A 265,723-nucleotide genomic window follows, 5' to 3' on the forward strand; every position below is an offset into this window, starting at 1 on the left:
TAGTCTTGGGACAATTTTTACATTGCATTACTATTATACTTACTGATTTCTGTGCAATTTAAAAATCTGTAGTTCACATTACGTACACTACAGATTTTTAGTATTGGCAGTAAATTTCAGAACGCAATTCTATCATTATCGCTTGGAAAAATTCATTTGTTAGGACGTATGGTAACTTGGAGATTGAGGCTAAGAGCAATATATTTTTTTTCTCGTTATCTTAAATAATTTGCGAAAGAAAACGCTCTTCTTTATTTAAGATAAAGATAAAAATAATATATAATAATTTAAATAAAAAAAGAAAATAAAGCCATTTCTTTAGATGATTTTACATGGCATCTAATGGCTCTCATAATAACTCTTGGAAGCTTTGCATTTTTAACGTCTCTATATCTCTTGATACTTCTGAGAAATTTTTAATTTAAGTTAATTAGAAATTTGCCGAAAAACGTTTTCGCCTATTTCGCGATACGGCCTAAAGAATATACATACATATATATATATATATATATATATATATATATATATATATATATATATATATCTACAAGATACGATGTTTGTTGTAAGACGATAAGGGAGGCGTCAGAGCCACGCGGCTTCGCTATTATTAACCTTTAGTGCGCCCACCCCTATCTCTCGTTCTCCATCCCCCATCTCACTCCTCCTCTCGCTCACTCTGTCATCACGCTTTTTATTATTCGCATAATCGGATCTGGAACGGCGATAGCGCCGGTGATTTCGGGTTTGTCTAGGGTAACGCAGTTGTCGGCCGGCACAATGCCACGCTTGAATGCCTCATTGTCTGCCGGGACCGACGCCCACTCAAAACTTCCACTCGCGCCCACCGCCGCCCGTCATTTTCCGCAATCAAACGATCGCGCCTCCTCTCTACGTCCGCGCGGCATAAAAGCGTGGCTGATATCGCCGAGCGCGGACGAGCGACGCAATTAAAACGTCCGTCCCGCACCCCTTCGGGACGCGCGGGACGCGGGAATCCCAAAGAGGTCCCTCTGTTCCAGGCTAATTTCGGTAAAATGGCGAAACAGATTCTGCCGTCGCCCCTTATCTCTGTGGAAATTTTAGACACCGCCGCTAAAAGATCATTTAAACCTGAGTCGCGCGCAGCCGCCGCAACGCGTGTTGGTGAAGATTACTGGATTGCACCCCTATCCCCCCCCTCCCTCTCCCTCTTCGCGAGCTAATGCCGGCTAAATGAAATAAGTTTCTCGCGTGCGCCGGATACGCGTCAGGTACTCGCGGCGTACGTTGACGTAAAATTCAATTGCTGGCGACGCAATGACGACACGGAAGTCTGGATTCTCTGAAATCAAGAAGACAATGCTGCCCCTAAGACAGCCCCCCCTCTCTCCCCGCGTCTATCGGCATCTAGCGCCGTCGCCAGTCCTTTTCGCCGCAGCGGATGAACCGTGCAGTCGAGATTTCTCCCCGACGCTCACTCTCGGAGAGTGATTACATTTCACTCGAATTCCCGCTTTCGTCTCCTTACCGAGGAAACCGTCCGGAGCCGCGGAGCTCCGCGCAACGAGGACATTCTTCGGTGACAATACCCGTCACAATCGAGCGCGGCGCACTTCCGCGCATACTAATGGAGTGCGGCGCGTAGACTTCCCTGGTCAGAGGATAGTCGTTGCCGCTCTCCTGCCCGCTCGATCCTCTTTCCACGTCTTTGTCCGTAAAACTTACCAGCTCCCCTCCTCGCTGTCATCGTCGTCGTCGTCTTCGTTGTCGTCTTCGAACAATCCGGTGAACGTTATTCGCGAAAGCGCATGGAATCTCGCCATCCATGAATGATATTTCATCCTAAACAGGACTAAAATGGATTTTGAATAAGGTTGGATAGACCTCGAGTAGACATTCAAAGAATATTTTTCGTGGTTTCAATAACAAAAAATAGACATTGTAATTTTTTAAGTTGTAAAGCTCGAAGTGTCAAGGAGGTTTGTAAAAATGTAGAGGGAAATTACGTGACACTTATCATTCATATCTATGTTGTAACAAAGGAGCTTTTGGCATTGCCATCTTTAAAATAATAAATAATGAACAAAATTTAAGTAATAAAAATAATAGAATTATCATTTAAAAATACTTTCTTTATAAAATTGAAAAAAATTTGTTAATAACTGATTAAAATCTAATAACAAGCAATGTCATGACTTTTTTTGTATAACATTATTATAACGTCATATAAAGAATATTATGTAATTCATGTTTTCATGAGTTATGCATATAGAAAAATATCAGTTCTATTGCCGAGGAAAGCGTTTGCTCAATCTACTTTTTTTCTCAGATAAATAACGATTTTCTTTCATAATGAATATTTTCTTAATAATTTAATGTTTTAAAATAAACTCATCATGAATTTTAGAAAAATTTATTATCACTGAAAAAAAAAAATTTGTATTCTTTCGAAAATTATTATAAAATTGAAAAGTCAGAATACTAAGCAAATTGAAATTTTGTTTAATTTAATATATTATTGATTGAAGTAATAAATTATTAGGATTTAAAATATTCGAAATAAATTTGATGTCTGATAAAATTACAAATAAATTTATGGATACATGAACTTGTAAAATGTAATATTTACTTCATTCAAGTATTTTCTACATATACACTGAAGTATATTTGAAGTATATTTAAATATTATTTATTTCAAGCAAATAATAAGTATATTTTAAAATTATTGTTAAGAAAACATTTTTTGTAAAGATATCATAATCATTATTTTAAAGAAGAAAATTAAAAATTGTAATAATCGCTTTACTTAACAGGAGAATAATATTTTTCTACGTGTACAATCATAATTCATAAATTTTTTCATTAAAAGATAATACGTAAAACTTCAGTTTTCAAATTTTAAATGTTCTTTAAATTCCATTCTTTCTTACGAATTTAATTGTACAAAATTATAATAGTATATTTACGGTTAAATTATTTAAAATCCCTTTCCCTCAAAACTTAATGTATTTTATAATAGAATTTAAAGAAAAAAATGTGATCCAAAAATTTAAAAAATTCAGAAATACTTATTATGAATTATAAACAATAATTATAATCTAATCAAAATTTAATCAAGTTTTTATATATGTGAAGAGGAAAACCTCTTTGAACATATGGTTACGTTACTATTCTATGTGTACTATAGAATCTCAGAAATTTACGTACGCATTAATAAAAACGAGACACGAATATGGATTATTATAATTTGATCGATCTTGAAGTTAAGCCACTTCTGAGTGGTTTTTATCTCAAATTACTTTATGGATCTATTCACGTATCGACTTTAGTTTTCGTTTCTCGCGAAATCGATCGCGGCGAAGAATTCTACTGATTGTCGTACGGAGCAGAGGGAGGGAACGTGCCGCCACGGCGTGAAAACGTCTCCCGGCCGCCATTCCCGCCGTTATCTCACCGCGGAGAAAGCATGATTGCCTTTATGGGGGAAGAAAGGGTCCTTCGCGGTGGCGATAATGTCCCCGTGGCGGCGACGGAGGCGTCGCTATCAGAAATAAAACACGACGAGCCGCCCCGTAGACCCGTAGGGATGGAGGAGGGGAAGGGGGAGGGGGAGGACGGGCACGAAGGAAAGTTGCCCTCGAGATTTTCCTCGTCGTCACCCCCCTCCGATTAATTTCGCGGCTTTCCTTGGAAAACTACGAGGGTGGTGGTGGTGGTGGTGCAAAGAGCGCGCTCGTATTCACTCGCGCGATATTAGCCTCGCGATAAGCTCAGACTTTCAGACGTAGACTTTTAGGCTGTCCGCTAATATTTGACATTTGATAAGGACACAAGCGTACAAAAATGACTGCGAATATCTATCTCGACACGAATGTATACCGAAGCGTAAACACTCTATTAAACAAGAGGGAAAAAAAAAGGAAGCATCCGCTTGTGCACCTAAATAATCACGTTTGCGAGGAGTTTGAGGGGTGGGGCTGGGCAACAACATTTCTTAATTCGGATCGAGATTTATTTACAAACGCGCTGCATTATATTACAGAAGTAATTAACAATAGTATCGTAATCGTCGAGGCGGGGATTAACGTGGCGCATCCGCGTTATTCTTGTTCCGAATTAATCGAGTTAATCGAAGTGTCGCTATGCGTCCGCGAAATGCATCGCGTGATTATTGAGAAAGAGAAAGAGAGAGAGAAAGAGAGAGAGAAAGAGAGAATGAGAGGAAGAAAGGATATGTTTTTCTATGCGATAGATACGTTTTATGTTTACTTGCATCTTACTCCCGTTAGGGTACACGCTAATGAACTCGCATCAGTGTTCGCTATGGTCGTTAGAAATACTTAGCGGAAATTTCTACAAGGAGGAGAAGTTGGGGCGGATTACTCTCGACGAACGAGACGATAATGTTACAACTCGCATTAATAAGTCAACAATAATCGTTACACATATAACAAAAACGAAATTGTACGAAACATATGTGTGTCTGGCGCTATAAATTAAGGGACTTGTCCGCTCCGATGGTTCGGTGAAAACATTTTGAGAATGGATGGAATGGAAAAACTTGCCCTCACCGGGTGCTGACAAATTGTACGCATTTAGAAAAATATTTCAACTTTTTGTTTCTCCCTCTCAAATCAAACCTGTTGGAGCGGTGTGTTCAAAATGGAGAGAGATCCGTGAGCATTTTATAGAAGATGTAAAAAATTTGTCCCCGTTTTATTTTTTAATTTACATTTTTTTTTTAAAGATGTAAAATTATGTACATCAATAAATACACTTTTAACGGTCAAAGTGTCATACTTTTCATTCCATTCATTTTTCAAATTTTATTTCCCCCACTCTCTAAAACTAAAAAAATGAAACATCGCTCTAATGAGATTTAACAAGAGTCAAAATTCGCTTCTACGTTCGGTCTTGCAGGAGTAAATTTTGACTTCTGCTAGCGTAACAAATCACTCAAACATTGCACAAGTTTAATTTTCACTTTTCTAGAATGACATTTCACTCTACGAGATTTAGAGAGCACCGAACAGTGAGGCTAGAGAAGCTCTTTAATCACAATAAATTAAATCGTTAAAATATTAATGAACAAGCAGTTTACAACGTTACAAAAACGACCTCTTCTGTGCAGAAGTTAGAAATAAATCAACAACTTAATTCTGTTTGTTCCTCGGGCAACATTGACGAAATTAATCTTTAACGAGAATGGAATGTGATATAACTCTGACAAAATCTTCGAAAATGTCCTTCCGACTTTCCGGTAATATTAGAAAAGCATTCGCGTCGACTAGTGTTCGCAGAGCCAGCCACGCGTCTTCCATTTCGCCGTATCGATGCTTCCGCCGTTTTCGTCGCGAAAGCTGGGCGCAGTGCGGCGCGACGTCGCGAGATACAACGAAACCGCGTCGTCGGGGTTCGTACGCGTCTCTACGTTAGCATTCAGAACGTTTCAGGCTTATTTCGCACGGCCGCGTCCCAAAGAAGAGATTTGCCTCCGCCAGAAGAGCTTTTTTTTTCCTCCCTTCCCCAACGATGTCCACCCCCGAGCGCGCCCGCGCCCGCCCCATAATATGTGGCATGTGAGAGGGTTGGTTATCTCATCAGAATTGGACTCCTCTAGCATCCAGCTTCGCGTGCACGATCCGGTCGAGAGGATCCTTTGCGCGCCTGCCCTTTGTGGGATTTCGGGGCCGTATAGCCGAGTTATCGATTTCTGTTTCTGTTAGCCAGCTCTCCGGTTGCGGTCGCGAAGCTATCTCTCCAATACGGCCTACTCTTCGATTCCAATATTTTTCGGGCGGGCACTTCACCCGTACGCGTCGTTTTTTTCCCTAGTAGCGGATTACGTTACTCTGAAAAAGATCGCCAAACTACAAAACGAGTCCTTGTTAAAAGGAGAAAATGTCTCTCGCGCTCAACGTCGATCTATCATTCGAACTACACGACAGCATTGGCTCACTTCCGATTGCGAAATACTGAAATATTCATTCGATTGGATCACTGCACGTTCGCGATATGCACGCCGTTCCTCGGTGACCTGGACACCGTTGTCGAGTTCCTTTGTTGCTCGTCCTGGAAGTGGACGGTGTCTTCCTTGACGACACCGGTGCTTAGGTTCACGACCGTCGTTTGAGGGATCGGGGAGAGCATCGGGGCTACTCGCCACCAATCGGCAGTCGGCCATGCGGTCGGCATTAGGCCCCCCCGGAAATTTAAGTCCGGGAGAACCGGAAGCGGCCTTCATATGACGTGTGAGCGCTGCGAGCTTGAATTCGAGCTATTGGAGGACGACGTCAGACTCTGTACGGAGAAGGCGCTGTCGACTCTGCTGGACGTCGAGGATGACGAAGACGATGTCGTTGTTGCCGTCGTCGTCGTCGACGATCTCTCCAATTGCTCCGTGGGCGGTGACGAGGATGAGGATGAAGAGAAGCGATCCTGAGAACGATCCTCCTGATGATGCTGGTGATGCTGATGCTGCTGATGATGATGGTGGTGATTCTCTAGACTGCTGGAGAAGTCCACTTCAAGTTTTCGATACCGGGATTCTTCTCGTTCCGCGACGACGGCGTCGTCGTCGGCTCTCGCCGGACTCGGGAAGGGCGGATCATCCATCTTGGACGGCGGGAACGGCCTCTTGGGTTCCTTAGGCGGACTCGGACAACTGCAATTGGGTTGAAGACAGGCGGCTGCCGATAGGCTCGTCGGCCAGGACATTGTTTGGTGGCTCGGATAGAACGGACTGCTAGTGTAGAGAGCCTGCAAAGCCAAATCGGCGGCCAGCTTGCCGCCGTTGAAGTCGTCGCTCAGTTTGTGCTGCAGCGGATAGAGCGGGTAGGCGAATGGTGGGAAGAAGCGCGGGATCTTCAGGTCCTCGTGTGACATCAATGGGTGATGCGTCGGAGGCGTCAACGGTGGCAGAAGACCGCGCGGTAGACTGGCCAGGGTGTCGCCGGGCGATATCAACGGCGATATCGAGAAACCGAACTTGTTCTCTTTCTTCACCAGCGACTTCGGTTTCCGGCGCGGCCGGTACTTGTAGTCGGGGTGCTCTTTCATGTGAAGAGCTCTGAAAGGTGTGGTTGGTAATTTGTAACATTGCATTGAGAGATTCGACTGGAATCTTGTTTCGTGTATTGGTGTTACATTGGTGTGACTGTATAATTGTGGTTGGTGTTGTAATAGTTGTAATTATTATCAATTAATTTATAAATATTTTAGACACATTATTTTTAAATATTTCAAATAAAAACATAAAACTTTATGTAACAGAAATTGTATAGAATATCTTGATTTACAAAGGTAATCTTAAAGAATAACGTTTTTCCGCATAATTTAAACATCTTAGATAATTTGATATTTTAAAAATATGTGTAATGAGTTGGCGTTGTTATAGTGGTGACCAACTACTAATTAATACTTTAAACATATTTATGTCGTGTATTTAAATACGCAAAATTAGAAGGACGAAAAATACATAACAGAAAACGTATAGTATATGTTAAATTACAAAAATAATTTACTTAAAAAAGTAAAACTTTTTCTTGTATAATTTAAATGTTTAATGTAAAAATATGTGTACGTGTAACTGTGACTAGTGTTGTAATAATGGTAAATAATTATATCATTCATTATATAATTATATAAATCATTAATAAACATTTTAGACATATGATTTAGACATATTTAAATATGTCAAATTATAAAAACAAAATTTCTGTGTATAAAATATCCTGACTTACAAGGATAATCTACTTTAAAGAATGAAATTTTTTTCTTGTATAATTTAAGAGTTTCAAGTCTTAAAAATATATTTTTACCAATTTAAAATTAAAAAAAAATTAATAAAGTTAATATTGAAGAAATCAGCGCGCAAAAAATAAAGTAAAAATGCTTTGAAGATGATTTAAAATTATCATCTTCGTCAGCAAGAAAGATTTTCTCACAATGTATTAACATTGCGTAATAGAAATAATTTATGACCTACAAAAAATTAGGCATATTTCTAAAATATTAATACGTATGCGTGCAAAAGATAATAGATATTTCTTTTAAAAAATATATATAAAAAATTATCCTCTATATTTATGACAAATTTTTCCTTTAACAAAGAAGAAAGCATTCTATCTTCCGTGATTATTAATAATTTTTTTTAATATCTGTCCAATTTTCTCACTCAAAGCGGATTCGTTGGAGTTTATATTGTAAATACGCTGCTCAATCTGATGTCGTTATATGTCGGTAAAGTAAAGGGGAAGGAATAGCCGAGAAGGGTTCCACACGTGTATTTTAGGGGAAGAGAACGGCTTAATTGAATAGTTTCGCAACTGAGAACGCGATAGTTTAGCTGCGATGGGTCTACAACGTAATTCCGTGACGATCCCACGGCAAAGGTCATTAAGGGATAGTTCTATTATAAATGATTTAAGGAACGGGAGAGCATACTTTCGTGGGAATACTGAAAAAAAGTCTAACAATAACAATAATCAAGCTAAATGATAGTTACGACTTTGATGGAACAATTTCAAATATTCAGTTAATATTTGTTAAACGCTAATTTTATTTTTCGATAAAATTACGCATAGCTATTATTTAATTGTAAATCGCACAAGCCTGTCAATCGGATAAGCCTAGCGCCAACAGTTGTACTGACTATTTTTTATAATTTTTAGTTAAAAATTTTAAGTAATATTCATTAATATACATATCATTGCAAATATTGATCAAAATTCTGTTCGAGTAAGGTTAACAGTTTTCATGTAAAAAATTTGTAAAAGTATCCTTTAACTCTTCCGGATGTAGGTATATTGCGCCTTAATCAGCTTAGATTAAAAAAGAATATTTAAATTTCTTATAATTTCAAATAATTTCCTCTAACAATTGTACATAATAAATTTTTCGGAAAAGGTTAAACTGGTTGACCTTACAAAATTCCTAACACTAATTATTGCTAGAATGACAATTTTATTCTTTCAAACGAGATTTGAAAATGAACGGACAAGAACTTCGATCAAGAACGAAGCTGATCGCGAGCGCCTTCTTGGAAGGTCCCGTATATGTGTCTTTCCTTTTATCACGTTTGTGTGACAATGCGACTATCGATTATCGCGGACGCTAACACTTCTCCACGATTTTTATAAACTGTGTTCTCACCTTCCCACGTACAATAGGACGTATTATCACCGTTCCAGAACGCGATACGGGGCACCATAGGTATTTGCAGTAAGTATCTTGTACACACACCCCCCTTTGAGGGGGACGGCGAGGGGGAAAGAGGAACGGTAGAAGAGCGGTATCTCCGACACATAATACTCTATTATGTACCCAAGAGAGCACAAACGCAGTGCTTATTTATGCCTCACCTAGTGGAGATAAAAAAAAAGAAAAGGGGAGAGGCGAGGGGGGAGGTTTGAAGATACGTGGGCTCTTTCGTAACGGCGGTCGTCGCGAAGAATTTCGCCGGAAACCGCCAGGACAATGCAGTCGGAGGCTGCGAGGATGATAACGTGGTGCATTTATTTCGCGCCGTCATAATAGTGTATTTAGCGAGAAAGCAAAGTCGTTTTATCATTGCTGCCGTTATTACTGGCTTTAAGTCGCGGCAAACTGTCTCCGCATCTTTCTTTCTTCTTTTCAATAAATGTGACTGTGTATCGACTTGATGCGTAATGCAAAATATTCATTTGGAAAGTTAGCTCTATTCTTCCTTATGATTTTTGCGGCTTTTTTTCGCGTTAAATTCCCAGCCGTTTTATCGCGGCGATGAAAAAAGTCATAATAATGACGGTAATAGAATTTCTTCGGTACAGCTAATGTGCCGATCGTGTGGATTGGAGAATTTATTGCGTGACGAAGTTCAAAATTCCAAGGGTTAGCGGAAAAGAGGGGCAAGGGGGTGGCCGCGCGGGACGCGGATGGCGGAACGCCGCCGCGACCGCGGAATAATAATTCCGGGGACAATGTGTCCCGGCAGATAGCACAAAGCGTAAATCAGCATAAACATCGGTAAAGCCGCGCCGACAATAACTCAGCATAAATGCATAAACATCGGCCGTAATCTTTACAATTCCAACCTCCGCACATTCCCCCGCCCACCCCCTGCGTCATCCCCTTCTATCCCGCGCGTCGCCTCTATCTAGCGGCCGATAAACAACACGCTATATCATCCCATGGTGACATAAGCTACGCGCTCTCTCGCCGCGTCGCGACAAGGAACAATAACAATTAGTTACGATTGTAGCCGCGCAAACTGGAAGCATGAACGATCGCGTTGCCCGCGGGTTGATGGACCTCGATACTTAGACCTCGTTTTCAAAATATATAGGCAATCAAAAGGTTAGATTATCGTATAAAGGTTATTATATAAAAGTTAGGTTATTACTTAACCAAACCTCAGTTAGATTAGGTTAGTATATAAACTAACCTACTTATAACTTTAAAATTTTTTAATTGATACACTCTCTTTCACTATCCGTACAGCACAAAATAGCAAAAACATTTGTTTTGGTCTTTGCAGAACTCCCTTAACGGAGTCAACTCGAATTCAAAAAAAGCCTGCAAAAATAATTTGTCTTAGTTTTTTGTTTAGAAATTTCATAAAAGTTTTACACCTATGAAATAAGGGATCTGAAAAATGGCAGTTGGTCATCAATCAAAATAGCACATATTTGATTTAACAAAAGGTTTGTAAACAATAAAAAAATGTATTTCAATTGTAATCCAATTTGTAAAAAAACTTTTCCCAATCCAATACCTAACTTAAACTAACTGTAATTTAAAAATTAAATAATACATTCTCTTTTATTACCCGTACAGCACAGAATAATAAAAACATTACAAAATATTGTTACAATATTTCAGCAATATTGTAGCAACAATAAAATGTCCGCTTTAGAAATATCGGTACATAATGTTGCAACAACGTTACGTATCAATATTTTTGAAGTGGACACTTTACCATTGCTGCAATGTTACTAAAACGTTGCAACAATATTTTGCACTGCTTTTTCTATGCTGTACTGTATGCGTAAGCTTATAGTTAAATAAATTGAAAGTTATATATATGTATGTACACGCGTGACTTTTAATTCATTTAACCATGAGATTATGAAAGTATGCATTAATTAATTTTTAAATCATAGTTAACCTCACTTTTTGGTCAACCATACATTATGAAAACGGAACTTGAGCATGGTCGTAACGCGTTGATTTCGGAGGAATTTTAGTAATTTTATCTTTCTTTCGCGTTTTTATTTTCCACGCGTTTGAAGAGGCAAAAGCAGCTCGCGTGTCATACCGAGCTTATTTTTCCGTAACAAAGCTGTAACGGTTAAATTATTTTTAAATTTTCCTCTTTCATTTGTTTACAAAACGAATCCATTTCAATGATAAATTTAAGAAGCGATCGCGAGAATTCTCTTCAGAACCGTAACTAATTTAATTAAATCAAACTAAATGAGCAATTGTTCTCAACACTTTCACATCGCACGTGATATAGAATCTACTCGATTAACCAAATCAGGATTGTGCTCGCGATTTAATCATATTAACAGACTTCGCGTAATGATAACAGAGGGACGTTCATATGCAACATCAAAACGCGTAAAAAGGCCCGTTTCACCGCAACGAGAGAAGCGAGAAATCGAGAAGAGGTTGTGGAACACGTAGGGGGTTGAAGTGGTACGTAGAGCGGAGGGCGGGAGGAATATAGAAGGAGAGATGGGGAAGACGAGCGAGCAAAGAGAAGGAGAGAGAGAGAAAGAGGATCGTTGAGCGTTGGTGGGCGGCGGCGGTGCGGGGGTGCGGAGAAGCCGGGCAAATCCTTTTAAATCCACACAATTGCGACAATGGGGCTTTATTTGTTATCTCGGGGGCCACATTGTGAGTCGCCGTGAACGAACGGACAGATTACGTCGGGCCAGTGACGGCGCGGGTCCAAGGGAACCCGCACCTACCGAGGACGCTGCTCCAAGGGAACGACTGTACCTCCTCCCTTGCACCTCTCCTCTCCTCCCCCCCTTTCCGTTTCCCTTCCCCCCTCCACGCCCCTTTTATTTTACGGCCGCCACCCTACTCTCGTCGTCGACGTCGCTGCCATCCGCCAGAAAAGCGGATTCGCCGTTACACGTCCGCGTCGAAATTTCCCTCGGATTGCCCATACCTCTCACTCCGCCACTCGCGTCACTCGCCGGCCCACTCTTCTTGTTTTCTTTCTCTTTCAGAAATTTTCGATGGAAAAATATGGCCTTTTGTTTGCGCTTTTGTATCGTTAGCAAGCCAAGCGGCGGCTGGAGGCCAATAGAAAATTTAATAACCCCCAACGTATAATGCACCGAATAGTATAAAACACGTCACTACTACTACTACTACTACCGCGTAAAATATAATAAATACTGCAAAATGTAAAGCGCTGAGGGTATTGGTCGAATCAGGTAAATTCAATGATTACGATTGATCGAAATGTGACAAATTGTGCCGCATTCTGTCGCTATTAATTATTATCGTTTATCAACGCGGTTGCGTCAATCAGGCAGATTGGGTTTTCTGTATACAGAATGTGACGGCGATCTATTGAACGCGGCGATCCATTTAAGACGACGCCGATTTCGGTATTCGCGATCTATTCGCCGAAAATTTCAGCGGAAAACCACCACGCGGGACTACCACCTGATTCGCTCGCCTTCTTATATTTCCTGCTTTTTTTCCCCTACGGGGTGGAATGTAAATCGAGGTCGGGATATTTTGCAACGCGGGCACGGGGTTAGAGCGTGGAATCAGTTTAAATCTTGTTCCCCGAGACGAGATCGAAAAGCGAGAGAGCGGGGATCGTTCGCAAATTTAATCTGCACGCACCTTGCGCGCAAACCTATTCCTCTCCCCGTCCTCCTTAACCTCGATTTTTATTTCGCATATTGATTTGTTATTAAGACCCGTGTTACTATTAAGACACGTACTATCGAAATAAAATTTATTTCAAAAGATTTACTAGATCAGTTAAGATAAGTAAAGTAGCCCAATAAAATAATGTAATTTACGATAATTAATGTAAGATTGTAACGTTATAAAATGATAAATATGGATTTGATAAATTCCATTGAAATAATTCTTAAAGATGAAATATTCTCTCTTGATGCGTTTCGTTAATGTTACTACTTTTTCAAAACTTTATTTATTGCAAAATGGATATCACACTTAAATTAGATTAAATTGAATAATTTAATTTGTAAATAAGCATGTCTTACAAAAGAAAAAACCGATTACAATTACCATGACTTAGTTATGATTTACAGTAATTTTCTAACTATATATTTATAGTTATTTTAATTATGCAAATTATATATAGTTATTATTATTACGTAAATATTAAGCAAGAAATTAATTAGATAAAGAAAATAGTTATATTCAACATTAACTATGATTGTATTTAATATTTAAACATATTTATTTATTTTTTATTATTTATATCTTAATATTTTATTAATATTTGAAATTATCATAATTCATAATAAAACATTTTTTTTATGTTTGGTTATAAAATTATAAATCTTATGAAATTATAAAGTTATTATTAGTAATAATTATTAAACTAAAGTTTCTAACTAAAATTATTTTATCGTGCACAATTACAATCATAAATACTAAACATTTTTCTTTTAATTTATTTACTTTATCAAATAAATTAAAAAAAATAGCATACAAAGTATTATTTTAGCATCAAGATCTTGTTACGTCCCATCTTCTATTTAATTATCAAATAAATGTGCAATATTAAACAACATCAGAACACTTTGAAAGTTAGTGAAATAATCATTTTTTTTAAAGCGCGTTATCATCACGAAATTAATACAGGTCTTGCTTCTGATGAGATTGCGTTTACGAGATTGCAAAATGTTACGCGAATAAGGCTCGCAAAATTACAAGACGTTACGAGGACTCTAGAGGAAGAGTCTCGCTAGATTGCCGGGACCTCTTTTTCAAGGGGGCCCTTTTAAGGGGGGCACGCCGCGCCAGCGTCGAAAAATCGGCGTGGCCACGCCGGCGGGCTAAATAAACTCATAACAGTGATTAAATATTCAGGGCCGGTAATAAAGAGCTCGTCTCATCCGCCCTATAAATACCGGCCACGTCTCACCCTATTTCAATCCGGGCTTAGCGCAGCATAGCCCCTAAGCTTCTCGGCAACAATGTACTGTATTATGAAGTACGAGACGATCGCGTGGCACGCTTTCCCGCCGTTTTCGATCCCTCCGGTTCCGTTGATACGGACCCCACCCTGATCAACGCAATCATCTGCAGTATATTATCGTGACTGAGGGGCAATTAGTATCGCCATGATGAAAAGAAGTTGCCTGTCTGTTGAATTTTGACGCAAATCGTTACCATATTTAACATATTTCTTACTATCAATAAATAGTCAGTGGACAAGATGTTATCGAATCGTTGATAAGACACATATGTAGCCAATTGAAAAGATAAAACAATATGAAATGTTATTTCAAAATTTTTCAAAAATTTATTCAATTTGAGATGCTGGCAGTATTATTAAAACATTGTAAGTAAAAATGCATTAATTTGCAATATGTAAAATGTGATTTAAGCGTTTAAAGGTGTAGAGTTTATACTATGGGTATAATCTTAATCTTGCATGAAATGAATAATAAGATATTCTAATTACAAGTATTTTTATAATACGTAATATAATTTTTAAAACGTTGCTTTTTCAAAATTATTATAATTATCTTTATTCGTATCGGACTAATATCTTTGTACAAGAATAAACTGGAAACTTTTAAAAAGATAGAGAAAAATCTTATTTACTTATTTATTTCTTTATTCATAAGTCTCTATTACTTATTTTTATTAAATTATTTATCGTTTTATATTTTATTATTTGTATACTGACAAAAATAGATTGAAAAATGAAAATAATTAGTCCGATACGTTCAACTAAATACTGAGTTGATTTTAACGTTTTATAATACTTAGTTAATTTTTGATTAAAAAATTTGAATGGTTGACATGAATAAACTATACCTTTTTTGTGAAACTAAATAATGGTTGAATCAATCCAATGTTTTAATTGATTGTATCAAACAAAATATTTTAGATTTTTAACAAATTTTTTTCTCCGTGTATAACTTGCAGATAATGCAATGATTTATCAAGAAATTATTTTCATAAATAAAAAATAAAATGTAAGTATTGAGAGAGGTTTTAAAGAGAGATTTAAACAATTATTTTTTAATTATCTCTTAAATACATTTTAATTATATTCTATTTATATCATAATTCGATAATCATTTTTCGTAATTTATTGTTAAAAGGAGTACATATTTTGCGAGAGTTATTAGAAAGAATATATGTCGCTTATTTTGAAAATAAAATAAGTAAACGTTGATTGGAAGACAAGATAGTACGTTAGCCTATATTAAAAGATTGTCCTTTTTAGAAGAAATAAAAATCATTCAATGATTACTTAGTGTGTACGATGTGTGTGTTTCGAAGAGAAGAGTTAAGAATTTTTTAAATATGGGAAGAAAATATTCTCACGACAAGAACTTTCAGAAATTGCGACAGTAATCACAATGCGACCTCCTCGAACATTTCCGGATACTCTGAGATTTCTATTAGTCATGGAGCCAAATCTAAAAATGTTTAATCTCCCCCGTAATGTGCATAATATGCCGATGAGGTTTGAATTCCATACAGAAGAAAATGCAAAAAGAATTGATAAATAATGTATGTTAGAAATATAATTCAGGGATCGAATCGAATATATTCTCGCCAGTTAAGTATCAAGGATAGTACAACAGAAAACTATCATTACAAAATAATAAATAAAATTTAGTTTTAAAAAATACCAAGTTTTAGTCTCAAAATACGTAATATGAAAACAAGTAAAGTAAAAATTTCATCAAATTAATTCTTCTAAAATTATACGTAAGAAAAATTTGCTTTTAAAATAAATTTAACTTCATAAAGTATAGTTAAATAAAATTAATGTTTAGAATTAATCATCAATATCAATTTTTTAACATAAAATAATTTAGGTCAAACTCAAACTTGAAAATGTGTGTTTAGCATGTTCTGATGTGTGTTCAGGGAATATCTGGTGTGCTCACCTCAATCTTTTTGCCTCGTCAATGAAAGGACGTTTTTCGCTCTCACTTAGAAGCTTCCATTCGGCGCCGAGTCTCTTCGAGATCTCCGAATTGTGCATTTTCGGATTTTCCTGTGCCATTTTGCGACGTTGACCACGCGACCACACCATAAAGGCATTCATCGGCCGTTTAATGTGCTCGTTATGTAAGGTCTTAGACGACATCTCCATAAGTCGTTCTCTTCTTGTCTCGATGTTCAATCTAATTGTTTTCCTCACGAGTAGACGAGATTTCCGAGTTAAAAAATTTGTAGGCCACTTTTATCTCAAACGGATAAGATAACTGTCCGAACATCCTGTCGACGTGTTTCCAGGAATTTGTAAAATATTTTGAATAATTACTTGATTATTTTTTTATTGTTCAAAGTATGTGAAAGATTTTGTAGATTTTCTCTTAAATAAGACCTTTGAAAGTTTCATTTGGTAGATCGTTGAGCATGATGTATCGTCAACTAACTTTGACAGGCTGCGATCAATTGGATCATTCTATTCTCAAACTTTTCAAATTGATTCACACTCACTGCACGAAAATGACGTTGACAACTGAGACATTTTTCGACGATTTGGAGTATTTCTCAACTTTCTCCAAGTGATTCTATTTATTCAAATATTTTATAGTATCCCGCAGGAAAACTAAATATTTTAATTAACAAATCTTTATGGAACGTTAAACCAGGAGCAACGGCAACCCCTTTCAAATCTTCGAATGACAAATCTTCTCTCGAGTGATGAGCGCTTGCCAAAAAAATTGTGTATATCTCAGAAAAATAATGTATTTCCAAAAATACAAACGTTTTAAATCATTAACTTTATCGAAGTGACATTTCGAATCTTCTAATCGTCGAATCCTTTAGCAAAATAATATGTAATCATTTATCGATCACTGGATTTTTCCGAAGAATAGCTTCTTGACACGTCCTTGAACAATTTCACGATGAACTTAACTAATCTGTTAACGGAAGCTTTTTCAACTGAGTAGAGAGGGTTCTTCTTCTTTCAGCCGTCACGATCCAGTTATACTTCAGCGATTCTTCTAGGACAGTGCTGTGGCGTAATTTCTTTTATCGAGCGAAGGCTTGATCTGACGGACACGAGTCCTTTTGGTGCACTGACAAAATCGCGGGGGTTCCCTCAGGAACTTCGCGAAGCACGTAGCATCTGGGGCGAACCCGCGGGACGGAGCTCTCGCCGGTGCGGCTCGGCTCCCGTGGGATGTGGGGTAAAATAAGACGGCTGGCCAATCGGACGTGACGACGCGGCCCCCACTATTTAGCACAGCCAATGGGCGGCCGCGATTGGCCACCGCGTCGGCATGGCGGTCCAGAGCGGATACGCGGGTTCGCGCAACAGGTGGAGACAAGTCTCTATCTCCTCCGTTTCTTTCCCTCTTTCTGTTCTCCTCCCGCACGCTCACGGAGTCAACGACGGCGGGGTGTGGGTGCGTTTGTCGCTGGATTATCGCGCCGCCGCCGTCGCCGCAGTCGCCTGCCTTTTCGACCTCTGTGCCTTCCGTCGGTGGTCAGCCAGGTGCACGCGGTCCATTGATACTTCCGGAGACAATGACGGAAGAGGTAAAACGACTTTGGCGGGCAGGCGGGTAGCGGAAGATATGTAATCGTGGAATTTTAGAGAGTCTGAATTTTTTTACGATGTCGATAGAACTTTTCTGTTTTTTTTTAAATCTTTTTTGTAAATGACAAAATATTAGTTATGTCTAATTTGGCATTCTGTTTCATCAGAAAAAGAAGAGAACGATATATAACGATTATAAAAAAATATTTAAGTATCGAGAGACTTTTAATAAAAGCAGAATGAATATAATCAATAAAATATAGGAAATAAATTTCAGCCTATCAGAAGTCGCATTAGTTATTTACGTGTAACAACTGTAAAGTTAAACGAATATCAATGTAGCACAGCGTTTTATAATATGACAATAAAATCGGGAGAAAAAAGAAGCTCGAGAAATGCGGAGTTGAACAAAGGTACGAAATGATGCTGCTGCTGATGCGTTTGCCGATCAGCCGCCGACTTTCGTCATCAGGCAGGGAATTTCTTTTCTCGCTTTGTCCGCTGCAGAGAGATACACGAGCGTGGAAGGCAAGCATAGAAAGCCAGGTCTTATAATAAATGTTATCAGAGTCGCGGCAGTGTCTTGCCACGAGGCGAGAAAGAGAAAGAAGACGCAACGAGAGGGTTGCGGAGGGGGGAGACTGGAAAACGTCTCTCGTGTGATAAGGCGATAAAGAGAGAAGGTATAAAACGAGACAAGGGGGCTGGTGTGCGGGCGACAACATCTCCCGGTCGCCATAAAGAGGGGACTGCGCCGTCACCATTGAATTTCCGGAAGGCACAGGAATATTCATCTGCCGCAGAAAAGCGAATCTGTGTCACGCCGCGGAAGAAGATTCGGGTTGGTACATTTTGGCGAAAGAATCAAAGAAATGAATCGCATTTTTTAAAAAGCACGAAATATTTTTTCGTGCACGTATATGTGGAATAAATTATACAGTATTTTGCTCTACATATATATATGTACAAAAATGCAGGGTAAATGCAGAGTGAAAAATATAGCGAAAAATTGCATGGACGGATTGTATACGTATCTAACATCTCGAAAGATAAGAAATTCAAAGATGCAAATTTTACAAGATTTTCTGTAGTTTCGGTAGATTATTTTAACACAATTTCTAGAAGATATCTTTTATACAAAAATATGTTTTTGTATTGGAAGAAGAAGAATATGGTTTTCTTAAACTTGAGATAAAAGAAATCAACAAACATTTATCTTTGATTCATTGAGTTAAGAGAAAACTAACGTTATTTGTTGTCATTTTAATATCAACATGACATCTTTGATGACATGTCCAAACATTTTAATGTCCATCAAATGACAAATAATAGCTTTTTGTCTAGAAAGATGTTTGTTTTGAAGATAATTACTTAGTAAACGTGATGTATTAATAATGTATTTTAATGACCATTGCCATCAAGTGACTCACAATGTACGTTTTCTTTTTTACGTAATTTTAATGTCTTAATTACGCTCTGTCATCGTATCTATATATGGTCTAAAATGTGCTATATGTAAATTATATGATATATAATATAATTTTATATATAATATAAAATTTTATATATAATTATAAAAGATAGAGAAACTATACATTTTATCAGTATATACACAGAAAAAAATTAGTATCAAATTAACAATTCATTATTTCATATATAAGCAAGAATATAAAATCTTAGACGAATTTATAATTATAAACAGACATAATTTGCTTGCACGAAAAGAAAAATTTTCTTCACATAAGCAGATTACGTTTGTTTAAAATTATAAATTCTTCTAAGAAGATTTTATATTCTTGCTTATAATATATAAAACAATAAATTGTTGATCTAATACTATTTTTTTTCTGTGTACATTTAATATATTATATCAAAGTGAGAAAGAGAGAGAGAGAGAGAGAGAGAGAGAGAGAGAGAGAGAGAGAGAGAGAAAAATAACAGAAAAGTTATTCTGCATACACAAGCAAAAATCAATAAAAATTGTAACTCTATATTTACATTTATGAAAAAAAAATATTGTCTTTATCTTTTCGATAGCTCTATTAAGCAGATCTATCATGTGTATGTATCCATTGACACCAAGTGTTCATTTCATGAATCATCATGAAATGTCAATTTCCGTACGATCACAGGGCAACATTGACTTGGGGTTGGGTGGCTGCTATATATGAGTTCTTGGGAAGAATACAGAATTGCTTGGGAACATCGTGAATTCTTTTTTCCGAGTACATTTTTGTTCATAATTTTGTCGTGTATTATTCTGGAATATAGGGCTAATCAATAAAAATTATTTTATTTGTAATATATTTGGTCAAAAATAATATCTTTCAAATGAATTTAAACGACTACGTGACATTTCGGCGTTATTTATACGTTTTAGTAACGTTATGTTTTGATCATTAATTAGACGTAATTAATGACGAGAAACTCGCGACAAGTCGAAGACGTCATGTTTGCTGGGCATTTGTTTAAAATTTCGTAAAATTAGAATTTCCGATGTGGCACGCGTTTCCCAGATCCCCTTTTAAATTACACGCTTCGATTTGCAGTCAATTCGGCGTGACAAGGAACAAACACCGCATTCCTCGCGGTAGTATAATGAAGGATCATCTACTCCGGAGTAGATAAACGGACGCGATCGGCTGTCACGCAGGCCCCATTATTAACCGCACAATAAATTCGCTCTCCAACGGTGTCCGTCAATGAGCGAGATACAGAGATCGACTGTCGTTCCGGGGGTCCTTTATCGGCCCTCGTCTCTTCGTCATACATTCTGTCATTCATGGGGCGTGAACGCGCCTTTTATCGCACATCGCCGCCAAGAGTCGACAGCGCGAGGGGTGTGACGGTGTCTTTTTTTCGGGCAATTCAACGCCAAATCGACATGGAACCCCGTATTCACGTACTGTACAAAATAATTAAAGGATCTTCCCTCGAAATCATCCCGCGAGCCATATCATTCAGCGAGTTTTCCAAACTTCTAAAGACTCCTCTAGTATGAGGTATGATGAAATCTTTTGCTCAAATACGATCGAAAGACACTGGATAGAGAAACGACCAATCGCATTTATGAAACTTATTAAAGTTATTTGCTCATTACTCTCTTAATATCAATTTGATATGAAAAATTTCTCTCAATGTTCTACCTTTCTTATTGCGAATTCTTCTCTCCAGCCTTTCATTTATATACGTATAATTATTTTATATGTAATATAACGCGTTACATTACATATTTATGCAGCAGCTTAGAATAACTGGTGTATACTTCTTATCTCTTTTTATTTACGACTATTGAGATTTACAATGTATATTTAAAAATGTATGTTATCATATCATTATTGTAGACTAAGGGCTACGTGGGATACACCATATCAGTTTCTTGGCTGTCGCTTCACTTTTTGTGTGCTACGCTATTGTATTCTTATGTATGTAATCTGTATAATCTCGTATCCATTTGTATACAACAAACTATTATTATTATTATTATTACACTGAAAGAAAAAATTCTAAATAATAAAAATTTATTTCAAATAGTACTAATAAAATATTTACTTAATAAAATATTGACCATTAGATTATTTTATAAGAAAAAAAATGATAAATAAAATTAATAGTAACAAATAAAAATATATTTAAATTTAATAAATATTTTATTAGTACTAAGCAAATAAATATTTATTAAAAATTTAATAATTTTTTTTCCTCATTGTATTATTATTATTATAGTATTCTGCTTTAAAAGTTTGTTCTTTATAAAAAACTGATTTGCATTAAGAATCGAACTCCGCGTGGCGAAGAATTGAGAAAAAGAATACTTTCGTTGCGTAAAACACGACAGGGTGGGCTAAGTGATTTTTCACGATTCCGACATCACGGGTGAACGGGGGAATAGTGAGTGGGATGGGAGGGGTTTTCATTTCTTACTCTCCCCCACGGTCTCGTCGAGCACGGGGGTGCCACGCGACCGCTGATTATACCATTCATCGACTGGCACGGTCCGAAAGAGGGTTGCGAACGTAAACGCCGTAACATCTAACGTATCCGCGTCTCCCTCCTTCTTGTTTCCTGTCCGCTTCGACCTGAATGCTCGCTCATCAATGAAACAATTCGGCTTCTCGACGATCCGGCGTCGGCTCCTTAAGATCTTCTCCCTACCTCTTTAATTGGCAACTTTCTAATAGACGTAGCAGCAAGCAAAGTCTTATTATTTATGCATATATTTCTTCAAGCGTGTGCTGCACTGTGGAAAAAAGTGTTTGGTATTCGATATAATTGCACGGTATAATAATTATAGTTAGGAGTTTCTATTTCATAATTATGTTTGAAATTATAGACTTTTACTTCTTTAACGATTTATGGAGATATTTTGTTTCTATTAATATCTTAATTAAGTACAATGCTTAGTTTCCGAGAAATAAAGGGATGTTACTTTAAAAGACTTCTATCGGTATTAGCAACTTTCCTCTATTGCCAATATTACATTAGCAATAACTGTAAGAAGGAAGCCCTTAATTATTTTAACGTTCAATTGTACACAATTAGCCATAAATACCAAACACTTTTCTCTCAGTGTACAGGCTTCTTTTCACACGCACAAAAATGTTACCATTGAATAACAAATTTCACTCAATTACAGAGCGTAAAAATCGGCATGTAATAGCAAAAACAATGTGTATGAGTACAGAGCAGGACATGATCGTAGTGATTGCTGAAGCGACAACAAACGCGCGCGCTCCGCGAGGAAGGGCTCGACAGTGGCTGAGGGGAATGGGACGGTTGGGGGGTAGTCGAGAGTAGGCAACGCTGGCGTCGAAAAGCTCGCTGATTACTCCATTGTCGAGCCGGTTGTTTCAGTTAATCGCAACGCGCCGTGGACTTTTGTTGTCCTTTTACACGCCTGCAGCCTGCATTCAGACTGATGCGTCCATCTTGATACTTAATGCCGTTAATGTATTATATGTGAGTTGCAATTTTTGAGAGAGGAAAAGAGAGATTTTTGATAGTAAAATTCTGTTTGATAAATGAAGAATACAATGCCACTTTTGATGAAAATGTTCCATTATTATAAATAATAATTAGAACAGCAAAATCAAGACACTTAAAAAGTACAAACAATGATAATAATTACGCGTCTAGCTGAAGTGAAGAAAACTGTGAGTCAAAGTTTGTAAAATAAATTTATAATAGCGATGAAAAAAAAAGTCTTGCATTATTTGGAAATCTGGTAGATTCGTGGAAGGAACAATTTTGTTGAGATATTTAAATATTAACTGGATACAGATCTACAAATAATTTGATTTAGCCATCAAAATAATTGTGATGGATATTAAAGCATAATGAGCAATGTTGCAAAAAATTTAACATTGTAACAATCTAATTTGAGAGTCCAACATATATTTTGATGGCCTAACAAATTTATTTTCATCTCTATATTTAATTAAATTATTTAGATACTTTAGCAAAACCGTCTTTTCCGTTAATATGTCTGTTCAAACTGTTCAAAAACAAACGCATCAGAAATCTTGTAGGAATTACCAAATTATAGTAAAGTCCATCAAACGTTCTGATTTCGAATTCTATTATAATAACTAGAAATTCTCCTTGATTTTAGCAAAATGTACTTGATCATGTATGTTTTGTTAGTAAAATCATAATAAAATCATTTTTCTCAGTGAAAAAATAATCGAGTCTTCATACAATTTTTTATTTCGTATTAGAACATAACAGCGCGCGCCATTGAAATTTATATATTGTAACAATAATTTTATATCATGTACCATTTTAGAAAAAAATATGCCATTTAAAAAATACTATTTACTACATATCCTAAACGTCTTTTCTTCTGTAGCGATAAATCAAAATCTGAGACGCCTAAACTTCTTCTCAGAAATCACGAGTGCGTTATGCTAAATTTTGCATTTTGGTCCACGATAATCTATCAGCCACATTTTTTGCATTTTGGTGCGCTGTATTGAATCAGTCATTTTAATATTGGAATTTTACATTTATATACTGCAAAGCTATCTTTCATTTACAAGCATGTGAAGTTAATTCAGAAGTAATTCAGTGTGTCGCATCTTAGACAACGTTGATAATGGATCCGTCAGGAAATCTGGGAGAGAAAAAAAAAGGGAACATTCCGCGAGGCGCCGTGGGATGCCCAGCTCATGACGTCAAGGAGTTCCGCGGCGGGATCGCGTCATAAATGTCGTCATAAACGAGACTCGATTGTCTCTCTGTATATCGTTTCTCCGTACCGGCGGCCGGACGAAAATCGAATTCCGTTTTGTTTGGACGAATCTATACTGGCATTCGGTATTCAGAGCGCGGCCCTCGACATATCAAAATAGAGCGCGCACAATAAGTTATTCGACCGAACAAAATCGAGGGTGGCTGCGCGGAGCGGGGGCGTGGTAGGGGGGAGGAGAGGGCGACGCGGGAGGGTAGTATTTTATAGAGTCCCGTTCGGGTTACATACCGTGAATACATCGCGCGGAAAAAGGGTGGCGCGGGGGATGGGGTGGAACTCGCGTGTGACTGGAATATGTCATCAAGGGCCTACGGGGGTTGAACTACCCCCCTTGGCGGCGCACGTATACTAATCTTCATTCGCTATTTGACCAAGTGCACTTGTAAGTATCCTTCGCCGTTAAGTCTCGGGATTGAGGGGGAGGGACGGAGAAAGGGGGACTCGATTGTCTTGATTCTACTTCGGGGAATTTCGTTAGAGTAACGAAAGCAACTTCCGTCAAAAATCTTCATGGAAATACGAGATGTGAGAGAGAGAGCTCTCTTTTCTAAATAGTTAAAGTCACTAGATTAATAGAGCACTGCAATGGCAGGTTCATTTTTTAGCATTTGGACCAAAAATAGCGGAAAGAGAGAGTACACGTAGTGCGCTAATTTTCATCTTTCCATTAGGTGCAGCAATCTTAATTTGTGCAAAAGTTATGTATCCCAGCAAACACAAAGTTACAGTTATAGAAATGTTAGTTGTTATTTTCCACTCTCAACAATGTAACTGTTATAACACATTAGTTATATAACAGTTATATTGTTGAATGGGAAAGTTACAGAAACAACTAATATTTATATAACTTCTTTGCTCATAAATATATTAATTACAAATAAAATTGATTTATATATAATAATTTATGGCTTCATTTTCCCTCGCAAAGTACATTTAGAATGGCCGCGAGTGGAGCCAAAATGGTAGAGAGTTTGCGGTATTTTATAAATCCCGTGACTTTAGGTAGTGACTTAGATCCCACCCTTCGCTCGACTTAATAGCCACCTAACGATTCGGCCATAATGATTCCGCGCTATTCCATTTATCTTAATTTGAAAAAGTGAAGAAAGGCTGTGATCGCAAGCGGAGGGACATTGTGCGAACATGATGCATTGTATCGCGTAGTGATCGTTCGAAACGTCCATTATATACAGGGTGTACCGCACGTAAGAATGCCGGGGCGGCATAAAAGAGTCGAGACATCGGGCGATCCGGAGGACGGCCTTGCAGCCCGTGTCCTGTCAGATGGACCTCTTCCCCCGCTCTTCTCGCGCTAGATATCAACGCGATTATGATGGTTGCGCCGCGTCGACGTGGTCGTACTATTAATAATAATCGGAAAATAATTATCCGACTGCGGGCCGAGCGACGGCGGTTCTATCGATGCGTGTGGGCGGCAAACTGTGTGCGGCTGCTGTGAATCGCCGCTAATTGTGAGGAATGACCGACTCGCGTGTCGGCCGATCGCTGATTCGACATACGGACGCTTTCATGACGGACAAGGCCGCGTGCTAACGATCCGAGGATCCATCCTCACTCCTCACGATTATCGGAACGACGACGGATTCTCTGATCGCGACCGAATCGAACCGCGCGCCTCCCAAGACCACCTACGACGAGCTTCCACCTTGCTTTTGGAAAAACGCGAGGCTCATTCAGAGTGTTACGCGTTGCGTAATATACTTGGGTTTATTCTTGTGGTAAAATATCTGTTATACATGTTAACTGTTGGGAAATCTTTAAACACAAGACTAAAGTATATGGGATCATGCACTAAGAAAAATGTTTGGTATTTATGATTATAATCGCCGGTAAAATAATTATGATTAGATCCATTTTTATAGTTATTACCGCTATAATGTTATTACTGTAATAATAATAATAATCTTGCGTTTATAGTTCTTACCAACTGTGAGAAAATGTTACTATAAATTATGATAATTTCAAATATTAATTAAATATATAGTTATTAGTTTGATTAAAAAATTAGAAAACTGATAAAAGAAATAATTTTGTTCGAAAAAAGAATCAGAATTTAAATTTGAAAGTAAACTTCCAAAAGTTTCTCTGAGTTCCAGTAAAATTCCATGATTTTCAAGAATAAACAAGAAATTTCTTTCCGATAACATTCTGTTTTCTTTTTATTTGAATGTGTGCTCTTATTATTTTTTAAAATATAAATAAATGATTGGATCAAAAGGTTTTATTGATTTATAATCGACATCCAAGTTGTGGTAGTCGGGTAAGAATGCAGTGATGCAGTGAGAGTTTGAAAAAAGAAAACGATTGCGCTTTTAAAGACCTGTCCTCTAAGAACGCGTAATTGCCGGACTCTGCACGCGACTCGACAAAGATACTCTCTCTCCGGGCAATAGAGGACAATGGCGGACTGTCGACATTACGGGGGACATTGTCGTGGTTCGATATGAGCCCCGTTGCCTCGGGTATACAAGCAGCAATATCGAGATCCTACCAACCTCCCTTCAAATCGCTCCCGCCACCTTTCACTTCCTACTCTTCAAAGCAACAACGTCTCAAAAAAGCGAACGTTTGTTCACCTCAGTCTGCATTCTCACATTTTTCACGCACTGATAAAAAAAAAATGTTATTTTTCGTCGCTGCATCGATGTGCATTCTTTTTCTAATTTTAATTCACAATAGATTTGAATTTTTGCTAAGGACAATTAATAAGATTTACAATTAGACTTCTCCAAGTTAAAATGTTCGCACCTTTTGTCAATGTTCATTCTTTTAGTCTTGAGGTGTGAAACATAAACATTACATTTTACACGCTTTTGCCTTATTTTATATTTATATCTTTTATGTTTAAATATATTTTTCATAAATATGTGCATGCACACACATCATCAATTTCTTATTTACACAGCTTTTTTTTAAGTTAATACCATTCTTCAATTTGCGACGTACCTTTCGCGCTCGTTCGATCGAACGTATGCGTTCATAAACGTGGCTATTGTGCTGGCTGAGTTTTTCGCAAAGGGCCCAAATAAGCCCTTTATCAGTCTGATTCTGTATACACGCGCGAATGGCTGTCTGTGACAACGGCCCTTTTTCCAATTATCGACTCGATCGACCCTTTCCATTTGACTGTCGCGCCAAACTCGAACCATGATACTCCCTGATACAAGGCGAATCGGCCTTGATAGCGCTTTCTCTGTCCGTGAATGAAAGTAATAGTGATTCACTACGGAGATTTTTCGCTTTTCAATTTTTATTGTTCCATTATATGTATTCACTTCCAGATTAATCGAGTAAAGATAATATTATTATATAATTATTTGAGATAAGAAAGTAAATAACAAAGATATATGCTGTAAAGAAAGATGAATAATATATTACGTGAAACAAAAATATATAATAAAGTGTACGCTATTTGCAAATAGTTAGATTAAATAGAATTTAGAAAAAAATGTCAACTTAATATTATTCATTCTATATTCATCTATTGTATCTATACTGTTGAATTATATTTGCCACGTGTCTAATAATTTCATTATTGCGTCAATGTTACATTTTATTTGAAGATATTACTGGGCGATTGTTTCTACAATTATGTATAAATAATGGAAATAAAATATTGTGCATTTGTATACCATTTCCTTCGAACTCGATCGCTGTTGGCGTGAACTGTCTGTTCCGTGTAATCGATTTGCGGAAATGTCAATAAGTAAAAACGTTATCGTCAGCCCGTCTGTGTGGGAAAGATAAACGGACCGAGCAGCTTGTCCTTCCTTCTTATAAAGAAAACTACCGAGGTTAAGAAGAAACGAGCGATTATTTGACTTCGAGGGAAATCAATAAAGTGGAAGATCGAGGATGTATGTAATGTATATAGACATTGTCAAGCGTTTTTTGAAATCAACTTTGTAATCATTTTTTAGAAAATGATTAGGATTGTTGGTAGATGATATGTATACTAACCTCTTAAGGGTGAGCCAAACAAAACTATCTATTTTTAAGGCTCCCGACTTCTCGCGCGGTTATATCGAAGTTATGACGTCATAAGCGAGAAATAACACGCAAAGTTTCAGCCGTGGCATTTGTAAATAATGAGAATTTGGATAAAAAAGAATGAGATCGCTTTAAAACACTTGTAAAAATGGGCGTCGACTATTCTTTTCTTCCCTGACAATCAGTAAATAGTCGTAAAAGGTTGTGAAATGAAGCCTATTCAAGCAGGACAACATACGGTCAAGCTGAATGAAGTTCCAGCCGTAGCATTCGTAAATAAAGAGAATTTGGGTAAAACAGAATAATGAGATTGCTTTAAAACACTTGTAAAAATGGGCCTTGGCTGTCCTTTTTGTGCCTAACAGTAAACAAATAGTCATAAAAAGCACTTGAAGTTTATTCAGATAGGAAAACCCACGGACAGTTGTTAAAAAGAGCGAAAAATATGCCTTTACGTATAATTTAAAGAAATTATATTTGCGGCCTATTTTTACGAATTTGGTAAATACGAAAGACGTCATATTTTTACAAAGGATAATTCTTTTAACAAAATAAGTCGTTCAACATGTCACGTTTTACGATTATTAGTACTAATTTTTTCCGCGATACTATGTCGCTATCGTCAATGCGGAATTCTAAGCTGAGGAGTCTTAATCCTTTTTCTCATTATAAGTCATTCATGAATAACCTTTTTCTTTATTTTTTTTTTATATAAGTGATTATAATTTGATTGACGTTTTTTTCTACATTAGTTTTCTTGAATTATAATTATGATTTGAGAAAAGCAAGTTTATCTAACCTTCAAGTTTATCTAACCTTCAACTTTTGATAAAATTATAATTTTTTACATATCGAATGAGTAATTCATATACAGTCCGTTATTTTTTAAAAATATAAAAAAAAACTGTAAAAATTAGAGTTGAGAAAATCAGTATTTTACAAAAATCAGTCCTTTTCTAATGCATAGAAAGATAAAAAAATATAATTTAACAGCAAAATGCTTTAAAAGTGCTTTGATGATACTTAACTCATAACTTCATATCTGTTGCAATGATTTATCCTCCTTTCTGTTATTTTTATCAATTTTATCAAATCAAGACAAGTAGAGAGTACTGTTAAGGCTGCTTTTTGATATACATTGCCGTACAGAATAGAAAATCTATAGTTCACATATTACGTATATATATAATAAATTTTCAGTACTATCAGTGAATTTTGAAATAAGGTGGATTCCGTTAGCGTATTGTGCGATAGTATGTATGTACACATCCATTTAAATCATTCATGCCTAGAAATTTTTTAGTGGGCCAATTAGAAAATTTTATATTAAACTAGCTAATTAACTTCGTGAGATCGGATGTCATCCTATGTAACGCAGTCTTTAATAAACAAAAATCTTAAACAAATTTTTTTTTAGTTGTAAGTTAAAAATTATTTTTTAATTAGTCGTTTTCAATTATTCAGGCTGCGAGAAGACTATATTTTCAATTTTTTTTCTGGAAATATTAAGGCATAGCCAAAAATCATTCTACATAGTTCGAAATGCACAGAAAATAAATCCACTTGTTTTTTTTTTAACTTAAGATACTTAAAGTTTTGATCGTTTTCAAGTTGCATTTTAAAAATTATTAAGGCTTACAAAGTTTTTATTAGACGTGGGATTTGAATATGAAATTCTTTAACTCATCTAAATTGAAATATCTATAGGCAAGCAAGAAATTCTTATAATCAGTAATGTTATATAACAGCGTGCACTTGCGCAATGTAATAATATAAAAATTCGCATTTGTAGCGTTGTTATATTAAATTATGTATTGTAAAATTACATGTATATGACCTAGATTTTGAATTATGTAATAATTTAGAAACATTTTTTCCGCTGGAAAGTTCTATTTATATTTAAGAAAGCTCACAATCGTACCGATCGATTAAAGTTAATTTTATGAAATCCTTTTCATCTATCTTTCATCATCGATTCGTTATTACTAGAGCACCTCGAGTAAGAATACGGAGAGTAGGGTGATTGAACTGCCAAACTGAGAGGCAAAAGCGGAAGTTACGTATCTGCAGTGTGTACCATTTGTGTTTACACTGTTCGAGTGAGTTTTATGTGTGTATTTATCTGTATTATTTCCCGTTTCATTCATGCTCTGCTGTCCGTGCTCTTATTCGAGGTACTCTAGTTATTACGCTCGTAGCGGTTGCGTATTTGTACGATGAATCATCTGCCCGGCAAATCTTCTTAGATGATTCTCATTCGAATCCGCGCCTTTCATTCCTCCTCGAGAATAACGCGTCCCTTTACGCCGCGATAAGCCACCGGCGAATGTTATCCGAAGAACTTTCCTTTTCCTCGCGACCGAGGAAAAAGGACAATTCTGTATTATTGCATTATATCCGGAGAGAGTTCGGTGCCTCTGCGAAAATTGCCTCTTCCGTAGATTATCGAATTATCCTGCAATCGAGAATAAAAAAAAAAGAAAGGAGATGAAACTCCTTTCTATACCGCAGAGAAAAATCACGTCGCTTCGTATTCAGTTTAACTAATTAAGCAATAGGATTTTGTATCTTACTTTGCAAAAGTTGACATTTGCGTGTACAAAGTAGATTCAACGTTAATTTATTAAAATGTAAAGAGATGTTGAAAATAACAGTTGTTACAAAACAAAAAATATACCGTTCTACGCGTTCAAGATTTTCCAGCACTGGTGGCTTTTTAATCGATGCAACACGTTCTCAAATTATTGAACAAGTCACGCGCAAATGAACTCGGCAGCTCCATTTCCGTTATCCTCGCAAGAGCCCGAGTTACGATAATGGCGCGCGTTTAATATAAGAATCAGTCGTGCCATTGCAATCTACGACAGACATGGGTAATTGCTTGCGGAGTTCTCGTTATTGCGATTGCTATCAGTTCGTCTTCCGAAATCCCAACTGCTTCTTGCACTCGCACGAGAATACAATATTAAAGAGCGGCGCGGTAATTATATTACTGTACAGAAGATGGCCGGTAATGGCCGCCGTACACCTCGCCGCAAAAATTAAAATAAAAAATTCAAGATGTTCCTTTTCTTAATAAAAATATTTGAAACTTGAACGAATGTAACGTTTCTCCATTTGCTTTTCTTCTAAGTAAATCTAAAAATATAATTCTCAGCAGGATTTCTATTTTAACATTTCTCTTATCTCAGGTACATTCAGATTATCTCGATATTCGAGAGATTGTATTTGCGATATTACAAGTAAAGTGCACTTTATCAAATATCAAACTGTTACAAGAGAAGGCGTAATGTTGTCATAATGACTAATATAAAAAAATTAAGATAGATAAATTTGTTGAAGGTAAGGAGTTCTCTTTCTTTCTGCAGATAAACACATCACATTCGAGAAATTCGCGACGCGTATAAATGTCTTGCGTACGTTTCGTTGCGGAAATGAAGCGAATCGGTAGATACTCGCATAGGAACATTAGAGGCGGTATCTGATACAGCCGAGGTGTTTAGGAATTACCAGACAGTCATTTACGCCTATACCTACAGAAAAGTTTCTTGAATTTATTTGAATTAAAGAAATTTGCTATACGATAAAAAAAAAGTATCTTTGATTTGAAGTATAATTTCTTGGTTATTCTTTTTATTAGAATTAAAGAAATAGTTTGGTTGTACGACGTAAATCTTTTTTTAAAGAAGCATGTTTTTAAAACCAAAGTAACTAAATTATTTCTTATATTTCTGTCAGTACTTTTTTCCAACAAATAATTTATTCACATTAAAAATGGCTAATAGCGTCATATCTTGAAATGAAATAAATTTTTATTTTTCTCAAAGATATTTTTACTTCAACTTAAAGAAACGATTACAGCAAGTTAAACATAATTTTTCTCTGAGTGTATGAATTTTCACGCTTGAATGTTTATCAGTCGGGTATTCATCGGGCACTACACACATTGCGATTACAATTTTTGCAGCATTTATCTGTTGCGATTTGAGAATCTTGTCTAAATAGAGTCACTGCACTAGTCAATGAACAAATAAAAACAACTCAATATAATTACATTTTTAAGTTAAAAATACTTTTCAAATTTGTATGAAAATTATATCGAAAATTAATTCATTTAATGATTTAATTAATTAATTAACATATTAATTTGCAATTTATTATTTCGAAGTTTTATTATTTTAATAGTCTTCTTAAACAGGCATATTTAGTGGTGATTATTTAATGCACAGTAATTCTACAATTTCAAGAATATTTCGAATCTCGCATTAGTTTATAAGATTAACTATTAAATTACATGCTATCTTTTTTTCATCTTTTGTAATTAATTGCATTAAAATAAAGAAACTATATTGGATATTAAGGACTTGCAATGTATTACTTTTAATATGTTGTATCAAGATTAAAGGATTCACAATAAAGAAAATAGAAATCCTACGTTTCGCAGTGCTTTCGGCACCCCTAAACAACAGCAACTAACTGGTACTGTACCTTAACTCGGTCCTGATATCCGATAATATACAAGGATGGGGTCGGATTTGCTATCCTTTGTGCCATTGCGGCTAATACGGATCCAATTCGGATCCGCGCTATCAGAATCCTTAAATCCTGTTTTGTATCCATTGTCCAGCTGCTAGTCAGTCTTTCGTCCTTTCAAAACATCGACTATACCTACTTTCGTGACTGGACAACTCATCCTCTCTTTAATTTGCCAATTTATTATTTTTCTTCTCGGCGTTTCTTTCTACTTACATTCTGATGTATCGATTTTTTGCTTGCAACGTTCAATGCTCGTTTATATTTCTAAGATCTTCTGTAGAATGTAGAAAATTAAAAAAAAAAAAAAAATATATATATATAAATGCGCATTTAAAGAATTGAAAAATCGTTTCCATTATTATTTACAAAATTTTTCAAAAATTGTTTTCTCTTTCTAAATTATTAATTTCGTGACGATTGTTTAATTGTATTACATATTCCCTGGTAACTTAATTAGGAGTAAATTTACTTTGCTGTCGATCGAGCTTTGTTAAGAAATATCCTTCTTGCCAACAGCAGATGTATCCACACATGTTCGCCTCGTGGACGATATCCGCGCGAGGATTGCAGAGTCCTGCATATTACAACGAATTCAAGCTACGATTTAAAGTCTCGCTAATCTCTTGTGTTAAATTCATGTATTATCTATCAGCTTTGCGTTATTATAACAAAAGAAAAATGTTTATAATGATATAGTGATGTACCAGCAATTTTACAAACGAGAAATTATTTTATCGACTTAGAATTTACCGGTCGTCGATCAGTCGCAACGTCGAGCTTGGAGACTTCCTCTCGAGATAGAGCCTGTTCAATTCAAAACTGAACAATTACAACAGTTACAATTATGATCAGCAATGCACATGTGTATATTTCATGTGATTTTTTTTTTAATTTTATTGGTGTTAATTAATAAAATTTCATTATTAATCAATAAATTATTATATCGTTGAAGTTGCAGAGTACCAAAGCAAAACACATTGTAATCGACACAGTGAAGGTAGTCAAGTATATATCTTGTTAATTAAATTGTAGAAGTCACTTACGTTAGCGAGAAGAATTCGAGAGATTATTATCGATGTATTTACTCAATCGGCACCGGTTTTTCCCCTCGTTATCGTTATTATTAGCGTCGTTATTCGCGCGGCCATTATTACGGATCAAATCAAAGTTCTCGAAAACAGAGGCAAATTTGTCGGCGGATTAATTATTTGATTTGAGGCGCGGTGAGTTTTCTGCATTTGCAAATTGCGCCGAATTAAAGAGACACACGTACACACTGCGCGCCATACACGTACGACGGGCGGAAATTCCTCCCCTTTTTTTTCCTCACGCGACAGACCACCGTGTCAGTGTGTCGACGCGCTTAATTGGCTCGTTATATTAATTGAATTTCATTATCTGTCGGCACGACAATGAACAGCGTCGTTCAATGAACGAGAATGAACGGGCCGAGCGGCCGCATTTTCCGCGCTTGATTACCGAAAAACGTTTCAACGCGCATTTGCTGAGCCGGCGATTCAAAAAACGCAGACAATCCGAGCGGCACAAATCGCAACGGGCGTCGCTCTCGCGTACGCTGTGAAAATATTTTTTGGCGTGCGCAGGCGTAAAATATCCCGGCGTGTCGTTGATTAAATCCAGCTAATTTTTTCTTACCGACAATCAAACGCGCGATCGCCGTGAATGGGTTTTACGCGGAAATTCTAAATGGAAATTTTATACGCATGCGATTTCGATTTGAAAATCATACTTTTATATATATTTTCTTTTGTGTCTTTCAAAGTTACTTTTGATACTAAACGCAACTCGTTTTATCACGAATAGAAAAAAATTTAAGGAATAAGAAAAAGTACAGAGAAAAAGATTTCATTGGAATTAGTATTCCTATTCATTTGATTGAAAGTTGTTTCATTGAAACAATGTATGCTTGTACAAAACGTTCGTTTGATTAAAAATGTTGTTTCATTCAAACAACATCTATTATTTGACGAAAATAACACTGTTATTGGTTGTATTTATTGATTCAAATATTGGTTGGTCTGGACCATTCCAAATAAGTTTGTTTGGATACATCAAAATTTATCAAGTCCAAAGAAATCGTTTTTTTCTGTGAAAAGAGATAAAATATTTTGCAATAGAAAAATAAAATATTTAACAAAGTATTCTCAGCAAATAATTAATATTTCTTTCAAAATAAATCAATTGAATGAATTCTCTGCGTCTGAGGTAACGAAAATATCTCGCAGGGAAAGATACGGAAGTGCCGTCTTCCGATTTTGACGAGCTTTTGATATGTTATACAAATCAAGATAAGGGACACGTATTTTTTTTTATATGTGTTTCTATTTTTACTTTTAAGGGGTAAAATATGAAGAAAATCGGTATTTCTCTTTTGAAACGAATATCGTCAAAACTATAACAGATAAAATATTCTCAATAAAAATTGAATAGCTTGAATACTTTATAATAGTAACAAATTTTTTAAATATTAAAAAAATTTTTAATAAAAAAAAATTTTTAATTACTGTTATAAAGTACTTTTCGAGGCATTTAACTTTTATTCAGAACACTTTTTTCTATGCTTTATAATTTTGACGATATTCACTTCAAAAGAGGAATTTTTTTCTTTTCAATTTTCTTCAAAGAGATGCTTCACCCCATAAAAGTGAAAACGGCCACTTATAAAAAAAAATACGTGGTCCTTATTTTGATCCGTACTACAACGTATTAAAAGCCCGTCAAAATCGGAGGGCGACACTTCCGTACCTTTCCTTATCAGTCTGTCGGAGTATAGCAACATTTTCCGATCTCGCCGATACGCTACAATACAAATTGTCAGCTTCACAGCTTTGCCCGTACGAGAATAACTGCGCGAGTGTTTGAAAGAATCCGCTAAGTTAATTGATCATTTCGCGCTAGCGATTCGGAGCTAGGCGGAATTTTCCGCAAACATGTCCGTCGCGGCGCGCGGTGCGCCGTCTTCGCCATCTCTCGCAGAGGCCGATTTATGCGGCTGACAGCAGCCATTGTGCGCGCCCGGGGCTGTCATTGTCCATTCAAACAAATTGACCACCGGCCGGCCGGTCGGTCCATTGAGCAATCTGTACAGGGAAAAGGGAGAAAAATGGCGTCACGAGCACGGCCGACGCGACACGCTGGCAGATGCGATAGAAAAACCTCTCGCGTCAGAAATTCCCCTGCTGTCTTATTATGAGACTTTCCCGCGGATCGTAAATCTTTTCCCGCGATCGGCGAATCTTTCGTGCACGCACGAATAAACAGTTGCGAACAAAACGAAAGGTTCCGATAGTCTCGTCCGCGAGATTTTACAAAATATCGTCTTTTGTGCACTCGAAAAGGGAGAATCTTGTCGCGTGGTGCAGCGTAAATCGATTTTTTTATATTAATAGTAATTTTTTTACAGACGAATTTTCAAGTCAGTTTCTTTCGAAGTACAGAGAAAAGTTATGTTAAATTGATGAAATTGTTTCTTTAACTTTTGGTTTAAGTTGAAATGTAAATACCTTTGAGGAAAATAAAAATTTATTTTTTATTTTCAAGAGAGATATTAATGCTATTAGCTTTTTTTAAAGTAAATATATTATTTATTTAAATTAGTTGTCGAATTTAAACAGATAATTTTTTAATTCAGAGAAAGCACTGACAGAAGTGTTAAAAAAATAATTTAGTTGTTTTGATTTTAGAAATAAAATTTCTTTTATTTAAAAAAGATTTGCGTTGCACAACCAAATTATTTCGTTAATTTCGATAAAAGGAATAACCAAAAAAATTTTTTCAAATCAAAGACATTTTTTTTACCGTAGCAGTGTACAAATTTCTTTGATTCGAACAAATATTTTTTCATTTAAAGAAACTTAGGGACAATAAATGTAAACGCGGGAGATAATATCACTGTAGTGTTTCTATTATAGTTCTCTATAAATTCAAGAAACAAATTCGATTCTTTAAAAATTATTTTAAGTACACGATTAGACTGTCGTATGATGCAATAATAGCACGTTTGCATTTCGCCACAATGTTACGAACATATTTCGGTATTGTTCGCCAGTTGCGGAAGAATGAGACAGTCAGAGTTGGAGTCATCACACATGTGATCATCAGCCTTGCAATCGATCTTAAAGCACTCTTTCTTTCAAAATACTTTTTCAAAGACTTTAATTTTACATAAGTTATAATAGCGACCGGCAGGAGGTGCCGATAAATTTTTTATATCCGCTATTCTTTTCCGCCCGAATCAAGTGAGGAACAGTTTTTGTCTTCAGAAAGATAATACGCATAGGAGATTAGTTTCGGACGCGTCTGTACGTATTGAATCAATATGTAAGAAAAAAAAAGTATCGTACCGACCGCCTAGTGCGCGAAAAGGATCGTAGACAAATAGCATTTTTGCACGTGGCAGTATCATGTTGAGCGTATGTTACCAAGAATCAAGTCATGCAACGTGTTATTGATCATCACAAAATAGGAAAAAGAAATAGAAAAAAAAAAAACCCCGGCAAGAATTGTGTAATGGAGACGTAATTTGAAGGAAATCTTGTTACTTCATCACGGATGAATGAATAATCGATTAGTTTGGACTGGTTCCGGTGTGTTGATCGTGAAGAAATTAAATTCGAGCTTGCCGACAATTCGTCTCGATCTAAACTGCTTTGTAAGCAGTTTCGTAAAACAGTTTCCCAAGTTCTGGATAACGGTGATGCGTTTCCGAGATTTTTAAATGAAGCAAAATTACAGCGAGAAAAAAAAAAGAAAGAGGGAGAATCTGTAGGCCGTAACTACAACTTGAAAAAAAATTTTCGTGGGAAACGATCGGCAGAGTTTGTCTGTGCGATTAAAGATCTCTACGTGTCGATAATTTCCGAATTATTTTTTCGAAATCATTATCCTTCGAGTAACTCTCTTATTGATGCTAGACGAAAGAGGAGACAGAGAGTGAGAGAAAGGGGAGGAGGGAGTGGGGGAGGAGACGTGTAGTTAATAACCCGTTGCTTGTGACTCTAATATTATGGATATCGTTGTTTGCTCAGCCGCCGGGAAGGGACGAGAGCGAGATCCGAGAGGAGACGCGAGAGCGCGATCGATGCATTTATGCATGACGCGCGAATCGAGCAATAATATTTTCCTTCTCCTTTCGTCCCGCCGGTGACGACGAATACGCCGCACGCTTTCGCGTGTCTCCGCATGCGAAGAATTGTACGCTCCTACCGCGAAACGCCCGCCGCGCCGCGCCGCGCCGTTCGCGACGAGTCCGCGTCGCCGATGATTTGCAAGGTGGACAAATAGACGAATTGGATGAGTGTGAACGAATTTACGGACGGTACGCGTCCGCCACAGGAATAGGATCCTTGTAAAGCTACGTTATCACAATACGTCGGCGAACGAGGTAGACCACACGGTGCATCTGCTTTATGAAACGGTAAAACGGTATATCGGCAGATCGGAGCTGGAAACAATGTCCACCTCATTAGTCTTACTTCTCTTCGCCGGCTTGTCATTTGAATATCGTCCATTTTCTCACTGCCATTATTTCACCGATCACGAAGATTAAGCAACACCCGCCGTTTAATTCAATCCAATCCTCACCATTCGTGACCGCCTTTTACCTCTCTTTCAATGCGCAACACGGACAATAAATACCGGCGCGCTCCTCTGAGCGGGATCTCTCTCCTCCTCGCGTTTTCCGCGACCGACGAGACGAAGTTACCAAGGAGAGACACGAGACGGATGCGGGAGGAAAAAGAGGGAGCCGCGGCGCGGACGGGAAAAGGAGATAACGGGAGTCTCCGCGAGGAAGACAAAGGGCCAGCGGAGAATTAAAAGTATCGCGGACAAAGCCGCGGGACAAGACGCGGGAGCTCATTTGGTGTCTCCCGGTGAATGGGCGTTCATTATGATGCCGCCCGGTACTAACAATCGGGTTCATTTTGTCTCTCCTGCTCGCGGCAACAATGGCGCGGATGGCAGACGAGGAGAAGGAAGGGGGTGAAAGGAGGGAGGGAGGGAGGGAGGGAGGGGAGGGAGGAGGAGGAGGGTGGGTTACGAGAGACCGCGTCGGGACCCCACCGCCATCTTGACTCTGCCGCGATGTTCTTTTGTAGTCTTATAAAGCAGCCCCGGGGAAGAAAAAGACGTCGGCTTCCTCGAGAAAGGGAGGAAGCACGGTGGAGGAGGAAGAGGAGGAAAACCGACGAGAGGAGGGAGGATGGGAGGGAGGGCTCGTGCTTGGAGGTGGAGTGACTACGAGGAGAGAAAGGGAACAGCGGGAGGAACGACTGGGAAAAAGAGGAGGCGGATGAGGAAAGCCGCGCTTCTTGGTGAACGAAGAGGTCGAGCCAAAATGGCGGAGAGGGAAAGGGTCAAACCCGATACTCGTGCGCGTGATGAGATCCCGCCTTTCCTTTATTTCGTAGATGATTAGCCAATGTCCACGATTTTTGTAAAACTTCCCGATTGTCCGAGTAAATTCTATATGAATCGCCGCGGTTGTTTAACACACAAAGTATGTCAAGGTAGCTGCGTTAATTTGTTCAAAATTGGTTTCAGTATGACGCTTTAAAATGAAACGTTAATGTATTGTAAATCGCTACGTAAATACATCCTAATTAAACCCAATATCTTCAGTTACTGTAGCTACACTATGTTCGTAAAAAAAACCGAGTTTCATTTAGTACATAATGAAGCCAAGCCTTTTTTTTGTAACCCGAGTCAATCTAGCGTCTTTCTGTGTTTCGCAGCGAAGGTAGAGGCAGTCAATAGTTAATCAATCATCGACAAAATCCATCACAATTCACGGCGGTTGTACGCGCGGCTATCCTTTCTCCCTTCTCCCATCGGCTGCGTTTTTCCACCGATTTCCCTTTGTCGCGGCTCTGGGATTGAAGGATGCGCGTCGTCGAAAAAAAAGCGTCATGAATCCAAAAGTACCGACGCGCAACGGAAGCTGCCTGCCCTTCGCATCACCTTTTCCTAGACGCGCCGTGGCTAATCGCACGAAATCGAATCGAAAGTGATCGATACCGTCCCCTATACAGCCGCGAATGACCATGAATTATCCGCGTCTGCGTTACCTGAGGGCCGATCCGCACGAAGAAGGGAGACATAGGGACCCAAACAAATTGATATTGTCCCCGCAATCGCTAATAAATTGTTTTTCGCCGGCATAGAAGACACTTTGTTCTATTCAATTGTGCTCCCCTTCTCTCGAAGGCGACAGAAAGAGGAGAGAAGCTAGGTCAATGAAAAGTTCAATGGGCGAGTTCAAATCTGGCAGAGCAGCTAGGCCTGGAATATGATTGGTTGGATCCACAAATAAGGACCACTAATGTTTAATTGTTCTACGAGCAGGCTTAGCTAGATTTATCAAACTTGAACTCTTCCAATCTGCATCTAACGTGTTTCTTACAGATCCCGATTTGTAGAAATGTTCGATTTACAGCAACCTGGAAGTATATTTGATCGCTGATAGCGATTAGCAGATCAAAATTGAGTTGAAACTCTATCGAGAAAAGTTGTGTTACCGTTGCAGTCGATATATTGTGATTTTGTTGGGAATGCTGCCTACAGACTCATATGATACTCCACAGTTCGTATTATGTGCTGTACGAACTGTCAACTCGAGATTTCCGAGTTTAGCCTCCAGACATCGACGATACTCTTTTTATTCACACCTGTCGGGAATCCTATATGCAATTTCCATTAATTTCACCGATATCAGAGGTATAGGCTGGGCAACAAGGTAACTTCATTAGAGAGCCCGGGCGACCGATGAGGAGGATGCCCAACGCCGCCGCTGTCAACGCTGCCGTTCACCCTCTAAAACGAACGTGGGCGCGAGGTGGCGGGCAGCGGGGGTGGATCCAAGGGAAAAGAATGACGGGCCGTGAAAACCGTACAGTCACGTTGTTATATTGGCCGGTAGCCTCTTGGCGAGCGTGCAGCCGCCTTCGATGCCGATGCCGATGCCGATGTGAGGGGCCGCCGCTAGTACCGGTTGCTCCATGTACCTCCCCCCCCCCTCCTCCCTCCGCCACCCCTCTCCCCTATACACTATAGTGTGATTAATTCTATTTACCTGCGGCCGGTGCAGCGGCGGGTACACCCGTGCCGTAATTTATCAGTTTGTCGGGCCTCATTGTCGCCAGCACGGCTCGTTGCTAATAGTCGGCCATTCAAGAATCGAGAGGAGCCATCTATTCTTATTACGAGGGCCGTTGTCCGACGGTTCAAGACACCGCTGCACACAATTCCCCCCCTCCCCTCCCCCAACCCGGGTCCCCACAACTCCACCTCTTGCCCCTTATACCATCCACCTCCCCTTTCTGTTTCGCTCTTTCAGCATAATAAGCGTTTGTTGATGCGCGGGGTATTCGGTAATTGGTGTTAAAAGCCAGAAAAGAACGGTTTCTTTTCTGGCTTTGTGCGCACATAATGATTTGTACAGGAATGTAAAATAAATATTTTTCTCATCCCTGTTTACCTTTCAAATTATGAGAATGATTATGACTTAATCGCGCTGAAAGTTTCTATCTTTAATCAAGCTTATCCTTAACAGAGTTTTCTTATTTCCATCATTTTCCTTGTTCGTAATTCCGAGATTGTGTTATTATTATAAGCTGATGGAAAAGTTTTGTAGCCATTAAAAATGGTTTCAGACGCTAACGAAGGTTAGTGTTTAGATGACAAAACGTGGGACGGGATCGGGCGCAATTGTCCGGCTGTTTGTCGCATCGTCCCGTGAAATATTTTCACCGGAAGCAGGAAGAGCTGCTAAAGCCAGACAAGATATCCCGGGAGGGTGACTCGGCTACTGTCCCCGATACTCTCGCCCCGTACACACCGTAATCGATTAGGCCGCGCGCACGGGCATGGGAAGATTTAGTAACTGAAACAGATGGGGAGTTTCGGACGGACGATGTCACCCCTTGTCTCCTATAGTCATTAGCCCCGGCCATTGTGGATACCTGACGAGGCTGCCGTGAGAGACTGATCGGTACCGATACGCAAATCGATACCGACGGATCGATTCGACTTAGGGTGCGCTCGTCGAACACCCGGACCATTCGCACCGATTCCTCAATTAGAATCTTCTGAAAGTCGAGGACTTTTGTATCACATTTGAAATACGAAATCCTCTCTTACTTAAAGTATTACGCTCAATAAGAATGTGGGATGGTGTGATTTATGAATATATTTTATACGCTAGAAATTTCCAACATCTTTGTGCTTCCTATATTCAATATTATTTTATAATATTCCTGGAAAATAATAAATAAACCTATCATGTAATAATATACACTACAAAAGAGTTGAGTCATTTAATATTTACATGCTAGCCATTTCTTTTTGTTAGTGCCACGTGGAGATGTGAAGGTTGTTCCGTGAAAGTGCATCCACCCTTATTCGAACCTCGCTGCCCTCGTCTTCTTGCTGAGGGATGTCTCAATGGTGGCGCATTATCATTGTGCATCGAGGGGATCTAATCTCCAACTCAGAGTCATTCTCGACATTCCACAGTGTTGTGCGAAATTCCCAGATGCATTACTGTGACACGTGATTCGCCTTTCAGTACACGGTTTGGCTGGCGCCGCAAATGCTCGGCGAGGGGAAATAGAGAAATATAATGCAACATGCCACGATACTCATTTAACAATTAGGCAAAAAATAATTCTATTTGAGAAATATAAAAAACAAAGAACAAAATGCTAACTTAATATGATATAATTGATTTAATCTTAAACGTTGTTGAATATCTAATTCGAATTATTTTAAGTTAGTTAATCTAATAAGTGATGAGCGAGCAATTCTTTTACAAAAAAGAATAGTTTTGTTATTAGCTATCTTTATTTTTCAAATGTCAAATATTAAAATAAGATTAAATAATGTTAAATAAAATATAGCTTGCTATGAAGAATTGTTTCATGAAGAAAAATACATTATCACTATAGAATAATAATAATTTAAAAAAATAGAAATTGGATAAATAACATTATTTTTAAGTCAAAAATTAGAAATTTTAATACCATTATTATTAAAACAATATATTGCATTCTTCAGAAGACTATTATAATATTGAAACAAAAGTATAAAACCTTTCTGAATTTCAAGATTATAAAATTCTTTAAAAAAGAATAAATTGTACGTAAGCAAAATTATTATATTGTTTCACAGTTAAGCAGAATACAATTTCTTGCCTATATGAAAAAATGATTCTTAAACAAAATATATTAATTTTTATTTATATTTTTTTTGTGCAAAAAGCAAGCAAGCGATTGAGAAAATTATTAAGTGATAATAGAAAATAAAATTATTGATTGTCCACGCGAAATACTGGCTCAATACATAATACACGCATCGATCTCGTGCGTCCTCCTATTCGAATACTTAATTCAAATTGTTTTAATCCGACGTTTTATGCGCCAATTTAATAAATGATGAGCGAATGATTTCCTCCCTCTCTTACGTTGCCGTTGATTACATCGATTCAGGCCTAAATCGATTCACCAAGTCTTTCGATCCGCATCTGCCTTCGACTGCGCCGAATTCTTCATCAAGCAGGAGATCCGACGCGTCGATTTTCCTTCTAGTCATCATCCTCTCTTCATGGTCATAGCGGCGGCGATCCGCACGATCATGCCGCGTCCACACGGCTGAATTCCCGACAGAATCCTATTCGCTTGACCGAGTCGCGTCTTAAATCACATTCTTGTACCAGGGGCGGATACACCATGAAGCTAATGAAGCTTAACGTTGGAATCAAAAACATTCACTTATCCTCGCCTTTAAGTTACCCGAGGAGTCGAGTTCGCTCTGTCGCGACATCATTAACAATCCAACGAAAACCATTCAATCCTGATTTTTATTGATCTCAAGAGAATGCAAACTATATCCTCGATGTAATTTTAGAACGCGAACAAAATCCCAAAAATTCAAAGAAATGTCTGAAAGAGCAATTTACGTTCTCTATATATCTGTGTTTTTATCTGATGCGAGTCCCCCGTTTCGTTTGCAATTTCTGCTTATTTAAAACGCTGACTTTTTAATCAGACATACAGACGCAATAAAAAATTGAAATTGAATTGAGATTGATTGACAATTCTTATCAATTTTTTTCTCGTCGCCCGAACGCTTCGACAAAATGTCGGCGACCCGCTTCCCAATATTTACATTCACATATTCCAAACTTCTCCTCTCGAGATTCCAATCGGAGGGAGAGACACTTTCCGCGTAGATACACGGTGTCCGTGAAAAATCACCGAGACACGCGACATAGTGGCATCCCCTCCCCCTCCTCGTGGCAGCGTGCACGCCGAAATCGCTATATCCGCGATACTTATAATAGCGCTGTCCCCCCTCCCCCGTCGCCCACGCTCCCCAACTACCGCCTCTCCATCCTTGCTCCCATCCTCCAACCGCTCTCTTTCTGCCAGTGTAATTTATCACCGCTCATAACAAGGAGCCGCAAGTTTGTACATATTTCAGTCTCGTAGCCACCCATCCTACTGCTCTCGTTCTGCACCCCGTTATTCTCCCCTACCTCCTACTGGCTCCCACCTTCTTTCCACTCATCCTCTCTTATCTTACCTCTCTTCTGCTCAATTCCAAGAGAGCAACTAGGACGGACACTGCGGAAGAAAGGGCCGCGTCCCGAAAGACTTGCGTGACAACTTATTTACGTTTATTATTATAACAAAAACTAGGTCGTGAAAGAATTATAACACGCAGCAATTATCAGTAATAGATCGAGACAGCAAAAAAAATTATTTTTATTTAATAGATAATTCCGTATAAGTGAAATCGTGAAGAAATTATCAATCAAAGGGAACATAAAGTGCGAGAATTACAAAAACTACAATAAATCAATAAGCAGTTTTATGACATGGAGCCCTGGCGAAATGGGGCATTCGTGGAGCGTACGTCGGCCCTGGCGGAAAGGGTAGAGACCGAGTAGAGGTTCGCAGGGAGAGGGAGTAACTGAGAAGGGAGACGTTATTATTTATACGCGCCATTATATGTCAGCCGGGAGTCGCGGGAATATTGTTCAAGACATCCCGCGCATACATTACGCGCGCAAGCGGGGAGAGGAGGAGGGGGGTGGGCAAAGGGAGAGGAGGGGTGGTTGTCGTAGCATGGCAGGCTTTTATTACCGCGACCACTTATTTGTTAACATAATATACACATTACGGGGCGGTGGCTTCGCGGTAGCACGCGCCACCCTGTCTTCGACACGGCGGGACGAGGAGGGGTGACTCCGGAGGGGGTGGCTTTTAGACACGGTGGACGATTTTTCGCGTGTGCCACCCCCTTTTCATTCGGAGCCACTCTTCGACCTCTTTATGAGCCAGGAATTGTCGCTTTTAAATTAAACGAACTCCCCCCATTCCCCGCAACGACATCAATATTGAGGTCTAATGTCTCAGCGAGGAAAGGGAGGAACGCCATTCATAAGGGATAAGAGAAAATCTGCCTCTCTAAGATCGAAGACTCTTTCGGAGAGATTTCTGATTCTTAGATGTTCAAATTCTACAGATAAACGCAACGATTCACGTATCTCCTGTCACTGTACGAACGTTTGAATGCTCTCATTGACTTATTCGAACCTACATTGATGGATAAATCAGGGATCCGGGATCAGAACGATCGAACCGATAAATTCTTCCTTGCGTTTAGCATAAACGTGAGCGACAATGGTGATTCGTCAGAACGCTCCGTTCGGGACCTCGTACGGACCCCTCCTACGCGCGAGGGGTCAATCCGGATCGGGGTTGAGGCAGATAGGGCCATGAAAAATCGCGGAATCAAAACACTGCGGCACGATAATCGTCAGGAGCTCCCAAGGATCACGAATAAACATTCGTTATCCTTTGCACAATGGCTCGCACAATGGGGACCGGTTTTCGCGCACGCTTATGATGTATTATGGGAGAAAAGCGGAAACGTATGTTTTTACCCCAGTTTCCCCCGTTTAGTGGCGTTTAGTTCGCTCCACTGGCTCGCATTTATTTTTCTCCCCTCCACTACTTTCACCCTCAACCCCCTCGGCCTTACCCTCTGCCTTCCTGACTTTTCGTCATTCTTTCTGCCGGAAAAAGCGCAATGTCGTAACTACCGCATTCTCAGAATTTTAATAATCTTGACTTTCTGGCTTTCTGGATTTCTCATGTTAAAATTCTTAAAAATTTCCCGATCATCTTCATATTTACACGTTCTAGAATTACATTTTTCAAGTATATATTTAAATATCAAGACATTAATTCTTAACTGTTGAAATTTGTAGATTGTGCAATTTTCAGACCAATAATTTTTGTCTTTTCTTTAGGTTTTTTGATATTTTTTTATTTAATAAACATTAAATGTTTTTTTTTTTTTTCATTTAATCCCTCTGACTTTGGACTTTTTTTATTATTAAAAAAAGTGAAGTATAGATGAGCCTAGCGTAGGGTGCTCAAAGGACTAGTTACGGACCGAGCATTGTATCCTCTGTCCCTTTTCTGCACCCCAATGCAAGAGTGTGCCATTCCACTTCAACAGTGACATTTATCATTCGACGTAGACGACGTAGCTGTTGGCATCGTTGTCGTTCGATATTATGGCTGTTAACGGGGACGTAATGGCATTATCTGGCCATTGTCCGACATATGATATACCGTGCGTACCGCGAAGGGGTGTGGGGGAATACTAATTCGCGAAACACCAGATAGCCGTGTCTCATCAATGGGATTTTGGTATCCTAATTTGGTAAAGGACATTTCGCCTCGATTTGCATAATATTTCTTTAATCATCTCATTTCACCGTTCACGGCGGCGCGTTACGTGCAGGAAGCGCGCTTTATTTTCCGCAGGCCAATGTGACCTGTAAGTAAAACATTTACCTCCTCTTCACGCATTATTGTATTATTTCCTCTGACACACAGCTCTCAACGCTGAAAACGAAGTTTCATGAAGTTATACGCGCTATGTAAAATCTGGACTTTTTGAAATTTTAAATGTGAAAGATTTTTCCTGAATTATCTAATCCTCTAGGAATCTCTTGAAAGCTTTAGTATTTTTGATTCTGTTTTCTTTTTTTCTTTTTTTAAGTAGCAAGCTATTTTTCGTCCCGTTTAACTTCATTTTTTAAAACTGTCAGCATTTAAAGCTTCGGGGAACTAAAACACGGAAATGCTTTTTTTCTTAATTCAAATATTCTAGTCCGAACTTCTCATCGCCTTTGGCTTTACATTTTTTCTTAATATTCCTCGTTCCGTTCGACAATTTAAATCTTCAAAGTAACTCGTAGTGCGCCACCGTCGATTCTAGTATTTTACTTTCGAGAATAAAGATACCGAAAGATGAAATACATATTCAATTTTATTGATGATTTTATTTTGACAAGCATCTCTCGTAATTCTGCTAACAATATATTATTTGTTAATTTTTCTAGAATAATTAATCTAGTTTACTTACGCAGAAAGCTGCGTAAAGTAAACTTTTTCAAACAAAATTTCTCTAAGACAATTAGAGAGCATTTTTCCTCGTCGAATTGCCGTACTAATTCAATTTCCTTACAAGGCTCAAGTCTATAAGGAATTACAGACGGCGAGCTTTGCAGGTCTATAAAGACGTCACGCTCGCATTCTTCACGGTTCCTGGCATGTAAATTGTAACGCGTTCCACCCATGCAGTGGTGCGCACGTGTCTAATATCCTTATTCCGGTTTATATAATATACGTATTCCGATTAGCGCGCACGTGTAATACAGTTGCACCGCGCGTTGCACAAGCGCGCGTGGGCACGGATCGTAATCATCTGAATGCTCTCGGTTATATCGCGGATCTCTTTCTACATAAATCATGGACCACGTGTGGCATAACTATGTCTATGAAATTATATTGCGTTCCATATATCAGCGTCGATTGCTATTCATTTAGCCATCATTGAAATAGATACCATTTGTTTGCGTCATGAAAATTTAGATCATCTCGAACGGTGTGGGAAATATTAAAAGTGACTACATATATATAACGGCTGAAGCAGAGAAGAAAAGGAATATCGAAATTGTGATTTGAATGTTAGCATCAGAGTAATTCATTTAGTTGTCATTGGAACTGTTATCATATTTGTTTGCGCGCCATGAAAATTTAGACTGTCGAATGGAACGAGAGGATTAAGAGAGTATAATAACTAACAAGATATATATAATGGCTAAAGACAATCATTTAAATCTTAAAATAAAAGAGAAAAAATTTCGAAATTTTAAAACTTTAAGGATATATCATCTGTACTCTCTGCAAAAACTGACTGGAATTGGAAATGTGTCGATATTTAGAATTTTCGTGTAAAAATAAATGTTAGATACATGTACAAAACTATTCAATAATGTCAATATTTATTTTTAACAACACAATTTTATAGTTATTTCCTTTATCTGCTTTTATTTTTTATTTTTATAAAATTCTCGATGGAAAATTTTGGATGTGAATTTGACTTAAAGGAAATAATATATAAGTGTAAAAAACAGTTTTTAAACATAAAAGCGAATCGTGCGTACAATTAAGGTCAATTCGACATGTGTACATTGCAACAGAGAACATCAACAAGTAACTTACAATAACAAGATGATAACGCAGAAAAAGCAGATTGACTGAATTAAAGATTAATAAATAAGTAAGCGAAGGAGAGACAAATATGTATTCCTTTTTAAAATACAAACATTAAATGTATTTTATTAAACGTATAACGGATCACGTAAATTATTGTTTTCTAAATGAATTAACTAAAGAGAACTCGAACAGAGGAATAAAATATTTGAGAATAATAAATGAACAATTTTGTAATCAACGGTTAAGAAAAGATTTTTTAATAACAACGACACTAATACTAGGCAGGGCTTATATGCTGTATTGTAATAATTCATTTTTTAAGCAATAATTGAATTGAAATATATACGCTACTGTAATACATATAGTTATAGTAGGATATAAATTTTAAATTTCAGTAAACTTTATTTATTTACAGAACAATTAAATTGAGCATTATAATGAAACTAAGCATAAATTGTCTTGAGTACTTAAAATATTTATAAGAAGAAATGAAAATTTTCTCACCGTATCTTCAATCGTTTTTCTCTTTGTCATATAGTGTAAAGTCATAGAAAATACATAGTCCAAAATTGGGATGTGAGACGTCTTTTGCAAAAATATCTGTAACACGTCTAAGAAATTTTATATCCTGATTTTGGATTTTATATTGTCCGAGTTTCCATTAGAATGTCGGCAAAAGTTAAGTTACTTCTTAATAAAATAATTTTTGATCCAAGTAGAAAATCGCTACCAAATTCTTTTAATTACTTTCACATGCAATGAGTATAGGAAAATTTGTAATTCTTTTATTATTTTGAAAATTGGTATAAATTCTTAAGTGGAGAAAGTTTAAAAAAAAATGTAAGAACTAAAGTGTAATCTTCAACATATTTTAAAAATCATGCATACAGACATTCTAAAGAAAGTTTTTAAAATTTTAGAATAGAATTTTAAGATTTCTAAGTATTAACCATATTCACATCTCATGGACAAGTTATTTTTCATACGTGAACGAAACAAATCAGATCTCGTTTCAGTTTCGTTTGCTCTACGAATCTGCGGGATTTTATGAAAATCGAAACGAGAGGGGTTGCAATTATTCCCCAGCCAGTCTTTTGACTAAATAAGTAGAATTGAAGAACCGAGCTACTCGGACACGTGGCGCCGGTTGACTTTCGGGCCCCATTAGCGCGTCGCGTCGCGTTGCGTCGCGACGACGACGTCGCGTAGCGCGTGCACGCTGTCATCCGTGAAACGCGGGACCGCTGTTGAACCTCCTTGCGGTGAGTGGGCGAGGGTGAAGCCGAGTGCTCCGTAATGGATGACGGCGGCACGGAAGGGTGGATGAGCGATATATCGTTGGGCTTGTCATCGCGCGGCTTGTAACCGCGTGAACAATTACGCGTGTCGGACGGCAGACATTCGTACGTTAACTCGAAACATCAATGGAATAGTAAGAAAGTTAATGGGATTAGAAGACAGCAGATGACAAGTATTAAACCTTTTTTCACGACATAATGCGGGAAAGCATGGGAATTGCGTTTGCAAACTGTAATCGTAAAGAAACAAATAAAACAAAAAATTACAAAAAAATAGAACAAAGTAGATTACAGAACAACGAATTATTTATCTTATGATGGTTCTGATTAAAATTAGAAGTGTACAAATTTTGTGTTTGTGAAGTTGAATCAAATCGAATCGAAAGTCTTTTTGATGCGAATATGAATCAAATTTGAATCAAATTTTCTCAGATTTATATTACATATTAATAAAGGTAATAAAGTATTTTACAGTATTAATAAAGGTATTAATAAAGGTAATAAAATAATATTGCAGATCCTTTTTGATAGATAAGAAAATTGCAAACATTTTAGAGAATAATTATGAAAATAATGTGCTAAGTAAAATTTATATAAAAATTTATACATTTTTGACATTAAGTATTAGATTGATAAATAAGTATATCAAATAAATTATAATGTTACTATCAATATGTAATACTACTACAATATTGTCGCTCAGGATGTCGAACAAGCGACACAGATTAAAAAACGAATTTGAATAGAATTCGCAGTGAATCAATTTAATTTAAATTTAAACTATTCGCACACCTCTAATAAAAATATTTTGTTTTCTAATATTGTATGACATTATTATATCGTAGTAATAAATGTATTAAAAGATTTATTTCTTATACATTTTATATCCAAGTGAATGTAACACTGCAAAGAAATATTTAATTTTAAGATATTAAAATCAATTAATTTTTTCACCTCCATTTTTAAATGCCTTTTTAATCTCCATATTTAAATGCCTTGTTTTTGGTGTTTAGATTATTTGAAACACTGTTTACAGTTGCTAATGTTTCAAATCTAAACACCGTTTACAACTAAATCATTTTGAGGGATCTAGGTTCAAACCTTGATCGAGGTAATTTTTCTCGCAATAATTTCTTTATAGTTTTTCGGGTTTAAGGGGGACAGTGATGCTTGCAAGCATCGAAAAAATAAATTGATTATCAATTTAATTTGAGTGATATTAATTTTGGAATTTTTTTTTTTTAATTTGTGTTTTAAATTCAGTAAAATTGCTGTGCATAGTTTGGGGGAATCTTATAAATACTTATATAAATTCATCTAAAAAATTATGAAGTGCACCAAGAACTGTTTTCGACCAGTAATGCTGTATTCATTATTTTAATTTGTTAAAACATTTTGTGTAGAGTACTTAAGAAATAGTTTACTATTTTAAAATTAAATACTTCTTTCTCTATGAATGTATATATATATATATATATATATATATATATATATATAATATATATATATATATATATATAAAAGATTAACCGGTTTTCACCCTTATGACTTGTGCGACATTCGGGAAATACATCTTTTGCGCATTGAAAGAGACATCAAGATCTCGAAAGAGGGAACTGCGTGCGGACGAGAGGTTCTGCGAACTTCGTGGCGACTCCTTAAGCCAAAGGGCGCTTTAATTCGCGCGATAATAAATGTTTGCATTTTGCATGTATCCAGGGTGTGCCTGGATGCATGGCATGTGGCAGGACCATTATTTGTTCAGGCACGAATGGCAAATAGAACTGCGAGCCCGAGACGCGTATCGTCTCCCCCCACAGTTTTGTCATACGTATATGCTTTGCATTGTACTCGATGCACTCATCCGACTCGCGCCAATGACGTAAGAATGTTTTCTACTCGAGGAGGTTTAGCGATAGGGAGAGCGATTTCTCTTTCCCACACACATACACGTTTGAGATGTAAAGATGCTGGGAATGCAGATTTTTATATGAAGCAAAGAAGTGTGTGGTAAGTGCACGACTTACTCTATTATCCCGTGACAAACTTGAGTTCTCGGAAAAGCTCTTAGAAATAAGATAAACTGGATCCACTGGATATCTCTTTCCAATCGAACAAAAGTGGAGTACCTAATTGTCGTTAAAAACGGAAGACATGAATTCCTCGAGTTTCGGAGTAAAACACGAGTTGGGAGTACACAGAGGAAGAAAGGGACGGGGGAGAAAGGGGAAGGGAAGGTCCTTCACGAACCGCGAACTCATGTAAACGCGGCGGGATGTACTCGTTCATTTCCATACATGCCAGCGGCACACACAACACCCTTTACCTTCCTACGCTCTCCCCCGCCATGCCGCCTGCATTCCCCGGCACCGGAGTGCGTCGGAGACGTAACACAGTAGCGGCAGGTGCTTCAGATCGGAGGCGTCGGGATACAACTCGAGTACTGGGCGAAATCGTCTTTGCTCCAGGAGCGGTTTCTCCCGGTCCATGGATCCAAGGTCCCTACGCGACACTCCGCACACGGCGCGGAACGCGACTTCGCTCGATCGATCGCAGTCGCCGAAGTTCTGACGATACGGACCGCGCGCTGCAGCAGACGCAAATCTGCGGCAAACCGCGTTCAAAATATGGATGTACAAATTTTCGAAGCGCCAATTCCATTCTAAAGGTACAGGAGCAAATGATTTGAAGGTACCAAATTAACATTTATGAGCTCAAGACTCGTGTAAAAAATTTTAAAAGCTTCCCACACAGCGCAAAAAAATCGTAGCAACATGATACAAAAACGCAGCAGTACAAAACCCGCGTTTAGAAATGTTGCAGTGTAATATTGCAGTGATATTACAATATAATATCGCAGTGATATTACAATATAATATCACAGTGATATTACAATATAATATCGCAGTGATATTACAATATAATATCGCAGTGATATTACAATATAATATTGTATTCAGAACACGCTTATAAAGATGTTATAGTGCGCTTTTCAGTCATTCTATTCTTGTTTTAAGTCAATGAACAATAAAGATACACCGTTAAAAATGTGAAATTCAATGTACTTTTAAGTTATACTCGTATATTAAATTTAATATATTTACAATTAAAAAGCGTACGCAAGAAATTTAGTGCACTTTTGACATTAAATTTACATTAAATGCGCATTAAATGTTTTTTGAACTTACTTGAAATTTGCTTTCGTCACATTGCATTAAATTCTGCTGCCAATTTCTATAGTGTAGAATAGAATGATATAAAAGCATGCACTAACATTTATAAACGTGTTTTAAATATGAGCCAATATATCTTGATGTCTTTAATAACATCAAATTACAGTCAAAATACTTTTATCTTCAATGAAATCTGGGGAAATTTCGTTCTTTTAGCGAATTATTTTATTACAATATAAATGAAAAATCTTATAATGCTGCACTTTTTATACTACGTTGTGTGATTTCTTAATTACAAGAAGTAGAATTTCGCCGTAACCATTTAACAGTGGTAGCGCGAGGCATAGGAGACTACTTTTCGCAACATTTTTGAAACGTTTTTGCAACATTGCTGAAGCAACATTGCACAGCAATGTACAATGTTGCTGCAAGCTTCTGTTTAGATTTGGAGATACAGCTAAAATGTTTTGCAAGCTAATCTCGCGTAGATCCTCGAAATATTTTACCTTCAGTCTTATTTTAAACAATTTATTCGATTTTTCGTCGACATTTCAACGACGGGGAACAAACGTCTCTTCGACGGAGGCGGACGGCGCTTGTTGTTCGGTAGAATTAGAAGTGCGCCCGTCCTCATTTGAAAGCAAATAGCACTCGACCCGCGCTCCTTTTCACGAACAATGGAAATGTTAAGCTAACAGCACACCCGGCAATTGACACAAGTGCCGGCCGCGACTCGCTCTTTTTACGCGTGGAAAACTTTCCCGAGCGCCTGTTTTTCCCTACCCGATCCCCCGCGCCGCGTCATCTCACCCCGTCCTTGTTTGTCACCGTTCCCTGTCTCGCACTTTTCTCCCCCTCCCCCCACCCCGAGCTTTTGTTTCTCGCCTGTTCTCTCTTTCCCTCTCGCCTTTCCTTCCTTTCACAGTATGCATCGAAATGCACGCAGAGTTCGATGCACCTTCATCATCGCTTTATTGTCGCAGGTGTGCGTATTATTTTCAGACAGGAAAAACAAGCAAAGCGAGGAAGACACTCGATGAATAAGAGGGTAAATGGGAGAAGAAGGACGCGGCTGATGTGTCTCCAAGTTTTGAAGATTTAAATAATCAATCCTCCAATACAATTACAAAATAATTTCAAATTTTGTAATATACGGATTCAGGTGATTAACGCTCGTGTGCAATAGAGCAAACTAAACTGACAATGAGTCGAAAGGGGTCCTATACGATGTAGCAATTTTTGCAATAGTTTGGAGACTCGAAAACTTTTCTATCTTGTAATCAATCGGAATGTCCGACAAGCTTACGTACAACTATTAGACTAAAAAGAGATAGACAATTTGGGCAGTAGTAATTGATCTCTGATCTCCAGCGACTTCCAGGGACACTAGTCAAAATTTGGCTATACGTAATTGCGTTAGTGCGTTGACGTATCGATTTAACTTACTATAGTTTCGTTACAATATTAACAGTAAAAAACTGAATCAACATAGTACTAATATGACCAATATCAACGCAATATTAATGAAGGCAGATAACAATGATGGCATATAAATTACCCTCATCTTCTATTTTTCCTGACTTCTACGATGTGAATCGCGCGATGTAAGTATACGGGAAGAATTATTTTGTTGAATATGGATACGAAAATAATTATGTTGGACCATTAAAAGAATTGCACTGAAAAAAAAGGATTTAGCAACTATTACTAAATTTGGTAAATTTATACTAAAGAAATTATAATTATTTTCAGATTTGTATTTTAATCAAATCGTTCTTACAGTCTATCCTAATCTAAACTTTAACATTCAGAATATTGTTTTATAGAACTTTAATCTAAAATTCTATAAATCCCAAATTCCGAAGCTTTTGAAACTAAAACTTCGATTTTTACTTCGCGAAAAAGATCGCGAAGAAAGTTCACGGTCAGTGGAGAAAAATGGGAAAGAGGATCCGTGATCTCGAAAGGTACGAGAGAAATGCGCAAGAGGCGAGCGAGCTAAGGAGAATCGCGAAAAATGAACGGGACATTCGATTCGAGTTTTAACAACGTTCTCACTTACCGAGTTTTCAAGCTGAAGAAAAGCCGGAGCGTCTGAAAGCGGAAGCAGTTGCAATCGCGAATGCAATTGCAAGCGAAAGTTCTTCGGGCTCTCGAAGAAACGGCGCGAAAAATGCGTTACGAGATTACAACGGATACTGAGACCTTTGATCGTCGAGAGATTGTGCAAGATAGAGAAATCGTCTTACATGCAATTTATAATAGAATGTTGAAGGATCGTTCGATGTAAAGAGGGAGGATGGCGGGGATGGAAGAACGAATGCATTGTCTCCGTTCTCGTAAGTTCTAGTTTATTACGTCTTCTTGCGTATTGGCAAGAAACTGACGATGAGGCAAGGCTCGGGGTGTTCAGTTTCGCGTTATGAGAGTTTATGAGTTTCGCAGAGTGAAATCGACGCGTTCGAATTCCCTCCTGCATTATGAATGCGATTCCGTAATACGCGTCGAACGCCATCGAGAGGCGGTAAAAGAAGAATAAGACGCGTCGTAGAAGTCTGGAACAGAAAGTCCTGCATCGGAAAACATTTCTAGTTCTCGGAATGATCTATATTTTTTCTTTCCTCCTTTCTCTCTTTTGTTTTAGGCCCAAGATCAAAGTGTGACAAGATGGAACTAGTGAAACGCGCAAATCGTTCTTCACTAGTGTATTGTGGAAGAAGGTGGGGCAAGGCGGTGTAGTTAAGTTTGATGATGAATAAAAGCTAGGTTTTCATGATCAACAAACCATCTTTACTGCTTAAATATTCTTTGAATATCAACATTTTAATATAACTGTCATTAAATAAAATGTTTAGAGAATTATCAACTTTATTTAAAAAAATTAGAAAGACATTTCTCCTCATCTCATCCCACGGATGGGTAAGAGTATCTCTGTAAAAAGATGGGATACAATTTAATAAAAGTATACAATAATTCAATATTAATGTCACAAGTGAAAAAACAAGATAAAATAGGGAAAATGCAAAAAATATATATAAATTATGATCGAGAACTCAATAATGCTTACTTCTCTCATGACTAACTTTCAACGACCACGTTTAACGCGTATGTTCAATGATTGCATTCGAATCGTGCGGTACCCCGTCTTACCTTACCTCACCCTATCTTGCCTCACACGCGAGTGACCGAAAAGCGTCAAAACGCGGGCATCCTGATACAGATATCCCTGGAATGTACGCGAGATTGCCAGGCCGAAGAGCGAAGCCACGTAAGTAAGCCGCTTTGTGGCCTTAACCCGTGGGCCGCTTAAGAGGGTGGAAGTATATTATGGATGAATGCCGGCCGAATATTACGGATGAATGCCGGTCGGTCGGCGCGAGAAACAGCCGCCGCAGCCGATAATTTCGTCTCACCCAACTACGGTAGCGATGGCGCCGATACTCTCGCGCGCGAGTTATCAAACGCTCGCAGAGTATGTATCAGTTCGTTTAAAAGCTACTATTGTCTTCGAATTCTGAGTCCTCGGAATCAGTTCACGACATATCGAACCTCTATATTCTTCTACAACCTCTTCTCTTCTACATTTGAAAACACAAGTAGTACAAACCTTATAAGTCCTACAATATTCCTAGAATATTATACAAATATTATTAAAAATTAAAATAATATTCCAAGAATATTATTCAATATTTTTAATATTATACTTATAACATAAATATTATATTTATGTTATATATTCGTTTTTATTTTAATATCCGTGGAATATTATAAAGATGTTCTACAAATATTATTTTGGTTAAAACTTAACGTAAATTATTATTCATAAAATATTTATGAACTTCACAATTATTATTGTATTAAAAAGTTATTCCCGATAATTTAAAATATTAAAGTGAACAATATTATTCATTTCACATATAATATTTACATAATATTATCCAGGAGTAGACATAAAACTACTTTTTATTAATATTAATTAATATTTCGGGAATATTATTCAATATTAAATAATATTGTAGCGCTTAAGAAAGTATCAAACCGTATATTATTCGACCAAATGTACAGCAATTGCTTGAACGTTTGATATCGATTTGAGGGCCGTTCCTACTTCGGGAGGATTGCCGTGAGCCTTTGAGGAATTTTTTTTTATTAGCTACCTTGATCGCCGATTTGGGCGGTATGAATGTCGAGCCGGCGAATTCTAAAAACTTACTCGTAGTCGTTAATAACAATAATCCACGACGCGAATTCAATGTGCTATCGTCGAGCATTATTCCAGATTGAACACGATTGCGAATAATCCGCGAGGCGTATTTTATTTAATGCTAATTACGGCTGTATTTCAACTGCGACGATGGTATACCCGTTATATCCCTTTCTCGTGATTTCTTTCCACGCACTCACGTCAAGAATTTACGATGCATTTATGCGCGCTTGTAACGAATTGTTTGCGTTTTCCTCGATCGAAATCTTCGACATTCGACAGTCGAAGTTTGTGCCCCCTCCCCCTTATTCCGGGGGGTGCTTCCTCTTTCCCCCCTCCACTCCCCCTCCTCCAGCCACCCAACATCCTGAGGGTACGACGAGCCTTCGGCGATACAATGGCCGTCTTATATGACACCGGGGGATGACACTTTAAATTTAATTTAAACGCGGTATTGTGCCGCCACCACCACCGCCGTCGTCGTCGTCCTCGCCCTTCTGCGTGAGCAGAACTGCACTAGTTTCAATGGGGCTCTCTCACCCATTGTAGTTTTCATAATGCGTCTACGCTCCCTCCCCTCTCCTCTCCCCCTTCGCAATCCCCATTTCTCCTCCCCCCTCGCTCCTCTTTCGGAACCGCGTGCTTTCTCTCTCCGCGACGGATTTTTTTCTCGTTGCTTACCCAGAAGACTTTCTTCGTAGGGCGACACGATTCTGTTACATAAATATTGGCTCGATTTCGAAGCGCACACCCTTTTACCAGGACCCCCTCCTTCCTCCCCCCTCGCTTCTCCTCCCCGGGGGGTTCGACGGTGGTTGCACGGCATACGAGATTTACGCAAACTGAAACGGCGTGTCGCGGATCCGTTGAAAGCTGTTTAATGTCGATAACGTAATTCGAAATCGAGCGGGAGCGAATTGCGGGGGTTGTGTCCGGGAGTTGCGCGTGAGTGACACAAGCGTTTGCCGTTAAATCGTTTCGATGTCAATGGGCCAAAGAACGTGTTAAAAACGATGGAGATAGTAATGAGAGCCGCAGTCCTAACAGCGATCAGAGAATGTGGTTAATTATTTTACAATAATTAAATTATCACTTTTGACCTTTGGTAAACATTTTATTCAATGGATTCGCGAAGATGAGCGAACAGAAAGGTCAAGTGGCTTTCAGAGATCTAGTATTTCTATTTTTTCAATATTCCATTTCGATATAATTTTAGAAGCTTTGAAATAAAAATCTTAAAAATCTCCTTTAAAAATTTTTATAAATTTCAAATGCTTATAATATTTTTTTAAGAAATTTCAAAATAAACGTTAGTAAAACTAAAACTTTTTATTTAAACAGTTTGTACACTGAGGAAAAAAATTTGTTATGAAAGATATTTAGTTGCATAAAAAATATATAGTTTATTCATATCAATCATTCAAATTTTTAAATCAAGAATCAATGAAATCAACTCAACTTAGTTGCGCATATCGAATTAAATATTTTGGTTTTTCAACCAATTTTTTTCCCCAGTGCATTAACTGGTCTTGGAAATTCTATAAAAGATTAGCAAATAAATATTTAAACTCGGAGATATGGAAATATTTTAAAATTTTGCGATTTTTATTTGTTGCTTTCAAATTCTGACGTCTGATACTTGGGTACTCCAATACGTTACTTACACGTATGTATATATGCTATGCATGAATTGCCGCGCCAATCGCCGACGAAACACTCGTAACAACGTGATACAAAGCAATATGGTAATAGAGCTTGTGCGATTCTCGTCGGGCTCGGCGGCGCGACAACGCATCCCTTATGCTTTTACCCCGGGAGCACGGGCTGCCAATAAATCGCTGCTGCTCAGGGCGGTTACATAATAAACGCGCACGAGATCGAGACGGGGTGTGCGTGCGAGGGGAACGACACATAAATCGGTTATAAATTCCTATCCCAAAAATGTTCGTAGTCTTGTCAGAAACGGGGTGAAAATGGGTCAGACTCGGCCGGGTCTCGGTATATATACGGTAGTCGGTGCAGCGACACGACCCGCCTATTATCTATGCCAATTTACGACTTTTTTTTAGATCATGCCTCACTCCCTCGGTCGTACGTTCCCAACAGTGAGGTCTCTATTCTATACCAGAGCCCCTAAATCCTCAGATCGCAATAAATATAACAGCGGAAGCGTAACGTTACTCGAAGAAACCGGAAGTTTGAATATCTAAGTAAATAAGAAGTTCAAGTAAATAACAGATCAAATATCAAAAATATTGTATTAATTCCTCACTGAAATTGCACTACGTCAAATAAGGCTTTAAAATCTATTTCTACTGAATAAAGAGTGGAACTTTTAAATCCGTCTACTAAACAGAAGTCGAATTGTCGGTTGACGGAAGAAATCGATGTTATGGCGACCGATTTGTCCGACGAAGGTGGAGAGTGGTGAAGGCGGGAACGCAGGAAACAGGTACACGATTCCGTCGCAAAAAGGAATGGAACTGACGGAGTAACACATTGTGCTTGGTACAATAGTTGTTTACTGTCTGCATTCCGCGGCCAACAATGTGCTGTCAGTTTTTGCCGACTATCGTCGCTACATGCATTTATGTTCGTACATATTACAAAGAGGGAGGGTTGGAATCGTCCGCTCGCGCATAATTTATCACATTTGTTCAATCGATTAAACTGAAAGAAACGCATTATGCGACTAAAAATTTCTCTAGTCTAGATATTTATAGTTGTTTATGTATAAAAAGCTTCCGGAATTTTCGCGAATCAATGTTTTTTCGCTTTTTAAAGTTTTTAAAATAATATTTAAAGAGAAAAAAAAATGAAGAAAATTTTCCGATTTCTTAGAGTTTAAATTTCTAAAGATAAAAAAGTTTAAAATGGTCAAATTTCTGTTTAGATTTGAGAGTTGAAAAGTCTCTAAACTTTTTTTATGTTTTTAAGCAACAGAATAAATAACAGATTTATAAAAATTGTTCTCTTCAAAAAGGTCTTAAATTCTCCGATTTTTAAGATCGCAATTCAGCACGCGTCGTTATATAAACACAAGTCCGCTGTATCTCTTTCAAATAGAGGCACTATCCAGTTCAATAGTTGACTAACTTCAGCTGGCGCGTAATGCATGCAGTCTACAAATAAATGGAACAAAAGGAATTATAGGCAGCACGTAATTTCACATAAATTACTTCTGCCGTTCAAAGCAAGCAGGATTCGTCTCGTCCGAATCGACTTTGGTAGGCACTCCGCGTCGCGGCCGGAAAAGGCGAGCGAACAATGGCGGTGCCGCGAACAGTGCTGCAGACCACTAATTATAAATCTATTGTTACGCTTATTTTTTCGTCCGACGTCATTCCTACGCTTCTAGAAGTCAGAAGAAACGAGAAAGAGAGAGAAAAGAGAGAGAGAGAAAAGAGAGAGAGAGCAAGCGAGAGAGAACGGAGGAAGAGGAAAGAGAAAGAGGGAAAGAGACGGGCGCCATTCTGTTCGTCGCCTGCTAGCCGTCGTAATGCCGGCATTGTCTTGCTATTGTAGAGACATTGTCGCACGATAAAGCGCGAAGACAAAACCCATCTACAAAGGTCCTCTTTCGCGTAACAAGCTGTCTTTGTCTTCCGGTTTACTCCCTCCGCCTCTCGCCTTCTTTCCTTATTTTTCTACTCAGTCTCTCGCGAAGCGAACCTATTGCAAAGATATTCAATTATGCTTAGCTCCCCTTTCGTCTCTCCTTGATCGTTTCGATAGGAAAAGAATTATTTTTAGAAATACACACGTAACACATTTTCTGTAAATATTGAGAAAGCTTTTGTGTAAGTTACAAGGAAGATAAATTTGCAATTTCATATATTTTTGAAATCTCTAAAGCTTTGAATATTTAGAATAGTATAGTCGCATTGAAAATTTTACTTTCGAGTCTTTGAATCTTTAACACTTTGCACCCCAGCGAATCTTTCAAATTTCGAATATCGATAGATCTGCGAAATTTCGAGCGCATTTCCTTCAGTTTAATTTATACTGTGCATGAAACTTCGAATGCGTCCATGGACTCGTTCGAATCTTTAAAAATTTCCGAGGCATCGATTGCGTACGGGATTCAAAACTACTGAAGTACCGAGGTGCTTTTTGGAATTTGTCGCGCCGGCGCGGTGACGCGCGCGGAACCCCAGCTATGAGTACACGCCGCCGTTGCTAGGTAGGGCGAGTAGGGTACCTCACGTTCTCCCTATCAGGCCGATAACGAGTTAGCGTTCGCAGTGTTGTACGGTTGGCTTGAATGTGCTGCTACAATGTAGCTAACGTTCAGGCATTCAGCGGTAGACAATGCTGCGAACATAATGTCATAATGGAGCGGGGTGCTCGCCAGGACCCACCAAGAACACAGCAGACAGAGAGAGAAAGAGAGAGGGAGAGAGAGAGAGAGAGAGAGAGAATGTGTGTGTGTGTGTGTGTGTGTGTGAGCGAATGAGAGAGATAGCGAGAGATGCGCAAGGGAGAGAGAAAGAGGATCCGAAGAGAGGGAGGGAGAGAGGAAGTCAGAAATAGACAGAGGGATAAATTGACGTATGCATACAATATTTGAAGTGTAAGAACAAGGTTGAAGGCTGACGGGACATTTTCTTTTTGCAATATGACGACAATCCGAGGTTTCAGCAGAATGGCGAGTAAATCAGAAATTATCGTCGAGAAGAATAAATGTATTTACAAAACTTCATTCTCGCGCATTTGTTTCGTTTGCGACGAACGACGGGACAGCTACCTTTCCGCGGATCGAAAGGGCAAAACATTCAGATTTGATATTCAAATTTTACTCGACTTAACTACTCGAGTTCTCGATTATGGAAAACATCCGTTGTGGATTATTGTAATCCGGGCGTTTAGCGCACATTGTGCTCGCGCATCTACAAATCATCGATTGCTCAGCAAGATGGCCACGACATCATCGTCATCGTTCTTATCCGGATTCCTGCGGGAATTTCATCGCCGATCCACGGTGGGGATGGACGCGGAAGAGAAGAGAGCGGAGCGGGGCGGTACGGGGGTGCAGGCGCGTCAATTGATGTCGTGCGGTAGGTACCAGGGGCGTCGGCCGCCACATTGTTTCAGCACAATGTCACCCCTCAGCGCCGCACGGCTCCTCCGCGCGTCCCCGTTTACCGGGGGATTTCTGAAAGACAACCCTCCGCGTAGTCTCGTTATTTTAATCATCCCCCATTTTATGCCCGCAACACCCCGATATCGCGGCCCCTTAGCGGTGTCCTTCCGCGATTGCAAACAGCACTCGTGATTACAATCGTTAATAGCGTTTAGTTAGCGGCTTTTTATCCATCGTGTGCGGTCTGGTAGACCGTTATAACGATAATTCCACAGTTAAATTAGTCATTTTTTTTTTGAAAAACAACACAAGTTGCTTCACTTTTCAATTTGAAATACATTTGAGGGAAATTGTGCATTCACCGTCCCTTATTCCGAATCCCCTACCATCTCAATATATTGACAAAAATCGATTTTCCATACACTTCCCAACGTTAGTACAATATTATATATGTTGCTGCAACGTTGCTGCTTTCGGAAGCGAATATTTTACCATTGCCGCAATGTTGCTGAAACATTGCAGCAATATTTTGCAATGTTTTTGCTATGCAGTGCTGTAGGGGTTGTTTTGCGTTGGTATTCAAATGACTGATTCGGTTACACAGAATAAATAACATTTCAAAATTCAAGACTTGTTTGAGACACCAGGATCGAAAGTGCAGCGTACGACGGGCAAGCGTCACCTATCAGCATCGAAAATTTCACGAAAGTGATCTCGGAAGCAGGATGCCGATGACGCCCGTTCTCGCGCCCCGTCTTTCACTTTCTTCCATTTCTCTCTCTCGGAACGTCTCATTACGCTCGCGGAAACGAATGGATCTCGTTACGATTATGAGGGGTAGATCGTCCCCGTCGACGCGGGGTTGTACGATGGGCGACGTAACCGACGTTATTTTTTTTCTCCCCGTTTCTCGAAAGCCGGCCGGCCGGCACGGGGCGGGACGGCGGAGAAGCAAAGAGGAGGAGGGGAGGGAGGGGAGAGAGAATAATTTAAAAGCTGAATTGAATTTTTCGTCCTCGGAGTCCTTCGTTCGGGCATTGGGAGGCGGACAATGGCTCAATGGCGATGTATCAAGGAAAGTCGACTCGCGGGAGAGGCCAGCATTGTATCGGCCTTCCATCCATCCCCTCCTCCTCGCTCTTCACCCCCACGAAAGCGCGGACGCGCGAGCGCGCAGTCCTATATCGTCGCGAAAAAATATATATACTCGAGAAAAAAGAGAAAGAGACGGAGAAAAAGCTGCGGGTTCCGTTGGAGTCGCGCAGCAATCCATAGCGAACAACTACGAGTCGATTCCGACAATTCACGTTGTGTTAATACCGATTACACGTGGATGGCCCGCTCTTGAACATGTTCCTCCGTAGACGGTAACGTATACTCCTCGCATAATCTCAAAGGTAACTTTGACTTATTGTTAGCTCTGTATCTACAGTGGCTGCCAAAAGTTTCCGGCCAGAAAGTAATTTTAACGAACAAAAATTCAGTACACAGTAGTATCTAAACTATTCTGATCCGGTACTACTTTGTATTGGACTTTTGTTGGTAAGAGTTCTTTATTGTGAGCAATACAAAATTATTCTCTGGCTGGAAACGCTTGGCAGCTACTGTATACAGAAGATCGCACACAAATATAAATTTAATGTGTTTCGATACTGACAGAAATAATTTAATAACCATAGGATTTTCTTGAAACAAATATAGTTGATGGTATAGCTTTGTATCAAAGTAGTGAAAAAGTTTTAAATAATTCCAAATTTTATGGCCTCAGGTTAGCGCAATAGCGAGCGCAAACATTTTTGAAAAGGGTAACTTGCGCGATTTACAGAACTGTAGAGATCACCGACTAATGTGGTTGCGTTCGAAAGAAGGTTCATGTCAATATCAGAGTGGTGTGCACCCTCAACTACAGCACTGACGATACGTGTGCCCGGAGTTCCTCCGCGACACTCGTCGGTGTAGGTAACAATGTACACTATATTTCAAACACGCACATGCATCCGCACATACACACACACATACCATTCGATCCTGTACACGCGGAAGGGAGCAGTGTGTTCGTCAGGATCGACGTGGGAGGACATTACCATATCGCTAGGTCGCCCATTGTCAGGATCCGGCATAGGATTTGCATTGGATTCGCATTCGGCTACGAAAGTGGATCGCCGGACTTTGTTCTACGAAGATGGATGGCGGGGCTTTCTCTCTTTCCTGCGTCCGGCAAGCGGAAGGGCTGAAGGCATCGCCTTTCGCGAAAGAAGGTCGAGGGAGGTCGCCGCCCCGATGAGAAACAGCGGGATTTAACCGAGGCGTTTTGCCCGGCGGCGCGGTGGTTCGATCGAGACAGACAGCTTAATGTAATAGCTCTGACGCAGTTTCCTAATTTTGTCAGAAGCGTTCGAATTGTAGAATTGCGGAAGCGGATCGAAAGGTGTGTGTCACTTTATCGATGAAAAAGTAATTTCCGTTGTGACACGAAAAAGAAATGCAATCGTGCCTAATCGATGAAAAGAATCGCAAACATCGAGTTCTAACGGCAGTTTAACTGACATTCTGTTTTCTTCTAATTCAAGTTCCAGTTGTAATTATCTGTCCTCTTTTACATTTCACTGGCGTATCTTGGAATTTTTTGCAAAATATCTCCTTTCTGCCCGCATTATATATTTCATCAATTTCAATGAAAAGAAAATTAAGGTATAAATTCCACGAACTTCCCAAATTACTATCGTTCTACCAGCTTTATTCCTCGCCACACTTGTATCTCGAATTTAATTAACGAAGCAGTGCGTCCTGATTTCAGGATCGTGCATTCCCGCGGGACAATGGAAGGGAAAAAATTACAGAAGCGTGACGTTCCGTCCGATTTGAAACCAGCCGTCTCTTACCCTTTCCGGAATCCTTTTTATCCAGCGTTTGTACCGTCTCCATGCCTCTCCACCCCCCCGGCCATGTCTCTCCTCCTCTGTTCGCCTCCGATTCTCTCCCTCGATCTCTCGCCGGCATCATCGTCCTCTCGCGCTGGCGCGAGGAGGCGAGAGATCCGGCCACGGAAAGGTATAAAGGGTGGAGACAAAGGGAAGCGCCGCCCTCGAGATACTAGAACAATGGAGACCGAACAATGGGCAGCTGCTGGAAATTCAACTGACGATGAAAAGCGCCCTCTTCGAACGAACTACTTTCCAACGTGCGCGTTTCATCGAATTCTCTTCCGCTCCTCTCGTTAAACTAATTACCTCGGAATTAACAAACGCCTTCTAGAGAGTGTAACTAACGAAAAGTAACCCTTAAAGGAAGGGGACATGTAGTTGTACTATCCTACCGTTTCGGTCCATAAGAATAATTCGTTTTTGATCCCGTTTAGTACTCAAGAGGCTTAATACAATGAGTTTAATTAATTTGTTTGATATGACATTTTTTTTTTTCATATTCTTGCTAACTGCCTGCATAAATTTTACGAGTAAAGAAGTGGAAAAAGGGAACAGCAGGAGAGCGAAAACATCTGCAAGTCAGACCTAGAGCTTTTAAAGAGTGGTACTTAAGAAAATACAATTTAACTGCCTGACAGCCTTAAAAATAAAACATCTTAAATATTTTAAGTTAGACTATAACAACTTAAATCCAGCATGAAGGTGTAAACAGTTTAAGAAAAGATATAAAATACAGGAGGTAAAAAGCGAAATAAAAAGGTGAACTTAAGTAACGATGAAAGATGCGTCCATAAGTTCGTAGTGATCCTTTGAGCTTTTCAGAAAAGTTTCAAATACCTCAATGTGTCATCGAACCTTCGTAAAAAAAAGAACTGTTAACAGTCAGCTTATTAGAGTAAAAAGTCAAGTGACCATGAAAAGAGTAATTGAGAGTTTCATGTCTTATTGTTGCGATTGTTATACACGGAAGTCCGGAAAGAAATTCGGTGCTGTTTGGAGATCGGCCGCAAATCGGCGCTGTCAACGGAAAGGTGAGCAACAATGAAGCCGAGGACGAGGACTAAAGAAAACGAAAGACGAAGACGAAGGATAAGGACGAGGACAGGGCCCCATAGGGCGAGACGTCCATGACGTCGTGCGCACAATGGCCGATGTTCGTCGTACGGGCGCGCTTGTACAAATGCAAAAGCGGACCGAACACGTGAAATCGATTTCGAGCAAATAATCGGATACTTGGTTCAGGGGCGGACGACGGAGACGGTGTCGCCGTTGCGGAGGGACGGCGCGGCGACGGGGGACGGCGAGAGGGAATAAAAGGGGAGAGCCGATGCGCGGGGTGAAGGAGACCGGGGGGGGAAAAAGGAGGCGGGGGAGAGGGGAGGGGAGGAGCGTAGTCGCATAATTCAGAATCGACAAAGCGGCAGATTATGGAAATAGAGTCCCTGAGTCGGAGGCTTCTCTCTCTTTCTCTCCCTCGATTCTCCTCTCTTCCTCTTACTCCCTCTCCCTCTTTCTCTCTTTCTCTCTCAGCGTTAGCGCGGCGTTACCATGGCGACCATTGTGGCACTCTCTCTTCCACCTCCATCGTCATTCCACCTTCTCCTCCTCCCGCGTCGCACTCTCCCCCTTCCCGTGTTGCTCCGGGTACCACTACCGCCCTCCGCGTAGGCGAACAGCTTCGACATCGCCTCCTGTACGACTCGCAACCCCCTGCCTTCCTCCTTCTTCTCCTCCACCTCCTCCATCTCCTCCTCCTCCTCCTCCTTCTCCACCTCTTCCTCGTCCTCCTCCGTGTTATCCGCTGCTCGCGTCTCCACAGCCACCACCTACATATTCTCCTCCCCTCCTCCCACACTCGACAGCAAACCCCAGAGTGCGTACCTCATCTATCTAACGACTTGTTGTTAATGTTGTATCAACTCAACCCCTGCAAACAGGCACCGCGCCCGTAACTCGACGGGATGGTTGCTGGCTTTTTGCGAGTATATACACGCGCGAATGTACGCACGTACGTCTGAACGACGTTGTTCGCAGAGATGTATTGGGTGTTGGAGCGAATATACCTGCCGCGCGAATGAGGGAGTAATATCTAACTCGCGGAGAAAGAGAGAGAGAGAGAGAGAGAGAGAGAGAGAGAGAGAGAGAGAGAGAGAGAGAGTACGCGTGCACGCGCGCGTGACATGTCCTTTGCCGATCGCTGATTTTATGTTACGTGCTGGATTATGCCGCACGTTGTACCATTGTCACGAAATTGCCGGTACTTTAACGGTTTCTTTACAGCGTACTGGAAATTGATTTGCCGTTAGTAAGATTTGATCAGAAAACCGATCGGTACATCGTCGCTGGAGCTATTTGTTCCAGATCTGTCGTGCCTTTCATTTACGCATTGTCCGACCTCGAGAACTTAAAAGATCGATTTACACATAACGGAACGGATTACACATGTACACCTTTATGCGCGGTATGTCTAATGATTCCGATTAAATGAGAGTAAAGAAAAAAAAAGAAGAATCGTGAAATTCATAATCATTTTTCACGCGGCTGGAAAGTTTTATTACGGTAAACTGAAAGACTCCGGAAACCTAGTTATGCGTCAAAAGAGTCGTAGACTTCGGGCGTATCATATCGATTAGATCGCTCGAGGTGTGCGACGATCCGTCACGTGGCGCGGCCGCTGGTAAGTAAAGGCCCAATCTGCATGAGTCTGCGACCCGCAGGATTAGTTCCAGAAAATCGTTTGAAAAAAAAAAAAACACTGTCACGGTACGTCAATGTAATTAATGATCCCGGCCGCTTGTTTCAGCCCCCTCTCCCCCCGACGAAGGGAGGATGGGCTCTTCGGGGGTCGCTTCTTGCTCGCATTTACGCGTTCCACGGAAAAACATCGTTTACCGGCGTGAATCGGCAACGGCGTTGGCGCACGTGCGACACGTGGACCACGGCCTATCCGGATCTCTAATGCAAAGAGGCCCCTCAACTCAGAAACATCAACTAATCACGCGTCTAATATAAGAAACAACGACATGACATGTTTTTTTAGACTCACGATTGGACATGACTTTTTATGCATTGCGCAACTGAGCAAATTAATGTAGGCGGATCTTGTAATAATTTATGTGATTATACTTATTGATTGGTTAAAAATATGCATCACGATTTTGAGAATCCTAGAATCCAATATACGTATGTCAGATTTAATCTTGGAAACAGATCTTGGTTTCTGTTCAGGACCGAGTGTCTAGATTCCAACAATCTGAAACCTCAAAAATGGAAATATCTTCACACGATTGTGACAAGATTTTTAATCACACCTGTTACTTTTCGCACTAATAACGATCCGTTCTTCAATATAACTGGCTCTCTAATTGTAAATATAATATATGGGGGTAAGAATTGGGCTTGTACAGTTATTCGAGTGATTTGCCACATTGTAAGAGTCAAAACTCAGTCCTATGGAACTGAATAGAACTCCTGCGGGGGTTCAAGTGATCTTTGACTATTATTAAAGTGATAAATCACTCGAATAATTGCAAAAGCTCAATTTTCACTTTTTCCAAGTAATATTTCACTCGGCAAGATTTAGAGAGTATCTTTCGGTAATAGGGATGTATCGTGCGACGGAGCGAATGCAACTGAAATCCGCCGATGTTCTCACCAGTCGGACAACGCAAATTCAGTATTTCTCTCTGCGAGCCCTTGCGAGGCGCGCAACGTCGTCGCTCGTTGTTCGGCCGCGAACAATGAGACACAGTTAGCACACAACGCGGCCGTCGCGGGACGCAACGCCGGCGTCGCCGTCGCCTACATTATATAATGACACGGAATGGATTAATCCTACCCGGGTGATGCGGCAGTGGCGCAACTCAGCGCGGGATAATAGATACGCTCTTTCTTTGTTTCGCGCGCCCATAATGGCCGCGCCTCGCAAGAAAACGCGGAACACCGCGAGTATTATGCCGGTCCGTCGGGACTAGCCGGGAAAGAATGAAGTTGAACGAAGCGAGTTCGTTTCCTCTTCTTTTCCCGCTCCTCTCCCCTTCGCCTTTTTCCCTTTTTGCTTCTCCTGCGAGACACTAACCGCTTTTCAGACTTTCCCCTACCGGATGCAGAACAGCGCACGATCAGTCAGGTTTCTGAAGATCCGAGGGTGTTCTGCTTAATGTGTGGCTGTGAAAAGACGCTACTTTTCCAGAAAATTCTAGCCAACGCGTATTATTGTACGTTATTGTATACGGACGCTGACTCGCATACTCTTTTGAAAGAAACAGGAAGAAAAAATAAAATGCGGAAAAAATGTATTATTCTCGGAATCCACCAAGATTATCTTTCAAATGAGATTTTCAAAACGCGGTTGTGCTGAACGAGACAGATGGATTAACCTTCTATCTACATGTATCGACACGATTGACCCACCGCATACTTCTTCTTTGAAATATTATGGATAAACAACGACATCTATTCCCTCAATTTTCCTCCCTAAAAATATGGCATCTGGGGAACAGGCCCCTTGTGTCGTTGACCTCGGTTCAAGAATGACTTCAGATCTATTTTGTAAGGGCATAATACACAAAGCATAAGCATAAAAGCATGCGATTGTTGACCAATGAGCACCTATAAAGTAGCCATTTTGAGTTACATAAGGTGCTCATTGGTCCAGTGGTCTTATTTCATACGTTCGAGAAAAGGAGGGGGTTGTGGAATGCCATTTTGTCTTCTGACAATAACTCAATAAATATTAATGCGACGCAATTCTAACTAATGCCAGTTTATTAGCCATAGAGTTCTATCAATCATCCTATAGATGGAAGTAGAGTTAACATAATTTACAATTTATTGAAAAAGGAAAAAAATTTTTTACTAACTGAAAGCGATTTGTTTTCGCGCACGCCGTTTTTCTAATTGTATTTACAGATTAAAAAAATCTTTCTTCTTAATCAAAGTATCGGCATTAAAGTACCTTACAGCGATCAACTTTATGCTGAAAACATTAAATTTATATTTTTTTATTTAACTTTAATCCAACATGGCATCTAGAGCTGTCAATGCTTCATGCAAATATTTGACAGTCTTTTTCTACAAAATAAGATCACTGTAAGGTGCAAATTACATGCAAAAGCAATATAGAATTTCCGAAATTTGGCTTAGAAGTCTAATATAAAAAATTTGCGTGCCTGGAAAATTGGTGCATGCAAAGATGAACCATGATAAATAGAGCAGTTATTGTGGGACACAGTAGATGACAGATCTCGCATTAAATGGGGCGAAGAACAAGGACAGATGATATATTCACGAGTATGTTGGATAAAGAAAAATTTTTTATACCTGTAAAAATAATTAACTCTGATGCGAATGAGCCAATGTGTTATACGAAAGATGCCTAAAAAACAACGCGTAGTCAGAGGTTAAGTGTCAAAACTAACGACTCGTGTTCTAGACACGAATATGTCTAGCATTTAAGCAAGAAAAGATGAAGGCGGATGGAAAGAATGCGGGAGAGGAAACTATCTATTCTCTTTATTTCATGGAGAATTAGATAAGCAACAGTTAAAATGTTTGAATTTACTGTCTTACGAGTGAGAAAATGCGTCGAGCAAAATGTAGTCAAATAAAGTTCGGCTAATTGTAAGCTTACGCGGTAACAAACTCGCGTTCGTCTCACCTGCGAGAGGCACTTCGCACGCGAGATAAATCGCGAAGGGATCGCCGCGTGTTCAAGTGGCATAGAACCGAGATGGTGTGCTACAGCGAAGGGTCTGTTTTCTCTTTCTCTCTCTCCGGATTCTTCTCTTCTTCCCGCGTCCATGGGGTTCAAAGGGAGGGTCCGTCTTAACGACCGTATCAATTCGCATTTTCTCCCATTCACGCGCGTCCTAATCCCCAACTCGGCGGCGTACATGCGTTGTGTATCGGCCGTTTTGCGAAGACTTTTATGCTTATCGCCGTACCTACGCGTAAGGGCATAAATCGTGCCCTCCCGGTCGTCTGATCACTTTGCGCTCGTGACTCGTAGCAACGCCGGGAAACGCCCGCGAGCGACCATGCGGACGATTTACATTACACGACGTACGTTATGTCGCGTGTCGTTTCTTTCTCCCGCGTTATTTAAACGAAATGGTTTCGTTAAAAAAATATACACGCGCAGCAAGTCATTATACGCGAGTTGCATTCGAAATAAATATTCATAAATGTAGATATTGACGAAGGCAACGGGTCTTCACCCCTTTGCCGTTTAAGGAACATAATTTGCACAATTGCACAATTTGCACAATTTATATTTTTTCACAGAGATTAAGACGGCTGTCTTTAATATTTTCATGAATAAATATTGTCTGAACACATGAAAGTTGATTCATGAATTTTTTCAACCTTTTTCCTATTTAAAACTATAGGGGGACAAAGTTTGGAACACTTTTTTGGAAGATGGAAAATCGAGTGTTTTTACATTTTAATTTTTCACTTTTTTATTTTTAACTTTTTCGAAATTTTGATTGCAGAACTTTTGAGCTAAAGCTTCAACAAAAATATATAAATTTTTACAAATTACTGCGTTTATTAGTTTTCAAGTACGAATCAAAAAACGTTAAGGGAAGCCAAATTTGGGCCCTTTACCCTATTGAGAGATGTACGCACCACTATGTGCAATCGACTCCGATCAAAACGATCTCAGTTACTTTATTACTTTCTGCAATAATTCCTCGAGGCTTGTGGAATTCCTGTGTGCCGTCAGGATGAATGGTAACCGGTCGTGTGCCAAGTCACGGATAGCAAGCAACGAGAGATGCTCGCGGTTAACTCGCGGAAATGATCCGGAAGATCGGAATGCTCTCTCGGCGAGAGCTCGTTTGCGATCGGGAGTTCTCCCGGTCGTTATACCAAAGAAGCATCGAAGTTTCCGCTCTCGACGAGCGCTCTCGAGAAGCAAAGTGGTGGATCGGGGACGTCGCCGTCGTTGAGGATACACCGGGGACAAATGGAACGTTTTGTTGCAAAAATCAAGTCGTAAAGCCGACCGAGAGTACGCCATTCGCTCCTTACTCTTCTTACAACTTTCGCGAGATCCGATAAGTGCGTTTACTGTAGAATGACCGAGAGAGGAGTCATAATCGGGATTATATCCAGAAGCGATGTAAGATTTTGGCCAGGGATCAACTCACGATGGATCATTAGTCGGGAATTATTATTTCTTTAGTACTACCTCGGATGGTTTTGGTATATAAATTAAGTGTATACGCGGTTTTCCCCTTCCCCCCCCCTTCAAATTTCAAATTATGTAAACGAAATTAAATGCGCCGCTGGTACACGTAGAGGAAGTGATTGATAATTGCGATTCTCCCTGCTTCTGCTACTTGACACGAGGGGATTAGGCTGCACACGTGCCAGTTTTCGACGGACGTATTTAAACGCGGAAAATATGTAAATCCGCCATTTATAAAGCCATACATCAAGCTCAACGCTAGTGCTCCTCTCGTGGAAAAGGAAGGAAGGAAGGATGATAATGCGACCTGCCCTCTCGTCTATCAGAACCCGATCTGCGCGCGTAAGCATTTAGTTTCGCAAACGATTATTTAGTTAGAACTTGCGCGATTACGTGCTGCACCGCGATCATGCGAATTGCCGTTTAAGCACAGTAATTTATCTCGCGAATTTAATTCTTTCGTGATGATTCTTTGTTACTTTGGGCACGAGGAAGCACTTCTCTCTCTCTCTCTTTCTCTATTTGCTGCGAATGATAAAAGTTTAGTTCGAGAAATCTAAGGGTACGCGGTAAACGATACGATTGCTTTAAAACTCATTCATGCGGACTGCATTAGGAATCAAACTTCCGATTCGAATTTTCCGCGTTCGTCTTTCCAATTATCCGTGTTCATGAACTTATTGACTGCGTATCAAACATATCGCGGTGGAAATCTGCGATCAAACGACAAATAAAAAAAAGATGGGAGTGAAAGGGAAAAAAGAATCGGCGCCGATATGCCGACGAATTCAACGCGGCTATATATTACTCGAACGGCAATTGCACGCGTGTTACGTTACAACGCCTACGCCCGTTACAAGCGAGACACGTCGCGGATTTCCGTGCGGGCGAGCTCGCATGCGAGTACAAAACACCTTGCATAGGGTCGCAAAAAAGGGATGGGCGGTGGGCGAGGGGGCGGTGGGGTTGCACGGGGATCGGCGAAGGGGAACGGGAGGGAAAGGGAGCAGGGAGAGACAGACTGGCTTCGAATCTGCATGCCAAAACCATTTCCTTGATCGGCGGAGGCGGCGGCGGCGGCGGCGGTGGAGGCAGCGGAAACGGCGGCGGCAGCGGCGGCATCGGCCTCTCCGCCTTTAGTTAGATGCATTCAGGCGAGTATCGCGCGCAGGGACGCAGCTTATCGCGTGCCCGCTCCAGAATAATTCGATTAAGCATGAATTTTCCGGGCGACCGACCGGCAGCCGCGAATAGATCCGACGAGGAAATAAAACTCTCTATCTGCGCGAAACATCGCGCGAGCCCGCCTTCCGAATCGTGACGCAAGAAATAATGAACTGCAACCCCTAGCGCGTAAATGAATAAAAACGGATATCAAAGAGAGATTCGATGTAAAATTATGGTCAAATCAGTAAACATCGTCGAAAACCGATACGGATTAGGTATGTTTTGCACAGGGTTAAACTAATGCACTTCTTTTAAAACTGAATGAAGTTGAAGTTAATGGCCTATCCAATTTAATTTAGTTACATTAAAAATTACTTAAACAAAAAACCATCTAGTTGAAAGTTATGTTAATATTGAATTAAGGTCAAAGTTAATTTTCAAAAACATTTTATACATAATAAATTAAAAATTTACAAGTTTCTAAAGTTACTCAAAACCATTACAACATGGATCAAACAAATTTAATATTTTATTTGTAAATTAAGTTTATATAAAATAACAAAGAATTATTCTTTTTTTAAAATTTTTTCTTATAATGTTTTTCTTTTACGTAGATAAAGTTTTGACTTGGGAAAAAAGTTAATGAGTAAAGTAAAGCTGTGTGCAAAAATAACTAGTTAAAGTTAAAAATTTAATTATTTAAAATTAATTAAAGGTTAAAGGTTTTTAACATTTAACTTCGTTAAACAAAAGGCCATTAATGAGCAAGTAAATATTTGGTTTAATATCACATACACATTAAGGTTACTCCGAAACTTTAAGGTACAAAAGTAAATTTAATATTTAAACAATAATAAAATAAATCGGAACTGACGGAAATGTCAAACAAGATCTATGCAAATCACAGTTGAATACGTTAGAGATTGGAAAAATTAAAAATTATTATTCGCTAAGAACCGCCGTGACTAACATAGATCTGCTAGACCTTTATGCTTATTATTTAACTTTGAACTTTTTAACTAATTACTGGTTCAGTTCTGGTACACAATAAAAATAAAATTAAAAATAAAAGCGTTTTGTGAATAAAAAATTTGATTTACATCTGTCTTTTTAAAAGAGAATAATAAATTGTTACGTATAAAAAAAATCTAACAAAGACACTTGTAAAATTACATTCACAGAATATTTAGAAAAAAAAACAATATCTTTCATGTCAGACTAGTCGTTTTATTAATTTTATTCGTCTTATTGAACACTTCTGCGGTTACGCGCAAATGGAGAAGGAATATTGTCGGCTTAGATTCTCCGGGGACCTTCCGCGATCCAAAGGCGACACCTTCGAACGGAAAAAAGCCGAGCTCTCGTGATATTGAGGCAGCCAAAAGCGACCGCTGAGTTCTCGGCTCCGCCTTATCGCTGCCTGGCTTTCAATTTATTACCACTTGGCGAATAATTACCGACAAGAGGCGAGCCAAGGGCTCCTTTCCCCTTCGAATAACGGCAAGCGTGCGCCTTATTGAGTACAGGGCACAGGCATTCAGGAATCACGACCGAATCGTCGCGCAGCGCAGGAGAAAGCGAAAGATGAGAGAGAGAGAGAGAGAGAGAGAGAGAGAGAGAGAGAGAGAATGAGAGAAAGGAAAAGACTGAAGAGAAAGAGAGAGGAAAGTAATTCAGGTGCACGTTAATAAAAAAGCGACGAGAATCCAGCGATTGGTATAGAGACCGTCACCTCGTTCCCGCGGTCTTTCTTCGAGAAGGCATTGCGATTGCATCGAGAACAAAAGTAAACGATGAGAGCCCAGCCTCGCGATTAGAAGTTCCATATCGACTGTAAAGCAAGGGGATCTCGTGTCGATGAAATCGCTGATTTCCCTTTTTCACGAAGGTTGTCACGCTTAATTTAATTTACAATTCGTTTTGTTTATGCGAAACGGAGCGATTTGAGAATTAGATAAAGGAAGCTGAAAAAATTACGAACAATGCATCATTTCCTCCCTTTTTCAATAAAAATATCATTTTACTTCGATTGCGCAGATTACGATTTATTTAAGGGGTAAAACACGTGAAGAATTCGTTTCGCGTGATCGAATTTCTTTCTTTCAGAAAGACGAATGCTTCAGTCATGACCACAAAAGTCACGACATTTAGCGTCACGTAAAAGTGGGGCCTTTAAGCAGCGAGAAATTAATTCTTCTTTCTTGGCCGTGGCGTGGCGGGCGGGCGTTCGCGTTTTCAAAGGAGGTCTTTCGCCGACTCGGGAATCTGTGAATTTTCTTTAAAGCACGCGAAAAGTCGAGCAACCTTCGTTCGACGCGGGGAAAAAGCCAGGGAAAGAAAAGGAACGAGGGGAAGACGAGGGGGGAGGGGGAGAAGGAAAAGGGGAATTGCGCCAGTCGAGGAAAACGGAGAGAAGGAATTCTCGGCGTCCCGGAAAAATGCGCATTGTGTGCACGCACGAGGGCAACTACCCTCCTCTCTCTTTTCCCCTCGCCATTCCTTGTCCTATCCCTATTTTTTCCGTTTCGAGAAGAGGAGAAGGAGGAGGAGCTAAAGAGGGAGAGAAAGAGAAGAAAGAGAGAAAAAGAGAGAGAGAAGAGGGACAAAATTCCGAATTTTCGCGGACGTTTCGCCGTGAAAGGATCGCGGAGTCGGTTGCTCGCTCGCGTTTTCCGATGAAAGGATTTTTCAGCGCGCGGAATCCTACATAATAGATCGAGATTCTCGCATTCGTAAATAACGCGTCTACGTTAAATAAATCGCCGGCGAATTTAGGTCTCGATGGTACGAGCGAAATTTTCTCCCGTACACGACACGTTCCAGATTTTGCTCGTTCTTTTTCTCCTCGTATATTCTTCTTGCACAAATCGAAACAAATTACAACGATCTTCGTGAAATAAGCTCTAAGACAGGGGTCGGTAAAATAACACGACTTATTTAAAATATAAGATAATAAGCTATATTTTAAATGAAAATTTCAAATACAAAATAGTTTTTATCATTTTATTTGTGCTTTTCGTTTTCCGACATTTATTTACCAGTTCGCACGAGCAATTATGTGGAAGCCAAGATAATGAAATTAACGTTGTAAAGGGTGTAAAAAATAAAGAAATGTAACTGCACTCAATGTACAGAAACGAAGAACGTGCACCCTTCGAATTTAGAGTCGAAAACAAACTAACAAAGAGGAACGTCGAAGCACAAAACGCTTGCATATTCGAGATAGTAAGTTTGTTCGCGTCGAATGCTCCAACATATTCCTACTCACTCCAACGCGCCTCAATACACGTTTGCGGCAAACATATTGGAATATGTTGCAGCATGCGACGCGAACGTATCTCTAATTCCGCTAATTCGCGAGTCATCGTGGGCACAAGCATATGGCAGGTAGGGCCACCCATCGCCACTGCCATTTTACAACCCTGATTTTCGTTTTTTAATTTCAATAAAGATCTAAATTCAACCGAAATTAACTAGCAGAAAGAAAACTTATTTAAAATACTTATTCAGATTGAAAATAATTTCTTTTCCATTTTGTAATAAGAAATAGATTATAAAAAGTTAATGGAAAAGTGTTGAAGTGCGCATTAATAAATTGGCCATAGTTAACGTGTAAGGAACGTCCAATTCACAAATTATAATTTTTGACATATTTAAATAACGAGAAGACTGCAGCACTGGTCAAAGCTGATCTTCGCGTTTAATAATTTTCTAGGTGAGTTTACAAACATTTACAAGATTCCTCAAACTGCGCGCCGCATAAAACACACTTTCTTGGCTCTTTTTAAAAAAGCTGTGTTTCATATACACAGCTTTTCGATCTTATTTTGAGTTATTGTAATCAGTGGATACATTTTTCTACATTAAATAAAAAAAAGTCCAAGTTTAATGTGCCTAAAATTAATAAAATACAATTTTACCTACACTTCGTAGATCACATCAAATATTCTTTGCATTTTTCTCGAAACAAACTTCACGTGGGTTGAAAGTTTCTTTCATAACTATGGCCAATTAATACGAGCTCTCATTGTAAGATTGTTGTCAGATCTGATTAATGAAAATTACGTTGTTGTCAAGCGTTTCGTATGAGCGAGTGCTTCTATTTCTAACGCGATAAATTATCTTCAGAGAAATTATACCTCAGAGAGGGAGAGAGGAGGAAAGAGAGGAGGGTGAGGAGGCATGGAGGTAGTTATATGGCGGTATTAATAAGCGACAATGCGGACAACAGAGGCGCATCGCGATAGATAAATTCTCGGTGAATGCAACATGCGTTCCGAATGCAATGCGCGCGCGAGCTTAACCCGATCATCACCCTCCCGTGGAAACGCGGGTGACGCAGCCCGCGCTCGCGGGTGCATTACGCGGTTTACAATGGGGATGCATGTGTAAACGCGACAAATAAATTTCCGACGAGCGCAGACGAGCGAAATCCGCGTGAATTTACCGCGACGCGTCACTGTCGCATAATGTTGCAACACGGGTGCGCGATACGGTTGCGACACGTGTATATCAGCTCGTTGACCGCGTACACGTGTGCGTGCATGTATACGTGCACGTGCGCGCGAATTCACGCCGCGCTGTGCGTCGCACCCACGCGCGTGCACACGCAACCGCGTAGTGTGTATGTACGCGCACAATGCTCACAATCGCACATGCGCGCCGACAATTTACAAGCTATACGCACGCTGTAATCGCTCGTATAAACAATTTAATTACGTATATGCGTCCGAGATAACACGCCTCTCAATAAACGGCATTACAACATGGCGACGCGGGACGCTGACCGGTCGTCCGCGACGTGTAATCGCTCGTGCGAACAATAAAATTGGATATCTCCCGCGTGCGGCTCGTTGTGCGGGAGCTTTAAACAGGTGTGTATCTTTAAATGCGCGCCGCGGTGTAAATTGGCATAAGCGTGCCGCACGCGCGCGTATCTCTCGCCGCAACGAATTGTGACACTTTTATCGGAGATATAAACCGAGCGCTCCTTCATTCTATAAATTCGTCAACGTGTCCCGAAAGATTACGTATATACGCTTGCATCGTTGCTTCGAGAAAGAAATCGACTCAATTAGCCTGATAAAAATCGCGCCCGCTCTTCCGATTAGGGAGGGAAGACGGGAGAATGGTGAACGACGCGGGGAGAGAGAGAGAGAGAGAGAGAGAGAGAGAGAGAGAGAGAGAGAGACGAGGGGCGGAGCCTCCTGCTATCCTCTGACTATCCTAATCCGCGTTTTTATCGGACGATTCGCTCGCCACCGGCGACACCGTGCACAATGTGTTCCTTAATTCTCCATTTTCGTGGCCGCCGCAGGTCGCGCCGCGCCGCGCCGGAATCCCATAAATCGCCCAAAAATTCCCACCGGAGCACCCGCTCCGTCCGTGGACGTAAATTACCGGCTTATTTCCGCGGCCCGGCGTCATTCGGATAAATAAAAATATTTATACCGAGGCCGCGTGCACTCGGACACTAAATTAAACTCCAGTGTCCGGCTTCCCCCGAACCCTCACCCCTGTCTTTTTTTTTTTTCATTCCTCTCCCTCTCCTTCTATCTCTCTTGAGACGACGAGCGCGGCGCGAGAGGCGATTATGCACGCCCTCGAATCAACCCTTTATTCGCCGGTCTGTCTAAAAGTCGGCAGATATTTTGCGTGCAGCGTGAATTAATTAATTCAGTTTTGATGGGGTAAGCAAGTGGCATCGGCGACCATCCGGACGAGCTCTTTCTATAGTCGCGTATAAATTTCAGAATATGTTTCTAAAGACGTGACACATATAATATACTATTAATTGCACCTTATTAAATTTATTATTGCCGTTTGCTGGATCTACAACAATTGCTGAATCAACAGTAATTTACGAGTGTTGATTCATGATACAGCCTTCGATTCAAAAGATTGAATAAATCAAATTTCAGCTTTCGAAATTTAGAGATTGTCGGAATTAAATAATCTCAGGATTATGGGCGTCCATAAATCTCGGTTAAAAAGAAAGGAAGAAATCTCATTTTACAGCCATGAGCATGAACTGTTTCAAAGTTTTATTAACTAAACTTACCGAGAATTTCATTATCAACTTTCACGGCCATGGAGCATGCGCGTTCTCTTCCTTTCTTTTTTTTTTCAAAAGTTTCCTATTTCATTCGACATAACGTCGAATTAATGTCGCATTAATGACGTCGGATGGCAGTTAGATGACGTACCGTGGACTTTCAGCTTGTCCCGTGTATACCTGAATAAATTCTTCACGCCAGGTAGTAAGGGAGAAGAAGTAGGGAGTAATTCGTTTTCTCTCTTTTCGAGGACAACAATTACCAGCTAATTCGCCCGTGCGATTCCGAACGAAAGGATCGCGACGCCGAAGGACGATGACGATTTCCAGGTAGGATTTAATTCGACGCCGGCTGTAGGGTGAGAGAGAGGCAGAAGAAGCGGGGACACGCATTCTATTCTCGAATTCGACTGCGACAGCCGTAAAATGGAGAAAAGGATGCATTGTGCAGGCATTATGGATTAGCACGGACGGTGGACAAAGAGAGCGTGCTGGTGCACGTGGGATAATATCCTTTCGATTATACAACATCGCGCGCGATATCGACGCTCCTAGCCTCAACGCGCTCTATTCACTATTTTGCGTTTATTGCCAATGTGTCGGTTATTATCGAAATATCTATCAGAGTCATTAATGCTCATCGAGTCTCAAAATTATCATATTATTAAAGAATGGAAAGAACGAAAGGCCGATAATGAGCAAAAAGAAGGTGTACGTATTTAGTTTAAAATTCATTTTCTATTAATTTTCGTTTAATCATTAAATAAACTGTACTGTTCGAATCAATATAAATATAAATAGATATAACGGGTTGTGTCAAAGTCATGAAAAGGGTTACATCGAAATTGTAAGGGTTACATCGAAATAACATGTCCGCGGAAAGAATTGTAAAAGTTGGTAGTCTTCGGAGTTCGAGTGATAAACGCTGAATTGTTAATCTATAAAACGGGATGCATTGTTAAAGAAGTTAATTCAACGCGCAATTTCATGAAAAAGTATATAAAAATCACGCAATAAATATTAGGACTAAAATTTAGCTGTGATCGATAAGGCATTTCGATTGTTTATATTGTCTTCGTATTTGTCAAAATTCTCTATTAAATACGATTCATATTATTAAATGTTTTTTTTTTCTTTAGAAAAAAACATAAAGCAAAGAGATTATTGTAAATTATAAATCTAACACAATAAAAACATTGTTTTTGTTATTCTGAAAGAACAGTTTTGCTGAAAATAATTTCGTTGAATTAACAAAACAATTATGTGGGACGTAATAATAATGGTGCCCAAAGTTTTAACATTGCAGCAACCCTACATAATTTTGACAAAGTTGTAGAGTTCAATAAAATTATTTTCAAATGTATCCAGCTGAATTTTTAGATACCTCGGTAAAACTGTTCTTTCCGTGTAGTAACGCAGTTATTTATTGCTCATGTTGTCGCCCATCGCGTATTGACAAGATTCATAGCGTGTTCGGGAAAAAAAATTTAGTGCTAAACAAACGTGGTAAGCTAAAGCTTAACCGACATTGGCCCCAAGTGTTCGTCAATCACTTCCGATGACGGAAACACGAAGAGGAAACAACGACGGGCATTACCTGCGCTTTCTGAGCCCTCCTGAACGATCGGCATTCGCATTGTTGTCGCCGAAGAAAACGCGCGCCGATGATTCCATTTCGATCAATGACACATCGGGAGTTCCTTCGACCCGCCGCGATCGATTGAGTTTCTTTTTTCTCATTCATTGCTCCGGATCTCCCCTCCCTCTGCCCTCCTGTCCCAAGCGAATCGAAAGGGAGATAAAGAGAGGCACGACCCGGAAGGGGCGCCAGGCGAAATATTATTTCTTTTTTTCTGGGGCAACCCTTTTTTTGAAAGGAGCACCGACAAATCTTGCAATAAACAATCGAGTGATCGATAAACCGAAACTTTTTGGAAAGGGGCGATACGATGCGAGAATCATTAATACATATAATAATCATTTGATACATATTACAGAATGAGAGTCTCGAGAGACAGGTTTAGAAATTAAATTTAGAGTTTTATAAATATTGTAGAAATAATGTAGAAGAGAACGTGATATTATAAACACCCATGTTATCTTCGTTATTAAATGATGTACTATTTATGGAATCATTTGCTTAATCGCCTATTATTATATAGTGGCCCTAACACGCCAATGGATAATAACTGATAATTGTTATAAGACATTTTTACTTGTCAGCATTTTAAAACTTTTTCAATATTTTAATATTTAAAATATTTATTTTTTAAAAGCCCGGAACTAATTAATTTAAGTTAATTTATGCTGGCTGCAAAATGCGTCAACATATTGCATCTTTTTCTCAACTTTATATTTACGATTTTTGGTATTATTGCGATTAACTTATATTGATACGCTGAAGATGACTCCAAAGTGAATCGAAACGTTCGACTGTAATTTAGAAATGAATAAATGATTGTATATTAATACTTGTGATTGCGCACTTTTATCCGCGCTGATTCTCATTAGCCTATTTTTTAATTTAATTGTATTTAAATTTCGAGAGTCCGGAACTAATTAATTTTCAATATTTAATTTCACATACTTTCTCGTTGTTTTTGAACTTTAGCGTATTATTACATAAATGTACGTTCAGGTGTTTCTTTTTTATTATTTAACTTTTTGTTCGGCTATACGTATTTCGTAAAGTATTTAAACATATCATTTTGTTAATGTGGGCATAGAAACGTGCTAATAATATGGCTACTATCAAGATTTTCGTGTGGAAATAATTCTTTAATAAATCGATTGTCACTTTATAGGGTCGCGTTCAGAAACGTTAGATATTATTTTATTTTTGCAGTTTAATGTTAAACAAAGATAAAATAGTATTTCTAATATTTCTGAACGCAGGAAAATAAAAAAAGTGTGTAATACATTTGTAACAAAAGTGTATCTTTTTTAAATAAAACAATTTTTTAATTTATTTTTGCGATGGCCCATATTATAACCAGTGTCCCTCTTCGTTATACCCTATCGTCACATTTTTATTAATCATGTCATAAATAATAAATATTTCATAAATTTGAATGTAGAATCTATTAAACAACATTTTAATAAATATAATAATTAAGTTCCAATATGAATTATTGATTATTGATAAAAGTTATCGAATAAAATGTAAATGGATGTTCGTAACATCATCTCCCCCTCTAATGTAATTTTAACATTCGAAATTATATTTCTAAATTTTAATTTGTCATTGTTTTCACTAAGAGACTCGTCGCTCGCTGAATATTATCTTACACATTGGCTCCAATATTATTTTCGCGATACACCGTGAAAATGGCTCGAACGAAAATCGAGGAAATCTCGTTAGTCAAAACAAAAAGTCGTTGAAAAAAATTCATGTTCAATTTCTGTAGTAATTAATTACAGCGATCTCTCAATTTGAACAAGATATGCTTCACTCCGTATCATCGTTCCGACGGGGAATTATTAAAAATTGTCTGACTGACATCCCATTCATCCAGCAACCAATTAATCCTTCCGATCACACCGTCGCAAAAAATAACGTGAAATACACCGTTGCGTTTTACATTCTCGCTTCTTGCAAGCCTCTTTGGTGGCTTCGCGAATGAAGATAGGGGAGTGGTCTCGTTCTATTATCGATACGGCGTTTTACGGTTCGATTACGTTGCGCTAAGGCCGAGTCACTGTACGATTGTTTAAAAAACAGAATCGAGAAAGAAACCATGGAGGATGCGGGTGGATTGCCCGCTGTGTTCATTAATCAGGAAAGCTCCCTTTGCATCCGTCAGCTCCATAGAGATATCGATTGCCTCCATCTACGGAGTATAGCCGTTTACTTCGCCTAGATACACGTCGCTGACTGTGCGCCACGGATTTCCATTGGACAATATCAAATCCTTCTCTATTTCTTTAGAACCTGAAATCTCGTGGAACGAGATTTCTTGAGATCGTAGATAGGCGAGGTGTCCGAATCAAAATTGAATTGGTCCTTACAGTAAGAAGTTGAGTCAACTTTCGTATAAATGACGTGGAGAACTCAATCATTTCTTTGTAAAAGAAACTAGAAAGACAATATCTTTCGCGTCAGATTCAGATTACATACGATGATTCTTAACTACCCAGAGACCTAAACCTTTTACGTCATGAAAACTTCTCAACAGTGACAGTCGTTAAAACTTTCTTTGTAATTGCATCTAATGGAGCAAAAATGATTCTCGCATTTTTTAAAGATAATAATATAAATACAACATATATTATTACCGTTTGTTTTTGTAATAACGTTTGTATAAACTAAATAATATGTCAGATATCGTTACGCTAAAACTATGTAAAAGAATCCACGTATATTTATATAAAATTATTTGAGAGAATAATTCATAAATCCAGCAATTTATAAGAATTCATCACGTGTGGTCTCAAAAATAGTAAAATATTAAAAGGAGCCAAATAATAAAGACAACAAAATACTTTCCTATATACTGATTTAGACGTATTAGCTGTAGATTAAAGTTGATGAATGCAAAATCGATCAATGAACATAACCGGGAAAGGTTTCGCCAGATTTCTACCCGGTGGCGCGATTCGTTCCACGATCGATACAGGTGGTCCCGAGCTGCCAATTTCGGCGGGACCAACGGGTTCGAAATCGAGTATCGTTAAACAACGGTCGATCAATCCGCCGGCGGAGTTGCGTTTCTTCGGCGCGAATGGGAAGCGGCCCCGTTTTGTAAGCCTTACCCGCGATAATAACGACAACGCCATCCGTCGCCTCCCGCCCTCCCCTCGCGCACGTTCAATTTTCTCATTTTCTCCATTCCCCGCCGCTCATTCGAGGCAATCGTGACTGTGCGTTACGATTGTTCGATCTCTCGATCGGCCGATCGCTCGCTCCCAGGTGGCCGACAACTACAAACGATACGCGCGTACACACCCGGTATACCGGGTATCGAGACAGAAGGAAGCGAAGGCGCACAAGGCGTCTCGTCTTCTTTCTGGTCCTCCTTTATTCCCGCCTTTCTTCTCGATAATGAACATCCGAGCTACCGAAAAGAACGCGCGGCATATGGCAGCCAAAAGCTGCTACCGGTGCGACTAACTAACATCTCTCGCGATTTCGCTGCGAGTCACCATCGCCACTCAAGCTATCGTGAAGAATCGACAACCGGTGATTTCGTTCTGTCAAACCAATTTCGATCATCAGACTGAACTTTGTCCGATGATGGAAAAATTAACATCGCTAATCGATCCGCTAATTCATTAAAATTACGTAAATTTTGGTGCTAAATTGCATGAAATGGCGAGTTGTTTTTATTAATAATAAGCAAACAACCGATCAATTTTCTCATACCTAGAACGACGCAAGTTTCCATAATTATGCACTGCGTCAATCTTTTGCAAAGCGGCAAGCGGGAAAAAGGAAAGAGGGAGAAAAGATAGAGAGAAAAAGAGAGAGAGAGAGCCGTCAATTGCTTTGTTGATTGGTCCGCACCGCGCATATGATCGGCAGGTCTTATGGACAACGTGGAGGACGACCGCGAGAAACGGCCGGCCGGTCCCGACGAACAAAGTGCAGAGTCGGCATTCAGCGGGAGAAAAGGCGGCGAAGATCTCGCGGCTCTATCATTGCAGCATCCTCTTGAGTCGAATTATCGCCCCACGAATTTGATTACGGCTTCTGAAGGTGCCGGAGCGCGCACGGATGCCGGTAGAGATGGGTGACGCGGCAACAAGCATTGTAGGTCGTTTAATAACTCTCAGTGGGTGTCTACCGCAGGCCACTGGTGTTATTCGGCCACCTTTTATTCCCGCCGGGGTCTCTCCTCGACCTGCTCTACCCCGGGCCCCTCGTTCCCGCTGCGGAATCCGAAAACGGACGGGCAGACTTCAAAGAGGCTACAATGCGACCGGATCACCAGGTGCTTTCACGTAAGGTGGCTTAATTGGAACGCGACTGGAGACCTGCGCGACGAGAGGTGGCTCGAACTTGAACGTAGGAAGCAGACTACTATCGGGCTCCTCGCAAGCAGAGCTCTCGCGAGTCGATTAATTTGATTTGTCCGTTCGATAAATACGCGCCGGAGGCACAAGTTGCGACAGCCTTACGTTCGTAAGATGTTAACCAATGATAAATAAATGAAGCACTCGTTAAAAATTCAGCGCGCTTTCGTTCCTCGATGGCGACTCGGCCGCGGCGTTTAAATCGATACAACGGTTTGCCGCAATGTGATAACGTTGAAAATCCTAGTGAAAACCGTACTGCTGCGGTCATTTAAACAAAACTGGATGCTGGAAGAAATCCTAGTATGGACTACGCGAATACACATAATTCTATTACAAATTGTCGACTTGTATGAACATTGTTCGCGAATAAGTCCGCCGCTACACAGCCTTTATGCGACGCCCCTAATGCTACTGTATAAGGCATCTTGCTTGCTGACCATCGGGACACTTAGCGTAGGGGACAAGGGTGAGAAAGAAAGAAAACAGATCGACTAGGACGAGGTCAAAGCGATCCTCGACCAAGTTCGACCGGCGCATATTATATCGAGTCGATGGGGTATGCCGTCGTTTGTCATCCGCCTGGCTCTTACCGGGACCGTTCGTATTTTCGTGACGCAAAAAAAGGACGAAGGCAGAAGAAGCGGGCTAGGCGGAGGAAGAGCTCCGTCGCGCATTGTCGCGGTTCACAAAGGCCACAAAGGAGGACGTGTGAATCAGCAGTAATGGGAATAATGCAAAACTACAGGCGAGCCGTGAGGGAGCCACGCGGAGATACCTGAGGGCTATCGAATCGTGGGGTCCGAATGAGAGGTAGGAGGGAGAATGTCGTCGGACTAAACTCCGAGAAGGAGGCTTCGGGAAGGATCAAAAACCGGCATTCTTATAGGACTGCTATAACATTCCTGTATGGTATTCCAAAGACTACAGTTCTAAATCGTCTTGGATAGACGGTTCGAGTGTTTTTCCTGGATCTTCAGGAACGTCCGTGAAAACTGCACAAGCGGGACTACAAATCGGAGATAAACACTACGCGCGTAACCGTGGGTATATTTTTGTAAAGCGGAATGCGACGGATGCCCGTTCCCCCCCGTACTCACTGTATTTTCTATATCCGCATATGTGAGAAGGAACAAACGCGTTAAAGAAATTTCTCAAGGCGAATGAGTCTTGTTGTTCAAACTACATGTACACTTCTTATAAATTTAAATTTTTTTATAGCATTTTTTTATAGCATTTTTTTTAACTTTATGATAGAACCTTTATCGTCCTTACTATTTTCGTTAGTGAACATTATTATTTTGTAATTAATATTAGTTTGTAATTATATCGTTGAGGTTGCCTGCCTGCGGCACAAACGTGGAAATCACGACTCGCTCGCGTACGGAGTAAATCGAGCGAATGTCGTTCAATTTAGAGCGTGCTTGCAAAAGAACGGCGCGTCTTTAAAGAAGGAACTCGACAGGAACTCTGCCCATTATCCTGGATACACCGGGATACGGTGTCTATGGATGCAGGGGTTGCGGCCAATCGAAAAGAAGGGTGTCATTGTTGCGCGTCGCGCGCGCGAGCGAATAGCTTTTAAATCGCGCGGTCCGAGCGTGAAAAGGGAAGCGGGAGGAAAACGGGGGGGAGGGGGGAAGGGGCGCGCGAATTGAATAAAGTAATGATCGGCAACGGGCGACCGCGGATCCGCGTTATCTGGATGCCACAGATTGGGGTTGCCACCCGGGCTGATCTATTAGATAGGTAACAGTAAACAGCACAATAACGAGGCCCGTAGTAATTAGACCAATCGGGAATTTATGTCTATTTCAAAGAAGAAAAGTGGTCCACTTCGTGCGGAAGAAAAAATAAAAATCATCTTCAAAACAATTCAACATTTTTGCGTGTTATATGAAAATAATATCAAATGATATTAAAAACGCAATTAATATTATTATTGGCCATATCATTTAATTATTACTTTTAATTATAAGAATTATAATTGCTTGAGATTGAACGTAAAATTTAAATAGCAATTTAATAATAGGTATACCGAGTTACTCTGCACACAATACACCGGAAATGATAGTTTATTCTGTAAAAATAAAGGAGCTCTACACTATCGAGAGAATATAAAAACTTGTTAAATTCACTTTCGTATCTTCATGAATTATTAAACAGAGAAAAACAGAGACTTTCGAGACTCGTTCTATATAAAACTTCTTTTCATTATAACGTGCTGCCGCTCACTACTATACTATTTACCCTATAACAAGAGTCGTCTCGCCCTCTGCGAGATAAAACCGCCACGTTCTTCTTCAGCGCGACAAAACGCGAGGGCTGCCCTTCGCCATGGGGCGCGACGTTATTAAGGGCGTTCTTGGGGGAAAGGGGGGCGAAATGCGATCGTCGTCGCGACGTGATTCCTCCTTCGAGGATTTTAAACGTACAATCGTACAATCGTACGAATTGAAGTCGCACGAGAAAGCTCGCAAAATAGACGGCACTAAAAGATTAGCAATTTTGTGGATTCTGTTCAAAGTAAAAGAATTTTTTTGCAATAGTTTAAACTGGAATAAATCGCTGTGCGAAAACCGATCATTTACCTAATAAATGTTCCTTTTTCTTAAAAGCATATTTATTAAATAAATAAATAAATAAACATTAACAAATGTATTTTTAATTGTATTTAAATAATTTCACAAACAATTGAATAAATAAATCAAAGTAAAAAATAAATCGAATAAAAAAAATCGTTAAAATATGATGACTGAAAGAAAAAAAGAACATTATGCACATAGGATTCCCTATCGAGAACGCTGTAACGGATACAAGTTCGGAATCGATTTCAAAGCGATGCGACTGAAGTTCCGAATTAGCTAAGCCATCTCATCGGAGGGTCGTGTGCTTTTCATTGACCCTTCCTCTTCAGTTCCTTCAGTTCACTCTATCGCGATTAAAAGTTTTTTTTTCTTTTTCTAGAGCGACTCTAGATAATCAAAAATATAAAAAGAAGAGACAAATTCCAATGCGTTTATTAAAATTCTTCATTGTTATCTTTCCTACTTCATAGAAAATTGCGATAAAAAGCATTTTAGGTAATTATGTTAATGCTATTTTATACAATTGGCATTAATTGCCAATTGTATAAAGAATTTATCAATATGACATAATAAGGTCAGAGAGAAATTCGTCGAGAGAAAATATCTTATTAGCCAATCGTATTTAACCAATTTGTAAGAGCGTTGTGGACTCACATCGTGTATTAACATTTAATACGTCATTCCCACCAAACAAGTCAGAAGAGGTTTGACGGATTCTAAGACAAATATTGGTCCGACGTCACTAAGTCAACATTCACACAGATGACTTCTCGTTACAATAGTCGTGAAACCTCGCCTTAGGTTGAACGCTGGTGCGGAGAATTAAGATATGGGGAACGCGATCGGGGAGAGCACAAGGGAAGCGGGGCGGACTGGCGGGGCGGGAGGCAGGAAGATAGAGCCGAAGAAACGTGGCATCGTGGAATGCAGCTGCACAATGCAGCAGGTCCTCCACCAACACCGGCTTCGTATTATTATAGCACGTATGCGGGCCCGATCGAGCCAGACCCGGTGACGCGTGTGTGGACCCCGGCCATTCGACCGGGGTCGACTTTTCTAGCACGATCACCCTCGAGCATTACACTTGGCGCGAACTTGATTTAACGCCGGATTAAATGGGTGTTTTATGGACGGCTTAATAAATACGCGGATCGTGCGGATTTATGAATCACGAATGATCGTGATGCCATTACCGTCCCGTTTCTAATTCAATGAACGCCATTGTGCTACTGTTCAGTGAAGTCGGAGCGCCGTGAGAAACTCCGTGCACAATTTAACATATGATTTACAAAAATTTACGACTACGTTATCTGATCTGGCGATTAAATAACACAAGAAAGGATGTTACATTCATATTTGTATAGCTAAATACATTTTAGAAATAAAGCACATTCATTTAATTCTAATATATGTTTCACCATAGTAAAAAATTGACAACTTTCTTGTAAATGTGTAATTTCGTGTTAACTTCGCGAATATTTGACTGAAAGGTAGTCGAGCATCGTGCACAAAATGGGAAAATTATTGTACCTTGCATATGCTAAAAATAAAAATTGGAATTGTCTCTTTACGCAAAGTGGTTGAACCGAAATCAAAAATTCTTTACCGAGTCGCGCGCTAACAGAAAATATAGTTACGAGTGCGTGGCGAACGATTAGGATCGCGCAGGTAAACAATAACAAGTAAAAGATAGATTACTCACCGCTCTCCGCAGTCGAGCTGGCCAGCAATCCTAGCAGCGGCCGACGCCAACCAAGCCTCTGCTGCTCCTCGCGCGCTACGAGACAATGATATGGTTAGGAAACAGCAATAGGCGCGAGCGTCGATACATTTCACTTGCAAGCTTACAAGCATAAATCTTGGACAGCGCTTACACGAAACAATCGACGAGACACGCGACGCGAGTGCGTGGCGAACGATTACGACCGCGCAGGTACAACAACAAGGAAAAGATAGGTTACTCACCGCTCTCCGCAGTCGCGCTGCCCGGCACCGACCGACGCCGACGAAGCCTCTGCTGTTCCTTCCCTCCTTCGCAACGCTGCCTTACACGCGATCTCACACGCGCGCGCTTATTGCCGAAACGCACCAATTGCGCAGGCCGTACGCAGTTCTCGATTAAACACGATTCAGCACTTCGCTGCGCTGCGTCTCCGTGGCGTTCTGTAGGCGGCGGATGACGTCGCGTCGCGTTGTCAACTTCACTCCGATTTACCGCCGCAACTCGACGCGGCGACGCCAGCCAGTTAAGTTACCGAATCGACGTGGTTTACCTTTACCTTCTATATGTATATGCATGCGTTAGCGCGCGTTAGTACACGTAGAGCACCTTGTGCGTGCACACTGCACGGAAGCCATCTCGATTAGTCGTCTCGATTTCGCCTCTTAACCCTCGCTTGACTCGCGCGATAAATCGCAGTTGCGATAGTGAAGATGACGTCATCCGCTACCGGTGCTCCTTTCCGCCAGCGGACCGCCACGGAGACGCAGCGCAGCGAAACGCTCTCGAATCATCCTTTAATGAAGCATTACGTACGGCCTGCGCAATTGATTCTGTATTTGTCGTGTTTCGGCAATAAACGCGCGCGTTTGAGAGCGTGTGTAAGGAGAAGCAGCTGAGGTCTGATCGGCGTAGGTCGGTGCCGGACAGCGCGGGGAAAAGGGTAACCTATTTGTTTGTATGCTCGCGCAGTACTAATCGTTCGTGACGCAGTCGTGACGCAGTCGCGTCGCGTGTTTTACGTTGAAAAGACATCGGCATGAAAATTATTATATTTTATAATTCAAAGTAAAGATAAGCGAGATTGAAATATAATAAAGTTGGCGACATTAATGTAATAAAACAATGTAATAGATATTAATGTTAATGTGTAAAAAATGCATATGTAAAAAATGCATATTGGAATAATATTGATACATTGAATTAATAGCGCAGAATCTTGATCGGTTGTTTAAAATTAAATTTGTTACTGTTGCAAAATCTTCAAGATTTTAATATTTTGATATATATGTCACAGCATTTGTAGCGAATTAAGACTTAATAATTGCAATAATATTGTAATTATTAAATCTTGTAATAAAGTACCTAAGACTCACCGATATTGTAGAGCGCAGCTGTGTCCGATTGGATGTCATTAGATCTCTTAAAATATAGACACTATTAAAAATATAAAAGTATTTAAAATATTAATTGTATACTAGACTCGTGGTTTAACATTCTTTTTGCTGGTTTCCATTCATCCGTACTGACGTTTAATAATGTCTTTGAACCGATTTTTGGATTTCAAAAAATTCTGTGTGTGGTACATTTTTCCAACATTCTAGAATACTTTTTTTACAATTGTTTAATCCGAAACGTTTTTCTTTTTTTTTGTACGTGTCTAAATTTGAGGCAGAATAATTCAAAATTGAAAATTCGCTTGAGCATTCAAATTCTCAAGCGGGCCACGAGAAGTTATGTATAAACGAATACAGACTAACGTTTATTCCTTTTTTAGGAAATTGTAAAAAATAATAATTGCATAATAATGCAATACAAGTTTTAATATGTGCGTAAAAAAAAATAATAAAAGAGAAAATCAAAAAGGATGAAAATATAAAAACGTTGCTGGGTACGAATACAAGCTAATTCCGATGAAATCTAACTTGGAAAAAGTTATAATTCAATTGTAATCGAATGTCTTTTAAATGCATATAAAATTAACGACGACGGCAAACGGATTTTCTGCTTACCGATGCTTCTTCGTCACCCAATAGCTGGCTCCCCATTGTTCTTGGTGTTTACTCACATGGACGCGACGCGAGTCGTTAGGAAACTAATTACACCGGCGCGTATACTAAACAACGCGATACGACGATCATCCGCTGCTATTGTTCGTCGCGCACTTTCGAACGGATGCAAAACGCGAAACGCGACGGTGGACGCACGCCCGTTACTCCGCTGCCACTCCGGCCCTCGCGACGTTCGTGCTCGTGTTCGGGTTATATGACGGCACGAAAATCTCGGACCATCGCACGACCGTGTACGTAATTAACGCGACACGGCGAACGTACGCCACTTTGTACGACGCTCCCGTAACATCTCGGACGTTCGGATGATATTCATTCGCTCATTCTCGCTCGTCTCGGCACGCACGTGACGACGCAGGAATTTCCGTGCCGCAACTTCGCAACCGTTGAACGTCGGATAATAACCTTCCTATACAGCACCGAAATCTTTCAGAGATGCCTGGGAAATATTTCATCCGAAAAAATGAAACATTTCAGAAAGGTTTCGAAATATTTCTGCAACGTTTTAAAGATGTTCCTGGGGGTGCTTTCCAGCTACGACACAAGTCGACACTGTGTAACACAGTGTCCATTAGTGTAAGACAACTAAAATTTTTTCTCTACTAATGGACATTGTGTTACACAGTGTCGACTTGTGTCGTAGCTGGAAAGCACTCTGGGATAGCGAAACGTTCGCACTTGATATCTTGTAGCAATACTGCTGAGAGGTTACTGAAATCTTCCTGAAATATTAAATTATAAAAAAGGCACTGAAAACTATCTGAAATCGAGCTGATCGCAATATTGCGCGAATAAAAAAATAAAAAAGAAAGAACAAAGAGCAGATCGGTCGTTCGATGGCACGAGTCAGCGAGGAGCTAAGAGCTTTGGTTAAAATAAAAAAAATATATATTTACGTGTTTACAAGAGAAATGCAATCGACGTGTTACTTTCCGATTTCTGTAGCAATATTACAACAATATTTCTGCAAGTTTCTATGCTGTATGGAACAATATTGATAAATACTACGTGATAGAATAAAAAAAAAAAAAATTAAATAAGTACACATCTCATGCATGAGATGCTGTGACTGAAAGAGATAAATGATAAAATCTGTTGGGATGAGATTGTAAGTTCAAATTTCAATAATGACAATCTTTCTGTTTTATTAACATTTTTCTATTTTGTTTGCATGAAAAATATTGCCATCACCTACGCAGTTCTGAAATCATTTCTTTTATTCGAGAAACATTTTATTAGAAGTTGTGAAATATGTTTGCAACATTTCTAAGATAACTCTGGAGTAGCAAAATGTCCACGATTCATGCATTTGGGATTTTTAAAGAAAAATTGCTGAAAAGTTACCAAAAAAATCTAAATATAAAAATCTCTAAATTTTTCGAAATATTATTAAAAAGTTACTGAAATGGTTGAAACTTTTTTGAAATATTTTTGATCATAATCCTCTGAATATAATAAATTTTATTTTTGCAATATTTAAACTCTATATCTTAATAAATTTAAATACTTTAGATATGACAGTTAAATTTATTATATTCAGAGGTTTTTATAATTAACGAATCGCGTGTATTTACTGTTGGGTACCGTCGCAAAATTAGCGTCGTGCATTTTGTGTCGAAGGATGTAAAGTTTTGGTCGACTATGTAAGGGGCACACAATGAATAAGAAACAGGGAACAGAGAATAAGGAAAACATTTGAAATATTCTTCATTTAACATACATTCAACTGTTCTTTAACATTTTAAATTCTATTCAACCTATCGAACTGTTTTATTTTTTTTTTTAGCCAAGGAGCCCTTTAACGAGTGTAAATGGCAATGTTATACGAAGAGTGATCTCATGTGAGTTAAGCGCGTTCCACATTATCCATTTGCGTGTGTCGTACGTGGCAGCGAGCAACCGAGTATCGCACTAGTTAGTATCCGTGCGATTGTAATTAGCCGCGTTCTTCCGATTGATTTGCGTCTGCGAATGAATGTTTGGAGCAACGAAGAGAACGATGGCAGTGACGTCGGCGGGATGTGAGGAGACTGGTGAGTAAATCCATTTATTAGGCTACACTCTTGTGACTAATTATTCAGCTGTTCGGGATGATTTAGCGCCGTCGAGTCAGGTATTCATCGCGTCTTGACAGGCATTTAACGTTGTTGACTTGAATACATTACGAGTTGGACGTCTAAGAAAAAGTGAAATATACATCTCCGTTATATTCTGGCTCTATTGACAATGAGATAATAAATTCTGTTTTCCGCGCCTATGAATTAATAATTTAGTCTTTACATTTTTTTAATAATTAGCTATTTAGAATATGTTAATTGTAATTGCCTGACTTGTCTTTTAATTTGTGGGACTAATCTTTTATTTTATGTCTGAAATAAATTACGACTAAAAAAAAAATTACAAAGAAATACAGGAAAACAAAAATAAAATTAGTTTTTAATAAAAAATTTTATAAAAGCAATCATCTGATTATTAAAAATTTGTAAAATATATGAATGTTGGTTGAGAATTATTATTTTGGAAGTTATTAATCGTCTTAAAAACTTGAAATATTATTTTTACTTATACGTAATATATGTACATCAAAAGTACAATATTCTACCATATTGTACCTTCTCTAATGTTTCTATATCTTTTTTACAGATCAATACGTTTCAATATGGCAATTCAATTCTATATTCATATGGTGAGTCATATTATTTTTTTCATTATAATTTTAAGATGATAAAGGAAAGTCATTAATATTGGCATATTTTTTAAACAAGAACTAAAAACAAATTTCAAAAACATATATACAAACTAGAAAATATTTTCTACCAGATGGTACAGCAGTTTTTAATACTGTTTCCTATTTTTTAATAATTAATGATTTTGCAACATAACTCAAAAAGAGCGTTTAAAAAATTAGGCAGTATCGCAAAACTGCATTCAGATACAGTCCCGTGTTTGATTTTAGGAAGCTATAAACATGTAAAATAGTTTAATATTATTAATAATATACTTACAATTGTTTAAACTATATAATTTACAAGAGTAGTTTATGCAAATTTTATTTTCGCTTTTCAAGAATGCGTTTTTAGCGGAAATTATATAAAAACAGGCCATGAATGTATGATCTATAGGTTTCTGTTTCTTTAATTATTTAAACAGATGATGTTTTTATCTGTATTAATATAACACAATGTTTAATTTTCTAAAAATAAGAAAGTACCACTTAGAAAGTCTCTGTAAGTATTAATGACTTTTTTCTACATTAACGATGTAATAATAAATAATATTTTTAATAACATTAGATTTGTTTTACAAAAAATACATTTACGTCATAAATTTAATTTTAAAAGCAAATGTTAAATAATTTTAAATTCATTATTTTAAGATAGATAAATTATACTTTTACGAACACACATTTAACTTTATCGTTATATGGAACGCGTCTTTGTAAATATTATATTTTGCTTTATCATAAAATTTACTTAATATATTCAAATTAATATTATCTGTCGGATGCGACGAGATTATCAATATAATTTTATTTACTGAAAATGTATTGTTAAGAGAGCCGTCAACATCTACGTTATTCATCGGGAAAGCGCGGGGCTCAATGGTTTAAAGTGAAATTTGTTTATTGGAAAAATGTCAACCAGATGAAATTAATTTTATACATTGGAGAAAGGCTCGATCAGTTTATTGAAGATAATTTTATTTATTCGAGAAAAACGATTCCTCCACACAAGTTATGAGTACGAGTTTATTTATTGAAAATATGCGTTCGTGGATCAGTATCAATTTTATTCATTATATAAACGTGTTCAGGGAAACTAAATTAAATTTGTTTATTGAGGACGCTGTCAGATAACCGAAGCTAATTTTATTTATTGGAAAAGCGCGATTCGCGGATTATTGAAAATAATTTTATTTATTTGGAGGCGCGTCGCATTATCAGTTATTGACGAATTAATTAATTATTATTCGGTGATACGAGTTTACTTATTAATGATGCACGTTCGGTTTATCGATATTAATTTTAATAATCGGAAAAGCTTCTCAAATCATTGAAATCCATTTTACACGTCCACAAATAATGCACATTTATAAGTTATCAAATTTATTTAATAAAGACTTATTACTCCAATAAAAAATTAATTTAATAAAGAAAAGATAACTGAATAATTGAAAAGAATACATATGATTTATAAATATAATCGGGTTTACTTATTGGAAAAGAAAGAGACGAATTATGCAAAGAAAATGAAATTCATATACACAAGTGATAAACAAAACGCATTAATAAGAGACATGCTTTTCTTATATAGTTGTGAAACGGACGAATATTTGACCATTTGAAAGATATAAAAAGACAAACTAATTTATTATTATTGATTGGTATTACTCGTATTTTTCTATCCAACCAACCAACGGCGCGTATAACACAGAAGTGCGATCGTGCGCGTGGCGCTGGTAAGACGAGATCGGTTCAACGATCGCTCAGCTTTGCAAAAACTGATTTACCTGCGTCAGGTTGCTCAGGGTCGCGGACACTGACACTCTTTTTCATGGGCGGTTCGCGAGAAATTCTGTATCTAATGCGAATTGTTACACTGCAAATCCAAGTGTGTAAAATGTGCAGTCACTTTTTACGCATTTGCATTTTTAATGCATTAAATTAAATTTATGCGTGTAATTTTTGTACTTTTTACACGCTTACACGTGTATCAGTATTAAATTACACGTCTGAGCGTGTAAAAAAGAAATACGCGCACACAATTGCTTAAAGAGTAACAACACAATTTTACAACATAAAAAGACACACTTGGATTAGCAATATGGTATCGTCTTTGAGTACGATATCGCGCGAGTAAATAACAATAAATAAAATGCATGGTCTCATACGCGCGAGCTTATTACTGAAACGCAACGAACAGAGGACCAATTAGGCGCAAGCCGTCATTCTCGATTAAACGCAATTCGAGAGCGCTGCGTCTCCGTGGCGTTTCGTTAGCGGCAAAGAGCTTCGATAACGGACGACGTCAGCGTTGACAACTTTACTCCGATTTACCGCCGCGACACGACGCGAGTCAAAATGCCGACACGATCGACCTTTACTTTCTATATATGCGTGCATTTAGCGCGCGTTAAGCCCGTATCAGACTACGCATTGAAGATTGAGATTGAAGATTAAAGATTGAAATTTGACCAATCAAAACAAGGAAATTTTAACTCCTTTTCTTTTGATTGGCCAAAGCTCAATCTTTAATCTTCAATCTTCAATTTTCAATGCGTGGTCTGATACGGGCTTTACAGCACGCGTAAAATAATTCGTGCGCGCGCGCGCACTGCGCGGAAGCCGTCTCGATTAGTCGTCTCGATTTCGGCCTCTTAACCCTCGCTCGACTAGCGCGATAGATCGAAGTGGCGATAGTGAAGATGACGTCATCCGCCGTTGGCGCTCTTTCCCGCCAGCGGACCGCCATGGAGACGCAGCGCGGCGAAGCGCTCTCGAATCGTTCTTTAATTGAGAATCACGTACGGCCTGCGCAATTGATCCTGTAGTGCAGCGTTGAGAAGGATTCCGAGGGAAGGAGCAGCAGAGGTTTGATCGGCGTCGCGGCGTCGCGCGTCGGTCGGCGCGGCCGCGGAGGAGGGTGAGTAACCTATTATTTACTTTTTATTTACTCGCGCGACTCGCTATCAAGGACGATACTACATTGCAAATCCAAGTGCGTACTTGTGTGTGTAAAATTATGCTGTTACTCTTTACGCATTTATGCGCGTGTATTTTTTTTTATATGCTCAGACGTGTAATTTAATACCGATGCACGTCTAAGCGCGTAGAAAGTACAAAAGTTGCACGCATAAATTAAATTTAATGCATAAAAAGTACAAATGCGTAAAAAGTGACTATGCGTTTTACGCACTTGCATTTGTAGTGTGCGTATGATTGTTATTCACGGAACGATGCACCGCGGACTTTCGCACAACCGACGTACAAGAAAAATAATATTTTTTTGTAAAATAATAATTTTATGGATTTACGTAATATTCTCACATACTTTTTCGTTCGTGCATAAGCAAGTTTGTATTACACACAATTAATTAATTTTCCTTACAATTATTTTTGTCACTCATTTTATTGTAGAAACGATACAATGGTTAGATAATTAACATATCTGAAACGCAAGGAATTTATTTACTGTAATTTTTATAAATTTTTATGCTAACTCGTTAATTCTGACGTCTTCTATAGAAATATTATTTAGACATAAATCGTAGCCGTAGTAAGGAAACGTTAAGTCTTCTGTTCACTTACTGCAGCCTTCATTGATTGATGTTAGAGATGAGAAAATACTTCATAAATATTCTTGCAACGTGCATAAAAATAAAAATGTTTTTTTAAGTAAAATACCACATTTATAATTGATAAAACAGACTCTTGTGAAATAGAAAACTTTCCTTTCATTTGGGTGATTTCTAAACAAACAGTATGTCGAATTGAATTGCGTGTAATTAAGGACAAAATCAAGGCGTTTGATAGCTGTTGAATTGAAATAAATATTTGCCTTTACGTATGTAAAATTGTTTCAATATGGGAGTATATTTCAGTATACCTCAGTATACTTTAACACTGCGACAATTATTTCGAATAAAAAACTACTGCATTAAAATGAAAAATAACGTTGTACGTTGCAAGAATAATTTAGCTTTTTAACGTGTCGTTTTTTCAAGCACACATTGAATGTGTATTTTGGATTGATATATTGAGTGATTCTTTTTTCCATTTCCTCAATTCTCTTTGAATTGATTCGCTATCAACGCGAACGTGACAGTTGAACTAGCAGGAGCCTCAACTATCTTGAGAAATATCAAAATAATTTTAAGATGTGTCGACGGTCCTAGTTCAGGGAAGTAACTCTAAAAATAATGATTAATAGGAGCTATTAATAACGGTGTTATTAGAATACTGACGTCGCGAGTGACTTCTGCATTTGTGCGTGCACGAAATCGATACGCAAACACGAATCCTGCAAGACGAGAGTGCGGGCATAGTCGGCGGTTCGCAACCGTAAATGCGTAAGCCCCTGCGCTGCTGTTTGCGTAACAACCGCGGTGGTTTGCTGCCACCGGCGACGATTGACTTGTCTAAATAATGGCACCTGTTTCGTTCTATCGAAAATAATTACTCGGCAAATAACACGGGGCGCGGGTCGTTTCCTGCGTTGAGATTAAGTGATAATTCGTTAACCACACGAAGCACGATTCACTTCTGATTGTGTTTAATCTTAAAAATACATACTCCCCGATACGGTCGGCAAACTGTAACGCTCATATTTTAATGGAGCAGGAGATTTTTCGGCTATGTGTTAATTATTTTTGCTAATACAATGGATGAAGTATTAATCGATGCAAGAAATAATTACGCATAATTGAACGTTGAGAGAAATTCACGTGAATTGTAACCGCCGCTCTTTTGTTGTTCATGACACATTTCAATCAACGTAGAAGCGAGATGTGTTCACATAAACCTGGAACCAGAAATCCATTTTACTTTCCTCATTGTCGTGTTATCTGGGCGTGCCTGGTGTTCTCGCATCAATCGATGGGTCACCATTCATTGAACACAAGAGATGGTAAATAACTTCTTTATTGGTAAAAGTGAACTTGCTTTGGTTCTCACACCCGGACCTTCAATTCGGAATGTCATTGTGCAGTTTATGAATCGAACAGTTTCTGTTTGCTTCTGCGTGCTGTTCTGTTTGCTGAAGGCACTGAGCGCCCAATAGGGACAAAGCTAACACAGAGAGAATCTGTGGATACTCTGATCTAACGATCCATCGAGTCATGTATTGCTTTACCAATCTTGTATACGGACCGTGGAATTTAATTCATAGCTAAGCACATGGGATTTCCTAAAAAGTGCAATTAGTATTTCGCATAGAGGAATGAGATAAAAAATATAATAATTACTTGTTGCAACTATTAAGCTATTAAATTCACAAAGATTAAATTATATTGAAATCTTCTAAGATATAAATCTTAAATAAAAAAAGCTAACGTTGAATTAATCTACATTCGTAGTAAAGTTGCGCAGTCGTTGAAAGAAGAGCGTTAGAGCTCGAAGTAATTCACATTCTGGCCGAACAATTTTATTTTCGCTACTCGTGTCGCGAGCTTTTCCTCGTCATACAATCATCTTAATGGGAAGACAGTTTTAATTTTCTTTTGATGAGAGCAACATAAAAAAAGTACAGACATCGGATACCGGATATCGGACGTGTTGAGCAAACCTTTTTTTATGACAAAAAGTACAACTTGTACTTAAATTAATGATTGTTTTATTAAAAGAGATTGATAGATGATGTGAGGACTTAAAGAACAACAAATATAGTCGAACAATGCCATATCGATTAACGTTATGTAATAATCGAATTACAATCGCTAATCACGTACGGGGGTTGAAGGAAAATTTGTCCTGGAATATCAATTTTATTAGGCATGTAAACAGCTATTGAGTCTGATTGTGAGGAAAATATGGCTAAATGTGTAATGAAATTAATAACGGTTTTATTAATGCGTTCTAATGACTTTTGTGGGAATTGAATGACAGTAAATATAATCGGATAACGCCATAATGTTGATTAACAAATTGCAGCTGATAATTAACGAAACGTATGTCTTTTTGTGTGAAATTTATCTGATAGTATTTAGTTTGCGAAACGCGAAAGCAGTGATTGAATTAATCATCGTTTTATTAATGTGGAATATACGGGTTTCGCGGCAAACGGAGATCTGATAACATTGATTAACATAATGTGAATAGCAATTATAGGAATATGATGAAGAACTTTTAAATGAAGATGTTTTAATTAATCAATTACATATACACGTTTGTTCGACAATTTTAAAATGTTAATCAAAAATTAAAAGTTAAAATTTAGTGTTTTATTTTTAATATACAATTATGTCTACTATTAATATATTATTAAATTTAAAAATATTCAATTTGAGATTGTTAAATGTTATCAATATCCAGGAAACCTCGAGGTTTTGTGAATATCTAAAACATATCTTATTAAAGATATCTTTAAGATATTTTTAGAAGATGTCTAAAAAAACATTTTAAAATATATTTTTCGATACATATTTGTCGCATAAGATGTTTTTTAGATTTATAAAGGATATCTTTAAGACATCTCCAGATATCTCAAAATATTGCACAAAATATTTTTTGCATCGTTAAAAGCTGTCTTTTAGAAACTTTGAAAAGCTGCAAGACGTCTCAAAATATGGCATTTGTTAATGCTGGTATTTTTTTCATAATCTCGTCTGTAATAATTGTAAAGTTCTCTCAATTTTTAAGAATTTTTTGATATTCAATAAGCTTTTATTATAATTTTATAATACTGCTGTCGCTTTATCTTATTTCATTTTTTTATTTCATTTGATATTATTTCTAATTTTACTTACTGATACAGCGGTAACACCGAATATAGTCTTGCGGTCATTGTGCGGTCTTAATTGAAGAAACCACGCATACATTCCTCGTTCTCGATATCCGAAATCCCGCGCATTCCAAGGCCAGCAGGTACTAATGAAGTCGTGAGAGGTCGGTCAGGAATTGTGACGCGGTCGGGCGTGTTTTCGAGCAGCGGGTGTGGGAAAAGGGGAGACGGCAGATGATTTAGATTCCACCTAAACGATCTGTCTAAGCCGGCCTGACTGTTCGGCGTTCAGGTCAAGTTCATCGCCGTTCACTTGGTATAATGGATTTAATGAGAAGGTAGCCACCTCCGCACCCCGACGTGTCAGGGCTCACCCGGTTTCATCGGAATCAGGATGGGGGGTTCGGCATCCTTCTTCATCGCCTTCCGCCTGCAGAAGTACGTACGCTCGGCGAAGGGGCGTTTAAGGTGATCCTCCTGGGATCAGAAACAATGGACATGCCTCTTGAGAGGATAATGACGGTGAAAATTGTCAGTTTGTCGTGCACGGGTCCCTAATCACTGTTCTCGCGGCTTGTATCTTGTTATCATGCACGTCGAGGGTATGCTACTGTGGCTCGCGTGCTTTTTATCCAGTCATCGGCCGCAAGCGGGTTAACGACGCCGCCGTGACGTGTAACTATTCATTACGTCTTTTGGCGAGATACTCCTCTATCCATTTTAAAATGACATGAACCCCTTTGAGATAGAGATTGCACGTTTTCGACGGGAATGATAAAAGGGACCTTGAAAACATTTTTTCATCTTTCCAGTAAAATAAAGTAGCGTTACATTTTATTTCTAATTATTTTTTTAGGCTATTTATTTATTTATTGTTGTGTTTTTTCTTGTTGAATGAATTTATTCAGCGCTTACGAGTATTAATAGGTTTATAAAATTAAAAAAATATATTTTTTCTAACAACTCTTCGTAGAGATAGTTTGTGACATAATTAAAGAATTTTGAAATAATTAGCCAGAAATTTGTAAATTTTTTGAATATTTTTTTATTTTGAAAGACTTGTTATAATTAATTTTTTCAAGGCATACCAAATGTTGTTTTACGACCGCTTAAGAAATTTTAATTTCTCATATATCACATGATAAAATTAGTCGCACCGAGATGTTAAAATAAATCGCGGCCGTTATGCATCGATGCACAATGCGCATCGAAACTCAACGCTGAGCCGACACTTGGAAAAAACTAAGAAGGCTTCGACCGCCGTTGTGTCCGCCCATTGTTGAGATGGAAGAAACGGCAGCTGCGATCACGACAGCCATTTGGAAACTTGAGCCATTTATTCGTTCGCACCTTCACACCGCTCCCCGAATCCGTGAAAACACCTTAAGCTTTTTCTGGCAGATAAATACTGGGTTCCTTTTTTGAATGGGCCGCATAGAAACGAGACTGCACCAGTGTCCTCCTGAATCGAGGGACTCCCGCCAAGACAAACTTTCCTTTATACAGCGGAATAATATCTCAGAAATATCCTTTCAAAATCTGGCCTTTAACTCTTCATTCCAGCATTCATGCATAACGCCTGACTCCCTTTTTCAGGCGGATGTGAACATGGAAACTACTTCTCTGTGTCAATTTGTGTAAAAAGAAATCTCGCGAAGGATATTTGAGCGACTCTTTGTTACGGAATAGATTACACGCTTCCGTAATCCATTCCGTAACTATTTGCTACATAACTGCATAGTCAATCAATAATTAATTTTTATATTTTTATTTTTATGAAAAAAGAAATTATCGAAAATTATAATATTTGATTAAATAAAATGTTTTAGACGTAAATGCTATATTGTGCTAAAATTGAAAAGGAATATTGACATACAGTAATTTGAAGGATGATATTTAACGTTTATTTCTTAATTACGGTACAATATTTATAACTTACTTTTGTGTCACTTGTAATGTTATACGCAGATAATATACAGCTTAGGTCGGTATAGCTTAAGGTTCATTGTAACGATACAAATACTAAGGTTACATAGGTCGTATAGATCTCACTTTTTGAGCGAGATGTTTTTCACAACTTTCTCCCTCGCAAAATCGAGTACCGATCGAGATTATAAAACGAAAACAAACCGTAAGTAACTACAGTAATTACAGAATCAACTGTACGAGATCCGTACGTATCTTACAATAAAAAAAAATCAACAAGAAGAAATTATATATTCTTACGTTTTTAATAGCGTCTAAAGTTCTTAATAAACTAATTAGGGACTAATACGTTTCTAAGTCTCAAGTTTGTGTTAATCACAATCTTCATTTTCATAATATAAAGAAAAACAAAAACATTGTTTTTTAAGGAAAATATTTTTTAAGAGGAGATATTATAACGTAAAGTTTGTGCATAATCTCTTTAAAAAACAATGTTTTAAAATATACATATATCTATCTAAAAAAATAATAAATAGGAATTTCATTATAATTTAGTTTAGAAAGATCATTTCGTTCATGTATTTGCCAATTAAAGTGGATAAAATTAATATTAGTAATTAAATCAAATTAACAAAGTACTAACTAGTAAGTATTAAATTATAATTAATCAAGGCTCCTGTTTACTCTTGGCATCTTAGATTGATCAGATTGATTAGAAGCGAGAAGATATTTTTTTTATACAAGATGTTCTATACAGATTCTCCTCTTCTGATAATTTTATGAAATAAGAGCTTTCTTACAAAGAAACAAAATATCTAGTTTAAACAAATATAAATACCGTGAAAATTTTTACAACATATATACATTAAAAATAAAAGTGTTTTTTTTTAATACAATAACATTTGTAATTGATAGAATAGATTTGTAAAATATGCCCCGTAGAATAGATTTATAAAATAACTCCCGTTTTGTTTGGGTAATTAATAAATAACCTCAGACTCCCAGAATGAGAATCTTTATTATAAAAAACGAATAACTATAGTAGTAATTGAATTCTAAAGTAGGCTAAACTTAAAATAAGAGGAGTCTAAATTATCTCCGTAATTCCGCACATTTCTTATAATCAAAAAGTCAACAAGAAAAAATTATAAGATCGTTAGTTTTATTGAAGATCGTATTAAATACAATCTTACGCTGTCATAAAGCAATCACAGAGCATTTTAAGACTTTTTTTTTCTAAGAACGAGACTGTTGAAAGAGACTGGGTCTTAAGAATGGATATCAGTTAGAACGTTACGTTTTTAATACTAATTAATGTCCTTAATAAATCTATGAATGCTGCGTTCGTATTACTAATTACATTCTTTTCATCTTATAATATAAAGATGAAAAAATAAAACCATTAACTCCGATATATATATGCCGCACTTAACTAAAACTTAATTTATCAACAATCAATATACTCATATACCCGCGAAGTGTATCACACATTCAAATCAAGAAATGGCCTGTGCCGATCAAAGCGGATCTCTTAGTGCTCAAATAATGATTTCCTACGTGATTTTATACAATTTCCAGTCTTCTGTATATCGCTTATTCCTTGGCTTATTCGGTCTTGAAATATAGCTTTTCAGTAGAACCAGAAAAGTAATATCACGATATTAAATTGCTAATCAATTTAATAATTTTGATGCTAACGAGCATGTATTATACATGAACTATATTTGTTACAAAAAAATAATACCTCAGATGCTTGTTAGTTACTTTTGACGTCATTAATATATCATGTTTGCTGGGTACATATCTATTCATAATAGGTTCAATATTGATTTATTCCTTGAAGAAAGAATATTGTCCATAACAGATAGATATAAAATTTATATTATCTGCTTAACAAACACGTTTTGAAATGTATATAGTATATATGTATACAGTACCGGTCAAAAGTTTGAACGCGAGATTTTTTCTATTCGTTTAATAAAAGCGAGTTTGTTGATTTGGCAAGGAAGCTTTGTGCTTCAACAGGACAATGATCTCAAACACGTCAAAATTGTGTCGTAGATACCTCGAAAACTAAAGAAAGAACACTCAAAACACTAGAAACATAGTTTGACCTCCTCAATCGACAAACCTAAACCCAAAAGAACTTTTATGGGATTTATTTAGATAGGTGCGTTCGAATGATCCGACCAATGGTCGCTATTCCAAAGACCAAAAAGGCTATTCCAGCGGAATAAAGAGTATAATTAAATAAAATCACACAAGAATTATTACTTCAGCACTAAAATCCTGCTTTGACCGTTTATAGACCTATCTCGATTTGGAAAGAATAATTTAATTTTTCGAAATGTCATTTGTCTACGTCTTAGTCGTATGTATATATATATTCCGTGTCGGTATATGAAATGAGACTCGTGTTTCCCTCGTTTTAAATTAAGTCACCACTGTCAATTCGAACTAGGCAATTGAGCCAGCAGGAGCCTTAAATTAAAATGGAATCGAAAGATGTAATAGAAAATAAGTTGACCACTCGAATAAAATTCATTATGTACTTACGATGCAACAAGCTTTCCGCGAGAAAAACCACGCGAATGAAAGAATAAAACTTTTCTTTCTTATTAAAGTTAAAACAATTTAGATTTAAGCATTACACGTGATCTGAGATAATATCTATCTATAATAAGGATTATATAGGTTAAACGTGTCTCGGAGCGAGTTAAGCGAGTCGATGAGATAATAAATCAAAACAAAAATGAAATCTTGCTTGAGCTCGTTCCTTTCTTCTTGTGTCATTTGAGTTTCCACTCAAAAGTTTCGTATAATGACTACATTAGTTTATTGGTTCTGCACATTACCTTATTGTTGTCTTAACGAAGGAACGAGTTTGACCAATTTATGATTTTTATAACGAACAATCCCCAGGTAGCAAACTGTCATCATTTTAATATTATTTTAGACTGTTCTAATTTAAACTAGACAATTTAATAATTTGAACCAGATAGTTTAATGTATTCACAAAAATAAATGAAAAAGCGTCAATTAATTAATTATTTTTGATTATTAACACGGTGTCAACTATTGAAAATATAATAGTGACGCCATTTTTTTAACAATTAATAATTCGTTTTATTTATTTATTTTGCTACGCAATGTTTTAATTTTTATCAATTACATTCTGATCTTGAGATTAAAAAAAAACAATTCTTTTAAAAAAAGAAATATATATTAATTATGTTAGAAAATTTGAATCTTTAAATGTTAAAATTCGTGCAATACGTTATAAGTAAGGACGTAAAATAGACATCTTACGCTACCTGGGTTAACTCTCTGTACTGAAGAGAACTCATGAGGATTGAAATATGTATATATGCGATAATCTAATTGTTTTAAGCAATTGAATAACGTATATATATTGATTTAATTGTTTTAAACAATAAATTTGATTTTGCATCAACAACCGCCTTTTGCGGTTCAAAATTTCATTTTTGTTTTGTTTTCTTTCTTATTTTCTAAAACAAATTGGTTTTCGTTCTGATTTTCTAAAAAAAAAGTCTCTAAAAAAGTGTTTTTAGAAATAAATTTCTTAAAAAATAAATTTCTTATAAATAAATTTCTTATAAAATAAATTTTGCATACGTACGAAATTTATATACCTTTACGAAGGTTTATACAACTTCCGGCATGAATGAAGCTTCCTTCGTCTTCAAAAAAGAAAGTATAAATTGTTCTTACATCGTTCGAGATCGAACACTCACGACAGCTCTTGGACAGCACGCACGCACATGATTCCATTTGTACTGCTTTCTCCTCAAGGATTACGAGTTCCTGGCGTTCTTGGATGGAGAGACCGTAAGAAAGCGGATTCGCGCGCGGAAATCCGGAAGAAGCCAAGTTTTTACTACACTATTTACACAGGGACTATGTACAATTCTCAACACATCTCGGTCAAGACTAGTCAGCCGACGACACAGCGAAAGTCCTCCCGGTCTTCGTTGTCATCTTCAACGACATTACTGTCATTAGTCGTTCTCCGTTTCTCGAAGTAGTCCATTGGCCAGATTCAATTCTGTTGCTAGAGCGACACTATTGATTATATCTTGCTGTCAGGAAACTGCCTAATCTTTCTTTGTTAGTCGATAAAATTCTTCCAGATCGATCGTCTTGAACGGCAGATGTTGGATTAAGAATGTCTTCTATAATAATTTTTAAATAGATTGTTTGCGTAAGTTATGCACCTCCGTTTTAGAAAGTAACGGTGTTCTCTTCTTTTCCATTTCTCCAAATTCCGTAGGAATTTGAGAAAATTTATTTGTGAGATCTTCATTTCATCGCATTCAGTCTACCCTCAGAATCTTTCAAGGATTCCCATTAATTTTTCTATAGAAAAAAAATCGAGGATCAGGATGTCGTGATTAATGTGGACTGTTGCAAGCTTTTGTTAAATCCGTAATAACTATTACAATGAGAAAATAATTATTGTTGAAAAATTCCATAGAATCTTGGAGTACTTTTGCTTAATTGGCTCGATTTAAAGGATAATCCTTTTCCTCAATGGCTTAACGGTAAACAACGATTTAATTTTTGCCTCGACTCTACGATCCACGATCATCACGATCGAGAAAGAGAGAGAAAGAGAGACACGTAGCAATTATCCTTCTTGAGGATGTCTCGAAATTCACACCACCCCGTTTTTCACATCATCGGAACCGCGACTGATAACACCCGGAAAAGTCTGCGCTTCCGTTAGGTGCCGTTGGGGTTTCGTTCCGTCGAGTCCGCGGCAGCCATCATAGCAACTGCTCCTCGAAGATAGATCAGAGCTACGCTCTATCGGGTCACAAGATAACCAACGGCCGCCGAAAAGATTCATTTCCTGGTGCCGGTGCCATTTGGTATCCACCGTACTGACCCATCTGCGGGCCCAACAAGCCGCCAGCTTGGACCGATCCGGGATAATACGCTGGCAGAGTCGCGCCCGGGCTCGCGGCCGATGATGTCGATGTTGAACTCGCGCTGGACGAGCCCTGTTCCGTCCTCTCGTGTTGCTTGCTGGTATCCGGCGACTCCGCGGGCGGTGATCTCGCAGGTCCGCTTCCACCGACGACGCTACCCGGGCTGGACTCCTCGTAGAGCTTGTTGGGCTCGTAGCTGGGCCGATTGTACTCCGCAATCGGTTTCTGATCCATGTACAGTTTCGATTGCTGCACTCCCTCGAAGTACGCCTTCGCGTCTAAGTAGGTGCGATCCAGATAAGCCTTGGGATTGGAAGAATCCAGGTACTTGGGATCCGGATACATGCTCATTGCTAGAGTGCTGGGCGGCATATAGGCGGCGCGGTACTTGTCAGCCTCCATGGAGTACTTCATGGCGTCCATCGAGCCCACTACCTGTAACAGGAACAGGGAAACTTCTAGCGCCCGAATAACATTGTTACCTTTAGATTCTCTTGTATCTCCTGGCAATCGTATATCTAATGGACCGAACGTATATCTAATTTGCGTAAATCGATTTGTTCAGAAAAACTCTCCACAGATGATACGTCGACATCCAAAGGTTCTAAGAAAATTTAAAGCGCTCTGTTATTTAGCCCTCGTCGGTTGGATCATGGTGGACGTCGACTTTCGAAAAAAAGAAAACAAATGGACACCGAAAATACGACACCGTCGCGGACGCGACGAACAAAAAGAAGCGAGCGACAAATTCGAGAGTCAACGCATTCGATTCGGTCGGCGCGCGCAAATCGCGAAATCGGTGGATCCGCGTCGCGACCCGGGCCGGAGATTTGTTCTACGTCGAAGACAACGCTGCCAATGGCCATAAATTTCGTCACGTTGGGCCAAGCACGTTTGGACTAAGCTGCCGCGAGTTGAAGAGAGAAACCGGCCCGAGAGGCCGGTGTTAAAAAAAAAAAGAAAAAAGAAATAAAAGGAGCAAGAGAAGAGGCGGGAAGCAGCGCGCATATTCCCGATTCTATAATTCGTGGATGAAGGAAGGACCGCGCGGGATCCTTTGTCGGATCGTTAAGCGGCTTTGTCCGGATGATTTACATCCAGTCTTAGTAATGCTAAGTCTCTCCCGCCCGCTACGACCAATTGATTACAGCTCACCTTCTCTCGCCTCGAAAACCCCACTCGTTGCGATCCGCGAATCGCGCGACGGTGTCCAGAAATTAAAAAATTCCTTCTCACCGTGCGACATTGAGATATTTACATTGAAGGACCGCTGGATCGCCACGACTCCGATTATCACGGTTGACACATGTATTTTATTTAAATAATTTGATATTAATTAATCATTAATTCAACAGCAAATTCTCGAATTTTTTAAATCGACATTTCTTAAATTTAATGAAAATTCAAGATAACCAAGCAACTTTTAAATATGTACAACTCTAAATATGCAATAAGCTAAACAATATCAAAATGAATATTTTGATACAATTATTTAATAAAGTTATTGTCTTAAAATAGTTCACCAAGGTTGCTTCATTTATGTGAAATAAAGCAAATTGTATAACACAAACTCGAATATTTTAAGAAGATGGTTACACAAAGTTATGCGTATTGCGTAACCACGTCCATTTTTGGATTCATATCTACTATAGTTCTACATATGTGTCATTGTTCCTCCCGTCTGTCTTCGTGATAGTTTATTCCGCCTTTATTCTCACTCGTCTTTTTGAGAGACTTAATTATCCGGCGCGATGTCAGTGTTAAAAAGGACAATGACACCGTACACCGTTCGCCTCTGTTTTCGTTCACAAAAGACCGGCATTCTCCTTTCGCGCCATGTGTCGTCGAAGTCGTGAACGAAAGAGAATGAGCGCACTTTATTTTCCAAATGGCCTCGGGGCGGTGGGAGAGCATAGAGAGCAAGGAAGTCAACTCCCTCACATTAAGTCAACTCCCTCACATTGCCGCATTATGCCGCAGCCCTTGATATTTCAGACACTTTAACATTTTGTGTAAAATCTTGGTTCCTTCGAAAAATTCATTGGAGAATCGATGGAACGTGATTCTCTATCAGGTTGTCGACGTGAAATTCATTTTTTAAATAGTTACCTTGGTCGACGATTTCAAAATCTATATTTGCTTTTATTCAACTCTTCCTTTTGTTCTTGTATAACTGTAATGTAAACTTTGAAAGAAAGCCTTCATTGTTCCAATCGAGTTCGATTGGCCAACCATTCTGCAGTTGATTTTGATTCTCAAGTTAGTTTAAAGAAACGTGAGCGTGGTTTTGTTTAAAGTTTGTAATTTAGCAATTGCTGAGCTCTTCCTTCTTGAAAAGTGGCTCTAGCCACTTCACGAAAAGCTCTCTTTTTATTCCTTTTGCTCTCTCTCTCTCTCTCTCTCTGTTATGTTATATAGAAAGCATTAGCGAGAGACATTCTCCTTTACAACTTCTAATCTAAATTTGATTACGTGAGAACTAAAATGGCTTCTTTTTCCTCAAGATTTTGCAATCAGATACTTTTGCGATGCTAATGCGCCAGAGAGAAAGGAAGAGCTCGAACTCGGCCGGGCGAAGATAACGCTGGAATTCTTCGAGCGTGCCGCTCGCCGCTGATGTTCGCCAATAATGGTCGCTTGTATCGCGCCGGTGCCTCGTTCCAGACGCGTCGGCCATTCAGCCGTTGAATGCAGAAATAACTAGCTATCTGTTTGTCTCCCGTAGCCAGCTGCGGAAATTCATACACAGACCACGGTCTCCGGTTTCTGTTTGCGAAGCCACCCGGGGGCTTCTTTGTTGCGACAACGAATGAACGTACCTACACTCACCCTCTCTCCCGTTACCTTCCGCGTTTCCACCCTCATCCTTCCACCTCGTTTCTGAATCGACTCTTCCTCACGCGCGCGTGCGCGCGCTGAGCACTATTCTCTTCTTTTTTTTCCCCTCCTTTTGCGAATGACTTTGCCTTACCGTCAATTGTCTTCGAGATAAATGGACTTGTGATTAAACAACTTGACGAAAGAATTTTCCCAATTTTTTTTCTTACAAATTTGCGCATTTATCCTTTCGTCCTACGTTTAATCTTTATATCTATAGATATCGTGTCGTATATACAGGGTTATTCAAAATGATTGTCAGGGTTTCATGAATTTGTTGTGGATAGTACATTTATACATATAACGTATGGCAATTAGAATCATACGAGATAGTAAAACTCTTAACTTTTTGTTTCAAACTTTGATGCTATTTAATGGCTTACGTGTTTGTAAGATAGCGTCTGACAGTAAAGAGAAAGGCTTTTTGTGTCTTTAAAGGAAGAGTTCAGCAACTGCTAAATTATAAACTTTAAACAAAACCTCACGCTCACGTTTCTTTAACTAAATCAATTACAGAATGGTTGGCCAATATCGAACTCGATTTGAACATTGAAAGCTTTTTTTCAAAGTTTACGTTACAACTAGAAGAAAAGGGAAACAGTTAAATAGTAGAAAATATAGGTAATTTTGAATTTAAAAGTCTAGCAGTTATCTTTATGTTTAGAGGCACTTTCATATGAAATTTAGGAAGGATCTACTTATTTTATTTAACTTCTTAGGAAGAAGTTAAGTGAAATAAATAGGTATATATAGAAATAAGTGATTGAATAAATCGGCGTCACTACGTTAAATCATATAAAATTAAGTTAAAAATGATCTAAAAGTCATTAACATTTTAACTTTATTATTTAACTTTTAATAGTGTAACTATTTAACTACTGCCTAACCATATCTACAAATAAAAAGAAGTTAAAGTAATGATAGAATTAAAAATTGAATTTGTTGCCGTTACTATAAAAATGTAACGATATTACTAAAATATGGAATAAGTAACGCGTTATTTCCCAACCTATTGAAACTTGTTTCGGTAGTTATTTATTATATTAGGATAAATTGCTATTTATCTTGTTTAAATTTTATCTGTCCTTGCTCGCTTAGTGTTTTTTCGATAAATTTGGTTAAAACATTGAAACCTACCACAGATCAGTGACAAATGAATATAGCAATTTTTAATTAATTATTTCGCAAAATATTTTTATCACAATACTGCTTTGTTATAAAATCTTTTTCTTGATAAATGTCATCCAGAGAGATTTTCAATATTAGTTTATCGTATCCAGCATATCATCATTAGCACACATCCCTCGAGACATTTCACGAATGTACCACAACTAAATTAGGAACATCAGTATACAAATTGGCATAGATAATTATACAATAACATTTATTTCTATAATCTATATTGCCTTATACGATTATAATAATAAAGCAAGAAATATTTTTTATAAAAGCTAAATTACATACACACAGAATTAAGCGTTCAACAAAAATAAAGAAAACGGTAAAATAGCAATATCTAATGAGATCATGGAGAGGGATTAAACGCGTGTGTCTTACGTCTAGAGGTGGTGTAATATTGATATGCCGCATACATGTTTGATCAAACGAAAGAATTATCGACTTACTTGAGCAGGTGCCCCGAGACCAGACATGGCGGCTGACTGTTGTGCAGCCGCGGCAGCGGCTGCAGCCATGCTAGCTGCCGAGAGCGAGCCGTAAGCCGCGGCAGGGGTGTAATAGGAGCCCATTCCAGCCTGTCCCATGCCACTGGCCATCCCTATAACATAATAAAGTGCGGGTATTCATAAATAAAGTGCTGGTGACGTTTTTAACCATCTAACGTGTTAATTATCGGCATGCCGAGATACGAATCAACATTAACCGTTCGCCACGCGACACGCGTGTTAAATAATGCTGATTCGACGCCGGTTTTTTTCGGAAAGAACAGAGACGCTAATTGTATTGAAAATAAAAGTAACCATTCTTATGTACGTTTACGTGTGGGGTCCTAAAGCAGCATTGAGCGGAGAATAGCAGAAGAAAATAAACGATCGAATAGTAAATGATTATTCTTACTTCAGAAGAGTCACTTTCTTTCGAGATTCGACAATGACCGCTAATGATCATCCGCCATATTTTCGGCGGAGATTGATATCTGCGTCTATCGGGTACGCGTCCCTTTTTCTACCGTCTTGCATGTTTTGCTATTCGTTTAGAAAGAGAAAAAGAAAGAGGGACGAGCGTGTACTGGGTAGCTTATCGATCATCGGCAAAGCCTTCGACGAAGCCCCATTGTCGTGCGAGGACGATAGCGACCAAGAGATGTTGCTCATTCGCCTCGTTTCAGCGAACCTAACGCGGAGGATGATTGGCGTTGAGTTCCTCGAGATTTATGATCACCAATGACGCTCAGAGATCGCCAAAGGCAAGACGAGCATTTTGAAGCGCGAGATAAGACTCGATTCTCGATGTGTGGGCGCGAGAAGTCGCATAAAGTCTTATCGAGATTCTTCTCGGTTGCATCTGACGAAGCAATCCTGAGTTCTATTATATCGATTACTTTGCGAATAGATATCGATCGGTTGGTATCTAGGAATTGCCGAGGAAAAAAGTGATCAAATATAAAACTCTGTTCTTTGTTTCCACGCGTTTTTGGACGAAGTTACGAGATAAATAATCAGATTAAGATTTAGCATAGATAAATGTATGTAAACAGATATAAATATTATTTACCGGAAAGAAATATAAATAAATGAAATCTTATTTTGATTTTACTAGACAAAACAGGCGCGCGCTACAGAGCTTTTAATATTACATAATTTTGATGTATATAAATTACAAATTTAATATTCGACTATTAACCTCTCAATACACATAGTCAAAATCTCAGCAATGACAGCCGCTTCGGAAGTTAGCGTAGCGAAAGAACTAATCGGCGAAAAAATTAATTGAAATCTTATGCTTGTGTGTTACAGTATCACCGCAGCTTCGTGGCTGAGCTGAACTACGCATCGAGTCGGTGAGTCAAAAAGCAATTCTTATTTTCTTATTTTAACATAAATATCCTGCGCAGGACAAAAAAAGGGACGCTAAAACAAAGATTTTGGTAAACCAGCTACCAAATGTTGGATGAAATAAATTTAAATAATTATGTATTTGATTAATGTAATAAAAAATAATTTTACTTTTTTAAATATTTTGTAAATATTTTTAAATTAAATAGCACTTGCTAAGTGTTTAGAAAAGTAAAATTATTTTTTGTAATATTAATCAAATGTTCAAGTGGCATTATTTCACTCAACATTTGATAGCTATTAGTAAACTCTTCTTCAGTGGACCCGAACAATTTTCGAAGGGGAAATCGAGTACCCAATCGCGCGCGATCGGTCCGGGAGTGCCGTGTGAAGCATCATCGTGCGATCGTATCCGTATTTTCGCGAGTGAGTAAGTGCAACAAATTCTGAGAGGAAGAAGAGAAGGCCTGCGATCTTGGGGTAACTGGGTAAGTGATATTTGCAACATAAACGGGGTGTATAACGTCTGTCTAACCAATCTCAACGGTGTGTTACAGATATTCCTCGACGAGAGAAAGCCAACATTCATCGGCGCCGAATTATTGCGAAATTTACGAACCGCAGCCGGTTCGTCGCGTCGCGCGTTTGTTTCGGGAGTGCCGCAGTAGACTTTATAAATAATTAGTCCACGCGCGCAAATTTAGTATATTTTTTGCGAGTGTTTCGCGTGTGCAACGAAAGGAACAGGCTTGACAACCTGGAGGACTCTGAGAGGAGGAGGAGGCCTGGGAGAGGTATCAGGCTCCAGCGGAGCAACCTTGGGGTAAATATAATTCCTTATTTATATGAATTTAATAATCTTTTTCCTTTTCTTTCGACGTTATCAAATAAATTGCTTAAAGAATTTATTAAAAAAAAAAAATTGCTTAAAGAAAGAAAATTAATATAAAACTGTGTACACCTCCAGAGAAAAGTAACGTTTAAGTTGATAAAATCGTTTCTTTAACTTGGTTGTATTAGGTTGAAATAAAAATACTTTTGCGGAAAATGAAAATTTATTTGACTTGAGGAAATAATGTTATTAGCCTTTTTAAAGGTAAATAAATTATTTGTTCAAATTACTTGTTTAATTTTAACAAATAATTATTTAATTATTCAAAGAAAGTATTGACAGAAATGTAAAAAAATAATTCAGTTGTTCTGGTTTTAAAAATATATTTCTTTCATTTAAATAAAATTTGCGTTGAACAATCAAATTGTTTCTTTACTTCTAATAAAAGGAACAATCAAAAAATTTTTTCAAGTCAAAGAAATTTTTCTTTAACCGTATAGCAGTGCACGAGTTTCTTTAAGTCAAACAAATATTTTTTTACTTAAAGAAATCTTTCTCTGGGTGTGTAAGAAATAACTTTTGTACTTATTGATTTTGAGCGCAGTTTTAATTTTTAAATCTTGCGTTTGTATGTTACAGAAATCACCGTAGCTTCATAGCTGATTAACTCCGCTCGTTGCGCATCGGGTCGGTGAGTCAGAAATCAATTTTCTTTTATTTTCTATTTTACATTTTAATCTTTTGCAAATGTCCTGCGCAGGATCAAATTGCACTATTATAATATTTTTGGAATATTATTATTTTTACTTGGAATATATTATTTTTACTTTTAATAACATTTGTATAATATTATAGAAATATTGTAGCACATGTAGGGCTTTTACATATGTGCTACTTATTTCATATTATATGTTGTAAATATGTTGTTTAATGATATTGTTAATAATAACACATTGTTTTGATCTCTAAATCGGTCTACACTGATTTATGAAAACATATTAGCTAATTAGTTCGGAGAATAACTAGTCTTTATAATAACTTCGTGTCATTGAACTTTTTACTTCAACTTCCTTCTTTTCGACTCTTGTCTTTTTGATTCCATAAATGGTGTTAACCATACGTGATCTGTTTACGACATCTGCCGATTTTGGCTTATCTCCTTTATTTTACCGACAACATTTCTAGAACAGATGTTCGATCTTGGTACGCGTGAGTCCCCTTGGTTTGCAGAGATTTGTTTGCCGTTCCTGGGTCGCTATTGTCTTCATTGTTTCGCACTTCATAGCGGATTACGTAATTTTGAATTTCCACGCCGGACGAAGGCGCAAGGGAGACGAAGTCTGATTACTAAGTCTAAATATTTTACGTACGTCGTGACCGTTTCTGTCGTAATTCGTCGCATAATAATTCAAACGCAAACACAAAAGATTCCGCGGGCGCGACGTCGTTTTCTCGGCTCGGCGCATCTAGCTCGTCGCATTTCGAAACTCATCTGCGAACGGTTGCGTAGTCCTTGTGTTCACGAGACTTGAATGAAGAATAGATAAAGGAATATACGCCGTCGTATATTTAGTGGTAACGTGAGCATGTGGTTTTGGTGTGTGTACACACGTGTGTAAGAATGCTTGTACATATTTGTGTCTTTCTAGAAAAAAAAATTAGAATACATTTGCTACACAATTATCTTGTCTGCTACTTGTCAAAGTTGTGAAATATCTGAAAATTATTTTTTTTATAAAGAAGGAATGAGTGTTGATTTTTTTTTCATTTCAGGCAATTAAGATCTAAATTATCTTTTCACAGAAGGTAAAGAAAGGCATCAAGTGTATGCAATACTCAATGAAAAAAACTGCTGTATTGAGAAATCCAAATAGTAATTCAAATATCTTTAATTTTCTTTAAAGAATTAATATCATAAAATTGTGTAACTAACTCAATTAATATGTATTTATCAAAAAATGTACGAAATCATTAAATCGCACTAATTAGAAAGAGAATATATATATATTTTTTTTTTTCTTGGAATATGTTATTTTAAAAAACTATTTAAAAAACATAAAATTCAAGTAGTAATTTTATTTTTTGCTTCTAATTTACTAAAATACATTTTTATATTTATTTTTTTATTTATATTCATTTATTTAGCTTTGATTTCATTTTTAATATCTATCTATAATTTTTGCACACTTTTTTTTATTTTGGTGCTTCCATAACTCAATACGAATAATATCAATTTGATGATCAAAGAGTTAAAGATGAATCGATTCTATTTGGATTTGCAAAAAGAAAGAAGAAAAAGAAAATAAAAGAAAAATCAATACAACTTGTAATGCAAGAGGTTTTTACTTGATTATCTTTCTATCCAATGTTTTAGATAATTCTTTTTTCTAATTTGAACACGTGTACATACATTATTGTTGCAAATCAACTTGATATCTCGATGGCGCGGAAGTAAAGCAGCGGTAGGACGTAGGGCGCGTGGAATAAATCCTCTAATAATTCCCTTCGGCGCGGTACGGCTGTACTTTGCGGATCATGTTCGCTCGAGGATTCATTGAACGTTGGCACGCGAGCGCATAAGCATGTCGCTGGCTCATTATTTATAGAATTGTCTTAAGCTCCCGCGACATTATGTGAAAGTCCGCGGCTCACCGGTCACGCCTAGGGGCCGAAGGCACGTGACTTTACGGGTGCCCGCGATCGTAAATCCGTCATTCGTTGAGAAAAAGATAACTCGCTCCGTCTAACCGATAATAAATTGGGAAATTTGAGAAACATGTGTTTTCTACTTCTTCTTTGCGATTTTTTTTCACAAATTATTAATACGCAAATTAATTTGAAAGTTTCAACAAGTTTCATAACATCCCATGAAATTCTGACCTTTTTCGACAATCATTAATTTAATTGAAAAAATAAATAATTTTATTTTAAATTTATTAGCTCAATTTATTTTCAAGTATTGTGGAACTATGATAAATAAGCGTTTGTCGCGTTAAATTCGTTAATGAGATATTGTAATTCGCGATCGTGATTTTTATTTAACAGGAGAATTAGCGATTTTCCGCGTTCGCGGCCAAAGTGTAACTTTAATTAACTAAGAAACGAATAGCGGTGGAATGAAAATTTGAATTGGCGTTCCAACTTAAGCTGGTAATTTATTCCAACCACCCACGCACTTGTCTTATGCGCGTGCCACCGTGTAAATACGGTCGAGAGGTAGCAGAAATAACTGAAAAGAATTGTGGGTGCCGTCGGGAAAAGAGAAAAAGGAAGAAATTAGTGATAATATTCATGGGACAAAGAGAAAAAAAAGTGAAAGTTCATGTTTCTGCTTTCTCTTGAAAACATATCTCAGAAGAAACTAGCAAAGCTGTTGCTTCAGCAAAGATAACGACTATGAAAAAATATAATAGAACGAAACCTATTTTTTAGATGATTTATAATATAATTTGCGTTTGGAAATCAAGATAAAATTTTTATATTTATACATATTTTATAATTCTAAGTATTCTATATTTATTTAATAAAATTTTAAAAACTATATTTTTATATATTCTAAAAAATCTAAAATATATCAAATATAATACAATATATAAATACATCAAGTATATCGAAGAATTTTTTTTGAAATCTGATGAGAATTATAGATTTAGATTTAGATAAATAATTTACAAAGTATAAAACAGCACAACATTGCAAAAACATTACAAAATATTACTACAATGTTCCAGCAACATTGCAGCAATGGTGAAAAGTCCGCTTCAGAAATATTGATACGTAATGTTGCAGCAATAATGCAGCAACATATATAATATTGTATTAATGTTATATATTAACGTATCAATATTTTTAAAGCGGATGTTTTATCGTTGCTGCAACATTGCTGAAACATTGTAGCAATATTTTTGTAATGCTGTGCTGTATGGGAATCTATGTTGCAATCATTGACATGATAAAATGATAATTTTAGTCATTATACCAAATATACTCTTAATTTGAAAACCAATTTCTCATAAGAAGCTTAACTAAACAGTAAAATTTTATAAATTTTTCTATCGTAAAAGCGCGTGTTATTTTTGTATATTCTCTGTTCGGTAGTATTTAAACTATGCAGGAATTTCAATCCGAATTGAATAGAAACGTGTGAGGAAGGGATACCTTAAAAAAAGAAAGGGAGACGATCGAAACGCGGAGGAGATATAAACGGGGGACAGAAGAGCCTCCACGTGTCCGATAAATCGGAGATTACCGATCGCTTTTCGCGGCGGAGACGCGTGGGCGTCGGGATAAATTCCGGCCTTAATCGCGATATCACCATTGACGGAATTAATAATTTCTCAAATGGAAGCGCGCTCGCAAAGAATATCCGTAAACTCGCCTACGCGGGCACGAATTACATGACGACGATAAATTATACCACGTGGATACGGGTGCGTAATATAATGTGGCATGAATATTCGAACGCCATCGTTTCCACGCTGGATGTACAATAGCGGCAAGGAAACTGTGATAATAAAAGTATTCCATTACTTTGCACAATAGATATTGCTTTCATCGTATATAGGATGTTTCCTTAGTTTTGCTGATACGCATCGATGCATATTTATCGATGAATTTACAACAAGATTATTCGGATTGCCTAACATGTCTGACTTTCGATTCTTTCAACAAGATATACAGGATGTTTCAAAAGTGCTGGTCAATCGTTCAAGAGATGTTTGGAAACTCAAAAGCAAGAAGAGAAATTGATATGAACATAGATTTGGAAATGTGTTGTGTTTAAGTTATCGCCATTTTTATGTTGAGATTTGAAATTCGAATTTTTTGGTTGAATTTAAAAGAAGAGATGATTTTTGTGAATTATAACATAGTTAAAGTAAAATAAAAGCCTAAAAAAGTTTATATATTATATGTTATACATTCGTATATATTATTTAGTTATATGATTAAATATAAAATCATAATTAGAGATGATCATGTACTTGTATATGATTATAAATAATATTGTACATGGTTTTATGTATATTTTTATATGAATAAAATGTATAATCTAGTTCGTATTTAAAGAACGTATAGGTTTAATAATATAAGCCAAAATAAGCGTGTAAAAAGATGTTAAAATTAAAAATTATAATCTATGTATTTGTGTTATTAAAAGTCGCTTCTCAGATGCTCGGAAAAAATAATTTTATATAATTATATGTAATTATATGATCGTACAAAATCATATATAATTATATATGAACTTTGTCCCCGGATTCGGGCTGCTTTAGCACTAATCAGGATGTACCACGTGGAGGTACAGCCCACTCGGCATCCCTTGGCTAAATGAGACTCCTAATCACTTCTCAAGCGATTGACTTTAATTTTTGAAACATTCTCTAATAACAATGTAGTTGCTGCAACTAAAAATATGAACTCATAATATTTAATAATTCTTTAATATAGTTGATGCCAATAATCACAACCGCTTTTGACAGCTTGGAAATGTATTTATTATGAGTAGCATTACCTCAGCTAAGACCTGAATCTAAATCTCATTATTTTTTTTGCGAAAATACGTCTTGCCATTTAACTACTGAAGTAGGTTAGTTATGTATTTGTTGTAAGTTATATTAATTAATTATTCATCAATGAGGAGTTGCTTTTTCAGTTGCAGCATAAATTATTTTATAAGACGGAGTAAATATTGCTAATTCGATGCATTATGTGTGTTTGTATATTGATCTGGATTGTCTAAAAACTCGCAAATTTATATCAGACCAATGATTTGCTTGACAACCGCAACGTCCATCTATTTATCTGAAATATAATTTTAATAACGAGTAATAATGAAAATGATAATACGAGTGATGTAATTTGTAAAAGGTGCAAATCAACGGTAACTGTAACGGTTTGATTTAAACAATTAATTAATATCCTAACACCACAATGAGCTGCCTTAAACAATAACAATGCAAGCGTATGATCTAACTACAAATTGGACGAATAATTCAAACGCGTGGCAATATTTGTAAAATATCTTGTATAAGCACTCGTTACTTTTAACAATGCAATTATCCATACACTTTCGGTATACGACAAATAAATAAGTGGATGGCGAGTCTGTTTACATGAAAAACATACATGTATTATCACGTAATGCAGACGTAACCAGCTCGTATGCTGTTCTTTGTTACGGCGTCACAGAAAGATTGCAATTATTAAATTATAAATCACCGCGTTCACTGCGCATAATGCGTTTGCGCCTCCATCCCGTATTAATTAAACAAATTGGTAACCGTGTGTTTTCTATGTTCTTCCATCGCGTTTGTACGCGAGCTCGTTTCCATTATGCCCACTCAATTGTCACAATAAACTAACCAGACATGACGTCAGTTACAAGTGAGCACAGTTGCAAGTGTTCACCACGAGTGTTTATGCAACTGTAGGAAGTGCAATATTTGCAGCAACACCTTCGCGCGCCACTTTGGTGCAGTGCGCAACAAAGTGAATTCTATCAAAATTGTCGAAGTAGAAATTACTTGGAAAAGCAACAGAGAGTACGTGATAGTATTAATTTTTTACATGCATAAAAATGATGAATTTTTGATTAAAGTGTTAAATAAATAATTAAATAATTGAACGGAATTATTGATTTTAAAATAGAAAAAATATTTAATCTAAAAATTCGGACTTATAAAACTTTATGTCAGACAAGTTACTCGTAGAATCACACACATTGCTTTCAAAAGGACGAATTTAACGCGTTAAAAGCCCCTAAAGTAGTTCAGTTACTTGAAATTTGTATTATAGATACATATGTATGTACAGGTACTTGGTATACGGACGAAAAGTCCTATTCAGTCTTAAGCCATGTGATTACGATGCTAGAAATCTATTCGAGATCTCGGACAGAGAGAAAATTGGCCAATCGCATTCCGCCAACTGACTAATGCGATTGGTTTATTCTCTCTCCATTCGAGATCTCGGACCGATTTCTAGCATCGTAGTCACAAGGCTTAAGGCTGAATAGGATTTTTATCGAAATGATATTGATATTTTTGATATTGGAGCAGCAAATTATTTGAATAATGGCACAATAATTGTTTAATCTTCTTTTTTAGAATAACGTTTCACTTTACGAGTTTAAGAAGCGGGGAATTAATTCTTAATTTAGTGTTTGGTTAACGGCTGTGTCACTGAATACACCATATTCGTTAATTTTCAAACATTGTTCTTTTTCTCTAGTCTATTAATATAAAATAGTTTCAATATAATTTTCAATATAGTCTTAGGCAGAAATAAGTCACTCCTAGAATCACATATATTGCTTTCAAAATGATGAATCTAACGCACTAAGCTTTAAAAATACTTCCAGTTACTCGAAACTTGTATTATAGATACATATGTACATGTACTTGGCATACAGGTACTAGGTATACAGATAGTAATAGTAGTAACGGTAATGGAAGTGGATGGGACTATATCAATCGCTAGGTGTCACCTAGATCTGCAGAGTTCCTCTGAGACTTCCGCTAAGACCTCTCTTTCCTCAATATAGAGAGCCTAGGTCTAACATAGATTCCAGATTTCTTTTAGGCTTGACAATGTTCCAGATTCTTAGGCTTATGCATCCCTATTTTCATAACCAGTAATACAGCTTTAATCTCTGGCATAATTCGAGATTTCCTTTTAGTAGTCTTCGGAAGATATATGTAGGTAACAAAGTTAAAAGCGCCGACTTAGAAAAAATGTGAGGGGAGGGGGCGCGAAAACGATTCAAATAATGATTTTTTAAAAAATAGTTTTTACATTACTTGGGAGAGGGTGTAGAAATATATAACATATATACTTTTACACGTAAAATGAAATCTACAAACAGAGTATTTCGCACACAAATTCGAGAAAGAAAGCTTAATAATTTATTCTAAAAAAAGCTTCTTGATTCATCCGTAAAAAAATTTGCACACCGGATTAATACTTAACCCTTTCGAGACTCCAGGTACTCATGTGTACCATTGTTGACGGTACAGTCTTGAAAGGGTTTAACCGATATCGTAGTACTTCGTATAAGTAAGTTAATAATCTTCATAAAGAAAAAAAAATGAACATTCGACTGTATATGTAGTTATAACATATTGCTTGACCGACGCTTTCTCGCAATTTTAAATGTAGAAATTATTTGTAGTTGTTAATTGTAAATTTCTCTAAATCATGATATGATGAAGCAATTTGAACGGCGGATTCATATTTAGCAGTTAAAAAGCTACCAGGAAACCACAGCTGGTTTCGTTCTGAGATTTTTTTTGTGCCACTGTGTTATCACCCTGTATGTACGAGAAATGTTTCCGAAATTCTGGGAATTGCATCGTGGGGCAAACATCTGTGTTGCATTTTTCGAAAACGATTATTCACGCATTCATAACTAAAAAAAAAAAGATCAGATCGTAATTCCCAAAACTTTGAACACATCCCTGGAATAATGAGATTGAGAACAGAAATAATTACCAGCTCGAAGAGCTTCCATCGGAACACTTGGGTACGGAATGCTATAAGGGTAACCCTCTTTCCTTAAAGTCTTGGGTTTCCTTCGCGGTCTGTACTTGTAATCAGGGTGTTCCTTCATGTGTTGAGCACGTAACCTCTTCGCCTGGTCGATGAACGGGCGTTTCTCGTCTTCCGTAAGAAGCTTCCATTCTGCACCTGTAACAATTTTTATTTTGTGATTAATAATAATAAGAGCACGATTTTGTGCACGGGAAAAAAACGCGCAAATCAATTTGTAAATGAGTAATGTTTATATTAATATATTTTTTGTAATGTTTGTAATTCATTTCGTGCGCGACAAAGAAAAGAAACGTCGAAACTTTCTTTCATGCCAAGCAACTATTTAATGATCTTGTTTAATGATAAAATTAATGATTTTGTAACAAACGTTGAAAGTTCGTGGTGTTCCAGTTTCGAATTAAACAATTAGAATACGTAGCCATACTCAGTTTTATGAGCGATGGAGAACTAATCCACTTTAACTTGAAGGATCAAGGACTTCCTCCCATGCAAGGATGCCAGATTTCGGCTCCTGGTAGTATGAGTTTGTTCTTTTCAGCTGAACTGGCTGCACTAGTTCAGAGTTTATTTTTCTTCCTTCCCTTTAGAAGAAAGATAAACTTTGAACTAATGCAGTCATTACAGCCTGATCTGTTTGACATGGATGATCCTGCCAATTGTTATTCATTTAGCCACTCTAACCCTTTTCACTTGGCTTAAACCTTCGACATGGTGATTGAGAGGGTTTTAATTAATGTAATAATTAATATAATTATTTAAACTTTTGTACATGTAAAGTTACATCCTTTCGTATGACATAATTAGGATATATTAAGATATAAATACATTTGCATGTTTATGCGCGCGGATAGTATCGTGAAAGTTAAATATATCTTTTGCGATCAAAATATTTGCAGTTCCTAGAATATTTGGGTAGATAAAACTATTGCTCTACAAACGTAGTTCCGAATTTTTATATTCAAAATTAATCCGTTGGATAATTCATTTAATTTTACGCGTTTGTTTTTTTACAGTTATATTTTTAATATAATTAAACGATTAACACAGGCTCAAAAGTATCAATATTTGAGAACTGTCGGTTGCAGAAAGTGGATTGATAAATATTTAACAAGACACCATTTACGGCAAAAATTAGCACTTGTATTACTTTATCAGTTATGTAACAGTTGACAGAAAATTAAGTCATTTTTAACTGCAAAAGAGAAAGAAACGGGGAAATTTGAACATTCTATCATTACGTAAGTAAACTTGAAGCAAATAATGAAGATAATCTGCATTACAATTATACAAACAATGTTACGGTAATATCGACGGTCCGAATTTAAATTCATTATTATATGTTAATTATTGTATTTCAATTATCGTTTTTGATATACGGCGCAGTACAATGCACGTTCGTATACGCCGCCGCTTTCAAATGCTTTCAAGATTTCACAGGAGGTCTCATTGGACGGAAGGACGGTAGGGATAAATCGCGAATCGTTTTTAACCCCTTCGCCGTTCTCTGCGTCTCCCTCCGCTGTGCCAGCGGACTGATTGTTTTGCACAGAATTAATTACCACTTGTTGTCGGCCGCCGAGGCGCGCACAAAGCGCGAAGCCCCGGTTCTGGCATTCTGGAAACGGAACCCGCTGGTAGCGACGTGCGACACCAACCTCGACGCCGAGGTTGATGCAACAATGCGCCCGGGATTTGCACCGCGACGCTGCCAACAATGGCCGCTACGGCGAGACGTCGTTGGTGTCGCGACGCTGCGAAAGCTCGTAGCATGGAGATTGATTTCGCCGAGAAGTTTGGTAGCGCGAGGCTCGCCATAAAAAAGATCGAATATGGAATCTGGAATATCTGGTTTCTTTCTCTCTATGCACTTTCGATTTATCGACACCGATATTTATAACATCTTTATTTTTTTTTAAGGGAAGATAAAAGTTTTGTTTAAAAGAGATTGAAAACATAAATTACGAGGATATTAATTACATTGGCGACGGGGAAAGGGATGGGCACGAAGAAAATTTGTTTTTATTGTTGCCATCAAACGAGATGGCTCAATTCGAGGCTTTTAGTTTGGGATTTGTTCAAGATAAACCGGTCTCGAAGCCGTCAAGAGCGACTTTTTCATGTTCTTCAAGTTTCGCACGAGGACTTTAATATCTTTCAAGTCTTTCCTCTCCTTTTATGTAGCTTGGTCAAGATTATCACACGATGGAGAGTGAAAAAGTTGTCAGAAGAAAGGAGAGAAAGCAAAGTAATATTCTGAACGACCGGCAGGATATGAAGTTTTTATTCGTGTAGAATAAAAATTCTTGACAGAGAAAATGGGGAAAGAAAAAAACGAGAGAGAGAGAGAGAGAGAGAGAGAGAGAGAGAAAAAGGATACGAAAGAAAGCTGAAATAAAATTGTTCTGAAAGACCTGAATAATTGAATTAAAAATAAAGTCTAAATAGAACCCTCAAATTTATTAGAAATTATACGGTTCCACGGGATTATCGAAATAAGACATCGTTTTCAGAAAATCATCCTTTGACTGAATCGAAGGATCGAAAAAAAAGGAAGAAAATAATAGAGAACAGGAGAAGCGGAAGCAATAGAAACTGATAAGAGCGTCAGGGTGCCGAGAACTCTCGCAGCGAACCCCACAAATCCCTTGCTCCTCCCGTTGTTGTTACTGCCTGCTAACAACAACGGAGCACGTCGGCTGTTGGACAATACGGATACGTGGTGGAGCACAATGAACTCCGAAGAAAGGTATCGGCAAGCGCTGGATGAGAATCCGACGTTTGTGTCTTTCCAGACAATAGCTGGACTGATAGCGCAGCTCGTGCCGGGATCGAACTACTATTCTTAATAAATAAAATCTCTTGAAACGTATATTCTAAAATCTCTTGAAACGTATATACTCTCCGGAATCCTTCAGCTGTGGAGGGCGTTTCTTTTAGAAGATACGCGGCATCATCAGTACTGGTAAAATGAGATGCAAGAGTTCGCTGCAACCTTCTTGCCATCAAGGGATACTTTCGTCCTCTCATTTTATTTAAGCATAATACCTTTTAAAATGCAAAAGGGCATTTCGCTTCGTAGTAAAATATAGGAACCTATTATTTGGGAAATGGTGGCGCGAATCGACGATTCACCGCATAGATTTGCCTGGGGAATCAAAAAGCGGAGGCGACTTCCGGTCGCGCGCGAAGGGGGTAGCTCTGTTCTCTATTTATATTATGGCTTATCCAATCGATACACGTTTTCCCGTCTGAAAGGCAGGTGGCACACTCGAACAAGAGAAGGGGGTGAGCGACGGGGGTGACGGGGTGTTCGACGTATTTGTTTAGAACAAAGACTTGCCGGCACTGATGGTATTAGTAAGTTGGCATTCGCGGGCAATACTTCTTCATCCTCTCTTTCCTTCTCTCTGAGACCGACGACGACGACGACGACGACGATGACGACGCGAACGACGACGACGACGAGGACGAGGACGAGGACGAGGAGCGAGCTTAAAGCACAATGACGCCCGCTTTTCAGTCCTTTCCCCACGGACAATACCGTTTATTTAACATCGTTTAAAAGTACAAAGCCTGTTAATTAATGGACGGGGGCGACGGGAAGGAGATAGAGACTATAGGAGCGAGAAAGACGGAAAAAGAAGGAGAGCAGGACTGCTATGACGTCGCTTTCATTTCTATGACATGATCAAACCGATAAAAGGACCCTAGATAAAGAATACGTCGATTAGCTGATCGATTATATTTGGAACATTGTGTCATATCTTTTGCGATATAACGCTCGAAAAGAACGGTTTTGGCAACGTTTCTGATAATCTAACTTAACGTCTTGCGCTAACGTAACATCTCGCGTTGATTTTTGGTAGGAAAAGAATTGCGATTCGAAGTGTTGGCAACGAAAGACGGTGAGACGAAAGGGGGAGGGGGCGGTGCAGCTATTGCACCGCCGATCGATCGGCCTCTCCCTCCAACTCTTCCCGGACTTGTCCCCGATGATGAAATGTGGAAATTGGAAAACGTTTCCTGCATTTCCTGTTGGCGTGGGGGCTCGGCGACTTGGAGCTCCGAAATCGAACTTGCACCGTCAGGATTACGTGAGAAAATACGTTTGGTGTATTAAAAATACATCGTTGAAAAAGTCCGTCGTTACAGTAGTAATGAACAAGGTCTCAATCTGCTAATTAATAGTTAGAATGACGTAACTAAAAGAATAATGATTTTTGTAACACAGAAATGTATGTGTCATCGCTTAAAAAAAAACTAATAAAGCGTTTCAATAAACTGATTACTGTATTAGTAACTGATGAAATATCATTAATTACTGATGTAGTAATTAATTTTGAAACACTTTATCAATTCTTTTTTAATGGCCCAAAGAATAAAATAGCAATTTTTTAATCTTATATTTTACATAAAATATTATAAAAAAATAATTCACTTCTATTATCATTCATTCTCAGTTTATTAAAATGTCAATTTGTCACTATTTTTATTGTTTATTATTTCGTTGATATTTTTATGATGCGATAGCGCGAATTGAAAATAGCGTAGTTTCAGAAATGCAATAGCATGCAGATTTAGAACTCTGGGTATTATTATGGTTAATTCAGCTCATTGTCAGCCATACCGTAAAACTGTGTGATACAGTATAATATATATAGTCTTGGGAAGGCATTCCCATGCAGGTACTTTGCACCTATGTATTTACTTTTCCATGTCTATTTTCAGACTGTGTATTTATTAGAACATCAGATTTTAAATAAATAATAATGTTGCTTTGTTCACACACAATTCTTATTTATATCGGAAAGATATTCATTAAACTACTTTTAAATTCCATCAGATAAGGCTTTCACGAGTTTTCTCTTCAAGAATAAGCTAAGAGGTTTATGGATTGTGTAGATAATGTAAAATTTTAGATTTAAATTTGTGAGACTTTTTAGACTCAAATAATTTAGAAAATAGTAATTGAAAAAAATGACACCCTATTGCTCATCAATGGGTTAATTTATCATAAAAATTTCTGAATGATGGTACCACTGGAAAATTTCTGGACAAGTCAATATCAGGATGAGTGTTATCGGGATGTGGGTTAACGGTACCCCCCTATTGAAAATAGAACTGCTGACTGTCATATTAAATTAATTATGGAAACAACCTTTTTAGCAAACTTTTCCGTAAACTTTTTAGCTTCTTCTTGAAGAGAAAAGTTGGTGAAAGCCTTATCTAATGGAATCTGAAAGCAATCTGATGAATATCTTCCCGATATAGACGAGAATTGTACGAGAACAGAAATAAAATAGAAGTAACACAAGAAAAAAACTTAATTATAAGATAGGTGATACATTTCAATTTTTTTAATGAAATGATGAAATGCTAGCGTCACAGAGATTAGAAAAAAGCTTTTCACCTTTAATCATTTGTAACTTGAAGACTACCAGTATCTCAAAACATTAAGTAAACGTAACACTACGAGTTTTCGACTTTCCGATTGCACTTCTGTGTCTTCTTAATCTTTGCAACCCTTTTCGTGCGAAGCTTGTCGTAGAGCTCGCGTAGGAAATGGATTTCGCACATAAGTCTCGAAGTGGAGCGGAGAATTCCGGCTTTGTGACGGAAAGAGCCGGCGGGCGCTTCAAAGTAGTGAGCTTTTAAGGGAGCGGGAGCTTTAAGCTCGCTCGGGGACGATCATTTTTAATCACGCACGCACGACCGTGTAAGGGAGAACGTAGATGCACGTGTATGCACGCGTTATACATACAGGGTGTCTTGAAATTCGTTACTTAAATTACGCCGGCAAGAAAGTTCTAAAAAAAATTGAGAAAAATAGTTACTTCTAAATTTTTATGTTAAGCAGTGACTTTTGAGATACAATAATAATGACTTAAAGCTGGTTAATCACAGATTAGACAGTTGCTACATGTATAATATATTTGTCTTGCAATGGGCATCATTATGCTCTCCATTCTATAGGTGAAACTCAGCGTCGGGCTTCTTCGCGATTCTCCTTTTCACGGATCTTTTCACAAGTCGACGAAACTTCCTGGTTTAGATGTGATTAGATCTATTTTTATCAGCGGAAGCTGAAAGTTATGCGACAGCGTTCCGTTTCAGTCTATTGTGATAGTGTAACCGTTAGCTCCTATAATCCTTGTATCTTTGAAAAGCGAAGCCGTCGGCAGCTCATGTTTAAGCATTACAATATATGTCGCTGTGAATCAAATTACAAGTTTATGTAATGTGAATGATAGTAACTAGGATCAATAAGCACGGAGTGACCATTGTTCAGATTTAGACGTTGTCAAGTTTAAGCTTTAGTACTTGGTTTTATTTGCGTAAGCGAGGAATATTCCTTTCTCTTATCTTCTTCTTCTTTTTTCGAAATATCGAACAAAACTAGTTTCAAGGAACGTCATGAGATTTGCTTCTTTGAGCGAGGATCGCAATTATTATCCAAGATTAATATCGCGGATAGTGTCACATATGTGTCCAAGAGACGATGTTAGCGAAACGGTTAAACCAGATTAATCTCCAGCGTCGTAGAACAGGCAGGATGTTCTCCTGTTTTCAAGAGGATTGCAGAACTTGACAAGTCGTTTCTTTAACGCATTCGAAAGAAGCTGCCTCCTCTCTCGAAGGCTTCGGCAAGCGGTAGAAATGCTTCATTACGATGAAAGCTTCTCCGGAGTCTCTTCTTCTCCACATCCCTTCCCGCCTCTCACCGTTTTCTCATGTGTTTATATACTCTCTACTCCTCTTTCGTTCCATCCTCTTTGTGAACTTCTCTGTCGAGGGTGTTTGCATCGCATGCGTTTTTACAGCGCAACATTGGAGGTGGCTTTAGAGGGGAGGATTAGACTGAGATGGAATCCCATTGCAATCTTTGAAAAAATATCAGGATCTTATGTGATGATTTGTTATAGTCGTCAATATTATTAATAGTCCCTGTTTATTTCTAAAAATTTATTAGCGTATATTGTATTCAAGTCTCGTTTGAAAATAAGTTCATCGATTTTTCATTTATTATTAGCCTAATTGATCGACTGTTTATCTTTTCATTTTTTTTTTATTTTGACTTTTTCTATCTCGACCGGAATTGCTATTATTCTTAGAATGTTTGGACCGTCCATTCGAGACGAGTCTCGAAGACGAAAGGGAAAGGGACAAGGTTCGCACGAGCAACTTGCATAACAGCAATGTTACAGCGAGGTCCAATAACTAGATTAGCTCTAAGCGTTTCCCGACAGGGCACTCACTTTAAAGAACCACTTCTCTCTTCCTCTCTTGCACTACGATTACTCCCTGTAGGCTCCACCCCTAAACATCCTCTGGGTGTCGTGAAACGTGGTAAATTGCCGACTCGGAAGATAAACGCGTGGACCGCTATCTACTAATTGATGCAATAAAATCGGATACTGTTTCATCGCATTTTCGGAGCAAAATTATTTCAATCACTTGCCGAGTGTTTATCTTGACAACTACTTGATTGGATTTCCTTGCCGCTCGTTTCAATGTGCAACAATTATGTTAATATTCAATTTGGGTCCAAGAATTCAAAATTTAAAAAGCTTTCAGGATCGAAACTTTAAAGATTTTTAAAAATATACAAATCGAGATATTACAAAATTTTCCGAAGATATGCCAAAGTTTTAAAAATTATTGCTTTCGACAAGCAATCTATTTTTGAAGTTTAGTACCGATACATGACAATTAATTACTTATTTTGAGTATTAAAAGCATTTATTCATCGTGTTTTTAATCTCAGAATAAATAATTAATTAGCCAATATTGCATTAAATTTCTATAAGAGTAGGTTCACAAAATTTTGATCAGTTTTTGTAAAAGCCTATACATGTTTATTTTATTATATCGGAATGTTTCCTTTGCTGTTTTCTGAGAATTCCCATGACCATTATAGTATGACCATTTATGTAACCAGTTGAAAAATAAGGTGACATTCTTTCGGATACCATTGTGGTCGGAGAAAAAGCGAAACGTGATCTACTCGCCCGTTAAATTCCGATCACCGAATCGAAAATGCGCTCTCCGGAGCTTTTTGTCGCCTTGCGTGGGAATTTTGCAACAGTGGGCAGGAAAGGAAAGGGACGAGGTCTGCGAGTGCTGCAACGAAGTGGATGTGTATCATCCAAAAATATGCTTGGCGGTGAAAGAGCGACGGGAAAGTGTCGCGTCGACAATAAAGGATACGTGGAGGAAGAAGCGTAGGAGAATAAGGATGGCTTGAGAAGAGGGAGGGAATAAAAGCAGGGGGATGGAAAATATAAAGGGGGTGGTACACTGAAGGTTCGAGCGTGCGCATCATTTTTACCGAGAAGGAGGAGAAAGAGGTGGAGGAGGAAGAGGAGAAGCTGGAGTTGGAGGAGGAGGAAGAGGAGGAGGAGACGCTTCCCTTATTCGACGTCGCCGGGGAAACGAAAAATGGGGGATAGACGGTGCGAGGCGAAGAAGAAAATGACGGATAAAGGAGCCCGAGGGAGTTGCGGAAGGTCCTTTGTCGACTAGGGTATTTAACGGAAATACTAGACGGAATATCTCCGTCAACGCTAAATCATGCGGACGTGTGCGCGAAGTCGTTCATAAAGGAAGCAACGAGAAATAATATGTCATGACAGAATGACAATCCCGATCGTGCAATGAATAATTCTCCTTGCGTCGAAGATTCTTTTTCCAAAGTCGCGAATGAAACGTGTCTTACAATTAATGTCCTTGATTGGAATTAATTTTCTGCAAAATGATAAACCAAGGCCGTACGATGTTCATAGTCGTAAATAATTTTCAATCTTTAATTGAAAGCGCAATTAATTACAGATTTATTCATACATTCATTAATTTTTTTTTTTATCGAAGAATTGAAAATTATTTACGATTATCATTACCGGTCTCACTGCATTCTAAGAAATCGTATTTCTATTTTTAAGATTTTGATAATTTTAAATATAATAATGATAACATTGTTGCTGTGCATAACAAATAAAAGAAAAAAATATACAGCAAATTATAAAATGCTTCAAAATAGAAATTGTACAGGTAATATTGGCGAATTATTAGCATGCGCACACAATCGTGCAGTTCGAAAATCTGACCTAAAAGTTATTAATATAAATAAATTGAGAACTAGTACGCAGTGAGAGAAAATAATGTTTAAAATAAAAATAATAATAATATTGTAATATCAATCATAAATTAAAGTCTAATTGATATATAAACTAATTAGGAACAGTGACTTGAGAATTAGCAGTTTCAATATAACAGTAGATAATAGATAATTTAACAGAAAGATAAAAGAATGGAAAGACGAAAATTTATGAATTTGACACAATAAATTGTGAGACAGCAGACTTAAAAGTAAGAATAAAGCGAATATCGAAGGATAAAGAGTTAAAATGTTTTACTGTAGCATGGAAAAATGCAATCTGGAACCTTGTTGAGCGATGTAAAAGAAACAAAAGTAAAAATTGAAAGGGAAGACAGATTGATATGGAATGAGAGTCTTGATTCAAATGAAGACACTCACGAGATGTGCTGGAAAGATAATGTAAAATTGTAAATCAAACAGCACAAATACAGAATATATTTTTGATGGACATTTGTACATTCGGAGGTCTGGAAAAGTGTGGTGTAATATGATTAATCTTTCTAGCATCAGGCAAAACGTAGACATGAGTTCTGAATGCGCTGGATTCTGTTGAACAGATGTTTCGCTTAAGACTAATATATAGACGGTGTCAATATAATCAAATAAGAAAAAGATAAGAAGCCGAAGAGACCAGAAGAGACCAGACGTTTTTGAAAAATAAAGAGAACATGGCGAAGAGAATATAAAGTGAAGACGCAGCTTTACTTTTTAACAGTGGCATGATTTTCAAATGACCACGAAGGATTAACAGATAAGCCAAGAATTTTTATAAAAAGAGAATCAACAGGAGTTTAAGTGGATATTGAGAAGTACGAGATAAGAACGATGGAAAGGCAACAACTGTTTACAAAGATTTAGATGAATTTAGATAAAGACCATTGGAAGTTAACTATTCGAACATAATTTGAAGGTAACTATTAAAACGGGAGACGGAAGACGAATCAGTATATCGGAAAGATTTGACAAATGGCACGTTATTTGCGAACATATAATATGATTTACAAGTATGAAAGGTATCAACGAAAAATCTAAGATTATTAAATATTATTAGATCTAAGATTGTAAGAGCTAATAATAGAATTGTCAAAATTATTTACGACAGTTTTAGATGCAATGTAGTTGAAATGTTGTGCCTACGGTGAAAATTAGATTAAAGTTTAAAATTAGACATGACATTGGCTTGATTAAAAAAGGTATTTAATCGTTAGCAATAGACGAGCTCGATGAGAGACCAGGAGGAAGAGAAATAGGCGAAGACATGATAAAGAAATAGAATTTCGAGTTTTAAGAAGAAAAATAACAAAAACTTTCAAGAAGACGAGAACATATTTCCAAACATTTTCAAGGAAAAATTGAGGGTATAAAGAAGAGGCTTCAGACAGTCTAGCATAGAAAATAAAAACATGTGACCAGGCAAGGTGAAAGGATCAGCCGAGGTTTGATCTTTTTAAGATAAGATAAAGATCAGCTATGATGATACGGACAAAATTAAAAGAGTGGCTAACGACAAGTGTATAGAATAGAAAATGATCGAGAACTAAAAGGACACACAAGCACCGGAAGAACAGAAAGAGATAAGAAGAGAGGTGATAAATTAATCGTTAAGAAGAGAGGGATTTTATTGAGGAGATGTGGTATTGCCTGAGAAGAGAGGAAGAATTATAATCATCAAGAGATTACGCGAAGAACTGACGCAAAGAGTTTTATAAACAAATCAGAGATTTCTTCAGTAATAAGTTTGGCAAATTTTTGTATTAAAGTAAAGACCGCAAACCGTACAGATCGCATAACGATCATAGAAATTATTTGGAATGAACAAAGTATTTGAAAATATCTTTGATAAGATAATCATCAGGTAACGTGCGTGAACATCAAATGGAGATCACGATCTTCGATCATAAAGGTCCGAGAGAGCGTCATTTCAGCGCTCTGGGACAAATCCCCTCTAACGCAGAAATCATTATACCGGTCTGATAATATTTAAAATAGAATATGCATATCTTCTAAATGCGCATGTGTGTTGATAGACGGGTTCCGTTTTTCGTGCATGCGCGTTAAATGTAGTCAAATGAAGTACTTCAGTCGAGTAAAAAAAAGGTGTTCCGAAACTTTCCATAATATCATTTTTAAAAACTATTTATAAATTTCTGGAAGTTTAATTGAGAAACAAATGTTTATTAATATTATTCATTAATTTAATAAAATTTTAATATTATTAATTTAGTATTTATTAATATTGTTAATGAAAATTAATAAATAAATAAAGAAGTAATATTGTATAATATAAATATAAATTTATGTAATTTAGTATAATTTTGTTTAATATTATAAAGATAAGATAACCCCTTGATAAGATGGCTCATTCTGTCCTCAGCGAGATCCTGTCAAAACTATGGTGAGCATATTGTTTATTACACGTATACATTATTACATTCATCACTGTGACGTTGCGCATGCACGAAAAAGGGAACTCATCTAACAACACTGGTTTGCACTAGTTGTATGTGCATTTGTGTGTATGTACACGTTTAACAATTATTTATTGCTACCTTACAATCAATTAATTATATGTAATAGACTGGAATCTCATAATAGAACGCGATTCGGGGTTGTGAGTGATATATGTGCTTAACGAAGTTATACCTATTTTATCTATAGACCGTGAAATTCAGGCCCGAAAGTATTGTTTCTTGTCTTCTTATATCACGAATTCTCTTTCAGTTTTTGAGAAGCATTGCACAAAATAAATTTATAAACATCAATTACCAATTACCAATTGGCAGTGTTAGGTAATTGTTTTTAAATACAGTGCAATCACTACATTTAATTATTTTACACTAATAACATTTTACCGTGTACTTTTTCTGTGAATTATTTCAGTAAGTATAATGTTTCAGTATTTTGTTATACGATTTTCATATCGGTTTAATTCAGTTATGAAATAATTTTTATACAAATAGTTTTTAAATTCTGTGTACAAATTTATGTACGAGAAAACATTCTCGCAAGAAATATACGTTACAGAATTATTAGTCAGAAAATTATAGGTCAAAAATATATATAATATGTATAAAGCAATACTAATTCAAAATTAAAACTGAATGTTCGCGTGCGTGCAAAAATATTATCAAAATAAAATTTATAAATAGTAAACATTTTGAGAGTCTAAGTTCTTTTTTGTACTACCTTCAGTACAATACATACAATAAATTGCGCCTAATGCAATTGGCTGCGTACTATAATGATAAAGTAAACTTAAAAATCGCGTTTAGGTTATTTATTCTTCGAATTATTAAGATTTGCACTTGACAGGGAAATGTGTGACTCCGTGTGAGAGCGACGGACTCGTAAGTGACAGTTCGCGAGTTTGAACTCACACCTCCCGTATATACGGATTATTAAATTCGTAATCTTTAATCACGTAGCGATCGTGGCGCAGAATTGTGCGATTGCTCCTTGTGCCAAAGACCCGGGTTTAAATATCCGACTGGTTAGAAACATCTGATTTTATTCGTTCGTTACCTCTCAGAAAAGGCAATAGTGAATCACCGAGAGTATTTTGCCACGAAGACAATATTAATAAATTATACCGTTCGGCGTTTAAACTGTAGGTCGCGAATATTTGTGTAAATTATAAAAAGATCGCATTTTGAAGGAATACGTCGACAGGTCACCGCATCTTTAATAAGAGATTAAGGATTGTAATGATAACGAGTCACTGGAATCACTGAGGAACTTTTAGATCTCGTTGACGTATAGGTTTGATAGTCCCACCCGCTCCCATTACTACTACTATTATTGCACTTGAATAGAATAGAACAGAATGGATTAGAATAGTATAGAGCAGAGAATAGAACACAGAGAATAGAGAATTAAAGAAATTAGAGAATACAAAATAGAATTTATTTAAACATAATGACCGACGGTCGTAACTAGATCTTGGCGTCGATGTTTATTGCGTGATTTTATACACATTTTTACGAAACTGCGCGTTGAATAATTTATTTACTTTAATTTATATACCAAGAAGAACGATCTTGGAGTTTAATCGTTCCAAAAAATCAGCGGGGAACCGATTTATAGAAATCATTTGCTTACCGAGCCTCTTGGAGATTTCACTGTTGTGCATTTTCGGATTCTCTTGCGCAATTTTCCGTCGTTGTAGGCGTGACCAGACCATGAAAGCGTTCATTGGTCGTTTGATGTGCTCTCCCTGCATCTTCTTGCCTGCTGATCCGAGCGGGCTACCGAGGCCGACTCCCATGTGACCGACACCGGCGCTACCACCAGGTAGTGCCGGTGTCGTTGTACCCGTCATTCCTTGCATACTGCGCAGAGTTTCTGTGAAGGAGCCGTCGCACATGTTGCCGCCGGCTCTGTAATTAAAGACATGTACCGATTACGAACTCGTGTTAGTTCAGTTTTGGGATACGTATGTAGATCCTTCGATAAAAGACAAAAATGTTATGCAAGATTCACACTGTGACATTCACTGTACAACGTCCAATGACAGAAGAATTACGTTTTCACGGAAACAGAATTGCTACGTAGGAAGCCTATTTTCTGTTGTATGTGTAAATCTTGAATTAGAATGAAGGATGAAGAATGATCGAAAGGTCGTTTATTTTCTCTTTTTCGGCTTTTTTACTCGTTCTTTTTCTCTCCCATTTTTTTTCTCTTTCTTCAAGCGGTCTTTTTGATGTAGCAAAATTTTTAAATAATATTCCTCCCTGTTAGTCGAATCGAGAAGGTGTGCAGGGAACGTAGAGAGATCTAGGTTCGAATTCTGAGGTGATATTTTTCTCAATACATTTACAGTGTTTCAAAATACTTGTTAACGTTAAGGTATTATTAAATTGCCTGTCATTTAATTTGCGATTATTATTCTACCTTCAATTTAGAATTATGTTAGTCGGCGCATACTTTGCATAAATTAAAAATTGTATAAATTTACTTAAATCATTATCAAGGTCTGTCTCGATCGACAAAAGGCATTCTTCTTCGCTTGATTGTGATTTTTCTCGTGACATTTGTGATTTAGTACACCTTTTTGATTATTGATTACACACACATATACGCACGCGCGTGAGGATTTCAGTCTTCTTTGTTAACACTTTTTATCTTTTCTTTACCTCTTCGTATTGTATTCATTATATTACACTATGTAGTGATCGTGGCGCAGAGAGTCGTGCGTCTGCTCTCTGTCCCGAAGATCCGGGTTTACATCTCACTGATCAGAAACATCTGATTTTATTTAATAATACCTCTCAAAAGCCAATGGCGAACTATCGAGAGTACTTTGCCATAAAAATTCTTCTAAATTAGGTCGTTTAAAACTGGTGTTTAAATTGTAGGTCCTGTATATCTGTATAAATCGTAAAAAGCGCACTCCACATAGATATGTTGAATGATCATCACGCTCTGAAAAGAACTAAGAACTGTAGAGCTAAGGACTGTATTATATTATACTGTTATATTTGTTTCCTAAAACATTACTTAATATATATCGTAAAGCACTTTATAGGAGACCTTATCTAATTAATATTGAAACAGTTAATTTTTATGATATTTCTTTCCTCCTCAATATTTCCGAAAATAATCTTTCTGATCATTTCTTTCATAAAGTGGAATATTAAAAAAAATTGGTGAACATTATTTTAATCGAATTAATTAATCATCAATTAATTATTTAATGTAATTTTTTCAAATAATGCCCATTAATGTTTGTAAAAACTCATTCATTTTCAGTGGGCTTTGGTAATTAAAAATATTTTAAACGCATTCTTGTAAGCATCTTGGTTTTCGAAAATAAAACTTACTTGAGATAAAATACATGTACTCACTGACAATGCACTCACGTGTCTGAGAGTATGAATTATTCCTAATCAGTTATGTGTCTGATATTTTTATTGTTGCTGGAAAATAATCACTTTTATTAATCGAATAATGCAGAAAGCAAAGATGTATCAATTTTCAACATTGCAAATTTTTCTTTAATTGTCCGAGATTTGTTTAAAGTGGTGATATATGGCGATACTGATTGTTATCGCTGAATGCGCATCCTTTCGTAATAATACAAATTGTAATTTTTGTCATGAAACAGAACTTATATTTACAGAAATTATCATCATTACTAGAAATTAAAATGCTTATTTATATAACAGTATTCCAATAATAATAGTTCATTATTAATGATACCTTTACACGATTTCTATATTCAATAAAACAAGATCTTCTAACAAGAGGTAATTGTTCCGTTTTTGTAATAACTCAAGAAAATAATTTTTTTTTTTTTATTGAGATTGTATACCATCTCTTTTGACACTAATGGCTCTTTTGACGAAGTTCTCATATTAAGGCATAATTGTTGCTTTAATTTGGCAATGTTCTTTTTTGAGATCTGAAACAAATTGTTTGCAAAGATCCTTCTCTTTTAATGTAACCAAGAAAAATCTAACCAGATCACTTTTCAGAGATAACTTTTCACGGGATAATTTTTCAGGAAATAAAGCATCCGAGAAGTTCTACGTCATATTATGTCGATACTTATTAAAAAAAAACGAGGAAAGATAATCTATATTAATAAAATGTGCCACTAGGATGCAATTAGGATAGCTATCGCAAGCAATTTTTTATCATTCTGCGGATTCGTTTGACGCGAAGATGGTCACTTAGCCAGCTTGAATGCCCATAATTACTACATCAATAACTACTCTGGTTTCTCTTCAACATGTGAATAAATCTGTCGTCTTTTACTACATCAAGAAGCATTACTCATTTTTTATTTCTATTACGTCAGTCAGTGATTGGTGACTTTCAACCGTGTCGTCATAAAATCTTCGTGGGGGGTCGAATGAGACGAAAATGAGCTCTCCTCATAGAATATAATTGCTTATTCGTTTGCTTTCGGATTCATAAGCAAATTAATCTTATCCTTTTCTTCGTATCAAAGCCATTAACCAATCTCGGCACGTTTCGCGCGCTCTTCAGTTCTTCATCTTTCACCCTAAACGTCACCCCTGCGGCAAAGTCGTTACACGAAACAACTCATTTACCTTCCTCTCCTTTTCCTTCCTTTCTCAGTTCTCTTTCTTTTACTCTTTTTACTTCAAATCCCAACTTCTCTCTCTCTATCTCTTTCTCTCTCACTAATACAATTATCGCACTGAATCTCTTCTGAGTGTTCGTTAAAAAAAACTTGTAGATCGGGGGAGGATCCAGGAAAAGAGTGAGACAGCGGTAGTTGCGATTTTGTAGGGTCAGAATCACCCCGCATACAGAAGAGAGAGCGAGTACCACCCTTGAGTGTTATTCAGGGCGGATTAATAGATACGTCGGTTAGTTGAAGTTGCAAGGGGTGCAACAACCACCCCGTCATCATCGTTCCGTGGTGTTTGGGGTGCTCTTTGAGAATACTCCCCCTTCACTCTCTTTCTCTCTCTCTCTCTCTCTCTAAGAGAGAGTAGGAGAGTAACTCACTGAGATCGAGAAGATGCTGGAAGTAATGGCTGTTGACAACCAACCGACGGAAGAGGGATTAGAAAGTGCTAATTGAATGTTTAGGCATGGGTCACCGAGAAAATCAGGGACAGCGAGCAGCTTTATTGCCTATTTCGATCAATATCGTTTACGTCTTAAATTTTTTGCGTTTATAGTTTGTAAATAATCAAAAATTCATGTCTCGCATTTCGCAATACACGCGATGAGTAATATTTACTTTGATACAATCCAAAAGCACTGAATGTTACGGATCACGCATTTTATTATAAATTTATTATAGATTTATTATAAATTTAAATATACGATATGCCATTTATCGAAACGTCTTTCTTAATTAATTTTTAATTATATTGTTAATTATGTTACAAAAAATGTAAGACTAAATGTTTTCTTAAACTTGACAAATTAATAAATTATTTAGTTATTTGAAGTTCTAATCTACGCAAATATATTGGAGCCTTGAAAAACTGGACTTCAATGATTTATGTGATGTAATAAGTTTTAATATTGTTAATATTAATGAGTTTTAAAAATAATACAACTCTTGATGTTTCACTGATATTTATTTCTTTCACATTATCTTGATGTTTTTGAATTAATGTTGTCAACACTATAAAACATGTTTAAAAATATTCTGTATTAATTCTGTATTACAAATGGGATTTACTCCATTTTAATAAGCAGTTTTTTTTATTTAAGAGCTTTCTTTACAATGATTATTTTAGTAAAGATTTAGTAAACATTTTTATTAAAAGACACAATTCAGCAATCAAGTGTTTAATAATTTTACAGTAGTTTTTTATATATTAAAATTATTTTATTATTAGCTTTAAAATTAATTACATTGTGCACCCCTAATTTTTTTTACATTTTTCGACGATTTTATTTTATTTTATTTTATTTTTTCATAAATTTAGATTAAACTGTTAGCTTAATTTTAGAAAGTTATCAGTGATATGATATATAAGCAAATATTTGAATTTAAGATTTTACATTTTTAAATACTTAAAGGCATTTGATTGTTTTTACTATTTGATTATGTAGCTAAGCGAATATTATATTTTTATTGTGTGTATTATAAATGTAATACAATTTATTTTACATTTTGTTTAATCAAGATAGAATTTTAGATAAAATTGTAATTCTTTACAAAAAATAATGGTCTTTTAAATAAATGTGTTCTTTACATTTTAAAAAAATATCTAGAAAGATTCTATTCAATATTTTGAAATTATAAAGATGGAGTTAATATTTATTTATTTTTTTAATGAAACACATGTACAAATTAACATATAAGATTACGACATAGGGTTTTTTTTTAAATGAAAACGCAATTTCGAATGTGTGATATTAATAATCTTCATTATAAAAAAATCGTTAATCTATTAAATGAAATTTTGATGTTTTGACAGGCAAAACTTTATGTGAGACGTGTGTACCGTGTTCGTATTGCTTAGGCTACGTTCCGTTTCATGCATAATCCGCATGGCACATTATTTTATCTTTGTAATTCCTCAAATCTTAAACAAGGATGAAATAATACATCATGCTCATCATGCGTGAAACGGAACGTAGCTTTAGGCTTGATGTTTTTAAGCTTCTCGAATGCAATCCCAAATAAACTCGCTTCTTCGTGATCCGCGGACTCACCTCATAAAGTGGCCGGCGGCTCGTGAGTGCAAGTCCAGCTCAATTTTGCTGCCGTGGTTGAGACTCTCGTCTCACAAAGTCGTGTTCAACGTCTCACAAGTAGCGATCACTAAAAGAAACGCGACAATATCGTAAGGTCGGTCACTGCACTACTCAATTCGTCATGCACATAATGTGAGACCAGGGTCCTCCTACCACTGTCACGTCACTCCGGATTCGAGTTCTCTTGTCAGACTCCTCCTCATACATTGTCGCGCGCTGTTGCGCCCGCACTGATGTTCATCTTTGTTTGACGCTTTGAAAATCACAAGACGCGTTTCGATACTTTAGCCGATTCTTCAACGGAGCCGCGAACGCGTGGTGAAAAGAATTGCACGTTCGATCTCACTTCGCGGACGATGGCGTGAAAGTGCGGCTTTGAATGTGCCGTCGGACCGGGATCAACCGGAATGGTCTCGAGTTTCTAGACACCGCAGAGGATAGCCCTGTTCCCCCCACCCGATGCGCGGTGGACGAGAACCTGATGTCCCCCACCTTGGCGTACTTACTGTACCAATCATTTCGTTGGGGGCTGGTCTTGTTGTGTCGCGGTAGCGCATAAGCTTTCTGATTGGCGGCTGGTCCTATATTAGATAGCAAAGGTCGATATACCTCTAACTTACATTATTCGGTCCCTCTTCCTCGGTTTTCGTTGTACCTACCTTCCTTCTTCGATCTTACTTGATTCCCGCGATTACAAAAAGTTTCCTTTCGACATCGAAACGATCCCTTACTAAACGACTATCATTTCAATGTTTCAAAATAATTCGTAATATATGACTTTTGCAAAAATATAAAAAAAAACCGCGGATTTAAAAGTGAAAGCCTGAAATATTTTGCTCCTAATGCCAACGCTATTATTGATGCTATCTCATAAGAAATTAGTATTTTTTTTACTATTTAGTAGGCGTAAATATTCATAGTAGACTTATATTTTGTCTGTGCATTCTCTAAAGGCTTCTTTATATCCAAATTATTTACGATTATGTTTCAGTCAAAGTGGAGCCTCCGAAACAAAATAGGGACAATAGGAGGACGAGTAGAAGAAAAAGAGAGAAGAATTTGTAACTCTCAAGAATGTCCTCCCTATTTTTATCTTAGACAAACTCAGTTCGTGAAAAGTGAAAGATAGGGAAGTTCATAAATAAGGTGGACCGAGCGAAAAATGGCGCGAAAGTATCGGGTTTGAATGCAAACGCAAGAATTGATATAAGAAAGCGACTTTCTTTCGATACTAACCTTCTCTATTATATTTTTCTTCTCTGTATTTTCCTCCTTTTGTACTGTTTTCTTCTTTTTTGCCTCTTTCCTTGCTTCTTCATTTTCCTTCTTTCGTCAATTCTGTATTCGTAATTTATTCTTTACATTGTATTGCATGTACAAAGGAAACGGTAGCTTTCTCTCATTATTTGCTCTTTCTTGAGAAATTTCGTAAAAAGAATTTTCATGATAGGGAAGCTAAAGCAGTGTATTTTTCGTGATTAAGTTAACCCTTTGTGCCCAACAATGGGATGTTCTTTGTGCGGCTTCAGTTACATGTTTTCAGAGTGGAAAAAATTGAAAAGGAAATTGAAAGAAGTCTACTTCTAGTGCTTCTGAAGTTGTAATTGTTTTGAGGAGCGCTATGTCAAAAGATTTTAGAAACAAAAAGGTTATTTTTGTGTGATTTTTTTTATGAATTATGTGAGCGATTTATTTCAAACTGTATATATAATAATATATTGTTATGATCGAACGGAAATGTGTTCATCGTTGTTCCCCGTATATGAATAATTATTATATATTATAGCGTAGAAATATTATATTGACTTCAATTGTATAAATATTACAGTATATATTATATATTAAAGTGTAATAAAGTGTTACACTTTTAAACGTAATAGTTTATTTTGTGAGTGAGTATACAAGTAATATACATAAGCTGGTGCATTCAAAGGCTGCCGAGACATCGGCGATGATTAACGAGAGGCAGATAATAATTTAACATTTGTAGATGTTAATAATATTGATACTAATAACATTAATGTTATTAAGTTAATAATATTATTTACTTCTTTTATTTCAGATCCCTGAGTATATTTTTAGATTTTAGCGAAATTGTGTGAAACAATGCGCGCTGGAACACGAATTTTTCTGACTACTACAAATTTATTATTTTTATTTGCAAAAATTTTTAATTACAGATAAAGCGTGTATAATTATTGTGCCAAGTTTAAAATTAATTGGCCGCATAGTTTTCGGAGTAGTTTACAAAATAGCTTGTTTTAGCTCTTGACAATGTTTCGTAAAACAATTGTTGGTAATATTTTCCGTTTCTAACGTGACAAACGTTATTATCGTTGCAACATAACTACAGGGTTGAGAAAATTATTTTGTAAAACTAATTAGTTACAGTCACAGTTCTTTTCTTTCAAAAAGTAACTGGTTACCGTTACGAGGTACTGACTTTGAAAAGTAATTCATTACTGTTACGGTTATTCAAAAAGTAACGAGCAGTTATTTTTCAGCTACTTTTCTGTTAATTTTCTGCAATATTGTTGTCCCCGCGGATCGAGATTTCACTCAAACACCCGCGTTCTCCCGCAAGGAGAAAAATAAAATTTGGTTACTTGTAAAATTAAGGAACTTTTTTTAATGTTTATAAATTGTTACAAACGTGAGGATAACGGAGCATGTGTCAGAGCATGTATGGATCCGTACGGATTGACAGCTCGACATTAAATCTAATGGCGACCGTTTGACAGACGAGAACATTCGTAATCAAGAAAATTCGCTCTGCGATTACTTCATAACAATATTTCAATGCATTTTTATTTTAAATGTTAAATGTCTATATTTTTAACATTACTAAATTATTTTGTTTGCATTGAAACATGTTCTCATATTTAGAGACGCTGTTTATTGATAGTTACTATATTATAGGAGCTCTTTAGCAAGAAACAGGAGTTAACATTCTGTCTTTTTTTTATATTCAATGAGTAACAAAGATAGAACGATGCTCGTGTCGACTTATGTCACTGAATGGAAAGCACCCATTGCTTTGTCGAGTCTTATGTCGATTTGTGTCACTTGCTGGAAAGTCCCCTATGTAAGGCAACTTTAATTAGGACCTGTAAGTGTGCTAATCAACAAAATGCTGAATGCACATGAATGTGACTTCTCTTGATGAATAACAGCGACCAATGGCAATTTTACACAGAGGGTGCATTTAACACATGGCATTTAACGTACAGCTGTATACTACACTTGTAGTCTCACTAACAATAAGCGGTTAAGTAGCGGTTGATTATGATTTGTTTGTAGCTTTAGATATCACCAATCAGATTAAATTAAATTAATTTGAAATGTATAAAAGTAAACTATTAACTTGGTTGCTAGTTATTAGAGAAATGTAACGTTACTAAGTTAAGTTGTAGTTGCAGATGGAAAAAAGTAAGGAAGTTGAGTTATAATAACTCTAAAAAAAGTAATTTTAACTGTAACTTTGTTACAAGTAACGAGTTACTTCCCATTCTTGCATAATTATATAAGAAATGTTTGATTGCATTATTAGAAGATCTCGAAACTTAATAAAATTATTTATAATGATAAAGTACGACGACCGATATATCATAAACACAAATGATTGATGAGCCTAATGTTAAATTCTTGTGTGATCTATTAATTCTTTTTAGGTCTCTTGTCTATTCTTTTTGCTCTTTTCTTTTCTTTTTGTTACGTCTAACAATAGATATTCAACAATAGATACGGATTGTAGACGGATCCAGATTCAAATCTTGGCTAAGGTAACAAGTTTCGCAATAAATTTTTCACTTTTTCCTTGATGAAGAAATCTTAGAGAGCTATAGCATTAGTAATATTAAATTGATTGTCATTTTAATTCTGTGATATTACTTTTCTGATACTATTTAATCTATGTTTGAAATCGATAATTAACGACGCACAATTTGAAAGAATCAGAAATTCTATGTAACATCACACAAGAAACATTATGTTATAATACTAAAATCTAGCTATCTGTAATCGTTAAGGCTCGTCAATTATTTGTTAAATATTATTTTATTTTAAAAAGAAAAAAGAAAAAGGGATTTTAAAATTAACTTTATATGTTTTACATTTAGAGATTCAAAAATAAATAAAGATAAAAAATTCAGGGGAGCTTTGAGTTTAAAAAATTTTAAGGCAAAAGAAAAGTTTTAGGGCAATTTATTTGCTTTTGTCTTTATCAAAGATAAATTAAAATTATATCGTATTTCTTTTCGAGAATGTTTAGGAATATAATACGATTCAAATTCTATTTTCTTTAATTTTATTAAATTTTGAATATCACATTAACATGCCAAATGATCCGTTATTTACATTATAATTGTGCCAATTTATCATTCGTGATTTGTTATCTTTAAGAGTATAAAAATACAATTCCGAATTGATCGTCCTGCGAAATGGCAAAGGCATAATAATGGCATTGTGTGAAATGGCGTCGATTGCGAGCATATTTATGGAGCAATATTTTTCATGTGGACACTCGCGCGCGATTTCATCCTTTATGGCCCATTGATCGTCTCTTGTTTATTTCCAAGTGCCAATAAGGGCACTTCGTCGAAGGGGATGATCGAGTTTGGATATCGCCTTGTCACTAAAATGTGGTCAATTTGCCAGCTCCATGCTTTCTTTCCATTTTTTTTTTCGTCGTATAATACGCGAATCTGATAGGATGTAATAACAATTCGTTCTCACGACGTACACATTGTCTACAAATTGAATTTACAGCTTAAACAATTTAATGTCACATAATTTTTAGACATATATATATATATGTAAATAATTATTAATAATAATAAAAAATAATAGTAATATATATATATATATATATTACTATTATTACTTATTATTATTATTAATAATTATTTTATATATAAAATAATTGTTCGTTTTTTTTGTTATTTTAATTAATGTATATAAGATCACATCACGTTATTTTATATACTCCTTTCATACAGTTTGTCACACAAGTGCGTCAGAATAGTTGCATCTGCATATGTAAAAAAAAATTATTTTTTAAGAAATTTATAGAGATTGATTTAAAATGCACTGAAAATATTATTACGCATTTATTAGTGAATCATCCAGTCTCCATTTTATCGTCGAGAATTTGTTGATACCGTTTTAAAAATTTCTATAAGATTTTTCGGATTTTTCTAATTGTTTTGCATATTGTTGACCGCCAGATGGCTCAGACATAACTGCTTTAATTTTTAAAGGGTCGGCATTTTTAATTTCAAATTTTGAATTTTTTTAACTTAAAATTTATGCATATGTAGAATCTACATATTGCGTAAAGTTTCTGAGTTTTTTGCTGGCCACTATAATGGCAACTGCGGCGCTTTAAAGATTACAATGAATACATGCTTGTTTTTACTGATGGACCATAAATTTTCAATTGGATTCGCATCAAACGACTGCAGGCCGATTCCTCCTAGGCTTATTCTAAACAAAACGTTCAGCATACGGCGCATTCATTTTAAACATCACAATGTCACAATAGAAAGTAACGTTGGATGTCTTTAGCACCATGAAGAGGGGAGGAGACTCAATTCCGTCAAACAAAAGTGATCCCGATTTGTGACCCTCAATTGAGAGGCAGACCGCTGAAAGAAATAGCTTTTTCTGATCTATGGAAATACGTCATTTTTAAAGCGTCATGAGGTTAGCTGTACATAAGCGTCACTAACTTGGATCTCTTTCGTGGCATCGTAATAATTGCATCATTTGTCACGTGAAAAACATCTTTTCAGAAAATGTCATCTTTCTGAAAGTGCAACTCACAGGTGCGACTTTTTTAACTAAATTCTGTAATGCTTTTTACAGGCACAATTTTACTATTATGACAATTATTGAACATTTTTTCTGTGTGAGCTTTAAAAAAACTTTTTTTCTCTATATTTTTCTCTTTTTTGATGGTACATCTATATATTCAACATGCCGTGATTTTGCGATATAAATGCGTGAAACCATAAATAAGTTCAGCTAAAGTCGAACTGACCAGATAAGGTTAATTGCAAATGGCGTCCACAGGTTAGAAAAAAGCTATTGAGTATTCAACGGATTGCCTCTCAGTTGGGAGTCACAAATCGGGAACGCTTTTTCGGTTTGCGCACTATCAAGTCGAGTCTTCTCCCTTTTTACTTCATGTATAGCACAAAGCCTAGTAATCTCCCCTACCCTTCAATAAATACTACAGTAGTAAAGCCGCGTAGTAGTTTTCTCTTGAAGCAGTTAGCCGATACTCTTGCGTAACAAACTGTATACCTAATTATATAACTTTTAAGAATATTTACGATTGAAACATATAATTGTTATAATTGCCTTTAAAATTTTAATTCTTTTTAGACTAGCGTTATTTTTGATTATCCTAATTAATGTATGTATAAGATCACATTACACTTTGCCTCGAGCGCGCGCGCGCGTTGTCTTCTAAACTAATTAACCGGAAGTGTCGCTCGAAGTCCAGAAGGATACGAAGGGTGCGCGAGCTGTTTATCCCGTAGGAGATTTATTCCCTCGGCGCGACCAGGACACGCGCGCGCTTCGTACCCCGACCGCGCGCACATTGTCGCACGCGTCGCCGAACACGCAGCGTATGAATATCTAATGCACCCCGTCCACAATTAAATTCGGACAATATGTTTTGTTTCGGGAGGGGCCAAAGCGCGCCACCCTCGAGGCCGTTTGAAGGGTCCCCGACGTTCGACGGGGGCAGAGGGTTCTTCACCCTAGCCGAGATTTACACTCGGGGCGAATCCTTCTCTGAATAACGCCCAGAGTGTAAATCTCGGCTGCGCGAGAAGGATACGCCGTGACAGGCGATAATTTCTCCCGATTAGAATGACGCCTGTGGTTCCCCGAGAACAAATCCCCGTCGGTATCTTGCTCGAGTGAAGGTGATAACGCGTAATGAAATATTTGCCGAAAAGATGAGCAGAAGCGGACAATTGGATTGTCAAACAAGTAGAACCGTCGGATCGTTGTGAAAAGAGAAATAAAACTAACAGTTACGTTATATTCTTTGAAAATAATGTAACTGTTAGTTTATCATTTGTCTTAATTGTATCTTTCAAGTTTGGCCGCATCTTTCACGTCTTTGCCCATCTGTTTCGTCATTTTTTATTTCAGTTTTATTAAAAATTTACTGATTTTTAAATCTGATATTTTTGGTTTTTATATTTTTATTAAAAAACTGTAAAGAATTCGTTGCGGAAGAATTCGTTGCGGAAAGCAACACCTCAGTCAGGGTTCGAACTCTCTCGACTTTCCGGCGCGAGTGTCTTAGCCAAGTCGACTTACTGTTAGTCGATTTGGCTAAGACACCCCGGAAAGTCGAGAGATCTCAGGTTCGACCCCAGACTGAGATATTATTTTTTGCAAAGAATTTTTTTACACCTTTTTAGGGTGGGGAGGGGGAGAATTTTCACATTTAGATGCTCGTTAGCATCACTTGTTAATAAATTGATTTTTAATTTAATATTGATATTACTAATTCTCAAGTTGAACTTAGAGCTTTTTAAATAAAAGACAATTTTGAATAAAAGTAAAATATAATAATTTTTACACAATTTTCCCTTTTCACAAAAAAGCAACGTTGTGTAAAATTGTGGGTCACTAGTATTCGACATTGAAGTCGATTTGATACTTCGCAAGGAAATCGATGGCCTCAGTCACCGCTTAGAATATTATCGCATAGAAGTCTTCTCTGCAAACATTTTTTACGAGGGGATAGGAGTAAGGAACTCTGAGATTTTGAGAAACTTTCACGAATAAAAATCAATTGGACATGGGTTACCTAGCGAAAAGGTTTAATTGGTGCAACGGTGGTCTGCTCAAGCAAGGTCTCTCATCTGATATATTCTTATGACATTAATTGCGATACAAATTATTTATTTCTTGTAATAATAAAAATGATATTATTAGAAAATTATATACTGTACGCGCTGCTACACTACAGAACGGACAATGTAAACTTGTTTATCAACTGGTATTACGGTATAATATTGAAAATACATATATATCTTCTATATATTACGGTATAATATTGAAAATACATATATATCTTCAAATTTCGATATATACAATTTAATGTATTGATTTTGTGACATGTCGAATTTGAGTTATATTTAACCGGTTTTATTTTCTCCAATTTCAAGGTAAATCTTCGCTAATTTATTTCATTACGTTGCTTATTCGAGAAAACTGTTTCAATTTAACAGTCTGCGAATTATGTGTATTCACGCGTGACAGCTAGCGCAGTGTACAAACCGACGCCATTGTTGCTGCAGCTGTATGAGCGATGCAGCGAGCCGTGCATCAGTTTGTGGCCTACAGGTGTCCACGATTTGTGTCCCGATCGAGCCAGCCGCAAATAATTAATAACAGTGGAGCGACAAATCCCGGAACCGGCGACGTGTAGGTACCGCGATGGAACAAAACTGAACAGGGATTAGAGAGGAATGGCGGGGGACTAATGCTCGGCTAATGCTTCGCGGTAAGCCCTTTAAAAGCGTCCCAGGGATGGGGACAGGATCCGTCCTACCACCTACTTACATGCGAATTTGCACCTACAAAAGGGTCCTGCTCCGTACGATTATTCGTTAAATTGTGCCGCGGCTAAACAAGGACCTCTGGTCATAAAGTGAATCGCCGCAACGGAAGAAAGTGCTCCCTTTGTTTGCGTATTCCGTGAAAAGTCATTTAATTGGCGTTGCACGGAAGAAATACTCCATTCAATTATATATTTTGGGCGAGTTTGAGAGTACAAATTATCTGATCGATCACGAGAAATATTTATGTAAGAAGACGCGGCGTTAGGTGTAATAGTCAAACATAACTCGTGTCCCGTGTCTGAAATCGTTCGAATTCAGGCGGGTGGCTCACAGAAAAAAATTGCACGAATGAATAAGCGTCGAATGGACGAGAGAGATCGGGTATTCTGTAAAAGAGGCTTCCGGCGGAAATAGGCTTAATTTCGCGGAGGAATTGAAACGGACCCTTGCGCCGGACCTCTGCGTCAGAGGGACACGCGTGTATGGGGTGTACGTACGTATATACGGTGTCGGCGACCGATAGCCGTCCGATAAGGTAAGGAACGAGGGGATCTTGATCCCGCGTGAGTCCCGAATTCGGCTTATCCGGGATTTATTCTTTCTCGATTCGCGCGTGTCCGCCCGTCGGAGAATGCACGAGGATACACCTGCGAGGATAATGCCTCCTTTAACGCGCAGTCGTGCGTGAGAGATCCCACGTAACTGTCAGGATGTTTCGGGGGAGAACCGGGCGATCCTCTTTGACAGGCTTTTGTTTGTCGCTACGGCACCGCGAGAGGAGACCTTCATGGGAGAAGTCCCGTGGACTTCCGAAAATTTTGAGAAACTATGAGGAGCTTGCCGTGGGACAGCCGGATGTGCGAGGATTGCGCTTATTTTTAAATTGTTTTCGTGGCGTAATTTGGGGCAACACAAAAAACGGGACGGCGAAACGAGCGGCGCGACGCATCGACGCGATATCTTCGACATTCACGTCCACCATCGGAAGACCGGACTCGTTCGTGGAATTGATAGATGAGAATGCGGGAACGCGAATGCAGGAATACACCGACCGTTGGCATTCCCAGCGTGCAATAGGCGGCAGGACTCTCTAAGCTTTTAGCCCGGGCAAATAAATCGCGAGAAGCCGGCGCATTCGCGCAGATAAATCCTCGCGTTTTCCGGTGTCGGACCTCCGGCTCGCCTCTCGTGGTGTCATGACACCTCGAGCCGCACTGACGTGCGCCGTTTACTTCAAAAGAGAACCGACGAGCATTACGCAGCATCTTCGATTCTACAATAACTTGCAATACAATTGTTCGAATTGTGCGCCAGAAGTGGGAAATTTTTTAACAGAAATCTAATAAGGGCCTTTACTAAAAATTATAACATAATTCTTTTTGCACTTGAAAGAATTTATTATTAATAAAATTTAATAATAAATAAATTTAATAATAAAATTTAATAATAAATAATTTTAATAATAAAATTTAATTTGTAGAAGCTCCATTTTTTTGTTTTGAAAATTTCAGTTTTTGTTCTGGAAACATTACTTTTTGTTTCTAAAACTCTATTTTTTTTGCTTTGAAAGCTATATTTTTTGGAAATTCCATCTTTTGTTTATTTAATTTTCGTTTTTTGATTTAGAAACTTTAGTGTAAAAGTTATTCGGTATGATCCATTGAGACCGATATGGATCGTTTTACCTTTATGTTGAAAATGTGTTTGATAATGTTATATTTTATTATAAAAATTTTAACTTGAGAAATAATGACAAACACGTTAATTTTTTGTTTAAATGCTTTAAGTATTCGAGATAATTTATGCAAAATTTCATTGAAATGTAGATTAATTGCTTTGTAAATTAACGAAATTTATTTATGCGATTATTTATAAAATTATGAATTTTTGCAATACGAAGATTTGCATAAATTATTTTAAACATTTAAACTATTTTTAAAACGGTCTCAAAACGCAAGTAGAAATTATTATTTTCAAGTACTTTTTATATATTATTAAGTTGTTTGAATAAATATTTTACTTAAAGCGCGTCAAAGATATCAACTATCTAACGCGCGGAAGAGATTTCTTCCGGATTCTCTAGAACATCCTTCGAATAAAGTCCGGGCTATCGCAGAATGTGGCTCGAGGACTATCATTTAGCAAGGCACAATGGACGGACTGCTACACAATTGTCTGATACATTTTCTCACAATAGCGAGGAGACTGGAGGAAAGAAAGGGAGTCAGTTCGAGTCAGTCGATCGCCAATTGACTGACGTTATCCGGCCATCTTCCAGATTAGGAGGATTGGAAAAGACCGGGCGTGGATATACGTTGTCTTGGCCTTTATCCGTAGAAACGGGACTGTCGTCCGGCTATCGTAATTTGATGCCGCCGCGCCGCGCTGATGCGAGGGGCGAGCAGACTGCTCTCGAGCATTTACTCGAGAAAGCGATTGTGACAGGAGACGTCCGTTGCAGGGCTATCGGTATTATCACTCGCTGATTTTGCCAAGAAAGAATGCGACTTTATCTGGAAGTAGAACAGCTTATGTGTGTGTGTGTGTGTGTGTTCTTAAAAGAGAGAAACCATTTACTTTTCAGTTTGTTAATGTTGATTTGTGGCTTGTGCATGTAATCCCAAGTTGGAAGTAACTTTTTTCTTCATATTATTTGCGAACACTGAAAATCATATCCGAATTTAAGCTCCGATATAAAATTGTACTGGAGTAAAGTACACGTCAGTCGGTCATAAAATTATTAAAAAAATCTGAACCGTATTACAAAGTACTTTGAGAACAACGTTGGCAGTTGGAGGCCCAAAAAAGAATTACACGGATTGTCAGTGCAATGAAATTAGCGTTCCCATGGAGTGGGATACGTCGGGATTTCCGTGTGGATCCTGGTAAATAAGATTACCAGGAGTGCACAGGGGCAAAATCTAGGCGGCAACCACAAAGAGCCACAAAGAGCGAAAGGGAGGACTTTGCCGGATCGTTGCACGCTTTTCCGCGAGAATCGAGACAGATACGAGATCTACGAGAGAATAACTTCCCCTTTGTAGGGCGGGCTCGCCCTCGTGGACGATTTAAACTTGAGCGTATTCGCATACGACTCATATATGGTGGACCGGAAGCAGAAATAAATTTACAATGGATGCGTCGCTGATTAATTAAGATGAATTTTTTCTGGAAACGAAAGTGTACCTACCTTTTCGCGCGGCATACTTTTTTTAAATTAATAAAAGAATTCGAAAATTCTACTCGTTCTAAATCAATAAAAGTTAATAAAAATAATTTTTAAACGTATGACTTATCCTTCTCTCTTTTATCGTTCTTTTTTCTTTCTCTTTTTATCATCTACGTTACAGATTTGTTACCACACATTTATTTTATGTGATTTAGGCTGTAATGCTTGGATATCGACAATCGTTCTTTACTATCTGTTCCCTATAACGACTTACAAGCGCATAGTTACGTATCACCCTGTATATATGATATAAGCGATCCCTATATAGAATGGTAGATAATCCGATCGCATTGTTGCAAGTATGCGAGAGCCGCCCACTGTCGCGGCAGTATAAATACGACCGAACGAGGCGTTTCCCGAGCGCATCTATGGTTTTTTTCACCTTTTTCTTTTTTTTTATTATCTCGACAGATGCGACAGATTGGAAAGAGAGAGAGAAGAGAGTAATCCGTTTATTTCCGGGGGATTTAAGTCGGACCAGATCGCTCGATAGATTTGCGTCGATACTATTCTTATTTCGAGATTGGCAAATATGTATATAAAAGTACCGTAAGAGAACGATAATCTATGGATCAATGAACTCTAATAAAGTAAGCTGGAAATTTGTGTAGGTTCAGGGATACGCGAATTTCTGGGAGTCGATTGTATTATACAACTTAATGAAAATTACAAAAATGAATAAATTTAATAGAATATTTATAATTTTATTGGTCAAAATCTAATGAATTTGCTCACTTTTGTAATTTTCACTCAGTTTATGTGGTACACAATTGATCTTCTGGGTATATGTGTGTGTGTGTGTGTGTGTGTGTGTAGTTTTAGTTATTATTCAAATTCATGGATTCTCAAAAATTTCCCTAAGAAAACGTGCTTCGCTATGGATCTATTGACTTTTCTTTAATAAAAAAAAGAGAAGTAGAAAAATTTTACTCTCTTAATATAATATTGATATATTTTTCTTTAGGATTATTTTATAGCTCAACCAATAGCTTTGTTTATTATAAAAATTAGTGTAAAGCTGATGCATGCATGAACAATGAAACTAGCATACCTGAAAATTGTTTTTCAAATAAACCGCCAGAACTTTTACATACTTTATATACAGGTTCTATTTTAATTTAAAAATTGTGCAATTTACAATATGCAACTACATATTTTAAAAGCAACAATGTGTTTTTTTTACATCAATTGATTCATCTCATTATTCTGTGGATAAAAGCATTCAGGTATAGTTGTTGAAAAATCAATAGTACTTGTAATATTTCTATATTTTATGCGGAGATATATTTTATACTTTGTGTTGACGTACGCCAGAATAAAGTATAAAATATCTTGTAAATTATTGATCTTTCGATAACTCTAATGTTTTCATATGCACAATAATCACATTATGTAAAAAAAATATATATAAATCCACTTAGAAAATAGCGTTAATCTTCTGTGATCTTAAAAAAATTGAGTTTTTCCGAAAATTAATTTTATTACTTGTTCTCCTTTGCACCCTTGCATATAAATTTTTTTATATCTTTCATATTTTTCAAGATATTTCGAACGTAAAAGCTAAAGTGTAACACCCTGTATAATGTATATGCATACACCTAAATGCAATAACTTTTACATAAGAAATAATCAAAATTGACCAACCAAATTGTCCTAAATTCGTGCGCTTAGACATGAAATTGCGTAACAAAGTGCCGAGTGAATTGCCAAATGGAATGTGAGATGTGATAAATAATTTTTAAGTTAGAAGAAATTTGAAAAACTTTAATTATGTTATATACAGATTTTTTAATGCAATTTTTTTTTTAAGGGGACGGCATTCTTTAGTCGCTGATGAATAACATGCGCTTTTTCTTTAAAGTGTCTACTAGTAAGTGGGCGTTAGCAACTTTCATTGTGGGTTTGGCTTAACACCTGCTCGTGGAACGTCACGGCATATATACAGATCTCTTTCTTCTTTTCTTCTACTCCCATCAATCTACCTGCGGCGTTCTACACTCGGGGCAAAAGAGTGGAACGTGTTAGGTTTCATTGAGGGTGAGCTACCAGTTCAGAATTCCATAGGACACTCTGCAGGTAACGGTTTGAAAAATTCAAACGCATATTCCAGTCGTCCAGACTGCACGGCGCCGCGCCGGTTTCTCCACACCCTTCGTGACAAGGAATCTCCGTTGATCATTCAGTGAGCCAGATTGTATTCATCTTAGGGACACTCTCATATTATATGTATATACTTTTACTATGAATGAAAAAGTATTGAATAAAAAAGTTATATGACCGATATATCCTACCAAGACCGGGAAATGTATAAACAAATTTAAATTTAAGAGAATGGCCATACTGGTCAAAAGCAGATCTTAGTGTTCAAATAATAATTTCCTAGATAGAAATTTATATACATTTATAAGTTTTCCCCAAACTGCACGCTGCGTGTTTGCTGGCTTTTAAAAGCTGTTAAGTAAAATCAGAAATGTAATATTACGAAATTAAATTTCTAATCCATTTAATAATTTTGATATGCCAATAAGTCTCTGTCTCTACGATTTCTCTCCACAGAGGGAGAGGTCCTCTTCACATTCTGAAAACTATAAAGAATTTGTTGCTAAAAAAAATTATCTTTCTTAGAAGTAGCTTTTTGCTTAGCATTGTTTATGTATTTAAACTAGCAACTTAGGTTTAATCTATTCAAAGTATGTTTTTAGTCATTTTTTTAAATAAATTGTTTGCTTGATAATTAATTAATTGTAACATCAACATATTTTTGATAGAAACATATATATCAAACTTGATTTGTTAATTATATGTGTAGGAATGAATTATGCAATTATGCAAAATCAAATTTACACCGCTAGATGGAGCATTTTGTAACTTAAAAATAGTTATTGTATTGTTAATACATAGTACAAATATTGAAAGAATTTTATATTCATATAATTCTTATGCCTCTAGTAACGAATCAAAGTTTCTCGCTGTTGCAAACCTTTCTACCTCCTTTAATCTTATACAAAAGTGACCCATGGGGAAAGAGAATAAAGAGTGGCCGAGCCTTTATATTCTCGAAAAATGTTACGAAATTTTTATAACGAGCCGTACCTGAACCGAAAAAGCCCACTGAATTAATTTTATTTTTTAGAAACTATTTATGGGAGTATTGAAATAAATCAAGTGAAAATTAAACCCTTATTTGAATCATTTACAAAAATAAGTTTTTTTATAGAAAATTGATAAATAAACAGAATTTTTTACTTTAACATATGCTTACGTTTAGCAAGGCTTGAAAAGCAAAAATAAATAGAAAATAAAAAAAACTTATCATTTAAATCTGTTTTAAAATGATTATTAATCAGAGAAACAACATTTTTAGGATTTATTCTATTCTAAATTTCACTTAAATGTCACGTAATGACTTTTTTTATGCTACTGTAGTAAAATGTATTAGTTATTATGTAAACAGCGAAGAAATTAATTAAGAGTACTAGTTGATATTTGCTAAATCCAAATTTTTGTCAAAATTGCAAATTATTTTGGTGTAAAAATACATTTATTTTTGAAGAAGCAGAAAGATTTTTCTTAAACAAGAAATTATTTTAATTTTAAAGACAAATACACTCAGTAAACTTTTCTTCCATTTTAGTAATAGATTCTGAACGAAATAGATTCTGCTCCACTAACAAATAATTTCTAAAATTAGTTATTTCAACTAGAGAATGGCAAAAAAACTTATTTTTATCCTAGTCGAAGAAAATAAAAGAAACATTATTTCTTACAGTTTTTAAAGCGAGCAATCTGATGCGGTGTTAGTTAAATGACGTCAAAACACATCGAAGATTGAATTTAAATCCGGGAAACGCGTGGCACCGCAGTTATTCGTGAGATGAATCGATATGTAACAGATATTGATGGTAATTAAAAAGATGTGGAATATCTTATAAAAATGCTACGTTTATTAGCGAAAATATCGGTTGTGCTCGCACAAATTTCCGTAACATCCTTCTTTTGTAGCTATGCTACAAGTATGCAATAGCAAATACAATTTTACTACAATTGCAAATTTTCTCCGTAAACGCAAGAATATTTAGTGCATTTAGAGATACAGCTATACATTTATTGTTATGAATAATTATATTTTAATGAAAGATTGAATTTATCCCATGTATCAAGAATTTCAGAAACTCCGATTTAGCTGGAGATGTAAAATTAAATTTATTAAATTGAAGCGATGTATATTTGTTATGATTTATAAGATCGCACGTAATCTCTGCTTAAACGTTTTATGAATATTACCATTCAACAAAGTTATTTCAAAGAAAAATAACATATCTGTAATTTTTCCGAAACTTAAGCTGATTAATTACTTTTCGCTGATTTAACTCGCCGATTTAGTTTGACAAAGAGACAGAAATTCAGTGGACCGTTTGAAAATCGTAATTGTTGTCGCGCGGGAGGAGATGCGAGAACGAAACGGTGAAAAGAGAAAAAAAGATGTAGGAGAAAAAAAAGTATCGCCGTTGCATCCGCACTGACGGCAGAATCGCCGTATTGCGCCGGGTGGAAACATCGATTCGGCCCGATTCGATTTCTCGAATCCGGCTCCCTTATGACGGCGCTCCCCTCAGGAATGTCTCGCCGCGCCGCGCTGCGCCGGTGCGAATGGCAATCGTATCGGGATTCGAGATTCGTGTCGTGGTTTTGCATGACAGTGGACCCCCGGTTCCCCGTGAGCGCGACGTCGAAATGGCATACGCTGCGCCAATCGGCCGAATAGACGGTGTCAAATCGCTCGTGCCGCGCCAATTTCTCGCCGATTTTGCTACGGAGCCTGCTCGTTCCGTCGCATCCATCGGAAAACCCGATGTTAATCGTATTGTCATTGCAGGAACGTGGGCCATCTCAATCTATTATTCTTCCCTAACAATTTTTGAGAATATCGACTCTCTCTTCCTCTTTTCCATTATTTTTTTTGTAGCTTTCGAAATTGAGGCTACGGTCCACTTGATGCTGTGAACGCTTCAAAGTATTCTTTTTGATCAGTCAGTTCGTAAAATTCTTTGTTTCGATTGGTCAATTAAACGCTTCGAAGCATTTGTAGCGTCAGGTGGACCGCAGCCTAAATCTTTTCTTACGAGACAAAAGAGTAATTGAAAATACTGTAAACCTGTTTCGATTTTACAATAGCTTTTTTTTATGTTTCTCGTAATTTAAAAATCAAAGAACATCTGTTTTTTTACAATGAATCTCACTACAATAATTTTAGCTAGGTCATAAAAAAGAATTACGAATTTTATGGTAGAAATAACGGAACTTGCAATTCTCTTTTGCTAATAACAACCGTAATTCTAGAAATACGGTTAACGGTTCAAACGAATGCCTTTCGAAAGCAAGGAGCCATGTTTATTCGCCAGAGTCCGTTGACGTAACAGCCTGTTACATTAACGTATTAGCTTATGAAATTCAAAGCGACCCGCTGACAATCAAATGCTCCTCGTTCGCGAGAAAAATCGGCGCCATTGACATCGAAACCCACGTCGGCGATGCTTATTATTGCCGTCTACTATATATTAGGTCGCACCCTTCGCATTAACATTCGAATCAGCGATCTGGGCGTGATACTGGTCGATTTATTAGCTGGCAGAAATTACGATTCGCATATTAAGCTCTGGATTATATGACAGTCCTTTTTAAAACGTTTCTTTGGTACGATTCTTATCGTCGCTATCAACTTAATGTAATTTGAGTCGCTGGTAAATCGCGAACAGAATTAAATTGTTAATTGATTATTTTAATTATGTACGAGACACAATAGTTGACATAAAACTGTAACTCCTTTTTTTTTTGAAGGTTTTTATTCAGAAAGGAATAAGAATAAGTGAATGATGAATAACGCAATGACGTCGTGTGAATCAGTGTTTAGCTGGTAATATCGCCGGCAAGCGAGGCGTGGCGATCAGAACGACTCTCGATATCGCCGATTTAATTTAATATGCCCGCAGGAGCGAGCGATTGGTAATGCGTTAAGTAATAAAACATTATTTATCGGTAGGCGTGTTTTGCAGCGGTGTCGGAGGAATCGCGATTGACTCGTTAACTCCCGCCTCAATGGTTTCAGAGCCAATAATGTCGTTGGGATTTTGATAAAGACGCTCGTTCTATCGTGGACGCCGCCAACCGTCACTTTGCTAACCATTATACGTAGGATGAGAATTGAGATATAATGTATAACCCGTTTGCTTTTCGTTTAATATTTTTGTGTTAGGAAAAGTTAATTTTAGCCATATTAACACTTTTAAGGTACGATTTGAAAAAGATCTCAAATATCTTCTTGAATAATTTTTTCTATTATATTTTTTCATCTATTTAAAATGATTAAAACAATCTTCAAAAATTCACGAACATATTCACAAATTTCTAAAACAAACGTTTATACTTCATTTTATTAAAAAAAATGCAGTAAAAAATTTAATAGTGATTTAAAATTTAGTATTAAATTTATCTTGGAAATTTTGAGAAATTTGCAAGGATGGAAATTGATCGAAATATCTATAATGATACTTTAAGGATTAACTTAGTACATTGTCAGTAAACTTAAAAAAGTATCTTGAAGATGTGGCGGAGAAGTGAATTATTTTTGGAATTTTAATAAATAATATACTTTGTGTAAAGAGACTTACAATACATTAATTCGTTATTGGCGTAAGATAAAAACATTGTAGTAGGTTGTTATAATTTTTAATTTTAATGGTGCGCAACTTTTCCCTAATTGTTAAAAATAACAATATATTATGAATAAATGGCAATTATTCATAATATTGATTTATTTCTTTAGAGTTTTTCTTATTTTATGTTAAAAATATGTTTCTTAATGTAAAATACTTTCAAATATCAAGGAATAAATGTTTCAAGTTTTAAGCTCATAATTTTTATACCTTTTCAAAGAAAATCTAAAAAAAGCGTATAAATATGGTGTCGAAAGCGGGAAATTCTTTAACTTCCAAGAAAACACTGTTCCACAGGTATAACAATCAACGCGTTATTTTTTCCAGATGATTCTTTAAGAATAGAAACTTATGAATGGATTTATAATATGTTATTGACACTACGAATAACAATAGAAACCTAAAATACGGAAATCTCGGAGTGAATAGCTTAAAGAATAGCCAAAGAATATCCCTGTCCCGTAGGGACAAACCTAGCCATTTATCTCCTCGATGTGGCACAGCTACTTATCCCTTCGATTCAGGCGGTTCATACTACAAATGCATTTCGGCTGAACATTTTGTAGTACGTGTCATTCATATTGTGTAGCACATATCTTGTTTTATCACGGCTCGAATTTCAAGTTGATATTCAATTATGCAATATATGAAAAGAGAAAAATACGAAAATAAGTATAAAAGTAAGTTTGAAACGATACTATAGATTTCTATAAAAAATATAATTAATATTTATCGTAATCAATTGTAATTTTATTGTTATTATTTTTTTATAACTTTATTACTGTATAATAATATTATAAGAGAATTATATCAGTAATTATTATATCAATTATTACAGCAGTAATCATGAGAATTATATCAATAGTTATTATATAAATATTAATTGATTAATAAAACCATTTTACCAAATTGTAGCTAATATTGGAAAGCGTCGATATGCCATAGACCGTTTACAGAAGTAAAATAAAATAACATTTATTTCAATGTCCGGAGTTTAAAAAAATTTATATTTCGAAATATTTGCATTGTGCACCGCGATTTTGCATTGTGTGGTGCAGTTTATGCAATCGCGGCATTGCGTGCGAAATGTTGTATCTGTCAGTGCATACCGCTGCATACCGCTGCTGTTTTCGTTACACGCCATTACACCGTTACACCCACGCTAAATATCCGATTTGGTGAACCGTAGTAAACAAGCTTCCCAATTTGCTTTTACATCCGATCCTTTTGCTAATCGATTTACGATTCGCAATACCCGCGAATCCGTTCAATCGGTTTTTGATTTCGCAGCGAAAATGCCATTTCCACATATATACGCGCGTGCACGATGAACTGCCAATTTACGATTCACCGCCGAATTGCAATGATTGCCGCGATAAAAGTTCATGTGGTAAAGGTTGCAAAATGCGGTCTATATATGCGAGCTTTGCACGCTAGAACAATGACAGTAAAAAAACAATTATAACAATAAGATTTATAAAATTGAATATAACAATAATGATAATAATAATCCAGTGATTTTTAAAATTTAATTGCCGAAATTGGTAAGATTGCAAATAAAAATATGTGATATTAGAAACACGGTCATGTGTAAAAGTACAAATTAGATTAAGATTGATTTAAAACTTTTACTGTATGTTAGATGCACCCAGAGAAAAAGTCATTTCAGTATAACTACAACTTGTGAATAAATAGCACCTCAACTGTATATTATTTTATAAAAAGAGCAATAAGTTAGTTAATGAACTACGAAGATATAGTAATGTTAATTATTTGTAATAAATTGTTAGATAAACTATAAAAAATGATTCGAATACACAAGTAAGCGACCGAAAAACTGATCAATTGATTCGAACTCTTCGGCCGAATTACTGACACATTAAGAAACTTTGATTGAGTATATATTTAATTGATGACATTTTTATTTAAGATCTTTAATTTATTAAATTGTTTTTTACTTTCTTATCAGTTTAACAAAAAAAGTTTATTATTTTAATGAATATATTAATTTATTTTTTGCTAAATAAAATCGTTGTTGAAAACGCTCTTCCTAATATTGGCAATTTTAATATATTTTTGTCTGCATTTTTAGCAATCAAATGACCGTATTATTGGCAGTTTTTTTACAATAAATATCAATTAAAATATAATAAGGAGGATAGATTACTTATAACGATAATTGATTGCAGACTGACAAGTAACGAGAAAGTTAAAATATCATGCCCGTGTTACATTCGTTTTTAATTACATGTTACTTTTGCGAGAAGAGTGGGTATTAAGCAGAGAAATAATTAAATTAAACAATTTTTCTTTTAGCAGCTGAGTCAAATCTGGTAAACACGATTACTCGACACTGATAGTATTTACCACAGTATATTTTTCTAAAACATTCCTCACGCAATATCCTTCGTGTTTCTTTGATTGCGCCGAAAGTACCATGATTGCGAACGAGATCGGCCCTATTCGGTGACGAGAAATTCGCACATTGTTCGCGATGGATATTCCTCTTCCTCCTTCGCCCCTTACTCAAGATGATTCTCAATCCGCGCGCAGTAATCGTCGATATACTCTCGTCGAGAGTAAATTAAACGTCGAGTTTAGCCGATTTACGTCAGCATCGTTCTCGAGGGTGGCGGGTCGTCTTCTTTTTCTTGGCCCCCGTCGTCTTCTTGGCTTCGCATCAATCTCGAATGCAAATTCGCGTCGAAGCCGCGAAGAAGACGCCGAACAATCGACGCGGGGCGTCGCGAGGGAAAATAAATCAAGATATCAAAGCAGCCGGCGACGATGTCGACGTCGTCGTTGGATATCTTAATCAATGCTATCATGGAATCTCGCTGAACCAATCCAGAATAAAAGTGATCACCGCCCCGATAAAATGGAATGGAGAGGGCGGGGATTGGAAAATGCGGACGGGAGCTGGGGTTGCAGAAGTGCCCGACAAACAGATCTCGCCCGGAAAAACGGATAATTATCCGATGTGGTCGAGATGGTCTATTTACATATCCGCGCGCCGATTTTCACAATGGCGGCGCGCGCTGGGATTTAAATTAAAATGTTGTTTGCGCCGATACTTAAATCCGCAGTGCTTCCTGTCCCTTTTTGTCTTCCGTGCCTCGATCGAAGGGGAAGAAAATCGCGAATGTTAGGAAAACTTGGCTGTGTTTACCGACGAACAATGATCTTCTTTTTCCGTTAGGCGCGAAGATTTTTGTGGGAGACGTAATAAGTGAATTCACGAAATTAACGAGTGGGATGAAAGAATTACCCCTTCAGCGAAGAGTATTAAGCGAGAGCGGGACTTAAGTCTGTAGCAGCGAATAAAAAAGGTGGCATTGCTCACACATTGATGCGTCTAATTTATTTCTTCAACGGGAGGGATTATCATCGCGCGATTAGTAAGTTAAACCTCGCTATCGTCGCGCAAGCTTATATAAGACGGGTGTATCGAAGAGCAATTTTGACGTCTTTAAAGTAGCGCTCGAGCATTTCGGTGACACGTGTTCCTGACACTTGTATTCGTGCAGGACGACGAAGAGGAGGTGGGCCACCCCGCGACTTTCGACACCCTTATTTCTCGTGGCTTTCCTCCCTTCCCCCATCTCCGTCGCGACGGAGGCCGCGCGATGCGACAGACAATCTTCTTCTTCGCTCTCGCTGGCTTGCACACAATCACTCGGATGGTGTATACAATATATTAGTGCTGTTTCTCTTAGAAATCGAAATCTCGGACGTGCTGGTCCTCCGCGAAAGAAGAAACGCTTGTCGCGATCATTCTCCCTGCGTGAACAATATTGGATGAATTTACCCGAATTATAGTAATGTACCGAAAACGCATACACAAGGGTAGTTTAAAGAGGAACTTGGATTAGGTACTCATTGAGAAAATGAGTAACAACTCTTTATGTGATCTTATCGTTTCCTTCCTTTCGATAACCCACACGAAGTTTCAAATTAACTAATTCCATCATTAATTCTTTGTTTGACAGTTGTTTCAATACAAGCGTTTTGAACGATTGCGCAAAATGGATTCGAGATATAATTAACTTCTCTTTTTTTGGACTTGAAAACCCGTAGAAGGATTTTTCCCACATTGATTCCTCTTATACACAGAAAAAAATTAGTTCTAAATCGACAATTCATTTGTTTCATATATAAGCAAGAATATAAATTTCAACAACTTCGAATACAACCGCGACATGTCAGATATCTTTTCTCACGCTGACGCGACGCGATCGTTGTTCCCAGATATCTTCGGGAATCGTAATTTGACACCACGCGATCTGCCTTTGGCAATGACAATCCGTTGTCTCCGAATTTATTCGCCAGGTGCCACGGCCTCCCATCGATTATGCAGAAATAATATTTTCTGATAATCGTCGCGGAAATCGATTGAGGTGCGAGAGCGGTTTCTCTCTCTTTTTGTCGCCGGGATCCGTTACGCTCCTCTACGCCGATAAAAAAAAAAAGAAATTGCATTGTCCCGAGGAAACGGGATAACTCCGAGGACGCGCGAGGGGCGGAGAAGCCACTGGTAAAAGGGGTAAGGAGCGCGCGAGGAAGCCTTCCACGGGTTGCAGGATATTGTATCCCATAAACGCTCTTATTGTGATCCACGTGTGTTACAAATTCCCTTTCGTGCCCTTTGGCTGGGAATAAACCCTTTCCTTAATTAGCATTGTATGGAATTCCTATTGGCGAATCTCGGTATACGAATCTGCCCTTTCCCTCTCTCCCCGCCCGCTCTTTTCTATACCTTCTTCTTCTTTTTTTTTTCGATCGCTCCTGGAAGTTAAGCTGTACGAGCACAGATCCCGGTGCATCGATACGTTTATTGAATGTTATTTCAATCGCAATTCTTGGCGGTGTAGATTCTTCCTGTTCGAATCCTGTTCCGAGGGAGGAATAAGGGGAGGAGTGCGAGGGGGAATATTAAGAAACTTTTCGCATTTCGAGGCGGGAGCTTTGCCTGATTGACAGTTTCGTGTGTTGCAAACTGTAACGCTGTTTGGAGCGAATGTGACGTACATACGTCTGGGAATTGCTGTCGATTATTGGAATTCGCTTGAATATTTATAGCGAATATCTTCAGCGCCACGCTTACATATCAATGAAATATTTCTGCCGTCCTGTTCTGTAACAATGCCGGGCCTGGGGATTGACAGCTCCCAACATTTTACGCGTTTTGTTAAAATTGTTGCACGACGTAAGCACATACCGGAACTTTTTAGCATGAAAATCTTATTAATCTAATTATGATGTAATTGTTCGTTAACGTTATCATTTCATGCTTGACTTATCGCTTCAAAGTAATAGCACTTTATAATTTTCTTTGAGAAAGTGGATGTACTTCTAATACAAGATATAGTCAGTAAGTTATCGCAAAAGTGATTGTAATCTGCGGTTATTTTAAATGTATTTTTGTTTATTTAATGTAAATTTTTTGTCCAAATTTGAGTAAAATATAAAAATTATGGAAATTATTGTTTTTAGAATGCATTAAAATGAGTTATAGTCACAGTAAAATGTTTTTTAGATTACACAAAGAAGATGAGAAATTGCGACACTAACAACGTACGAGTTGTTACAAAATCAAAGATCACAATATACCAAATTATTAAAAATATGTGACAAAGTATAAGAAGAAAAAGAACATACTTGTTTTGAGAACATCCATGTTTACGAAATATTAAATATTGAAAGAGATTACATAGCGTATATAGATATAATTTACATATACAAAGAAATTTGATATAGTTTTTTTAAGAAAATGTGTTCCTATTATTGAATAGATAATAATTTTCATGAATTGAGACGAAAAAGTATCGGATAGAAAGTGATATTTTCAAATCATAAATAAGAATTGTATAATATGTATTACTTTGTGTAAGTTTCAATGTGTATTTGACTAGTATAATATTAAAATAAAAGTATTATATATATATATACTTTATTGAAATTTAAGATTATCAAATTTTTAAAAAATTAAATTAGGTATGAGCAGGGTTATCGTTATTTTATAAAAAAGCAAAAATATAATTTCTTGCTCGTATGTATGTAAAATTCGAGTAATGATTGTTAGAGAAAATATATTACTTTTATTCGATACTGTTTTTTCTGCGCTGATTAATTTAACAGTGAAGAGTGGGTCAAGTACGGCCTCTTTTTTAACCCATTTTTAATCAGTTCATCGCATGCATTCTCATTAGATCAAGAGAACAAATTTTGCAATGTCGTTAAAATACTGCGTTGGATGCAACAGCGACAGCAATAGGTCACAACAGATTTGACTATTCAAGATAAATTCAGTACTCCGCAATTCTATTCCGATTCTCTGATAAAGCGGATTATCAGTATCCTTGAAATCACTCTTTTCAGAATGCATTAACAATTACGATCATAACAAAATGTCCTTCAGGTCACGTAAGAAAGATGAGGAACTGCGACAAGAATGACGTACGAGTTGCTACAATTTCATAGATTACAACAGATTATATTATTAAAGATAAATCCGATACTCCGCAATTTTAGATAATTTTATTTCGCAATAAAGATGTATATTTATATTTATGTTTATATTTTTTATAATATACAATTTTCTTATTTTTTTATAAAAATTATTCACTTTCTTTTTGTTTTATCCGGCTTATAGAAAAAGTAATTATCGGCTTTGGTATATCGAATCCGGTACACCTCACGAAGACTCCGATACATCTCTACCTGATCTTGAAGCCAAATCCGGCACCATACCAAGCTGGACCATATTTCTAAATTGCTTTAAACAATAGCAACTTTCAACGTACGCGCTCGACATCCGACATAAGACATATTGTATAACGCGTCTAATCCGATCATTTTCGGACATTTCGGTGAATTTATACCCAATGAATCGTGATCGGATTGTCGTCCGACCAAAGTGGTCCTAATATATACATTTGTAATATTTTGAAAGGATAATACGATCGGACAGTTTTCTCAGTATTATACAGTGGGTCGTTCCGAAAGTAATGCCTCCTTTTTATTTACATGGAAAAAAATTGCAACAGACACAAGGACACAATAACATTATTTAATAAAGCACTATATTCTCAGCTGTATTACTTTTGACATAGTCACTACCCTTGACTATGCATTCGTTTGTAAAAATCCGCCAAGTCTGAACTAAACGATGGCCGTGGTAGGGACGGTGCAGAACCTCTAACTTCCGTCTGTTTGATGAAAGATGACTGCGTGGGCAACATTTTCCTAGCAACAACGACGTCGCAGTAACTGTGAAACAGTGGATCATCTCCGCTGGTGCAAATTCTTACTAGCGCGGCATGCAAGCTCTCGTTTATCGTTGGCGAAAATGCACAGTCAAGGTTGGTGACTATATTAAAAATAATGTTTTCGAGAATGCGCTTCATCAAACAGTATTATTGCGCTGTTGCAGTTACCACGTAAACAAATAGGAGGCTATTAGTTTCCGAACGACCCTGCTATTTGTATCTTGTCCATTTATTGAAAATGGGTACAACCTACTTGTCCTCGAAGCAATCCTCGGTTAGTTCGTTTATTTGCGGCTTACGCCACTTTTGCGGTTACTTACTGATTACATCATGTACACATCAACTGTGACGTATCGCAGGCCTCTACGCTCGTTAAAAATGGCAGATTAGTTGGCATTCGAGATTCTTAGTGTCTCCAGAGTCGCACAGAGCCGGAGCGACGCGCCATAATCTTTCTCGCGCGGCGCGGTAATCACCGCCGTTGTGCGTCGCGATTCGCGAGGTCGTTTATATTACGCGTGCCAATGGACTCGACAGCTCCGACAGACATATTCCCGGCGTGGTGTGTCGCGTCTGATCTCGCACTTTAAGTAGACGTACGAGGCGACGGACGTGAGACGCGGCCGAGACCGCGCGCGCGCACGGAGCCTACGGAGTCCCAAGTCTTCCTGCCATCGCGCGCCCTGGGTGGCTCCTCTTGTTCGCCGCGACGTACATTAGCGGCTATCGTTTCCCCGCACCGAGATCCGATCGAGAGCCGCTAGGCCCGACGTTATCGCGACGTATCTGACAGCCGTCGGCCCGTCAAACCGACCGACCCGGCACACGGATGCAACGGTTGCAACGCCTCGGAACACGAAACACGTATGCTCGCGGCGTAACGTTGTTACCGCGTGTTTTCAATTAATGAGATAACGCATAAGTTGGTTCGCGACAAGTTTTCACTCGCGAGTCGATCGACGCGTTAGACCCCCTTGGTTGCGGATACGCGGACGTAGCTAAACGCTCGCGCGCGGTCGTCATCGGATAATTTTAATAATTTTACGTTTCACGATGAGATCGAGGATACAGATGTTAAGAAAAATTTAAGATTCGGAGAAAGAAGAAATTGGGGATCTCCGCTTTCGCGAATTCCGCATTCGTGGACCTGGGAATCGCGAGGCTCTTGGATATACTCATGGTCCCGAGGACGCGAGGATTCGAGGAAGACGCGAAGACCTCGGCCTCCAAGAAGCAACCCCAAGTACCCAATCAGATGTCAAGACGGCGATTATTTTTTAGCGCGTGAAAAATACTGCAGGGACGGGGGAGGAGGGGCGATCGATGATTCCGGATGACAGGGGAACACGTTGGACTTGACAGCACCGCGCGGCGGAGGAGCCGGCATGTTCCCCGCGAACGCAACACCTGCGTGCGCCAATCAGGTTCGGCATACACCGGCGAGTGTTCGTGGCAATAAATCAACCGACGTCTCACCCGGTGGGTACGCCGAGGAACGGCATTATTTATGGTCGTTCGTTAGCGTGGCAACAGTTCGAAAACGTGTGGAACCGATGCGTTTAGGACTCTGTGTGGCCTCGCGCGACTCGCGTCATCGCGGCCGGCGCGCCAGCGCGCTGCACCGGCGGCGCGGCGAGAGGATCCTCACGGGGTCCACCGTGACGCCTGGCATTACGAAACCGTCCGCGGCATGTAATACTCCAATAGTATCATGATTGGTAAAAAAGGAGACCTATACGAGCGTTTCATGAAAGCGGGCATGTTGAACGAGCGGCAACCGTCTGGGATCGTTAAACAGTTTTTAGCGAAACACCATCGAACCATCGGGGTCTCCTATTAGAAATATGCGTTTTGAGATTGTCACGATGAAAATAAATCGTTTATGGATTTCATTAGGTTTTCAAACATTTACTGTAAATCTCTACTTTCCTCCGACATTTGTCAAATTGTCAGCTTTATTTGTGTTTATAAGGAGACCGTTAATTATTATAATGGGTTTTTATAAAGATTTTTCTCTATAAATATAACGCTAGAACTAAACGATTTGCCAGTAACAATTTAACTCTCCGTCTAAATGTCTCGGCACGAGTGATTTAGTTCTATTCTTTGAAATCCTACAAACATCCGGTTTCTATTTTATTGTATCTGGTTTCTATCTTGTTTTATTTTCAATATAAATACTACAGAAATACTACTTTCTCTCTTATTTTATCCGGTTTCTATCTTATTTTAATTTCTCTAAAAGAAATTTCTAAGCGCCTAGAGAACAGGTTTAGTGCACTGACAACTTCAGTTCGAGTATAATCTTGAATCAGAACGCTTTGGAAAATTACTTTATCGTATACTTTATCTCATTGTGTACAAAACATGTTCTTATATCTTTAAATCTGTAAATTTTTATTTGCTTTCTTTTCAACTAACTTAATTTATATTGAAAGGATTTCACAAAATTAATACAAAATTAATACAAGATTAAGCTTTAAGCAATAACTCTGAGGTAAATGCGAGGAACGTCGCTATTATATTTTCATCAAATGTTATATATAATATTTAAAAATGTTTCTTGTAATTCCAAGCTCTTTAACATTATTATCAAATCATTGACAATTATTAACAAATCTTCGAACTTATACATATTCCATCCACTTTTGTCTTGTGCTTTTGAGTTCTTGAATATTATATTTTTATTTTCACTTGTGCAATTTTCTCTAACACAGATCGAATTGTTGTTTATTACGGTATTACGCTATGCGTATTCGTGGCACGCGCGTTCTCGAGGGACTGAAACTTGATATTTCCTTGAATTCACTTTTGTCATGGCGATGATACTACACGTGGATGGATATAACTGTCGAAAAGAGGTCAACCCCCTGCCGGAAAGCGAATGATTGCGGAAGTTTGCGCGGAAAGCCGTTTAAAAGAGGCGTGATTTTTCGGCAGCGAATATTTACTCGCGGATCCATTAATTTCGACATTTTCGCGCAACAATGTGACTATCCTCCGAAAAATTCAGGAGAAACGGCACGTCTATGCCGGTGGGAGACGAGAAATGGCGGAGAGGGTTTCGCACGAGATGTACGATCCCTGAAAAGCTGGAAGAGACAAAACAACGAGGACGAGGGGGTGGAAAGGGTGGCAACGACGGTTGGAAACTTTTGCGAGAAATAGGAAAGATATTTGAGCTGCCATACGGCGGTTTAATTATGAGTTATGGGACAAAGCCGACATTATGGCGATGCGCCCGTGCATTTGCGCACACAGAAACGCCTTCGTCACCACAATAGGAATCAAGAGAGACTCGGGAATTTCAGCGGCGTCCTTTCCAGCGGACGCACGAGTATGGATGGATAGATGGATGATACGGTTAAAAAGACTTGCATGTAAAACGCGTGCGGTTGTAGCGTACGTAGGCTTCTGCCGGAGAGAAGGAAAAGAGAACTTTTGAGGGCGGAAATGAGAGAAAAGAGACGTGAGAAGGGAGGAGAGGACGCGCAAATCTAAATATTATTTGTAATGTTCATCATCGGCATCGTTACGCGGATGCCCGCATAATGTACCGCGTATGTATGCCATCGTTAATGCAGTAATGCGCTATATATGTCGTAATTATGTATTGCGCCGTAGGTAAACATCCCTGCATCGATTGCGTTATCGCGCTTACAAACCGCAACAACCTTTCCTTTTGCCGTCAGCACTTCCCTTTCGGTCTAAGTATCATATATCATTTCTTTTCATGGAAAAGGAATGCCGTTTCTTTATCGCGTGCATCATCCGTGTTTTTCTCGCTGGGAGACAAAATATGATGCTTGCTTCACGCAATATACTTTGTGCCTCAGCTACACTTTGCAAGCAGTTACAATTGCAACGGAGGTGTCAACTAACGAGTCGCGAAGCCTGACAATATTTCAGAAACTAAATATTTAAAAAATTGAAAATCTATGATTGTGCTAAAATGAGAATTATAAAAACCAAGAATCTGAGAATTTAAAAAATTTAGAAATATATAGGTATGAGGGTAAATCAAAAAGTAATGCATAAAATTATACATTTCTTACGTACATTTTATAAATATATACAATATACAATATTATTTTTTACCCTAATGGAACAAGTATATTCTGAGAATATTTTACGAATATTGTAACAGTAGATTACTGGTATATTTTTGGAACATTTGATATACGTACTATGATATACTTCGCATATGCTGTGAAAGTTTCCATCTCTGCTTATAATATCTATAATATCAGAACCTTCGTAGCATTTTTCTAGTAAAAACAATATGTTTTTGTTACATTTTAAAAAACATTTTTTGTAATAAAAAAAAGTGCCACGAGTAAGAGTATACGCTGGACAAATATTCTTGGGACCTTTATTTATTTATACAACTGAGGTAATAAAAATTTTGATGTTCCAGATTTTTGGGAAAAAATATTGAGACGTCCCACAAGCATTTAAAATAGAACGTTGCAGATTTTGCTTATCTACAGTAGACAATTAAATTTATTTTACTATCTCACATATATTGTATGCGAGGAATAAATACTTTACTTTTTGCTCGATTTATTTTCATAATTATTTTTGCGAAAACCTAAGGACTTTTTTTATAAATTAAATATTTAATCAACACTAGAATGTTTCATATTTACAAATTGCTGTTCGCACGTGTCTTTCATCTTATGATTGATCGCCACTTTAGATCGTGAGATTTTGAAACGCTTGATATATTCAATTGCCACGTGATCAGATATTTATTATGGGATATTTCCTATTTTGCATTTAGAAATTGATTTACTCCCTATACGGAATGATGAAGATATTTCTTATTTAGCCTACACGTTCCTGATTTCGTACAACGCGATCACTTAACCGATGACCAACAAGATACCTCCAATTTGTGGGAAATGTGAATAAATTTCAACAAGATACTCAGAGAGAAGATGACTATTAGTTTTCCGTGTGAGCACATATGGGATATCCGGAACGAATTTGTAGCTTTAAGAGCTCTATTCACAATTATACATTAATTTTATAATATTCTATTTTTAAAACATTCAAAATTTTAACTAAAAAAGCGAACAAAAAAAAATAAAAATTGAATGAAAAAAAAACAAATTAAACGTTTGAACGAATAAATAAGTTGAAACTAAAGAGATTAATTTACATACACAAAAAAGTTACACCTATTTTTTACTTTATTTTTAAAATTAAAGAAGAAAATGATCAAAGAATTTATTTCATTATCCGGCAACATAAAATAAATTGTTGTGTAAACTTTTATAAATCAAATTAGTCTTTCGAAAATTATGTCGCTCTCCAAATTTGCAGTAGATCAAGGATTAAAGCTCTGTTTTTGCAAATGAATACGTCCGCCACTAACTGGATTCCTTCGGCGCGCTGACGAGCAGCAATCGCGGTTGATACGTGGTCCCGCCAGCCCACCCTGGAATTTATTTTTCCAGCCGCCGTGGCTTGACCGGACACTGCCGCGTGGAAAACGCGTGAGAAAGGCGGCGAGCGTGGATGACTATTAATTTCTCCGCGCGGCGCTTGGCATGCATTAACGCTTGATTCGTGCACTCGGACATCCAGCCGATGGATAGATAGATGGGTAGATAGCGAACGCTATAAAGAGGGCGGAGAGAAGGACGATGCGCGCGAGGGGGTGAAGACGAGGAAACGAGCAAAGATTGATAGGACAGAATTCTACCGGTGGATTCGTAATGGATAGCCCGTGTCCGAATTCGCCAATACCCCTTCCCCGACCCCGTCGACCCCTCTCGCACAGCTCTCCCGCCCTGTATTCTGACCTGATACTTTCTAATGGAATCCCCGATTGTGTGCCTTATCAATGGCGGGCCGCGCGTAATACTCGACGAGCGGGGGAGCGGCGATCCATTATTGCGACGAGAGCTCTCGCTCTCGAGATAACTTATTTTTTTTTTTACGAGGACTTCCGAAGTAGACCGCTCGCCACTGACAAGTATTATCCTAGTCTGGAATACTCGAGCTCCGTTCCGTGAAACCGTAAGAATCACGATGCTGCACAACGGCCGGAGATAAGAAGCGAACAAGAGTTGTTATTATTAAACTAATCGGGAAATAAAACGGTCTCGAATCTTTATCTCGATCGGATCAATATTTTTCGCAGAGTTAACGGAGTATTCTATTGAAAACTGGTAAAATGGCAGCTTTTTAAAAATTGAAATAAAATTAAACAAAATTAAAATAATCTTTAAAAAGCTGTCATTTGGTCAATTTTTTTATTTTAATGTTGATTGTGATTCATGAATTCGTGTAAATTAACAAAATATTTTTGTTCTTATGTTACGTATACTATAGATTTTTAGTATTGGCAATTTCGGAAGGCAGTTAATACGTATGCATTGTCCATTGGATGGTCTTTGATAACAAAAAATTGTGAGAACTAAAAAGAAAGATTATTATCTAATAATTACCGAAGCATTTATGTTATGGGAGTATGGATCTTTGCTGAATATTTGGCTACTATCAATGTATTTGAAAATATCTGTTAAATATTTATTTCGTCGAACAATTAAGCTATTCATAATAGCTTAATTGTTTGACGAATTTATAATTGAGTGAATTAATTGTAAATTGGTAATTATCAAATGTATAGTAGAGGAGGGTCAACTGGCATATCACCTTGGGATTTCATTTCTTGAAAGCTAAAAATAAATTTCATTCATTAAATGTTAACGAAAGTAAATCTTAATTTTTAAAAATCTTAAAAAATTACTTTTTTTAACGTTTTAAAGTAGATACTCCCTTAAATAATAAGAATATATAATATAATAATTAAAAATTAGAAAGTTAAAGAAAATGATACATATATCAAATTTTCATTATGTCATGTATCAGGTTTAAATTTTTTATGATTTATAGATTATAGTTTACGTAGATGACATTTTATATATAATTTACGTTGTTTGTAGTTTACGTGTAACGTAGATTATTTATATTTTATGCATAAATGCACAACTCTAAATAAGGACATTATAGAACTTTTAGAAATATTTGCTAGGTGTTCTGCTCTGATTTGTGACGAATTGCAGGACATTGTGAACAGCGAGAAAGGATACATGCCTGCAAGAGAATGCATGGCGCACTGGGTGGTACAATTAAAAGAATTTAGGTATACTTTAAAATACAGCATACCTGAATTCTTCCGTTCCGGTACATCAACGTGCCATTGAATCGTAACCCTAAATGTCTGGTATATAATAGAAGATGATACAGAATATTCTAGTAGCTTAAATCTAGCACAGGTAAGGAATACGAATTATAGAAAATAATAGATTTAGTAAGACAAGGTAAAAATTTACACAACGAGAATTTACGATATTGAACGACATAATTTATAGACAGGGACCACCCTCTGATGACCTTGACCTTGACATCTATCAAGGTCATGACCCGAAGTGACCTTCAGCAAGTTTTAGCCGTCGCTCGTTGTTCGAAGAAAGCTATTATCATAAAAAGTTTATAAAAATTGTGTTTATAATTTCAGCTCTATTAGCATAAATACTACAGTACTTGTACATTTGTATTTTCACGCAAAATGAGGTCCACCCTCGCCCTGCTTGCGGGGCAAAACGAGGATAACTGTTTGTTTTATCTTTTTGTTATTTTGTTATATAGAATTCTTTTCCATAATTAAAGTTTATATAACGATGCAATTGGAAACCAATAATTTCATACGAAAAATCAAAAAATAGAATTAGAAAATTACAATTGTGTTATCGACGTCTGACGTTGGCTCGTAACAATACATTTACTACATGTAAACTTTTTATACTTTAAACGTGTAAAAGCATGGTTCCAATTGAGGATAATATGGGAAAGAACTCAGCAAACACGTTACAATTATATAAATGTTGCTGTAATTCCCGACTCAACTGTACTCAATAGTAACTGTTATATAACACTCATTATATAACAATTATATTGCTGAGTAGGAAATTACAACTTAATTTATATAACTTCAATTTTGTGTTTGTAGGGAATATTGATATTGTCTGCTACATCAATATCATACGCACACATATGTTTGATCATAGTAATATTACTAGTATCCTCTCAATTGCTCTAATATTTTCTCTTGAAAAAGTTCTTGAAAACGGATCTTCTTTCGGACAGTCTGAAAACAAAATAAAATATCTTTGTTAATTTTAAATATAACTCGCATATCAAGATATAAAACGTAATAGCATTATTAATTATAATAAGTTGGGTATCATATAAATAATTATGTAATTAGAATTTGGTCTCTCTTTCATTCAGGAAGTCGCCGTGGCTATTAAATTCGTCTGTCGCGTAGGCCATTAAATTCTTCAACAGTGCGAAAGTCGAGATAGTTTGGCGCAAAGGTGGACCCCGACAAAAGGGTCCCTCCTCTATCGGGTGTCCCGAGGAAAAGGAGAGCGCCCGGCGCTCATAAACCATGTGTACTCGCGAGGGCCCATTGAGCTCAGGCCAAGCGTGATATTTCAGGCCGCGGCGCGGTGTTTCGCGCGCCGCGCGCCCCTATAAGATCCGTATTATGCAAAGGAGCGTGGAATATATCGCGTGTTGCGAATCGCGCGCTTCGCCTACAGTCGCGACGCGCGCGTTTATCCTCTCGGCCGGCCGTTAAATGCCTGTTACGACGCGTGACGGAACTTACGGAGTGTTTTCTGCGAATGCGCGCGGCGTAAAGTGAATTTTTTCGCAAAAAAAAGAGGCAAAGACGATCGGGTATACGTGCAACGGCTTCCCTCTCAATGCACTCGAAGTTCATTTATTACGAAAAGTCTGATTTTTCTCCCCATTGATCGCTTATACACTATTATTAGACTACGGCAGAGTTCTTTGATCATTTTTGCCCGGATCAGACTTGGAAAGTGGATTTCTGTATCGTTATATTGTTAGACGGACGAGGAAACATTTTTCCGCTTCGTGCTTTCGTGGAAGAAATCGGCTCGAGCCGGTCGTTCCAATTGTTCCTCAACACGGATAATAAATTTTTCCCAAGAAGGGAAAAGGGTTTGCTCTTCATCCCCAGTAAATCGAGATTGTTTCTTGATCCCTTTCGAAACCCCTTTGACGTGTCAAGTCGGTTAACGGTCATCTCGTTTGTGGCAGGTGAGATGCGGCAAAACGCAACCCCTTTCGTCTCTTTCCAGATCCGTGTGAAATCCGCACGTAACCCCTTCGCGACGCGAAGAGTCTTTTAAAGTTCCAACGGTCCGCGTGTCGACCGCAACGTAAAATTTCGCCGTGGCTTCGGTTAGGTTTCTTTTCCCTTTCATCCACGAAACTCGGTCGAACCTTGCCTTCAACTTTGCAAAAAAAAAAAAAAAAAGAGAGGATTCCCGGCAGCGTATGTAACGCGTGCTTTCGGCCTCGCAAATATCGCGCGAACGAATTGTTTGTCTCGTAAGCTTCAGAAAATAGCAGGGGCGAGAAAAGACGGGAAAGGAAGAGAACTGCATAAATATGATGCAGGTAGAAGATCGAGAACTGAGACGAGCTTTTATTCGCATTGCATTTATGCGAGCCGGCCTCCCGCGGCCGTTTTGGAGCGATTAATTTGGTTTTATGGACCGCCACGCGGGAATCGTGACAGAAATTGCGTAAATCTCTGTTTCATGCGTGAATTAGAAACATCGCCGCGACAAAAAAAAAAAGTTTCAGACGCAAAGACGTGGAAAGCTTTTTACATTTCTGTTTTCTCAGCTCTTCCTTGGCGAGCCTTATTTCGCCACTAAATCGTAAACTTTACTATGTTATACACATGTTCTGCCTCTGCTTATAATTTTCGGTCTTTTCTACCCTGCGTCTCCCTGTGTACCTGCAGAATCTGTGTCTCTCCCGAAGATATAATAAATCCTCTCCTTCTCGCTCTCCACCTCTCCGGACACCTACGTGTTCGCGTGCGTGCGCGCATAATACGCGGCCGCTAAGCATACACGCGTTTCTCTCTGCCCGCGTATAATGCCGGTAATGCGACTGTCGAGATTGCAATAAATTCCACTTAGCCGTTCTCGCGACGGTAAACGCGTTTCGAGAGTCGCTACTCCGTTTTTCCTTTTCGTCTCCGCTAGGCGGTATGTCGCGGCATGCGCTCCTATAAATTGTAACGACTAATATATTGCTTCTAAGTTATAGGCGCTCGATTTTACAAGGGGGATCATCACGATATTGATTATTATTATAGCCACGAGGGAGGTCGCATACTTACGCGTGTTATAAGTTTAAACGTAAGCCCACTTTAGATCCAGAATTCTCGCATTCTGAATGGACCCCTATAATTTATATATCATCCGCAGTTTTGTAGATGTGTGCATTTTAATGTATGTATTTTACATTCGCGCACTCTTCTCCGATTCTTTAAATGTATGCTTTTCATTTCCTGCTGCACGCGACGTTCGATATTTCGAGATTTTCATCTCGTATCGTCTCGAAATCGAGATGATATCGAAACAACATTACCTTTTTCCGAGATCGATATACTCTCAACTCAAGAATATCGAACATCCAGGCGAGACGATGTTTTTAAAGGATTTTTCTTTTTAAAACCGTTTCGTCTCGCCTGCAATTTGTGCAATACATAAAATTATAAGTAGGATTCCATTTTGAATTCTAACATGAAATATGGATCGTGTAAGATGGACTTTATGCACACCATAATACCTATTCGACATATTTTATTATAATATTGTAACGGCAATACCGCGCCAGAGAGTTCTCAGTTTAAATGAATTAAATTGAATATTGCAATAATGGCGAGGTATTCAATTTAATTTGGAATAATATAACGTAATATTTCGCATTACCTTAAAAATGTCTCGCGCACAAAGGCGCATTAATGCACCTTGGGCATTAAAATTACGAACTGCGGCACTCGAGCTTTATTCGATCGGGCGATGCATTATTGGACTTGACACTCGAGGTGACCGGGCGTAATTTATTCGTCGGCGGGTCGCGTACCGAAGCGACAATGAGGTCTGCTAAGGAGGGTCGATCCATTGACGTGGACGAGAGAAAACGCCAAAGACTTTGCTGCAGCTACCTACTACGAGGAGAGACGAATTATCGAACGCGGCAACCGCTCGGTGCCGCAGTAGATTAATGTTATTTCAATGCCGGGGTAGGAACCCAGAGGAGGAGAGGGATGGTGAGGGAGAGAGGGGGGGGGTCGCACCGCGCCGTAACTGACCCCGATTTGCATCAGAATCGGGGTGAAATCGCGAGGGTACGGCGAAGGGGTTAGGGGGAGGGGGGCGTTGTCGATGCCTTTGGGAACGCGCCAAACCGTGTGCGTGTTGTCCGAAACACGTCCGAAAAGTGACGCGATGCGACCCCGCGTCCGGTTTTCCTTTCTCCGGCGAGCCTCACGTCGTCCTTTGAACCGGGCTCGAAACCTCGTGCTAGGATACCATTCGCCCGAGAGGGAGGTGGTATATACCGGTCAGGAAGAATCAACCTTGCCCCTCGCGGTCCTTTCTCTTGTCTCGTTAGGTCCTCGTTGTAAAAGGATTTCGTTTTGCGTTACAGTTGTCCCCGATTTACGCGGGGCTGTGTCGCGGTAAAATCCTTTGTTTCGAATTATTAAGCGCAGCTCCTCGCAATTAGCTTTGATTAAAAATTCTTCTTTCGTGGGGAAACCGCGCGTCTGCTCGGTTATATTATTTCTTATCTCGATCGGCATGATTCGTGAATAGTTTTTAATTATTAACGTTACCTCATCGCGTTTCGTCATTGCGCCAGATGACTATCTCTTCTCGCCTCCCATAATTATTCTACGTTATAATACGACTCACGAGTTTCGTATGACGTGATTTTATCACGGAAATTACTCTATTCAAAAAAGTTTTACGCGATTGTTTGTCCATCTGGTGAACGTACGGAGCACCAAAAAAATAATTCGTCATCCTTAAAAGTTTCCTCACGTGTAAATTGGCTCTCATCTCCCTCGCTTGGAATTTTAACGTGTTTTATGGTATTCTAATGTTCCATATAGGCGAATTAACGTTTAAGAATTGTCCCCTTCCGTCGCGTACATACAAGTTGAACGATCTTTGAGATATCGTTTCGAGACCCAAGCCCCAAACAGATCCATCGGGCCGGTTTACAGCCGCTTTTAATGCCGTAGACTGCCATTACGCGATTCGTTTCTATCTATACGCGAGGCAATAAAAAAACGAACGAAAGAATGCGGCGGTATCTCTCGTCAAACAAATTTACGACGCGAGAACAAACTTCCTCGTCATCTCGTGCATCTAAGGATGCAACATTCGATATGTACCTGGGGGCTAAATTAACCCCGAGATGCATCGCATCATATAATTTCCGTCTTATCTAAAACACATGTTAAAAGGACGTGAATTATCTAAGTACACATGTCAATAGATAAAATGGTTTTGGGGATACTTTTCGAGTAAATAATTCTATCTCGAACGCTTTATATGCTCTGCGCTATGAGGTTTAGAAATTCTTCGTGATAAAATTTTTGTGATCCGTCCATGCGGTACTGAAGCTTCCAGTAACATTTCAGAAATATTGCAATATTGCAAGTTGTAATGTAATATTACGGAGACGTTTCAGGGACATGCGATATCAGTACTTTTTCGAAATGTTTCAGCAATGTTGTAGAAATGTTGTATAAAATTCTCGGGATATATAGGATGTTGCGTATACACATTAGACAGTACGACGTGTGATAAATTTTGCAAGAGTAGGCGCGGCTCAATAGGTAATAACGATTTACATATATCGTTGTAACTTGCTGATCGAGTATTGACCCCTGTCGCGAAAGCCGTTCGTATTCCCTAATAGAGTAAAGGCAGATAATATGAAATATGTATGCTACTAATATGGAATAGAGGCTTATTTTTTTAATAAAGCGCTGCAAGCTATTGCTGTCAAATATGTCACAACAAACAACGAACTCGATGCAACAATGATTATCAAAAATTTAATTTAATCTATTTATTTGGGTTACGTCTAGAGGTCTGGGAGAATTGTCGAAAAAGTATTGTGACCAGTTCAAGATAAGATTTCTTTAATAAGTTTATACTACACAGACGTCTTTAATAATGTTGGTTGAATATAATATTATGCTGTTTAATTGCGAAGTCCTCTTTATTAACACGGAAAGATCTTGTTTGTTACATTAAAGTGTGTAGGTAATTTGGAATAATACGTTAGTGTCCTTATTGTAAATAATAATACTTATTTTAAATATCGATGTTTCTTTTATGTAATAATTTAATGATATAAAATTCAATTTTATGTTTTTTATTGTCCACCCCGCAAACACCAAGTTACATGTGATACAAATGTTGATTGTAATTTCCCACTCAATAATGTAACTGTTATATAACGTACTTGTATTACTTTCTCCATGCGTTCCTTGTTACTCAATATAACGCCTATATTAATAATATTAATGTTGTTTTATGTCAAGAAATAAAATAAAATATTGATATTAATTACATAACAGAGCATTGCGTAATAACTAGTGTTTATTCCTATTAAAAAATTTAATAATAATTTTCTATTATGCAGGATACTTCAGATTTTAATGGACAACCTTTGAGAATATATCAAAATGTTTAAGAAAAATGAAAAAAATTTTTTGCAGTTACGTAAATTCACAATCTTTTTTTATCCGAGTTTTGAATGCAAAAAGATGGTAAATTTATATAATTGCAATAAGTTTTTTCTTATATCTCTCTTTTAGATGTCTTTATATATTTTCAAAGTTTATCTATTAAATTTGAAGTGTTCTGCATATTAAAGCTTCTTCAACATAACAAATATATTGTATCATAACATTGCACAACTTTTATGCAACATTACAATGTTTCAATGTAAGGTTAATGCAATTTTATTGTAATCTTCTGGTATTATATGGGGGCTGTCTTGCCAGGTAAAAAATTTTCTAAAAGTTCAAGACAATTTTTCGTTTTTCAATAAATTTTCGCTTTCGTGTACGTCGCGAAGACACAGTTATGCTGCGTCGGCTACATGTGCGTGCCGTTGAGCGTGCGTGCACCGCTAATGGACCGGAATTAAAGTCGTTAGCTTCCGGAAGGTTTCGACTAGAGAGGGGGCCTAGGCGAGTTTCGGAAGTTGGCCACGTTCATTTTTCATCGGCGGCAAGAAATAACAGCGACAATGACGCCTCGTTAATTCACGTTGCAGCCCCTTGAAGGAATAATGCATGTCGGCGCGGGCGGGATCTCATTACCGATAAAAGGCCGCCGTGTTACGCCGCGCCTGTAGAGGCGATACGCGTGCCAGTCAGATGGATGAATTTTAATTCGCGACGGCGAATCGAATTCGTGAAATCGGCCACAGTGGAGTAGGAGTGCGCGAGAACGGAGGAAGGCGAGTATAACGGGATTAGAGAAACGAGCGGAGATGAGTGACAGCTCGACCTCGGAAATTAAATGAAAAGAAGGAAGAAGCGGGGGAGACATAGAAAGAGAGAGAGCGAGAACATCGCGGAATTATTCGAGGATGAGTAATGGCTTTAAGGAATTTAAGATATTATTACTGTATTAACATTGTAAAATTTCATTCCAACTTCAGTGGAGTCCCTCGGCTCTTTTTAAATATAAAGGCTTTGAGCGCTCGAAATTGTTTATTTAAATCAAAGAGAAATTGTCTTGTCCAACGGGATTAACTTCTCGTTACATTTTACTAATATATTGGACAGCCGGATAATAACAAAGACGAATATACGTATAGTAAAACTCAAAACGATCTATTTAGTACGCGTCTAAAGTCGGCAATTCAATTTTACAGAATGCTTTCCTCGTAACTCCGCAATTCGTTCCGAGACAATTGCGCAGTTTATATTTTATTTGTAGTGAATTATTGCACCGCATTATGTGCTTACGCACACCGACGTGCGTGGAGCGCGCGCTCGTATACGCGCCCGCGTGTATATATTTGTATGTGCGTGTAGCGGAGAGTTTAACGCTCGGCGCGCACGGGTCACACAATGCCGTGTATGGACACTATGGGCATTGTGCGACGCGAGAGCGAATGAATATGTGCATCAAAGAGTTAAGACTCAATGGCGGACCACACAGACCCCGGAATTGAGAAGACAGTCGGCTTAACGGTTAACGTATTATTGTGCGGCCGCACGTTAGAGTTAGCCCGGTCGTCGCTGGCTACGGACGAAGCGAAACGGGACGATTCGCGTCTCTCTGATTCCGAGTCCGATAAAGCGAGAGGTTCGATCAACCGATTTAATTAAAATTTTGCCAATTTATCCTCCGCAATAGTCCACGCTATCAGCATAGAATCTCGATTCTCGTAGTTAATCAAATTAATGGTATAACTACTGGTTATAACGGTCGTATAAAGATTCCTTTGACGAGTGTCAGATTATTACAAAACATTAAGGACAAATATTTCCTAGTGGAAACGAATCACTGAAGTCGGTGAAACGGGAAATAAAGACGACTGAAATATATTGAATATAAATCATTCTTACAATAGTGAAACATTACGAGTTTTGAAGGTTATCATGTTAAAAAAGATAATTATTAAAAATAATAAAAAATGACAGTTATGAAGAGTAATATTTTTACAGATTATTAACAAAAGTTGTACACCAAAATATAATGAAATATATTAAAATACTGAATCCTAAGAACAAATAATAAAAATGTTGGAATGGGAACAAGATGAGCAATATTAAGTTTGTACTTATTTTATAAATTTAATATTTGCAAATTAATTGTAACACAAATACAAATGTTTAAGTTTATAATATTTAAAATTTTTTAAATTTTGTAAAGTACATGAAGTTTCGATTATCTAAACTGATTGTGAGAGAGAGAGAGAGAGAGAGAAGGCTTCTTAGTTTTTTTTTTAAACGATAACTGTTGATTATGAATGTTCAAAGGTGTTCAAACTGCAAAAAGCAAAATAATGAAAGATTGACTTATGTTGCAAAAATAATCGGGTTTTATTGCAGTTTTGTATAAAAAACTTTTAAACGAGTAAGTGTATTTAATTGAACTTTTGTACATGAATATTTATTAACATATGTATAAAAAGTTTGAATTAATTCTCAGTAAAATTTCTCATCAAATTTACAAATAAATACTACAAAACGCGATTTTACACAAGTATCAAGAATAAAAGAATTAAATAACTTTTAAACCAATAAGGAAATTGTGATAAAATTTTATACAGATATTCAAATCTAATTATAGTACAATCTACGAAGTTTTTATATTTTTAGTAATGCTTTAAGATGTGAGAAATACATCGTTAAATCGTTTCTTCACAATTTTAAAATTTACTTGAGCTTTTATTTATTCACTCATACATAATACTGAATTTTAATAAATTTTACTAATAAAATGATTTCATTAAATTTATTGCGTCCATTAATTTTGATTTTAATCTTCACTGAATTCTTTGTAAGTCTTAACGTTTTTCTGTTGAATATTTATTGAAAATATTTTAATGAAATGATACTAAAAATAAGTCAATTGAAAGAGATTTTCAAATTAAGCAGTATTTCAATGAAATTTATTATAAGTTTAGTAAAATATTTCTCTGAATCCCATTTGTATCGATTCAAATTTTCATATATTCATGAGCATGTTTAATTAATCTTAGGATTAGCATTTATCCATGTTTTGTCAATATGACAATTTTGCTTTGTACGTTTATCCATGTGTATAGCTTTTGTGTTGGTACATTTGCTTCTACGTACATTTCTGCCAGTCTTAACTATCTTATTTGTTATAGCTAGGCTACGCAATGTTACCAGCGTTTCCAGCGTGAGATACTAATATGTCGAAGATACGCAGGAACTCGTGGAACAACTCTCGTGTAGACCGTTTCGTTCGTTTCCTCTTAGTAGAACTTGAAGTGTGTAGTCTACGAATAGTTAGAACACGAATTCTCGAGCCATTCGTCATTCCGCTACTCGTCCCTCTTGAATATTACAATAACAATGTCGATGCGAAGACCTAGGGCAGCGTGATTTCTACTCCGTTTTCGAATAAATAGAGAACGAAATTGATTATTGAAATTTTTCGGTTATATCAAAAGTGACTTACATTTTCATATTGAGATTATAGTGAAAGTATTACATTGCCTAGCAAGTTTATCTTACCGCAAGTTGGTGGCCACTCTCTGACATCACGCTAGTCTGCGGAGGGTCCGAGGGTTGAGCGCTCGTGGTAAAGGCAATCCTGTGGTCTCCGCGCAGCAGGAGGGATGTGATCGCACCGGTATCGGCACCAAGCTGTCTGCCTCGAGAGGGAACCAGCCGTGTCGGGGCGTTCTCGTGTATATAACCATGTAGGACCGTGGAGAGTAGGGCCCTCGCGAGACGAGGCAGAGGGACGGTGAGGAGGCAGCGATGGTCAGGGGCCGTCCGATGATGGTTGTGCTGTTGCGTGTAAAAATAGAAAAGGCAACCCGGGAACCCGTCCAACTGCATATTACCTCCGACATCGGAATGCGCGGCCCTGTGACCAGCCGATGATGCTGGAACGCACGTGTTTCAGGCCATTCCCTCACCTCTCCACCCTTCTCTTCTCTTCTCTTCACTTCTCTTTCATTCTACCGGAGGAGTTCCTGCGGACCTGAGCGCAGATTGGAATGCCGAAAGTATAAATCGGGATCGGGAAATGGTAAGATTAATCGCTGGTACAATGTGAACCTGCACCCAATTCCGGACATCAAATATTTTTTGAGCGTATGCTTTTAAAGCAAAAAATTAGAATAAATTTAAAGCCCTATAAATATTTTATATAGTTTTTAAATAAAATAAAATTTAAGTTTAAAATTTGAAATGGTTTAGTCAGTTTGGAAAGTTAATATCTTTTTCAAACTAATTAAAATTAATAGCTCATAAAATTAATTTAGTTATGTTACATGAGCGAAAAGCAAACTCAGTTAAAAGTTACGTTAAGATTAAATTAATTTGAATTAAAAGTTATTTTGAAATGCATTACTTATATTAAATTAGAATGCCATAATTGTTAAAAATTAGATTATTTTGAATAAAACGGTTATAATATGGATCATTAAATGTATTGCTTTAAATCATTAAATGTAATATTTTATTTATAAATTAAATTTATATAAAACAAAGAAATATTGTTCTTTTTTATATGGAAATTGAATTTTTTCTTTCACAATTTTTTATATAGGCAAATTTTTAATTTAGGAAAAGTTAATAAGTTAAAGTTTATGTATTTTAAAAGTAACTAATTAAAATTAAAAATTAATAACTCATTTAAAATTAACTAAGTTTGATTAAAGGTCATTAACTTTCAATTTTATTTTTAACTGTATTACTTTTTAATTATCACCCAACCCTTCTGGTATTAATTGTAAGTAAAAAATATATAGATTTATAGTATATTATTTGTGAATTAGAAATTAATCACATACAATTAATTTAAAAAGTAGGAACATTTTTCTACATATCAATGAAATTTTTGTCCATGTATATATAAAAAAATAATATAGAATATTAATGCAGATAAAAAAATTTTCTTTGTATTTTTAAGGGCATTACTGAAAACTTCATGGATTTCCATTATTACTATTTGATCTTGCTTCTTTTCTATTTTAGTTTTATTGCTGTTATCTTCTCTCTTCAATCTAACAATTTGTAAGGATTTGAAGAATTTACCCTAGAACTTTTAAAACACCTTCTATTTTGAAAAGAAATTTAAAGTAGTGATACCAGTAATATGATTTGAACCAAAGTTAATGGTAAATCATTACTTGTTCAAAATAATGATCGTAGAACTTCTTGGAACTTCAAGAACATTCATAATCATAAAGCTTTCGAAAATTGTAACGCAATCCATGTTCTCTTCTCAATTAATTTTTACCAATAAATGTGAGTTGAACATATAGGCCAATGTATGTTTCAGGTAAATGTTTTTTTTTTTTTTTTGATAGACAGATAGGAAGTATTTTCTCACCGAGGCGTGTAATTTTCCGGAAAATTATACAATACGAACGCGATCATGGCTCATCGGCCGATTCATTCAGGATATCTTGTTCGTCAGCTATTATTCGAACGGTGGTATTTTTCGAGGTCCTGCACATTGTGCGAATTTTTCACGCCTGCCAATCGCTGCGTAATCCTTCGATAGGATCCCTACGTACCGCGGTTCTTCGGCCGTTGATCCACAACAGGAAACTCTCTGTGTTGCCGCGGGGATGCGTCGATTATGCCGCGACGTAGAGGGAGAGAGGGCGAAGGGTGGGAAGGCGGATCGTTCTTTCAGAATGTTCGACCGGGCGGGAGATATTAGATGTTTTGGAAACATAACGTGGAAGGGTGCGCCGGAAAGTTACTTCTTGTCCTCTGAGTTCCTTCGCTTTGGCGATAATCACACGCGCGAACGGAGCACAAGTGAAGAGACCATCTGGCTCTTCGTCGAGGAGGCACCATGCTCTCTTGAGCCATGATCTCTCTCGTCTCGTCCCTCGGTGAGGAAACGATACATTAAATGGAGATCGGAAATATATTAAAAAAAGAAGAACGGAAGGGAAGAATTAATTTTTTTTACGGCGTACTTTATACCAGGGTTTGCCAAACTTCCCACAGCACATGATATCGAACGAATATTGTGACATTTTAGAAATATACGCACGATATCACGATATTGTACGAATGTTCGTACGATATCTAGAATATCCTAGAATATTTATAAGATATTTTGTGCTATGTTAGTGATGTGGATCGCGACCCATTTTATAAAGCGGCAAACGTCTGTGACTCGTTAAAATGGATGTAGATTGATTATTTATTTGTATCACTTTATTTTTCCTACTTTTCAATTTTTGTTGAATACTATTTTATAAATTAATTTTTTAATACGCAATGAAGTATGAAGATGTAAAGAATGAGGTTATTTCCTATTTTTGTTGACGACGATCTTTGACGATTTCGATCGGAATCATTTTCATGCGTAAGGAGTTCGATAATTATAGTCTTTTTTCTATTTCGAAATTTGATTTTTACCGATTTTGAACAATTTTTTGCGACCCATCAAAATTTGCGACCTACCAATGCTGTTATTAGCATCTTGTCAGAAATCAATTTCCAAAAATACGGAGATCAGAAACATGAAACATTTATTAGGTTCCGTCAAGCATTATTCAGGATCTTTTCAACATGAGAGAGAGAGAGAGAGAGAGAGAGAGAGAGAAGAGAGTCGTGGAAGATATAAAATAGTATACTTCCTCGAAACGGTAGTTGGTCTTTTATCTTCTCGAAGGGCGCGAGACTACCGACGTGGAAGTGTCACGAGGAGCCGGTAGAACGTATCAAGTCGCGCGGACGTTATCTCGGCTCGATCGGGTCGAAAGGGGGGGTTCGGATATCCAACCCCTTCTTCGGAGCCAGTAACGAGTCGGTCGCCCCTCTGTCTTCTTCTTCTTTTCCATTCCAATCAGCTTGAAAAGCGGAGAACCCTCAGCCTCTTTTCGCTCGTGGGATCCATGGTCCACTGGCCTCGATCTCTCGCGCGCTAGCGGACCCCCGGGCCCCGGGTCGGACCCCGCTAAAGTATCATGTATCGTATAGCCGCAAAAAAAGTCGGCGTATTCATACACAGATCGGTACTCGCAAGGTGCCCTCCCTTTCTCTTTCTTCTTTGCGTACTACTGTGCGATCTGCGAGAGTGGCTCTTTCTCTATTCGGGATCGTTGCGAGCCGCTCACTAGCACGCTCCTCTCGAGTCGAGCATAAATCGTCGCTCGCTTGACGATACGCTTAGGATAGTTTTGAATGGATTAACAGATAAGCCTCTGAAGACATTTCCATGAAAAGATGCTACTCATGCCAGTTAATTCCTTTGTTGGAGCGGCGAGCGCTATATCCGCGTCGACAGGTTAAAATTTCGTTCACAAATTTTAAGTATTCTGAATCACGAGAAGTTTCCCCGAAAGTTTTTTTAAGATAAACATTTACGAATTCTTTGGGTTTGTAAAAATATTTACAAAGTATCATGAGTCGAAATAACTTGACGCAGGGGCGTGCTTAACGATCGCACGGCGTGCAGGTAGCCAAAGCTATAGTGGTGGCCGAATTCGAGGTTTATTAAATTATTGGACGTATTACAAATGTGATGCAGACGTTGCAGCTTTTTCGCAAGTTTTGTTACGTTTATAATTAAAATTACGTTTAATAAAATTTTATAAAAATTTTAGTTCCTTGCGAGAAAAGTGTGCTTCTACCGCACTTGTAATACGACCGTTCGAAACTCAAGCGACAACACTTGATTAAAATATTTTATAAACAAAGAGGATTTTGTATATTTAAAGATTTATATATTCATGTATATTTATATATTTAAATAATTGTACATGAGCACTTTTGGCTCGGAGAAATAATTGCAATTCTTTTTGAACGTCTCTGATCTAAAGAAGGGAAATGAAGAAAATAAATTTTCTAGTTTCGAGGAAAGAAGTTTTAATCTCACCGGATTTTCGTCGACACGTCGAGATCGGTATCTTTCTTTGCAGCTTGAAAAGAAGAAGATATTGGGATTGCACGTTGGTAACGGTCGCGCAAACAATATCTTCTACGCACAAATCGATCGGCTCGATACCGATCGTGGCCGATGCCTCTCTTGGATTCTCAATGTTCGCCGACCGAAGATAAAAGACTGTCGCGATACGCTATGAAAAGAAGGAGAGGGTCGCCGTCTTTTGTATTATATTTATGCCATGGTACTGCTCAATAAAGAAAGAAGAACTTATGCCACGTCTGGTGGATACCTTGGCATTGTGCGCGACCACAACGCTCCTGACACCCTGGTGTCCCTTTGTTTCGTGGATGATTTCACTCGTGTGGGACACCTTCGTGCGCGATAAGCCGGACAATGGTCGGTCTCCCGTCTACGGAAGACAGTATCGCAATCTCATCTTGCGCCGGAGATCGCCCCGTCGCGGATTAATGAAATAAAAAAATTTTATATATATATATATATATATATATATATATATATATATATGCAGCTCAGCATCTCGTTGCCGTTTGTCCGATCTCTCGCGAGATTTTCTCGGCTATTTGTCGACTCGAACTTTGTGCATATCTTTGAGCGTGTAACCACGCGTCATTCAGGTTTGTAACTCGAAACTGAGTATCCGTCTTCTCGCGTTCTCGATGTGTTTTAAAATTTTCAAGAGCTCGACACTAAATACGGCTGGGAATTTTTTTTAATGCAGAATTTCTTTTTAAACGCAAGAATTTCGACAACCGAATAAGACACTAGATGCTATAAAACTTTATTCAGTTTTTGAGATATTAAATTTCAATTGCTGCGAGCATCGTGGTAATTGTTAGCGTAAGAAGAAAAAAAGCAGAATATTAATTAAAGTTTGAGAAAAAGATCGATCTCTTAAAAGAGTTTTATGTTAATAAAGTTGTTACACTGCTAGTATTCTAGGAGAGGAGTATAATTTCCGGCTGTCTCATAGTGAAAAAGTTATAACTATCTAAAAATTTTTCTGCATTTTTCTTCTTTTTTTAAAGGATTAAGATATATATATTTATAAAACTATTTCAGTATAGAAACTATTTGAATATACATAATTATTTAAAAAAAGTTTTATATGTTTAAAATGTTAAACTTTTTTTTATATATTTTGACTTATTTTCTTTTTCCAAAAAAGGGGGAAGACAAATAAAATAAAAGAGTATAATGATATCTTAATTTTAGGGACAGAAGTCTTATCTTTTGCTTTCTTTCGTTAAATATAATAATTGCCTTTTTATGTTAATCTTTTTTTTTGTAGGAATAGGAGCTAATCATAATTAATTTACATACTTTTTTACACATATTTGTAAATTTGTGAAAAAATGTTATGTAAACATAACTTTATACATAATAGTTATTTTTACATACGTTCATATATTTGTTTTTTCACAAAACCTTTCAAAAGCTTTAAATTTTATAAAATAGAATGTTGTTTCTAAAAGCAGTATATAATTTTTATATCTTAATTGTATCATTCCGTATAACATACCAAAATGTTGAATGTTGTGATTCAGTTTTTATAGATATTTTGGTATAAAATAAATTCCTCCTTTAGAGATTCTTGCGAATTCCGTTGCCAGCTGGACGCTCCTTCCTCTGAAAAGATACCTGTCCGAAATCAATGTAGCGTTCTTTCTGTATGCTTATGTGTGTACACTCGCGTGGAAACGCGAGTGTAGCGCGTTACGGAGAAAGAAAAGGGTTGCACTCGGTGTAATTGATACGAAACCGTTGAAGCGGAGGGAAACGCTAGGGAACAAAAACTTCACACAGGATATCTCGCGACTTCCCTTCCTTCCCTGCAGATTGCTCGCCACTTCAGTTAACAAACCGAACATGTTCCATTGTCATATTTGCAGAGATTACTGATATATTCAAGTTTTCTCGCTTATTATATTTTTCCGGTTATTATACTGTTAGAATTTTAAATTCAAAAGATATTGTACTTGTACATTTTATTCAACCCAGAATGAATCAACATACATCGCAATATTACTTTATTTAATAAAACTACATTTAATTCTTAAAAAATACTACATTTAATTCTTAAAAAATACGTTATAAAGTTTGATAAGGTAGTATATTTTCTAAATAATAGTAACTTTGTATTTTCAAATATATATCTTTGCGCAAGTATATGCGAATGATTTATTTGAAGAAAGATGTTAGATATACTCACACGTAAAATATGTTACAGCAGATTTTAAATCGCGCTTCACATTTACATATAGTATAATAAAGAATTAAACTTGTAACGAAATTTGATTACACTAAAAAATTTTTTTTTAACTCTCGAATGAATTCCATGTATTCAGGAATTAAAAGTATTAGGAATGTTGACCATTGCGGTGCAATTGTGGCAAGTTGATTGAAGCTTGCGTTGCACGACCTTATCCCCCATACGTCGAATATTGCGTACGAGTTATTAGCGGTCTTGTTAGCCGCCTAGCGGTAGGGTCGCACGAACGGGGACCTCAAAATGAATACGGGGCCCAAGATTACGGGAATGAAATCTTACGAATTCAAATATTGGATTAATGGATGTCCATAGACGCGCGGACATAAAATGGACACAAAATAAATGTCTATAAGACTTCTTGTGCTATCGGGGACGCTATCAACATCACAAGCGCAAAATGATGCTATTTTTAAATTAGAAACAGCTACATCTAGGTGCCCTAGTACACAAAATAGTACAGCATAGCATAAAATCGTTGGACCAATGAGTATCTTGTAAAATGTAAATTAATATGACGACTTTATGTTGAATGCCTATTGTTCTAGCGATTCTTGCGTTATTCTCATGCTGTGCTATGCATTTTGTATGTTCGAGTCTTAACATTAAAATAGCTTTGTAGAGTACAACGATCCTAAGCAATCTTATAACAAAGAAGATATTTTTGCTTACGTCGCTTACTGATAAGCACCTGGCGCTCAAAAGCTTGTCGGCGGGGTGGTTCGGCCGATCGGGCGAAATCGATCGCTCCTTCGCCGCCACCGATAGCTATGGGCGCGTCTGCGAACATCAATGGACACGTTTGCGGTAACAATGGGTTAACGTGGGTCCGATGTGGCGTAGCGCAAAACGCGGGTAGGTAATGTAATTATGGCTGAGCGCGACGTGCGCGCGCGGAAGGCAGTCACCGCCATAATAGGCGATTGTCCACGGCGAATGGGCGCCACAATGGCGGGTCTCATTGCCGTTAACAACTGACTGTCCAAATACATCGTGGCGGCACAATGAACGGGCCGCTATCCGGATCAGGTTCTCTTTATAACGCGAACGTCGTATATCAATATCGCCCTTGCAGCGCATCCTTCCAGTTTTTCGATTCCCCTGTCTCCTTACCTTCCTCCCATCCCTCCCTAACCCTGCCTTCCACGCTGAGTTATCTTCCTTTAAGGATACAACCCCTTAACAAACCTTCGGGTTTGTATGAGGATTACGTTGATCTGCTGCAAGGATCTGTTTCGTCCACGCGACAGGTTCTGCTGCCAGCACAAGCGCTAACTGCAGGAGGCCAAATAATTTATATCGGGTTTTGATAAATGCGGCTCTACAGTGAGGGATAACATTTATTTTCCTTCTTTCTCTTTCTCTTTCTCTCTTTCTCTCTTCCTCTGTCTTTCCAACCGCTCGTAGAAATTTTCGCGTTTCAATGCGAATTTTAATGATCAAGAAAAATATTCAATTGAGATATTTTTGATGAATCCGTGAAACGATGAACTTTCTTGTGGGCTTTCGTGATATTTTATTAAAAACAAAATTTTTTTTCAAATTTTCATTAAGTCAATCTGTCAAATCAAAATGATTATAATATTGAGACACATTTGTATTCTCTAATTTAAGTCTGTCTGTGAGTAAATTGATAAAACAGCATAAAGATCTCTCTCTTATTTTATCCTAGATTTATTTTATAATTCTTTCATTTAAGAATAAAATATTTTCTCCCACCAATAATTTACGATTACTCCTGAACTAACCTTATTTTATGATATATAGAAGAGCAATAGCATTACGTAGCGTAAAATGTTTTCTGTGGGTGTAATGCTTTGAAATTTTCGAATTTTGCAACGTTCTGGAGATCCAGTGCAATGTTGTCGTTGTAATAATAATTTGACGCGAGTCCAAGATTCACGAAAATCCACGGATAGACTCGAGAGTCGCGCTGCGCTATTATGAGATCAAATTCGCGTAGACGCTTAGGCAAGTTGGCCCTCGGAGTGGCTTCCCGAAAGTATTTATTCGGTGGGTTTTTCGCGGCAAGAGGAGAGCACCCAATATATAGTGCCATTCGACGTTCAGCCGGGCGTTCAAAGTGGCATTCGGTTCGGAGAATGCGTGTTTCCACTATGCGAGACCGCGGAATCGTTTCCTGAGGGTTCATTGTCGGCGAATTTCCCCGGCGGCCATTGTGCTCCAAGATGTACGTTGCGGAAATGCCGCAGGTATACGTAAATTTGGACGCCAGTGAATTACCGCTTCAAGTAGGAAAGAAAAATCATTTTACTCTGCTTATTTATAACACTGTCAAATTATTATTTTTTTTTATTAAATGAAATGTTTAAATTTGCAATTGAGAATACATTTCGTCATTTATTTTATTAATAATTTTAACTTTTTTAATGCTCTTTATTTATTATTAAGATGTAGATATAAATATATATTAAATATATTGAATAATTAATATGCACATGCAGGTTTAAACTTTTAAACATTTTTGAAAATTGAAATTGCCAGAGACGTTTAATTAACAACGTATCTTTTCTGGGAAATTTTGTTTCAACAATTCTCGTGTAAAAATGTTAGTAAGATTTTAATAAGGACCCACTTAATTTAAATATAATCTGGGCCTTGTATGACATGTAATTAACAAATTGTTTGCAAGGCTGTTATGTGAAAAAAAGATTTTTAAAAATCTGTTATCTTTTATTTCAAGAAATCAAATATAGATCTTATTATAAAATAAGATTTTAGATAAAAAGTCATTATGTCCTAAATAAGCACTTAAATACTTGAATTTTTGAACACTTATTTTTCTTATATGTGGTGTCATTCGTAAATCTTTTTTTCGCCCTAAGTTAACCCTAATGTATAAATATTTATAAAATTAAAATATTCTGAGGGCTTGATTAGATAAAAATAAGGAAATCTGTCTTGTGGCTTCCCCAATAAATAATGATTGAGACCTTAAGTCACATAAAACCTTAATAAATTTCTACGCGGGTTAAAATTATCTCATTCTAAAATATCTTAAAAAATTTCAAACGAGTTACCTTAGAATGAAATAATCCCAAAAGTGTGTAGAGGAAAATTTTCCGAATATCCGAGAGTACGCTCTCGCAATTCGATGATGCGAATCTTGCGGTACACCCAGTATTGTTTTGGCAGGCAGTGAAAGTCATTACGGCGAGGGCCACTCGTGAACTCACTCGGATTGACATTTATGAGCGATCTTCGCGAATTTAATGTTTGGACTGGTTCGAAAGAGGACGCACGGACCGTGGCGGAACTCGATCGGACTAGTTTGAGCGGTATGAATGATCGCGGTCGCCCCATGCTCGTGCCTAGTCGCGCCATAGCTCACGCTTTACAACGCAGAAATGATTTGTGAACCCGGACAGATGGTTGTCCGTTGGCGAAAACTCTCGTTTCGCCTCGCTCTATGCCTTCGCACGCCGCGTGCCCGCAATACCGCGGCATTAATTGAAACATGCACGTGCGATGTGGAAACTCGATCTTCTCGCTTCTTTCAGTTTTCTATTCTCTTCGGAGCCTTTACCCATTTTTTAATATCCGGAATACCATATCTCGATATTGTACATAATTAAATTGGTCATTTAAGAAAACAATAAAAATTTATTTTTTTTTTTTTAATTTAAGACATTTAAAGGAAACTGTGTATTTATCTTTCCTGTTTCTCAATTGACTTACCTTGTCTCTCAAATAATCGATACGATAATTTGAAGTTTTGAATGTCTGGAATCTTAGAATTTATTCCGAAAGCGCGACTTTGGAAGACAAATTATATTTTATTGATGGCGAGAATTGTAAATACGCTTTGATTTATTTTTTTTTAAGTTTTATGACATCGATAAAGTTCTTAATTTTGTAATAAACGTTTTAACCCTTAAATATTGCATTTCCGGCGCCAATCGTAAATATCTTTGGGTCTGGAAAACTTGTGCAATTTTGAAAAATTATAATTTTAGTTCCAATTAATATCTCTTTTTCAATAAATTATTTTTTAAACTTTAGCATCTCAGAAATGTGACAATGTAAAAACGACATTGCCGAAAAATGATTTATTGAGAAATCATAAAAAAAATCATTAAGCGAAAATAAAGATTTAAAAAAAATCTATTTCTTAAATTAATATTTTTGCAACAAAAAGCTTTAAGAACTTTGTAATACGGCGCTTTAAAATTAAAAAGTGGTTTTAAAAACTTTTAAAAATTTATAGCATTTCCATTCCTTTTAAAGTTAAAATTATATATCAAGCAAAATATGACAAAAAACTTGATTTTCGTGCCGTTTGAATTCTAATTGAGCTCTGAAGCTGATCAATGTCGTGATTGATAGTAAAGACTTCAAATTTTTCCTCCCCTCTTCAAGCTCTCCGAACCTTTATTTTATTTCATTCTCTCTTCACACCGCAATCAAAATTTTGTCAGAGAGTCTCCCAGAGCTAGTATAGCGTTTAAGAATTAAGAATAGGTCGATTGTAAATTGTTCTCTTTTTCATCTCGGCTCTAAAGCTTTCCTTCCTTCTTTGCAATGTCAGAAATTTGAAAGAAAGAAATCGCATCGCGCGCGATTTCAAAGCGTCGCGTTAGAGGTCTCTTTTACAAGTATCGCGAATCCGAAAGCTATAGCTCCCCGTCGAAACTCCGGATTGGCGCTCCGCTTTTAATCAACTTCCACCCCGTATGTCGATGAACAACGGGACAACCGGGGTTAAAAAGCGACGAGTCTTATCGAGAATCGACGCGATCGAACCGAGGATAATTCACGCGGGCGCACAAAACCGGGCGATATTCGAGCGTAGCATAGGTGAGCGTAATTATACCCTTTGAAATTGCGTACAATGGGGCAGGGGCGGTCATTGAAAGTCGAGTACCTGTGCTTCTTGTGCACCTCTTGCGCACCAACACGACCGTTGTGCACAAGGCATTGTGCGACGAAGAGAGGAGGCAGGAGAAAAGAATACGAAAAGTGTGAGGAGCGTTCTATTTAACGCCTAATTAATTGATGTGCGAGATATCGTAATCGGGAGATCGAAAATTGAGATAAAACCCATCGTTTAAAAATCCTTGTTTAGAATTCTGTCATTTATGCTGGATGTTGAGAAGATTTCAAAACGGATGTCCGTAATCTATTTTTAAACAAATTCAGTATCTTTAAAATATATTCCTGCAATTGTTTCTCTTGAAAATTTTCGCGCACCGCATTGTAGCGTGCAAACTAAACGGAATCAGCGAAAAGGAGAAGAAAGGAGTTTGAGGAGTAGACGCAGAAGCCAATCGTCGCGATAAATGCACAAAGCGCGCCCTTAAATCGCTTTAAGCTTCCGTTAGCCGGTGAAGGAGAAAGAAGCAAAATAGACAGATCAGTATCGATGGAGGATTGTTTCTCCCCGCTCCCTTCGCCCTTTCGAGTCGTCAAGTCAAAGTGGACGAACGACGGCCATTGCGTCGGACGAGTATATGCTCGCCATTGTGACGCGCGAATAGCGCCATTGTGGCATCATTTAAATGCGCGAGGCCGCCGAATACGTTAATGACTTTTATACACACAGCGCGACTGGTCGGTCCTGTGAAGTCGAGCGTGTTGTATGTTATTTTATTATCGCCCCGTGAGAGAGCTATATATAGGGGAGGGAAATCGAGACGGAGTGCCAGGCCAACAACAACGGGAACAGAAATCGAGAATCGCTTTGTGAAGCTCTCACGAGCATTGCGAGAGTAGCCGTGGTCCTTCTCCGTTGCCGAGCACTTCGTATTGTTTCGATCTTAATAACATTCTTAACAATACGCTCCGAGCCTTTCATCTCGGATGAAACAAGCGGGAAGATGTGTGTTCTACAACATTGACTCTCATGAACGTGGGGGTTTACAAAAATTACGAGACACATAGTTGTAGAGATTCGAAATTCGAAACGATCTTGAAGCTTTCGAAGTTAAGACTGAATACTTAAAGACTGAAATTAAGCTTGGAACTTCTAATATCAAAGACTTTCGCAGCGCGGAGAGTAAAGGACGTACGCGTGAAGATCACCGCTTGTGGAATCACCGCTTGTGGAATATCTCGAAATTTTTAAGGGTGCGGAAAATATGCCGTCCCCACTTCTTAACTTTGTTTAAATTTACTTAATTTGCTACGTCAAGGTTCCAAAAATGTTTGAAAGATCGAACAGTTCAGCGAAAATGTTTTTCCGCAGAAATCTTTAAAGAATTAATAAACAATCTCACGTGAGTGCGACGAACTTCACATTTTAAGTAGTCGAAATTAATTTATGCATCCGACTGTTGGTGCCCGCGAAGTTTCGTAACGAACCGGCAATTACAGTACGCGCGCTCTTCACATCCGCAGCCGTGGCGGACGAAAAGAAGCGGATATACATATATGAAGGTATAAGAGGATTGCTCGTAAATAACGAGGTGTTTATATGAAATTGCGTTTCTTGGAAGTCTTCCCCCTTTCTCTTTCGAGTTTCTCCCGAAATTTACGAGCACCTCGAACGCGGTTTCGGCCGCGCGGGGACCAGAGCGACCAAGTGGACGGCGACGAGGACGACTGTCCGTCATATTAGCATTCCTCGAAGAGAGCAACAACGACTATTCCCCCGGTCGGTCTTACATTATATATCCACCATTAACCGGACGACCGGCACAAAGCTATTGTCGGCTCGGACGAATGGACTTGAGTCAACTGGGAACGACACGTGATTCATGGTACTACTACACGCGCGCGCGCGACTGCATTAGAGGGACTCTTTTAAAGAGAAGCTTGTGCGTCTCCAAGTGCACCGTACGATTGCACGTGCGTGCGTCGCAAAGTGCGTGTGCCGCAGAGAAACGCCGGATCGCTCCTTGTTGCGAGCTGAAATTCGGTGGTTCAAATATTCGGAGTCCCACACGCGGAAGAAAAAAGGATTAGTTGCAGCAGCAAGAATCTGTACGTGGTAATTAAATTTTAATTGTACACAGTCAAAATGTAGCTACCGTACGCAAATTAAAAAAGTTTTTTTTGTATTTGAAATAAAAACAAATTTTATTACTGTTATGAAATACTCTTCGAGCCATTCAACTTTTATTCGGATTATTTTTTTCTATCTCTTATAGTTTTGATGATAATCGCTTCAAAGAAAAATACCAATTTCCTTCAAAGGGGTGTTTTACCTTAACAGCACAAAATATCGAACGAATATTGTGATATTTTATAAATATACGCACGATGTCACGATATTGTGCGAATGTTCGTACCATATCTAGAATATTCATATGATATCTTGTGCTGTTAGAGTGAAAGTGAACCTTCTGAAAGTGAAAACGGGCACCTATAAAAAAATACGTATCCCTTATTTTGATCCGTACTACAACATAGTAAAGACTCGTCAAAATTGGAGGACGACACTTTCGTGCCTTTTCTTTGTACTTAAAGAAATTGGTCATTTTGTACTTAATGACCTAATACAGCTGTAGACTTTGTTTTATCTTGTAAGTAGAGGGGGCTGTTTTACCAAGAAAATGTTGCAATTTATTTCTCAACAGTTGTTACAACATTAGTTGGATACAAAAAAGATATAATTTTGAAAAACTGTAGTATTTTTTCATTAAAATTGTATTATTTCTTAAATAAAAATTCAGATGTACAATTTATACGATATTTTTGTTTATGCCAAAATATCTAAAAATTACGTTCTATTTATAAAAATTGTTTTGTTAATATAATTTTTTTATAAACAACAAACGATGGAAACGTCAATAATCTTCTTAAAGCTCTAGGTCATTATCAATATTTAGGTCAAGCAGAAGTCACTTCAACTGTGTAAAGGAAAATATTTATCAAATTCCAAGGATAAATATACGTTAAACTGAAATAAAATTTGTTATTATAAGTACATTTAGTTAGAAAAAGTTTGCTAGTTAAATTTAAATCTACATAAGAACTTTATAATCATTTTGTACTACCATCTATTACTTATAACGAAATTTTCAAGAGAATCTTTTTTTTGAAATTTTTCTCTCTTGAACAATTTTCAATTTTACATATTCCCCGTTAAAAGTAGAGACAAATTCCAGTTGCAAGAACCTGAAATTTTAAGAGTCCAAGGTTTTGGACACATGCGGATCATGTAGAAATCACACTTAATGCTTTGACGCGTCGCACAGCTCTCAGATTATCATGACCGATCTGATTGTCGTTGCGCGGCCATGAATCATGAAATTATCAGGGCCTGTTGCGTGGCGGACGCGATAAAATGTAAATCAAACGATCTGCATCCCGGCCGCGCCTAAGTCGCGCAGACCAACAATAAGATTATCTACAAGCAACATATGCGGCTGGTAATAGATCCATCCAGTTTCATCCCGCACATCTCATACTGGCCATATTGATTTGATACCGTCATTGGTGGTCTCTGCATCTAGTTTTCGTGACTTACAATTAGCATTGATCTTGAAAACTTCTAAAGTGACCGCTCGTATAATCTGGGTAGGTTTTTTAAAGGATTAGGCTAATCTATATTTTTTCCAAGTTGACAAAAGCAGAAAGAAAATTTTTCTTTTATTACTTATCACAGTAATTTATTAGAATAAAATAAAAGAAAGTTTTATTTAGATTTTCACCGTTTTCACTAATCATAATTTTTTTAAAAAATTAAAATTACATTTGATGTTTTTAGTTGAATATCTTACTATAATGTACTAGGATTAAGTTAATCCTAAAACATTGTACTGGACATGACACATCCATGTGACATATCCCTGTGACTATATTTTGATTATGAATATAGCATTTCTACAATTTTGAAAGTTGATTAAGCTACCTGACAGATTTTAACGTTAGGATTAGGGAATTCTGTGGAATCGGAATCAATAATTCTTTTTTTATCTAATCAAACCAAACTGTAAATTGTATTAAAATTTTGTAACAAAGTTTGTAACATCAGAATTCCAACCGGATCTATAAAATTATTTTTGATTTAGGCTCTTTTTAGATTCTTAATTTATAATTTATTATCTTTATTATTACATTTAATACATATAAAACAAAATTGCACGTGAGAGTTGGATTTTCTTGTGCGAATTAATTTTTATTAGCTGAAAAATTGAAACTGAAACAAGAACAATTATTTAATTTTTTTTAATCTTATCATTTTTTATTGAACAGTAATTAAACTGAAATATTCTTTTAACCTAGATCACTAGTTAGAACATTTTCTTTCTTTGGACCAATGTAAAGGACAACGTTAATCAGCAAATCATCTTTAACTCACCGACGTTTTTTAAAAACTTTTCTCGAATCTTTTGACACTAGAAATCGGTCTGAGAACCTAGACAAAAAAGATTAACCAATTTAAACGGTCAATTGAATGCGATTTATCTATTCTCTTTTCCTATTTTGGAGATCTCGGACCAGTTTTTCCAGCATTGTGGATAAAAGGCTTTAGAAAAAAAAAATAGAAATTGTTATTTATCCCGATATTCTCAGTATTTGAAAGTAAAGAAATGCGGTACATCATTTGTGTCAATATATGTCAAAAGAGGGACAGAGGGACAGAGGGACATGTTACCTTTCTGTTTTTGTAATGATTCTTTTCTGTCAAATGATTGTAAGAAAAAGTTAACATTCGAAATACATTAGATGCCTGCTGTGGTTTTGTATTTTGCATTTCGTGATGCATAATCCTGATCTGACCTCTTGCAAGAGGAGGATCAGGAGTAGAAGCGACCTTTTGAAATGCGGTTTTCCTTATGGAAAATAAGTATTGAGATGTCATTACTGGTAATTATTTAGTATAGAACCTAACTCCATCATCTTGATCATGACGTATACATGTTGTCAAGATCATCGTCTTGAGTGACCTTCAGAAACTTTAACTGGCGTTCGTGATTTGTCAAAAAGTTATTAACAATATAAAGTTATTTTAACGTTATAATTTTATTCATCTTTACTATTTATTGTAACATTATCATCATTATTAATAGGATAGAACATAGCCATTAATTTAAAAAATTTATCTATACGATCATGATGTTAAAATTGCCATTTAAATCAGCGAGAATGATCATAGTAATAACGTTTGATTCCATGGCGTGGAATTCCACATTGAAGCGTGGAGAGGGATGAGGTGGGCCTCACTTTGGAACTCCGCCCCTCCCCCGCACTCTATCTTCAACTTTCCTAACTCAACCCAACCCCAAATTTTGCTCTGTGACCATAGGCATATGATCACAGGGTTGGGTTGGGTTAGGAAAATTGGGGAAGGGCTCCGCCTCTCCCCCGCCCAAGCATTTATTTTCCACGCAACGGACCTCGAGTGAACTTATTTACCATGAAACACATAAAAAATCTTTTGCTTTATAATGATGTATTTGCTGATGTCTATTGGACAACTTATGGACGTCCACTGAAAGTTCTGTGAACTCTATTAATGATCTAATGCCACTGAGGCTTCATAAATCCTCCATTAACGATCCATGTGACGTCGGTGTTTGTCATCCACCAAGGCTCCACGTAACGTTTAATGAACATCTATAAAGATGTCTAATAAAGGTCCAGTGGACGTGCGTAAAGTAAAACTATGGATTTCAAGTGGCCATCCATTGGATGTTTGATGGACATTTATTGGAGGTTTTTGGTTCTATGTGAGAGACTCTTCGTATAATCAGGACCGAACTTGGGCAGAGAAGACGGGCAAGTCTTCGGCGGGTCCACTCGACCCTTTAATTATCGTAAACTTTATAGAAGCAACTGTTATAAACACATTTAAAATAAAATAAAAATAAAATTTCATTATCTTGCAACATTACAATGCAAAACATATTTTCCGTTAGTAATTAAAAAAAAAATTATTTTAATAAATTTTAAAAGTTGCTGTTAACAAACTCGCGAAATTTTGATTTTAATGAAACTTTGTGTACATACAAATTACGTAAGATATATGAATTTAGAAAGCGGCTTATTATTAGTTGCGGCCTAACGTCGATTTTAAGGGATGAGATCACTCTTCATGTGTAAGCATTTTTCAGCTTTTTTAGCAGAGTGTTTACCCATTTTAAATACATAGGTCTGCTTTGAATTTCTACCTATTATGATAAAAATAATCTTATATTCATTTTACAAATTGAAGGCTAAAAATAGAAAAAAAACATGATCCACAAGAAAACAACTTTGATAGACCCCGTGAATCGCTGACGGCATACGCTTCGCCTTCGTTTATCGCTGGTCCAGACACGAATGACAAAATACGTCATTTGAACGATAATATATTCCATTGTCAATAACCGTTTTTAAGGGAAAGCCGAGCGCTTCTGTGTATTATCTACTGAATAATAAAAGATTGAAAAATCGTCTGGATCTTAATAAACCTACGATGTCTGCGAGTTACAGCTGTAGATAATGAACTAGCTGTAAGCAATATAGAGTGATATTTAAAATGTTATATTAATGCTAAGGGATTCTACTAGCAGTGATAGATCACGTTAGCCCGCTGTTTTCAAAAAATTTTAGAACCTTCTGAACTCTCACCACGTATGCTTACGTTAAACCTTATTGTCATCAGATTTATCGTTTTGCCATTTTTCCTATGCCGTTTCGCGAATCCTTAGATACCTCTGGGTGTCACATGCGCGAGTTAATAAATCCCAGAATTAAATTCACATCTTTCGCATAACAGGAGAGTTTTTTCAGCAATGAGCTACCCAGCAGCCTCAAAACTAAATAAAATTATGTGAACGTTTTGCTTAATGAAAATGGCTTGTGCCCGTGGAATTCCACGCCTAATGAAATTACGAATAGAGAGCGGATAGGGTTCGTCGAGGTCGACGTCACATAATCGCTCGGCGCAATTGACATAGTCTACTTTCGATTATGTAAAGTAGAACGCGTTTTAAAGCGAAGTACTCTTTTGTTTAAAAACCATTTGTATCGAGCGCCAACAGCGCGATAGCGGACCATGGACTTACGCAACCTTTAAAAGTTTACTGTTTTTGAAAATTAAACTTGCCGTTATACTCGATAGCTCGGCAAGTTTAGAAGTTAACTGATTCATACAGAGTGCGGCGAACTTGCAAACGCTACACCGGCGTTCGTTTGGCGAATGAAATGGAATTGACGTAAAAGTAAGAGACGAAATTTAGGGCTTTTTCTCTGTTTCGACGAACAAGGTCCCATGCGAGATTTTATGGCTAGCAATATGGGCCGCGCGATGTAATCCCGATGACGTTGGCAGGAAGTGACGGTGCGAATTATTTCGGGAAACAAAATATGGCGGGTACGGCGGCGCGGCGTTCCGAAGAAAAACAGGGCGCTCCTCGTCGATTTTTAATTTACGCATTGTGAACCACGTTTGTCCATACAAAGGCGTTCTCACGAGGCGGTTGGTGAGTTGGCAGTTATAACAAAAACATTGAACGCGCCACGCTTCTTTCTTCCTTTCTTTCTTCCCGTCAGTCGTTTTTCTCTCTCCTCGAAAGTCGAAAGTCTCAGCTCACGGAGGCATCGCCATCGGCGACCACGGTAGCACACCTTTTGTGTCGCGAGAGGAAGATCGGGCTGTATCGCACGTGGCCTTTGCGATGCCGAATCTCCAATTCATTAGTTATTGTCGTTACTGTTATTTTAGAAAATAATTTCGAATCGCCGGGCAAGGTACTTCTCAGCGTTATAGAGGTGTATTTTTTTTTTCTAAATTCGTCCTTTTTGAAACATTCTTCTCGTCGCATGTCGTTTAACAGGATAATTGTTTCAAAAATTCATCTATCGAAGATCATCTATCGACGTTCCTGTTGAATAAAAAAGTTCAAGGAAATTATCGACCATTTTGGAAAAAAATGTGCTGTTGAATCAAGTGAATCGGTGACGAGTAAATCGGCTGCAAGAGTGCTCAGAAATGACTCGGTATCTTGTACAATCTAATTCATTTAACCGCGCTTGTCCTTCATATCACTTCGCGCTTGAAGTTCGCAAATTCCAGCACGTAATTTCGCGTTTTGGTAGCGTCGAGTGTTTATTCACTTGAGTTTCTAGCGTCTTTTATACGCCGAGTTTTGAATCTGGGAAGAAAAGAGCGTCTCCCTGTGGAACTTGCTTAGAAATGCAACGAAATCGTCGGGCGAACGAGCACACTGATCGACTCGCCACGGGTGGGCCCAATGGCTCGAAATGAGAAAAGAGCATCACATGTGTGGATCACGTAAGAGAAAGAGAGAGGACCGGAGAGGGAGAGTAAAAGAGGAAAGGAGCAGCAAAAAGAGCAGTAACGATAGCAGCGAGCATTACTCGCTCCAACGCCCACGGATTGTTCCAGTATTATGCACCTTGGCAGGTGAGCCAAACGGCACGTCGTTCCACTTACAGCGACTCGTTTTAGGTCGTAATTGAATTCTTCATTTCGGATGAAAATCGGTTTCCGCCATGCACGAAAAAAGAAACGAAGAAAGAACACTTCCGTTTGAAGTGGCGGAATAGTTATCCAGATGGAAATGCGATTGGCCAGTTTAAACAATCGACGTAGCACGAAAACGAAAATGAAAACGGTAAAATATCTTTTGCTTGAAATTAAAAAATTAATACAAAGGACTGTTTTCCACTTGACAAAATTTTGCGACGTAGACGTTGAATGTTAGCGGTATTTTTTTTTCAACGTTACATAACTTTGAATAAATTAAGGAACTTTAAACAATTCTAGAGAAACTAAAAGTTGTTTGGAAAATTGAATTAGATAAAAAGGGAATTTTTATAATTCTTGAAACACTTTAGTTGAGATTCCGTCGTAGATGACGCAGTCTGTACTCGTCCTTTTGGCGACTTCGCGAGTCTTATTAATTGTGCGATTTCGACGAACGCGCTCGCGAATGATACGTATAATTATTACGTCAATCACGGCACTGCGGCGCGGCTATTTTCGCGGTCCAATCTGAATTCACTCCCCGGTATGGCGAACGGCGAGGCCGTTTCTCGCCGTTCTTTATTTTTCCACGGCTTATTAGCCGGGTCACGGGGTTATATCCATCAAACGCCATCAGCTCCTATTGTTTCGCTTCACCTGCGAAGCTTCGACGACTTACAAGACCCCTTTCGGCCGTTTATGCATACGCTTAAGTACAGGCTGCCGAGAAAGTTTTTTATGCGTGTTTCGTACGCGGCGATTTTGCCACTCGCACAATAGTCCCAAGTCCCAAGCGAAGCAATTTTGAAGGAAACTAGAGAACGAGAGAATTCTGATGTTTAAGTAGCCGCTTTTTGATTTTCAAATTTTTAAATTCCGGGCGCTAAGTAAATTACGTAAAATATTTGCGGTTTTACAACAGTTGTGAGATACTTTAATATGCGGGGTAGTAACTAGTTAAAGAGTTAAAAGTTAATTAATAAAGTTGAAAGTTAATAACTTGTAACTTAACTTTGTTCATTTTTAACTTTAACTAGTTTATTTTTGAAACACATTAACTTTAATTCATTAACTTTTTCCCAAAATTAAAAATTTGTCTACGTATAAGGAAAAATTGTAAGAGAAAAATACACTCCCATATAAGAAATAAGATTTTTTTGTTATATTATACAAACTTAATTTGCAAATAAAATATTAAGTTTATTTAATGATCCATATTATAATTTATTTTGAATAATTTAACTTTAAAAAATTACGATTTTGTAATTTAATATGATTAACGTTTTTTAAAATTAATTTCTAATTTAACTCGAGTTAATTTATTCTTAACGTAACTTTTAACTAGTTAGTTTTTTGTTCATGTAACGTTTAACGTAACTAAATTAATTTTATAAACCATTAACTTTAACTCAATTTAGTTTAAAAAATGTATTAACTTATTCAACCCTGTTCACGTGATTGGCTTTTGCTCTTAGTTCCTTACATTTAAATATAAAACCAAATATATTAAAATCTTGTAATAGTCGAAAACTGTTTCTTCTGCTGAATGCAACCATTAAGCCTACTGTCTAGAAATCGACCCGAGATTTCGGACAGAGAGATAGAAAATTTACCATTTGCATTAATTAGTTTGTCAAATTGATCACTTCAAATGCAATTGGTCACTTTTTTCTTTATCCGAGACCTCAGACCGATTTCTAGGATCTTTTTTTAAAAATCCAGGACTTTGAAACTTTAAAACCGTAAATTCTCAAAACATACTATAGTAAACAAAATAAATAGATTCTTATCCGATTCATATCTAAATATTAAATCGTATAAACATTTTGAACTACGATGCTTTTAATCTCGGCGTTGAAAACTCGAAGATCTTAATATTTAAGAATCTTGATGAAAAGGGAGGGAGAGAAACTCGATTGATCTCGAGTCTTCGTGACTTTCCTGAACTCTGCGCTTGCTTCGTTCAATTTGCAAGTGAAGTCTCGCGTTGGGTCTGCCTCATCTTCTCAAATCGTTCGCTACGAATCGCCCCATCGTCGAGCATCACATCCCGCGTAATGGCATCGCCTGTCTCGCCAAGTTGCTACGCTCGGTTTCAACGATAGCGCGATACACACGCATCCCAATCTCTCGTGGTCTCCGCGTCCGCGTCGTCCGATTTTATCGACCTCGTTCGAGATGCCGTGACTGTCGGCCGTATTTCACAATGCGTCACCGTGCGCAACACGGAGCGCGGTGCATCGATCCGCTCTTTCTCCCACACGGGGAGCGGGAGTGACTCGCCGCGGCTTCGTACCGGCGCGGCACCGCGAGCATTCAATCTCCGAATCACAATAACGCCGTCGTTGATGTATGGCAGAGCGCGCGCAGCATTAACATAGGATCCAAATATGTAATCCCAGACATCGCCGGCGGCCATCTGATATGTTCATTATATATTATACCCCGTTACGGAACAACAAGAGGTGGATGCATCGCCCCGTGCCCCCTTCGCGGCCTCGCCGTAGCGCGTCGCGAGCTCTGCGATGCGTCTACCAGTTAGATGCACCCAGTTAGATGCACTTCCGGTATCCGCACAAACCTCATTTACAGCCGGCGACACTCCGGACAAAGAGGGAAATTAATTATCGCCGCTGCTTCGCGACGTTGCTCTCGCAATCGCGAAACCGTCCACCTGCCTGGAAGAGAGTGTTGAATCATCATGATATTGCTTTGGTTCGCTGCGAGAGGAGCGTCAAGAAAAAATTTATTAAATATCACTTGCGCCAGGATGTAGCTCAATTATCGTTTAATTAATTTTTGAGCGCGCATAAAGTCAGGAAAGTGCAATGCTTTTTTTTTCTAAATTAGATGTTTCTTTATATCAAGAAAGAAAGGTGCAACGTACTACTGTTCTATCGAAAGTAAAACTTTGTGAATTTGTTTTTTTTTTTTTTTTTTACATTATTAGTGCATCGTCGGAGCAAGGAAATGATTTTTAGGCGAGACTAATTCGTATGCATCGCGTGGGCACGAAATCGATCGCGATGCGTCGATTCGCCTTCTTATCGAGCTCCTTTCATCGGAATAGTACGCGCGAGTCAGTAACACGTAATCTCCCAATCGCAGGACCTCGACGCGACGGCAATCGGCGTGATGGCAAAAAAAATCGAGGAGCTCAGGAATGCTTTTAAAATGCTAAAACGATCGGCGATATACGCCGCGGAGAGTCGGGTGCACCTCCGTTTCGCAGGACGAAGCTAAACGTCCTGCTCGCATACGGCAGGATTATCGGTTTGTGGTCTAACCGACCGCAAGACTTCAATAGAGTCAAAATAAGACGTAACACCATCTGACGCATCATTAGGCAAACAAGGAATATTTCGATGATTTTTACAGCTGTACAAAGCGAGAAACTTGCGTGTCCTTTTTAAGGATGCTACAGTTGCTTATTTTATTTATTGCCGTGTATATAATTACATTATTCCTTTTTAATTAATATTATGTAATTTATTGGTAATTAATGAATTGCACTAGTTGTATAAAAGTATTAGGAAATAGTTATCGAAAAATCAATAGTTTATGAGATACTTTATTTTGGCATATTTTGACATAAAGTATAAAATATTTTTTAAGCTATTTGGTCTTTGTAATTATATTTCAGTACTTGTATGTTCAGAATAATGAAATAAATTTACTGATATAAAGAAAACACATAGCTGCTTTACATAAAAGAGATGTACTTGCATATTGCAAATTACACACACTTCTTTTAAAAACCTCTCATTATTCAGTGGTTTCATCCTATTGTTCAACTTATTATTCAGTGGCGTGACTAATTAAGTATGACTAATTTCTAAGTAACTTTAAAGAAAGAATGGTTTTCTGTCGTGAAAGAACAGGAACGGTTTGTATCTTTACCATTATTTTGGCCTTCAATTTTTAAATAAATAAATGGCTACAGTATTCCAGGCAACAAAGAGATGCAAGATTAGAAACCTTGTTCTGTAAGAAAAAAAGGAAATATTGTTTATAAGTCTTAAAGTTCATTTTTTTTTATTTTCTTTATCATCTAAGAGTTTAACCAATATAAATTTAGATATAATATAACATACAAATGAGAAATATGACGATAATATTTCTTTGGGATGTTGTCAGCACACCACCTACCTACTTAACTTTTGACCTATCTATCTAAAGGTTAAATAAACTACCTGCTGACTAGCTGTACAGGCGTTGAAATGTTTGAAAGTTAGAGTAAACATACCTCATAGAAAGTTTTATGCTAATAAGAACCTAGTCCCTAATAATTCTCTATTTTAACATGATATAATAGGGATGAGTTTTTTAATTCTCTGATTGATGAATGCACTTTATTCCCTAAGGGGTATCCTACAATATCTCATATGGCGCCATTGGTACATGCCCATTGAATTATTATTTAAGTTTACTATTTGTTTAAATGGCGAATCAATGTGTACAACCTGTTCTCCGACAGCGAGACGTATGGTATATTGTAAAACGGACATAAAAGCTTTTATCAGAGTACAATAGAAATTTACCAGTCCTCGGAGATTTTGGTACTGACACTTTTGTTCTTACTGTAATGGAATAGACATGACAAATTCTTGAAAGCAAATGATTTATTTTATTTTTTTGTCGTATTATTTGATTCTCTTCTTGCTGTACTTTCTCGGATTTTTTCTTCTAAGGTAGCATTGACTGTAACTTATAAAAGAAATGACTCTCTCTCTCTCTCTCTCTCTCTCTCTCTCTCTCTCAGCATGTGTATTTTAATTCTATAAAAGAAATTATTATATTTTCGTAAAACCAATACAAAGTGTAACTTCTTTAACAAAATGGTATTTTTGTCGGTAAAACAGACTACTCCAGCATGGTCTTAAATGCGCAAACGTTTTAATACAAATTCGGGGTCTCAGGTTTTTAAATTTTATCTAAATTTGGCAATCTTATCTTAATGTTTATTATTTATTTCAACTAATAGTGATTTATTTAGCTAATTAAATGTTATATGGTTACATAAAATTACTTGTATTTTACAGTCATCTTTTACAAATTATAACAATTATAATAACATTTAACAATTTGATACACACTAACGGGAATGGAATAAAGATCTAAAGAATTTCACTAAAATATACACTGGAATGGACTCAAATTTGAGTTGAAACGTTTGGGTATTTAAGTTATTTGTATGTATTAATTAGTGCAGTATACAAAATAAGTCTTTCCTGGCTCAGACATCCAATCTTTGTGAGTTTAATTATTATAAAAATGGACTTTCTAACCATAATTATTTTAACATTTAATTATAGTTACAAATATCAAATACCTCTCTCTCAGTGTATGACATTTTTTCTTAAAGATGCATTACAATGAAATACACAATTTGAGGAATTAATAAAATTAATAAAGAAATTTCGTAATATCAAAGATTTTGAACTGAAGTTTTCTTTTACCGAAGTTTTCAACTACGTTTCTTGAAGTTTTAGATTTGTAATTTTTTAAAGCGGCATTTCTACGCGAAATCTATCTTTGGCGAGGCTTTTCACTGGGGACGACGACGTTTCTCTCGATCCCGTGATCCGTGATGGAATCTCTCACGTTTCTTCGACGTTTGACACGACAGACGTCGTCGTCGTGTTGCGCGAAAATTATGGGCCCATTATCGGCGGGGCGCACCGTCAGAGAACACACCTCGTACGCACCCCACCTTTTTTCAGCGCCTCCGTTTGCCGTCAGTTCCAGGGTAATTATTTTCCGGCTCGCAAGAAAACACATGTCGTTCCCTTTCGCCCTCCCGCCACCCTGTCCGGCGCGGACCGCCGTCGTTATAATAAATCTGGACCCTCGTTGTAACGCAATTTCGTCTCATTGTGCCCGCGGTGGCCCGGTTATGAAACTCAATTCTCATTGTTCACCCCGTTTCCGATGCGCCCCTCTTGCTTCTATCCCGTTTCCTACGGGGGCAAAGCCGTGAGGTAATCGCGGGGCAGATTGCAGAGGCGACGAAACCAGTTCGCGAATGTTTCTGGGAGGAGTTGCGTGTTTTCAGTCGTAGGGCCGTCTCTTTCTCGCACCCTTCTCGCTTCCTTTTTTTCTCAGGGCGGCCTCGGACAGTGCGAGGTAACCGCGCGACGTCGGATCCCCAGCATGAATATTCTGGGGAAGGTGCGGGGTGGGAAGGGTGGGAGGGGGGGAAGGGCTATGAATGTCATCCGCAAGCGTTAATCGATGTGATACAAAGGCCATTAGACGCTACCGCGTGGACGGAGGCGCACGCCCATGTCGTTTCCCGTCGCCATTGTGGAGGGCGCACAATTAGAGGAGACTTGACACTCTGCGTGCGCCTGCTGTGATTGCCGTCTATTGTGGCAGGACCGCCGCGGATCCTGACGGTGACAATTGCCAAAGCGACCCTTCGATTTCGTCGATATGGAAAGATGGTCTCTCGCGTGGCAGTACAAGCGGTTCGCGATATTGCAGCGGCGGAGATTACGACAGGAGGAGACGTCGAGAAGGAATACTTGTCTCAGACAGTTCACGTTTATTTTAAAGAGTTTCAAGTCGACAATTATGCGCTTTTAATTTCGAATAACGTTAATGTATTTAATGATCAGCGTATACATTTCTTTATTATATAGCAGAAACTTTATTACGACTTAAAGATTTCTTCTTCGTACGTGCGCATACGGTGATTAATTAACATGTGATTAGTTTTGGGTTCTCGTAAGAATCGATAGCTTGCACGATGTGTAAATTTGTCGCACGGTCGAGCAGCGGACCCAAGGTCAGACCCACCTACTTCCCAAGCGGAACTATCGCGCATTCGAGGCATAATGGGCGACACTATTACGGTGTACCGTTACGAGTAAACGTCACACGAGTGCGTGAGAAAATGAAAAGTTTCGATCGAGCGTTAGGATGCAATTTTTGGTGCCTCCGAAAGATTGGATCTTGAAAGTTTAAAGAGTGAGAGAACATCTTTTGATAGATGCAATTAACCCTCGTTATAATCGGCGTTGCCCTCAGATAATTTAAAATTATCTAGGTGAAGATAAAATTAATTGTATGTAAAAATATCTTAGATAAAATGAAGATGATTTAATTTTAATTTTAGTAGATAGAATAGAAAATTATTTATATTTTATTTAGAATAAAATTTTAAATAATATCATTATTGAACAAAACAATATAGTATATAAAATTAATTAATTCATATTTAATTTAATTTATTTTATTAATTTATGTAAAATTTATTTATATTTTTATTTCTAAATATTTATTTCTTAATATAAAAGTTATTCAAATAATTTAATTTGACAAAGTGTATTTGTCTTTGGATTTGAATCGATAAGCAAATAAAAATAAAAGTTGAATAATAGAAGAAATATATTACTTACATTATATAATGACTGACAAAATTTTTTTTAAAAGTTTTTGAATTTATAGTTTTTATGTTGGGCGATTTTTGGGTTGTACTACTGATTTGTGCAATCAGGGATACTTAGTGCACTGTCAGTACTATTAATAATTTACGTTACGTATATTATACATTTTTAGTGCTGAATTTCAGAACGCAATTTTGTTGTTATAACTTTAAAAAATTTTCTTGTCGGGATAAATATTAATTTGAAGTTTTAGACAAATTGTGAGGACAATACTTCATTATCGTTATTGTTAATATGATCTTATGATAACTTGAAAAGGATAACATTTTTTTTATCTGAGATAAAGAAAAAGATAAACATTGTAATAATTTTGATAAAGATCAAATGGAGTTGATAATTATCTAGATAATTTTATATAAATATTATATAGTGACACACACTGGTTATAACGCTCCGTAGGTAATCTGGGTCTTTTTTGTTTGATTACATTTTTTACTATGACTAATAAATAATTTTTTAAGCTTTCAAAAAATTTAAAAAAATTTATGGTTATTTTTTAACATCTTTGCCGCATTACTAAATAGTCGTTTAACTCAAATGTATAATGTAATAATGTTTAAATTTTTACTTAATAAAAATTGAAATTGAAAGTGAAATTAGTGTGCCAAAAAAGACTTTTTAGATTGCTTATGGAGTATTAAAGAAGAATTTTAAAAAAGGCTTACTTTGCTCTTTCGGGGAAAATAAAATAAATTTTCTTTCTTATAGTTTGAAGCTTATCGGAAATAAACTTATTTTACTCTCTTTGAACACAGTAAACAAACTTTTTAGAAAAATATACACTGAGAAGAAAAATTGTTATCTTGAGTAAATTTTTCAAAATGATTAAAAATTATTTTTTTCTGTTGAAGCATTTATGTATTTTAATTTTAAATAATTAACTTTTTCTATTAAACAATTTTTTTCTTTGGTTTACATTTTTATGATTTCATTTGTATTGCAGTAGTTATTTATTTATTTTCTCATGTCTGTTTAACACTATATAATCTCATTTTAGTATTCAGTTTGAAAATAAATACGTTCTTAAAACAAGAATGTACTATTATTTCTACATGAATATATGTTCCGATGCAATTAATTCCACGTAGAAGTACGCAACAAATTCCAATTAATAATAAATAATTTGAAAAATTTTATCTTCTAAAGATATTGAAAATAAAATTCCAGCAGCGATTAAGGATTCCGGAAAGTCAATAATCCAAATTTTGGAATCTGTTGAGATTCGCAGCGCCGTAGATTACAGAGATGTACGAATAAAAGAGCCAACGATGCGAGAGCCGGACTCAATTCTAACTCTCAAATTCTATGTTACGTAAAAACTCGCGCGCGATATACTTCCCGACCATTTCACTCCGAAAATGCAGGAATATCATAGAGAGGACCCGGCGCGAATGGCCAGGGAGTTGACTCCGCAGTCAACAGTTAACGATTTTCAATGGCGATTGGATGTCAGCATCACTCTCCGCCAATCGGAGAGTGATGCTGACATCCGGACAAACGGACAATGGGAAAGCGCTAAATGCTCACGGCGCGCGTTCAATCCCGTGAATACGCGCGGCGTCTATTGAGGGTTCCACCCTGCTATTACAGTCAATGACGGAACATACGAAACACTATTCAGCCGCCGCGTTTGTTCCTTGCACACATCGTGTAAGTATAGTGTAACCCGGCTGGATGGTTAATGGCGCGGATGCGAGTGACGCCTGTTTGCAAACCTTCCGCCAAAACCGATTCGAGTGCAGTCGAACGAAGAGAGCGCGCCTGCCGAAATTATCGGCTCCTTCGTTATAAACGCGGCGATCCATTCGTTCTCTTTCCGTGGAAAAATTCTTTCCAATAGTTCCGTGAAATTTCGCACAGTTCCCGAAAATTTCGTAAGGTACCTGAGTGTTTTAGCTTTTTCCTGTTTCGGAAGACGGGACTTTTTTTCGACGGGAGCTCTCTCTCTCTCTCTCTCTCTCTCTCTCTCTCGGTCGCGCGCGGTCCGAGCGGAGACATTTGGAATCAGCGTGGCGTGAAATTCAATTATGTCATTCATAGCTTCTAGGCGGCTTTTTTGCCCCCTTCCTCCGACCCGTCTTTTGATCCAACCCCAGACACCCTCCCCTGATATCCATCCGCCGTAGGATGATCCGCAGATGCGCGGCACACGAACTCGCCTACGGCCAGGTTACGCATCGCTTTCCGGGATGTCACCGCGATCACTGTCTCCTTGAATTAGGTCGGGACTCCCGTCCCCCCAGCCTCCCGATCGTTTTGCCTCCACTTGCGGTTTTTCCGCAACGGGGACGTCAACCGATACGAGGACGCTGATCCTCGCATGCGTCGCTGCGCCTCGCATCAAAGGAGGAGAACCGTCAGTGAAGCTTTTTCTAAGCTTCTCTGATCTCTCGAGAGCTCCTCGACAATCGCGTCGTTTAATTGGCCGATTTCACGGATTATTTAATCATACGCGCACCGCACCGCAACGGCGGCAGGACGGCACGGGGTCCTTCTGAGAAGCATTGGAGGAAGAGTTGAACGACGGATCTCTTTCGTTGTAGAAAGTTTGTGCCTGTGACGTTCCGAGATTAGGTTTCTTTGTATTTGTGAATTTTTGGATTTTTTTTTCAACTATATCCAAACAAAAATTTGTAAAAATGTTAAATAATAGAATTTTAGAAAGTTGAAAGAATTTTTCCCTGTCTCCCCTCGCTTTACGTATTTTAAAAATTAAATCTAGAATTCTTAAGAATTCTAAGAAGTCTCTTTCACTTTTTACTGTTTCAGAAATTTTTTTGCGGATTTTTGTTTGAAAGCGTAAATCTTTACCTTTAATTTGCGTACTTGTTGTAAACGTTATCCGATTTTTATTCATCGAATTATTCAACATTGAAGCAAAAGAGACCATTGTTGCTTCAGTGTTGAATAAGTCGGTGATAAAAAATCGTACAGCGCTCAACAAATATACAAATTAAATGTAAAGATTCATGATTTCGTATGCTGCAAACCACATTTGTGTGAGATATTTATTTCACATCGTGGAACTTTGCAAAGTTCGTACCAAATTTTGACGTACGGCAAATTTTTTTATGAAATTTACAAAACTTCACGACGTAAAATAAAAATTTCAGCATACGAAATCATGAATCTTTACGTTTAATTTGCATACTTGTTGAGCATTGTACGATTTTTATTCCGAGTTATTTAACATTGAAGCAAAAAAGGCCATTTTTGTCTCAATGTTGAATAACTCGGTGAAAAAAAAAATCGTACAACGCTCAACAGATACGCAAATTAAAGGTAAAGGTTCGCGCTTTTGAATGCTGTGAACCGCATTTGTGTGCACTTTGCGTGCACGTGGCGAGTCAAATTCTTGTTAATAATTAGTTAAAAAGTGCGAGACAATATTCAGTATATAATACATACGACGCTTTAGACATTTCCAGGAATTTGGCTGACACACGGCCTTGGAGTTCATTGCTCTTGTGCACAGCGCGATGTGTTCACGCAAGATCACCGCGCTTATCATTCGCGTTCCGAGATTCCAGCGAGCAGCCAGCGGCGCGAACTGCTCCGTGTGTTATCTTGCGAAACGTGATCGTTCTCCGTTTCGCAAGTACGTACTGCAATTAGCGATTATCGAGCTATTAACTTTCAATTAATTACTAACTCCGCTTTATTAATCACGTTAAATCTGCCAGTTTCGTTTTTGAATTATTAACGAAAGGCCGCAGATCGATACGACAAATAGCTTCATACGTAGCTTATTCTCGCGCACAATGATGCTTTGATTTCTCTTTCGTCGTAATATAACAAAGTATTTTGCAAATGTGACGTGTACGTCGGGAGTACTGTACGAAGTAGACTAACCAATGTATGTCGTATACATGTTACAGATATTCCTGGAGGTGAGAATTGCCAAGAGGGAGCTAACGTCCATCGTCGCCGAATTATTGTGAAATAAACGAACCGCAGCCGGTTCGTCGCGTCGCGCGTTTTTCTTCCGGGAGTGCCGTTTAAGTATTGGACTAATGGACTTTTCATAACTCCCATTCGATAGAATCCTAATTCGAGGGCCGGGAATCGCACCCCCGCTGCTTGGCAGTGGATCTCCTCACTGGGGCGTTGCGCATGGTGGCTAAGAAAGACGGCGCACCGCGACGTTCCATGCCGAAGTGCCCGTGCACGAGGCAATGCCGGGCCGCACGTACGACATGACCCGTGTGCATGTTGCGCGGCTGTCATCTGGTTGTGTGAGGTTTACACGCTCTGTCTCCGGCGATCGGTTCGGTCCTAAGCGGTTAGAGTTCGGATCGGTTGCCTTGGATTCGCGCGTTTCTCTTGCTCTCGTCCACCATCCTAAGGCTTTCTTAGATCCTTGATACCCTTTTTGGATTCTTTGGATCTGGGGTTCGAGCTGGGTGAATCGCGTTTAATCTGACTTGGTCAGAACTTGGCCTTGTAGGTTAAGCTTGTGACGAGAGGCTGGCTCTCATTTCCTGATTCGTCTAAAATGCTAGACGTCGGCAATGAGTACCTTCTTCTCTCGTCCTGCCGGAGTGTCTTGTCGACGCCGCTTGGATATAAGATCCAGTGGGACTGATTAAGATGATCCGTTGGCTGGGCTTATGAACGAGTCAATTTTAGACGTGATTTTTGTGAGACAAGAGGCGCAGGAATTCGATACCATTGATTTCGTTTTCTTCCGCGTGGGGCTTACCCTTGTTCGGGGGCGGGTACGCGTGCGTCCTACTCGCCGACTCGGGGTGCTGAATCCATGGGAATCCCTCTGAATGGGAACTCATATCATGGGTTTTATAAATCCGAAGTGCCGTAGTATCGCGCGAAAGACTTTATAGATAATTAGTTCACGCGCGCAAATTTAGTATATGATTCGCGAGTGTTCCGCGAGTGTGCAACGAGAGGAAGAGGACAACCTGGAGAATTCTGGGAGGAGGAGGAGGCCGGGGAGAGGCACCGGGCGCCAGCGGAGCAACTATGGGGTAAATATAATTTTTTATTTACATATATTTAATAATCTTTTTCCCTTTTCTTCCATCTTATTGCAAATTTAAAAAAATTTTCTACTTAAAAATAGGAAATTCGTATAAAATTTTACACACACCCAGAGAAAAGTTGTATTTAAATTAATGAAATCGATTTTTTAACTTGGTTTTTTTGTTGAAATAAAATACCTTGCGGAAAATAGAAATTTAATTTCAATAAATGACGTTAATTTCAATAAATTACCATATTAACCTTTTTAAAAGTAAATAAATTATATTTGTTTAAATTATTTGTTTTATTAAAACAAATAATTATTTAATTCAAAGAAGGTGTTAACAGAAATGTAAAAAAATAATTTAGTAGTTCTGGTGTTAAAAATATTTTTTTCATTAAAAAAAATTTTCTACAATCAAACTGTTTGTTTAATTCTAATATAAGGAACAATAAAAAAATTTTTTCGAGTCAAAGAATCTTTTCTTTAACCGTATAGCAGTGCACGAATTTCTTTGAGTCAAACAAATATTTTTTTACTTAAAGAAACCTTTCTCTGAATAAAAAATAACTTTTGAACTTACTGATTTTAAGCGCAGTTTTAATTTTTAAATCTCATGTTTGTGTGTTACAGTAATCACCGTAGCTTCATGGTTTGCTGGTTAACTCCGCTCGTTGCGCATCGGATCGGTGAGTCAGAAATAAATTTTCGTATAATATTTTAATGTTTTGCAAATGTCTTGCGTAGGATCAAAGGAAAATTTCACTATTAATACCTCAATACATATACGTACATATAATCGGAATACGCAATCTCCGCGATGACAATCTCTCACAAATTAAATTAGCGCAGCGAGAGAACCAATTGGCATCACGGAAAAGCGATTACAATAACTTTAATATATTTATTACATGTCTTTTTTTTAAGAAAGGAAAGGTAATAGGTCTTTTTTGACAAAAATCAAATTATTTAAATGTTTTTATTTTTATAAATGTCATGCAATTGACTTTGTTTCTAAGTGATTCGTTTTTTAGTTCTTGTTATAGCAACATACAATTAATAAAAATCAAAGAAATTTCATTTCAAATAATTTGAAGAAACAGAATTATTCCACGGTGCAGGTGTATTTCTCTGATGGCTCCTAATTTGATTACCATTCAGAGACATTATATAATGCTTTTTTTTTAAATAAAAAATAACTTTTTTTCTCTTTAAATGATAGATAATCTTAATTAAAAATCCGCATGTTTGTATTATATAACAGATTTTGGTTAAAAAATTTATGAAGATAGACTAATTTTACGATTGGCAAAAGTCAAGGCACCCTTTTTGAGGAAATGTGCAATGGAATTTTAGAAAAGCAGTTTATATAAGAATTTATCATTATACTTAAAAATAAGTATTCAAAGTATAACATTTATACATCGAAGAAAGACTTTGATAATAGCTAGAATTTTGTTATTTTAAAACTAAATATAAATATGCAATTAAACATGTAAATAAATAAATAAATATATATGTATGTATATATTCATATGTCAATGCTTTGAATCGGGCAGCATGAAATTTTTGTAACGGCTGATCATCGGAAAGTTATCACGTTGCATCTCGATGGATCAGGTAGATCATTGATCTTTCTCCACACACAATCGGAGCACGGATGGATTACGCGCGCAATCGGTTCACCTGAAAAGAGAAGGGCTTGTACCCCGCTGAAAATTTCGGTCGTCCGTAAAGCGTTCTGTTTCGCCTATACGTGTCAGACACGTCGCTCGTTCGCCTCTCCCTCTCACACCATTCTGCATCCACACCCCTTCCTTTTTAATCTAGCTATTGTCATGTTAATGCGCAGTGTTAGTTTCATGGGAGGTGAAGAGAAAGGACACATTATATCGCGAGAAGAGGGTCACGTATGAATGTAATGCGTGAGACCGCGTGCCGGTGTGTGCGTGCGTGCGTGTGCATGAAACGTATGTGTACGCCATAGAGAGCCACAAGAACTGCTCCAATTCGAAGTGGGAAGGGTTTGTTTTATGAGCACTTCAATTCCGCAGAAAGCAATATATCGCGAGTAGGACCTGTACCGTAATAGAGATTTGCGCATTGTCTTTTCCTTCTGAGACTTGTATTATAAAATTAAAGGGACACTAATATCCGCAGCTTTTCCTGCAATACTAAATTTGAATTTTTGATTTATAATAGGGAGAAGGCGAAAAAGTTATAATTCCCAGTATTTTTACTTCTTTTATTGTCTTCTTTTCATAAATTATACATAAGAAAGATTTCTAAAAATTTTTATAGCCCAAATCTTTCTCGACACTGTACAAAAACTCGAGCTCTTTGAAGAAGTGTCGTGAGATTTCTTGGAAAAATCGCACTAGCTATTTATAGCAGGGTAACATTTATAGTTAGGGTAACAATGTAACATTTAACATATTTGGTGTTTGATGTATTCTAGGATACATCCGGCTATTTGGTCCACCACGTACAACACTCAAATCTCTTCTTCAGCCTTTTGTTCAGCCATACGTACCATTGTGCGACGATCTGTGCATTTTTTCATATGCTCTTTTGTTGGATTCACTTATAGTTTAACGCTTCATCATCAGACAGTATCGTTTCAGCATCGTCTATTCGATTCCTATTTTCCCTATTCTTCGGGATTACGAGTTTTGTAAATCTGCTTCCGTAACAATAGAAATTTGCGGTGTGTCATATATAGGTCTTTGATTGTATCCGATATTGAAGCGTTAGTAGAATGTTCCCATGCGGCGTTAAATTTTTGTCAGTTTCGTTAGCTTTCGAGAAATTAATATCTGAATTGACTTGTTAGATACGTTCGCAAGAAAATGAATCGGCTTTGATTTACTGATTTTTAGTATTTAAGGCCTTTTATTGAATGTCGTAGACGTTATGTATTTGCGTTTATAATGAGTCTTTTTTAATATAATTTGCTTGCATGAAGAAATGTTATAAAAATTTTATCAAGAAAAATATGTCATAATTTAATAATAATTTGTATGGGTAGAGAGAAAAAAAAATATTGGATAGGATTCTTTATAGTTTTGGGGAAAACTTTTCATTGGTATCATTACTATATTGGATGTTTATTATTATTATTAAATTATTAATACTATATGTAAAACTCTTTACTTCTTTTTTACTATATAAAAGAGAGAGAAGAACATTTTTGTTTTGAGAATATTTTTATTTTTGTGATACATATAAATATTAAAATGAGATTATATTTTGGACAAACATAATTTGTTTGCATAAAGAAATTTATATAACTTTATCAAGAAAAATATTTTATGATTTAATAATAATTTTTATGGGTTAAGAGAAAAAAAATATTGGATTTAGGATTTTTTACAGTTTTTGGGGAAAGGTTTTTTATTGATATCATTACCATAAAATGCTTATTATAATTATTAAATTATTAAATATAAAATCACACAAGAAGTATCATCATTAAGATCCAGTTATGATAGAATAAGACTCATCTTTACTTATTCTTATTGTGTCTTTAAAGATTTTATATTTTTTATACATGAAACAATGATTAAATAAAACGTGTTAATTTTAATTTAATTAATCTTTTATATTATTTTTTGTGTGTTTACTTGCAATGTTATAGATAAAGAAATCTCGAGAACTCTTCCCATTCTTTAATTATTTATTACTAAACAACTGCAAAACTTGATTGCTATTAATTTTTGTTGAAAATAGAGGACATACAAGTGAAATAGATTTAATTATACGCGTACATTTTTTAACAATATAAAGGAAATTTAGAGTTATGCATTTTTTGTGATATTGAATTAATAAGAAAGATTTTGCTTTCCTTTTTTCAGAATTTGCTAACTCTTTGTTGCTTGAAACTATAGCAAATGCAATTTTATAAAACGATCGATTATTCAACATACTTTGTGCACCGTGCTCTTCTTAGTTCGCTTTCATCGTGATTCAATATAAAGAGCAGCTCCCGCAATTCTAAAGAGACTCCACTGCGCAAAAAGACTTTGAAATCGCTTTTTTCCTCGACCATCGAGCTATAACGGATTTAACAAGGCGTGTCAATGCGATTCACGATGCTGCACTGCGATGAGACGCCTGCCTCGCTGAATTCGCGCGCGGTCTGTTCCTCTAATTAAGTAAATGTCTAATAGTTGCGTGCACTGTGGCAACGGACAATGTTCCGCAGTTTCATCTCTTGTTTATACTCGGTACGTTATTCATGAAACTGGCTCCAGAAGTCCGTCTTGTCGCCGGTGCTCAGTTTCAGGAATTGATGCACATCCTGCATTGCGATCCTTTAACTGCTGCACAGTGACAGCAAGAAAATATATTTCGCCGTTATTGTTGTTAGCACTACAATAATTATCATGTTTATGTTACAAAAATTAATTAATTTTGAGAAATTAATAATAATTAATAATTTAATAAAGTACCTATATGTTTTTTTTTTTTTTATACACAACGAAGTTGTTACGAAGTTAAACGAGACAAAATTTTATATTCGATTTTTTGAAGTTTTAAAATTTCAGTTTTGAAATGTCCATTATAGCATCGTATATTTCTTGAATAACATTAGTTACATACATATCGAGAATTGCATTGACTCTCATTTTAACCATTGTTTTTTAACAATGTGAATCCTATTAAAACTTATTTTATATTTAATTTTGTAAATTATAAATTATAAATATTTGCAATTTTAGTTTTTGTTATTGCCGCGAATATTTTGAATAATTACAGTTACCACATAATTTTTATTTCTACGTTTGTCTTATTATTTATATTAAAACCTATGCATCTCAAAGAAGCTTAAATAGGCTCCGAAAGGTTGATTTAATAAAGACATGTAACTAGGAAGATTGTCTCAAGATTGACGGTTGAGATGAGAGGAGTGAGAGATTGTTTGCTCTTTCTGCAGACGCGTGAAGGAGGAAAGTGAGAATCTTGTACCTTTCGTTACATTTCATGCGTGTAGAAACACTCACTGTACGCTTCGTGAGTATACTTTGAGAGATAAATGGTGACATGTAAACGCAGTAAAATAACGCGCTTCTCAACTTACAATTAGATGGAAGATGTTTCTTACTTTATTTTAGAATTTAAAATAAGATGAAAAACACTTTAGATTTTAAAATGAGGTAGGAAGCTTTTCATCTAAAAACAAACACTTATTTTCGCGTAATAATGTACAAAAAGTTATTAAATACTCTAAAATATAAAACAAAAAAGAATTATTTTCTTAAGTTTTAATAAATTTTTTTTTAATCCAATGAAATTTACGTATTAAAATAATTAACCAAATTATTATTTACCAAGAAAATATTACAACCGATGTACGTTTCAATTCACGCACGAACGAGAGAGAGAAAGAACGAAATTCAGTCCTTTTCAATGTGAGATTTATCCTCACTCTTCGAGCTCTCAGTCTAGATTTACTATAGCAACCTGATCAATTGGAATGTGGTCAATGTCAACGTGGTCAAGGTTATATCTTTCGGGTTTCGTTCTCCGTCATTCACATTACAAATGTGCTAATAATATTCATGATATTCCTCCCTCTCCTTATCTTGCAGCTTTTATATTACGCAGCTAACGGAAATGAATTGAAATGGATAGAAACAAATTTATTTTGACATTTTCAAATTTGTGCTTCAGATTTTTCTAATCCTTTCGAATCCAAATATAATATAACGTAGATATGAATACGTCCAAATTTAACATGATGAATAGCTCATTTTGTAATTTAATTTATTTGAATTCATCAATAATATAATGAGATTTACATCCATCCGAATTCAAAATAATGAATAATAGCTCATTTCGTATTTCACTTCACTTGAAATTAAAAATAATACAATAGGGACATAACTTTATCCGATTCAAAATGATAAATAGCGCATTTGTATTTCAATTCATTTGAGTCCATTTAAATTAAAAATACTTGGGGCGGGACTTGGATAAATTGAAATAAATTGTAATTAAAATTAATGTAATTGAAATTAATTGTAATTGAATTTATTTGAAATAATATCCATTTGTTAGGTAAGATGTGTTCTTTTTCCATACTCTAGGGCTGAATTTCTTGTACGATTTATCTTTTTTTCTTTTCCTCTCTAGTAAAATAAATAAATAAATAAATAAATCATGCAAGAAGTTAAGTTAAAAAGGACATATTTAATTAATCATAATTAAGATTGGCTTATCGTGTTTAATAAAGTGACTGTCTGTCATTCAAATTATTTGAAGAAACTCCACAATAAGTTCAAACAAACGTCGAGTGTTTTACTGTTGCCACTATCAAGCTAATTTCGGCATTCAAGTTATTGCTTCGACATCGTTCCAATATTAATTTTCTTATGGAGTAAAATGCAATTTTAAGTATGTTTTTAGTAATCATTTAAAACAATTTAGCATTGTATTCAAATTCTTTTCTGAGTGTCCCTCAGATATTTTATCCTTGTCTAACATTTAGTAAACGCTTGTGGGACACTCTAGTGGAGGGGAGACGCGAGGGCGGGATCTGAACGCACCTCTGGGAAATCACTTGAGGCAATTGTTTTTTGATATAAAAGTTCAAGCACGGTGAGAGTGTATGTTATAAATTCAAAATAATATATGTATATGAGTTTTTGAATGAGACGATTTAAAAAGTATTATAAGCTCACTGCAAATCCAAGTGTGTAAAACGTGTAGTTACTTTTTACCCATTTGTACGCATTAAATTAAATTTATACGTGTAATTTTTGTACTTTTTACACGCTTAGACGTGTATCAGCATTAAATTACACGTCTAAGCATATAAAAAAGTACATGCACGTAAATGCGTAAAGAGTAACAACATAATTTTTAACACAAAAATACACACATGGATTTTCAATGCAGGAATGGCATTACAATGCAAATTTAAGTGTGTAAAATTATGTAGTCGCTTTTTACGCACTTATGCGTGTAATTTTTTTATGCTTCGACGCGTAATTTGATATTGATACACGTCTAAGCGTGTGAGAAGTCGAAAAATTACTTGTATAAATTTAATTTAATGCATAAAGATTACAAGTGCGTAAAAAGTGACTGTACATTTTAAACACTTGGATAGGCAGTGCATCAATACCTATATTAATATTTTCATTACAGTATTAAAAATTTGTATCATTTTTCTATAAATATTTCTTTTTATTTCTATTGAAAAGAATACTTGTATTTAATTTTTATAATACTTATACAACATTTATCATCATGTGATAAGCTAATATTATAAAAATGGAATATTAATTTTAGAACAAAATTGGATGGGGGGTCTGAGTCTTTTCATGTCTTACGCGTAACTAACAGTGCAGCACGCTTTAATTTCGATGGGTGTCGTACGTTTATCGTCACGTTATGTTATCACACGAAACGGAATTGTGCCCATAATAATCGTATAATTTAGCGTGGCCTGGCAGTCTCTCTTCCCTCCATTATAATTAACTGCTCATTCCTTTCGCCTTTGCGGCGATATTTCCGCAGCGCGCTTTGAAAGCCGCGCCTGAAAAGTTTGCCATGCGTCGCGTCGCAATGCGTCGCGCGCGTTCACGTATGTTCGTTGCGTAAAAGGGGTGTACCTGCAGGGTAAACTCTTGAACTCTCGCGCGCGTTCTCGCGCGTATTTAGTTATCGCCGTCACCTTTCCTCAATGCCAATTAGCGTTTGAACTCTAGCATCCTGTACGCGTCGTTTGCTACGTTTTCTTTTCTTTCCTGAACGATTTCTACGTTTTTCCTCCTCCTTCTCTCTTTGTCTCACCCCTCTTTTACGCTTAATAAATAATTAAGTGCTTAATAAATAACGTTTCTTTTTTTTCTCTCTCTCTCTTCCTTCTTTTTTGGAGAACATGGCAAAGTGCACAGAGCTCTGAATTTTAAATTCTCAGTTGACTCTTGATAATGCGCGGCTGGCAGGAGAAGTCGGCGATCAAATTAGAGAAATTAGCAACCCTTCCGCCATCGTGCAAGAGTAATGCTCGCGCGTTAATTTCCAGAAAGTAGGAGGGGAGGTAGCTTTTAATCACAGCTTTTTTCTTCTTTTTTCCCTCGGTCAAGTGAAATATCGTTAGCCTTAATAAACTCAACCGGATACGGAATAATATAAAGAAAAATGAGATAAGAAAGAGAAAGAGAAATCGAAATAAGGAGATTGAGAAAGAGAGGGAAAAGAAGAGAAATAAAATATTTATAGTATACTAAAGCAAAACTGTACATAAATGTTATAACGGTATCCACTGTACTAATAAAAAATTTATTAAAATTGGTTCAACGGTAAATTTTATTATCATAATGATTTAGATTTTATAAAAGAATAATTTGAGATATTAAATTATTATCAGAATTTATTGTAACAATAAATACATGTACATTGCATGTACCTTAGTTATACTTTTTAAACCAATATTTAAATAAAAAAATTGTTGTGCAGGTAATATAAGTGATATACAGTAATTCAGGAGAAAATTGAGGGAAGAAATCATTTTGATTATGATTTCTTAATAAACCCTGTTAGAAATTTTATGCATTTTTGGAATAGTTGCCAGACGGTTTTACTACTTTTATCTAGTAACTGACAATGAGAAGTGAAACTATTGAATATCTTCATCAAAATGTAACGCTATGTGCCCGCAGTCACTCATCACAAAAGATAAGCAAAATTTGAATCTATTAACTGAACAATAACCGGACAATAAATGAACTATTCAATTGATTGGTAACAAGTAAGCCGGAAAACCTAATCTAAGTTGTCCATTAATATTAGATAATGTCTGGGCGAGTATCCACATATATTTTTATCAGATTGTCTGCTAAAGTTTGTGGATCAATCGTTACATGCTAATTAATTTATATTTTATTGTTAATACTTTCTCAAATTTAACATTCAAAACTCAAGTGGCTTCTCTTTGTATGATTAAGAACCATTAAAAAACGCATACAATAAAATGAAATATTTCAAAGATGAAACATTTCGAGCTTATAAAAATTTCGCAATTTTGAAATTTTTAATAAAATTTCTAGAAAATTTGGGAATTCCCAGAAAATTCTTTTATTTTACTGGCTAAACGTCCTGTCCCTGTAAGATCGTCAGTTTGACTTACAAAGGAGGAACTCGATTATAAAATTTAACGGCACAATTGTACTTCATAATCGACTATACTATTCATGAGAACTGAGAAATGATATGAAGAATTGTCGCGGTGTTATAATAACGGGTATTTATCACGTTCAAATCGTGACAATGAAACGAGTCCAACAAGTTCTTCCGTTTTCGACCGCAGATATTCTTTTGTAGCATTAGAATGTATCTCTGTCCATGCTTTGTGATAATTTAAACACAATCTTAAAGCTTCCAACGCTTGAAACGAGTTCGACATTCAAAGGTATATTATCTACTAAAGAAAAGAGGAGTGTGCAAGTTTGAAGAATTCACGTTTTTCATCTATTGTCACCAAATATAATAGCTATTGGTCACTGAAATCCAGGTGCGCTTTTCCCTCTGTTCCTCATCATTGCCCATTCTCCATCTTTTTATCTTCTTTTCATTGTTCCTTTCAGAAAACTAGCTGCAGTTCACAGCTTTCAGAAAAACTTTAGTTTCGCGATCAGCGATATTTATAATTATGTGTATAAAAACCGCTAAAAATAAATAAATATTCAATATTAGTTGAGAGTCCCAACGGAGAATTAAGATCTTTAAGTGTTCGTCGTATCTTGGAAAATAGAAACAGGTTCTCTATCACAAAATTTGATTTTCTGGAAAATATGCTGTGGTAGCAATTGCTTTCAACAGAAAGAAATAGATTTGCAACTGTGTTGTAAGATTCTTTAATATGATTAATTTATACATTCAGATCTGACAAGAACTAAGGGTAAGAATCAATCTTATCAAAGACTCTTACAATAATTTCAAAGCTCTTTTTTCTGCTGAACACAGTCAATGCCTTGTACACAAAACAGATTGATGAGCGTTCAATAATTCTTCACTATGATTAGTTTTAAATAAATTAGGTAACTAAATAAATAAAATGTTTGAATACCCGAGTTATTAAAAAATATTATTTGTGAAAAGTTGAAAAGTGAAAATACCTTTCTTACTATAAATACTTCTTACTGTTTACTAGCACCATCTCATTCAAGAAAATCTTTAAACAGATTATGATAAATATAACTGACGTGATGACATCCGAAATAGTCGTATTTAGAATGTTGAAGATAGAAGGAAAATGGAAAGGAAATTGTAATAGGTTGTAAGATAGGAAAAGAGAAGGATCATTAAGAGTGGAGTAAGCAGTTGATCATTGGGAGATAAACATCAGGGAGAAGATCCGTCATTTTGTCTGTTAAACCCATGTCTTTGGCTTTTTATGTAAATCATTTTGGTTTTTAGTAAGCAACCTTTTCTCAATGAGCAGACAATACTTTTTAAACGTTTTTTAATGTTATTTAATAAAATTTTCTGGGGACATTAAATTCAATTACATTAATTGAAAGCCTCATTCAAAGCCTTTAAGTTAGACTATAATTAAAAAAATTAATAACTAACTTACTTCTCAAAATTACATAGAAAGTATTCTTCCTAAATCGCTGTTACCTACAAAACTGAAATTTAGCTTTTATAAAAATGCAATGAACACTAATGACTAATAATCATCCTACGATATCTAAATAGACTGCAATGAAGTAATTTTAACGGTTGCTCTTAGAACTCAATTGTACGAATTGTACAAGATATTATATCTTATTACTTCACACGTATCTTCCGATTTTTTCTCGTCTAATATTTAATTACTATGATAAGTACGTTTGCCATAAATTATTTCTGACGAACGGATTTAATGAGTAGAAAGAATATTGAAGCTGAAAGCGTTGGCAATAATTTTATTCTAAAGATGAGATAGTAAAAGACGGACGTACAAAAAGAAATTTATACCATAGTTAGTAATAATAATTCCTTCTAAAACGTACTTTACCTATTGTTACTTATGAAAATAGCTTTATCTTTTGGAATTATTTACTGGAAGAACCCGTAATCATAAGAGAACTCATAAGAAAATAATTAAGACGATAAAAATGTATGATGCATTGCTAAAAGATGATGCTAGTAACCTTTGTCGCCATTGTGGCATTAAATGATTTTGCCATTTCTCAAAATGCAATGGATAATTTAACACGTAATGAAATAATGCTGTACCGTGATTTTGTTAGGAGAATCCAACTATTAATTCTGAGTTTAGTTATGTTACCATATGGCGCTGACAAAGATGTAATGCAATTTTGAATAGCACACAAAATTAGAGATACACCTCTACTGACAGACTCTTCTAACGATTATTTAACAATAATTAACCATTATATAATCAACTAACAACAAATCGTCGTTCCTCATCTCGTAACGTTAAAGATTTTGCACAGATTCCGCTTGGATGAATGCGCATTAGCGGCCAGAACGTTGTGAGAGCAGTTGTAATTTTCGAGAAGAATCGAGATTTTAAGCTCGATGCTCCAAAGTAGCAAGAATAAATTTGTTTAAATCAAGCGCGCCGCCATCCATCCCCCACCGACTGATAAAACCTCCTCCAACCGACCGTCGCCTCTCGTCATTCACTGTTGACGAGTTTGCGTCAGAATTTTTATTGTACCGCGTACTGGGTATGCGCTTGGCGAGTGTGTGATGAATATAAATCCCGCCACGGAAGGGAAGGCGAGCTACGTCAACGCTGATGAAACAAACGAGTTTCCTCCACCATACTCTCGTTTCCCGCAGGGGGTGGCCGATGATACTCAAACAATGGCGACTACCTACCATCTCCCTTCCCTTCCCTCTCCCCCTACCCTCCTCCTCCACCACCTCCTCCCTTCTCTGTTCGTGGCGTTTATAAACGGAAAAAAGTCGGCGCGCCGCGCGTCAATGGTTTTGCTGGTGGTTGAAAAGGCGCCTATCTTATCGCCGCCAATCCGCGCTCGGCATTTCGAGCCGAGTTCGCGGCGCGTCGGAAAAAGGCGAGACAGCCTGACGACGGCCGAGATACGGTGCGACAAAGCGGTGTAATTAAATAAATGGTCGCGTTTAGCGGCCCAAACGAGAGCGCGCTGTCGTCTCCGTCATTGTCGACGGGGGATGTTAATTAAATTAATCGAGACCGCACGTCGCGACGGGAGCAGATTATTTCTCCTCTCGTCACGGCATTAACGCAGTTCTCTCGCCGTTCAACAGTTGAAGATTAATTGTAATAACATTACAATACTATCGCGCGTATGCGCATGACGCGCTAGAATTTACGTGAGAACATTTGAGAATCAAGAATCGAATTGGAATTATATTAGGATTCGCATCGAAACGTCAAGATTGAATTCAAAAATTCAACTTGTTACAAAGGGAAAGTTTAGAAATTGAAACGCGGTTCTTTAATTACGTAGATAGATTTTAATTTATTACAAAACCTAACAATTTCTATTTTACGTCAGAGAGGACGTTAGTATAATTGCAAATTATTGGTGTTTAGAAGCTACTGGTCATTGCGAAATTTTATAATTAAAAATTTCGAAAACTTGAACTTGCAAAAATTTAAGAATGAGATTTTTACATTAAGTGATTCGAGATTTAAAAAGTCAAAAATTTAAACACCGGATACATTTCGAAGTTAAGAGAGAATTAAATGTAATAGTCCGCGCACAATTCTTTCTACTTCTGTTGACTACAATAATGGAAAGTGTTGGCAGTCGGATTTAATTTCTCATTGGACAAACCGCGATTGTTCTGGTTACAATAATCGGAGATATGTTAAGTCTGATTGTCGCTGAAGGGGCTCGCAATTGCGTTCTTGCACGTCGTTTTGGATTTTCTCCAAAACACGAGCGATCCAACTCGCACTCGAGCGCTACGCCGCGCCGCGCCGGTTCGCGACGAGACAGGTTACGCGAGGGGGAGTGGGTGGCGGGAAAGCAGGGTAGGGTTTTCGTACAAAAGCACGAGGGCCTTCGATCGACCAGTCATCTATGCAACAATGGCGCTGACAATGGGCAGCGGGCCAGCACTGTTTCATTAAAACATGCATTGAATTCGAGAGAGCCGACGAATTGGCTGAAACCGAGAGAACCCGGCAGGAACCAACTTCCTCTCCCTCGTCCTCTCTTCTTCGGTGGAGGACGGCGGTCATGTCTGATTGAAACGACGAAAAGTCTGTTCGACCCTTTCCAGCGTTGTTGTTATTCTGTTCGTATGGCGCGCAAGAGGGAAAAAAGGAAGGGACGACAGGAAGAAAAAGTGGGGCCGAAAGAGCGTGATCGAAAGCGGCAAGACAGGTTGCCTGGGTTAAATTGGAATTGTCATGTGAGGGCAAGCGAGGCGAATTAAAGGAAAAACAACTTGTATAGGATTGGACTTAATTGTGAACGACTTTCCGACCCCGCCCATTCTGTCCCATTCTGTCCCATTCTGTCCCATTCTGTCCTCTCTTCCGGGAACGGCATTCGCCGGAACCTTTGCCGCCACGAACTCCATGGTTTGCTTTCGCGGATAAAGTCGAGTCGACTCTCGAGGTGAACAAGAGGGAATGTGAAGAATCGGCGACGGGACGAGGGATGGGTGGATAGCTGGTATAGAAGGGAGTATAGAAGGGCAAGCTGAGTATAGAGGGCTATCGAAAACTCTTCTCTCTCTCTCTCTCTCTCTCTCTCTCTCTCTCTTTCTCTATCTCTGTTTCCGATAAACCGGTGATTAGAAAATTGTTGTCTGCTTGGTAGAAGGCAACTTTGTCGCTACCTTCCTCTTCCGGGAGGCAGTATAGTTCTTTCTTCCGCAAAGAGCAAACACTCGGACATCTGGATAGACCTTCTTCGAGTAACGTCCAATTAAGACCCAGAGTCACGCGACACGCCAACTAACATCTTGGCGAGAATAAAGTAGGACAGTGGAATTTATTTGGAAAAAGAAAAATGCGTGCGTTGCAAAAGGAATCGACGAATAAGAAGGAAAAGGAACTTTCTTCGTACTTTCAAAGACTTACACCTTCTGGCAGCAAAATTTGCGAGTTGAGAAGATTTAAGATAGCAACAATTTCGAGAAATCGAATTGCTTTGATTTCTACGTTTCAACGAAGAAAAATTTTTTTGCTCTTGACAAACAAAATTTTTGAATGGCACTTGCGAGTGTCATGTAAATGCCACTTTCGGAGTTAAACTCTCAAATGAATGTGAGCTCGATGTTAACGTAATGGCGCGGATTCGACCCACTGTCACGGCAGACGAGGACGATCACGGGAACGTCAAGATGGAAGGCCGTTCGTTCCGCGCAATTTCCCTCGCGCGTCGCGTCGAGCGCGATTGAAAAAAGGCGACTGCCAAAGGGGGTGAGGTAAAAGGCGAATAGAGAGAGAAAGAGAGAGAGAGAGAGAGAGAGAGAGAGAGAGAGAAAGGGAGAGAGAAAAAGAAAGAGAAAAATAAACCAGATAGAATCGGTATCGCGCAGTGCTCTCGCATAGGAACAGTGAGAACCGCTTGATGATACGATCGCTTCCGCAAAAATCCCCAGACGCGGTGGTGACACGTAGGAAATTAAGAGATAGGATTTTAAATTGGAAAAATACACTGCCATTCCGTGCGTTCGCGGCGGGATGGTAACCGAGATAGTGACGAGCTGGGCGGTGAAGGGGGTGGGAGGAAGGTATCCGCGGTTGTGGTAGGGTAGCTGGAGGAAGTGATATGACGATAGAGGGAAGAAGAGGTAGAGAAGGGGCGAGAAGGGAGGCAATGAACCAAGCTCTGTAGTAATTAACGGTTTAAATTGGATCTCAGTTGAGCGGCTTATTGGCGATTGTCGGCCATCCGAAGACGGCGTAGAACAAAATTGCGAACAAAATTGCCTCGGGCCTCTCGAGGGTGGCGACTCGCCGCACGGTGGGTGTGCTGCGCGCGTTATATGTGGTCGCGGAGGAGAGAACGGAGCGAGGACGTCCAGAGGGGGCGGCATTGTCAAACTGTCTTGAGAATTGTCCGCATGTCGACAAAGCCGCCTCGTTTAGCGTCCTGGAGAAGAGATTGCGAACGTCGAACGCATTAGCGACAGCGAATATCGATTCCGCCGATAGAGCGAAGGATCAGTACAATCGACGCGAACTTAATTCTCCCTCTTTCTTAATTGTCCCTTTTCCTCTCGAATTAATGTCGATATATTTCGCGGATTCATCGCTGATTGCGTTAATTTATTCCCATGCTAACGAACGATCAGAGAGATCTGTGCCGATTCAGCTTCAGACGGCTGGCCGGAGAAGAGGAGCGGCTCGGCCGCGCATCTGCCTGTAATCCGCAGTGAGACCGTTCGTTGTTTCGCTGATCCCCGCATTGTGATGTCGCTTGTATGCTGCATTGTTCCGCGCTCCGGCACCCATTGTCCGTGGATTGTGTACACCTAACAGCGCTGCGTGCCCCGGCCGCTGCACTGGGCGCTTCTCTCCCCTCCCCTCCTGTCCCGTGCCCCGCGCTTCTTTTTCGTTTCTCTCCACGCTCTACCCTATACCTTGATCGTGAAATATCGCGAAACATTGGTCTTCCCTCGGAACAAACGAGCACCTCCGCGCGGCGTCTGCAGGACTGTCGGAATTCTAATCTTGTTAGGGCAACAGAGAGGCTCTCCTCTTTTAAAGGCGTCCCGTTTCGCGACTGCAAGCAATTTCAACTGCGGTTCCGAATAACAAAGTTGTGTGTATTAATAATCGCGCAACAATAGCGCTGGCAGACACATGGATACGGAAACACTTCGGGTCCTCTTTCTCCCACGCGAGCGGGAACGATTGCGTTACTCGTCAGGCACAACGTGACAACGGCCGGTGACAATGGCCGACTTGAAATCGGATATAACCGTGGGGTAAGAAGACTCGCGACGGCAAACAGCGGTGCGGACACGGCGAACCGAATACTGCAAATACAGCGGGTGGGTGCGTTATTCCCACTGTATCGAGCGGCGACAATGGGGGACAAACTGCATGCTTGTTCGCCCGGTAATACCTCGTTGGGTCGCCGAACAGAGCCCATTCCCCATTGTCGATGCATCACCGGTCTCTATGTGCGTATATATACACCCATAGACCTGCGCGCGCCCGTACATTTCGAGTAGATACGCGCGGACAATGCCATTAATCCGTGATTGTTGCTGGTGTGGATATTAGCGGAGGTCGGATGGGGGCGGGGAAGGGGGGGGACTGCGCCACCGGCTCCATAATGCTGAAACCGGCGGCCGGCTATGATCTTTCGGATTCTTCAGGAATCGGTCCTCTCGTGTCTTCCTTAATTGTTTCATTTCCTTTGTAATAAAGCAGTGAGATAAACCTAACGGATGAGAGGCTAGGGAGAGGGGGAGAAAGAGAAAAAAGAGAAAATCTGAGAATGGAGCAGGGAAGATAGATACTTTGTGAATAGAGATCAACAGGCAGAGAAAATGGATAAATTAGAAGGTCACATGTTGGGGCGACAGGTTAGTAGTCGAGTGAAGATATTTATTACGAGCGGCAGAAAGAATAGAACGTCTTCCATTAATTTTGTGTACTGCTACCGTAGTATTGAAATATCGGTGAGTAGCAGTAGCGAAGTTACAAATCGAAGACGGGAGAAAAGAATAAAAATTATATATCGTGCGCGACACTTTGATATCCCTGATGTATTTGATTCCCGATGTGGGAGATTCTAATCTTTCCCGACACATTATCTTCCACGCCCAATCCTCGTCCCATACATCAGCCCCCCAGCCCCTGTCCACCGCCCCCCTTCTCCCTCTCTCTTCGATTCCCGCGCTTATTTATCCGATGCATTCGCTTTGTGGGATTGAGAGAGGCGTCCCGAAGTGAAACGAGCTCGTCTCGGGCTGAGTGGATCAGTCCAGACTATTTAGTGGCTCCTAATCGTTCCGAATCGGGGCACAATGGCCATGCTCGCATCGTGCGACACATGTCCCTTTGTCGATGCACGATAGCGATGCACCCCTCCTCTCACTTGCCTGGCTTCTGACCATCGGCAACTGGATAAGACAGCGCGATTCAATCGAGTGGAAGTCCAGGACAGGGCCCAGGACACGGTAGCGATTATAGTCTCCTGACGGGATACCGGAATGCGCGTCGAGCCGGTTACTTTACGAACTTTTTACAACTATCGGCTGCTGCATACAGTTGCATCGGGGGGGCCCAGTTTGATCTGAACAAAAAAAGTTGTGCTTGTTATCTTTTTATGCTCGATCAAACGTGCAATCTACGCGTTTACGATTTAATCATTTTAATAATTTTTTTTTAATTTTGATGACAATCTCTGTCTTAATAGCTTCACATATTAATTTAATCCTTATTTCATAGACTATACTACACTACTAAGAAAGAAGGCTAACTTGACTAAATTTTTCAATTTGATTTTTTTTTATTTCAAATATTTATACATTTAGTTCAAACATAGATTTTATAAATACTAAAATAGAAGAAATTCAATCAAATTGAAAAATATAGTTGCAACTTTTTTTTCTTAATGTACTGTATATTCTGATTCTAATATTATGTACTGTATATTATGTTTTCATATTAATATGACAAAAAAAATATGAATATTATAATGGTTTTTTTATAATGGTTTTTATTTTTACAAATTTAGAATTAAATCTTTTTTCGAATGAGATCATAGACATAGAAAAGATAAACCGAGCATAAAAAGTGAATTCTAAGGATCACATAGAAAAAAACGGAAGACAGCTAATAATAAAAAAGAGAAGAATACTGCTTGAATCAGTGAGAGAAAAAAATACTGCTTTCTGTTTTTTTTCTACCTGATATTCACTACCTGATGTTAGATACGTTCAATCTATTTTTATTACATCTATAGCTAAGATATGACGAATAACATATGAATAACGATATGAATAATTATTGAAATAAAACTGTATTACATATTATTAGGGTTGGATAAGTTAATGCATTTTTTAATCAAATTAAGTTAAAGTTAATGGTTTATAAAATTAATTTAGTAAAAAGTTACATAAACAAAAAACTACCTAGTTAAAAGTTACGTTAAGAGTAAATTAATTCCAGTTAAATTAGAAATTAATTTTGAAAATCATTATTTATATTAAATTGCAAAATCGTAATTTTTTAAAGTTAAATTACTCAAAACAGTTATAATATGGATCGCCAAACAAACTTAATATTTTATTTGTAAATTAAGTTTGAATAATATAACAAAGAAATTTTATTTCTTATATAGGCATGTATTTTTCTTTTACAATTTTTTTTTATACATAAATTTTTAACTTGGGGAAAAAATTAATGAATTAAAGTTAATGCGTTTCAAAAATAACTAGTTAAAGTTCCAAAACTAAATCATTAAAAATTAACTAACACTAAATTAAGTTATAAGTTATCAACTTTTAATTTTATTAATTAACTCTTTAACTAGTTACTACCCAATCCTGCATATTATGTATTATTGCGTTTAAAGTGCGAAATCTTAATCATTTGAACTTAATTAGATCTCATTCTTTTGAAATTTAGATTCCGTAATTAGTTACGGGGCGAATAGTCGATTATTATGAGGCTTTGTTTCTCTGAAATTCGTTAAGCGACCATCGGAATCGATAGACACTTAATACGAAATTTTGCGCTGCTGATACCAAGTCGAAGCCCACCTTTCCCCCGGTCCTCGCCAGCGCGACGGGACCCTGAAATATTCGCGAATGCATAAAGACGTGAAATATGGCCGCATGAATCAGCGCGTCCTCCTGCGGAGTGAACGGGTCCGCAAGAGGGTTTGACAATATCCTCGCGGCGGCATTCTGCGCGGATTAGCGCCTCGAGATTTTATGGGCCATTTTGTTTATGCACGGACGGGGCAAGGTTGCCCCGTCGCGCACACACGCGTGGTACACACATGCCTGCGGACAGCGGACGCCGCGTGGTCGTCGATGTCGTTGTCGTTATCGTTGTCGTCGTCGTCTCTGGGACTTCTCGTCCTCGAGAGGCCTCCGCGAAACCACCGCGAGGATTTAATGACACGTTTGTTTGCGAGACTTGATCGCATTAACACCTCCGCGTCTCTCCGTTAGGGAATCCTATTGCCCTAACTTGATTAGGAAACGGCACTTCTTGGAAGACGGAGGTATTCAGAGGCGGAGAAAGCTATATAATTTATTAGCACCGCGTAGTTAAGAGCAATTTGAATTGGAGTTAGTAATTAATTAGTAATAAAAGAGCACGTATGCCTGCGCACCTTTCTTCTCCTTTAGAGAGATTACGTCATTCAAAAGTGAACGTCAATTGATACTTGAAAACATTCAGATATTCAAATTTTCTGCGAGCAGCGGGTATACGAGAGATTGCATGACGTAAAAGTTCCAAGTAATGTTGCTAACGTCTCACTTCAAACGTCATATTAATAATCATGCGGACGTACGTTTTATTTCTGCCGGGATGCCGTGCCGTTTCTTCAATTATACGTGTTTCTCAATTCACCGCAGAAATTCTTTGGAAACGCGAACGATGTGTAATGCCAGCTTGTAAACAGCGCCGTGTATGCGCTTTGTGCGTCGCATAAAAGCGGTTAATCTCTAGGACTGGTTTGGACACAACGACAGGTGCATAATTTTCCATTTAACGCCGATGGTTAGGCGATGATACATACGTTAACACGAATAATCGTCCAGGTTAGATTGCATTATTGGAAGTCACGAGTCCTTACTCGTTGCCTTGCAGCGCAACTGTGAAAGAGAAAAATTTATAAATAAAAATAAACGAAAACGTGCGTTTTCCGTCTTTACCCCCCTTGGCCGCGTGATCTATACGTGAAACGAAATTAATTTCGTACGCTTATAAACGCGCCCGGAAAGTGTCCCTTTGATGAGCGGGGGAAGGGCCCTTGCGGAGTCATCCGCTCTAATGTAATTCTCACCAACGTGTAAAATTCGTCACGTACTAATGGTGGCCGGAGAATCCCGTGAGATCTCGTGTATCCACAACGAATTCCGTGAGCGATGGCACTGGGTCCCGATTCAACGAAATTCGTCACAAAGTCATGAAAGTTTCGAGCTACAAGAATACACGGTTGGAAATTGCTTTCTAAACTCTCTTCACACATGCTTTATTTATAAAGCTGCTTGCTTTATAAATAAGTTCCGTTATAGATAATTACTGAAGCATTTGTTCTAAAGCATCAGTACTGTCGACAGTATTTAATTACTTTGTTCGTAACGATATATATCAAATCATTAATTTATTAATTTTTTTTTAAATACAAAAACTTAGTTTTGTTAAATAAAATGGAACTGAATTTATGAATCAGTCCAATATTACGTCAATTTGACTAACAGTTTTAGATTCGTAAAAGAATCGATAATTCCGATTTAATCGAAACTACAACATTGCGTGAAAGAAGCAATAAAATTTTTGCATAAAGAACGAATGTTCGAAAATTTTTAGATTTTGTTTTAAAATACGATTAAACAAAGATTTATCATTTTTTTAAATTCCAATATTCTTAAAATTTAAATTAATTTAAATTGTGTATATCTGCCATTCTCAATTTGAGAGTCATAGACTTTACATTACAACCTTTCTCGTAATGTTGTTTTTACGATTGCATTTTTTCACCTCACCGTTATAGGATTAACCCACACTTTTCGATACAATTCGCCTTCAGCTATATATCACCTTTGATCAATAATATCGTATACTTTACGGTCTTATCGCATAATAATATTCATCGTGTAAGGGCCTCCTCTTAGGATCGTGAAAGTTGCAGTAGAAAATGTCAATCGCTAAAACGGACAGTCCTCTCGCAGGAAAGAATCAGATGACAGGCGCGAGGTTGGAATAAACAGACAGACGGCGGCGGAGTTAATGAAAATATTTGTCCAAAAAGGAACGTACCGATCAATTGCTACAATTCCCCGTTCTCCCTCTCGTTCCTCGGGGGCATCGGGAGGCAGAGGCGAGACCGAGAAGTCCTTTGTTATCATCGGGTAAACATAAGACGGGAGCTCTCTCGGCGAGCGCGCCGAGCGCTAAGTGGAAGAATCATCGCGAGGGGATCCTGCGCGCGGCCGGACCCGACGTTCTAATGGTCATTATCATTAACAAACATTCTCGACGTGCCACTTGTTTGCACAGTCACGCGAGCACCGAGCTTCGGTAGCGACCGGCTCCCAGCCGCTGCTTTTGTAAACCCATCTCGGCTAACTAAGATCACGTTGCACCGACGGTTTGCGTTAACTAATCTCGGATGATCTGACCCTTTTCTCCGACATATTAATCCCGTCAAAACACTCGCAAGGAAAACAGCAAACGTGGTATACGTTCATAAGCGGTATCGTTAAGCCTCCGTTAATATATTGTATGTTTTTCATACAAATTTTTTCCACCATGGGCAGCAGGGGTTTCTTTGTAGCAAAGAAAAAAAGTTGCACTTGATTTTTTTTACTACAAAAAGACTCTTTTGTGAAGTTTGATAAAATATGTCTGTCCGCATGCCATTGCATCTGTTGTTTCACAATTGCGGTATCGATGCACGGTGATTGCACAATGTACTCTGCAAAAAAATCAGTTTTTTTGCCAGTCTTTTTATTCACGTAGAAATAAAATTATATTTTTAATTTTTTTTAATTTTTTTTTTTTATTATAAAAATATCGAAATACGGACTATGTGAGTAATGCTTGAAATGAAAGTGTCCAATTCAATTGTCCGCTGTGAAAAAATACGTTTTATCACATTATAACGACACAAGTCGCACAAAAAATTCATTAATTCTTTAAATCCATTAATTTCATTTGTTGTTATTAATTAAAAATAGCTGCTACGTTATATTAACAGTGTAAGGAAAAAATATATTTATTGGATTTCAGAAAAAGTTATTGAAACTGATAATGTACAATATTGAATTTAAATAGTTTTCCAATAGATTTTTCGCGTGTTTAATAGTATTTTTTCACATAAGGATAATCACGTAAATATAAGTCTGAAATGTGTGTCTATGCATAGTAAATCTAAACTAATCTCAAAAATTTATATTGCAGCTAGCAGAAACGAAATACTTAATTAGATTATTGAATTAGTTTTAGCATATAATTTTATTTTTTATATAGTCTCTAAGAATAATTATTAAAAATAATTATTAAAAAAAAAGATTATTATTATGGTTTTTTGGTTTTTTGTCGATGAAGCGAGGCCAAACTCGGAGATTTTTAATTCATGGCGGCTTATCTTAAAAGAAAACTTGTCCATATTTCTCTACAGAAATTCTTGGTAAAGGTTACGCAAATGTCGATACGCTCATCAATTTTTATATGACATTTTTGAAAGTGGGTAACCACTGTCCTGAGATTTGGGAAAAAAAGAAAACGGATTTTTACGGTTATTTGTTTTCCTAAAAGAAGGACAGAAGCAAACTGCCGGAAACAAATGGCAGTATTTCTGAAAACACATTTTTAATTTGTCACGGATAATTATCGTTCAATTGTTCAAACTGTGCAGTTTTTCTCAATTTTCTCATTTAGAAGATTCATAGATGATATATCATTTCTATTGTTTGTAGTTAACCTCCTGTCTATGTACTGGACACGAGTGACTCATACTGGTTTTTTTTTCGTCTATAGAAACCAGGATTTTTATTCAGTGGATTAATAACCCTGCGTAATAAATACAATTGTAATAATCTAAGTCTTTTTGACGTAGTGTCTTTAAAAAGAGTTTCAAAAAGTGTTTTAAAAAATAATGAGAAAATGTAGATCAATATGTGAAAGCACTATTAATTAAAAAGTTTTAGCTAGTTCTTAGTGTTAATATATTTCCTTTGTGTAATTCTATTTAGAGAAAAAAAAGTGAAGAAATTTTGTTCTTTTAAAATAATTCAGTAAATACCAACGCGAAACAATTTTTATCAACACCAGTTTGTTAGTTACAGAATTCTACCAGTCATCCTATAATTAGAAGTTCATTAGTATATACATAGGACGAACATAATTTACAATTATTTACTTAAAAAGGAATAATTTACAATTATTTACTTAAAAAGGAAAAAGGACGAGATATCATGGTATCTCACGACCCTCGTCTTTCATTTACATTTTTAAACAAAGCACAAAATCTCGCGCTCTCTAATAAATTTTCCTCTTGAAACACACAGTTGAACAAGAACAGTAATTATCACAATATTAAGACTCAATTAAAAAAATTATACTAACGAACATCTAATATGACAATAAGAAAACGCTTTTTTCCTCAAAAAAATTGTGAAGAATTCGTTGTGAAAAATTTGTCTCTTACACTTAAAGACTTTGAGATAAGTCCAATGCCTTTTTTTTCGAAATCCGGCTTTTGAACATAGTATCACATTATGGAAAATAAGGATGATATATGACTGTAATACATGAAAGGACACATCCTGTGCATTACGTACAATCTCGGCAATTGGAAACAGAGAAACGCTCGCGCCACTCGGGACAATGAGAACGCGGTTGCGTCAGAGACACGAACAATCGGCGATCGGTAATTAAAATCTATCCGTCGTAATCGCTGCATAATTAAGCGATTGGACGCAATGGATCGCGGCAACGTTATGTATACCCCAAATCGCGTTCGTGAAGAAAATCATCCTGCAGAAAAGCATTCTGATATCCGATAACGCGAAACGTTCTTGCGCTGTGCGCCGGGAAGAGAAGCGCGGGCGTGGGAGGGTGGACAAAAATGATACGTGCGACATTTCAAGCGAGACTACTAATTAAAAGAAACCAGTAATTAATGCTAATTGGATGACGTCTGTCCCCGATTACGTGCCGAGAAATGCATTTGCGTCGTTTTGAGTGATATCTCTTATTCTGATATCCCTCGACATCGTCGACTGACGAAGCTCGAAGCAATCAGAAACAAAAGGATGCGGCTTAGTGGTAGATAAGTATCTACCAGACAATGACATGATAGAACTGCATGTTTTCTCTGTGCTCGTACTCTGCGAAAGTGAGTCAAGGAAAACTTTCTACGTCTTTTGCGCACAACCAATTGGTTTGTGCAAAATATACAGAAACACTCCAAGAAGAAATGTATAATTGTAATAAATTTAGATGCGCTGTTTCATCTCCTTGATTAGGGTAACTAATTCTTAATAATTTTAATATTACGTAATTTTATACAAAAATCAATTTAATACTACACTCTTAAACTCTCAATATACATAATCAAAATCCGCGATGACAGCCGCTCAGGAAGTTAGTGCAGCGAGAGAACCAATCGGAAAAGCAATGCGGAAAAGCAACAATATATTCAGTATATTTGATATATTCTTTACGTATCTTTTTTTTTAAAAAGTGCATTTTTTAAAAACGATTTTAATTGTCCATTCAAATTTAAATAAAAAATTGTATAAAGAAATTTTAAAAAGTTATATTTTATTAATATCTATTAAAATATATATATGAATAAAATTTATTAAGCTACATAATTATTCTTTAAAATATTAATTATTTTGATTGCTGCCATAATTTTTATTGTACTTGTATGTTACAGATTTACAGGATCTGAGAGGAGGAGGAGACCCTTGGAGAGGCATCTGGCCCCGGCGGAGCAACCTTGGGGTAAATATAATTTCTTATTTATATAAATTTAATAATCTTGCTTTCTTTTATTCGATCTTATCGCAATAAATTAAAAAAAACTTACTTAAAGAAAGAAAATTATATTTATATAAAATTTTATACACACCCAGATAGAAGTTACGTTTAAATTGATGAAATCGCTTTTTTAACTTGATTTTTTTAAGTTGAAGTAAAAATACATTTGAAGAAAAGAAATATTTGATTTCAAGAAATGACGTCATTAATTTTTCTGAAAATAAATATATTATTTGTTTCAATTATTTTATTTTATTTAAACAACTAATTGTGTAATTCAAAGAAAGTACTGATAAAAATGTAAAAAAATAATTTAGTTGTTCTGATTTCAAAAATATGTTTCTTCCATTAAAAAAAAAAAAAACAAAATTGCGTTGCACAACCAAACTGTTTCTTTAGTTCTAATAAAATGAATAATCAAAACATTTTTTCAAGTCAAAGAAATTTTTTTTTAACCGTATAGCAGTGCACGAATTTCTTTGAGTCAAACAAATATTTTTTTTACTTAAAGAAACTTCCCTTTGGGTATATAAGAATTAACTTTTAAAATATTGATTATTTTGAGCGCAGTTTTAATTTTTAAATCTTATGTTCGTGTGTTACAGTAATCATCGTAGCTTTGTGGCTGATTAACTCCGCTCGTTGCGCATCGGGTCGGTGAGTCAAAAATCAATTTTAGTATTATATTTTAATACTTTGCAAATGTGCTGCGTAGGATTAAAGGAAAATTACTCTAGTATCATGAAGTTAGCGAGAGAACCAATCGGTTTCGCGAAAAAGCGACAACAACTTCAATATATTCTTTAGATACTTTTCTTTTTAGAAAGAATATGAGTTGAAGAATTGTTTAGCACAAGAATTTTAGTCAATGCTTTGTTAATAATATCAAGTCAATATTTCGAAAGATATGGATTTTTGGATATTATTGTAACGAAGGAAAGAGAGTTGGTGGATTATCAATAGCAATTTCTGTCGTGCGTGAAGAAGCGGTCAATAAGCCAGTCGGCCTATAAATTGGCCGAGCAATAATCGTAAATAGTATATTAAGGAATCTATCACCGGACCATTGCAATCTCGATTGTGTACGCGCATGGCAGGCCCTTGATTCTTCCCCACATATTTGTAGCACGTTACATGCAGGAAAATGGGCTGTCCGCGCTAATAAGATAATCCGAAAAGTACGGCTTTCGTCACGCATCATTGAGGGAGGGGGAGAGGGGGAAGGCTCTTTGTCTCTCGACAAATCCGGCCGTGTTAAACAATTGACGATTTACCTCTTTCGTTCCTCGTATTGAGATAAATTTCACATGACATTGCGTGATTTTTGTTAAACAAAGAGTTAATCACGCCATTCGCCATGCAGGAAATTTTATTTTATTTCGACGAACAAATTTTATTTTCGCAATTTCGTTGTGTTATCAGTAACCGTAATTGCGCTATTACGCGTTACGTCGGTATTAATGTCCAAGCGTGAGAAGACGAAATTACGCAGGCGAAAAATCGGGGCGGGCTCACGCGCGTTAGCTTCGTAGCAACGAGATATCATCGAGAAAGCGGGCCCGGCCGGCAGATAGCATCACCGAGTAATTCTAATAAGCGTCGCCGCGATGCAGTTATTATTCATCCTCTCACGTTGTCTCTATTGACCCTCCAAAGTGTCTATCTAATAAAATATCATTAACCGCGTCATCAATCATCGCCCCACCAGCGGAGACAAAACATACGCTTCTCGCTTCGCCGACCCTCCGCAATCGTTCCTTTCTCCGTTTCCCCCTGTTGCTGCGTGTCTCCGTCTCTCAACATCAACATCTACACACGTCCACCGCTGCGGTACGGCATGCGTTCGGTGTTTAACGAGCGAGAGAACCTTTTTTTTTCTCCTCCCGCCGTAAATCAGTGCGCTGATTCGATTAATTTATTCGGCGTCGCGGGGAGTCTCCGAGGTGCCAAAATCTTTAAAAATACGAGACACTTAGTGAGCAGGACGTGTCCGCGTGATTTTGCAAATTTTGATGATTCGGAGATTTCAGAGACGTTGAGAAGGAAGCGGTGAAATCGGTATCGGCGATACTTTGATACTTTCAACAGTGCGCGATATTGAGCTTTGTATAATACCAGAAAGCCACGCGGGTAGGGTGTCTCTCTCGGGATCGAACGCAACCCTCTCCGCGAGAAAGGGGGCCCTCGCGTTTTTACACGAGGCCAAAGGTCAATGCCTGCGTGTGCTCGACGTCGCGAAACGCAAGAACGTAGAACGTATGGCATAATGCCGACCGAGACGAGAGAAGAAAGGGGCGAACTGACGGCCCACTCGAAATCGTGGGTCACATTATGGGCCGAAGTTGATGTAATCTTGACTCGCGACAAGATTTTTTTGAATGTCCCCAATTGACGGAGAGAAAAAGAAAGGAGAGAAAGGGGGGAAATGGGTAGTTGGATAGCGACGTTGATAATGCTGAAAGAAACATTTATGCACGTATCTTTTGAATATTGTTTCGAAGCTTTAAGTGACTGAGAAGTTTATTCTCGTCAATGACATTCAAGAATTAGAAAAGCAGACGGTGCGTTGCACTTGAAGGCAGGCTGTTCAGAAACATTCCCTTAGATGTGTTCACTGGGAAAAAAAGTACTTGGCATTTGTACCTGTAATTGAATGTTAAGATACTTATGGTTGATAAAAAAATGGTTACAATTATCTTTAATATTAATGCTGTGCGAATTTCTGGTGACCTACGCTGAATTTTTAATAATTCATTAACTATAAAAAGTGCATTGTATATATGCATAAAATTATATACGATGCAATAAAATTGGCATCAGGCCTTCCTGTTTATAATAACAACTTTTGTAATCTTTAATTTTTTAAATATGTATGTCCGAGAGAATCTACGCTACGTGACGTGACGAGTAAATTACATAAAATTGATTGATCACAGAGTTTTTATCGAAAATGATTATCTATGATTTATAATCATTTTTATTGTCAATTGTATTTAAATTATAGTAATTGCAAACATTTTTTTTGTTCAGTGTAACGTATTGTATATTATTGTTACTAATATTATAACAGTAATAATCACAAAAATGGAGTTTTTAATTATAATTATTTTAACATTCAGTTAGAGGCGCAAATATCAAATATTTTTCTCTCATTGTCAGTACAACTTCTTGCGATACAGTATGTGGCATTGTCTTGGATTTCTTAACTCTGTTAAAAAAATAATTACGAAAAAGCCTGTTTTTGCTATCTGAGAAAAGTAAATTAAATATTTCTTTTTAGGACGAACAATTCGATGCTAATTATGTATAAGAAATAATGATTATTTTACTTCGTTGAGAAATCGACAGATTTGAAAATTAACAGATTTAATTTTCTAATCCTTACTTTTTTATGATATTTCTAAGCTTTGTAATTTTTATTCTACATGATAGAGTTATTTAAATTTAATGACTACTAAATTAATTATCAAAATGTAGTCTTTATTGATTTAGATGGCAAATAAACTAGGAGTTTTTTAAGAGTTCAGTGTCACGCGTCCGTCTCAATGACGATCGCATCGCAAGCGAGCGGATTCCTGAAAAGACGAAGGCAAAAAGCTTGCGCAGGACCATTAAAGGATTTACATTCACAATCTTCTTTCTGTCGAGCGCGCGAAGGGTCAAGAGGATGTGGGCGGGGATGTTTTCTGAAAGGAAAGTCGCGCTACGCGTCCACCGAAGGCTCTCATTCTGTAGACTATATCCTCTTTCCTTTGCCCTCCTCGATTCAGTTCTTTCGAATGTCCTTTAGCGAAATATGTCGTGGCACACACTTCGCGTTTGGAACAAAATCTGGCGCGTTCATTCGGTTCGCTCGACGTGCAACAGAATGCACGTTGTGCTTGTCCGTATACGACGGGATTCCGACGGTTGAGAATTGTTTAACGAGCGACTGTGATAGCGTTATATACATCTTGGATTCCGCGGATTCGACGATTCGGAAAAGGTGGCTTTTGAGAGTCCGACGACTTACGGCTCGACAAATCCGTAGGCTTTGAAAATATCGAGAGCTGTAGTTTAAATTTAACCCTCCGCAGACACGCCGGGTCTTTTTTGACGAAAGAACAAGACAGAATTTTGCTTTAACTCGTCGCCGAACAAAATTCAATTTTTAATGAATAATGATTAACATTTGAATTTAACAGCTATTTAACAATGTGGAACAGATATTGAAGAGTAACCTTGATTTTTTTAAACTTTTTGGATGTCTACACAGAAAAAAATGCTATTGAATCAACAGTATCAGTCTAATTGGAAATATTTCATTAATTCAATAACAGTATTAATGAAACAAAAAGATTGAAAGTAAAGACAATAAAACACAAGTGTAGTTAAACGAATAAAATTTAGTTGAATCAACTACATAAACAGGATGATTATTAACGAATGTCTCCACTTTTTACCATAGGAGCACGCATTTGTAATTTCTAATATAATAATATGTTAGAAATACGTATCCGTCGGTAAATCATGCTCCTATGGTAAAAAGTGGGGACATTCATTAATAATCACCCTGTATTAATGACAGTCCGAGATTCGACATTTAATTGAAACAAACTACGTTTTAATTCATATTACAGTATTTTTTTTCTTAGAACAGAATAAAGTTGGGCTGAACAAGAAAGACCCAGTGTGCCTGCGAAGAGTTAAGTTTTATTTCCTTAAACTGCGGGCTGTAACAATCTTGCGGACACTCAGATTTTCATCGTCGTATTCCCGGAGCTTCGATCGATCGCGAACGGAGTGAAATACTTGATTATATACTTACTGATAAATGCATGTTATATGACGTAATATAATGAGGTTACTGCAAAATTTCTTGAATATCGAGACGCGTGGCTGAAAATTCTCGTTCGCGACGAGTCGAAGTACCGATGAATGGGGAGTTCCAGTATAATCGCAAAAGCGGAAACTTCTCCCTGAGACATTCGAGCGCGGACAAGTCGATGCCGGGACTTTTGTCGGAAATGGGAAAGGCTTGTTTTTCGAAGTGGCACCGCGAAAGGCTCCTACGAAAGACGTCTCTTCGATGACTATTGTCCGTTTCCGACGACTTAATTCTGCCGGCGGAGAACAGTCGATTCCGGCGCGGCTTATCGCCCTGATGAATGTGGAACCTAAGTGGATTTCTTAATTATTTAGCGCGCCTTCTGAAGGGACCTTCGTGCGGAGTTTTGGCAGGCACAGAAAAGTCGAGAAGTTCGACGATCACCGCAATTCTGTGTCGCTCAAAGTTTATTTCGTCGAGAACGTTTGTCCCGATAGTCTGAAAGCTTTAGGAGAAACGTTCTGTTAGAAATGCATACAAAGCGTTAAAGGATTAAGGAGAAAAGAGTATTGTAAAACAGCAGTGGAAGAAATGAGAAGATATTAAATGTAGAGAGAATAAGGCGAAGTAGGTGCTGAAAGAGAGAAAGAGAATAGAGAGAGTGCAGTTGTGAAATTGTAAAATGAGAATGAAATAAGATCGCGTAATAGGGTCACTGCATCAGTCAATGAACAAATTAAAAATATAACCAGTTAATAAACATATAAATGAAAAATTTGGATGGATGCAAAAATGATAATATCAAAAAGTATGCGAATGATTTAAATGCAATTAAAACTTCTTATAAAATTTTGAGTTTTAAACTTGAGTTTTAAAATTAATTCATAATTACTTTTTTTAACTAAATTGTATCTAAACCTAGAGACGTGAAAAACAGTTTTAACTATTCCTGTAAACATTGATTTTACGTGATAGAAGTTTTAAAAAATCAAAATTAATAAAAAATTATTTAAGATCATTATTAAGTTAAGAAAATTATGGTATTACTATAATAAAATAATAAAAATTTTTAATTTTTGCTGTTATTGGCCTACGTGGATTAATATCTCGGTTAAATTTAAAAAAGCTATCAAATGGGAATTTTCTCAATAGAAAATAAATAATGTAAGAATTTTGATAAAATAATTGACGATTTTGCGATTGTCACAGTTCGAAAAATATTATTTAAAAGAGTACATTTTCCTTGAATTTTTAAGAATTAATTTTTACAATTTTTAAGAACTAATCTACATGAATGTACAATGTTTTGTTTGTATTATACATATACTTAATCTGTATATTTTATACCGTTAATTAATATTAGATTTTCATTGCATTTTACACGCCGTTGAAGAAATATTTTTTGCCACTAAGAGGCGAATTTTTTTTTAAATTCAAAATGGTGTAAAAATGTTTAGTCCCAACTATGATTTTCCGTATTTTAAATCTTATTTTGCTTGCCGTTTGCATGGAAGGTTGCAAATTTTTCAAACGATCTCATTTGCCACGCGCGTACGTTTTAATTACGTTTGTATGTTATAATTGCATCGTCTCTCCGCAAATTGCCTCGATTAATCGTGCTTTTTCCGTGCGATCGGTCGGCAACGTATTTATTTACGGGGGTCGGAAAACGCAACACTATCGCTCTGCGCGCAGGGTCTCTTCGTTTTTCAGCGGGTTTCTCAAAGGCCACGACAAAGGCTTCCGGTTTTCCCTTTTAGACGTAACTGCGGCGTTTCAAACGCACCGAAAGGGGTTCTTGCGCGGCTCGTACTGCTGACGTCGTCTCTCTCTCAATCGCTGAAACTAATTTAATTAACTAATCACCGCCGGTTCAGGTATTACGCGCGCGGAAACCTAACTAGCTTCATTTGAAACGCTCTCAATGAGAGAAATGCAGCATGATCAAAGACTATATACACGTGTCTAAAGGGTAAACGAGTAGATCATACACCCGTTTCATATCTAATTCTAATCTAATCTGGCAATATGAAGATGACAAATATCTCTTTTTTGCAAGATGGAGCTTGCTTAGGTTTTATACACACAAGCGTATCCGGAAAAATTGTTACAGAATTGTATGTCCTTCAATATTATTTACATTTCATATAGTTATCGTACGTGTTATCTTATTTTACAAATATTCTTTATTATTGCATTATCTTATGGATTCTAGCTTTGTCGCAAAAAGAATTTAGCTGACTTGGGAAGTAATGTCGTGTAATTTTTTTGTTATTTTTATCGTTATTTTATAAACGTATATTTTGAACAAGTTTCAGAAAATAGTACTTCAAAATCGATTGTGTAATTTTAAACTTTTTCAATTTTTATATCAAATCAATATCTTGAAACTTTGTACCGGAAAATAATGGATTCCATATGAACAAATTTTATTTCAGATTCGGAATCAGCAATCTCAAGTAAAAATTAAGAAAAAACGTTTGATAGCTTATATTGGATTGATATTATAAATTTTGAAAATTTGATTTTAAATTTGTAATCAGTGACAAAAAAAAACAATTGAATACAAAGGGTTAAAAAAATCGGTTTGATTCAAATACTTATCCAATAAAATGTTGAAACTGTCATATAACGTTTATCACTTTTTGTTGCTATTCTGGAGCAACCATTTTGAATTTTAAAAATCGACGAACGACATTATAAAGCTTATTTCAAACTGGGTAAGTGAATATATTTCTCAAACTAAATTAAGCTAAAGTTAATGAAGATAAAAAATAAAGTTCTATCGTATCGTTAAATGTTACGTGATCTCTTTCAACCTGCTTGAAATTTGCTTCCGTTACATTATTATAGATTAAATTCTACTGCCTATTTTCAACAGTGCAGTTGTAGCGTATTTTTAAAGAAAAATATGATTGTGTCGGATTGTATCAACCGTGATATGCTTTAAAAATAATAAATACGAGGCATAAGAATTTGAAGAGGTAAATGAACCCTCTTCTACAAAGTTGTCACTTTCTGTGATATAAGCGATTATGAAGCGACTTTTTCACTGTGTTGGCTATTGTATAAGTTTTAATGACAGTACCACATTGTCACTGCGCAGATATTTTGTACAGTAAAAGCCTGTGCAATATGAGAAAATGTGTTACTACAGAATTAGGGGTTTACATTTCCCGTAGTTATCGGCGTTACTTTCCAGGTTTTTTTCTGATCAACACAAGTTACATAGCCGAGTATTAGGTACTAGAAAAAATTGTCTAAGCACCGATTTTGAAAAGAAACATTGACAGAGAATTAGATGACTCTTTATACGTCTTATAAAATTTAAATATTTGGTTGCTGAAACAAAATGGTTGTTACACCAATGAAATATTTTGATTAAAATGTACTCAAGCTGTCTGACTGTTACACACGTCTGTTATTTAAAATGTTTTTCTACAACACTCAAAATTTTTGTTAGGATAAAATATTAACAAAATAAACTGTGCCGAAAAAAAATGTTTCTTAGATTAATTTTGTTTTATCAATGAGTCTGTTATCCGAGCTAATTATTAAGGTTCAAATTTTATTAAAATAAGTAGTAAAACACAAGAATTTCTCATACCTTATGCGTATTTATTAGTTTATTATTTTTGAATAATTTTTTTATATTTCTTTACTTAATTACAAAATCATTTAAATTGATTTTTTGTAAACTATGCATAGGATAAGAATTGTTCAAACCTGGAATTCACTAGTTACTAGTCTCTTGTACAAAATCATACTCTATCACTCTGTTTATTTTATATGTATTTTATTATATAGTCTTTTTTGTTTAAAGATATGAAGCATGCTTTTAATATAAAAATTTATTTTTTTGTTAAAAGTTTTATATTAAAATAATTTGTCATTATTTTACTCACGTATTATCACATAAAAATAAAATATTGGATGTGTTAAATATTTACACATTTATACAAATAGAAAGCTGTTAGTATGATATATTAAGTAATATAGTGTATTAATGTTATAATATAAAATTAACATAATGATATCCATACATATAAATGCGCATGATGACAATATAGAAATGTAAAGCTTCTAAAACTATTTTGCCTTACATTTTTTTGTCTCTGTTTTAACGATACACATGTACACACAGCTCTGTTGTTGTGTGGGACACTCTAATAAATTATTTAGTCGAATCGATTAAATGCAAAAATTATTTCAATGGGAACAATGAAATCTATTTTTATACAAAATAAGATATTACGTTACTATACATAAATGTCTTAAGAAAATAATTTTGCTAAAAATTAAATTATTTTTCTAGTTAAATTATTTTCTAGTTAAAGTATATTCACTAAACTACTGTTGGAGATTTTGCTCATTTGCTTTTAATTGCTTTTAATATAATTACTGCTTGTTGTTGAATTAGTTTACTTTATAAATATTATTTAAACTTTTCTTATATAATACTATTTATTTTAAACACTCTAGAAATAATCCAATTTCATTCTTTTTTCAGATTATACACATTTATGATTCAGATTATACACATATATAGTTTTTTTTTTTAAATACCAACGGATTTTGCATAGAAATATTATTAAAATAAAAAATATATTCGATTTTTTTCTTGCATTTTCAATATCTTCTTTTTAATCAAATCGAGATATAGATATTGTTGAAATTTAATTTATATAATATACTAAAGTATATTATATAATTTATATACTCTAAACAATTAAATGATTAATAGTAAACAAAATTAATTTTCTCGTTTAATAATTTCAACATTTAATCTAATAGTGTAATAAATATAACAATCATTTTGTAAAACGCTTTTTATTAAGAAAATGAGTCAAAAGTATTACTCTTAATATCTATTATATACACGTACTTACATTGTTCAATTTTGTCTCTTACAAATTTCTGTATTCTATAAAATACAATCGACGAACGTCGCGTTAGTAACATTTGTAACTTAATTCTCGTGAAAGGTTTCTTGATTATTTTACAGGCAGTTGAAGTCGACAATTGTCAATGAGACATCAAAGAAATTATTATTTACATAAAAAAACTTTGAAAAAACGAATAAACGCGAAATTTTAAATACTTTATGTATTTCTATCTAATAGTATACTTTGATACTTTCATCCGTAGTTTTTTCTTTGCATTTTCTTTGGTTTTCTTGGTTTGAATTTTCAAAGAAATCTTTAAAAATATTGATTCGTTTCTAAAATGAATTAAGGAAAGATAAACGAGTAACTTTTTTTTTTAAATTCTTTTCACGACAAATTTGTGACTATATGTTTAACCGCGTGATTGATCAACTAATATGACCACTCAGTATGATTTATTGTGAATAACCGAAGATGATTTATCTTTGCACAGTTTCAATTTTTATAAATATTTATATTTGTAAATTATGTAAATTAAATCTACATTTTATTTCTCATACTTATACTCATCCACATGCGCACACATTTACGTATAATATATATACATAAAATGAATAAATAAATATATTATATAAAACAAATAAGCACATTCATACAGATAAGTGTAAATATATGCATTTATATCATATGTCTGTTGATCAATCACATAATTTTTATTAATAAACGGCGAATGGAAAATAAATTATTTTGTATAAATGTGCACATCATAATGAGGAAGTGTAACATATTCAATTTTCAGAAGATCAAAATTATTTCATATAAATACAATTTAGCAAAATTAAACTTAAATTGAAATTAAATAAACTAAAGGAACAGAATAAAAACAGAATTAAATTTATCAAACATTTAATAATTAATTACATCCAGATATTACATGTAAATCTAATCATTTTTAATCCCCCTTCTTTTTCGATTTTATGAAATACATTCTTGTATGTTTTTATTTTTCAGCTTAGCAGAGTACTCAACATTTCGTCCTATACGTGACGCTAGGCGTCATTAATGCCTTTCCCTTGAAGCTGCTGGATTCTATTATAGTGCATATAACGTATCCTATATCGGAAGTAGTCAACTTCCAGTGGGAAGGCATCAATGACGCCTAGTGTATGATGTTACCCATTCTTCATTATGTATGCAATTCACGGTTGCGTGTAGGAAGTGCAGTATCAGAACTATTACATATCTTTATTGTTATATTTAAAATAACAGTATGATGCTATTGCTTCGATAACGCGCGCACGAATGCAGTCTATAGATACAATAACCTTTTTCCTAAATATAGCTTTTTTCAGGTACGTGATTTTTTCGTATTTCATCGTCAAAGCGTCGCCTGAAACAAAGTTAGAAATAAAAATTTTAGTTTATTTTAAAATATATAAATTAATTATACATAAGTTAGAAGATGTATCTTATATATCATACATTAAATGATGTATCCATTCATGTTGAATATATTAACCGTATGATATTAATTACACACTTGCATGATAACATTATTAAAAGCATGATTAAAAGCAAAGTATAAAAAAAAGTTTATTTATCAGAACTGAACAATTTTTGTAGAGAAAATCTGAAAAACGAATATGGCACATCAAAAGTTTAGGAATATGCAGGATTTAAAAAAACAAAAAGAAAGAAAATAAAGAAATTTTAAAAATATTTTTTATGTAAAAAAGCCAGCAGTTAAATTACCTTATCCGCGTAGTGTGATTCATAAAATTAAACATATTATAAAAATTGCGAAAAGTTATGTATACATAAATAAATCAAACAACATTATTTTTTTCAATATCGTTTGCTAGCATTTGTCACATTCAATCAAAAGTTATTATCGTCGCTCTGCAAACTAGGTCAAAAGTACGTTCGCAATTAGGAAACATTATTTGGAAACAACGCGGAACAACACGGAGGATTAGGTCGTGGCTATTCATCGGAAACCGTACTCTAGAATAAAACCCATTTGACAAGACAAAACGAATCCGGGTCTAAACGATTTCATTGTTCTGTCGCATTAATATGCTAATTCAATTATCCGCCTCGTTAACGGCCTTGCTGGCGGCTACCCTAAAAATTATTGGGTGAGACTGAATCGTTTCTAAAAAGCAATTTCTTCTTTTTTATGAATTAATTCGAAAATAATAACCAACATTGTGCATACAAATTTATTTCTGAAATTTTTTCTTTTTAATTCTTTTTATTTTTTTAACGGAATCTGTGAAACATTGAATAATAATAATTGTTTGACAATGCTTGCTTGAAGATCTTGGATTTATATTCTCTTTCTAGTAATCTTTCTGTATATGAAAAATTTTAAGTGAAAGAATATTTTGAAGTGAAGAGATAGAACCACAATCAATTGGATAAATAAATCATGTACTACATAGCGAATGGAATTCCAAATATAATAGGATTAGAATTGAACAAAATCTTTTTTGAAGGAAGATTATTTCGTAATCTCTTCAAGCACTTCAAATTAATTGAGAAATCGTAAATATTCGAGGAAAGCGTCATTAATTTCTTACCGAGTCATGCTTATGAAGCTGTTCAAACGTAGATGATGCCCCAATAGGTGATGAAGAAGATTGCGATAACGTGTCGTTATAAGTGGTGACAGTGGAGCTTGCGGTAGATCCAGACGTGGCGGGAAAATCGTAAAGATTGGAATGCAGATTGTTTCCCCATATATGATGGCTAGCCGGGAAGTACGAATTTAGACCGTTCAGATGATGTTGCGTCAATGTTATTGGATTACCAACTGTCGATGACATTGGGTGATAGGAGCTGTTGATGTCCAAGGACGCATAGTTGTTGCCGTCAGCCGAAACCGTCGGCGCGAACGATGTACTCAGATTTCTCATTTCATCCTGGAGAGACACCTGATGATAGGGGTAGCCCATGGTAAACGGCATGGGCGAAGGATTGATGATCGGCGTAGCATAAATCGATGATAGCGGAAAATCAGCGCGGCGTTCCGGAAGTAGCACATGTTCCGCCGAATATGAATTTGTCTTGGGTGACTTTATCTTTCTTCGAGGTCGGTACTTGTAATCCGGATAGTCCTTCTGGTGCTGAATGCGCAGAATCTTCGCCTGATCAATGTAAGGTCCTTTAGCCTCCTCAGTGAGCTTCTTCCACTCCTCACCGAGTATCTTCGATATATCGGAGTTATGCATTTTTGGATTCTTCTTCTGGATCTCCTTCCTCCTTACAGAAGACCACACCATAAACGCGTTCATAGGCCTCTTAATGCGTCTCTCGTGTTGCGCAGGCGCAGGCTTGTTACTCATGTCATCCAGCAGTTTACTGGCTAAAGGATAATGCAACGGGTCCATCGTCAAGTGATACGGGAAGCTGTCGTATCCGTAGTTCGAACCAGTGTCCAAGATTGAACTGAAGGCTGAGCATGAGTTGTACGGTATTTCTTGATTTAAAATAAACATCTTTAGCCAACACACATTCGCCTTTCGTGAAAACTCTCAAACGATTGGTTGAAATAACTGTTTATAAACACATACCGAACGATTCGATCATGTGCCAACAACGTGTCGACATTATATCGTGAGATTCACAATTTATTGGTGGTATTTTATTTATATGGGGCAGTAATTTTTAATTCACTTTGTTTACTTGTTTGGATTCTTCCAGAGTTTACATTCTTGCATTAACATTATAATCAGGAGATTTTCTTCAAGTCAATCGAGTGACTTTTTTAAACTTTGGTTTTGATCGATAAATTTTAATTTTCATGAAATATTTACATTTGATTCATTTATTACAAAAAATCTAGAAGTTAATACCTTATTTGAATTGTTTATTTTTATTTATTTAACATACATTGCACATTATCACGAGAGCAAGCTCTAACTGCGTAATTCTTCCTGGCTATTTTAGGTTTTTCTCTTCTTTCTCCCCTTGGATTTCTCAACTCCAAGGAACACAAAATATTATCGAAATACTATGGATTTGTTTCTGGCGTGTTTGTTATTGCCATATTAAATATTTTCTCACTTAACTTATTAGGAAATTGGGTTTTTCTTGACAAACTATCAATCTATCACTAAGTCACTGTCCGGCGATCGAACGCTACACATCTTTCTACTATCTGTCCTTCGTATATACGTGCTCATCGCGAGTTCGGTTGACTTAGTGCCAGATGCTGAATTACACTGAGAGCTGCCTTGCGTAGCTGACAGCTGACTCATTGTCCTTCTCTACTATCCTTCTCAGGAGTCTCTTCCTTCTCCGTCGTGTCTGTTGCGAACCCCACGCGCTACTAACATTTATGGGCGTAGCTTCGCCTGGTCTGTCCGAAGGTCGACCGGCTGATCCGTCGACCACCCATCGACCGGCCCCTCATGCCCCATTGGTCGTCGAATCCCCGCTTTCGTGTAACTCCGCTGCTCTTCGTCCCACTTCGTCGCATTTTGTCACCCTACTTTGCAGCTTGCGACGGAGCGGAGCGGGCCACTTCGGCGCGATATACCGCGCGGACTGCAATTATTATTGATTACCTCGATACGACGAAGTACAAATAGCGCATAGACCGGCCGTTATTGACTGGCTCCGTTCGCGTACTGTTGCAACCGCTGGGCTATGTCGCCCAATAATTGCGATTAAAAAAAGTTTTCAAGGTAAAAACTTTTGTAACGTTAATGTCCCTGGAGATTATGCATTAACATGCTCCGCGTAATCTCACAGTTTTTAATGTTAATAGTAAAATTCTATCTCATCAGAGAACCGTTGATGATCGTGGCATCAGAGTTGCGCGTCAATTTTCTGTACCGAAGATCCAAATTCAAATTCACAGAACATATAAACATTTTAATTCATCACTATCCATCCAATGACAATTGGCAAATCATCGAGAGATATCTTTGATGAGAGAGAGAAAGAGAGAGAGAGCCATTAATCGCACTTTAATTATGCAGAAAGGATAGACTGGAACCTGAAAGCTGCATACTTCCTTGTAGAAGAATACTATTAAGCACTACTAGTGCGCAGTAGTATTTTAAGGCACTATTGCACTACTGCACCACTATACTACTGCACTACGGTACTAACACATTACTACACTACTGTAGTGCTCAGTAGTGCTAGTGCTCAGTAGTGCTAGTGCTCAGTAGTGCTAGTAGTGCTCGGTAGTGCTTAGTAGTGCTCAGTAGTACTAGTAGTGCTCGGTAGTGCTTAGAAGTGCTCAGTAGTGCTAGTAGTGCTCAGTAGTACTAGTAGTGCTCAGTATTTTCCTACAAGGGCTTGAGGATCTCCATCGTTTTATTACTAAACTGCCTGAGCTTTCTAATTGTGACTATGCGTGAATTCTCCCTTTTCTTCTTCTTTTAGGTATTTATCATTTTGCTTTTTTGTGTTCAGAAAAGAGGAAGAAGAAAGAAGTAAGGATAAAATTTCCAAGTTTTTTTGCTACCTGCTTTTGCTAGATCTCTTGAAAAAATTCAGTTTTTGGACAAGCAGTAATGGTTGAAAACGTTTTATCAAAGAAAAGTGAGAAATATTATATTTTCACATCAAAAACATGTGAAAATATGATATTTCTTATTACTAATAAGTCGATATAATCTGTTTTTTTAGTTCTAATTAGCAGATAAAAAGAAATAGAAATATCCAATACAATTAATATAGTACACTTGGAGAACAAAACCTTATATTGTATATGCGTTAAAAAAAAATAATATTTAATCAACGCTGTTGTTTAAATGAATGTGCCGTGCTACCTCTGTATTCTCACGCATACATGAAGCTCGCGACTCACAGATGTATGTGTAAAAAATGGCGCTGATTGGATGAAGTTCATTTTAGAATACCTCTTAACTTTCGAAGAAAAAAATAATTCAGAACTTCTCGATTCAGTTTTCATATAGGAATAACACTGTATAACATGTGGATGCAAATTATAAAATAATTTCGTGTAATGTAGACTATTTAACTTTTATTTTCCAATTATTGTAGTTGCTTTTTTATTTAAAAAAAATGTTTTTAATAAAACTTTTAGTAGATATAATATAATGTATTATACAGCAAGTTTCTTACAATGTGCATTATTAATGTACTATTTTCTAATGCTTAAATCATTATTAAATTGATGTTAATTCTTTTTCTGATATACACGTAAAGAAAAAAACGTTTTCCATGAAGCAGTGTGTTAAAGTGACATTCGTAGTTTCATACATGGCCAAACATAAAATGATCGAGTGAACGTTTGGAGTTGTTTTCTTATCGTGCACCTTCCCCCTTTACGTCGTCTTTTCGTCGTCGACGAGTAATCAATCGGGAGTCTACTGTAGAACGAGTTTCGACCCTATTTAGTTCGCATACATACGCGCGTGTACACACAGAAGAGAGAAAGAAGAGGAGTGAAGAGGAGGAGAGCGACAGCTTCTGTGAAACAATGCTGGGCGAAATCTGACGGTTACCCTCCTATGGGAAATCTGCGGGTACAATGCAAAAAAATCCTCTCGACGACAGGGCACTTGGATTAGAATGAAAAGCGGCGAAAGGAGAGAGCGCCTGCTCCCTTTTCCCAATCTCGAATCGCCCCTCCGTCGTCCTGACCCATCCTCTCTCGCCTTCCTGGTTCCCGAAGGACATTCAGCGAACCAAACGAATAGACGCAATAGTTTGCTTCTCTTTCTCCCTCTTTTTCGGCGGTATTAGTTGTTTTGTGTACTCTCGTATTACAATTGCTTTTCGACGTCTTTTCATCGCCGCGGTCAAACACTCCCCTTTCCTTTAATTATTGTTTAAATGCACATCATCTCTGTAAACAATAATTGGCGGTTTCACTTAAAATCCTGTTGTATAATGATGGCGCGTAACGTCTGTTTGATGAAAATATTACTGTTCATATAAATAAATTGTGCATGAATGAGCTGAAGGTAACTCTGTAACTAGCAACTATAATAATAAGTTACTAAATAATTAAAAAGTTAATAATTTTTAACACAACTTAGTTAATTTTAACTAAATTAATTTTTAACTTTAATTAATTTATTAACTTGTTTCAAATTGTAAGTTGAGATTATAATAGAAAAAATATATTCCCACATAAAAGAAGAGAGCAATACTTCTTTATTATTTCATATACACTTTAATTTACAAACAAAGTATTAAATTTGTTTGATGATCTCTATTATAATTATTATTTTGAGTAATATAACTTAATTTAACTTAAATTTATTTAATTTAAACGTAACTTCCAATTGAATATATAATTTAGTTTTTTGTTCATGTAATTTTTAATGTAACTAAATTAATTTTATAAGTCATTATGTATATAATTCTAACTTAATTTAGTTAAAAAAATATGTTAACTTGCTCAACCTTGTGAATAAGAATACAGAAATTAAACGGAGTGAAGAACATAATTTAATTATCTACTTTGTTCGCAAATGTATGTGATCCTGAGTTTATTGCTCATTACTTATCTATGCTAAATAATGCTGAATAATTTATGTTAACATATAAATCAAGATAATCATGTATAGAAGAGACTTGCCTGAATAGTATCAGACACTGCTCAGTCGATGTCAGTATCCATTTTCTGCAGATAGATAGCAGTTGCTTACGGCTCGTTTAAAAACAAGCTTGCCTGAGCTTGCCTCCTACCCCCACAGTCTTTGTGACACTGTACGCCAACAGAATTACATTACTGATTCTCATTTTTTATTCTTACCAATTTTGAAAAAACCTTTTTAACAAGGAAAGAATTATTTTGTTGAAATACAGATCTGAAATTAATTTCATGTGTGATTATTAAAATAATTGCACTGAAAAAAGGGTAACTTTAAATTTGGTAATAGCTGTCAAATCCTTTCTTCGGTGCAATATAATTATTTTAGTGAGCCAACATAATTATTTTTATATCTGTATTTCAAAATTGTTCCGCGTAGGATATCCGGTCCAGGAGCAGCATCATACATTATTCTTTTTATTCTTACAAGAAAAGGTACGGAAGTGTCGTCCTCCGATTTTGAGCCTTTAGTATGTCTAATGCGGATTAAAATAAGAAAAGCGTATTTTTTTATATGCCGGTTTTTACTCTTAGGGGGTGAAACACCCCTTTGAAGAAAATTGGTGTTCTTCCGAAGCGAATATCATCGAAACTATAAGAAATAGAAAAAAATGTTTGGAATGAAAGTTGAATAGCTTGAAGAGTACTTTGTAACAAAATTTCGGTAAAAAATTTTAAAAAGTTAAAAATTTTTTTATCATTGTTATAAAGTGCTCTTCAAGTTATTCAACTTTTATTTAGAATATTTTCTATCTCTTATAGTTTCTATCTCTTATAGTTTCGACGATATTTGCTTTAAAAGAAAAATACCGATTTTCTTTAAAGCGGTGCTTCACTCCTTAAAAGTGAAAACCGACACGTATAAAAAAAAATATATGTCCCTTATTTTGATCCGTACTACAACATATTAAAGGCCCGTCAAGATTGGAGGCGACACTTCCGTACCTTTCCTTGATAGTCTAAATAATCTAACACAGACAAATTCATTTTAGCAACGAGTCAAATTAAGGAAATAATGAATTTGCTTTAAAAGGAAACGATAAAATTATAACGCAAAATTATTTTTTAAAGTAGTGAAACTACTTTCCTGGGGGGGGAGGGGCACTGTCGCGAAATATTTCCTGAAAACATCCGTCACTTCATCATCGATCTCGGCACGATTGCACAAAAAAAAAATCCAGAAAAGCAAGCCCGTCAGCTAATAATTTATTATCTCGTCGGGGTACGCCACCCCGAAAAACAAAACCCACCCTCGTCGCGGCGCCGACAAAAGGTGGCGGAAGGAAAAACGAAGAGCGCGTCTCTTTCGTCGCGGAAAAAATCCGGCGACGTGGTCGCCATTCCGTCGGCCTCTCCGCGAATACCTCGTGCGCGCATACAGATACACGTGCACGTATACATGCATATGTCTATGTATAATTCGCGTGTACACACATTCTTGCCCGCATGCAGTCGGGTGCAAATTGGTATTGAAAAATCTCGAAGTCAATTAAAACTCGAGGCACAAAGGATTCGGCGAGACAAAATACCAATTATCTCATGTCCTCGCCGTCGTCCGCCACCTCCCCCCTCCACCCTCTCCCGTTCTCTTCTTTCCCTCCCCGGTCGACGAAGAGCAGGAGGAGGAGGTGGAGGAGAAGAGAGAGGGGGGGCTCTCTTTCCCTTGCAAGAACTCAATTCCATTAGGCATTGAAGTGAGTAAAACGAGGATGGGCATCTATATAACGCACTCGCATCTCGCTTATCTACCTAATAAAGGTTTCTCTCACCCCTCCCCTTAACCCCTCAGGCTTCTTCTACTCCTGCGGCACCCCCGCAGTATAAAGCGTGCCCGTGAGGTGTCTGCGAGACAATCCCTTGGGATGACAATGCTTATCCCACGTATGAATGCTTCCTAGGTAATTTAAGTATAGCCAGCCCGATATTGTCCTCCCTTCTCTATGCGCGTTTCCACCCCCTTTCTTCCTCGGGGTCTCCGTTCGTGCCTGCCCATGAAAATTCCTTGTTCTCACGTTAATGATCGCTTTTAGATTTCATTCCAGATTCAAGTTCAAAGAATTCACAGAGATACAAAATCCGAATATTCCATTTAATAAATATTTAACGCATTTGCAAATTCTATTGTCCATTAGTGAAAAAATTTAGGTGCTTAATTCTCTAGCGATTAATGTTCACTTTCCACTTGCGTTTTTTCTTTTTTATAAGAATTCCTTAGAAAATTCGAGATCTATGCTGTTTACTTAAACTTGAAAACTGTAAATAAGAGTATATATAGCATTGATTATTAAAATATATTGTAATATTATTTCAAAAAAATAAATAAATAACAAAATTATAGATCTAGGTTCAAACGCTAGTTGTGATATTTTTTGTAACAAGTTCTTTACAGTTTTCGGAATAGTAGAGGTATTGTAGAAATGCTTGGTGGCATCAAAAATTATTAATTTGATTAGCAATTTAATGTATGTGATATTACATTTCTGGATTTATTTATTAGCTGCGTTTTAAAGTCTGACAAACATGCAGGGCGCAGTTTGGACGAATTTATGAATGCATATAAATTCATCTAGAAAATGATTATTGCATCATTAGTGCATTATAAAAGCTTTGCTTTGGACCGATTAGCCGTTTCTTTTTTGAAAATTAAAAAGATAAAAGAAATTTATTATTGTTATAAAGTACTCTTTAAGCCATTTAACTTTTATTCTAAATATTTTTTTGTATCTCTTATAGTTTTGACGATATATGCTTAAAAAAAAACCCAATTTTTTTCAAAGAGATATTTTACCCCTTAAAAGTGATAACGAGCACGTATAAAAAAATACGTGTTTCTTATTTTGATACGTATACAACGTATTACAACGTATTAAAAGCTCATCAAAATTGGAAGGGCACGCTTACGTCCTTTTCCTTGTAAGTAAATTATTGAGGATTTGTTTAGAAAATCATATAAATTTTATTACAACAATTCAAGACGCGTTTAATGACTAGGACTATCACTATCATAATTCTACACGAATAGCGATAAAAATTCGATGATTTTGCTTAGATGGGATATAGCAATTAGGATACAGTTAATTAATAATACTCCCGATGCACGACGATGTAACGTCTTCCGCATACAGGCGGAGCGTGTAATTCGGATGCGCGGGGGATTATCCACGCAGCGTTCCCGACATTGATCCTGCAAATTAAGTTGGTTGCTCGACCGACGAGGCGAGATGTCAAACCGGCAGGAACTGCTGAAAGCTTTGTCCTGCGAGCTCGCAGCAGGTGAAGCGCCGCATTCGGCTGATTATGGGCGATCGTGAAGGCGTGTGAGAGCAGACAGATAAAGCTCCGTTCGCAACAAATCGTTGACAGAATACCTGTATACAACTTTGAAATGTTAAAATGTTAATATTTCATAAAATTAAGAGATCAGGTTTGATCATTTTCAAATATTTTTTTTTTTAATATTCCAAATATGTATCAAATATATCGCAGATATATTAAAAACTACGGGTTATGAAGGAAAGGTAACAAGTACATAAACTAAAATAAAACTTTGAAAACATTAATATAAACTAGAAAGTCTTTTTGCAGATGACACAATAGTTTTTATAATATTGTTACGAATTTTGCAAAATTAAGTTTTTCTTGAGATAAGCAAAATCGACAGTCTCTGCCAGCATCAGTTCAAAAATCGATATAGTAACGCTGCATCTTCCTTTTCTATTCCTTTAATATACGTAAATATATTTACAAGTTAATATAAGTATATGAGGGTTTCTAGAAATTTTTCACTTTGATGTAAAACGTTTTTGTCGATTTATACAAATGCCTTATGCTGTTTTACAAGACGCAACATATAGCTCGATAATATAAAAAGATAGATCTCTTAAGGCTGTTTTTTATTTTCTCCCATAGAAAATTTTATTATCTTATAGTATTGACAGGTGTTTCAGTTTAAGCTATTAAATTAAAATATACTTTTAAAGTGTATCTTAACTTGGCCACGGGTATACCCTGTCTTACCCTATTCGTAGGGTAAAATGGAGAAAATGCTTTTTTTTAATTTCTTTAAAATAAAGTTTATAATTCTTTGAAGATTTTGTTTAATGATAGTTATAGTAAAAGATCGATGTCCAAGGAGTATTTAAGAAATAAAGGTAATTTATTGATTATGAAAATTTAACTTTTATACATTATCAAACCTTAACTATACCATCTTGCCCCACCTTCCCCTAATATATGTGTGTATATATATTATTATAATAAATAGCTTATATAATAGCTTATTGTAATAAGTAACTTTTCTCTACAGTTCTTTTTTTGGATAATGTAAATAATGACCTTGTTATAATAATACATGGTTTATATAAATTTATCTATTTATATTTATATATCCTATTTAAAACAAAAAAATATAATAGATTATACATTTTTAAATTAACCAATTTAAGCTCAAATGTTGAGCTTTTTGCGCTCGCTCGTTGGGAACGCAGCTTAACGGAGTGCAAGATAGGGAGAGTAAGGGCACGGATTCAGGAGAGCTCGCGCGAGATCACGAGTGCGCAACGGAGAGGGAAAGGGTGGAGGAGAGAGGTAGCGGAGGAGCGAAATCCGGATCCATCGCGGTGCTAGGTTGCCACCCCCGAAGAGTACGCACGAACGCGTTGCGTAATTAGCGACTGCCTCCCTGGTTTCGTAGGTGGGTGGGTTGTATCCAGCAATGGTGAAGATCGGACGAAGAGAGAGTAAAAGGGAGGACGATGGTGGGCGCATGGTGCGGGAGGGAGAGGGGGAAAGCAGAGCGGAAAGGGTCGACCAAGTGCAACCCTAGAACCCGTTCGTGCGACTTGCACTGAAATCCGCCGCGTGCACATAGTAGGCACACGTGCACGTGTGCGATCTACGGGGTGTTTCTTCCATAAGAGCCGGAAGTTTTGGAGAAACGAAGGGCGCGTTCACAAGACGACGATGTAACGGATTAGATCCTCGAGATTTGGTTTCGTCGGAAACGGCGCGGACGATTCGAAGTTTCGACTTGAACGCTCGAATTTCGTTTTTCCTTTCGAGAAGGCTGAGCCCTTCGAAAAAATCGATGAAAACAAAAGTGCGAAAGAAGATCTGCCTTAGTTTCCGATGCGACATCAACCAGCTGTGTGGGTCGCGTTTGAATCATCGACTTTGACGAAGGCCAAACAATAATTGATTAATACCTGACGCGGCGATTGATTAATATTATTATTGGAAAATATCGTCCCCTTTCTCTCAACTCTTTCTCCGGGCAATTCTTAGGAAGCTTTCGATTTGGTGAGTGGGCGCTGAGTTAAGGGCGGATTAGCTGCCGATCTGATTTCTCTGAGGATGGAGAAGGGGTTTTGGTCGAATTACGCGGCTCGTGGCATCGACACTAATCCTTTTGAAAACACCCTGTATAAAGAGCGAGGGGGGGGGGAGGGGAGAATGCGAGCGTCGTCGAGACGCAATTAATGCAGAAACCAGGCGCGGACGTAGAGGGAGTTTCGAGAAGGGCATCGCTATGCCGTGAGACGTAATGACTAATTGAGATCGGAAAGAGAAGGGCGAGCGAAAGGGGGTGGAAGAGGTGGGAAACTAGAATAGAAGGGGGTTAATATACGGGCTGTGTGGTCACGGTAAAACGCGCGTTTTCTCTCTCCCCCTTTCTCTCTCTTGCTCCCTCTTTCCGGTAAGTTCCGTACAACCCTCTTTCCATCGTTCTAGGACCTGTGACAAAGGATCACTCGCTTGCAGGCGCACCAATGGAATTATGGATTCCTCTTCTATCGAGGCGCCTTCGGATTCTGCACGATTTTCCGTATAATCGATCGGAAGTGGGATTATGCTTGTGAGGCATACGAACCGCGGGGATTTACGAATGTGTTCTGATATCGTATGTATATGGTACGAAAACGTTTCCAGAAAATACGTTACGCATTGTGTTGAATAAAGAAGAATCTCTGTTCTCTGCTTCCTAAACGAATAAACGTCGCGATGAATCAGTTTGATCGACAACATGAAACACACATTTTAGAATTAAAATCTTTCTTCTTATTTCCGTGTGAAATTTGATTTGAACGCACAAGATCGACAATTAAGCCTTAATTAAATTATGAATTGAGAAACGGTAACAATCTTGTAATTCTCAATAAGCAATACCCGGTAAAAGATTTTTTATATACAATTATGTATAATTATATATAGTTATACATGATTATATATCAAATATATCCATATATATTAAAATATATTTATATATGTATAATTATATACAATTATGCATGATTTTTATATATAATTGCATATAATTATATATAATTGTACATAATTATGTATAATTATGTATAATTATATATAATGACTACATGAAATTATATGCAAATATTATATACAATTATATATAATTGCACATAATTTTATGTAAAGTTAGGCATAATTATATGTAATTATATATAATATATTACATATATTTGAGTATATACGGACATATTTGATACATAATTATGTATAACTATATATAATTATACATAATTATATATAAAAAATTTTTGCATATTTCTTTTTACATACCTTATACGTAAAACTTATTATAATGAAAATTACCTTACCATGGTGAGGAAGATTAGGAATGAAAGAAGTATATGAGGTATCTCCTCTAACCTTTTCCTGGTGTACAAGATTCGTTGTGCGTGTAATTTAATTTAACAATGCGTTAACAACTAAATGCGTCACTTTGCGCAAATGAGCGAGCCATCGGGATTCGCGGTTTTCGTATATCGATCGCATTTCGCACTCGCTGTTCCCGGCGACAAGAACGGGTTGACGCAAGAC

General features: G+C 37.1%; 3 protein-coding genes and 2 long non-coding RNA genes across 5 annotated transcripts; 1 reads left to right on the forward strand and 4 right to left on the reverse strand.

Annotated features, from left to right (window-relative positions):
• Nucleotides 1-1,183: 1,183 nt before the first annotated feature.
• LOC113004509 lies at nt 1,184-90,014 on the reverse strand. Its single transcript, XR_005576126.1, has 3 exons — nt 89,774-90,014; nt 89,511-89,585; nt 1,184-1,834 (listed from the first exon to the last, which is right to left on the reverse strand). It is a non-coding gene; the product is annotated as an uncharacterized LOC113004509 (long non-coding RNA).
• LOC105196129 (transcription factor SOX-14) lies at nt 3,977-17,533 on the reverse strand. Its single transcript, XM_026138003.2, has 2 exons — nt 16,104-17,533; nt 3,977-7,051 (listed from the first exon to the last, which is right to left on the reverse strand). Exons 1-2 carry the CDS (start codon nt 16,310-16,312, stop codon nt 6,223-6,225), a joined length of 1,038 nt encoding a protein of 345 aa, XP_025993788.1. The 5' UTR covers nt 16,313-17,533; the 3' UTR covers nt 3,977-6,222.
• A 330-nt stretch (nt 90,015-90,344) lies between the features above and the next one.
• On the forward strand, nt 90,345-242,253 carry LOC105201370. Its single transcript, XR_851027.3, has 8 exons — nt 90,345-90,471; nt 93,384-93,630; nt 94,241-94,283; nt 113,765-113,808; nt 215,845-216,951; nt 217,581-217,636; nt 241,505-241,572; nt 242,214-242,253. It is a non-coding gene; the product is annotated as an uncharacterized LOC105201370 (long non-coding RNA).
• LOC105201369 (transcription factor Sox-19b) lies at nt 106,493-141,958 on the reverse strand. Its single transcript, XM_011169359.3, has 5 exons — nt 141,493-141,958; nt 136,441-136,718; nt 123,126-123,320; nt 112,415-112,566; nt 106,493-108,347 (listed from the first exon to the last, which is right to left on the reverse strand). Exons 1-5 carry the CDS (start codon nt 141,495-141,497, stop codon nt 107,796-107,798), a joined length of 1,182 nt encoding a protein of 393 aa, XP_011167661.1. The 5' UTR covers nt 141,498-141,958; the 3' UTR covers nt 106,493-107,795.
• An 8,976-nt stretch (nt 242,254-251,229) lies between the features above and the next one.
• LOC105201367 (transcription factor sox-2) lies at nt 251,230-255,648 on the reverse strand. Its single transcript, XM_011169358.3, has 2 exons — nt 253,884-255,648; nt 251,230-252,691 (listed from the first exon to the last, which is right to left on the reverse strand). Exons 1-2 carry the CDS (start codon nt 254,799-254,801, stop codon nt 252,680-252,682), a joined length of 930 nt encoding a protein of 309 aa, XP_011167660.2. The 5' UTR covers nt 254,802-255,648; the 3' UTR covers nt 251,230-252,679.
• Nucleotides 255,649-265,723: the final 10,075 nt, after the last annotated feature.

This window comes from Solenopsis invicta, chromosome 13 (genome assembly GCF_016802725.1).
Source record: "Solenopsis invicta isolate M01_SB chromosome 13, UNIL_Sinv_3.0, whole genome shotgun sequence".
NCBI lineage: Eukaryota > Metazoa > Arthropoda > Insecta > Hymenoptera > Formicidae > Solenopsis > Solenopsis invicta.

Bases quoted from the DNA above. Each gene is read 5' to 3' on its own strand.
- LOC105201367 (XM_011169358.3), bottom strand. From the start codon at position 254,801: ATGTTTATTTTAAATCAAGAAATACCGTACAACTCATGCTCAGCCTTC.
- LOC105196129 (XM_026138003.2), bottom strand. From the start codon at position 16,312: ATGGAGATGTCGTCTAAGACCTTACATAACGAGCACATTAAACGGCCG. The intron at 7,052-16,103 runs GTGAGCACACCA...CACACCTTTCAG, and splicing joins GACGAGGCAAAAAGATTGAG to AGCTCTTCACATGAAAGAGC.
- LOC105201369 (XM_011169359.3), bottom strand. The intron at 123,321-136,440 runs GTAAGCAAATGA...AAATTGTTACAG, and splicing joins TGAAATCTCCAAGAGGCTCG to GTGCAGAATGGAAGCTTCTT. The intron at 112,567-123,125 runs GTAATTATTTCT...ATTATGTTATAG, and splicing joins GATGGAAGCTCTTCGAGCTG to GGATGGCCAGTGGCATGGGA.